General features: G+C 47.6%; 10 protein-coding genes across 18 annotated transcripts; 6 read left to right on the top strand and 4 right to left on the bottom strand.

Annotated features, from left to right (window-relative positions):
• Positions 1-85,997: 85,997 nt before the first annotated feature.
• On the bottom strand, positions 85,998-92,669 carry SLC2A10 (solute carrier family 2 member 10). The gene is made up of 6 exons (XM_066199232.1): positions 92,425-92,669; positions 92,200-92,282; positions 88,869-90,245; positions 87,749-87,871; positions 87,066-87,201; positions 85,998-86,401 (listed from the first exon to the last, which is right to left on the bottom strand). Exons 1-6 carry the CDS (start codon positions 92,667-92,669, stop codon positions 86,305-86,307), a joined length of 2,061 nt encoding a protein of 686 aa, XP_066055329.1. The 3' UTR covers positions 85,998-86,304.
• A 4,305-nt stretch (positions 92,670-96,974) lies between these two features.
• Positions 96,975-98,539, top strand: TP53RK (TP53 regulating kinase). The gene is made up of 2 exons (XM_066198734.1): positions 96,975-97,360; positions 97,917-98,539. The coding sequence occupies exons 1-2, from the start codon at positions 96,982-96,984 to the stop codon at positions 98,393-98,395; spliced, it is 858 nt and encodes a 285-aa protein (XP_066054831.1). The 5' UTR covers positions 96,975-96,981; the 3' UTR covers positions 98,396-98,539.
• Positions 98,540-104,368: 5,829 nt separating this feature from the next.
• Positions 104,369-130,980, top strand: SLC13A3 (solute carrier family 13 member 3). Of its 2 annotated transcripts, none has more exons than XM_066198851.1 (13): positions 104,369-104,415; positions 113,895-114,160; positions 114,493-114,656; positions 119,150-119,216; positions 119,924-120,109; positions 120,994-121,119; positions 123,428-123,523; positions 125,233-125,337; positions 126,337-126,434; positions 127,705-127,817; positions 128,117-128,278; positions 128,627-128,764; positions 129,352-130,980. In XM_066198851.1, exons 2-13 carry the CDS (start codon positions 113,925-113,927, stop codon positions 129,535-129,537), a joined length of 1,677 nt encoding a protein of 558 aa, XP_066054948.1. In that variant the 5' UTR covers positions 104,369-104,415; positions 113,895-113,924; the 3' UTR covers positions 129,538-130,980. The 2 variants fall into 2 exon arrangements, with proteins under 2 accessions (XP_066054948.1, XP_066054947.1); XM_066198850.1 differs by lacking the exon at positions 104,369-104,415 and adding an exon at positions 104,640-104,750.
• A 4,807-nt stretch (positions 130,981-135,787) lies between these two features.
• On the top strand, positions 135,788-140,568 carry OCSTAMP (osteoclast stimulatory transmembrane protein). The gene is made up of 3 exons (XM_066198949.1): positions 135,788-135,866; positions 136,755-137,793; positions 139,269-140,568. The coding sequence occupies exons 1-3, from the start codon at positions 135,823-135,825 to the stop codon at positions 139,632-139,634; spliced, it is 1,449 nt and encodes a 482-aa protein (XP_066055046.1). The 5' UTR covers positions 135,788-135,822; the 3' UTR covers positions 139,635-140,568.
• An 8,828-nt stretch (positions 140,569-149,396) lies between these two features.
• Positions 149,397-154,396, top strand: LOC136298495 (thyrotropin-releasing hormone receptor-like). The gene is made up of 2 exons (XM_066199233.1): positions 149,397-150,179; positions 154,010-154,396. The coding sequence occupies exons 1-2, from the start codon at positions 149,397-149,399 to the stop codon at positions 154,394-154,396; spliced, it is 1,170 nt and encodes a 389-aa protein (XP_066055330.1).
• Positions 154,397-160,740: 6,344 nt separating this feature from the next.
• JPH2 (junctophilin 2) lies at positions 160,741-192,388 on the bottom strand. 2 transcript variants are annotated; one of them, XM_066198755.1, is made up of 6 exons: positions 191,648-192,388; positions 183,671-184,454; positions 169,509-169,627; positions 165,365-166,140; positions 164,160-164,257; positions 160,741-163,254 (listed from the first exon to the last, which is right to left on the bottom strand). In XM_066198755.1, the coding sequence occupies exons 1-5, from the start codon at positions 192,024-192,026 to the stop codon at positions 164,177-164,179; spliced, it is 2,139 nt and encodes a 712-aa protein (XP_066054852.1). In that variant the 5' UTR covers positions 192,027-192,388; the 3' UTR covers positions 160,741-163,254; positions 164,160-164,176. The 2 variants fall into 2 exon arrangements, with proteins under 2 accessions (XP_066054852.1, XP_066054853.1); XM_066198756.1 differs by lacking the exons at positions 160,741-163,254; positions 164,160-164,257; positions 165,365-166,140; positions 169,509-169,627; positions 183,671-184,454 and adding an exon at positions 188,216-188,522.
• Positions 192,389-195,632: 3,244 nt separating this feature from the next.
• OSER1 (oxidative stress responsive serine rich 1) lies at positions 195,633-201,549 on the bottom strand. Of its 6 annotated transcripts, none has more exons than XM_066198634.1 (5): positions 201,462-201,495; positions 200,928-201,092; positions 199,065-199,181; positions 197,180-197,293; positions 195,633-196,442 (listed from the first exon to the last, which is right to left on the bottom strand). In XM_066198634.1, the coding sequence occupies exons 3-5, from the start codon at positions 199,142-199,144 to the stop codon at positions 195,755-195,757; spliced, it is 882 nt and encodes a 293-aa protein (XP_066054731.1). In that variant the 5' UTR covers positions 199,145-199,181; positions 200,928-201,092; positions 201,462-201,495; the 3' UTR covers positions 195,633-195,754. The 6 variants fall into 6 exon arrangements, with proteins under 6 accessions (XP_066054731.1, XP_066054732.1, XP_066054730.1 ...); XM_066198635.1 differs by lacking the exon at positions 201,462-201,495 and adding an exon at positions 200,164-200,544 and having other exon boundaries at positions 200,928-201,179; XM_066198633.1 differs by lacking the exon at positions 200,928-201,092 and having other exon boundaries at positions 201,462-201,549.
• On the top strand, positions 201,547-206,679 carry LOC136298138 (oxidative stress-responsive serine-rich protein 1-like). Of its 2 annotated transcripts, none has more exons than XM_066198639.1 (4): positions 201,547-201,617; positions 202,512-202,632; positions 204,277-204,387; positions 205,040-206,679. In XM_066198639.1, exons 2-4 carry the CDS (start codon positions 202,556-202,558, stop codon positions 205,722-205,724), a joined length of 873 nt encoding a protein of 290 aa, XP_066054736.1. In that variant the 5' UTR covers positions 201,547-201,617; positions 202,512-202,555; the 3' UTR covers positions 205,725-206,679. The 2 variants fall into 2 exon arrangements, with proteins under 2 accessions (XP_066054736.1, XP_066054737.1); XM_066198640.1 differs by lacking the exon at positions 201,547-201,617 and adding an exon at positions 201,968-202,052.
• Positions 206,680-210,373: 3,694 nt separating this feature from the next.
• On the top strand, positions 210,374-223,519 carry GDAP1L1 (ganglioside induced differentiation associated protein 1 like 1). The gene is made up of 6 exons (XM_066198679.1): positions 210,374-211,096; positions 213,417-213,609; positions 216,875-217,048; positions 218,996-219,093; positions 219,222-219,336; positions 222,122-223,519. The coding sequence occupies exons 1-6, from the start codon at positions 210,917-210,919 to the stop codon at positions 222,463-222,465; spliced, it is 1,104 nt and encodes a 367-aa protein (XP_066054776.1). The 5' UTR covers positions 210,374-210,916; the 3' UTR covers positions 222,466-223,519.
• A 7,699-nt stretch (positions 223,520-231,218) lies between these two features.
• Positions 231,219-236,262, bottom strand: FITM2 (fat storage inducing transmembrane protein 2). The gene is made up of 2 exons (XM_066199049.1): positions 236,090-236,262; positions 231,219-233,895 (listed from the first exon to the last, which is right to left on the bottom strand). Exons 1-2 carry the CDS (start codon positions 236,260-236,262, stop codon positions 233,253-233,255), a joined length of 816 nt encoding a protein of 271 aa, XP_066055146.1. The 3' UTR covers positions 231,219-233,252.
• Positions 236,263-252,738: the final 16,476 nt, after the last annotated feature.

Raw genomic sequence — 252,738 nt, forward strand, 5'->3', positions numbered from 1 at the left:
AACAGTCACTTTCACTACAGTCCTTGTGTTACGGAACTCTAGTGACAATTTTAAAATATCAATTTAAAAGGAAAGGCTTTTGTTGACATCTATTTTTTTCTTGACATGCACAGTGCCACAGAGCCATGGATACTGCAGACCTGCAGAAACAGCATCACCACCCGCACAAGCCACCCTTCTGCACTCACAGAGCATCACACAGCTCCTGGCTCCCAAGTGGGCGAAAGCCTGCCTGCCCATAGTTCCCATCACCTCAAGCGACACAGAATGGATTTGTGGCCGTACAGAAGTGCTGTCCCATCTCTCCTGTCAGCACACAACCAGAGGCAGTCTGGCATTGTGCTCCTGCCTGACATGCTGGACGCCTCAATCAGGCACTTCATCTGCTTGTTTGCACATCCTAGAGCAGAGCACCTTCAGATGGTTCATGCTGGGAAGATGGGGCTGAGGTATCCCACTGCATGCCCCTTCCTTGAATCCCCTTGTGCTGTTCACTCCACAAACAGCTTCCCTTGCCCATGCTGCCCTCGTTTCTGCTCAGGTACCAGACAATTTCCCCCTTCCACCGGCATACCTGCTCGCTGGGAATGCAGCTTGGCCACAGCAGCATTGGAGTGTTTCATTTCCACACCCTCCTCTTCCTCCTTATTTCCCCTTCTCACCAGTCTGGGACAGACCACAGTTCTCCAGTTCTGTCTCTCCAGCACAGGGGAGGCATCGGAGGAGACCTGCAATTTCTTGTCCCGACGGCTTTTATTACACCTAGCCCTTTCCTCAGGAAGGAGATATCCCATGAACCGCAGTGGAAAAGCCAAAGGAGCACAAAGGGTGTTGAGTTCAGGGTTTGAACAAGCTGCAGCCCACTCATGGATTTAACTCAAAATTTTGACAATGGAACAAAAACATCATTGCAACGAGACAGCTGTTTTTACTATCAAAATCTCTCAGATCAGTTTGACTGCAAAGTGTGTTCCTACAATCCAAAGGAGACAAAGCTCCCAGCATCAGTTTGGAGCTGGCAGCCTTCCTAGCATGAGCTACCTCCCGCCAGCCTAGAAAAACCAAAGCTCTTTCAGTTGTTATTCTCCATCAGTTCTCGACACTAACCCCCTGATTTCCCCATGGATTATCTGCAGTTCTGAGTTTATGCTGCTCTCACATTAAACTCTGAGCAATCAGTGGCTGGGGGGACTTCCTTACTGCCTTTCTCACCTGTAATTGTGGTTCTGGTGAGGAGTCTCTGAAGTACAAGAAAGTCCTTGGATCCATCTTGAAAATAAATCTTTTCCTTCCTCCCCCTGCCGTGCCCAAAAGCCTGATTGCCACGTTAGCTCCTTTTGAAGCTGGTTTTAACAAGTAAATTCATATCTAAAAATGCCTTCCTTGCAAAATTCTCCCGACCCCTGATTTCACAACATATTTGAATATATGCTTCGTTTTATGCATGTGAATAGACCTACAACAATCAATACAATTATTTACCTAAGTGCTTAAAGTCAGGCAGGTATTTAAGAATTAGTATTGTTTGTGGGAATGCCACGGCAAGCCAGGCAGGGACCAGGACCTCATTGTTTGTTCAGCACCCTGCACACAAAAAGACACTCCTTGTCCCTTTCAGTATAAGCAATTTTTGTGAGTTGTGAGTAACTTGTGAATCAGTGCCAGAAACACCTTTCATGAGCTGATGCGTAAGCATTGTTTGTCTACTCTAATATCCTTCTTATTTACCGAAAACACTGTATGCAATATTTAGAAAAGTAATAAGGGCACAGTGGGAAAAGGGTGGGCAAAGGGCACAGTGGGAAAAGGGTGGGCAAAGAGGAAGGCAAATGATATTTTTTCAATTAGGAATCTTAAGTATTTTCGTCGTTGTTAGTATCCATGAAAATACCTGTAGATCTTAGAAGCCATTTTAAAACGCAAAGGAATAATATGGCTTCAGCCCCTCGGTGAGACTGTGGGTTGGTGTGCATGGATCAGACAGCTGCATGGGGTACAGGCTGCAGGATGAGAGACAAGGAGCCAGTCTTGTAGCTGGCTTGATAAAAGCCTCCATTTCATCAAGCTGGGGTGTCATCAGCCATACAATGCCAGGGATTTCTCAGGCCAGTGGAAATTTTTTTGGTTAAAAACCAAAGCAGGTTTAAAAGGTGGTTTGCCTGGCTTGTTACTCTGTGCTCATTCCCACATACCATAAACTCAAAGACTAAGTGGAAATGGTGCAGAAATCTCCAGTCACTAAATGGAAATGCTCCTGATCATTGGGCTGGGTGCCAGTGTCCTGCACAGATTTAGGAGATAATGGTCCTCCTTTGGCACCTGAGCAGCCAGGCAATATCCTGTCCTTGGGGAACGTGGGGACCTGTCTTCTGCCAGGCTCTGAGATTCAGAGGGTTTATCCCATAGTGTGGGAGAGCCACACCTCAGCCTCTCTGAGGAGAAGGTGAAAAGCTGGATCTCAAATTTTAGTTACTGTGGAAATGTATTTCCCTTGAGGAAACATTACCAGTTTCTACTGGTGACCTCATTGTCAAAATGAAGAGAGCTATGTGGGTACAAACAACTGGTTCTGTTTTTAAAAAGAAGGAATGAGCCAGTATTGAACTTCAGCACCCTCCCTGACAATTAAGATGTGATGTCACTCTGTCACAAACCAAGGCGAGAAGTCCTCAAAAAGGGTACAGAGGATTTATTGGGGTACTGAATATGGTTAACCCTGGGCATAGTAACACCCCAAGTCAGAAATTGCTTTACAAAGTGTAAGAATTTAACAGTAATGCATTTTGGGCTCTTCCTAATTGTCCTCTGGCCCTTGGGTTCGTGTTTTCAATTTCTCTTTGCAACCACAATGCTGAGTAACTTAGTTGTCTTCTAAAATTAAAACTGAGAATCTCACATTTTCATGTTTTCACATGATGCCAGAGCTCAGGCTTTGTGGGGAAAACAACAAAAACAAACCCCAAACACCCCAACCCTCACATTTTAGAAGACTTTCAACAAAATTGCGAAAGTTGGCAGCCATAATATTTCCTAACACATTATTTTGTGGATTCCAGTGAAATTTCATTCTCAAGGCTGATGGTTGCTTTCTCTCTGGTAAATGCTCTGAATTGCTGCTGTTATTGTTAGAACATTGTTAATTTATGCAGTAATTTAAAAACAGAGGAGAGGTATTCTGTCCTCAAGTAATTAGAGGATAAATAACACAATAGAGACTATTTTAAATTTCTTTGTTATACAGCTAAATGGAATTATGTAAAAATAACCTATTTCACGTATTGGTGCTCCGGCCTGCAAGACACCAAGACTCTGATTCTGGAAATACTTTAAATATATTTAATTTGAATACTACCAGACTGCTCCCAGTGCAATAAAGCGTTTCACATGGGACTGTACCATCTGAGGGGGCTTAACTGTGCAGTACTTGGTTGCATTTTTGGTGCCAAAAGGCTCTGCTTCTTGTAGGATGGATTCTTCTGTGGATAACAAGAGCTGTGTCGAGATCTGAGTGCTAACATCTCCCATTCACAACCAGAGCCATCAATTCTGAGATTATTCTTCTAATTTCTATGAACTCCTTGTTTGCAAAGTCACAGGCCACAACATTAAACACATTTTATCTCAGTCTTTGGTATTGATGATAAGCCAATATGTGTTGCTTAGCCTGTTTCACCAACATTCAGAACATTTGTAACTGATAAACAAAGTGCATGTTAGCTATTAAAGCTCAAAATTAGGCAGGCAGTAAAAAGTAATCTGAGAGCAGGACTGTAGCTACTGATACTATTGAAGCTGGTCTTAAAACATATGGTTTCCAATCATTGACACAATGCACAAAAATAAAACCCTGCAACTGAGGAGTGCCTGATCTGTTCACCACTAAATGATCAAATATGCCTGTTTGTTTTTTAGTTTTATGTCCCCTTCCTCTTTCTGGTTTTCAAAAGTAGAAGCTTGCTATTTAATATTAGCTGAAGATTTGGCCCTTCATACGGGCTGCAGACGGGCTTCATTAATCAATTTCCACTACTGGATTGAAATGACAAAAACCAGAATTTTTTCCTTTTTTTTTTTTTTTTTTTAATACTCTCCCACTATTTTCCTTGGAATTTCTCCTGTAGAAACATACAGTCCCTCTACTCCATCCTTCCTGTTTCCTTATGCTTTAGCAGAAAAATGTTTTGTACTATGCAGACAATGTGATTTCACAAATAAAACATCCGTTGACAGAAAATGTGTGATTTGTTTCAGGCTGGGATCCTGCCACTCTTACTGCAGGCATCTCTAACAATTGGAGTAAACCAAATTTCATCTTTGAGCACAGCTGAAAAACAATTAGTTTGCATAGAAACATATTCAAATGAAAAATAAGTATTGCAACCATTTTAGTCTTTTTCTTCATGAGCTTTTTTTCAAGATCTCTTTTAATAACATAATGTGAGACTAAAATTCTTGTGTTGTGCTGCCTGCAAGGAGCATTATATGCAAATACATGGTTCCTGCTGACTCACTTTGCCACGTGCAGTTATGAACATCTGAATCTGGGAAATGCCGTGGCTCTGTTGGTGGAAGGAATGATGGTCTGAAGGAGAGATTTGAAAACCTGACACTGAGCTAGAGCAATATTTTAAAGTTAAGGTTTGATGTTATTTCAATTACCAGCGGTAAAAAAAAAAAAAAAATCCCTAGGAAGAATTCAGACATTTATCCATTTGGAGAAGAGGTGCAGAATTGGGGGAATTTTTTTACACCAGAGCAGAGCTGCGAAATTACCAATTTTCAGTTCTAGTCAATGTGTGCATCAAAAGCCAGATTAAGAAAACCTGTATTAACTTTTAATAAAAGCACATTCCCTTTGAAACTAGTATGTATTGGTGTTCCAAAAGGAAGACACATGGTCCACTTCTGTGGCTGTGAGTGAAAACGGAAGGGATTAGTGCAGTTATTTTCTCATGGGTCCTTGGCTTTTTGAAAATTTTTTCTTTACACTACAGGTGAAACATTTTTAGATATCAGCTTCCTCCTCAGGGAAGACTTATGAATTCCACAGGCTGGCAAACCTACTCATGAATTACAACTTCTGGCTCTGTCTCGCTATGTCTGGAGCAGTGTGCATGAGGCAAAACATAATTTGGGGCCATCACTGAAGTTGCCTCTGACCCATATAAAGTTCTATCTCTCTCTAGGCAGCTGATGTCTCAGTAAGCCAAAGAAAGCTGAATTTTGGGTGGGCTCCAAATTAGGCACTGGTTGGCTCTTGATGCAACAGCATCAAAGTCCCGTGGCTGCGACTGCAGCAGCAACTCAGCAGCACTGCTGGTACAGAGAGCCTGAGTAGTCTTCCAGAAAACTTACATTTAATTTATCTTATAGAACTTTTTAAAGGCCATTCACACAGGAATCAAAAGCCATTCTTCTTCCAGCTTTATGTAAGATTTTGACTGCAAGGAGGAGTTTGATTTTAGGAATGGGAATGCGAGCACTCCAAAACTTTTTTAGCATGCCTCTCCTAGTGGGAATGAGTTTCATTATTATGTACATTAAAATTGATAATCAAAGACAAATGCTTCAGTCTGTTATTTTAAACTTGGAGAATGTTTACCCAAATTCTATCTACTTTCATTCAGGAATTCTCATCTGGCTTTTTTAACTGTTCTCTATCTTTAAAGAACATTTCTTTAAGTCACATTATACTTGATGGAAAAGTAGGGACAAATTCAGTTGTACTTTGAATGTAATTTAACTGCACCATAGAAACAGGCTTTCAAACCTTTCATCGAACTGATTTACGAGCGGAACTAAGGTTTGCTTAGTACAACATTTTCGCAGTAAGAGTTACATTCCCACAAAAGGGAATGCTGTCAGGTAGAATGACCATGAGTCAATTCTGCCAAACCAATCATTTTGTTCAGATAAGCCAATCTGCCTGCCGCAAAACTTTAATTAGAAATTTAACACAATATTTTAAAAATTGCTCTAAACCATGGCTGTTAAGTATTTTGAATCAATCTGAAATACAATAGGTGCCTAAGAGCATTTTGCCAGTTTCCCATCATAAATGGTCATTGGACTTTTAGATCTGTTTTACAAACTAATGAAAGGGCAGATGCTGGAAGAAGTGAAATGTACCAAAGGAGATGTGCTTCCAGAGTGCAACTTGTACTGCATTTAATGTTGCTTGGGATTACAAACTGTGAGAATCCACCCCAAATTAAAAGAATAAGTGCTCTTTCCTAACTCCTATGCAAATACAGTGAAATTCAAGAGAATCATATCTAATCAGTCCGTGCTAGTAAATCACTAACAGTGTATTCTCAATTTTTTGGTCAAGCATACAGTAATTCCCTTCCTGTTTATTGTGACACAGCTCATTTGTGTCTTTTAAATCCATATTAGAGGCAGGAATAAGCCCCATCCTCAATCTGTTAGCCCAAGAGCTCCATGCACCCTTCCAATAACTCATTGGTCACCCTTTAGGAGTGTAAAGCAAGGAAATCAATATGATTTATAGTTTTGGGGGCAATTCTCTGCAGATCAATTTACCTAGGGTAATTCTTTTAAAAACTGACTCTGGTAAAATGTTTCCTTTTCTTTCTGTGCTCAAATAGATAATTGGACTAAAATGTTCCCTTATGCTCCAAAAATGTGACTTTGCATGATCTAATTTTTACTTTGTTTTTTTCTAAGCCTACATGCCCCTTCTGCTCCCATGCACTAGTACAGAGGAGCAGCACTTCTTGTCCTTCCTTGGCAGAGAGGAGACAGGCATCTCTATGCCCTACACAGCCCAGATCAGTGCTGACCCTGGAATTTCATTCCTCTGCTAGGCTGTGAGCAGGGAAACTTTCAAAAAGAAGCTATTCCAAATTGTGGGAGGTATTATGATAAGATCTCCGTCTGGCGTGCAGCAATTTGAGTACTTCTACTGCCTTGTTTATACCATTTAAAATATCTAATGAATACAATATGCTGTCCCCAAAATAATATTGCATATAAGGCCTGTAAATTTAGAGTTGAAAGTTTTATAAAAGAATTTGGCATATTACCTCACTGTAAACATTAACTGAGTGTTCCTTAAAATGCTTTCCCAAGCTTCTATTGCACCCAACAAGAAGACGGGAGTACAGGTAGCCAGGATGAAGTGCCAATGCAGTGGACAAGCTTTCTCTTGTTCCACTGTATTTGGTAGATATTTTCCCACCTCTTAACAACTGTTCACTTAAATGTTATGTTTTTCAGGGAACAACAAATGCCAATAGATTCCTGAGGGAAGGGGGCGCAGGAACCAAGTGCGGCTGCAGCACAGGCAGTGATTGGTGCCAGCAGTGGGGCCCATTTAGAACCCCAGATGTGAGGAGCAATGAACCAGGTTCCATCCAGGGAGCCCACTCAGGTGGGGGCAGGAGGGGGCAAAGAGCAGACCAGAGATAAACCACCAGGACCAAAGTTCACCCAGGACTCCAGGCTGGACACACAAACACCTCTAGCCCAGACAGGGACTGGGTACCCTGGGGCTGAGCCTGAACAGAGCTCCTGGTCCATGGGCAGGGGCTGTGGGTGGGGGCCCGGGTGAGGCTGCCCAGAGCAGTTAAGGACTGAATACATTCAGGGCACTGCCAGTATCTCAAAATAACTGTGGTCCAAATGAATGTATTTGTTTGCTTGAGTTTGGCGCAGGGCATGAGCAAACAGGCTGGGATAAACAGGCACCAACCGACAGCTTGGGCTGGAGTCCAACCCTTCCGAGGGAGATTCTTGTGCAAGTGCAGCCTCGGGGTGGGCAGAGCTGGCAGTCAGGTGTGTGACAGCTGGAGTTTGGTGCCCAGCCGAGTGTTTGGTGATGGGTTTGGTGCCCAGCAGAAAGCCCACAGTGACCTGACTGTCCTGCAGGCACCGGCTGTCTCTGGCCACCAGTGATTTTCTGGGTCTGGCTGGTTCTGTTATTTATGTGACTCTACCAACTCTTGGCATACACCAAACCAGCTCTAAGGCTTGGCCCATGGCATGGGCTGTGCCCAGCTGGGGCAGGACTAGGAAGGCCCAGATGGAGGAAGTTGTTCCATGAAGTTTTTGAGCCTCTTTCTGCTGCACACAACCTGTGAGAAGACCCAACTTGTTTTTCTCCAAAATGAGTTGATTTCTCTTTAGAGCTCTGAATGAGTTGGATCATTTTCCTTCTGCATTGTGAGGTATCCACACTGGTCTCTTTGAACATGTTTACAGAAAATAATAGGTATTTATATATATTTATAGTCACTTCTTTTTTTTTTTTTTTTGCCTTTATGAACTAGTGGGAAATAATATCTTGGTTTGGGAGAAAATTATTTTGCCACCAGGCTTTGTGAGCCTCTCTTCACTCATTTCAAACATTGCCCGTTTTAACATTAACTTCCAGAGGAGCCGTATGCCAGTACAATACAGATCAGAAATATTGAGTGCATTACAAGTAGCAGGTTACACTTCAAAACACTTGGTTCACAGTGTTTGAGACCATTAATCATTTTTATTATTCTAAAGGACTGAAAGGGCTTAGAAACTTTGCCTAGGAAGCAGTATAGATTCTGAACAGCTGCACTACGACTCCTGCTCACATTAGGTTTTGGACAGACCATTGATTTTCAGTAAATGTTCTTGGCGGCCAGGAAGTGCTGAAACTGGCAAACTTTCTCTCACAAACTTTTTTTTTTTTTTCTTCTGAAATGAAAAACATGCTGGTTATTCTGATTTAGATCATCAGTATGGCCCTGATTTACCACTACATCACACCCTCATAAAACTGGAGTATCAAGGGACCTTAGTTACAGTCCAGACAAAATCAAATCCACTGTAGGGAGCATATATATAATTTTGCAAGGTTTGTTTTGTTTTGTTTTGTTTTGTTTTGTTTTGTTTTTAATCTGTCTTAATGGGTGCTGTACATGTAAACTCTTACATCTATCTTTTCTTCGTTGTTATGACAATTATTAGCAAGGAAGATACCCAATACAATGTGGCTGTATGTGAATTCGGATTTTCAGCATAGACTGAAAAACATCGCACTTAGAGAAAAAGAAGCACATCCACAAACCAACAACAAGGTATTATCATTACCTATGCAATTGTGTCTGCACTAAAATGACATTTGATTTGGTCTCTTTATATGTTTGCATACTTTGTTCTGCAAATGAAAATTCCAGACACTGTACGGAGAGATGACAGGGTACTTTATCCTGGGTTTCCTTCCTGGAAGTTACACTTTATTACTTGTAAACTGGAAAATACAACCTGCATTGTTCCCAACCTCGTGGAACTGTTTAAGAAGAGAGGCGTCTAGAACTAGCTACATTTTTAGGAGAAATTAGGACTGTAGTTTGGACTTGAATGTTGGACTTTAATGCATAAAAAAATATCAATCTAATAATAAAAAAGCTGTGTCTGAAAATGGCATTCTAATTAAATCTTATGAAGATTTTAGAGACAAAGGGGGTAAATAAAAACCATTTGCATCCCCTATGCAAAGCAATATCACTCTTTCTTTTCTTTAACCTTTTTACTTCTCTTTTCATGCCTCTTACAAGCTCTATTGGTTTGGTTGGGTTTTTGTTTTGTTGTTTTGGTTTTGTTGTTTGGGGGTTTTTTGGGGTTTGGTTTTTTGTTTTTGTTTTTGATTTTTTTTTTTGTTTTGTTTTGTTTTTTTTTTGTAGAGAGGGAGAAAGTTCGGAAATTGGAAACCCCCCTGCCCTGCCAGCAGAGGTGGAAAACAAAAGCGTTCAGTAGCCAGAACCTAGAATTATGTTCTGAACGGATGCAGTATAATGCAGCGATATTTTGATATTTTCAGTTGGACCATTTAGAATGGACATAGAATTATATCATATTTGAAAACAGTTCTGGAAACAGAAATGCAGCAGTCTTTGTAATTGAATTTTTCTTTAAAAAGTGAAGAGCACTTGCAAAAAAGAGGTGTTGTAGAAGGGTTAGTGAGGAGTGCTGCAGGCAGAGTAATAGAAACATTTTCTATATTTGACATTTGCAGTCCTATAGAAATCTTCATGTGGAAAAGCCTGGGGAAAAAATTCAAACAGAGCATCTGATGTGATTGGCGAAATACGCAATATAAAAAAGGCTCACATTTCCTTGCTCAGTAAAAATAAATTTACTGTTTGTGGGTTTTTGTTTCTGAAGTCAGGTCATTACAGACAAACCTCTTCTTGTTTTTGTTGGTTCGTTGGTTTTTTGGTTTGGTTTTTTAAGGGGGTTTTGATTTTTTGTTGTTGTTATTTTCAATTTTTTGTTCGTTTGTTTTTGAGACAGAGTAGGTTTCTAGTTTTCATGGCTTTTATAAGCTCAAACCAACTCATGCTGAATGAAACAAATGAGATCTCTCAAACTCTGTAACCTATAAAATCTCTTGATTCTTGAGTGAGTGTCACAATGTGAGTGTGGAGGCAGCACTGCTGTGATTTAGTGCCCACAGGGGTGGCACAGCTGCTGAGGGTGTCAGACAACGAGCCCACTCGGGCTTATTTATAGAGACCCACACGCTTTTCATCTCCCTCTGGTATTTTTATTTCAGTGGTGTTTGAGATCCCAGCCTTCCTGCACTTTCACATGAGAAAATAGTGCCTCTCCTGATGAGCTGAGATTTTAAGACAGGCGGAAGAGGGGAGAAGGAAGAGAAAAGCTCCCTCATCCCATCAGCTCAGCCCTGGGTTCCCAACAGGAAAACTGGGATACAGAGCCTTGCCCATTTTGAACTGTGGTTTTTGTGTTTTGGTTGGGGTTTTTTAAAGACAGTCATGCTTTGGGATTGCACAGAAAACCAATTTGCTGCACTGTGCCACTTAAAAAGTGAACTCGTGTCTGGACAATTTTCCACCAGAGCCTGTCCAACTTCCCAAACTGCTTTCTTTTGTTGCTTTTGGGATGAACTTGACTTTCATCGCAGAGAGCTCTCTCCTTTGTTTTCAAAGGCTTTTTCTGCCAAGCCAAGTAACTCTCAAGCACAGTCCTCTGAAGGCACTGAAGCATGTTGAATACAGAAGAGTAATTTGTTCCCTCAGGCTGTATATGTCTTGTATTAAAAATTACAAGATGTGAATCTGTGGCTGTGCTGAGAGCACACACTGGATTTGTTGTATGGTGAGAAGAGAACAGGTTATGGTAAATCTTGTTCATTCATTGAAGATAAGAGAGGCACTGCCCTTTCTGCTTTTTTGTTTTCTTGGGTCTGGATCAAATCCCCATCTGTCCATCAATGTGAACAATTGTGTCTGAGTCAAGAGTGCTTTGATTAAAAATGATATGGCTGGAAACACCCTTTTTACTGAGAAGAAATGAATAAGGAAATGGCCCTCCTGTGTGAGCTTTTGGGGAGAGACTGTCTGCTCAGCTCACAGGCCAGTCAAAATATGCACTCCAGCAGGGAAATTAATAAATAGACCAGTTTCAATAGATGGAGATTTAAGGGCAGGAGACTAATGTTGTTCTAAAATTCTTTTGGGTTGGAACTTAAATCCAATCTTAATGAGGTCACAGTAGAAAATTAATTTATTTTCTATCTTCCATACAATATCTTCTTTGTTAAACAAGAAGATTGCAGAGATTTTTTTTTTCAATAATTATTTTATATTTGCTCAAAAACGTGCAAAAGCTCTGGCCCCTTTCATTTCCTGAAGACAATCAGGATAACCTTAAGTGGACCACATGAATGTATTAACCTCATATTACTAAGTGTTATGGAGAATTGAGAAACCTCCATTCTCTGGATTTCCTCTGTATGGGATGTCAAGAATGATATGAAAGGAGTGGTTTTGTAGTGAAAATACAAAACTGCTGAGTAACAGCAACATGAGTATTCAGGGACCTGGTTTGGACTAGTCTTCAGTGGAAGTGGTGGAAACTCCATCATTCAAAACATCAAAGTCTTATGACTGTTGAGAGTCTCACAATACCGGGTGTTTTTCTTAAATCTCCAGCTTCTGGAATTCAGCATTTCCATGTATTTTACATAAGCAAGCACACAGACGAGCTACTGGTGCTTCTATTTGTGGAGAAAGGCTCAGAAATGAGACACTGCAAGACTCAAATAGTAAAATATGAAGAAATAACAGCTCCTGATTTGGCACATGTTTATATTTTGAATGTATTTTGAATATATTTTGAATATATTTTGAATATATTTCTGCAAATTCGCCCATCCCTCAGAAAATAAAAGCAGTGGCCCATGAAGTGTCCACAGTAAAGGAATGTCAGTGGTAAGAGGTGGTGTGGGCATCCTGGCATACTTCAGGAATTCCCTGGCTCTTTGGAATCACACAGGTGTTGGGTGGGTGTTTTACAGAGATGCTGCAAGGCAGGGGAGGGGAACAATGTGAGGACTTAATGAGTAAAGAACTGCTGGGATACACATCTGGGGCTTGACTTTGGATCTGTCCTGAGCAGGGTAAGAATGTCACTGTGTATCTAAATCACTGATTTATGAGAGATTTCCACGTTCAGTTTCCTGCACGAAGTGTGAAAGTTCTCCTCATCAAAAAAATGGGTTTATTTAGGAACAAAGGACTTGGCAATACACCCTCAAGGAATGGATAACTCTTCAGTAGCAGAGTCACAGCTGACCCAGGGGAAGAACTGGGATGACTGATGAAAATGGGAACCTCTTGACATAGGTGGTGTCTGATGGCTCCACACTGTGTGCAGGCAGGTAACACTTCAGCACCTGTGTGAGTCTCACTTGGATTTTGGAAGATAATGAATGAAAGGCAAGGCAGATACTTTAGGGAAGAGTGACTTGATGGGAGTGGTGGTATAATAGTGCTGAGATTATTCTACTGTGGTCAGGAAACTGTTTCTCTCTCCATCAGATCCAGATAAATCTCTGTGTGTCTCATTGCTGCAGACCCTATAGTCACAGGTAACACCCAGCACAGTCTAATGCAGCTCTGGTACTACAAGGGCTTTCCAAGAGCCTGCAGAGATGCCTGGGGCTCAATTTACACACAACCTTCTCCAAAATCCACCCAGGGTGGGCCACCACATGGCCAAGGCACCATTAACTCTCTGCCAACCATGCAAAGCACCACCTCTGCGCTGAAAGCAAAGGGTGGGTCCTGCCAGAGCATTTCATTAAAATTAAAATGCACTTACAGGTAGATTCCTAAAATTTCACCTTCCAAAGAGTCTGAGCTAGTCCTGCTGGGATACAAAGAAGTGATTCACAAAGCTATTTCTAACTTGCTGCTTAAGCCATCACATGGCAACTGCTGCCTGCACTAAATGGAAAAGAGTATTCTTTACATGCAGACACAGTTTAATGTCTTTGCCAAAGTTTTTTTTCACCTCCTCTGCTACCCTGAGCCATCACCTGCTAGTGCTTGTGGCGTGCAAATTGGAGAGTTTTCTTTATGAGTTGCACATAAAATCCACACCTCTGGTCATGCATGAGAAACTGCTGAAAGAGCCCGATACAGCCCTGAACGTGTTCCCTGTTTTATGGACGGGTTCTGAAGGTTGTTTGCTTTTCAGAACTGCACCATGTGTCATGCCTGACCCTGCTGGCACTCACAGATACTAAATGACACACTCTTGGCAGGGGACGCAGCTGGCTAATTATGCATGCAGTTTACCTACAGACTGGCTTTAAAAGGAGCCCAGTTAAATGATCCAAGGGGTCAGAAGAAAAATGAAGGCATTGCTAGAGGAGTGAAACCTTTTCTACCTCCTGAGGCAAAACCTATGGTTTTCACAATGATCAGGGAAAAACAAAGCAGAGCAGATGTGCTCCCTTTAAAAAGAAGCCTATTTTGCTCCCTATTAGTTTTGATCATTATCACACTTGACATTAATTTTTGATATTCTAAAGGAGGAATTCTCATGCTATTTGAATATTATTTTAATATTGATCTTTTTCTTGTTCAATAACTGTCCACTCCCGTGGGATGCTTTTTATAGAACTGCTAGTTTAGGTGAGCAAAGATAACAGAACCTGTCTGTTCTTCTCTGTCTTGGTTGTTGAGAGCTTTTCTAGTTGGGCTGACAAATGTCATTTGTTGGACAGAATGGGCTTCCCAAATTAGTCTGTCTCCTAGTTAAAAAGGCATTTCGAAATCAAAGTTATCTGCCTAACAAAGGGAAAAAGCACGTGTCACAACTTTTCACAAATTTGAATGGCCTTCTTGAGTTTTTAGATGATCCGCCAAGGGACTTCGCATGGGCTGCTGCCAGGAACTCAATGCTGAGAGCAGTGCCAGTGCCCCACAGTTTGCAAAAGCCCAGGCACAGTTTGTGGTCCCATCTCTGCAGGCCAGTGGTTACCAGGCCGTGCAGGAGCAGCACACGGGTGTTTCCAACCTTAAAGCATTTGCCATGTCAATTTTGCTCCACAGCAGTGATGAGTTTTCTCTGGAGGCATGCCCAGCCCTTTTGGGGAATATACCTCTTGCAAAATAGGACATGAACTTAAGTTTCCTTGATTAAATCTTGTGGTATGCACACTTTGAGAGTTGCCCAGCAAATGCCTTCTGCATTTGACAGTGTGGATCCAAAGATAGCTCACGCTGCTCCTGTCTGGGCAAACAGTTTTTCCTTCTGCTGCCTATAAAAAAGCTGGAAAATCTTCTTGGGGGAGAAAGATTTCTGGAAACTCCAAAGTGAGCTGAATTCCCCAAGTCATTACACTTGGTTAGTGTCTTTCACAACACTGCTAAGCCCTGGGTAATGGTATGCATAACCCCGAAAAGCAGAAACAGAAAGACAGGAAATTATGGCTGAACTAGTGTTTTTCTTAGGGCGTTTGTGCTCACTGTTGGAACAACCAGTGCCAGGTATTGTGAAACACAGTGAGAAACCATTTTTCACCTAAGTTTCTGTTTAAAATTCAGCCAGATTATAGTGAGATACGAAATTCTCCAAAGAGGTATTCTGTGAAGGCAGGAAGCTGCTTCAAGAAATGTCACTGCCTCTCTGGGAGTCATGGGTACACCCAGGTCATGGTCCCTGCAAGTCAGACAGTGCTGCTCATCCCACAGCTCCAGCATCACAAGGAGGTTCTCTCACCAGTGTGAGGAAAGGTCAGTTGATGCTTGAAACAATGTGCTCTTTGAGCTTTTGGGGGTTTAGATTGTCCTCATAGCTGTGATGATGTTCAATGCACTCCATGTATTTCAAATGAGGTCACATCTCATGATCTAGAGCCATACCATTAGGGCTGGTGCTTTAAAAAGAACTCCAAACACTGCAGTGTTTGGGAAAAAAGCTCTGTGTATTCCAGTGGGTGCTTCTCTGGCTATCTCTGTCTTGTGGGCCACTCTTAAAACAATGCTCATTGTCTGAGGCAGTTGACAAAAATGCCACTCTAATTGACAAGCTTTGATACCTTGGGGATGCAAATGTCCTGTTGCAGGGCACCCAGAAGGTCTGATAAGCCCCTTGCTCATGTCTGATGCACAGACAGCAGAGTTTAAAACAGCCTGAGTCAGGCTGTGTCACCTGCCAACAGCTTTCCTGAGGGATATAAGGGACTGGAGCAATATTTGTTGAAAGCCATGTTAAGGACTTCATGAGCTCTGTGCTTGCCCAGCCTGGTTTCTCCCCACAGCCTCTCCTCACCTGAACCTCTGCAGTCTGTGTGACTGGCCAGCCAAAGCCTGGCTTTCTGCAGGTTATTTGGGGCAGAAAACAGCAATTGCTTTGGAGGAGGGAAGCAGCAACAGCAGAAGCAGCCCTTAAACCTTCAAAAGGGGTGAAAAAATCAAGTGCAGTTGTTGGGCAATCACAGGGAAGGAGGAGAAGAAGGACAGCAAATCACTTCCAAGTACATATTGATAAACGTGACCTTGCAGCCTTAAACCCTCACAAATTAAAAGTGGCTTATTCCAAATTTTGACAGAGAAATGTTGGAGTCTCATTTCACCATTTGGCTCCAATGGTTTTTTAAGGTCTTGATGCATCAGCTCAATATTTTTTTTAGAAAACAGACGTGTGCTGTGTGGCTTGAGGAGCTGCGCAGGCAAGTACCTGAGGGGAGTTTTGCACACTTTTGCCATAAGGAACAGATCAAGCCTTACTCACGTGTGTTGTTCATTTACACCTTGCATCACACGCAGCCCAGCGCCTTCATCTCAGCTTCGTGCTAAATCCAGACAATGAGCCCGATTCACCACTGCATTCCTTTATTTTTACCTCAGGATAATTCCTTTTGAATCAGAGGACAGACTGGACTAACCCAGTGGTTTTTGTGCCAAAGAAATCAATGCTACAAGCCTTTGAGCTTCCTGACCTGCTGTTTTGCTTTAACCTTCACTTTGGGGTTTTTTATCCTAGTTGGGAATCTTGATGGGTTCATAGTTGTTGGAGGCTCCTCTGTTGTCTCAAGAGAGGCAGTTAGGTGCTAGAACTAAATACTGAATGACAGATTTGTCATAGCATGGGAAGAGCAAAACAAAACAGCTGTCTGCAGAAACCTGAAGGAGCAGGAACTAGACTTCTCTTTAAAAATAAACTTGGCATTGGAGATGGTGACTGAGATAAAGTCATAGCCAAAAATGATGAATATTTAGGATGCTCAAAAATATTCCTATGTTAGTGGTTTGCAAATGTGGGAACAATATATTCAAGCTTTATTTTCTTTAGCATGTTCTTTGGCTTGAAGTGAAGTTCAACATTCAAAATGACCATGTAATAATGGAACCATTTCAGTCAATCTCCTGTTTTTCTGTGTTCAGTCAGATCCTCTGTCTCTAGTGCCAAAAATAAGTTTTTACTGATTTTTACTTTTATTAGCCTGAAAGAGCAAAAACCAATGGACAATCAGCAAATTGAGATTGAATGATACAAATCCAAGTTCACTGAATTTGCCTGTTTAAACTCATTAAGGAAGTGGGCTACCATAAATATTGCTGAGATTCTAATTTATCCAACAAAGTAATACATGATGAAGATATTAGGCTGAAGGAACTCACACACACAAACCAGACTATGGTCCTGATAATACAAGTCTTATTACAGTGTTTACTTGTACATTACATATATTTTTATATGGAAAGCAAAGTGAGAAGGAGTAAATACTCCATGATGTTGTTTTCAGAGCCAAACAGAACCAAACTAGTTCTGCCTCCACTGCCAAACTGATGGGTTCTCATGTGTACACCCCACAGGAAGTGAAAATTAACTAAAAAATTCATCTTCTCCATCAAAGTGTTTCAGCCCTGTCCCAGGCTGGGCTGCTCCATGTGTGAAGGAACATGGTATGTCTGTCCCCAGGTCTGTCATGGGATGGCATGACAATCAGGAACATACACCAGGGAGATGCTGTTTCTGCCATAGCCAAGAGTGAGTTACAGGAAGGCTGTTTGCCAGTGCTGCCATGTACACATCAGTCAATGATCACTTTGGTCTTCATCTCCACTGCCTGCTGAGCTGCTTGTGTGAAAGGGGCTGTGCAGGGGTCAGTGACCGTCTTCATGGATGAGTGAGGCAGGATGAGTGTGTGAGAATAAAAATTCTGAATTTGTGACTCCATTTTTTTCATGCTCATAACAAAATTCCAGGCTAATTCAGCAGCCTATAGGGTCTGTTTCAGGGGACACATCCCAAAGCCTGGTTTGAAAGTCTTTATGCACTGTTTGGCATTGGGGATGTTATCTCCATATTGAGAAAGAGCTGAGAAGACTCCGGTTACAGCTCTGTATTTCATTTCCCAGGACCCTGTAGAAATGTTTCCCAGTTCATATGTGTGAGAGAGTGTCTACTCTGGCTATCACTGAGCTGCAGACTGAGAGGCCCAAATCCAGAGGTTAAGCTTACCTTAAACTGTTGTAATCATCTCATTTGTGTGTCTAAAGCATCTGTTCCTGTCTTTGCTCAGTTTTCATGGCAACGCAAGAATGGGTCACAGGTACACAAATTTTTCAGCTGGGAGGTACTTGGTTTGGAGGCTTTGACAGAATGTGAAACCAGATTAGTTTCACGTAATATCAAGTGTTCTTACTGGCATTTTCTGTGAGTGCATTTATCAGGGAAGCTGCAAAAAGCTGGGAAGCTGCTCCACAGGAACTTTGAAGCAGAGCTGAGATCCAAGGTACTTCTAAATGCCAGAGCTGGAAAGTGAAATGGATGCCTGTTTGTATCTATTCCACATGTATCTCTGCTTTCTCAGCTATAGTGTAACTAAGAAAAAAGTGTCAGTGCCATTATACACAGCCTAGTCAAACCTACATGCACTTCCACTGAAGTCATTAAGGTATGCAGAAATCGTGGTTACATTCCTTTACTCAAAATGTGCTGAAATTTTTCATTCAAGAACTCAAAAACTAAGACAGTCAAGAATGATGCTGTGACTTTATGCAGACTATTTTTTCCCCTATGCTTGATTCAGTTAAATCAAAACGGCATCATCCTGTCCTCCTTCATCCACTGGATGCTCACTGGATATTCAGGACTTTTTATCCCCTTTTAATACTTGGTCCCAAATGTTTTGTACTGCACATTATTTCAATGCTGCTGGAATATGAAAGTTAATTTATTTGTGTACATTTCTGTGGTGGTATCACCATTATACCTGAATGCTTCTCAAAATCAATTACTTCACCTTTGCTTCAGTGCTGCAATAGTCAGTCCTATTGTTATCCCCCTTTTACAACTAAGCAGAGAAGACAGCTACTCAGCTTCCACAAGCCTATGTTGAGTGTTTGCAGACCAACAATTCTGAACTGCATGAGTTAGACAAAGGCAGAGCTGAAGTCACACTGGGGACTGCAAAACATCCAGGCACCGTGTACATTCCCACAGCAGCAAATGTCAAGCCCTTGCTGAAAAGAAGGGAGGAGGCAAAAACTTCTCAGTGAAATGTGCGTGAGGTTGTTATTTTTTCAGCGTCTCTAAGCTTCAGAGACATCATGCAGGTGGGTCAGGATGTCAGGATCTGAATAGCAGTGCTTGGAGCTTCCTAATGTGATGAAAACCTTACACAGACCCTCAGCTCCTCCTCCTGTTTGATTCCTTCTGGCTTGTGACTAGAAGAGCCTTAATTAGCTCTTGAACATGTCCTTAAACGGCAGGTGGAATTTATTCCCATAGTTTCTTTGTGTATTTCTTTTTCCCTAAGGACAAAAGGAAACAGCTCTGTCTCAGAGGATCCCCCAGCTGGTACTACTTGTGGATGATGCCCCATCTGTTCTTGCTGCTGCTGAAAAGATGCAGGGCAGTGCTGACAAACACAGCTCGCACTCTGCAGTCTGAGGGAAAAGCTGGCCTGACTGTCTGGGTGAAATCTCTTTGCACTGCTCTGACAGGAGTGTATCACCACTTGGGTGGCAGCCAGTTACACACCACATCTGTGAAATCTGGGGGCTGCCTGGGCTGAAGCACTCTTGTCATTATATCATGTCCAAACTATTTGTGCATGGGAATTGATGGTGATACTTCCAGAAAAAAAAAAAAAAAAAAAAAGAAAAAGGCGCCTTTTCTGATGCTACGTGCAATAGCTACATTGTAAATGTCTGGAGAGTAGTTAAAAATTTCTGCATATATGTGCAAGAGTCTCTTAATATCAGAGAGATTTATGACTTTTCAAATAATGTTAACACTGTAGTGTGCAGGTTGTGCATGAATTAGCTACAATAAATAATAAAACAAATTGTTAAGAGGCCTATTAGATCATCTTCTCGTGCCAGTCTCTAAATGTTTCATGTAGCACTTTCTCTGTGTGGTGGCTTGCTACCATCTATGAGAGCATTAGTTCACTAATCAAGCATTAGCATTAATGAGAGATATTCAATCCCTCTCTGAACATGTCCAGAGGACCAAGGAGCCAAGATGCTAGTAGATATATATGCTTTATTTTTAAAAGCATGTATAGATCTTACAGTCCTTACACAGCAATGGGTAAGGAATCATAAGAAAATAATTTAAAAACAGGTGAAGTTTAATAGGCCTGAGCAAATTGGACTGTCAAACCAGGCTACATCCTCCCTTAGCAATGGAGTTTCTGCTTTCTGGCAACTCAGATTTCTGGGTTTTTTTAAAGATCATTTTATATGTCTATTTTCCCCTCTTTTGCCTTTGTGACCTTGCATGGATGATACAGATTTTGAGACAGATTTGAGTCTTGCTGACATGGTGATTCTGGAAGTGAGACAGTATTTTATCAGATTTCCCTGTAAGCCCCAGACTTACCTTCCAAACTGATGTTTTTCATGCTTGGCTGATGGAAAAGGGACCATATTATTAATAACTGAACTACTACAGATATAATAATGTCTGCAGTAAATTAAATGAGATGGGAGGGCACCTGTGTTACCCCCTTGCTCGCTGCAGGGCAGTGCTCAGAGGTGAACACAGGCATGGGGAGCGTTCACAGTGCTGGAACAAAGACACAGTTGACCCCTGACATCATTTAAAGCTACTTGATGCCAAGGACTTCCTCACTTTTTACGGATATTGAAACAAATAAGTCATGGAAATGATGACTGACCCCAGCCATATGGGAGCAGAGAGATTAGCTGCTAATATGGAAAGTTACCTGGCCAGTATTGAGATCAGTCACGGGAGAAGGGGAGATCAGAGGGAGGGCTGCCGAACCCGTGAGGTAATGTGGCTGCTGGGGAAGAGGGGCTGGAGCTGGGACCGACTGGAAGAGAAGAGGTGAAGGTTTTTTCTCTGCTGGAGCCAAAAGTGTACGTCATCATGTGGCTGACTGACAAAGCTGCCTTTTCTAGGACGTGCTTGATACTATGGGAATAACGAGCATGGGGAAGTTACTGTGAGCTGCACGGGAGGAAAAGCAGTAAATCAAGGACCAGAACAAAGCTGGAAAGCTTCTGCCCAGTCCTGAGCAAAATATAGGCAAGAACAGTGAGTCAGGGAACAGGAAAAGGTCTGCAGGGCTCATTGAGGGAGAGTTGGAGAGAAGAAATACAGAGCAGTGTGGTGCAGGGACACTGCTGCTGACAGGAGTTAATGAACAAAACTGAGCCATTAAACTTGAGGACTGTAGAAATAAACACCAGTCTTTGTAGCAACTTGATTACGTGGGTTAATTGGATGATACCAGCCTTTATTTAAATACACATCCCACTGAAACCCAACAGGAAAACTTCACAGTTGTTCTCGCAGCACGCAGGGAGATGATACAGTCTCACTAAAGATTATTTGGGCCTGAATTTTCACTTTTCCTGAGCATGAGATTAAAACCCTCACAAAAACTATTTAATTGATTACAAAGCAGAGATGTGTAGAACTTAATAAACAGCAAAAAGAAAACAGGTTTTGAACCGAATTACAGATGTTTCATTGTAAAGAGCATTAGCCAGTCCATATCTGAAGTATGTGGACTTTATTTTAGCAAATGACCATTAATATGAATTGCCTTGGAAAAGAGTAAAAATGCAGTTGCTAGGACGATCAAAGCTTTAGACATCCACAGAATGGGAAAGGCCAAAAAAATTGACAGAAAGAAAAAGTAGGTCTGAGATCAGATTTTACCTTTCTCACCTGGGATAGTCATGATGTAATCCTGCTGAACTGACTGAGAATATTCAACATGAAAGAATGTTCAACATGGGAAGATGTTTCTTGCTGAAAGGGAGCGAAGGAAACATGCACACACTGGTGAAGGGTTGTGGCATGCAGACTTAAATCCAGGAAATGAGGAATTAGCATGGAGCGATTCACATGAAAGTTCAGAAAACATATTGTGTGGGATAATATACTGCGAGGGGTCATTCCTACACTTGTTGGGAATTATTTTAAGACATAAAGAGACCATGTCTACATTTCTGTCTGTCTGTCTACCCATAGTGAGATTGCTGGTGAAATCAGATATCAGGGTTTTTATAGATACATTAAATGGAAGTTGAATTTCCTTTCCAAAATATCATGAAAATTACTAATTTTTAAAAAATGAATCTTTGCCCTAGGATTGCTTGATGAATTCTGTGGATCACTGTGAGGTGAACTATTTAGGTCAAATAAATTAGATCCATAGAGGAAACTGATAAAGGACACAAGTAGAACTAAGAATTTTTTCTTTCATTTTTCCCCCCTTATTTTCTTTTTTCCTCTCTTTTCTTCTTTTTATTTTATTTTATTTTATTTTACTATTCATGTGGTTTTGGATAATTTTCATTCCGAATACTGATTTACATGATTAGAATATAATGTGTGCATCATTTTAACTTAAATTTTTGGCAATTATGGAAATTTGTCACCCATAGAGCTGCCTTCTGCTTCCTTTCTTGTCACTTTGGTGAATGAAATTTCTTTCAGTGTCATAAAATTTAAGGTTGTAAAATTCATATTGTAAATTTAACAGCCACATCTGTTTTAAACATTTTTTGTTTTAAGAACTCAATGAGAATTTAATGACAAGGCAATAAAAGGAAAAGTTGAAGGAAATTATCACAGATTTGTAAAGCCATAAGACATGTTCCTGCACTTCTGTGGGCCATCAAATTACAAAGAAACAGCCCAATTGCTTTTATTATAGCAATTCTGCTCTTAAAGCATTTCATCGTTTGATGTATTAGCAAGAATTAACATTTCATTTACATCAGTATTAATAATGACAATTATAGCCAGGTGCAGGATATTGTCATTAACATACGGACACCCTCAGCATGTTCAGAGAAAAAATATTTATCTACAGTGCTGCCACTGTGTTTGACAGTAACACCTGATAAATTATATTTTGGGTGCCATCGAATTAATCTACAGGACCAAGAATGTAATAAAAATCACGTTTCCCTTCATTGTCTTGCTACAGATCCAACTTTTCAAATGGTGTAGGTCAGGGTGATGTGGCTGCTGCTGCTCAGACCCATCCATGCAGCGGAACCCAAAGGTGCTGAAGGTGGGGGGGATCCTTGGACATCCAGCCCTCAGCTCAGGACAGGCTCAGCCAGAGCAGGTTTCTCTGGCCACGTCCAGCCAGGTTTTGGATTTCAGCACAACCTCCCCAGGCAACCTGGTCCAGTGCCTGGCCACTCTCACCATAGAAAAGGTTTCTCATTTGTTTAAATAGTATTTTTTGTGTTTATTTCTGTGCCCATTGCCTCTTGTCCTGCCACTTGGTATCACTGATACATCTTCTCACCCAGTTCCCATCAGACATTTGTACACATTCATAAGGCTCCCCAAGAGGCTCCTCTTCTCCAGGCTGAACAGTCCTGGCTCTAAGTTCTCTTCAGATGTCAGATGCTCTAGTCCTGTAATCACCTTTCTAGCTCTTTGCTGGACTCACTCCACTCCATGTACTCTGTTGTGGGGAGCCCAGAAACTTTTGATAACAGCCCATTTGAAATGATGAACTTAATCTGATGTACAGTACCTCTGACACTAGATCTCCTGGTCCTCCTCTGCCTCTCCTTCTGGCCCTTCTCAGAGGTTTCTGTCTCTGCTGAAAAATGGAGACCAAATGGAAAGCTGTAAAAATCTGTCCTACAAATCCCTTAACATTGCATGTAATGTTTATGAAATCGGAGTCACATAAACATTTATGTAAATCAATTAGGAGCGAGCAGCCAGGATTCAGGATTGCTTTCAGTATCACTTTCCTACTGAAAACCCTTCTAGGCAGACCTGGTTAACCCAGTCAATATGTTACAAGCTGTCTCGATGCCATCTTTTATATATGTTTGCAAAACTCATTATGGCTGAGAAAAGGAAGGGGTTTGAAAGAAGAAATTCAATGACCAGAAGCATTTCAGCAACCTATCTTGCCAAATATAATTGCTACCATGGCCAGACTCTTGGCATGTGGCTCAGTTGTTATGTCTGTCACTCCTGCAGTATTTAATAAAACATCTATAAAGAACCCTTTTTAGATAAGACTTTGCAAAGAAACACAAGTTCTATCAGACTGGCAACTATTTCAGATAAAGTGATTTACTAAGTATTTACAAGTGAGTTGCTGCTTCTGGACTTCAGAGCTCACCACCAGTGCAAAAGTTAAAAAGTGTGTTGAAAACAGGTCCACTCTGGGCAGATTTAAAGTTGCTTCCTAGAGCAGGTCAATGATAAGAAAAATAGTAGCACTGCAGGTTTAAAATGTAATTTGATTCTTAGAGGGGCAAAGCTGAGCTCAAAGGAGTCTCTGTTACATGGGTAAGTGATGCAGAAAGTTATCACAGTACAGGGTCAGCATGCTTGGAGTTTTCCTGCTTGATCATTTTGAGATTACCATTTTCAGTTCATAGCTGTGCCACAAAGCAAAGGCATAAGGAATGCGTATCCCACCAGTTCTTTTTAATTGCTCCACAGAACTTACTATAGACAGGATATGACTTTCCATTGGCAAATTGACATACGTTTCTGTAATTTGTCTGTTTTGTCTGCAAAATTCCACAGGCGAAGTTAAAAGCATCTGCTGCAAATCTGATCCTAGTAGCCCCACTTGGATACAGAAAGGTGCTAATAACTTGCCAAAATTTATGGAGTCTAACATTCCAGTCTAACTCTGACAGACTCTCCGAAGTCTTGAGCTGAGAAAAAAGCTTTCAAAATTATATTTTTTCCATTATAGACTTGACTTCTGCATGATAATTTGTGTCACCTGTGTAAGTTCACTGACAGCACACAAAACTGGTAATTACTTGTAATGCAAGAGTGCACCCAATTTGTTGGCTGTGTGCACAGATTCCCATTTTACTTGTGCAATATTAAGCACATCTCACACAGGAACTTCCTGTACTCATAATTTGCTTTCTCTGTTATTTTTGGAAGATCTGGATAGATAGACAATAAATGAACACAACCTACAATAGAAAGTTTTATCCCAATCCAACATCAACGTTAGTCTTTATTTTCTATGAAATCACAGGTCAAAATTCGCACAATAGCAGGTCAGCTGAATTGCTAGAGAAAAATTTGGGATAATCAACTAAATTTGTGCTGGATACTGGATCTGCTCCATTTCTCATGAAAAGTGTCCTGAGATCACAGTGGAGACAGTAATTTAGTTGCATGACTTGTAGTGTATAATTTTGTCATCTATAGTGCATCAGTGTCATATTTAATAAAACTGAAAGCACACTAAATACTTCTGCCTGGTAAATAAGTTATTCTTCATGAATATAAAATATTCTTCATATTTGTCATGAAAAAAATAAAAGACATACAGGAAACTTTACTTTTTCCAGTTATTTCTAGTGCTTTTCTTTATATCCTCAGAAGGCCTGGAAAAATGCCTGCTGCATTTTAGGATTGAAAGAGTGAAAATATAAATGCTTCTCCTTGATTTCAGTGAAATTTGGGGCATTCAAAAGAATTTATTTTTATTTGTTGATAAAATAAATACTCTAAAGACCACCCTTTCACTGGCATTCATAATTATCTCCCAACTTTGATAGATTTTATTACAGTTTGAAACTGAGATTGAATTTTTTGAATTTACATCAAACCCCCATCATCAACAACAACAACAAAAGCACCAGAAAATTGCAAGAAGACAACAAAACTCTGAGTTTTGTTCCATTTTTGACCATGACAGTAGGTTTCATGCAGTATTAATGAGAGAAAAATTTGGATCTAAAGATGTAATTTGGTTTCTTATTTCTCTTTTCTGTCACTTCCACTGAAGAAACAGACTTACAATACGTCTTTGCTTGCTTAATGCTATTGCTAATTGCCCAGATGGGACTCTGAGAGACCATTAAGTGTCTATTGATTGCAGCTTGCCTATGACAGATGAAGTTGACTCTGGTGGGTTTTTTCTTCTTTTTTTTTTTTTTCCCCCCTGTCTGGTGCTGTAAACCAAAGTCTTTGTGCTCCTGCTGACCGTGACTTTCCTGTATTGACTTTCCTGGCTTTTTGCAACTTCCCATGTAACTTTCTGCTGTTCGGAGACATGGCAAGTGCTGTCCTGGGTGATGGGTGCACTGTCCCTGTGACTATTTAACTCTGGAGCATATGTGCTGTCTGCTTTCTAGTTTTTGCTGTTGCTGTGTTTCAACAGTTGAGAAATGGGATGTGTTGGAAATACGGTTTTGTGGGAGGGATGTTTGCCTGGGGCTCTGCACCTGTGCATATCCACCACACCAAAACAGGACTCAGGTCTGCTCTGTGGTCACAGTTTAGTAGGTAAAATGACATTTATTGTTTTTCTCAAGAGTCATGACTGTGGATGAAGGTGTTCCAGTCAGTTTAGTTGTTAGCTAATGTGATTTTGAAACTGCTTACATCCATGTTCTGCCTGAAAAGTGTGTCCTGCTATCATTGCCCTCAAAGAAAGGTGAAAAGTCTGCTCAGCCTCCCTCTGGATAGAAGTCTGAATCTCTGTTGGGGTTTAGTACATTGTCCAACAGAAAGAAATTCCTGAGTTAAAATAAAAGCTGTCCACAAGTAAAGAGGAAGAAGGACATTTGGAAATGTAGTTTAAAGAGCAGAGGAGGTGGTAAGACTGAGTGGAAAAGAAAAACAAGAAACACTGTGTAGGAGGAACAGACACATGGGAAAAAATGAAATAATAAAATTATCTCTGAAAATTAAAAAAAAAAAAAAAAGGTAACAAAACTGTCAGAAATATAAAAGGAAGTCCAGAGTAACAAAATTACTAAAAACAAGTGTGATAATAGAAGTGGGGAAAGGTGGCGCACCCCAGTAGCCCTGTCCCTCCTTTGGGCAGGCTCTGCCAGCTTCCTGCAGTGGTCGCTGCCTGGCCAGGGTCAGGGAAGGTCTGGAACCAGCAGGACAGGTGAAAACAAGGCTCCATGGTCTGCAAGGTGGTTATTGTGGCATCTGCAGGACATGCTGCTCCATAATGCCAGGACAGTAAAATGTCCATGACTGGCAAGTTCTGTTGATCATTCGTGCTCTGACCACTGTCAGATAAACTGACCGGCATCAGGTTTTGTTGCTTCCCTCTGTTCACAACTGTTATTTTTTGTTTGATGATCCTGAACATGCCTCATGTAAACCTCATCCTTTCCTTGCTATTTCCTCAAGAGAGACAACTGCTTGCCCTGTAGCCTCTTGTTTTCAATGCAGTTGAAAAATTGTTCTAACACATTGAGCCACGAGATCAGATTTCATCCCAGTCTGGGGGCCTGCATGGGCTCATGTGAGATGCCTCATTGATCCAAAGCACTTACAGTGACCTACTGGACTCTGTGTAATATCAGTGTCAAGGAAATGTTCCATCTGTGCCGTCCTGCAAACGCCTCGTCCCCACCAAGGTCAACATCGGCAGCTCAGCCCACAAAGCTGCTGCTTGTGGGTCAAGTTCCATGATGCCATCTCTTGGCTTGCACATGCAGTGGGCACAAATAGACATGTCTGGGTCTGTGCAGACAACATGAAGCACGGGTTGGTCTCTAGTAGCCACAGGACAGGGGGAACTGGGGGCAGACCCGCATTTCTACAGCTGAGTGATTCAAATTTTGCTCTTAACCCTTCGCAGCACAATGGACTTAGGGCTGAGTTTGGCCTCAGACACTTGGTAAAGGTTCTGCCTTCAAGTGTTGGGTTGGAAATATGTAAAAATAATGACTAATGTTCAACAAGAATCTAACATGGATGGGTGGGGCCCACTAGCGTGGATGAGTGGGGCCCGCTTTCTGTGTCAGTCAAGTCTGAGCCGTGGACCTGCTGACTCCTGACAGATGACCCATTTCCCAGTGCCAGACACAAACAATTCCCTCAGGCTGCTCGGGGACTCCATGCACAGCGTGGGCTCTGCCTCCTGTGGTGAGCCAGGCCCTCTGGCCCCACTCCTAAACGTGGCTGCTGGCACAGCCAGCATGAGATGCTCACGGGCGCCCTGTGTGCTCCTCCTCTGCAGCCCCCAGAGGGAAGGGGCACAAGCACCATCTGCCCAGCACAGGTGTGGGTCCCCACAAGCGCCAGCACAACCTGGCAGGGCTGTCACAGGCCCCGATTGTTCCGGCACAGCTGTGTGGGGGCAGCCATCTGCACCGCGCAGCCACCGCGGGCCGCGCAGGCCTCGGCCTCGGCCATTCAAGAGCTGACACAGACTAATTTATGAGAAATTGCTTTTAGCAGGTGCTAACCTGTCTCAACCACGGATAATGGGAGAGTTTGCTATTGGGAATCAAACCAGAGAGCCATAAAACCGGAGTATCATTTCAGATTTTACTGGAGAGCACAGCTGTTGCAATGTCATCATCTCTCTCTGTCGAAGACGCACCAATTCCTGCTGAGTTCTGACCAGCTGAATGGCAGGAATTAGAGCCATGCAATCACAGAGCAGCAATTGCCATGTCAATATTATTCAATTCCGTGCGTGTGTGCACGTTTGTCTGGCTGCCACATTGCCATACGCTCTTGACACCTACTGCAAATCTCTGTTCCTCGCTTATCCCTCACTTCCATTTCTCTGCTGGAGAAAACCAGAGAAGTGAGTATTGTCACTTCTGAAAACCAGAAGTGAGTATTTTTCCCCCTTCAATCTCACTACATATGTCACTAATAGGACTTTTCAAAACTTTTGTCAGTCACCTTGTGTAACAGCCTGAGGAATACTGTAGGGACATCTCTAGTAGCTGGATACAGGATATTGGATTTCTTAGTTTGTCCAGTTGAATAATTGCCTGGAGTAGCTTTAAGGACTTGCATGACTCTTACTTGGAAGGAAGTGAAAAGCCAGTTGGGGAATCAAAATATTTCTAGAGTGACTTACAGAAGAGTCAGGTTAAAATCAGCAGGTCAGCGTTTGATTTGAGATCAAAAATTAGGTGCCTGGAGAGAATTTGTTGGGAGGAGCCATGTCCAGCATACTGAAATAACTTGAAAAACCACTGTTTATTGATGCACCATTTTTCATTATTAAAGTGTTGCTCCTGCTTTTGCATTTAATGCATTTGAGCTGCAAAATACTGTTGAAGAAAAGGGTGAGAATCAAAGTTATTCATCTCTCCCCTTGTTGTCTCTCTTATTCTGGAGCACACATTCCAGAAGGTGATAGTCCTTGGTAGTAGTGTAGGACTGGATCAGCAAGCTCAGTTCTCACCCTGGAAATCACCTCACTGCATCAGGTAGCAGCAGGGAGCTGAGGAGGAGAGGAGCACATTTGGGCAGCAGCCCGCACGGCGAGCAGGGAACTCTGCCTGTCAGTCTGGCATCTTTCACTAACACCAAATTTGCTTTAAGGATAAAAAAAAAAAGAATGAAGCCAGGATGTGGTTGAGAGTGAACATATGTTGGAAGTTCAGCTTAGGTAATACAATAAGCTCTTCAAGAACAGGTTCTCTTTCTTCTCAGTGTAAATAAATACTCATGATAGCCCCAGACATATTCATTTTCTTGGGATTCTCATCGTTCCTTATCGGAGGTGGTGTCCCGTGCGTTATTGATGTGGGCTCATTTGAGAGCCTGTGCCCTTGTCCATATGCACAAGTCATTTAATAAGATGAGAAGCAATGTGTAAAATAACAAGAGTGTTGATGTAAAGTTCTCAAATGGCCAGCACTGGGATTAATAGTTAATGGCTTATTGACACAGAATATTTACTGACGAGCAACACAGGGTTCCAGTGACACCAATACAGGGTTGTTTTGGAGGGTTGCATCCCTTTCTTATTTTAAAAAAATATTTATTTAGTAAAATGCATTTTATTTGTGTTCATTAGCAAGATTTTCTTGCAGCAGTCGAGGGGATGTGTTCACTTGGAAAGAAACAATTTGATGTAAAGGAAGACCCTCTAAAATCACAGTAGATTTTTTGAATGGCCTGATGAGATTGTTACAGCTAACAGCTCTTCTAGAAATGCTTGATAAGATAATTAAGAAGAAAATCAAATTTTGTGCTTCAGGGTATAAATTGATCAAAAAATCTTTCCCATGAACAGCTGTCTAGTTAAGTATTCAAAATGCAAATGCATGTATGTGTGAGTGATTGTGATTTTCCCATCCTTGGGAACACTGTGGGAGCAGCACTTACACCCCACCTCACGTCACCAGGGACAGGAGCAGCAGCCCTGATCTGCTAGAGGCTGTGGTCAGGTGAAGCAGAGCCAGGCTGTGCTGGTTGTCCAGAGGAGAAGGGATCCCTCTGCCCTTGGCTCCTCCTGGTCAGCTGGAGCCTGGTCACTGGGAACACGTGGTGACCCAATGCATGCGGTGTGGGTCTGCTTCCCTCTTGGCATAGAGGGGGAGTTGGACAAAGTTAGAATCTGACTCCAGTGAAAGGCATCCAGCACCATGGCTCCTCTGCTCTTCTCTTCAAACTGGCCACTGTGAAAAGCATAATTCTGAACCCAAAATCTCAGACCTGCTGCAGTTGGAGAATCCCAACCCAGAGTTTCAGGGGGATGTAAAACACCAGGATAAATCAGTGGTGCTTCCATGTGCTCAGATCCAGGCAGGGCTAAGCAAGGCTTTGCTTGGGAAAAGAAACCAAAGAATTCTCTGCTTCTGCAGGACAGTGTAAATTGAACATCAGATCTGCTCTTCTGCTGCCAGTGCCACTATGCTGTACTCCCACCACAGGTGTGTGCGGCCAGGTGCTTCTTCTGCCCCAGCTCTCCAACACACCAGGGCTGCCGAGGACACTGCGTGAGTTAACACAACTGAGCTCAACTCTCCACTCCCAAAATGGAGATTAAACTAATTAGGTTTTTCTGCTAAATGAAAAAAAAATTCACACAGAAACAAGCTGGAGCAAAAGGGGAATGTTTTATAATAATTCTTCCAAGGCCAACAATACTTCAGGAAAACTTCCCCTGGACTAGTTTTTTATGGAAGTGTGTTTTATACAATTCTTCACAGAAAAATTCATCCAGGATAAACAGTCAGCTGGATTAGTGACTCTAGAATTACTTGTGTGTCACTGGTCCATCTGAAAGTTTAGTGCAGGAGGCTGATAATGAATGGGATGGGAAACCTCATTTGGAAGCCAGCTCCTCCTCCCCAAACTGCCCCATGGGTGACAGTCACTACTGCAGCAATGTGTGCTTGGTAATCCCTTCCCAACCTCTTCAGTAGACATGAACTCCTTGTCTTTCATGTGTATTTCCTGACTGATTCCTATGGGTTATCTGTGCATTATTTTTAAGAACGCCAAAAATAAAAAAGATGGCAGAATAAGACAAATTATTTCCCTGCAATTAGAAGAGTGTGCTGACACATTGACTTAGGTAGGATGCCAGTTTTGATACGTTCCTCACAAATATGTGAGCAAGTATCACCTTATAGATGTAGCTGCATAAATGCTAACAGATTTTATATATCTCCAAACATATTTTATGTGTGCACCTAGATGGCAGTCTCTGTAAATCTGAGATATATGCTCATTGTTCCTCCCAGGCAGAAAGGCAGGTACCCACCTCTGTCACACGTGTGCACAGACCTGTACCCAGATGCCAGCTGTAATTTTAGACCAGCAGCACATGCAGACACATCTGTTAGTGGGCACTGGGCAAAACTGGTATCAGTGAACTGACCTCTACGGCCGAGCAAGTGAATTGAAACCCAGAAGCAGCAAGGCTGGGGCTTTTAATGAAGTGAATGAGAAATGAAAAAAGAGAGATTGAAAGTGCCTTGTGCTGTGATACATAATTGATGAGACTCCAAGCAGGGCTTCAGTGGCTAATAAATTATTAAACACTGACTCATTAGGGAAAGATTTCATTATAGGATAATTTAATTAAACAACAGGCAAAAAGAGGAAAGAGCTTTAAGGGACTGCATCCTTCTGTTTTTTCCACTGTGACACTGATGATTTAAAGAGAGAGGAGCCAAGAAAGGATCCTGAAAGTGGGAAAGTTGTTTACTGTGCAGGAGAGGACTGATCCCTGGCTCCTTCAATGTTCACATTTTCATGTCCCTGTTGTATGGTAGATGTGGGCAGTTATTATTCTGCTTTAAATAAATTTTGCAAACCATTTCCCTGGTGTAAAAGCCCACATGGCAGGGCAGGTGAGAAGTGGCCCTAGCGATGCTGTCCCGTGGTGACAGGCAGGAGATTGTCAGCTGTGGTTCCTGCAGAGCGCAGGGCTGGAGCTGTGGCTGAGGCCAGGCTCCACTCCCATCACCTCTGGCTGAGCCAGGGCTAGGACGACCCTGGTCCATCACTCATTAGCAACGCTGCCTCAGGGGACAAGACAGCAAGGGAAGGTGTCCAACCTCAATTTTCAATCTTTACAAGGCCAGAGACCCTGAGTGGAGCCAATCTCCATCCTGAAACGGCTGAGGGCCAGGAGCCTCTGCCTTTGACTGACCTCTGCATTTTCCCAGGGCACCAACCCTTTTTCTTTCAGATGAAATAAAGTTCTTTAATATCACCATCCAAGTACATGTAGAAAGCAGTGCTCGAGACCAGGACCTGTCACGGTACAGCTCACAGGTGGATGGTGTCACCAGCCTAGAGAACAAGAGTGGAGGGAAGAGCCAGGACAGCACTCCTCAGCAGCTTGGAGGTGTTTGGATACAAGGGACTCTCTTCTTGGTCTCAGCTGGAGAGAATGAAGATGCTTGTCAGCCCCTGAAGGGAGACTGTAGGGACACCAAGTCCCCTGGTGGACATTTGGCAGCAGTGAGAGGGCTCGCTGGGTAGGGCTGGGCTGTGTAGGCACAGCCCCTTTGGGTTCCCACATTGTCTGGCCTGGGCTGGGGGAGAGCTCCCCAAATCACCCCACAGGCACTGCGGGGAGTGGGGCAGGGAGAAGAGACTGAGTGCTTGACACCATCCCATGACTGAAGAGGAGATATGTTTTCATTTTACACTTTCATCGACTGGACAGAAGTTTGTACAGAGAGTGACTCCTTCCTTGCTCCTCCAGGGTGCTTTTATTTTTTTCCCCCAGATGAGTTTATCCTCCATTAGGGTAAGGACAGCTGGGAGGAGGGAGACAGGGTGGTCAGGTCAGAGGGAGCCACAGGACAGCAATGACAGTGAGCTGAGAACCCAGAGGGATTTCCTTCTGCGTTTCTCCTGGTGAGGGTTGGTGAACTTCACTGAGTTCCCCCCTCCTTTTTTGCTTAAACAATATGCAAAGCAAACAGATGGGCAGATTTTTGGGTCATTTGGCTCTTTTGCTCAGGGCTGTAAGTGGGACGAGTGCCCAGCTGCTGTTTCTGCACAAGGAGGTTTTCAAGATGGAACAGACAAGGTCAGGTGCATCCAAACTGATAAATGAAACAAGAAGAACTTGCAGGATGACAAGCATAGCAGAAGCAGAAAATCTTAATTTCCAAGCAGTTACATTCGGTATCTGTTTTACTTCAGAAAGATGCATGCAGCTGTCTAACATTTGCTCAAGCCCTCAATTTTGGGCCCCATTTCAATTCCTTCAGGCTTTCCTACACCCAGAGTATATCTGCAAAGTAGGAAAAATTAAGACTGAATTTTTCTCAAAAATGTGAGGCAGAATCAAGAACATCTTCCTTTATTTTTGCACATTGCAAAGGTAAAGGACACATTAAAACTAGCTTTGATTGAAAGAATCTGTTCATCTCTTCACAGGGAAAGCAAGAAAAGGGAGGGAACAAGGAATACAGATGTGATAAAGGCACATGGGCGTGTTTCAATAAAAGCATAGCCAATAGTTTGGAGAAAATGGTGATTCCTCTGTCTCACAGCATTGTGACCCCTCTTGGAGTGAGAGGCTGGTTCTGGGCTCCCCCATTCAAGACAAAAATAAATGGAAGGGAGGCCAGTGAAGGGGCAGGAAGATGGTCAGGAGGTCTAAGGAAGCAGCTGGGTGGAAGCTGTGAAAAGCTAATGGGGATTTTAATTGCTTCTAATTGCCAGGCTCTTCATAGGGATTGTACCAGGTAATTGTATCCCCTCAAGGATATTTCTGCATATCAAACTGTAATAAAATGCTTGGCTAGACATCATTCTCAAGTCTATAGGAAGTTGGAAAAATATCTCTGTCCTTTTTCATGAGAAGAGGGTTCTTCATAAATATAAAATTGTACTTAACTGCAGTCATTTGCCAGCAGACTACCCACAGCTCCTCCCTGTTTGTGCTGATCTTTTGTGGTCCTTGTTTACTAGTTGCAACAGAGAGATAGGAAATGGCTGGGGTTTTATGCTGGAATGCAATCCCATGGCAAGTGTGGTCAGAACTTTGGGAAGTCCCCCAGAAATGCTAGATTTTAATTACTATTCAGAAAATAGAGAGACAAGAAAGAAAAAAGCCTGTCAGACAAAGGAGGAATATGACATTCGCCCCTTGATAATCACCTATAAATGCCTGAGAGAAAGGAAACCCGTCCAAAAAGTACTTATGTGCACTGTGAGAAGAGATTATTCTGTCTGAGACTGACTGACAGCTTTGGTTTAGAGTCTCACTGGCATAAAAATGTGAATATGCATAAAAGAAAAAGACTTAGAAAAGGTTTTATTTCTGCAGAGGACAAAATCCAGCTAGTTCATTAAAAAAAAATTGCCAAATATGATAGAAAATTTGAGTTCCTGGCTGTCTGTCTTTTCAGCTTAGCCCAGAAGCTGCTCCTCTGCTAAGATGGGGAGGCTCTAGAACACTTGTGGCAGCCAGAAAGCTTGTCAGATTTAATTGCTGGCTGGGCAGTATAAATGGAGTTCTGCAATTGTACCTGGTCCTGTCTCACTGATCAAAATTAAGGGACCTACTCTCATCAGTCCCTTTAAGTGGTGACCTGGGAAATGGAGCTGGGATGCTTAAATCCAACAGATAATCAAGTGAAAAGCAATTAATTAAAAAGAGGGTGGAACAGCTAAAGCAGATCCCAAAATTAACAGAAATTGACATGTTCTAAGTTACAGTCTTGAACTGTCCTGCAGCAGCCTGATGCAAGCTCATTCCTTCCATTAGTTGTGGGTGTAATTCATTTGTGAAGTTGTAGCTTGGTACTGGGTGATTGATAGAGGACCTCAGTCTCAGAAGAACTCAGCCTTTAACATTATATTTTCTTCTTTTCTCCCTAAATGAATCCTAAGTTTGCTTTCTGCAGATATTCTTTGCCAGATCTTAGCGTGTGAAGTTGAGAAGCCTCTTCCCCTTCCCTTTTAAAAATTTTCACTCTGAGCACTTCTTGCTGCTGTGCACAAAATGTCTGTGATGAGGATGCAGAGAGATGCTGTGGTCACATCTTCCTTCCTCTGGCTGACAGTGAGTACCAACTATTTCATTTCAGGAGACATGGCACATGCTCACATTTCCATTAATGTCAGGAGGATTACTGTTCTGATTAACTCCACTCTCAAGGAAAAATTTGGAAAGCAGTCAATGAAGCTAAAGAAGACAGTCTTAATAATGCAAATTAATATTTTTGCATTATTGCCCAAATGCAGTGCTTGTTCTGTTCTAAGAATTTAATAGAAGCTGTGGAAAAGTGATTTCTCTCAGTTTTATGCGGTGTCTTGAACTGTGAGTTTTGAATTGCCAACAATTTAGAAGTTTGGCTTGGTTTGCATAGATACCCAGAAGATGATGCTCTCTTTGGTCTGCAGAGGGAGCAGATAATTTTTTAAGGGAAAGTGTTTCTTTGGAGAGTTTCAAGAAAAGTTGAAATCATAAGTGGATTGTCTGTCCATTTGTGGATCAGGCTTTTCCTCTGGAATGAGGAAGAATAAAAGAAGTATAAAATGGTTATGGGGAAAATAGTTATAGGGGGAAAGAAATGAGTAGAAATACCTCCCTCGTGTTACTCAGGTTTTGCATACATTCACTTTTGGCTGTGCATGCACAAGATCAAGATTTTTCCCTCATTTATGCCAGAATAAGGCTGGAGTAACTCTATCAGTGTTCACAAGCCACTTCTTGCCTCCAAACCATCCTGTCCTTCTTTTTTGAACCTTCTCCTCAGCTGAGGCCATCCTTGCATGGCTTTGCACCGGAGCTCATTGGGCCTTTAGCTGCCCTGCACTCCTTCCTAGGGCTCAGCATTCCAGCATTGTCGGCACCACGGCTTGCAGACCACATTTTTCCTGGCTGTGCTGCTGGTAGGGGATTACTGCAGCAAAGCTGGACTTGGCACAAGCCTCCAGAGCCAGGCTGGCAGGGGCACTGCGGTCCTGGCAAGGGAGGCGTCACAGCTCCCAGGTCCACTGTCCCCTCCTACCCTGTCACTGAACTGGGACTTGCATAAGGAAGGTTAGTAATCCCATACCCTGATTAAACTTGTTTCAGATATAAATGTCCTTCTCTACTTTCATATATTGGAATATTAAAATATTTCTCAGTCATTAATGGGTAAATTAATATAAAAGGGATTTCTGTAACAGGTCATTGAAGGGTTATCTGGCACTCCCAGAGTTTCATTTGGTCATTTTTGGAAACCCTGTGACCTTCTGCCTCAGTTTCTCTCAATATAAAATGTAGAAGTGTGTAGATGTGCTGGAAGTCAGCAAATGGAACTGATTCAAATGGTGTGAGAGTGGGACAGACAGACAGACATCCTTTTCAGCAGTGCCATCATCTGAATTGATGTCAATTAGTGGGAGCATGTTTTTAGGATTAGCATAGCCCTGGGGAGGGAAGGGTGGTGGGCTGCTGCCACATTCTCTGCTTGGGGCCATCTCACTGGCAGAGCTCTCCCGAATGCAGCGAGGAATGACTACAGCAAGATGTGGAGGAGATTGATGTTGATGCTCCTCCCCAGAGCCACAGAGGTTCAATAAACATCTCTGCAAAGCCTTCAGAAACTTTTTGGGTAGAAGCTGTGGCAGCAGAGTAGTCTAATTCTTCTTTGTTGTCATAATGATTGTTTTGAAAGATTTGACTAGCTGTTTTTCAAAGAGATTTTCTACCTGATATGCAGAAAACCACCCCGAGGGGGAGGAAGAACCCTCTCCAGTGAAAGACTTCCAGTTACAGCCCAGAGCAGAGACAAGCCCCTCTTTTATTTCACCAGGTACCTGCTTTGCAGGCTGATGGCTCAAAAGGATTTAAATCCCCTCCGTCTCTCAGTTTCAGAGGTAAAACATCGGGCTTGTTCTCTCGCTGTGACCTCCAGGAAGTTTGGCACATTCCTTAAGTGAGATTGACCCCAAGTTCCTTTTTCTGATGTTTTTGGATTAAGCCAGACTTGGCACTCACGTGGGCTGTGATACAGTCAGCATTCCCCAACTGTGATGGTTTGTCATGGGTCAGCACAAGCGAAAGCCTGTTCAGCAGAAGGTCGTGGAACTGCAGCAGGGCTTCCTGCAGATTAGTGCTGAAATGTGTAAAAAGCAAGAGGAGGGAGCATGGCCGAGCAGGCTGAAACCCTCTGGGTTCCACAGATCAGCCCTGCTGTGCTGTGATACTCAGACACACTCAGAAATGTGTTAAAAGCTGGTTTATGAGCAAAACATCTCTGGGGTGTTTCAGGCTGCCTCACAGACTGCACAGCTCCCTGTTGTCCCACGCTGGACTGGGCAGGGTGTGTTCCTGTCACACATACTGATGTTTCCAGAGGTGTTGAGGCCAGTCAGACACATCTCCCTTTACACATCACAACTCTCAAAATGCCAACAGTAGCTTCACTGGTAGCTGAAAGCTGACAGAACTGGGAGTATGGGAATAAATGCAGGCTGGAGTACAGCAGGAGGCACTGCTGGCTCATCGAGGGAAGATCCGAGATCTCATCTCCTTATGGATGAAACAGGTACGAGGGCTGTGAGATCCCAAGGAATACCAGAGTCAGATCGTAATTTCAGATCCATGGCTCTTAGAGCTTCCTTGGAGAGTGATTGATTCTGCTTTGCTATGATATATCTAATACAGCACTGATAACTTCAGAGTGTCCTGCACTCCAGCTGTCATTAACTAGGCTTTCCACAGGTTATTGCTGAATCTTTTTTTCTCTCTTTTTGCAGTGGATGAAGAAGGCTGCTGTTCTGGGTTTATTTCCAGTCTATTGATATTCCTAAGATTAGAAGCACAAAATAATTGCAGGAACAGGGTTTTTTATAAGATGATGGTTAGATTTGGGAATAGATTTTTTTTTTTAATTTAACACATTTGGATTTCTTACATCTTATTTGAGCAGGAAGGAGTGCTGGATCGTTAATAAAGCAATTTTTCATTCATCACTGCTGCTACTGTTGGTTTGAAAATGCAAAATTCAAAATTTGGAAATTCAGAGAAAAAGTCTGATTTACATTAGAGTTTAATTCCCTCTTCAGCGTTGCTTCTTCTTCCTGAACCCTTCCATTACCTCCCTTCCCTAAACACTCCCAAAGGAGATACACTAATGTTGATCACTGAGATCTGTATTTGTGCTCTGGTCACTGCTGGATTGCAGAGGGTGCAGGAGCCTGTTCATTACAGTGTTCCATGTGTGATTATCACAGGTGGAAAACACTGAGTCCCTCCACAGGCAGAGCAGCCTCATCTCACCCCTGAGCCAAATGAAAAGCTCTGCATGGAGACAGGAGCACAGAGAAGGTGAGAGCTGAGTTACTTTTCTTACAGACTTGCTGAGGCTGCAGGCAGAACCCACAGTAAGGGAGGCAGAGGCTCAGCCATGGATGGATGGAAGGATTTGTGCATTTAACTGCAAGACTGGTGCGTTTAAATGCAGCCTGAAGAGGGACCTTAGGCATCTGCTTGGCTGTGACTGAAGTTAGAACTGGCTCTCCCTGGCATCTGTGCCCTTCCAGGAGCCCTTCCTCCTCAGACTTCACAGACTCATCAACAGCAGTTTTCTTGCCAGGGCTCACTTTGTCTTAGCTATTGCAAAGTGCCTTTTGTGAATTTCTTCAGAGTTTTGATTTTTTATATAAACTTCCAGGATAGGCCATATTTCATACAAAAAAACAGGAAAAGAAGGCGTGTGAGTAGTGAAGTGGAGTGAGAAGAAAGATTTAAAACACCAGAGAATTTTCAATTACTTTTAACTGTCTTAAGAGGCATTATAAATAACTATAACAAGCCCAGTTTTTCACCCTTCATTAGTTATTCCAATCCAGCTGTATTTATTGATGGTGATTCTCCAGCTGAGCAAAACTCCATCATTTCTAGTGCTTAAAAAGTCGGTGAAAGACTAAATGTAGAGCTGAGGTTGGTAGATAGACCATAGCCAAGAAAGCTGAAATTCTGGCTCCAAATAATATTTTCCAACCCACTCTATAATCAGAGACTTGCTGGGTCCCCACATAACTTCTTAAATTATTGTATGTAACCCCTGAAATCAAATGTAGACATGACTTTGTCTTTAAGGAGGGGTTAGATTTAAAATTAAGTCATCTGGGAGCCAAGGGAAATTTTCTAGGTGCTAAAATTGGCTCTGGAGCTGCCATTTCCCAGCACAGTAGAATAGTTCACCCCCATCCAGGAGGTCACAGCAAAGCATGAATTGAAGGTGTTAATGTAAAACCTCAAATCCACAGACTTCTTGACTTATGGAGCTGATTTTGCTTTCTAGGAACGAGGGGTAAGATTCATTAGAGATGAGAATGGAAAAAAAGCTCTCATTTTTTTGTGTCACAAGGCTTAGATATGCCAATTGTGCCTGCCAGTGACAGGTCAGGACACCCCATACAAGCTGTGTTTTGTGGTGCTTGCAGAGCCTCTGTGGGTTGTGGCCCCATCAGGCTTCAAGTGGCTCCACCAGGCAGAGAGCAAGAGGAGGTACTAATGAGTCTATGAATATGTATTTATGCTAATAAAGGCACATGGGCCACTAAAAATAAATGGAGAAAAATCCTGTCTTTACTGACCCCAGGACTAAGCTACTTCTGTTCTCAGCCTCCTGCTTTGCTGCAGAGGTCCAGGAGATCCATTTCCAGCTATGGCAGGGCAGGTGTACCTGCAGTTGTTGGGGTCTCCAGCCTGTGAAAATCCTCAGATGTGAAGGAGAGGGTCAGTGCAGGCATAAGAGGGCTGGTTCATGTCACAACTCCTCTCCTCTTTCCCCTCATTTGCATCACTCATATGGTGAGTGCTCAGTGTTTCAGGATGGGAAGAATTTGTACCAATGCAGGTCTCTTCCCATCATTCTTATTAAAATCATTATATCCTCTACCCCTGAAGTCCTCTACCAGCTAAAAGGCTCTGCTGATCCTGAAATAAAACAGAGAAGTTGGAAAACTCCTGTAGCAAAGCCTACACTGAGCCATGGCAGAACAGATAAATAGGATATTTAAGCACATCTGCTGTTGCATAGGTGAGTCCCTGAGTGGCACCAGGATGCTCTGGAGCAGCTCTGACTCTCAAAACTCCAAACTCTGACCTCAGCAACTATGGAAAAAAAGCAACAGAAAGTGTTTTCCTCCAATGGATCCTCGTCTGCCCTTGGTATCCAGAAGCTGCAGTGGGTGACCGCAGTGTGAAGGTAAACCTTGCCTTGACATGGAGAGTGATGAATAGTTTCTATCCTGAAATCCAATCTCTGAAATTGATTGCACAATCACAGTAAATCCATTACTGGAGCAACCCATTTTACCAATACCACATTTCAATAATTTATTTTAGAATAAAAGGCTTTTTAAAGTATCAGATGAAATTAAGACCAGTTCTTTGATATCTGTAAATACTGGAAGCACTGCTTCAGATGGAAGTGTCATAGATACTTCCTGAAAGCAAAATTATATTTCATAAAGATAACAGGCTAGATGGAGGGAGGGCTGTGAGGAAGGAGAGAAATCTCATTTAATGTGTGCACCTCCCATTTCAGGGATGGCTTATTCTGTAATATTTATGTAGGCAGACTTGCTCAATGGCTCATATATTTTGAAATTTTGCAGGATAGTAATTAATAAATAAAACCCAATAGTTCTGTGAGTCAAGTTTTTGCACTGATGCTCAGACAGGCAGCATGCTGGTTTTTTGGAGCTAATGATGTGGCAGATGCAAACAGACAGAGCAGATCAGGCCATCAGCCCATCTAGCCTTCCACCCTGTCTCTGCCAAGGGCTGGCAAGGGGGAAGAAATAGTAAGAAACCAGAGCAACCTCAGTGTCCCATCAGAGCACCTGGCCAGCTAAACTTGCAGGGGGTTCCACTGAGCTTCTTGGTATCCCTTGGTGGACTTTATTGCTTTTACAAAGTAAGTGAGCATTCAGAATGCTCAGAATGGGCTCCTGCTTTTGATAAGACTCTCCTTTTTTAAACAATTTATCTCTGATTACAATATGACACATTACCTAAATGCTGTGTTATATCCATGGCTATTCCCAGCACTACAGCCAGACCCTGTGTCACATCCCCCCTCCAGGCAAAGCCACCCCAACCTGTTCTGAAGCATCCAGGGCTGGTTTTAAGGCAGTTGGAGGTATCCACCTTCACTGTGCTGTGCTTTGCAGCTATCAGAACACTGAGTAATGGGATCTGTGTTTAGGAAGCTGAAAGAAGGGAGAATGCAAAGCAGGGGTATATCCCCATATTTAATATACATGTAACATTTTATCCTCCAACTTCTGCCTGTTTACAATACAAATAAAATGAACTGCCCTTGGTGTGACATTCCTTGCATTTTTACATCAGCTTAACCCTGGAAAAGCTTAATCCTGGTTTAATGGTCTTTTAATAGAAGTGGTCAGTAGTTTTGTAAATGTTTAAGTGACAGGTTGACAGACATTGAGTTAACACTTTAATCCTGGCTGCAGGCCAAATGGCTACCAAGCTGGTTTTTCTTTAAACCTGAGAGTAGGGCATTTATTTCCAACTCAGCCTCACGTTAGAGGTGGTGGCTCTGAGTGTTTACAGGAGGAAAATGGGTGTTGCACTGTGTTATCAAGAGGTACCTTTGGGCGGTGTGCAGCATTTCTATCCCAAACCTTTGACAGACAATTTCCTTTTCCTCTGCAGAATGCAGTAACATTATTACAGGTGGGTCTGAGGGCTCTGTAGAAAGATTGTCTTTCTTCTAATTGCCAAAGAGTTTCTCTGTAAGTGACTCTAGTATAGAAACACGGAATCATTTAGGTTGGAAAAGACCCTTAATATTGAGTCCAACTGTAAATGTAACACTGCCAAGTCCACCTCTAAACCATGTCCCTAAGTGCCATGTCTGCATTATCAAGAATTCCAGATGCAAAGTATTAGAGGGAGATTTCCCAGAATAAGTAGGTGCTTATAAATGCTGCAATTAACAGTGTCTGTGCACTGGGCATCTTGGATGACTTTCTCACAAAATCAAGCATGGATTTCCAACTGAGCTTTTGAAGCAAATCGGGAGTAGAGAGCTGATGCCCTCATAGTCCAGATGTGTTCACCTCCCCAGATCACACTGCCTCCTGAGCCAGTTCCTTCTCCAGCTCTGGGAGTGCACCTGGTTCTTGTCCATATGCTTCACTCCCTGGTTGTGCCCATGCAGGAGGAGCACAGAACTGCTCAAGCATTTAAGGACCACAGTGAAAGAAGAGTTAAGGAAAGGGAGTGGTGCCTCCGACTGTCTTTGAACTCCGTGCAGTCCTGGGAATAGTCAGTTGATGAACTCAGGTTCTGCAGACACCACGGGTGTCCAGACCCCATAGGAATGTGGGGTAGCCCTCCAGTGATGTGCTTCCCAAAAGAAGAGACAACTTTGGTGGTGTTGGCTCTCCTGAGGAAGGGTTGCAGCTCCTACTGCAACATCCTCTGAGCCTCAGATATGGCATAATTTGATTTAATACATTATTCATGTGAACAGTTCTCTGAAAAGTACTGAAATAATTTCTTTTATGCTCCAGACCATATTTGGCTTAGGTCAATCTGTTAAACAGTAAGTTTTAATTTTATGGGAACAGTCTTTCCTCTTTTACAGAGGAGGGATTTAACAGATTCATTAGTTGCTACCAGCTTACATGGGAAACAGTGAGTTAGTAAGGACAGCTGGAATATGTTTTAGCTAGTGAAAAAACCTTTCTCTTTTTAAAATTTATGCACTTTATGCAATATATGCATATTCTTAGCTATGCTTTATTTTCCCCTTCATTTTGGAATTTACTGTGCTAAATTTTTTGTTATGTGTTCAGAGTGTGTGTTTGTACATTTGAATACATGTCTGTGTATAAAGTATATTCAGTTTGGAATGACTTATTCACAGAGGGATAGATTAGGAAAAAAGTCTCCTGGTGATTGACAGTTGCACTCAGACCATGGGGATTATGGGGGATCAGTGAGGATTATCTCATTTACTTTCATTAACCCTTGAGTTTACTTTGCCAGTTCTCTTCCAAATGCCACTCAACTGAATGTTAACAGTTTCTTTTAACAGACAACTTTGCTGCCAAAGTCAAAAGCTGGTTTTTAAAGATGTGTTTAGTGTTCTAAAGCGGTTAGTGATAAACAGAGATATTTAACGTTGAATGTTGAATGAACCAAAAAGCATTGATGCTCTGCAATGGTATAAAAGTCCTGTTCCAGAATTTTTATCTGCTTAGCTTGATGGAAACAGAAATTTAACTTGCATAAGCATTTCCTTCCTAATGTCCTACAATGTCTTTGTAGAAACTTTAGATCAGAAAAAAACTGAACAGAAAATTCACTCCCCTCTCCCTATGGTGGACAGTTCAATATCCATCCACTTACATTTTGTACTTTCATGCATTGCATTTTTTTTTTGATATTGAGGCTACAGATCTAACTCCTGCTGGTGAGAGGTACCAGCCTGGAGACAGATTATAGACCAGGTAGATGAGGTGCTCCTTGCACCCAACCTTTGTACCATCAAGGAGGGGGTATTATTTCTGTTGGAACAAATTCAGCAGCCAGAGAGAGCACCCAGAGGAATCTTCTGTTGTGTTACCATTGCCAAAGTCAGGTCAGCTTCTGGCAGATTTAAAAGCACAAAAGGAGAAGTTTGGTGAAGGACTCCCTGTTGGCAGGAACCAGACCTTCACTCAGGCTTGAAGGAGGAAGATTTATCAAAGTTTTTCTGAATCTCAATGTGTGGGATATGATTAACTTCCTGCTTCTTTTCCATCCATTCTCTCCCAAGGCTATGAACAAAGTAAAGATGATACCTGAAATATGAAACCTTCCAGGAACTTGGAAGAAATTAATTTCATCGCTGACCATTGTGCAGCACAGTTGCTCATGTGCCTACATATTACAAGTGTAATGCTAATAGCAAAACATGGAGAGAAAGCCACTTAATCCCACTTTTGCTCCCATGTGACTCTTATAGGGAAACATCCAGTCTTGGAATATGTGGAACTAAATGCAGAATGGATATGTATACCCACAGAGGCTGAGCTCAGCCCAGAATCCCCTGGATTAAGGGCTGGATGTAATTTTCATTGTTCATGCTTTGCACAAGTGTCTACTGTATTTCAAATCCTGTGTTATTCCCTTGCAGATCAAGAGTGAAAGATATAGCTGGATGTGTCCAAACAGATGCTCCAATCCAGAGTGCTCTGCAGAAAAAATGGTTTTGACACTTCAGAAACAGGTTACAGTCTGGCATTTTTTTTTTGTCTTTTTACAAGCATTAACAAAAAAAACCCAAAAAAAACAAAAAAAAAAAACCCCGTAGGAACAACATGTCAGTGAGACTAAGGGAAATGTTTATAAAAATTCATGTAAGCCACTTGATAGAAATTTTTAATTAAAGTTAAAATTATTTTAACAGATTAATCTAAAATAAAGAATATGAATAGTAGTTTTTAAACAGAAACTTATTGAGTAACTTTCTAGGAAAGTCTTTCACAAAACCTCCTCTTATGTGCTCATGATATGACTAGAACCCCAAGAATGAATAATGAATAGCAATTCTTAATGTCATGGAAGTCTCAGAAGACAGTGGGATATCTTAGCTTGAAGGTAAACAACGTAAATGTGTGCAGAGTCGTGCACTGGGAAGTATTTGGTAAAACAGAGAAGATACCTGCAGGCACACATTGCTTTGTAGTATTACACAGAATAGATAATTTGATCCTGTCAAATATCCCTTAAAAAGCCCATTGGAAAATCCTGGTTAGCCACTTTGTATGTCCCTGGCCAATGCAGTCATGCAGGCAGACATGGAATTTTCAGCCTGTTGGAATTGAGGTGTGCCAGGCTCATCCTATTTTTCAAAAAATCATTTTCTGTTTCCGAACTCATCTCCAGTTTTCTGATTCAATGTGTTTTAATTAAAATTGGAAGCAACTGCTTTCTTTGGGATTTTTTTTGTTTGGTTTTAGTTTGGTTTTGATTGAGGTTTGTTTTTTTTTTTTTTTCATTGGTTTTTGGTGCTTCAGACACTTCCAGATGGAATTTGCAACTACCTTTATCTAAGAATTTAGCTTCAATCCGCTAGGGCATGTCCTTTGGTTAAACAAATAAACCCAGAAAAGCTTGGGAATGGAGTAACATCAGATGTCAAAGGCAGCTTCGTGCTCTTGAGGAAATTTTTGTGAGGCGCCTTAGGGACCCTAAAATTGGACAGTGCCCTGTCACTGGGCAGATATCAGCAAGTACCTGTGACTCCTCTGTAGTTGGGAAATTAGGAAACACAACAAAACAAAACCATTTTCTGTCTTAGCAACTCATCTCAAGCGCAAGAAGTAGAGATTTCCTCCAGGTTACACAGTTACTGACGCTCCAGTCAACCAATTAGTGCCAGACAAGGCTGTGACATCTGGAGTTGGTTAGTGGAGCATTAGCTGTTCATTGGGATGTTTTGACTGGGCTCTTCAATGGGATTTATTGTACTTTATAGTTGTTTATTTTCCAATCAGAGTCAGCCTTTAAGTCAAGATTGCTGCTTCAGCCCCTTCTGAGCAAAAAGAAACACAAAGAAAGACTGTCCTCTGACTCTTCAGTAGAGAGGGTTTCTCAGCAATTAAACATGGGCTTAAAACACATCAGGGCAGACAAAGTCAACAGAGCGTGCTCGCTGCATGCTGGTGGTAGCAAGAGGGTGAGGCAAACAACAGTAGGGCAGGTATGGAGACACACCTGGTGCTTCTTCTTGCTTTAAAAAGAAAGATTGTTTATCTGATGCTGGAAAAAAATAAGGAAGAATGGGATTTGCTACATTTTAGCCTTGAATAGCAGAAGGCAGAGGAGCAGATGCTCGCTGCCACACTCACACCTGGCTGACCTCCAGACCCTGTGTCTTCTGAGACTGAAGACAAGGACCTGCAAACCACCCCTGTCCCACCTGTCCAGGTGGCTTCCAAGGAAGTGGCCTTGCTAGTGAGGGGTTGTTTTCATGGTGGGATTATCTCTTTGAGACTGGAAAGAATTCTGAAAGGCATTGTGTCTGCCAAGAGCAGTGACCAGCACCTGGAAGTTGCATTACAAACACAGCCTGAATTCACTTGACCAAAAGGAAAAAGAGTCTCCTTCTACCCAGTCCCCACTGAGGTGTTTGCAGTAACAGCACACAAAGCCACTGCACAGAAATGTACCTGGCTGTGGGAGTGCTTCTCAAACATGTCTGTAGAGAGCAGCCAGATTATTCCTCCTGTGCTGAAACCTGAGTTTCACTGACAGTTTTAGGTGCCCAGCTTCAGAGAAGTTTGGGGAAAAAACACCATACTCAAGTTCTGAGCCTCATTAAGAGGTGGGAAGAGATTAAAGTCTGCAGCTCCTGGTTTTGGGAGACAACTTCCATGTGGAGCCCTGCCTCCTCCTCCTTCCTCACTCCCTGTACACCGCACCCGAGGCTGTTGGTGGCATTTGGCTGAGGCGGCTGCTCAGGGGAGCCACCTGCTCTCTTGGGGATGGCACAGGGCCACCCACCTGGCCAGCCAGGCAGAGGGGCCGGAGGCTTTCTCGACATGGAAATCAGCTTCTCCACCTCACACCTGGTCCTCCTCACAATCCCAGCCTCATTGCCTGGCCATAGAAGAGCCCAGTGCAGCCGAGGAGGGCTTGCAGGGTCCTGCAGCCTGTACAAACACCTGGAGCTCGGGAAGGTGTCAGCGTGTCCCGTGCCGCTGATGGATCCAGCAGGAGCTCCAGCACAGGGCTCCCACCCTGTCACCCTCGCAGCCTGCAGACCTCCACTGCTGCTTCCCCTCTCCAGGCAAACCCCAGGAGCTGTGTCAGCCCCACTCAGCACCGCTTGGCAGAGCTTCAGCCCCAGTCATTAAACCACTGGCCAAAAAATCTGCCGCTGCAGACTCACCACCGCTACCTCTTTTATTACCCAGCTCCACATAATCTCTACTTTTTCTTTTATTACCTGGACTGAAGTCCAGCAGAAATGTATGTTCCTATGCTGGCCACACTTCAGTTCCTACTCCTCACTGTAAGAAAACTTTTTCCCCCCTTCCTTTTTCTCTACCACTGTTTGGGTCTTCATTGAATTGCTTCAGTGATATTCAGTCAAGATCAAATATTTTGCATTTAACTTAATTTCTCCTACATTTTTTTCCTGTTTATCCTAAGCAGGAGTGTAATCCACTGAGGAATATATCCTCAAACTATACTTGCAGCAGTCTAACTGGCCTTTTTTAAAGTCTGCTCTGAAATGAAAATGACTTTGAGTTCACAAATGGAAAAACCCAGCTCCATTTGAAAGCAGATATTAAGACTTGACACGTTACCAAGTATGTCAAAAAAAATAACTGAGGGCTGAGAGTCCTGCGGGCATCGCACTGGCATTTGAAATTGGGTAATAGATAGGACGTTTGTTTTTCGCTCACCACTTCACTGGTAATTGTTGGTTTAATACCACAAACTTGATCGTACGGAGCACACAGAATTTGACCTCTCGTCCCCTTACCTCCAACCACTTGCACATGCTGTTCCAGAGGGTTGGCATTTGGGACTGGTGCTAAGAGAGACCACATGGAGTCTTTCAGATTATAGGCAAAGAGAGGTGATCTTAATTCATTCTGATGTGCTCGTGCTTTCTGTGTGTGTCTGTAATGTCATCAAGAGCTTCTGAGGGAAACTGCTAACCTTGCAGCCTGTCGCTTTTAATGGAGGGAATAACACGTAAAATCACCTAATTTGCTGTGAAGGTGAAGTGGCAAATTAAAAATGCCCGTGTCATCACATTTGTCTGGAGGTATTTCCTGACCAAACAAAGGCCCAACTAATAAAGCGCATTCCAGATTTTCACTAAATAATGTGAGTTGTTACATAATAAAGTCTCCGTGCTCCTGGCCCTGCTAGAATCCGTGGGGAAACCTCTTTAGCTCAACTGTTTGGAGAGGCAGAAAATATCTGGGCTTATTAGACCTTCATGCATGGAGGGGGTGCATGTACAGTGCAAATTTTATAGATTTGTCTTGGCCAGACGTTTGCCATGGCTGTGTCGTGCTGCGGCTGCCAAGGGCTGGAAATCAACACTGTGCATGCTACAAGGAAAACTTTTGTTCCTTGGATTTCCCCCCCTCCTGTATATAAGCCGAAAGTCTTTATATTTGAACTAAATATTTAAATGCTCTGTTATTCAGACAAACGAGAACTTGATCTTGGGTCTGAGCTGTGGAATTAATATCAATACACTGGAATATTTTTACTTACCTAATGTGTGTTCATTGGGATTATGCCAATCATCAGGTATGTTTGCACATATGAGGAAATTCTTTGCTTTCTCTGGAGTAACTTGGAAATCTGCTGGTGAGGCTATCAGAGGATCTAACTGAGCCTCTGCTGGGCTGGAGAGCTAACCTGGGCAGACCCAGATTGTTCCTCGTTGGAAATGTGTGGGATTTCTTTTATCATGTCTTCCACACTAATAATAGTCAGACTAAACCCCACAAAGTTTATTGTTCTCATCGTATTTCCATTTTTTTTCTCATAAAAGGTTCAGATTTTATAATTCACATGAAACCATCCCAGTTTTCTGCCTGCTGTATACCTGGGGGTGAGATGACCTTTGAAGGCTAAAAGGAGCCATTGCAAAGCCATGTGAGCAAGGTAGGATTCTTCTTCAAAACTGGCCTGAATCCATGGTTGAAAAAATTACTATTGAAAATAACAGGTAGGCTCCAAAAACACAGAGGTTCCTTACAAAAATGCTACCCCAGAATGGCTTTTTTTTTGTTATTTTTGTCTCTTAATTTAATTTCTGGTAAAGAGCAGACCAGTGATCGACTTCTATTGATGTATCTGTGGAAAAAAGCATCAGAAAACACTAATGTGCCTGAATTTATTTTGGATGAAATAACATTCATGCCAACTGCAGACCTCTGCCATCTGAACTAGGAAGTGACACGAAGAATAAAGAGAGAAGCCAAACTGCCCCCAGGGCAGAAAGGTGCCGGGATTAACACCTGGATCTTCCTGGAGAAGTTCAGCATGGTTTGGTGATGCTGCAAAAATCCTAGGAGAAAATGATTTGGAGGAATCGGTGTTTTAGTGCTTTGTGATGGGTACACAAGGAAAACATCGCAGCTACCGTGGCTGTTTGAAGCCTGGATTTGGAAGGAGCTTCCCCATACAGACCCTGAAGGTGAGACCTCCCTGCCTGGCCAAGGTGCCACCACTGACTTGGACAGCGATGGCTGCAGGAACAGCTGTGTGAAGGTGGGGGCTTTTAAAAGGCAAGTCAGGACGTTGGGAAAAAAAAAATGCAAAGCAAAACAAGACAGCAGAATGGTAAAAGGAGGCACAGCAGTTCTTTCGAAAAGATGGGCTGCAGTATCTCTGTGTGCTACCGGGGGCTTGGGGCCACAGGGAAGTTCATTTGAGGGCGCACCACACAGTGCGGGAGCTATTGCTAATAGCTCCACAGTTGCTGGAGTTTCTCCACTGCCATCTGTCTTCATTTTGCACATCTTACTCAGGGAGGTGCCACAAATCAAAATGACTTGGTGCGTCATCCCAGCCCTTCCAGCTGGGCCAGGTGGTGTGTGTGGCTGGCAGTGCCGGGCAAACTGCTGCCAGAGAGGCACAGGGCAGGAGCTGGGGCTTCCCAGAGAGCAGTGAGCTGCATTGTCTGCTCAGTATCAGCTCCACTTCTCTAAAGGTCACAGCAAATTGAGAATAGGAGCCCTAGTGAGTCATGATAGTTACACATAGTATCTGGCTGTTCTTTGCCTTTTCTGCCTTTTTCTGTGGTCTGGCGCTGGGCTCCAAGTTGTGAACTCCAGGAAGCCGCTGCAGGTGTGGTGCCAGTAGCCCCAAGCTGGTAATGAGAGTTGTTCCCATCAGCTCAGCTGTACAGATTCTCTGTCAGAAGAGTGATCTCTGATGGCCAAGAAAGTGTGGCACGTATTTTTCCCTTTGAGAAATAATTTTGTGTGTAACATTGCCAGCATAAATCCCCTTAGTCAGCAATTCTCCCTCCTTACATGAATGGTACTGATGTTACTGTTCAGCAACGCTAATTTTCTTGGGAAAACAAAATAAAAATGTTTAACAAGAGAAAGAAAACCAGTGTAAGGAAGGTAGTAAATAGTAACCAGGACAAGCAGATGTGACAGCAAACAAAACAAATGCTATCTTCTTGCTGTCTCTGAATAGTTTGATGATGCTTGATTGCTGTTTGCAGATTTAAGGCAGATTATTTTTGGGAGCACTCCCTTGCCATCTTTCTATTTGCCAGTGTTTCAGTAGTTATGTAAAGTTGATTTTATCACAGCATTAATTTCAGTGTTGATTTCCAATTTGTTGCAATGTTCACCTGGAGAAGTGACATAAAGATTAATGTTTGAAAGTCAGAAGAACTGATTGGTGGGGTTGAGCTGGAATCTCTAGCTGACAAAGATGGGGAAATGCTGAGAGTGAGGTTGCTGAGGTGAACCCAACTGATGTACACACACCTACCCAAACAGCGGCTCTACAGCCTCCTCAGGTTAGCTCACCAGCAGTGCTTTTACTTTTCTCTAAAACATCCATTTCATGAAGCAGAACTTGAGGAAAAGCCCAGTTGCTGCATGCCAGCTCTTGTCCTCTTGCAAAAAAGCAAAAAGACCCCCCAAAACTTAGAAGAATTCTTGTCCTGCTTCTTGGTGTCCCTCCAGCAGGGTGCGAAAAAAAGTGCTTTTTCTTGTGTTGAAAAGAACACAGAAAGAATAATCTGCAGCCAGGCCCTGATGGGGAAGGAGGATCATGATGCCAAGCTCCTGGCTGCAGCCAAATGGCAAATTCCAGTGCAGGAGCTGGGGATGCCAGGCTGGGCTGGGGAAAACACCGAGCCGTGAATGATCTGTGACCACAGAGCTGGGGGGTGACTGGGAACCCCATTACACAGGAATTTTGTGTTGGCAGGAGCAGTGGCCATGTGCTGGTGGGAGCAGCAGCAGTACGAGCTGCTGGAGCAGCCAAGGGGCTTTGTGGAGAGTGGGCTGGACCACCCTGGTCCCCAAGAAGAGGTGCCTTGGATGATGTCTGGCTGTGCCACTGCTGATCCATGGTGGGCTGGGGTGTTCAAGGGGAGCTTCTCCAGGTCCGTGTTCCAGTAACCATCTTAACACATGGGGAATCCAGAGATAAAGCAATTGCTTTAGCAAACCTGGACGTGAGTGGCTTAATAAATATATCTTCAGCCCCAGATGTCTTCTAAGCCTTGTAAAATGGTTTCCTGAGTAGCCTGGATAATAATGACGGAATTTAGCATTATCTCAGATCTGACAATTGCTAGCTTTAGTTTCACTTTTTCTTTTTCTTCCTTGAGCCGTCTTGCCTTCTTTCTCCCCAAGAGAGATGAGTCTAGACAGTGAGCTGGAAAAACCAGAGAAAGTGAGGCAGAGAGCACCTTCCTGGTACATCTGCTCCAGCCTCTAATCCAAGTTCTGCACATGTGCTTTTTTCACAGCCATTTCTAATTAGTTGTCACAATTTTAGACCTCACAGACTGGGAATACAGGAGAGCCTGTTGCCTGTATAGGAAAAAATATCACACTTGTCTTTCCAATCAACACTGTTTCATTAGAATGGAGCTGTTGGCTGCTGCTCACCTCCTGGGGTAGAAGGGAGGAGCCCAATACAGAGCCGGGGAAACCTCCTGACCTTCACCTTTTCTCCTTACATCCTCAGAGCCTTTTTTCCCTCTAACACTCACATTTTCATAAGTAGCAAGAGAGCACTTCTAGACAAGGCTCCCAAATACTTGATTTACAAGAATTGAAAGGCTCAGTAAACCACTTGGACCATCTCCTGAGGACGGAAGGGAGCTGTTCCTGAGGGATGCTCCTTGGATCAGTCCATATGTGTGCAAACACCATGGACACAGAGCAGAGAGAAAAACAAATTCATGCAATGCTTTGGTCCCATTTTCTGCTCATGGTGAAAACTCTGTTTGTCTGGAGAAAAGCATTAGTGCAAGTGTGGGGGTGTTTTTTGCAAAAAGGAGTAATTCTTCCCCCAAAAAAGCTTGCAAACCCGGGCAAGTTGGTAGTGAAGTCAAAAGGTTTCTGAATATGCAGGCTGGGGAGCAGTACCCCAATGGCAGCAAAACAGTCCACAGTCTGAAGTGATGCCTTTTAAGCATTATGAAAGTAGAGCACCTCAAAAATGATCTTTTTTAACCCAGATTAAATTATTCTGATCCCAGAAGCACACGGGGGGCTCCCAACACCGTTGTCCCTGTGTTCTGAAGCTGTACAGCATGAAGCAGGCTCATAGTGACCCATCCTCCTCTGGGTCTTGTGTACAGCCTGAAGCAGCTTTGCTGGAGGGGGTTGCCCAACTCACTGGCCATGTGAAGCTCTACAACAATGGCTTTTCTGTAGTGATAAACTGTAAAAATTGGGAAATTAAAAAAAAAAAAAAAGTGAGGAGCAGCAGTGGGCAGGGGAACACCTTTCTTCTCAAAACCTCCCCTGTCTGAATTGCAAGGACCTTTTCCACCTGGACCAGTAGCATGGAGGGACTTTGCTGAGGAGTTTATGTGGGGTTTCTCTCTGCATCTCCAGTTTCAGCATCTTGGGGATATCCTGGCCTCCAGCGCTGGCCTCTCGCGGCAGGAACATGTGAACTCCGGAAGCTCTGCTCCAGGTCTCAGATAGGGAAGCTGAGTACTCGAGTCAACACTTCAAATTTATTGATGTCTTGCACAAATATTTATGAGGCCATTTCCTCCTGCACTGGCAGGCACAGAGCCAGCAAGCCCGCTAATTCATGGTATGGTTTTTATTGACAGGAATGTATAATTGTTTTAGGTTAAGGGCAAAACTGGGTGCTGCAGCATAGAGAAGGGATGTGTGAGCTGAGAGTTCAGAGAGGCAGTAGGAGCCTGAGGGGCTTTAGCAGCAATTTCCTAATACAGCAAAGCAGAGGCACTGTGTGGTGTGGCAGCGCTGGGATCCTCAGGCAGCCAGAGCCCTTGGCTTTGGGCTCTGCTCTTGCTCCTCTTCCTTGTTCTTCCTCAAGAAAACTGACAAGGTTTGAGGAATAAATTCAGGATCCAGTTGGTAAGCCTGCAAAACTCCAAAGACACATGGAGCATCTTCTGGACCTGCCATGCAGGTTATTTGACAGAAACACCAATATATCCTGACAGTTGCCCTGTATCAGATTCCTCAGATTTTGAGTTGCCAGCCAAAATCTCTCTGCAATGAAAACCAATGGTGCTAAGCTCTAGAAGCACATAGTTCAAAACCAGAGGGACCACATACTTGTAGGCTTCCAGCTCTGAAGTGGTGCCAGGGAGTATCTCCTGTTACAGCCCAGGCAGCTGTGGCCAGGCTCCTTCCTGGCTCAACCCATGGAGCACCAGCTCAGCCTCAGCTGGAGCCCCACAGCCCCAGCCCTTGGCCTCACCCTGGGGACCACGAGGGAGAGACCAGAACAGTATTGCAAGGCCCTTTCACACTCAAAATGTGTAAACCAGAGGAAGCAAGAAGGCTTTGCCATACAGGTGACATAAGCACGTCGAGTTTTCCTCGATGCTGCTTTGGCCCTAGGGTGAGAAGATGGAGTTTTTAAGCACAGCGTGGCTGTGCTTTCTCCTTGGCAAGACTTCCTCACGAGCCAGATCTCTGGCTCAGTGGTGAGTGAGGAAAGTGGCTTGCATTGCAGGGCTCCAGCAAGGCAAACCCCAGCAGATTTGCACCAGGAAGGTGCCAGCATCAAGGCATGGATAGAAGGAAGTAAAGGTGACCAAAAGTAATTTTCTTCCATCTTCACCTTTCCCCTTCCATGACGCCAAGCATAGTGTCTAATCAAAGTGTTGCCCTTTCATAGATGACTAATCACACAGAAAAGTCACCAAAAGTGTTTGTCCCATAATTACATTACAAAAAATGCAATAAAGTAATAGCATCTTTACATTACCATGGTTGAAATGGATTTTTAAACAGCTTTGTCACTGGCATGTAAAAAAATAAAATAAAAAAGCATGGGCATTAATTTAAAAAAGAAATGATATTACAGTACTCTGTGTATAGTGAGAGTTTCAATTTTAATTTTAGTTCATTATCTTTTTCCTTATTAAGAAAGCTAAATCTGTTTTGTGTTTTCATTATTTCATTAGCTCAAGAAACCTCATCAGTAACTGTGAAAGCTTCCAGCATAAATAGTGCAATTTTCATATGTGAGATGGAATAATTTGCTTAGCCACCTATTCAGCAGAGGCTGGAGCTAACAATTAGAGAAAGCAGCGTGATTCAAAAATAAGTTACAATTGATTGTGTTTCAGTGGAAATTAAGTTTGGAATGTGCTAATTTGATTTGATGTACACATCTGAGCCACAGTAAGTTGACATGAGACTTGGGACACCTCATGAAAGAAGACTCTTCTTAGGAAATGTACAAAAAATTGTTTAATATAATATTTAAAACACAATTAAAGCAACATGCTAATGACACTCACTTCTCAGAATTGACTAGTGACATCTTCTTCCAGGATTTACATCCAGATGGAAAATTTAAGATATGCTCTGCAGCATGAAAAATCATATGCTCTGGAAGGGCTTATGAACTAATTCACTTTGGAGTGAATGTTTTAGAACATTCATAATTTCAGTGCTTTTCTGGCCAAACTGTCCCATTCTAACAATGATCTCTGTGGACTAAATAAGGGCTAGAGCCAAGAGGGTTAAAGTAATCTCTGTTTATACTGTGAACTGTAAACTAGAATCAGTTCATTTTTGCACAGGTAATTTCTACTCTTCAAAGACCTCTGGAGGCAGGAAAGGAAGTTTCAAGAGGCCAGTTGGTCATTTCAGATGAATTTTCTAAAGCCCTGCAAAAGGCAACATTTCTATGTTGAAATGCAGAACAACAGTACTTGGTGAACCTGCCTCATCTTCTCATCACATACAGCAAGGTCTGGGCTGTTCCCAGGTGTGCAGAGGATTTGAGGGATGCTATGGCCCCTTGTCACCTCTGTAGCTGGGAACACATGTGGGTCAAACCCTTCTCCCTCCCTCGTGCACTCCCTGGCACGTGTGAGCCTTCATGGGCTCCATTTAAAAGGTTTCTGACCTTCCTGAGAACCCTTTCCCTGTCCCTATCCCTCACTCTTCTCTCCACCTCAATTTTCTTTATGCAACTGTTCTTCCCGAATCAGAAGAGCGACACTGTTAAGGTTAAACTGAGATGTTCAAGGTGATACTTCATACTCTGTTTGAAAGAAACCTTGGACTGAGGAGGCTCCTCTGAGTCTGTGGTCCAAGCAGGTAGATCAAACAGGCAACATCCCACTGGCTGTATGGGTGTCTCCGTGAATCTAAGGAAAAGAGGTTTTGATTTCCTTTTTCACCCCACCTGCTCTGGTTTGGCTTCCCCTGGAAGACATTATGCCATGTGAGAGCACGTGTGTCAGATGTTGTTATTTTATGATGATAAATGTCTACAAGTTGCTCCATGTTGAATGAGAATGCAATTACAGCTCTCAGACCTGCCTAGATAGGATTGCGCACTCTATCCAAAACAAAGACACATGAACTGCTAATCTGCAGGCAGTGAATCCTCTGTGCCCTAACTCTTCTTTACGTGCAGAGGCTACCGAGACTAAACCAAGGAGGTGTTTGCTGCTAGTAGCTATATGTGCACTGTAGAAACCCATCTGCTAACCAGAGGACCACCCACAGAACATTGTTTTGGACACTTTATTGCAATTTTCTTTTATAGATGTCCTGCAGTACAGACTCCACCAGGATTCTGGTCTCTGGCACATACATATGTATTGAGCACACTGACAGAAACCTAATGACTTACATGGCTCAGGCATTAAGAATATATTTCAGAGGTTTTTAAAGGCAAAACCCTGAATTGTTTATGGAAAGCTCCTTGGATCTCCTTTTCCAGGAATGCATTATTTATTGTGCTGGTACCACAAAGCATAGGGAGATACCCTGAGGATGAGAGGCAAAGCTCCCTGTTGTGTTTAGTGTTGTAACAAAGCACCAGGGCCTGGTTCTGATCTTGCTCATGTCGCTGTAAATCATGAGCAGTGTGGCCTGTGGATACATGTTCTTTTCTTACTCGAGTGGTGCCAGCACAAAAATTGGCTCTTTGCTGCTTTCTTGCTACAGGTTCCTTCTTTGCCAGCCCCAGCGCACAGTGCCAGGGCTCTTCTAGAAATGACTTGGCTGGGTGTTGTGGGCTGTTCCTTCCTTCTGCAGCCCCTCAGTGCTTGCTTCCCCCAGGAGGTACACAGAGAAGGAGGCTGGGAGCGCCTCCTGTGAAACATTCATTTTGACAAGCCAGGTGTGGAGTTTCATAGTAAAGAGCAAACCTGGGGCTCAAGCCTCTGAAACAGCTTTGAAAATCCATCTGCACCCTGAAATATTCATAGGATGAGGATGCATTTGGTGTGCCCATCAATGAACGATCCCATTGATGATCCCATTGATGGTGCCATCTGTATCTCCAGCCAGCTTTTCCCCCTGCTCCCTCTTTGCTGCATTGTAGCCCCTGGCGTTGCCTGCTGCAGTCTAGACCTTTCTCCGGAAGACGCAGGGAGAGTGACTTTTTGACAGCAACACCATCTGGCTGGATAAACTCATCTCCTGGCAAAAGCAGCTTGGCCTCAGGAAGGGCAGGTAGTTGTGGCAGGCCTGGCTTGAAGGAGGTGAATCTTCTCCCGTCCATCCCGGATTTGCTGGGTTACCTGGGGAATGTCTCAAACTGGGTTGTGAAAACTTTGTCTTGGGGTGGTCTATGATTATAGATCTCTACTGCAAGCAGGGGTGTGTTTTAACACAATTTCATTCTTGTTTACCCTTTCCAAAGTGTCTGTGCAAAGAATTTGAATTGTGCCTAGCTCAACGTGGGGCATTTGTGGTCTGGAAGTGAGAATGCAGAGTAATAGGAATATCCACTGGTAAATACATGAGAGAATGACAAATCTGTCCTTTTCTCCCTGAAACAAGCAGGGCTGTTTCCTACTGGTATTATGCCCATTAAAACCAGTGTGCATTTAGTCCCTACTGGCAAGGGGTTCTTTGGGAGAGAGATGGTTGCTTTAGTCATAATCTCACTAATATTGCTAGTCTTCAAAAAGTTATATTGCAGAGCTCTTAAATTGCACAGAGGCGTGGATGGAGATAAAGGGAGAGAGAAATGGTGTCAAGCCTTGTGACAGGTGTGTCCTCAGAAGTGCTGAGGTCAGTGATGGGGAGAAGTGGCCAAAGGAACTGCTTGCTGGGAATTCCTGGGAAAGGATTTTAGCAGCATGGGACCCCACTCTGTGGCTTCTCTCCTTGCACCTGGTTTTCTCATGTGGATGGGAAAGAGGCTACAGCCAAAGGAATGATTTTCCTGCTCAGAATGCAGGTCCATGTGCTGGGGGCAGGAATGGTGTCCAGCAGGAATGTGAGCAAGGTGGAATTGCTCTCCCAAAACCACCCTCTGGGGCCAGAAATTGCATTTCAGTCTCAGCAGGACTGTTGAGGCTATGAACTGGCTGCTTGCTTCATTTCACTCCTTTCTGGCTGCCTGGGTTATAAATTGCCATTATTCCTGCATTAGATTTATATCAAGGGAAACTGCACAGAGCTTCAGCCGAGGGGTCCAGCTCATTCCTTCTGCCTGTCTGATCCAGGGACGGGATTTTAGCGGGACAGACAGAAACATTAGCAATGCTCTGCAGTTTATGGGGTGAATTTGAGCTTGTAGGAAATCCTGTCATTCTTCCAGCACGTGCATTCATTAGAGCTAAGGGCACTTCTACAGATGTTGGGGTGGAGGAGGTCACCTAATAATGTCTATCACAGGGCATCCTTTTTCAGTGGGTGTAGCTCTAAGTCAGCAGAAGGCTGAGGGTTTAATTAGACTGTGACACTACTGAGTTATGGAGATTAAAGGGCATTTGACTTCATTTTTTTCACATGGCATTCAGTTTTTAAAATGTCACTGCGAAGTACTTTAGGGCCCTGTTTCATCACTACATTATTTTTATTCCATGCCAATGTCACCTCATTGATTTCTGGATGGAAGGCTGGAGGGCTCAACGCACCATGGAAATTCTGAGGTTGGCTTTGAAATGAAATCTGGGATTCAGCTCATTTGTTGTCTTGGGGAGTTTCCAGGCTGTGGTCACACTGTGTGTGTTCGTGTATGCAGAGAATGAAAATTCTGCCAGTTTGAGGTTTCTTGCTGGACTAATGACAAATATCACTGCTGAGCCTACGGTCCCATGGCTCATCTAATGCCAGGTGCCTTCAGGATTACTCAGGCCAGATGTGGTTGTAAGGAAAAATGACTGTTTTCATTAATATTACTTTAAAAATTGTTTTGTGAAAAAGAACTGGGTTTGGCCTTTTCAGTAGAAAACTCATGAGAATAAGAAAAATTATTTTGAAATTTTGGGTTTGATTCTACCTTTGTTTGGTTTTGTATAATTTCTTTCCTGCTATCTTGTTCTACTTTCTCACGTTTTTGCACTCAGGAGGTCAGGGAAGGCAGAGGAAAGGGTAGAGCTCTCATCACACTTGGAACTAAAGCTCTAAAATTTAATTTTGAAATCTGACAGTGATTTAAAAGAAAAAATTAAGGTTATCTGAAAAATATTAGGAAGGTAGCTTTCTCAGAGAAAAAATTTATAAAATTGCCAGCCAGCTCAGCTTGAAATAGATGTTTGGAAACTCGACAACACAGCACTGCTAGGATATTTTCCAATTATCATTAAATGTTGTGTAGAGAACCATATAGCATAGAAAGTGGAGATTCTTCCTGTGGAGAAACTTGGGCAGGCAAGGATCATTCAGACATCAAGAACATGGCTTGAGGCTGCTCCTGTTCCCTCAACTGCTTCCAGTCCAAGGGGCAGGGCATGTTCTGCACCCTGGGATGTGAAGTTTCTTCCAGACTGGCATAGCCCTACACTGCTTCTGGCTGCTCTAGTGGTCCACTGCCTTCCCTCCAGCAGTAGCGCAAGGGATTGTTTTATTTTCACTTCTAAGCACTTCAAAGACCTCCAGCAACTGAAATGAGAGGCAGAAAGGCAGAGGCAAACTTAATAATGTTGTTGCTATTATTCCTGACCTGCCCCAGAGCAGACTATGAGGACGTCCTGTTTAAATTGGGATGGTGTCACTCAGTGGCCCAAATGTCTTCCAGCTTGGAGTAAGGGATGCTGCAACAGCTGTTGGGACATGAGATGTCCCCAGGCCAGAACCAGTGAAGAGAAAAGGAAAATAAACCTGTTAGTTTCAGAAACAGGCTGTGCACAGGAGCCACATGCAGACCATATGTCCGTGTGCTGTGTCTGAGTGCAGGTATTTGTGCACAGCTCATGTGCCTGCACTGGGCACATCTGAGCACTCGTGCACTGGGTGTGAGCTGCAGGTGTTGTACGAGGATTTCTGCCCCGGGTCTGAGTGGGTGTTTACGAGGTTATGGCTGGATGCACTCTGAGTGCAGCTGTGAGTATCTGCTTCTCTTTGTGGCTGTGGTGGATGGATGGGAATGTCCAATCTGCTTGGCTGGGAGGACTGAGAAGTCATTGCAAAGAATCCTGATAATTTCTCAGCTCAACCTTTGTTCTGGCTTCAACTTCTGAATTTGGTTTGCACGATTATTCTTCATAAACTTGTACAGAAGGAAAAGATGTAGTGGATAATCCATATATACCTGCAGATCTTAAAGACAAAATGTTCTTTCCCTTCAGTTCTCCCTGTCCTTGATTTGATATAATTTTAAAAAGTAAAATATTTGACATGTTTTGTAAACAGTATTTTGACCCACCTTTCTCTGGAGAGCACCACCACTGAAGGAACACTGACAAAACAAGGTCTGGTTTGTAGCTTCCACGTGGCCAGGCTGCTCTTTACATCTTTAAAGCACATCTTTAAACAGCTTTACGTATGTCTTATGAAAGTTATCTATTGCTGAAAAAAAATGCAACAGATGAACTGTGTCTTCCTGCCCTCAAAAGCATGAGCTGCTGTCTGAAGAGATCTAATGAGAAGATTAAAGATAAAGGTTCTGAATTCAATTCAAAGTGTCAATATGTAACTTAGTAAGAAATGAAACATTTTTCAATTACTGGTAATATGAAACAAAATAGTGGGAAATAGAAATGGCAATCTTTTTAGCTAACCTGAAGGCCATTTCCAAGAGGCACTGTGCATTAACTAAGCAGTGAAAATTTTTACATCACTATTCTCCCTTGTGCCCATAATAGCATAAAATAAAAAGATTTTAGATAAGATTTCATTCAGTGAATCAATTGCAAAACCACACAGAGCCTTAGTGGGCATTCAGTCCTCGATCTAATGGAAATTTTTACGAGGATGTCAATGCTAAGTTGATTCCTACAGCGGAAAGCACATACAAAGGATCCAATTACAGATGGAAACCTTTTGCTTTCTAAGAGACTTTATTAACCCCTGAAGCACTGAATAGGCAAAAGATTAGTGAAAAGTTTTCTGATGAACTGGATGATGGCTTATATCTGGTTGCTCCCCCCACCAGCAGCTCATTTGCTTTTTTCCTTCTGCAAACAGAAAATAATACTGTGCACTGGAGGTAATGAACAGTCACGGCAAAGCATGCAGAGAAGCTATTGGATCCTAGAGGAAAGGCACAAGCAGCTTACATCAACTGTGGGAAGTATCTGCCTAACAGATTTTAGCCTTAAAAGGATATCATGCTGTGAAAATGGCCAGCAAAGAATAAAACTCCTTGTTAGACCTTCTGCCACAGTGAGTGGGGAATTTGTAATGCAGGAATGGCACCACCAGCATCCAAAAATCAGGGGGAGAAGGAAGGGTGATAGCATCACCTTGTGTGATGAGACACCGTGTTGGTACTCCGAGCTCCCCATTTCACAGAGCTTTAGGGACAGACTGGGGAGCATCTTTCAATTCAGATTTTCCCCTCCATAAGAAGGGAGCAGAAAAGCTTTACAGTGGTTCTTACAGCAATATGCTTGGAGACAGGGTGTGCAGGTTTGGAGTTCTACTGTTACAAGCCCATAGGCAGCTTTTCCTAATTTATGTTAAAATGTTTATTATTTCATTGAGTCACTTTGCCTGATGAAGTCTCAAACATGTGACTCCTGCCTGCTCTGAATGCCAAGCAAATCTCAGGAGCTGAATTTTTGGTGAGGAGCTCATGAGTGAGAACATTTTGTTGGTGAATGTGTGCAAGGCTTGAACAGTCAGCAGGGTCTGCAATGTGTGCAGACTACTTGACAGAGGAGGTAGGTGAATTTTTATAACCACTTTTGAATAATTTTTGTGCTTCTGCTGAGCCTTTTTTAATCTCACTTCCTCCTACCATCATTTCACGATGCTTTAGCCCAGGGCTGTGCTCACAATCTGTGTACATATGAGCCACTGTCCATGACTGTATTATATCTTATATATATAAGATAGATATATTATAGAAATGAATGAGCACAAAGGTATGGCTGTGATATGAGTAAACTTTGCTCTATTCCCACTTGTGATCAGGTCTAACTTAATTTCATGGCAGTAACTCTTGATTCATGGTGAAGTAAAGTAGAAAAAGGCCATGGCAGAAGTGTTTATGAACTGAACTCTAACTGAAACCCTAGAGGTGGAAATCCAACCTCAAGTTTCAGATCTGGATTCAGATTAGACATGCCCCAAAATTTCTGTGAGTTCAGATCCAGGGTTTTGTTCTGAGTCCATAAGAGCCCAGTGAAAAGTCAAGTACAGTGTTTGTTCAACACTCCTGACAGCACTTATTCACTGCTCTGCTGAGACTGCAGATATGAAAACAAGCACAATGTGCCCTGGACAGCCTGGCCAGGCTCCAGTGGGGAGTTTCATCCCCCTGGAAGAGATGGAAAGATGGCCTGAGCCAGGGTGCTCAGCCTGTGCCTGCAAGCGTGCATGAGGGGCTTTTGGCTTCTCCCTTTGAAATGAAAGGCAAGAAGAATATAGGGTCAAAGTTCTTTAAATCTCCACTGATTTTGTTTGTGTTTAAGCTGTGGACATTTGAGATGTGAGAATGTCAAAAATGCCTTGCACAAGCCAAACTTACTCACTTTTCCCTTGCATATTTGGAGAGACTTTTTTCTTTGTCCCCAAAGTCCAAGCTTGGTCCCAGATGATGGGCAGTGAAATCACTTGGTGTTTATCTTTGCAGGGTGAACTCTGTTGGTAACTGTTGGTACTAAGGGATCCCTCCAGTTATTAGTAAAAGAAAAAGATCCTCTAGGGACAGAAGCTTTATATATTTATGTTGCTGTAGCAGGAGAGAAAGGGAGGCCACTGTGAAGGAATGTGTTGCTCAGTCCCTGGTTGCCCCAGGCTGTGGCACGCTGGCAAACACCACTGGGTTTTCCCTGAAGAAAAATGCATCAGTCTCCCACTGTTGTGTTGTGACTTCCCAAACCAATAGACACCCCTTATGAATAACACATTTGTATCTAAAATTAGGCCAAGCCAGAATGCAGCTCTAGGGTTGGCTTTGTCCCCACCATGTGCTGTGCTGGAGATGAAAGGAGGCTCGTGGGCAGCTGAGTTGCTTCCATGGGGACTTGTCCAGGTCTTATTTCCCAGTCCTGAATTTCTTTGACTGGTCTATCTGAATCATGAGTTCCAGGTCAGCTTGTGTTCCTGTGATTGAAAGAAATGTAAAATAATCTTCAGTGTAAAATCCATCTATGGACCTAGTTTTTCTATGCAAAATGACTTGAGATTTTGTTGAGCCACTGACCTGACTTTATTTGGGCCAACTTACACAGCCCAGCTTTGCTGGTTTAGGCTTAAACTGTTCAAAGAGTGCTGTCTTTACTTGGGTGTACCAGCAGCACCAAAGTCTCTGTCAACACTCAATAAATAAGACAGCAGAAAGCCTGCAACTTTTAATGATAAATACTGCCAGTATCCTGTGATAGGCTTTTTTGAGGGAGTGATTATCCATATTGCCATTGTGTACAAGAAGAGAATATCCTGCAAATGAGAGCAGCTATATTTAGAAGACAACTGCAGCAGGCAGTGGGGAGTGCTGAGGTGGCTGTAACTGATACCCCAAAATGGAGGTCAGAAATTTGACCTTTCTGCTTGGCAGCCAAGCAGCTGAGCCTTGCTGTTATCTTTTTGGACAAACTATGAGTAGAAGAGCTGCTGCCTGTTCAGAAAAGTTCGAATCAATTTGCTGTAAATTACTAAAAAGTTATTTACAGCAGATTTGATAAGTTCATCACATGCCAGGCATACTGCACAGTTTCGGCTGAAGGAAAGCACAGACCACCACCATGAAAATTAGAACAAACTTAGAATAAACTTAATTGTGGGAAATAACTAAGAATAGATATTTCCAAGTAAATTTTGTCTTTCAAATATTCTTTGTTATATCATGAAATGATCTGTTTTAGTCAAAACCTGTTTTATGAAGTTAAACTGCTTTGATTTTTCTGCCCAGCTTTAAATTGAGAGATTGGAAATTATTGTAGAATTGGTTTTTCAAGATAAAGAGTAGAAGTAGGTTTGGTGGTAATAATAATTTATAGAAGTAAAACATCCTTCTGACGTGGCTCAGCCTCAAAAATTCCCCAAGTGATTGGAAGGGTCTTGGGGACCACAACAGACACAGAGAGCAGTAAAATTTCCTGCTCAGCCTAGCGACTACCAGAGCCACTGCTCATGCCACAGTAGGAAAGCCAAAATGCGGGAACAGTCACCCAGTGCTAGTGTCCAGCAGGGTTCACTCCCCACTGAGGTACCCTGGTGGTTCACCCACTGTGCTGACAATAAAAATGCATGTATGCCCACCTGAAGTATTATTATTTACCTTTTGTACATATCCAGATAATTCCACTGATGTGGTTTTCATCAGGTAAATTTGAGAGTGTTGTAGAAAACCTGTTTTTGAGGAAAAGGGGTCCTCATACTGAGCTGTTCCAACATGTGCCATTCCCAGTCTTTCACTGAATCATTAAGATTGGGAAAGACCTCTGAGGTCATTGGGTCCAGCTGTTAACCCAGCACCACTGTGTTCACCACTTGCATGATTAAGATACATGGAGATATTAAAGAAATCACCACTTAGTCAAACATTTAATAAAAAGGAGGTGACAGGTATGCAAGGATCACATACAAGTTCTCAAGAAGAAATACCTTTTCCACTTTCACTGCATACCTACTGCACTGACTTTTTACATACACACTGCTGCTGGATTTTTTTCAACTGGCCTTGTCTCTCCTGTGCTTTTGAACTTCAGCTCTAATTTCTTACAGTGCTCTTTCTGCCACTTCCCTGTCCTTAATTGCCTCACTCCGGAGCCCTACATGAGTGTCACTTTGTTGAGCTGCCAAGGTATGTAGGATATAATGCATCGGCTTGTTTTCCTTTCCTACCCTCCTGGCCCTGAGCCAAGGAAACGCCATCACCTCATCACCTGCAGCTCGCCATTCTAATATCTCTCATTTTAAATTAAACCTCACATTTTATTTCTCAGGCATGGCAAGAATTTTACATCACTTTGCACTTTAAAGAGGTGGCTTTGACCATGCTATAGGCATAGACATGTCTCTCCAGATGTCCACGGAGTCTTTACTTCCTTTCTGCTGCATTTGCATAGGTGGGCAAGCTGATTCCCTGTGGAATTTACTGGGGCAAGCACTGGAATCGGAGATGTATGGGATAGCTGATTGAGCTGGCCGGCCTGACAGGTGCCCAGCTCCAGGGGTGACAATCAAGTCACATTTGCTGAACAATTTCAGCATTTCTTCAGCATGATCTGACAAATATTATTTCAGAGAACTTCAGGATATTTTTCTCTGATTTGAGACTGGGGTGGGCAGGTTTGGTGCCACAGGTCAGCACTTATCACATGCCAGTGGCTTCTCTCTGGGCGTTTTGCGTCCCTGCTCCATAGTGCAAGGAAAAGATTTGCAGTGAACTGAAGAGCAGACTACTAGTGGCTGAGTTCTGCTGTTAAACTTTTAATTCAGAGATCCAGGACCAGGCTAGGCTGAACTTGGGTTTGGAAAGTTTTTCTGTACCATGCTGGGCAGATATATGTTTGGATTCTCTTCTTGTTTATGTATTTTTCTTGGCCCCTGCAGCTGCGTCTGCATTGTGATTAAAAAGTATTTAATTAACATACAAAAATAAAATTTAAAAGTGTAATAGTTATTGTAAAAATAAAACTGTACCAAACCACTCAGGAAAACAGCCCCCTGGGGAGCTGGTAAGCTTGGAAAAGCTGGAAAAATACAACTACAACTGTAACAACTGTAACTACCCCTCTCAAGAGGGGTACAACCAGCCAGGAAAATAAAACCCACCATCTACTACAGCCAACAACCACCCTGAGGGCACCAAGGCAAGGCAAATAAAACACACACCCAAAGCTGAACAAGAAAAGTGCCTTTCCCCGGACATGCTCCTGAGACTGGGTATTGCGAGCAGCCAACAAAGTCAACTGGGCTTTTGCTGGGATGGCAGCTTTGGGAGATGCAGAGGTGAAATTTTGGTCCTTTGAGCTGCAAAGCTCTTGAGAGCCAGGTGCTTTTGTCAGAGTTGAGTTATCCTTCGTTAAGCATCTTGTATCAGGTGGTTTTTTCTCAGTTTCTCTAGCTCCAGGTATGGTGTAGCTGCAGGACCAAGGAGTGCTGCTGCTGTGTCACCTGCCCTGCAAGCAGCAGCAATGTCATGCCCTGAATTCTTGCAGTCTGCCAGAAAACCTTTGTCAGAGGGAGCAGCGTCTGATGGCATTTATTGTCAGAGCTGTGGGACACTGGAAGGCAGCTTGAACAGCTGTGGGGTTGAACCCAGGCTGCAGAGGGGCAGCAGCTCCCCCAGGTACCTGAGGGCAACGTGGGGCACCCAGGTCAGGGCCCCGAGATCCTGAAAAACCAGAGATCATGGCAACAGCTCTTCCTTCACTGCATTCTTGTATTTTTACTAGCTTGGTTTCCAAACAATAAGTTCTTATTTTTCTGTCCTGGCAGTAGGTGGGATTAAAATGCTTGAACAGAATTAGCAAGTGAATATGAGAAACACAGAAGGGCTTAAGAGTGGGAAACCTGGGTCAGGGAGACGGGCTTTGCAATTAGTCCTGCATGCTGTGAGGCTGGGGATTGTCATTATCTCCCAAAGACCACATCTTATCTTGAGCCCTCTGAGAGCACTTTTCTTCCTGGGCCTCCCTGTCCTGGATGTTTCTGTTGGCCAAAGGCTCCTGCCCATTCCAGGGGACCAAGGGACCTCCCAGGCTCTGGCAGAGGGTGGGCTGCTCCAGGGGAGCTGGGGGACCTCAGCAGGGTGTGAGGGGCCCTGACTGGTGCTGTGGAGGGGTGGAAGGGATGTGGGGAAATTGGGAGGATGCTCTGAGTGAGTCAGGGACTCCACTTAGGAGCAGAGCAAGATTTCAGAGCACTCTCTGCCCAAGAAATATTTCTGTGACATAATTCCTTCTGGCCTTTTGCGTTGCCTGAAGGCTCACTAATGCACCAATGCATCTTTCTCAACTGAGTGATTTAAACCTCTCTGAGGCCAGAATATATAAACTCTTCTAAATTGCTACAGCCACATTTTTACTCCCTTTAAAAAACAAGTGTAAATTCCTCATGGCCAGCCACTTTTTATGAATCCCTTCAGTGCTTTTGTGAATTGCAAGATCCTTGGGCCTTGGTCATGAATATCAGGTTTGCAGCAACTGAATTATTTTCGTGATTAAAGATAGTAAAGGATTTACAGGCTTTTTTTTTTTTTTTTTTTTTTTTTTTCTCCTTAGAAATCTCTCCTGGTTGCATTTGTCCTGAGCTCTGCTGTGTTTCACAGAAAATGAAATGGGAATTTGTGCCAAAGCAAAAGGTTAATTTCAAAACCGCAGTAGAACTGGGGATCTAATGGCATATGATAAGGATTTTTTTTTTTTTTTCTGGTGGGTCTGGGAACAGGGTTACTATCTTCTGTGTGCAGAAACTCAATTTAACATAAACAATGAGAAAATACTTCTGCCAGGGCAATTCCAATTAACGTGTCTCTCCCCTACAAAAAGGTGACATCACCTTTCTATGCCCAGCCCTTTTCTCTCAAACACCTGCACTAGAGATTTTCATTGTTTACTTGTTTTTCTCACAGCCTTTGGACAGACCTTGTGATGTTAGTTTATTTTACAAAAAATTTCTACAGAGTTGTTATTGGAAGGCTCGGTGAGGCACCTGCATGATGGCTGAGTAGGGAACGAGTGGGATGGGTGAATCAGCCTTGATGAAATAAGAATCATCCTGGACTGCTGGCCAGAACAAATCAGTTGCTTGATGTGACTAAACCATTTGGTGGTTAATGTCCCTGGCAGTATTTATTCCTGTAGCCTCAGGCATTTCCTGGTGCTGGTCCCAGCTGAAGCCACTGTACCAGGTGCTGGAAAGTTCATGTAGAAACAGCCCAAGCCCTGTTGTGCCCTGGGGGATTGACATCACCCTGCAGAGACTGAACTGGTTCTGGAAAAGCATCCTTCAGACAGCGTGGCATCCTTTCCAGACAGGTGCTACTTTTGGCCTCCCTACTCCAAGCTACTAGAAAGTGGAGATTTATGAGCCAGCTCCATGATATATAGCATTTGATCCTTGTCCTGATGGCTTGCAAGAACTTGGACCTTGGATTGTTTCTGATCCCTTGGCCTAGCAGTGCTGTGCTGGCACACCTCCAGGGCAGAATTTAGCAAGTCCTGCAGCTCGGGTCAGTATAACTTTTTAAACTACTGACAAATGTGATCTTCCTTTGCTCCTTACCCTTGATTTGCCTCCATTCATTTTCCTGTCACTGAAATCCCTCATTACTCCCAGTCCAAGCGGTTCACAAACCTTGCTGAATTTCTTCTTTTTCATTTTTTTTTCTTCAGGCTGAAACTTTGGTCTGGCCTTATAATTACAGCATTATTAATGTATTTTTATCATTGTTAATTATTTTTACATGCTGAAATTGATTCAATATGCCTGGAGCTGCCATGCTGGAACATGCCTTGATTCTTTTCCAAGCTGGAGTCTTTGTGCACCAAACATGGAGAGTTCCAATGGCTTTAAATCACTATAAACCTCACTGAGTGATTTAAGTTATTGGAGTGAATTCAAGTTTTTATAAGCCCTCGAATGTGAACTCTGCTTGAATTCTGGGTATGTACAGTGCAGTGGGATCTAAAATGGTTTGAGTGCTCGACATATTTTCTAAGCCCCTGGCTGGCTTGAGAATAATCAGGCTTGTCGGGCAGTGCACTGTACAGGGACTTGGTATGATGGGAACCATCACATTTTAAAAATGCTTTTAATTCCTTTAAATTGAAACATTCCTGCTTCATTTAAGGGACTTTGGGCAGAGCTTTCTGTGTGGCTTGGAGGATCAGCAGTGCAGTGAAGTGGCGTTTCATCCTGGTGTTGATGGATTGACTCGTGCAAGGTCAGTCTCAAGGCAAGGCATCCTTGATCTCTGGTGACAGGCAGTGGAGTTGTGATCTGTGCCAGGAGCCCAGGTTTGGGGTGTGCAGAGGGCTGATCCCTTCTCTGATCTCCAGGTCAGGTCCTAAGTCTGGGCCAGTGGTGCCTGTCCTGACCCTGCTTTAGCAATGGCCACGCACAAGAACAAGCTGACCCTTGGGCACATCCTCTGACCAGGGGGGCACCAGAGAGGGACGTCAGAAGCCAACAGCTGGAGATGCTGAAATTTTTCAGCACTTTTTTAGAAGGTCTCAGGCCAGGAAAAAGCTGTAAGAACACAGGTGAGAAGGTGGCCGTGCAGTGGAGGGAGGAGACCAATGTGGGTGTGAGATAAAGCAGGACAGAAGGACTCCCTCCCACCCTCACTTCCCTGGACATGGCCCAGCGCTGCTTACACACCATGTTAAACTGGCTTGGGGACCTCTCAAGTGGAAATGCAAAATCTGAAAACTGAAAAAGGGTGTTGAAGGAGTGCTGTAGCTGCAGAGCAACACGATCCACAGCTTTGAGAAGCTGACTCTGAGGCTGGTGCATTGGAGACAGCAGAGAACCCAATATCCTGCAAAATATTTACTCATTTCAGATTTCATTTTTTATGGATAACTGCGTAACACCTCCACTATATTTCTTTGCCCTTGCCATCAAGTAGCCAGCTCTTTTTAAACTCACAAGTGCAGTTGCTGAACACATTGCTGTAGTTGGGAGTTTTGCCTTGATGCATTGTTTCATTCAGTTTGATATCATTAGGTATGCATGGGGGGATGTTGACCTGTGCAGTAAAACATTTAGGATTTGTACCCATAAAGCTAATTTCTGCTGCTTCTGCTCAGTAAATAATGACAGCTGTGAGATCTGTGAGTGCTGAGCACCTTAGAATACTTTTTGTTATGTACATATATGGACCTATATTTAACATTCTCAGTTGATTAAAAAGTAATTTTCTAATCCTAATGGACTAAATTCTGTCCTGAATTACTATACCTGAAGTAACTTTAAATAAAACAGAGAAAACCTGAGTTTAAACACCTATTAGTTAGGGCAGGATTAGGCCAATCATACTGCTCAAATCTCATTTTAATAGTAAGAGAGAGTTTTATTAGTCATCTTAATGACAGAACAAACCCCAAACTACTGTTCATTCAAGGAACAGGTTCTTATATTTTAAACAACATTTAATTCTCCTTAAAACCTCTTTTATTAAAAAGTTTTAAGAATAATATTAAATACATAAACAGCCATGTTAATTAGATTATATAGTTAATGTACATTGGAACTATGACTTATTGCAGAGTTACTGCCCATGAAAGCACATTTTGATCATTCCAGGCTGTAATCCCCACTTAATCCATCCCCAGTCTGTCAATCAGTCGAATACAATCAGGATATTTATGATCACATCAGACCAGAGATCTGGAAGAATTTAGCAACTTTGCAGAGCTGAATCCAGAAAAAGGAGGGGGGGAAAATGTTTCCACTGGCAAAATGAACCATTGCCAGGAAAAACATTATTGTTGACTTGGCCCATGTAATTGAATTTTCTACTCAGAAGTAACTTACAAACCAGCAACTAGGAGAAATTATCAGTGCTGGGAACTCTCATAATAACAAAGCAGAGGAGTTTTACCTGGCACAGCATTTTTTAAAATCATGTTTTTCTTCTTTTTTCTTAACACAGCACTGTGTTTTTTTCCTCTCCTAATTTTCTGCCATCATGAAATAATTCAAATCACTAGGGCAGCAGGGGAAATCATCCCTTTCTGGGGCCCCTACCTCCTGACATCTACCTCAGCCCCTGCTCCAGTGATTGCGAACACCTCCCAGCAAGAGCTGAGTCTCTCTGGACAGGGGACACCTGAACACTGATGGGACACCTGGTCCCCTTTGGGGTCCAAGCTACTTTTAAACACCTGAATTGTGTCTCAATGCTTTTGTAAGGGCTGTGCACTTCAGGAGAAAAACACATGGAAGCAGTGAGGGTGTCCAACAGGAATGTGACACATCTTGCAGAGGAGGAGGTGCAGGGCTGTCATCTTCTGGGAGCTGCAATGGTTTTCTTGTGGGTTATTTCAATACCCTCCATCCCTGAAAACATTCTCCATGAGAGAGATGAAGAAGCAGAAAGCGTTAGGAAGAAAGATGTCTCAGAAGGGAGGAGACCAGCACTGCTCAGCTCCAGATGGGGGAAACTGAATGGGGCTTTGCAAAGATGGGGGAAATGCACCCTCTCCATGCTTTCCATCAAACCCAGGATAATCCTCCTGTATCCACTGTCCTACCTCTCAGGGTCAGGATGTGATAAATAACTTCCATTCTGGACACCTTATTCTCTCACTTTCAAACACAGAGAAAAACTGAGGTGGGAGGCTATGCTATCATCTTCCTTGCAGCTGTTCATAGCTGTACATGGGGTGTGATTTCCATGTCTGTTTAGACCACAAAATTGGCATTTGCCTGCTCAAAGCCTCATGTAACAAGAGACTGATCTGGCCATTTCTGCCCTAAGTAATGTTGAGCATAATTATGAAGACTTTCACCCTCTGATGCACAGCCCCTGTGATCAAGCTCAACCAGTAAGTGACTTTTCCCTCCCAAGCCTGAACGAATCAAAGCACATTTCATACTTTGCCATTTGATTGTGATTTGGTCCTTTGCCTGGATGGCAAAGGGCTGGATTCCAAAAATCGTTTCTTCCATGAGCTTCAGAGGTTGGAGCTGTGCTGAGCTTGGATAGGCAATCCTGTGGTGAGCTTTCCAAGTTCCAGTTGGTTTTTTAACAAACTCCCCCTTGTTAAGCTCAGAAGGCCACTGGAGATGGTGCTCAAAGGATGAGCTTGCTGGGCTCTTGATCTTGCCTCCTCCAAGGCATATTTTTCTCAGTTGCTACTTTATCACTTCTGACTTAGAACTCTCTCAATAATACTATCTGTGAGAAGTAGACAAATATTTCTTAGGGGAGAGGTTTGGTTATTGAAGAGAGAAGTGCAAAATAGAAAACAGCAGGATAATCAATATTCCGTTTGGCTTTGCCAGGATTCTCCTGATGGAGATTCAGTCAACACCCTTTCCCTGCTCTGATAGCAATAGAGCTCTTGGAATGGAGTATTGTCAGGGGATTAGTCTTCTGCTTGTAAAAGAAATGCTTTAGCAGCTCTTCAGCAGCGTGATGCCATTATCTTGTTGACAGTGCTCTGTGTCATTGATACTGTCTCTGATGCAGCTTCTGTTCAGACACAATTTGCTTTCAGTAAGCTTTCATCTAAGCTCTCCCTTTTGCAGGACATTTGCCTTCATTTTCCTACAGATACTAGAGCATCCCTTAATAACTGCATAAACAAAAGTTGCAATGAGGGTGTTTGATAATAAATGAGCATTAGGAAGAAATGAGGAAACCAACAGCTCAGGAGTCTTTGCTGCCTGTGGCATGACACGGCTCCTTGCCTGAGAACTTGAAAGATGTCAGTAATAGTTTGTTTCTATCAGAGTAATGTGGTAGTTGTATCTATGCCACTTTCCCAAGGATGTAAATGCTTCGTTAGTTCTGTCCCTGTCCTGAAAAATCTAATATGGCACAAATAAAGTGCGGTAAATGGCTTCATGGAAAGCAGATGTGAGTGGAAGCCTAGACTCCTACCAAGGCTTTGGGGGACTTCAAAGACTGAAAGAAAGAGCTGAACAAAATATTCGACTGTGCCAAATTTTCACTGTTCTTGATGAAAGAGCAAAACTGAGGAAAAAAAATCTGGCTCCTTGTTTTCATTTTCTGCTAGCCTAAGGCAAGGCTTTTAGAAGGAATAAATTACAAGCAAACAGGGAGAGAGACTGAATGGAGCAACTGCTGAACAAAGGGCATTCTTGGAAGGGTCTGGTTTTAGAGAACCTAGAAATTGTCAGCTCAGTTATCAGGAGGCAGCCTCCCTCCCCTCCTGCCAGCCGGCTGCTTTTGAGCGTTGCAGCGGCTCCCCGGGAGCTCCCTGCCTGCGAATGTTGTCCCTGCACGGCCACGGGGAGCCCTCGGAAAAGTGTCCAATGCAGGCGTGGCTGGGAGGATTTGACTGGTGCCAAATACAGAATGCTTTGAAAATTTGGCAGCAGATTTGAGTGCGACATAAATGATTGCAACCTTTAAAGTTGTTTTGCTGAACAAGCCCATTTGGGCTGCACTTGGAAGTGATGTAGAATATAGAAGATGGTATTCAAGAGGCTAAAACATGCCAGCTCTGAAAACTAGGATAATTTATTCCTGTTGGTTTGGGTATCATGTACTACATAAGGATTAAAAATAAAGCCATGCACAGAACAATCAGATTTTTCTTTTCTTCCTCAGACACTGTGTGGGGGTAAAGGCTGTGACTTAACAGAAGTCAGTCAGAAAAGAGAGGAGAAATATAAGAAACTCAGCCGGGGTTGCTTGTGGCAGTTTTATGAAATGATGCTTCATCTGTTTAAAATCTTTTCCATCCCTTTTTCCTTCCAAACTGCCCACCAGGCTCCACCCCAGTGAAGGGGTCTGGCTGAGGCTTGCTGGTGGCTTTGACTCTCTCCTCCACCAGGGAGTACCTCTGTTGTAGGTGCAATTCATGGTCCTGAGCTGTGGGGTTTCCCCGCTCCACGTGAGAGCAACCTGCTGGAGAATCTTCATCTACGCGGCCAGTGAGATATGTTTTTCACACAGGCAGATAGTGCTAGGAACAAGGGAGGAATGGTTATAATCTGAAAGATGGAAGATTTAGATAAGGTATAAGGAAAAAATTCTTCCTTGTGAGGGTGGTGAGGCCCTGGCACAGGTTGCCCAGAGAAGATGAGGCTGCCCCATCCCTGGAAATGTCCAAGGCCAGGTTGGACAGGGCTTGTAGCAACCTAGGGTAGTGAAAAGTGTCCCTGCCCACGCCAGGGGCTTGGAATGAGATGACCTTTAAAATCCATTTCACCCCAAACAATTCTGTGATACTATGATTTGAGCTATGCAATATTATTCTCTCAATTTTTCCTGATTTTTTGTACTTCCTTCTCCATGTCCTAAAACAGAAATATCTTTTAAGCAGTATTAACCCACTCTTAGTTACTCAATTCATAGTTTAATTCATGTAGGTGCTCGTTGTGGCTGCACCATGTCAACGAGCTGGTGGTTTGCAGAATGTATTTTGTAGATGGACACACAGTTGGGAATTAGCTGTGAGACCTCAAGGCACATTTACTAAATACAATTATGTTGCAGAAAATAATTATGTTTGCTTGATTTTGGGCCAGACTGCCTAAAGATTCTCTACACTGAAATGAGCTGTTGCTGGTTCTGCCTATGGTTTAGGTGTAACTATGGAGGTTTATTTAATTTTTATAGGTTTGTTTGCTTGTTTGTTTGTGTTTGTTTGTGTTTGTTTGGGTTTCTTTTCTTTTTTAAACCAAAAAAGAAAATAGAGCAGCTGAAATGGATGAGCTGAGTGGAAGAAAATCCTGGTTCTTGCTAAGTGCTTAGCTGATTTCCCACTCCATTTTCTGCAGTAGCCCGAATACCAGGCTGTATTTGTTTGCTGCTGCCTGCTGAAGCCTTCGACCTCAGCCTGCCCTTCTCTCCCTTAGTGCTGACAGTAAGTGAAGAAATGCGAAATTCATTCATCTGCCTGAGAACCCTTTGAAGTTCCCCACTAAAAGCTCTATTGTTTTATTAGCTGTTAATGCGGCACGGGGGAATTCGGCGGTGCATAGCAGAGCCGGGGTGCGGGGGGGGCCCTTCCTGGTAATTTGTCACTCTTTAGAAGTATGACACGCTCTGCTCTGCAAACACGCTGGCAGGATGGAGTGCCGAGGGCTGGGGCTGGGGCTGCTCGGGGCACGGAGCTCCCACCGCCCTCGGCAGAGCCCCGGGGCTGCCGCGGCTGAGGCACCGGGACAGGCTGGGTCACACTCCTCGGCACTCTCTGCAGGACGTGGTGCAGGTCAAGGGTGATCATAAATTAAAGGTCATGCAGCGCCAACCGAGCTGGCTGCAGCTGGAGACCGACTGTGGAGAGTCTGCTGGTCAGAGTGGGCAAACTGGGCTCTGCGGGGTCTCAGAGGGGAGGTGGCTGTGGGTGCTGGGCTCGGGGGCAGGTTGCCTCTTCGCTTCTTTGCGTTAAGATGGTTTGGTAATGAATGCCTGAACGCAGCTGTTCTAAATCCTTTTCCTGCCCTTTCTCAGATACACGGTGTGTGGGGCTGCAAGGTGCTGCTGGTCTTCTGGAGACTCCCCCAGCAGCAGCACTGCTCAGGGCTGGCATCACGGGCCACGGTGGTGGCTGGTGGCTTCCAGGGGTGATCCAATGCCTGGACATCATCCTGGCTTCCTAAAAGCACATGCTGGGAATGCTGCTAAACTGCAGGATGAGGCTTCTCTTCCTACACATGTGCTCTGCGCAGGCAAAGAGTCAGAGCCCAGGTAACAGATAAAGCATCTATTGCCTTCTCCTCGTGGCTCTCACCTCTCTATGTCTCACTTCTCTCCCAAGGAAGGAGCTGCTGGTGTGTAATTGTCTGGACACAGGCGCTGGGCAGGCCCAAGCTGGCCCATGTGCAGGGTCGGGACAGCACACCCAGGAGAGAGGGAAATGCAGCGGGCGCTGCCTGGGGCTGTCCATGGCCCAGCAGGCACAAAGGGGCTCTGCAGAAGCCATCCATCACTGCAAGGGCTGCTCCCGCAGCACGGCACAGCTGCTGGCAGGGGCTGTGTCCCGTAAACACAAACAGGAAGGGCGGCACAGCCCCCGGCCCCGCTGCCCGCAGGCAGCCCCATGTTTGCTTTGCTGTGCTCCAGTTGCTTCTCACTGACTCAGATGGGCAGTCCATCACCACGGCCTTTCTTCTCGTCCCTCTTCCCAGAGCCTTCTGTGGCGCTTAAACTAAGTCAACAGAAATGCAAAACTTCTGTCCTCAGCCGGACAATTCTTGAGGACTTTGCTCACGGTTTGCACAACTGTTTACCTGCTCCAAAGGGAGCTCCTGTGCTGACCTGCGCTCCTCAGTGGAGTGTTGTCCTGCCGTGTGAAACTGCTGCTGTTTGTTCTTGGAGGAAATGAGTCTCCGGGCATTTTCCCGTGGCAGAAAGGTGAGGGGTCACCAGGAGCTTCTCTGCTAACATCTATAATGTGGGAGTGTGCAATCGATCCTATCTGCTGGGTCCTCACCTCTGGGCTGTGGCACATCCAGGCAGGGTGGCACTGAAGCAGAGGGGACAAGAGCACTGACAGTGGTGAGATCAGTGTTTCTCTTCAGCAGGACATTTAAAATTCAGTGCCTTAGAAAAGCACTGAAGGCAGCGGCATGAAATAGCTCCCACTTTATTGTCCTGATTCAGCAAATCACCTGTGAGACTTGTGTATGTGTGCGTTCTGCATAAAACACATCCCCAGGGTTTGAAATGTACATCAATGGTGAAGCCTTTTTAAGGTTTATTGTTACTGATCACAGCTCTGAGGGGCAACCTTGCAAGGCAGTTGCTATAGACCTAAACTCAATGCACAGTGCACATTTAGCAGCTCTCAAGTAGTTTAAAACCCAGTGGCCTATTCAGATCTCTACTAACATCGCTTGTGGGTTTGACATTCTTATCAAAACATTTGCAACCACTTTAGTCCAATATCAGTATATTTGTAAACCGCAAAAAAAAATTAATTAATAAACTATTTATTATGCTTGTGTTTCTCTTCTGCTTGAATGGTGGCATAATTAATTAACATGATATATGTGTAATTGCATTACCAGCCTTTGTATGCAGCCACAGCTACCACATAGGCAGGCAGGGAAAGCACTCAATGAGCACATGCAGATGCTGTGACCCCCTCTGCAAATCTCAGCCCCTTTGGAGCAGATGGGAGGGAGAATCATCCCTGATTTAGAAATTAATGTCTTCTGGGCTCCTGTGTACCTCTGGGTTTGTAAAGCACCCCATGGACAGGCTGCTTGACACTGGGAGGCAAGTATCACCCTACTACTGATCAACTTCACCATCTTCCCAAATCCCAGTTCTTGGCCAGTGGTTAGATGTGAACGAGGTGTGCAGAATGCTCACATGCTCCCCGGTTGCTTAATTGGGAAAGCTTTAGGATGACACTTTCCCCTCTGAGGGAAAAAAATATCAGGCAGCCTTGGAAAGATGCCATTCCTGGACAAATCCCTTCGGGCAGGGTGCACACACCTTTTACATGGCTGGGCTGGGTTTCAGGGCTCTGATCAGAGCACACATGGGTGCTCTGTTTCCCAGTCCGCGGGGGATTTGCTCATGTGGGTGCTGACTCTCAGCATGGCCATTGCAGAGCCTTAAAGCCCAGAGCTGGAGCATCCCTGAAGCAGTGCAATGGATTGGTTTCTTGCTACCCAGTTTCCAGAGGTTTGAGAGGGATTTGAAAAACTCTGTCCCAAATTTGACTGTTTCAATGTTTGGAAAATGTATTTAAAGGAGGCATATACTCAAAATGCTGCTCTACAGAAATGTCTCTTTCGTCATGTTCCCATTAACCTTAGAACGCTTTTAAGCACTTTTCTTCCATGGGAATGAAACTGGGGAATATTTCCAGCTACTCAGAATTTTTTAGTTCAACTCGTGGGAATTGGTCAAACTCAAGATATCAAACAGAAACCAAACCCAGCTGCTGTTTTGTCTTTCAAAAAACCCCTCTGCCCTGTTGTTACAGCTCTGCATTCAGAGCCTTATTTCTGAATATAAAGTAGGGGTTTTGTGAAGGTCACCAGCAGTTCTAGTGCCAGCACAGTGCGGAGTCTCACTGCTTCATTAGAAAGGCAGGTTTGTGCTTACCACATTGCTCCACAACTTGATAGAAAAGATATTTTTAGAAAGCAGTTTGGTACTTCAAGCATCTGGCTTCCAGTGGAAAAATGGTGTAATGTCCCAGGTGACTTCAGAGCTGGGTAAATGCCACCACAGGGTTCTGGCTTTCTTTTGGAAAACAACCAGAAGGGTGTCCTGAAGTTTTCTCTCTTTTTTCCCCCAGTCCTTAATCTTACAGCTACTGTTTAGGGTAACTGAAGGTGAAGCCAAGGGAAAGGTTGGGTGTTCTGTGGCGTAGCTCAAGCTGTAAGGGTACCAGAAGGGTCCTGATGGGGCTTCTCCACAGACTTTGGTGCTGTCCTGCATGTTAAAGCAGAGGGTGAAGACTGGAACCTATTCCACCTTCCCTGATTCTTTCCAGAGAACTTCCAGTAAATGGGCACATAACTTCAAGTGGCTTGTAGTTGCAGGGGATGTGAAGAGGCAGATTTTAGAGGAGTGGTGAAAGCCTGATACCCAAGGCAGGTACTTAAATGTGTTTCTCTGAGTTAGTTTTAGAAAAAAATGGAAGTGAGGAGTGAGGGATTTCACATTATGGAACTGTTGGAAACAAGCTGGGCTGCCTGACAGAGGGTCTGTCCTCCCTCTTTTGTCACACAGGAGAGAGCAACTCCTTCCTCAGCCACTTTGCTGAGGGCCAGCTCACCCCATGGGGCACTGAGCTGCGGGAAACCTGTGACAAATCCCATGGGGTTGCTGGGGGTTTATAGCCACAAAATTCTGGTCTGTTTCAGCAGGATGTGTGGTAAGTTCAAGCTATGAAGAGACATTTCCATCCTTAAGTTGTGAAGCTGTCCAAGTTACCGACAGCCATATTTCCAGATGGGTAAAATTCCAGAGAAACCATGATGGATTTGACACATCTCAAACGATGACGGCAGAGGTGCTGACTCCCCCTTTAATTCCTTCCCCTAACAGACAGGGTCCCTGAACCTGGAGCACTTCACTGACATGAGCAGTGCTTGTTTCTCTCTCACTGCATGTCTGGTTGGCTTTGCCTTCCTCCCCTGACTCGTAACTCCCAGCTCCTTTCCTGCGGGAAAGATTAGGGAGGATAGGAAGTCGTCTGTGCAAAAAGCATCCCTGGCCAAAATAAACACAGGTCACAAGATTAGGCTTCATCAGAACTTTAAGCCTGGCCCAAGCTAAACAAATGAGCTGTCATGCCTTGGTAAAAGCTCCAGTATGAGTGAGCTGGCACAACTGCAAAAACGGTAAAGCAGTTAATAGGTTTTGCAATATGGAAGCTTAAGGTTTTGTTTTCAGTGCTGCATTCCTGACAGTCAAGACTTGCACTGAACTTCAAATGTCATTAATTTTGTGTGCTGGCCTTGCTCGCTACTATGCAAACACCCTACCCAAAGCACAGCAATAGCAGCAAAACAGCGCCACAGGGCTTGTCCATCCCAGAGAGCCCTCACAGTGCTGAGGAACAAACACAGGATGGTTAAAAACGTCCTGTTTTCAGCAGCTTGGCAGCTCTTGTCTGTTGACACTCTGAGACTGAATCTTTGAATGAATTACAGTTCAGTTTTGAAAAAAACCTGCAAAACTCTAGCTGTTCAAATATCTAACTTTTTGACGTCCAAATATCTACATAAAAAATACCACCAGAGCCATGGACACCAGGTGTAATCCATAGCCATTAGGTAGCTGTTCATGAAAAAGGGTAACTGAACCAGTAAGTAGGTGAAATCTCCCAGGTTTCCCTTTAAAGAGAGTAATTTGTACCAAGAGAATATTGTGAATATTTTCTCTTGCAGTGAGTAAAGTCCACGAACACGGGACTCAGGCATCATCCTCTGGCTCTGGCACTGCCCTGTTATTCATCTCTGGAGTTGTTAATCCCCCCTGAGCACTTCGATTCCCACACCTGCACAGTGGGCATGCCAGTGGCAGGACAGCCACTGTGCTGGAAAAAGTATTGATGCTGCAAACCACAGAGAGGCTGCAGCAATTCACAATGCTCCGCTATCTTCAATAATTACTGCTCTTAAACATTATAAAGGAAAAAAACCAAAACCAAACCAGCAAGCATTAAAAGTCTTTATGAGCAAAAGCCAGGCTTTTAATAATGTTTTAATGTACTTGACAAAGCTTTGGTTCAGAGCTAAGGCCGGCCTCTTGCAAGTATGCAAGGGTTGAGACAATTGAAAAACCAAAATACTTATCCCTGTAGAGACCTTGCAGCTTATCAGGTAACTGCAGACTGTATTTTGGCCACTTTTAACTGGGCATTAAAAGTCTTTTTGACACTTTCTTTATTCCCCTACAATAGACTCTAACAACCCCTCCGAGGCCTTCCACAGCCCGATGTGTAAAACGTAATGGGGATTGGTTTAAAGAGTGGAATTTGACCTGAGAGAGATGTGAGTATTCAGGGACTACTTAGTCCTCAGTAGCACTTGGGGGCTCTTTAGTTTGTGGGGCACTTTATTACTCATGAACAGTGCTCAGGGACACTGCACTGCTGCACTCGTTTGCTGTCTGGTGGCTTTCTCTGTTCAAGCATTGCTGTGTTGTTGCAGAGCAGATATAGAGCCTTCCTCCTCCTCCTCCTCTTCCTCCTCCTGTTCATAGAAGGAGCAGCTGGACCTGGGGCTGCTCAGGGATATTGAGCTGTCCTCGAGGGTGTTTGTCAGTTGGAAAGGACCAAAGTTACTTAGCTGGCCACAAACATGAGACCCGTGGATGCAGGGGAATGTCTGGTGTTCACACAACTGTAGATATATGGACAAGAGGCCAAAGCATGCTCACAGGAAAGCTGTTTGTGCTGGTGGGGCTCTGCATAATTCCAGTGCAAAGCTACTCATCAATGCATTTAAGAGAGATACTTGTTTCAGCCTTGTCCTGCTTTTCCTCACCCTCCTGGCTATGTCCCTGAGTCCTACACCAGCCCCTGCCAAAAGCAGAGGGGGATGCCTGGTGCTGGCAGACGCTGTTATTTTCTGTTTCTCTGAAACAAGCTCGGGTGAAACTGCCAAAACTCTTGCCCTGCCCTGAGCCGCCACTCTCTTGCTTTCCAGTATTGGCCAGCTGTGGGGATATGATCATTCCTCACCCATGGCCACAGCCATCCTCCCAGGCAGGGCTGCATGCTGGAGGGAATGAGGTGGGCTCAGAGACAGTGGTAGTCTTTCTCACTTTTACTTTTCCCCTTAGTTTAAATTATTCCCAGACGTGTGAACTCAGCAAACAAGGATCAAGTTTTCTCCACAAGGCAAGGTTTAGTCCAGGGCTGGAATAGTGCCTGAGCTTCCCAGTGGTCAGGAAAAAGCTTGCAGGGAGCAGATGAGCAATTCCTTTTGTATTTTCCATCCATCAGGAAAAGCTGCATCTGAAAAAATAGCTGAACTGGAAAATAAAACTAGACAAGTCTGAACAAATATGGAAACCATCCCTGGCCTGGTATTGGAAAAGTCTCAAATGCTGGAAAGGAGAGAAGCAGGGAGGGAATGGATAAGTTTTGGCTTCTGTTAGGAATATGGAAGGAATTATTTCATTCTTTTTCCCCATCTATTTGCTCTCTATATGGCACTTTGTGTGGTTAACCCTCCATCTTTGTCATAAATATATGTGGCAGAGACAAGTTTTTTTCAGAGATCTCAACCAAAACATCTGCTTTGCATCTGTGGTTTTGCATATGTAAATATTATTACTAATAGTAGCAAAAGCCATCGTAATGGCAGCAGGAATAGAATCACTATTAATAGTTGCAGTGCTGACATTTTATTTGTGTTGCTGCAGGAGGTCACACCATGCACCAGCACTCAGCTGTGAGTTTGAGCGAGAACAGAAGGATGACTGTGACCCCTGGGAGCTGAGAGTGAGCTGGGACACTGCCACAAGCGTGGTGCCAGGATTGTCCCTCTGGGACTGTGGCACCTGAACCTGGCAATTTCCCCAAGACCCTTGCAGAGGACCTTTACAAGTGGAAATGGCTCCTTGCAACTCTTATCATTGTGGCAAGGAGAGGAAGATTCCCAGTGGTGAGAGTGGTTGAGAAGTACCTGAAGAAAAATTGAAAACTTCCCAGTAAAGGCACTGATGTGATTTCTGTATTTCTGGAAATAGAATTTATCCTGGTAGGTCCAGGGGAAGGGCAGTGGTCTTGGTGTTGCTCCTGCTGCACCTGAGGTCTCACTCCAGCCCAGCCAAAGATACCTTGTCTCTCTCCCTACAGACAACAGCTCTTCTGGGTGGGTGACCTGTCAGGGCAACTCACTGTGCAAACCAACAGCAGCCAAGTGGAGACTTATCGTTGTGTCTCTGTGTTACTGCTGTGATTAAAAGTGACAGCAACTCTCCTTCTTCCCTCTGCTTTTTGAATTAGTAGATCTCAGGGCTAGGGGAGCTGGGACAAGGAGCAGCAGGAAGAAGGTCAGATGGAGCAGGAGGAACAAGACACAGGCCATAGATACCAAACCTGGAGAGCTGGAGGTGCTGGTGCTGCCAGCATCACTTCAGAGAGGAGAGATGCAATAAAAGGAGGAAGCACCCACCACATTTTAGGCTTTGGTCTGACCCACGCAGTGCCTGGAGACACACAAGCTAACACAACACACACATCTCCTTCCAGGTTTTCCCTGGGTTGAAGTGGTATCTTTGTTCCTATACAAGGAATGTTTTTTGTTCAGCTCTGGTTGTTTTGCTGGATCTGTAGTGCATTAAACAGCCCATCTTCTGGTTTGTATTTTTTCCACTTATCATGTTTCATGGATTCTGGCTTTTTTCAGCCAGCTCTGTATCCCCCTGAGCAGAGACTAAGCGGGATCCAGTCCCTGAGCTTGCTGCCTTCACATGCACAAAAGGGATATGGACTCACATCCCACATTTCTCTGCCGAGTTGTGGGAATATTTGCAGCAGGGACTCACACCTTGCTCTGCTTTCAGACTATCACCTGGATCATGTTACCACAGCTGGACATGGCAGGCTCAGGGATGGTACATGCTGCCACTGACACTTTACATCACCTCTCTACACGCTGGTTCCTGAAGTCAGTCTGAACCAGTCAAGGTTTGTACTTATTTTTCACATAATTCAGATTTTCATTATGGCACACATCGTTCAGATTTTGATTAGAGCAGCACGTGTAAGAGTAGGGGTGGCTTGTTGGTGCTTTTCAAAGATCTGCCCCTCCAGCCACCTTCCCTGGGGCACCAGGCTTTGCAGAATCCCTGCTCCCAGCCCGAATCCTCCTGAAGCCTTTCCCCTTCAGTTTTCCAAGAGATGCTCTGCTGATCTTTTCCTGCCCACTTCGAGGAGCAAGTGGTGTCTGTGGGTGGGCTGGGGCTAGCGGGGCTCTCCCGACCGGCGGTGATTATCCAGCTCACCTCGGGGGGAGGCAGGGAAGCCGCTGGCTAATCCGTGCCGGGCTGGATGCGCGCCTGGATCGTTTCAGCGCGGCTCGGTGCGCCCGGCGATGCGCACAGCCCGCCTCTCGCAGAGCTCATGGCACAGGCATCTGTCACCGAAACCTGTCTGCATGAAAGGCTGTCTGCACAACCGGGGGAAAAAGAAAGGCATGACAGCACAATTAGTGAGAGCAAATGAAAGGCTGTTTGAAGAGGAGGAGGGAGGAAAGGGGAGAACTGCATAAATCCCTGGTGGGGTTTTGGGCTTGACATCAAAACCCCTTAACAGTGTATTACTTCAGCCCCCAATGTGGACAGATGTTGAGCTGTGGCTCAAAGGAAGTCAGAAATCTTTCCTTAGAAAAAATTTGGCTGGGAAACTAAAGAAAATATTGTGAAAGAAAAGGAAATAAAAGCCCACTAAAGAAGATTTATCACTGCCTCAAGCATTTCTGTATCCTCTAGTCTTATGAGGTCTCAGCCTCAGGGGAGAGCAGAAGAGAAACAGCCTGTTGCTATGTTAATGGGTCAAAATTTGGAGTGGGGACACATTTGTCCAGTTAGATGATGATGGTGGAGGGAGCCAACCCACCCAGCCGAGCCCTCCTCCCAGCCATGCTGACCCCAGTCAGCCTTCAGGGCCCTCTGGCACCAGCCTGCAGCATTCCCCAGCACACCCAACCCAGCTGCCCTTTTTGCCCACCCATTCCCATTTGTAAGGATTTTATGGAGCCCTTTGTCAATGGTAAAATGTCTTCATTCCTAAAAGAGTTTAGTATCACCCACAAACACGGAGATTTTGCTGTCCATTCCCTTGCCAACTGAAGGTGCTGAATAAAACCAGGCCCAACAGAGATTCTTAAGCAATCTGGTCTGAATCTCATTTATCTTCAAAAACTGCCTGTTAAACCCTGCACTTTGCTACCTACAAGACAGGAATATCCTTAAAGAGGTTTCAATACATAAAAGAAACATTGCTTTAATCCCATGGCAATGTAAATGTTTTTAAAAATAATTTTGACAAAATCTTTCATCTGTTCTGTTTGTTGGGTCCTCCCTATCCACGTGAATACTTGGTATATTCCTAGAGTCCCAGGATGCTGGGAAGGGAAGCTTTCCCTCTTTGGCATCCACATCTGCTGGCGCTTTCCCAGCTGGCCATGTGCTTGCTGCTGGTGCAGGCCCCACCACCCCAACAGGGACAGAGGTGACACTCACCCCTGCAGCTCCCAGGGTCCCCTTCCAGGGCTTGCTTTGTAACTGGGAGCTGCACCAGCAACCTGCAACCCCTCTGGTGCAGCAGCCATTTGGAAAGTCACATTGATCCGATTCCTCTAATTTACTGGGTGTGAGGTTCTTCCAAATATCTGCAGCAGCGGAGACCAACCCTCAGTTGTGCCCAAGCTGTCTCGTCATGTCTTATTCTCCCTGGCACACTGTTCCATCTTTGTATTGAGCAATGGCTCCCCAGCCAGTTCCTTCCTTTTGATATAGTTAAATAAACATTTTTAGAAGATACTTGCAAGATCTTGATGCTTTTTTTTTACTCTCTTTGCAGTCTACTCTTTACTTGCCATGCTTTATGGCTTTCCCTTTTCTCCTCATTTGGGAAACCTTTTCACTTTTAAAACACTGACCTTCTCCCTGTCATACCTCCTTAACCTTAGCAGTGAGTCAGGCAGGGTATTTTTTAGGACCTCTTAGTTCTTTTTGAGTTGTGGCACATGTTTTGCTTAGGCTTTAATAGAGCATTTTTTAATCGCCTCCAGACTGCTTGCAGGCTCCTTGCTTTCTGCCTGCTCCTTTTTGGTTTGTTGTTATTGACTAATCACCTTATTTTTTCATAGTTCCCTTTCTTGAAATTGTAGAGCCCCAGGCTGGATTTATTTGGTGTGCACTCTCCCACTACAGCATTAAAGGTTGTTTTGTGGTCACCAGTAGAGACCAGCTCTCCCACAAACACCTTGTGAAGCAGGTCCTGTGCACCGCTCCCCACCAAACGCAGAGCACCAGCCCTCCTCGCACTTCCAGCACTGCTTTGTCCTGGAGACCCTTTATTGTACCCAAACCCACTTTTTATTCCTTCCTGATGGATCACTGAGCCGACTAACTTCTCTAATCTCATTTTATATTTGCTGTTCATTACCTTTATCCTTATCAGGGCTCAGTAGCAGAGGACTGGCTCTATATTTTTAATTTTTTTACTGGAATCTGTGATTTCCCACCTCAAGAAATCTGTACTGGTTCTGAAATTGTTATTCAGGATTGGAAAGCCTGGCATTATCTTATTTTTTTAAGCTTCTGGTACAGTGACAGAAGCACATCTAGATTTTGTTTTTGGTTGCTTAATAATGCTCCTCTGAGTCTGCTGGTACCATACATGGCAAATTCACCTTATTTACTGCAGCTGCTTCCTTTATTTCCCTGCTGCTCAGCCCTGGATACAGTCCACCTCCTCCTCACCAGGGTGTCAGTCTGAATTTCTACACCCACTGACTTTCCTTCAGCTTTTCAGCAGAACATCCCTTCCCAGCTTTTCCGTGCCACAGTGCCACCTGCCCAGGCCCCGTGACAGCAGCTGGCAGCTCCAGAGCTGTCTCCCTTCCCGGGAACAAGCACCCCTCATGGCAAGGGCTGCAAGAGCAGAGCTGGGACCTTGCCCTGCAGCCCCGGGGCTCTCCCACACCTCCTCTCTGTCTGGTGGCCCTGCAGGCTGTGCGAGCACAGACACCAAACCCTGTGCGGTGTGTGACAAGCTGGGCACCTCTCGCAGATTCCTCCTCCTGGGGGGCTGAAGCTGCCGGGTTTGGAAAGTGCACCGTGGGTTTTTTGTATGAAGTGGGACTGGCAGCCCTGTAGCCTGGGCTCATTGACCCCCCTCACCGTGAGCTGTCTCACGGCTTTCTGTACTGTCACCCCAGCGCCTGGCACTGTCCCTAGCCCTGTCTGTTTGCCCCAGGGATAATTCGGGTGTCCTCCCAACAGAACCAGCCCCGCTCGCCGCCCCTGACCCGGGTCCCCGCGACACCCCAGCGTCCCCATCCTCTGCCCTTGCCTTGTCCCCAGCACAGCCCCGGCAGCCTGCCCATCCCCCCGTGGGGCACCCCCAATTCCCACCGGCATATCCCTCCTGCGCGGCCCCAGCAGGCCCCGGGCACAGGGCGGGGAGGCAGGGAAGGGGCTCCGAGGGCTGCGGGGGCTCGGATTTTGGGGATTGCGGGGGTCTGACCGAACGGGCGGTGCCGGCCGCCCACTGGCGGCAGGTCCGACGCCGCGCACACCTCCCGGCCCCATCCCGGCGTTCCCGAGACCTGGAAAATAACACACCTTGGCCAAAAACGAGCCTCAAGGAAGGAGAAACTGTGAGCAAAACCCGTGCTTTAATTCCTGCGTATAAAACCATTAATCTCTTAAAAGACATGCGACACAAATTATGAAAAAATTAAAAGATGTCAAAGGAACGATGTATTCCCTGCCTGGGAAGAGTGATTCTCCAAGGACCCAAAGGACATGCTGTTGGCGTGTTCCCAGATCTAAGGCAGTGCAGGGAGAACTGTCACTGACCAGAGGTCACCAGTAAAGGTCCCAGAAGTGTCCTGATGGCCCAGCCTCTTCCCCTGCTGCTGGAACTCCTCACACACGATGCTGCTGCGGGCAGGTCGCGGGTCTCATGTGCTGCCGGCGTGCTCCACTCTCTGGTACTGTGCGTGTGTGCAGCTCGCTCCTCTTCCACGTCTCTGCTTGAACACATCTCCTTCCCACACCCTGCTGGCAGTGGTGAGGGTCAGCAGCATCACCAAGGAGTCAGGCAGAGGCTCACAGCAGTGACCCCCCGTGCCCCCTGAAGGGTGCGTGCTGTCTCCCCTCGGCATCGGCCGTGAGGCAGCACAATCTCTCCTGCTCCAGCAGCGCCTGCCCTGCCATCTCCATCACAACCAGGATGGCAAAACCACATTTTGATCTCCCCTGGCCCATTACTGTGGGGGAAGCTTTGTGTGAAAAATGCCAGGTTGGGAGCCCACGCTCCAGGAGATCTCTCTGCCTCAGAGGAGAAGGGTCAGCCTGGGATAACTCTAAGGTGAAACGACAGGACTATCACCCCCTCCTGCCTCCTCCCAGTCCTGGCCTTCCTGTCCCATGTTGTGGTCCTGGTCTCCTCTCCTTGACCACGAGCCTTAGTTTTTAGCCCATTTTTCTTGAGTGTCACTACTGCTCTCCAGCAGCACAGCTCCAAGGCTCAGGGCAGTGACCAGCTGATGAAGCTGCTGCAGCTCTCCCACCCTGTCCCATAGCCCTGCCACAAACGAGATTTTCTATTTTCTCAGTAGCACTGGCCAGACTTCACATCAGCCCAGTGTCACAGAGCTCAGGGGCTGGCAGTGGGAAGCACCCAAAGCCAGCACTCCCGCTGGGACAACAGCACACTTACCGTTTCCTGGAGAATTGCTGGTCTATCTCCTCCAGGGACTGTCCTTTTGTTTCAGGCACAAAAAGGTAAATGAATATAACAGCCATCACTCCCATCAGCCCATAGAGAAGAAACATCCAAGAGAATCCAATGGCATCTGCAGAGATTTAAGTGTGTGAATACAGGGGGTCAGTCACATCGTGGGGTACAAAGGAAACTGGTTGCTTACTGTGAGGTGGTCATGGGTGCCTGACAGGGGCACCTTATTTTGTGAAGCCTTCAAGAGGGTTAGGAAACTCCCCACCTGCAAGGCCTGGACTGGGAATTGGCAAAGGGAAAGGCTGGTGCATGCTGGGCTTTGCCAGCTCCGGGGGGAGGAAGGCAGCTGAGGTCCAGGGCCAGCAGCGCTGGCTGAGAAATGTTGGAAAGCTGCCTGTGTGAAAACTGCAGACACTGTGTTTCCTGATACTGTGGTGCTACAGTGCAGCCCAGTGGGCAATGGGTGATTTTATAAACGAGTGACAGAGAGGCTCTGGCCAGAGCTGCTGCTGCCTGGCTTTCCTGCTCTCAGGGGCAACAGGGTCACACCTATCCCAGCCTCAAGTCCTCAGGGTTCAAAATGCCACTTAATCTCCAAACGGCTCATGGTGGCCACCTTCCCTAACCAGCTGTGGGAGGTGGAGGGAGGGGAAGGGACTACTTACCAATAAGGTCCAGGAAGGAGAGGCTGATCAGTAAATTAGCAGCCCAGTTAAAGCTGTTACAGAAAGCAAAGGCTCTTCCTCTTATCCCAGCAGGGTAAATCTCACTCAGGACCAGCCAGGTCACTGCACAGATTAGAGAGATCACAAAGACAGTGTGGAGTTAAGCAATTTGTTTGGGAAATGGGCAAGGGAGATTTCAGCAGGGGGTTTAAACGCTGGCTTCACCCAGCACACGCTGCTGGTGGTGTCAAACATTCATCGATCCCAAAGACAGGTCACAGCAGAACACTTCAAACCTCCTGTGTTCTACACTTCATGGAGGAATGAAAGAGCAATAAACAGGCCCAGGGAGTAAAGAAGAAAGCAGGGTAGCTGGTCATTCCATTTCACAGGAGATAAAGAGATCTGACAGGCCTGCTGTCAGGTCACGCTCTTTGTAAAGAAATGAGAAAAGGGTGGAATTAGGGAGACAACATTTCATTTAGGCTAAAATCAGAGTTAAAGCAATATATATCTTAAAGTCTCTCCTATCCTGGGGTTATTTTGCTTTTGCTCACTTAGCATTCTTTTCTTGAGTTAAATGCTGTTTTTTCCCATCAAGGCATTTAAATGCCAGAAAACAGCAGAACTTACATGGAAACAAGACCTAATCTTTAATCTCATCTGATGAAAAATAAATAATAATAAATAGAATAAAAACCCCCCAGTTGATAATGAAAAACTTCAGAAGAGGTTCAACTTCCAGTTCTGCACTGCCTTTCATAATCACACAGCAGAAACCCCTCAGTCCCCCTGTCTTCAGCCCTGTATGTTCCTCCTCACCAGGGGGACAGGAAGTTTATGCAGTGCTTGTAGGGTTTGTAGGATACTCTGATTTTCCACTGAACTTCAGAGAAAAAAAGAGCTTTACAAGGGTAATGAATTGCATGGAAGAGAAAGTTACTCTAGTGCTGTAGCTGACAGAGTGCTAGAAAATGGTTCAGGAGGGGACATATTTCCAGTTCCCAGACACTGAGCTGTTCAGCACAGCAGACACATAAGGAATGGTTCAAGCAGACAGCTTGCAGATCAGCCCCAGTTTTATTCTCTGGGTTAGTGCAAGGATAAACACCACACTTACTTGGCCCAAATCCAATTGAGAAGGCACTCACAAAAGCCATCATGCTCAGCAGTGTAATCCAATTTAAGACCGTATGTTGTGCCCAGGGAGCAGCACTGAGAGGAGGGCCTGTGCTTTCCAGTGCTCCTTCCTTGGACTGACCTACCAAGTCCCTTTTCTGAGTGAGGGAAGAATTAGGAACAACCTCTTTGTTTTGAGTGCTGGCAAAAACTTTAGCAAGGCTCGTTGTGGCAGCAAAACCGGGGCCTGCCTGACTTTTGACAGCACCTGACGCAGGTGGGATGGGTGACACAGCAGACTGGGGGAGCACAGGTGCCAGGGGGTGCTGGCTGAGGCTGTGGGATACATTGGGGTCCGTGGCTGCTTTGCAGTCCCTGGCCATGGCCAGTGGGGCCATACGGCTGGTGAGGCCAATAGTGGTGACAGAGATAGCCATCACCACGCAGCCGGCCATGAGCAGCACTCTCCTGCCTGCCTTGTCTGCCAAGGCCATGGCCACCAGCGTGGCCACCACCTTTATTGCTCCCAGCCCAACTGAGGCCAGGATGGCTGAGGAGTTGCTCTGGAACCCCACCGAGTGGAAGATTTTGGAGGCATAGCCCAGCACATTGGGCTGCCCAGTGAACTGCTGGAAGAGCACCAGTCCCAGGCCCACCAGAGTCCGCCTTCTCATGTTGTCTCTGGTCCTGAAAAGATCAAGAAACGAGTAATGCTTCTCCTGATAGGGCTCCCGCTTTGCTGCTGCTCTGTCCTCTGTGTCCTGCAGTGGGATGAGGCCCTTCTGGCAGTCTGAGTCCCACGAGCTTAATTTAATAGGGTTCACTGGGAGAAAGAGGATGCTGAGGAACTGCATGGCTGTCGGGGCAATGGCCAGTCCAAACATGTACCTCCAGCCCTCCTCCATGTCCGCAAAGATATAATTCAGTGCATAGGACAGCAGGATGCCCACGGTGATTCCCGCTTCGTAGAGAGACACCAGCAGCCCTCGCTGGTGAGCAGCCACCATTTCTGAGACGTAGATGCAGCAGGCCATGGATGAGACAGAGATGGCAAAGCCCACGGTCACACGCCCGATGACCAGCACAGTGAATGACCTGGCCAGTGTGAGGAGGAGGCTGCCCACCAAGAGCACCACGTTGCTGACCAGGATTGCTCTCCTGCGACCATGGCGGTCGATGAGGAACCCCCCAGCCAGGGAGGCGAGGAGGGCTCCGATGAGGACGGCGCTCACCACAACTTCTTGCTTGAAGCAGCTGAGCTGAAAGTCTGTCTGCAGCTGCAGCAGTGCCCCAGAGATTATCCCCAGCTCGTAGCCAAATATCAACCCGCCCAGGAGAGACACTGTTGCAGACAAGAGGAGGACCAGTGGTGCACGACCTGGAAAACAAGCAAGCAGTGCTAGTTCAGTTTTCTGATGCTGCAAGACAAGCTATCAGCATGCACAGGCTGGAAAAAGCTCTCCCAGGACACCCACAGTATTCCATCTACAAAGTCATGGTGTGGAATTCCCCCATAGGTCACTAGGTCACGAGTACAGAGGCACTTGCAGACAGTCACACAACCCACCAGACTTCCACTAACTGCAGGGGTACTCATTTGGGGTGCAGAACTTTGAAATCAGCAGTTTTAAACAGTGTTAAGGTTTGTTTTTAAGTGCAGGACAGTGATTTGTAGTGCCTGGAGTTGTACAGTGGGAACCTCTGTGGTATCTCTTGATTGTAACTGCAAAATTTGTTCTGGGCAGGAAATGCAGCTTCTGCTTTCTAGTTCTGAACTGTTCTGCATTATCATTTTCACATTTCAGTGCATGTGGTACAAGCAGTTCTCCCTGCAGGTTTTGCATTCTCACTCTCTATCTTGTCATTAAAAGCCCTGCTCACAAAAGTTTACTTTTCCTTTATTTTCTCCTTTAGTTTATCTTTTACTCTCAGCATGACTTTGTGGGGTGGCCCTGATTTCTTCATCTCTCCTTCTGCAGCCCACAGCTCCCAGGATCTCCGAGTCAATTGCAGTCTCCTCAGCCTGGTCCAGGTCCACAGGACAAACTTCACTGTGAGCTGAAAACTTTACTGTTGCCAACCTCGAATACAAGAAGTGACTCTTTGACCTTGCCCTTCCCACAGGGGTGAGTGTGCTAGTACCCTAGGTAAGTTTAGCTAAAACAAGACAAAAACAGCAGCAAAAGCAACAGGAACCAACCCTCCCCAAAAAACCAAGGTGCTGGCAGCACACACTTCTCACCACGGGGAAAGGATGAAAGTGTGACCATGTGTGAACCGTGAGCCATGTTACACCAGCAGATTGCACTGGGGCAAGAGCCAGTGCTGATGTGGGGACCTCTGGGAACAGAAGTGACAGTGACCTCCCCTCCAATTACACTTTTGAAGCATAGGTGAAGTGCATTAGTTTTGGGGTTTGTGCTGTTTTGCAGCATGTAATACTATCTGCATTCTTTTGTTTATTTAGAAATACTCACAATTTTGGTAGACTGTATGTGGAAAAAATGTGGGCACAATCACCAGACTGTGGAAACTTTCCTCACCCTGCCGAAGGACTTTTTCCTGTCACAAGCTGTGTTTAATGGGAAGTGTCTCTGCTTGGCCTTTAATTACAGCTACCAATAAAGGCTATTTCTCAGTGATGGCTGAATATAAATACAATTATTTTTAGTATTCTGCAACCCTCTGTGTTTCATTTGTATTATTTATGCCATCCCAGCTATCCCAGTCCCTCCCACCATGCTCTCTTTGACCATCTGAACTGCTTTTAGCACTCCTTGTACATATTATGTAGACAATTAGAAAAAATATCAGCTGAGAACATAAGGCATAAGTGGCCATCCCATTAGCTTCAAGCCACAAGTTCTATTACAAAGACAGTCCCACTATAAATACCATGGCTAATTTAATCAGGTTTTGCTGCATTTCTTGTTGACTTAATAAGCGCTCATGGCTTATGAACTTTGACTGAAATCCAGTTTATGTATTGTCTATTCTGACATAGCTGGGGAATTTGAGGAATCTTCAGATGCCCACATGAGGACAGAAGGTTTGGTGGAGCAAGGAGCTGTGATTCTCAAGGAGGCGATTCCCTCCCTACAGCAAACCGGTCGGGGGACCGTGTTCCAGGACAGGGCAGTGACCCGCTGTCCAGCCGGGCTGGGGCTGGGCTGACCCCGGACTCTGCTCACACCAACGCCAAGGCCGATGGGCGCCGCACCGCTGCCTCCGGCAATTCCCACTCCACAGCAAACCCAGCTCCCTGCACACTCTCGAACCCCCGCTCCCCTCCCCGGCACAGCCCCGGCACCGAGCCACAGGAAATTCCTTGCCTCTTAAGTTCCCCGTACGCGCTGCTGGGACCGCTAAAAAAAGAACAGAAAGAAAGGAAGGGGCGGAGGACGCACCCCCCAGACTTTAGGAAAAGTTGCAAAGTATCTCTTTTTTTTTTTTTGGTTTTGGAAACTTCTCCCCGGGGCAGGACGTGCCCATTCCACCGCGGCCGCCCTGTGGCCGGAGGGGTTCGCAGCCCCCCGTGCCCCCCGCCCGTCCCGCACTCACCCATGGCGGGGCCGAGCGCGGCGGGCGCGGAGCGGAGCGCGGCGGGCGGAGCGGGGCGGAGCGGGGTCCGGCGGCCGGAGCGGGGCCGCGCCACGTCGCTGCCGCCCTGCCCTCGGCCGGGCAGCCTGGGGCTTGTAGTCGCCCTGCCCGCCCCTCTCGGGGGCGGGGGGCCCGGGCGGGGGGCGCTGCACGCCCCGGGAACGATGCCGAGCGCCGCGGAGCGGAGCCGGGTCCCGGGCATGGGTGAGCCCAGGGGTGAGCCCGGCGGAACCGCGGCGGGCATCTGCGGGGCGGCCGAGGACACGTTGTGGAGGTACGTGGCGAGTTGGTCCAGAAACGAGGATGCGGGTCTGGTGGCTGGGATGTCAGCTCTGTCCCTCCCCAGTCTTTGTCACTTGAGGAACAGAAATCTCCTCACTGCCTGCAGAGCTGCTCTTGTGCAGAGCTTCACCTCTCAGACGAGAAAGCCTCCTCAAGTCCACAAGAGCTTCACAGTTTGTTAAGGTTTTTAGGTAGCTCGGCTGGAAAGCCACAGAAACCTGCTAAGGAAGGGGTGGCCACTTGAAAGCTGAAAACAAAAAACTCAGCAGGGGAGGTTTAGGCTGGATATCAGGAAAAGATTTTTCACACAGAGTGGTTGGGCACTGAACAGGCTCCCCAGGGGCAGTGATCACAGCACCAAGCCTGACTGAGTTCAAAAAGCGTTTGGACGACACTCTCAGGAACCTGATGGGATTGTTGGGGTATCCTGTGCAGGGCCAGGAGTAGGACTCAATGATCCTGGTGGCCCCCTCCCATCTCAGTATATAGTCTGAGTCTATGATTCTGTGATTCTGTTTCTGAGTTTGCCCTCTTTCATGGCTGTGGGACAGAAAGAATCAGTCTCTCAAGCTTATCTCCTTCCCCTGACACAGTGCTCCATCAGACAAAACGTTCAATATTCAACTTCCTTTGCAATTAACATTCTTTTTTCTGCTGAGTGGAACAGGAGCCTTCCTGTTGTCCTGCATAAAAGGCACTGGGACTTGCACTTGGATGCAAGATTATTTTCTGAGGCTAATTTCACATGTCCCAAAGCCCAGTTTGTTAGACAAGGATTTTACGAAGCATGACACACCTTGAAGTGCTTTCAAAACCCTTTAACACAGTGTGCAAACATTGCCCCTTGGTGCTGTTTGTGAGAATGGCAGCTGCTGGGTGGGTTGTGTTGTGCTCTGCCCAAGTACACGAGATGTTCAGCAGTTTGCTGCGACCCAGCTGGCATGGGGAACAGTGTGAAGATGTGGTGCCACAGGTGGGAAGACATGCACAGCCTCCCCAGAGCCTTGCAGCAGGCACTGCCACTGCGGGGTAAGTGCAAAGGACCACAAACCTGCTCTGTGAGCTGGCATGTGACTGCAGGTAATATTTCACTGAAAACCTATATTGAATTTTAATATTTAGTGTGTTATAACCACACAAGCTCCAGGATAGGTCTTGGGGAGCACAGGAAGAGCTTTATAGCGTGTTTACCAAAGGTGGACAAAAAGATGACATCAGTATGTACAGAAATGCAGCTGTCACATCAACACTGTGGGGGCTGTGGGTTATTGTCCTCTGGAAAAAAAGGGTGAAAACCTGCTATGATGCACAGCAGTGAAAATTTAGGAAAAAATTCCTTTCTTTGGAGTCCTTAAAGTACAGCTTTCTTATCACATCTTTTGTAGCCAGTGGGTGTTCTGGGCCTGCTGAAAGCAGCACCTTAGTCCCTAAGCTCCACGTGAGAAAATCTGGGGGGATTGGATCCACCAATGCTTCGTGCCTGCAGGCACGTTCCTGTCCTTGCTCCCTTCTGTGATGCCTTCCTCTTCCTCCTCCTCCTCCTCTCCAGCCGGTGTGTCTTGGCAGTGCCATTTCCCATCGATCCTTATCTCTCTCCCGGCTGCCGGGCTTGCGGGGTGCGTTCCTGCCTGGCAGCCGCAGAGTCCATCCTCAGGGCTGAGCCGCAGGAATGTGCTCCTGGAGAGCTCCGCCTTGGGAACGGCAGCCTGAGCTTGGTAACACAACCCGCCCGTGATTACTGCAAATGTTACCCTCTACCTCTGAGCTGGAGCAGCTGAAAGAGGCTCTAAAATCACAAATTGAAATACAAATACAACAGGAGAAAGAAGTCCATCCTGGAGAAAGGAATACATGGTGTTCAGGAATCCTCATCATACCCTCAAGCGTGTTTTCTTCTGCTATGATTGACCCTTAGGAATGGGCTTGGAGGACCAAAGTGACCAAACTCAATTCAGTTGATGATGGAAGTGATGGTCCCTGAGCAGGCAGAAGTGTTACAGCTGGCCGGGATGGAGCCAGCTCACCAGGAACCTGCATTTATTGCACACTCATTTACATCCCAGAGAGATCTCTCCTCCTGATGCCAGGCTGCACGTGTTTTCTGTTATGATGTCCTAACCCGGGGGGGTTCCTTGGCAGTGCTGGTCAGCAATGTTGATCCCACCAGGAATCTTGTTTCCTTGCACATTTTAGGGATGCCTCCAGCATGGCACCCTGCAACAACTCAAGTTCATCCCTTTTCCCATCTGTCCAGCTCTGGATGACAGCCTCCATCCCTAAAAAAGCTGGGGAGTGATGGGAGAGCTGCTTCCAGGGCTGCATCCTGCCTGATGCCAAGGGATCTGTAGGACTGCAGGGACGGGCCCAGGAGACCCACCTCGGTTCCCATTAGCTTGGTTTGCTGTGCTGCAATTTTTAACTTAATTGCAGTGTTTGTGAAAGGAGTTTGTAAATGCTTGCCACCGGGAGCAGAAAGTTACATAAAGAAACCATTTACCAGTCTGTGGCTTCAGAGAAGTTCTCTGGGGTGATTCAATATTCCAATAAAAATACTGGGTGATACCATAAATATTGTAAATGGCTCTAGTTAGTTTCCAAGGGCTATGTCAACTGTTTATTGCATTAAAAGAGAAAAGAATAAGTGAAATCACAGGGAAGATAAAATTTAAGTAAATAAAATAGAGGGGAAAATAAAGCAAAAATATTTTCTTTCGTATTTTGAAAGCTCTGGAGGAGGTTTTTGGCCAGCATGAGAGAAAACCATCATGTTTGCCAGAATAATGAACCGAAGGCTATGTGTGTGCACTTGCTTATAGGTTGTATGTGTGTGTCTGTGGGGGATCTGTGGACAGATGCTCTGATAAAATCTGTTCACAACATGGGGAAAACCTTTTGCTTTATTTGAGTGTTTGAGGCATTTGCAAATTCCAGGCACAGAGACCAGGAATTCACCTCATTCCCTGGACAAGCTGTTGGGCTCCTGCAGCCCTGCCAGAGTGAAGGCAGCTGCAGGAGGGTGCCACGGGTGGGCAGAATTGCAGGATGGATTATCTGTATCATTGAAAACTTGGGAAGGTTATTTAAAAGTTGTCACTGAAGCAAGATAAATATTTGCCAGGCGTGATCCCAGTGTGCAATGACATGTAAGCTGTGTGGAATGTGGTAATAAAATATAAATATTCTGAAAAGGAAACAAATGTAGTGGATGAGAAAACAATTACAAAATGGACTTGTGGCACCTCCAAAAGCAACAATTGAAAACATATTTACACGGACTGGGCTGAATTCTCTTGTATCTTCTGAGGAACATATTTGCAGCATGTGCAGATCGCCCAGTAGGGGCAGTGGGTTTTCAGGGTGCCATAAAAAGTCAAATAATGCTCCAGTGAGGTTGATGAGAATAATGAGGTTTATCCATCTCTTAATAAGATGGCAATGTGGGACTTGGCTGCTCAAGGAAAGGGGAGTCACCTGAGTGGCCCATGACAGACCTGGGGCAGAATATTTGGTGGTTCCCAGCGTGTGGAGCCGAGGTCACACCATGCCCTGCTGCAGGCTGTTGATCCCCTCTTTGCTCACAGGCAAAAATCCCTTCTCCTTCCCACCAACTGGGCAGCTGCAGTGGATCTGCACAGGCTCCAGCAGAGGCTTTCGGCACGTAAAAGAACAAGAGGCAGCGATGAAACATGCTGGTGGTGATGTGCTGGAGATGGGAGTCCCCATGGTGATGCTCCAGTGCTGGGGGGGAGGCCGTGGCAGTGATGCCCCAGGGATGATGCCCCCAGGAAGGGGGTTCCACGGTGGGAAAACCTCGGGGGAACCACGAGCTCCCACCTGCCACCTCGGGAGGACGCGCAGCCCTTGCAAGCCCAGGGGCAGCTGCAGGTCTCGCTCTTGCACCGGCAAAACCAGGGGAGCGCACGCCGGCCCGGGAATGCTCGGGAACAAGTCCCACCACGCTGCAGTTAGCCAGTATCCTCCACCACGGCAGAGGCAAGCAGAGGACAACAGGATTTACGGGGAGAAGCCGCGGGAGGCTTTGGAAGGAGCAGCCCCGGGAGCAGAGCGGGGCAGGCCGCGTTACAGCGCGGGCAGCGCAGCGGTACGGCCGGGCGGAGCTTCGGCACTTCGGGCGTTTCCGTCACGGCCAACCGAGCCTCGCCGAGCATGGCCGGAGATTACCGAGCACTGCCGAACAGGCGCCCCGCGCATGCGCTGTGTGGGTCCCAGCGATGGCGGCGGCCCAGGCGGAGGCGGGCGGTGCGCGATCGGTCACGGCGGGGCCGGCGGGCTCTGCGATGGGCGATGCGGGGCCCGTGGGCCCCGCCGTGGGCGAGCTGAGGGCCGCGGGCCCCGCCGTGGACAGTTCCGAGGGCGCGGCGGGCGCCGCCATGCTGGCGGAGGAGCCGCCGGCGCCGCCGCCGCTGCCGGGGCTGCGGCTGGTGCAGCAGGGCGCCGAGGCGCACGTGTACCGCGGGCTCTTCCTCGGGCGGGCGGCGGTGGCCAAGCTCCGCGTCCCCAAGCGGTACCGCCACCCGGCGCTGGAGGAGCGGCTGAGCCGGCGGCGCATGGCCCAGGAGGCGCGGTCGCTGCTGCGGTGCCGGCGGGCAGGTGGGCACGGGCGGGCGGGCCGGGGTGCCTGTCAGGACGAACGGACGGACAGACAGACACACCCCGGGGCGGGGTGAGCGGGGCGGCCCCGGCAGGACGCACGGACAGACACCCCGGGGCAGTGTGAGCCACATCACCCCAGCTCTTCACGGCGCTCAGAGAGGATCTCAGGCACCTGGTGCTTTCCTGCGCCATCCTGCAGGATGCGGGGGCTTCCTCTGAGCCCTGGGCGACACGCTCTGCTCTTGCAGAGTGCCCCTAAAACTCATCCTGCCCTCGGTGTGTCCCAGAGTGTGTTTTATCGGGGAGGCTCGCCCCAGGAGGGGCTGGGCTGTCAGGAGGTTTGAGCTGCCAAGTCGTTGTAAGACTGCAGGGCAGTGCAGATGCCTCGGGAGTGACTGTTGGCCGGGCCATTCCAAGGGGTGGATCAGCAGTGGTTGGGGGTGATCTCAACTGGCATTTCTGCTTAAGGCTTTTATCAGTTGTATTTTTTGTTAAAATGAAGCTGGAAATCGTGTAAATTAACTGCTGGCATTTGTTTTGTTATTTTAAACAGGGATTCCAGCTCCAGTGGTCTACTTCGTGGATTATGTCACCAACTCCATCTTTCTTGAAGATATTGTAGACTCAATTACTGTTCAGGATCATATTTATTCTGTACAAAAGAGTGGAAGTGATAGCAGTGGCCTCCATAAGTTAGCAGAGAAGATGGGTGAGCTGTTGGCAAGGATGCACGATGAGGATATTATCCATGGGGATCTCACGACTGCCAATCTCCTCCTGCGGCCACCCACGGAGAAGCTGGACTTGGTGCTGATAGACTTTGGACTCAGTTTTATTTCGGGTCTTCCAGAGGATAAAGGAGTTGATTTGTATGTTCTGGAAAAAGCCTTCATTAGCACTCATCCAGATACTGAATCGATGTTCCAAGCTCTGCTAAAGACCTACGCAGCTATGTCTAAAAAATCTGGTCCTGTGATCAAAAAGCTGGATGAGGTTCGGCTAAGGGGAAGGAAGAGATCCATGATTGGGTAGAAGAGAGTGGGGTTAGGGATGAAGAAATAGTAGGTTTTGCAAATAGGGTTATTTATATTTCTAGTTGGTTTTGTTTCACAGATCGCTATTTTGGTAACTGTGTCTTCAAATAAATAAACTTAAAGGAGTTTTAAGTGTCATAAAGTAAGTGAAGTAATTGTGAGATTGGGGCACAGCCAAGAGAGAAACAATTAGAGGTTACTTCTGTCCTAAATGTTAAATGTTTCTAATACAAAGTAGTTTACAATGTCATTCTACTCATCTTTTTTTGGTTAGAATCATTCAGAGCAATCTTTCTGGGCTATAGACCATAAATTCGTGGGAGGTTCTTACTTCAGAGACTACAAAGCAGCATCTACAAAGGGTAACAGAAAAACAAATGTGCTGTTTTTCTCAGAAGAATTCACAGCAGAGGGTTTAAATCTGTTATAAATGACTCAACACATCCTGAAAATTTTCAGAACTGAATTCTGGAACATGGGCAATGCTGAAATACCACACTAAACATAAACCTGTTTTATTTTCTTCTGGTAGTAAATTCTGACTTTTTTCACTCTCAGTCAATAGAATTGTCTTAAGGGCATATAGAATTTGTTAATCCAGAATAGTTTTCTACTGAGAAACTTCCACTTTCAGCAAGAAGTCTGCTGTAAATTTCCTATTTTGGAGCTTTGTAAGGGGGACTGCTGGTATTGCCATTGGCTGCCCAGGTTGGCAGAGGTAATACTCATTTTCTTGTAATGTTTTCTCTATATTACTTCATTTTTCTGGCTTACTGTATCTAATAGTGTGAATGGAAGGTGTGCCAAAGGAAAATCTTGCACACCCCACAGTGGGTGGGTTAGAAGATTACCCAGCTTTGTGAGCAGGTTGGGATGTGAGTTGGGTGAATGTGGGAGCATCGTTGGAAAGAAACAGTGAACTTCTTGCTGAGCAATTTGCTGTGCTGGGCAGTCTTCATCCATCGGGAAGATCCTCGGTTCTCTCGTGCTCTGAAACTGCGCGTGAAAAAGAGGCGGTGAAGTCCTTTGCCTCTGCGCAGCCACAGACGTGTCCCGTATGGATCCTGCACGCGGCGGGGAGAGGGCGGCTGTGAGGAGCTGCTCTGCCGGGCAGGGCAGGAGGGATGAGGGCTTTTCCCTCCCGGCTTGGAGCAGCGCAACGCGAGCAGCGGGAGCGTGGGCCCCGGGGCGGGCGGCGTCGAGAAGCACAAGGCGCCTCCGCGAATGCTGCCGCACCTTGCACGGTGGCGCCGGCGTAGCGCTGCCGCCCTTAGCCGCGGAGGTGGCCGGTTCGCGTCCCGCAAGTGTCCTAGCGCGGCGGGCTGCCCGTGCCCGGCGCGCATTCACCTCTTGCCACAGGAGCCGCCTGGGCGAGTGCCCGACCCCGGCGTGTGGGGCACGGGTTCCACCGCCCAGCCACAGCTTTGGCTGCCGCGCCGGGCGCCCCCGCTCTCTGCAGGCTCCTGCGTTTTGTTTTCGCTGCCTGCGTGCCCCGGGCGCTCCCCCCGCCTGGCACAAGGGCGAGGAGCGGGGCGGGGGGAGCTGCTGCTGCTGCTGCACCTTCTCCTCCCTGCCGCGATGGGTGCTCCCCGCGGGTCCTGCGGGCTGGTGGGAGCAGGTGGATGTGAGCTGACCAGTCCCCTTAGGAGGGATCTGAGCCCCCAGTGCCGGCCCCGCTGAGGGCAGGAGGCAGCAGCCTGACCCCCCCCCCCCCCCCCTTGCCCGCCGTCCCCCATCTGTACAAACAGCGCTCTCACCGTCTCCCCGTGATGCCAGCATTGAGTTCTGTTTGCAAAGCCCTTTGAAGAAGTCTGTTTCCAGCGATGATCGTGTTTGTTAAAATGCAGCTCTCCCTGCGGGGCGGCGGAGCAGAAACAAAGCTGATCCGCGGGAGGGTTTCGCGGTGCCCTGAGCCGGGGTCGGCAGCCCGCGGTCAGGCCGGTCCTCCCGGAGAGCCGGTGCGTGGGACTGGCCTTCGAGCAGGGGCTCCTGAACTGGCCTCTGCTGAAATCAGCTCTGCCGTGCAGCTCCAAAACAAAGCAGGACATTACTGGTCATGAAAAGCAAAACGGTTTGCTTTTTCGCTGCGTGATAAACCCCTCCTCGTTATATAAATGTTATTTTCTGCACATCTGTGTTAGGGCTTGTTGATATTTCCTCTTGGGCAGCCTGGCGTGTCATATGGATTGCTGTAGAGAATGCTGAACTGTTGCTGCTTGAAGGTGGAAAAATCTCAGCAGGTGCATGTCCAGCAAAAAGGACACGCTGGACCTGAACAGTGTCCACACCACATCTTCTTGCAGCCTCAGCTGTATCAGTCCGTCAGGAGCTGGACTCAGTGATCCTTGGGGGTCCCTTCCAACTCACTCTGTGATTCTGGGACGAGTTGTGTCTGCAGCAGCAGCTCCTTGGATGAAAACCACTGGTTCCCTGACTGGTTCACAAGGCAGGTGGAGGTTCCAGTTTTTGTTGGCTGGGAACAGCTTGACATGCTGCTGTGTTAGCTTTCCATGCATCTCTGTGGTCATAAGCAACGCTGAATTACTATTATTATTGTTATTAAAATAATTTACCACTGCATTATTAACACTCAGGCTTCATGTCCAGTGCATGTGCATTCTTGTAAGGTAAATAGGACTCCTATTTTCTTTTTTTTTCTTTTTTTTTTTTTCCCTGAATAGTTTATCTGCTGTCAATCCAGATTTGAGACACTAATATTCTTCCAGAGTTTGGCCTGACTTTTTACAAAGTCCTTGCAACACACACTGGCTGAAGTAGTGATGTCCTGCCCAGAGGGGCTGTTCTCCCAGAGGCTGTGTTGTGCTTCAGCCCCTCCAAAACCTTCTTACTCACCTGTTGGGGTGACCCTGAGATTGTGGGATGTGACAAGTGGTGGCTGGTGGTGCATGAAGCCACTGGGGGTCTCTCTGCCACCATCACTAGCACCAGGAAAATCAGTATGTTCAAACCTTTGAGCAAAATGTATTTACAGCTGTGTGCTGGATGTACTGTTGATCACTCTGGATCTTTCTACGGCTTGAATTTCTTTGCTTTTAAGAATGAATTGTTGTCTCAGGGCATCAACTCCAGGCCTGCTGGGAACAGCTTCATTTCCAGAGGCTTCCCAGCACCTGCTTGATCTTGCTCTACACCTGCATATGACTCAAAAATGCCATTAATACAGGGAGGTGCAGATAAGATGTGGAAAGAGGAATGAACAGAAAGAGGGAAACACAAATGAAATGGAAATAGAGGCATTTTGTCAGCAGAAAGTGCAGTGTAGTATTTCTGAGGGAATTGCTGATTATTGATGGAGTTGTCTTTTCTGTTTATTTTGGTATCTGACATCATCAGTGATTTCTGTGGTGGGAGTGGGGAGCTCTTGGCAGCCAGCCTGACTTTAGCTTGGCAATAAGACCGAGTTCTGTTTTGCCCACTGATGTCATGAGGGCAGAACTGAACTAAGGGGATTTTTCGAGATAAATGGGAGTTAGAGACCGAGAGGAGCACTATGAGGGAAAAGGAACATGAAAAAAAAAAAACAAAAAAACCAAACTCAAAACTTACAAGCAAGGAACAGGGATGGAGACACTGTTGAATAATCTGGGAATGCTGTTGCCATGATTTTTGGACAGTGGCTGCTCTGTGATGGCAGTTACTGTGTGTATGTAAAAACTGTGCCTACAAGATATATGGTGTAGCTTTTTTCAGTGAACTTTTTTATGGTCTAGGCCTTGATGTCTGCAGGAAATTGATATTTTCCAGTTTTCTGCAAGATGCAGAACATTGATAACCTTTTGCAACCCTCTTCTCCCATCACTGCTGATAGAAAACCAAGTTAGTGCAATAAAAGCTCATTTGTTACCCAGGGTTCACTCCCTGAGGGTCACTACAGATAAATAAAGCCTCTCCCTGGCCCAAGCACAAGCCATGTCCCACAGTGGTCCCTCTGGGCACTTCACAGCACCTTTCTTTTCCCAATAAAATAAACTTAGTTTCAGCAATGGCCTGAGAGTGGTCTGACCCCAGTGAAGGCTGTGGAGCCACAGGGAAGGCACAGGCAGGGCAGCTGCAGCTGCTGCTGGCACTGGAAATGGGGGTGATAGAGATGCAGTTTACAAAAGAACAAACCAATTAAATGCTAATTCCCAGCTGAAGTCCAGGAAGGCTGAGAGAACCCGTGTGTAGCCCCAAGCCCTGGGCTCGGCTGGGAAGCTCTGAAGGCTGAGCCAGCATCAGCCCTGCTGAGCTGAGAGGGGCCGGGTGGAGTTGGGGAAGGGGCTGTCCAGTGAGTCACGATTTGCAGGGGAACGTGCTGCCCATCCCCTTGCCCTCCACACGGCCAGAAATGTGCATTCTTGTAAGAGAAAGGACAAACTGTGCCCATTGTTATTGTTTTTGAAGGTTTTTTTTTTTTTTTTACACTTTCAAGGTTGATTTTGAGAGAATAAGTTTTGTAGAGCTCCTTTGGCCCCGCATGTTGCACACTCTCAAACACGGGCTTCCAGCCTCTGGCTGATGGGTATTTTGGGTAAGCTGAACCTGTTTTAAGCAGTTTCATTATTTTACTGGCCTGAATTTTGCTTTCAGGTCTCCAGTCATCCCTCTGCCCATCCTCTCCATCATGCATCACTACCCGAGGAAGGAAACAGCTTCTGCTACCGCAGCCCTCTGTAGTGGCACTGAGGCAGCACAGCAACCTCCTACTCATTTACTTTGGCCATGATAACTTTGTATTCATGTTGTTGAGCAGCTAAAGGAAGAGCAAGATAAAAATCCTCATTGATTTCTCTCGGTCAGCTCTGTGCTCTCTTCTGGGCCCTGAGGGAAGGTGCGTTTGCCAGCGGGGCTGGGCAGCCACGGGGCCGGGCGCCAGGCGGATGCCGGATCCTCGCCTTGCCAGCGGCCCCCGGCAGTGCCCGGCAAAAGCTTTTGTGTCCGTTCTGCTGTTTGAAAAGAGCCGCAGTGGTGATGCCACCACCCTTTAGCCCCTGCCCGGGATGGCTGTGGGCATTCACTGGTTTGTTGCTATTTGTGCAAAATTGCATATATGCTTTTAAGGAGAGGGAGGGGAACGGAGGAGGTGGATCCAGACCCGGAGCAGAGTCCCTTCAGATGGGAGCACGGTCCTGTCTCTATTGCTGATTGTACCACCATGCTCTAATTTCTTGTTCCTGTGTGTCAGTGATTCATGGTTTGTGTAAGGGGGATGAGGCTTTCTCACATCTGCTTTTTAATCCAATGTGTTTGACTCCAACTTCCTTGATGATCTAAGAAGTGCTATCAAGGAGGAGTAACTCTCCAGAGAGCTATTAATCGTGAAACAGAGAGGTTTCTCTGCTGAATGTGAGTTTTATACGCCTGTCATATATGGATCAATTTGCCCAGGTTTTGAATATGTTTGAAAGCACTCAGAGGATGCTCGTGAAGTACTAAGGGTGTTACTTTGCTTTCTTGTTTTTCTCCCCACCTCTTGGCTTTGTTTAGCCTTCAATTGCAAGAATCCAGGCAGTGCACAAAGCAGCTTCCTTGGCTTTGATCTCTTGCTCATCTTGGTAGTGGAGCAGCTCGATTTCCTGGAGTGTTTTGCCTCTCACAGCGCTCCGAGGAGACCGGCAGCCTCCGCAGCACTTGCTGAGATTCACTCCTGTCAGGAGAGCAGATCCTGTCCTGCCCCACATACTCACTCCGCTATTTGCTTTCTGATGACCCCGGTACAGGGCAGAGCTGGCAAAAAAAATCCACCCTCGGAGTTCAAAACTGGGCAGCTTTTGTGTTTTCTTTTTGACTCGTGAAGAATCCTTAAGGTCCAGCCTGCCAGGACACACAGGGTACAGTCATCTGCTCGTCGCTTGCTTGCTGGGGCTCACACTTGTGTGAGACAAGACTTTGCCTCTTGCTGTTCCGCTATTTCCCATGGCTCTACCCCGCTCCGCACCACTGACCTTTTGTTTGGTTGTGTTTGCTTATTTTTAATAAGGAAAAAAAGAAAAAGAAGAAAGGCTGGGAAATGGCGAGGTGGGGGAAAGGAGGGGGATGTAGGGGCCGTATAAGGGGCGGGTACAGGGGATGGCAGGCGGTATAGCGGGGCGCAGTGCCGCGGGGCGGTGCGGGGCCGCTCCCGGTGGGCGAGGCGGGGCGGAGAAGGGCAGGGGGGGCTCCGGGGGGGTGCCGCCCACCGGGAGGGCCGTTCCCGGGGGATAAAGCGGGTGCGCGGCGCTGGATGCGGCGATGGGCGCGGGATGGCGGCGCTGGGGGCGCTGGTGAAGAAGGCGTGGAGCGTGCGGAGGTTCGTGGTGCTGCTGTGCGCGCCGCTGGCGCTGGTGCCCGTCCTGCTCAGCCTCCCCCCCAAGGTACCGCGGACGGGACCCCGGGCGGGCACTGCGGGATGGGGACAGCCTGCGGGGCACCGAGTGGGGCCACGGAGCAGGAGAACAAACCGGGGTCGCTGCCTCGGGACCGACACCCGGGGAGCTGTGGGACACGAGGAGGGGACACAGCCTGGCTTCTCCGTGCCACCACTGGCCTCAGCGCCAGCAGGGTTTGGCTCTCGAGAGGGTCACCCTGCCGCCTGCCAGGGCTGGACCACGGAGGCAGGGGATGGCGGAGTGTGGGCTGCGCAGCTCCTCACGCCTTTGCAACATCTTAAAGTGCAAATGGAGGGGACATCCTGCGGACACGTCGGGTTTATAGGGGGAAGAAGGGATGGATGACGTGAATTGTGTTTGTTTCTTATACAGACATTGAGAGGTGGGAGGATAGTATGGTTCAGCATCAGCTCGAGCTCAGTGGCAATAATTAGTGCCTCTTGCTGGTACCCAAGTGCCCTGTAGTTTTTATCAGTAGTGCCCAAGTGGCATCTGGGGAAATTGAGGCAAGACCAGCATCACCCAGAGCAGGGTTTGCAGAGCTGGGATAGAAAGTAAGTTCCCGATGCTGAGAGTCTGCCTGGCATGGCTGGGCCATCCCCTGAGCCATGGGAGTGGCAGCGGGCAGCAGTGCCGGCAGTGGGACAGGGACCTGCGGAGCTGTGCTGCTGCCTGTGCTGCAGGGCTGGGAGTGCCGGGGACACCTGAGTGCCGCCCACAGCGCCGTGGGTGACTCTCAGGGAGACCTTTGGTGCTGGATCTGAAAAGGCTTTACGAGTAAGATAAGTGGTGTTTTGTAAATGTGGAAACTGGTCTCCTCTTAAGGTTTGTGCTTTAGCATGTGATGAGCTGCACATAAAACAATCTGTGGCAAGGCTTTGGGGGCTGGAGGATTTTTTTTGGCTGTCCTACATACACAGCTCTTGTGCTGGAACCTCTGAGCCTTGGGTGGAAGTCCACGGGGCAGTGAAGACACTGTGGAATTTTGCACCGTTGACTTCAGCGCGAGCAGGATTTCAGCCTCATGCTGTGACTCAGATCCATTTGAGAATGACCTTTTTTTACAACGGAAAATAAGCAATGGTCAGTATGTAGTGAATATAGCATAGTTTAGGTGCTGTAAGGACACAAAGTTGGCACTTAGTTCTGCCTGTTCAGTGCTTGTCAGGTGAAACCTTCTCATTTGAGACCCAAAATGCACCTGTTAAAAATAATATAGATTGACCATTGCTTTATTTAGTGACACCGTATATTAAAAGAGACATTTCTTTGGATTTAATGTCACATTTTTTCTCTGTTTTATATTATTGGCTGAGTTATGAATAGGACTGTGTTAAATATCTGCCTCAAGGAGCAGAAAACACATTGCACAACAGGTACTAAATTCCCTTGCAGATTCTTAAGTGAATAGTTACACTTCTACATTCATTTTCAGTAGCTGGACAAATGACTTCAAGTGTATTTAATACCATCTTGTTTGACTTTGGCACTTGGTAGAATTGTGAGGTAGGATTAGAGAGCGAGGAGATGCACTGTATGCTAAGTGCAAGCTCCTGTCTGGTCTATGCAGAGGTTAATTGTGAGAACAAATCACAGATGAACCCAGCACTGTGGGAAAGGCCTTGATCTAGGTGCTCTGTGTGCTGGTAGAAGTGTGTAGTGTCACACAGGCTGTACAAGGATTTGGATGTTCAGGAAAGGGATTTCTGTCTGTGTACAGAACTAAAAAAATGTCTCTGTGGTGTGATGGTTCTGCTCACACCTGCTCAGCTCCTCCAGTACGCTGGTAGCCCACTCCAGGGTGCAGTCCATGGAAGACTCATGAACAGGGTAGTCTGATCAATGCTGTTTTATGAAAGAAAAAGTGGTGTTGGGAAAGTGGAAATGTTTGCAGCTGAGCAGGCGGCAAAGCAGGGATACAGCTGTAGTAATGGAAGAGGACCCTGGCAGAGCTGCTCTGCTGCTCACCTTGGGGGTCTGCTCTTCATTTTCCGTGGGCTTTAAAGCATCAGAGGTGGTGGCAGTGACACTGGCTGGTACCTGTGCTGGTGCCTGTCAAAACCTGGATGCTCACATGAGTGAACCAATGCAACATTCCAAGCAAGTCCAACTGCAGCTTCCCCAGGTCCTCCCAGGGTTTGGCATGGGGGGAACCTGTAGCTGTTAACTCCTGTACACAATTGTATCTGTTCATGTTCAGGGGTCAATGATTCATCCAGGGTTTCAACACTAAACTCTCTCACTTGTTCAACAAGAAAAGAAACTTGCTGTTGCATCAACAGGGGATTAAGTTCTGACGTCTGGAACTTGCCTGATCCCCCCTCCGTCCACAGCCCGAGCCGCGAGGGGCTGTGGGAGAGGAAAGAGCAGGTTATGCTTTTAACCACAGTGTGAAAACACCAAGGGGGAGGAACAGGTGAGGGGTCAGCAGGCAGGGGATCAGGGGTGGCAGAGTGTGGATATTGTCCTGGCGCGTGATGGCAAAGACATGCCCTGGGCTGCACCGCCTGGGTCAGGTGCTCTGTCCTGACACGGGGCTGGAGCCCGGCCTCTCCTGGGCAGCCAGGGCATGAGAGCTGCTGCAGGTGTTCAGCAAGAACTCAACTGACTGGGCTGCTGCTCGAGTCATTGGGAGCCTGTCCCAGGCAGGGCATCCAGGGACAGCAGGCTGGGGCAGGAGGAGCTCCTGTGTGATGTGCAGGCACTGTAACAACCGTGGTGCTGCTGAATGCTTGTGCATCTGAAACATGGGGGCGTTGGACAAGCTGGAGAATCCTGTGCTCCTGCCGGGATGGTCGGAATGCTGACTGGCAGGGTGCAACAGAAACTGGTAGGAGAGGAGAAGCGGTGAGGCTCAGCCTCTGCTGGTCTCAGGATGAGCCTTCCCTTGTGAGAATGTGTTTTACAGGTACCTCTGCAGTTATTTGCTGCTCTGTCCTGCCAATGTTAAAAATCTGTTCTCATCATGTCACTATTTACGTTCTCCCTACTGGGATGCTCAGCAATCTCCTAAGGGATTTCCACCAGAAAAAGCCACCTCAGCCTTGGTTTCAAGGGCAGCATTTCACTTGGATCTGGAGACCAAGAAATCTTGAGTTAAAGCTGATAGAACACAACAGCATGTGGATTAGTATGTCCTTTTTGAGTGATAGCCTATGATGTGGGTGCAGTGGGCTTTTCAGCGAAGCTGATGCCTAAGTGACATCCCCCTGGAAACACAATCCTTGGAGAAAAATCATCCATCAAATCTGCTCTTGCTTACTGGTAATAGACTCCAGTATCCACATCTTCAAGCTGTGATTAGAGCTCTTGCCAGCTGTCACTCTGCAGTGGTTTTTTCTCCAGATCCCTATGTGAGTCCCTTCACAGAGGGATGGTGACAGGGCTGGCACTGCTGCTGTTAGTTGCCCTTGTTTTTAATTGATGGCCTGTGTAGGTTGTGGAGAGGGAGGCTTGTGTAAGTGGTTTTGTCTACAACCTCCTTTCTCTTAAACAGAGAAAAGGAATTTCTGCTTTGTGGGTGCGTTTGCTGAGACCTCAGTGTGTGCTCCCCAGGCTGTGTCTGGATCAGTGGCTTGTGTCCATCACATCAGGCAGCAGAAGGAAATGCTCTGTGTGGAGCCACTTCCCAGGAGCCAGTTCTCTGCACAAGGGTCTGTGTGTCACCTCACGCTCTGGTTGCTGCTGAAATGGCTGAATATTTGTCCCGTGAGTGGAAGTGCCTGCGACCCCCCTGCTCGAAGGGCTGTGAATGATTGCAAAGAGCTGGGGCAGGGCAGGAGGGGCTGGAGGAACTGTTCTGCTGGAAGGGGCATGGGGGCACTTTTAATGAGCTGTGCAAAGAGCTTGTTCCAACAGCTTCTAATGAACTCAATGTCTACAGCCTCTTGGCTTGGTAACAGCTGAGGCAGCCAAATCTGCTAAAAGGAGCTCTGAGCAGGCAAATAGGGCCCGGTGCCTTCAGAAAACAGACTTGACTTCCTCGGTGGCCATAGAGCAATTTAAAATTAACTTGGATGTGATGGGTCTTCCTGGTTAGAACAAGGAGACTTTAAGATCTTCCAGAAGAAAAATTACATTGATTGCACTGGAGAGCAAAGAGCATGAAGGGTGTCTTTGTGGGCAGAGGCGTGATGCTTACGTAGACAAAAGGGATGGGAGTGGGTTCCTGCAGCCTGAGGGGAGCTGGATCCTGCCTGCAGAGCATTGCAGGAGCATGGACAGGCAGGTAACAGTCCAGAGAGCAGCCTGGCAGGAGAAATAAGTGGCTGATAGTAGGTAGCCTGATTTTACATTTCACATATGAAGTCCACCTCTTCAGTGTTTGTTCCTGGTGATTTGGGAAGGCCAGTTTCACGAAACTGGAAGCAATGGTCAGTTAAAAGATGAGAGCAAGAACTTCAGTGGGGAAAGAGAGGGACAATTGAAAGTACAATGACTACATTTTATCACATCCTCTGAGCTTCAGTCCAGAGAGAAGGGCAAGCCTGGCAAAGAGCAAGCTGGCACTGGGAGGATGTGAAAACAGCAATGCTTGGCTTGGGGGAAAGGGAAGTCTTTATTGGCAGGAGTCAATATTAATTGGAAAACATGACTGCATATGAAACATGTCTGCCTGATTCCTGCCTGTGTCTGCAACAATTGACTCAATGATTGCAAAGGTCTTTCCCAAACTACTTGTTTCTGTGGTTCTATGGAAAGAGATGTGGAAGAATTGAGGAAGAAATCCCTGGGCAGGGCGTTGAGGGTGGTGAATACAAGTGTTGTATTCTGTCGTCAGATAGACAGTGCAGAAAAAGCCACATTCAGTGAAGCATTTTTGTTCTATACCGAGCAAAGTTCTGATAGTGCAATCCTACAACATAAATATTTTACGTTTTTATTTTATATTACAAAAATAAATATTTTTACTGTGACAGTAACTAAACAGAAATTTAAAATTTCATACATCTTACCCTGGCCACTTTAAAATCTCTATGTTCAGAAAACTTCCACACAATAATTTTGCAAGGGCTGCCTGAAGAGTTTGTTGTGTCCCAATAAACTGGGTTTACTTCTACAAGCCCCAGTACAGATGGAGATCACCAGGGCTGCTGACCACATTCCAGGCTGATCTGTAGCCTCCCTTGGGAAGTATTAAGAAAAAAACCCAACCAATCAACCAAAAAAAAAAAAAATAAAGTGGGAGATCATAATATGTAATTAGCTCTACGCACCTACAGGGCTGGCTACCCACAGCCAAGGTGGTTAATGTGATATTTGTGTGTATGGGACATGTGAAAGTTGACCAGAGCAATGAAAACTCAACTCTATTTGTTGAGTTGGTGACTTTTTGCCACACACTCAATGTGCCCACTTTATCAGAGCTTCAGCTGTCTCATTTTAAAACAGAGAATTTTTTTTCCCAACTACAAAATTCCTCAAGAAGTTTAAATGAAAGTGTTTAATAAGCTTTATGTCATTTTAGCAGAGGAAAATAGATTCCCTGAAGCTTTTGCAGCTTTGTGGGCCTGTGTTACTGGGCCCTTTCTAGCCACTCTGCAAATAGCCAGCGGGAGCAAAATGACTCCACTGGCAGGGAGGCTGGTAAACAGGGCTTGGGTTGTGTCCAGATTACATAATGCTCGCAGGAGTTGGGTTAGTAGAAATCAGATTCACACATCCATCCTGCTGGAGAACAGGCAGTGAGCATGGTAAGGCTGGTAGCACAGTTACAGCTGTGACATGTGAGCACTCAGTGTTTTTTTCTGCTCTCAGTAGTTCTGTATATCACAGATAGGATGTTTCTTTATGATAGTAAAGGGATAAGAGGGCCTGAAAAGCTCCAATTCAGCCAAAATCTCTCTTGGTATTGGTATCAAGGTCCCGGAGGACCCCTGTCTGCCACTCTTTTATCTGGTTATAGGTGGTGGGGGAGTCTGTGTGGGCTGCTGGGGCTGTGATGACCATGCAGCATTCAGGAGTTGATGAAGAAACCCCAAAGTTTGGCAGTGCCAAGGCAGGGCTGCTTTGAGCACTGAGTCTGCCTGGTAGGGAAGCTGTGGGCACTTGTCTGATGGGGTACAAGGTCCAGCTGAAGATCCTGGTGTCCCTTTCAGGCTGGCACTGGGGACTGGTGGCTGTGCCTGTGCTCTGCCTGGGTGAGCCAGCTCTCCTTACCTGACCCACATTCCCTGCCAGAGCCTCCTTTCCCTGGAGCACCTCAACTGCCCTTCCTGCAGACTGCCTGCTCTCCTGCCCACAGGAGACAACCTCGTGGCTTGGCTTCCTCTGCCATAGCTCAGCAGGTCCCCCAGGGTGGAAAATCCCCGGTGCTTTGAGTGTAGCAAAGACAGGATCTGTGTCTGCAGGGGCAGAGGTCGATCCCAAGGCTCTTGAGCAACAGGAAGAAGAGCTGCTGCAGCCCAGAGCCACAAGAGCTTTCCTGGAAATCATTAAATGGCTATAAAATTAACCTGATCACAAGATCCATTTTAAAGTTCCTATGTGCCACCATGAACTTTGATAGAATTCTGTTGAAAAACATAAATGCAAAGCTGCAGGGAGGTACAAGAAGTAGAAGGAGTCTTGACAAGGATGCAGCCAAGGGATCGAAGGATAAAGATCATGTGGAGAGAGCAGCGAGTTCAGCTCAACCTGACCAGGGCCACCCTTGACCAAATCCCTAAAGGACCATTCTCCTGACATTTGTTAGCATTTATTGTTTGTGTACTAACCAAATACACCAAACACTGGGGACATCAATTAATTGACCTTTGCAAAATATTGTGAAATCAAAAAGCTTTCAGTTTCATATAGAGTTGGGTTCAGTTTTATTGATGACTTTTTTTTTTCCATTCTGAGGAAGGCTTGGTTGAAATTGAAGTTATTGCGAGTTGGTCTTGTTCCTTTTTCGTTCAATGGTGATCCTATCTCAAAAAGCTGCAATTTATCCTCTTTTAGGGTAGAATAAATTGGATAAACAGCACTATGGCTTTCTTCAAGTGGTTTCCAGTTGATCCATGTAGGTTTCAAAAATTCAGGAAAGCCTTTCACATGACAGTTCTTTCTGCCCTGTTTCAGTTTTACCCTTGGCTTTTGATCTCGCAGTGAAGAGGAGTTATTAGATTGATGCTGTGTCTCATTGAAGTGTTTTCCAGAACATTTTCCATACACAGGAGAATAAATATCCATTATTTATAATTAGTTTTCTTAATTGTGCATCATCTATTTTGTAAAGTTAATTAAAGCCTTCACTGATATGCTCTTGTATCATTGTTAAATATTTTCAGTTGTTCTACTCCTGTAAGAGCCAAAGTGTCTTTATTTTGAAGTTGACTTTGGTGCAACTTTCCTTGCAGGAAACAAGAATATTTTGCCAGTGGGAGAAAAAAATTATCCATATGGCCTTTGGTAATCAAATGGAAAAGAGCTTAATGAGAGCAAAGCTATTTCTTTGGCATATAAAAAGAACCAAAGTAAAGAGAAATTATCAGTTGGCACAGGAATTAAATCACTAATCTAGTGGCAAACATTTTAAAATATGATTCTTTATTTTTGTAAACTTTAGCAAAGCCAGGTTTGCTGCTCTGGTCCTGCTGACTTGGGGGAAGTGAAGCGCAGGGAGCCCATGAGAGCTGCCAGGGCTGAGTTGAGCCTGAGGGTTTTGCTTCACACACTCTCATATGTCATTTTATTGGCACTAAAATTAGGTCTGAAAGGGATCTTTAAATCCAGATCTTGGGCACTTCATATGAGGCATTGACACTGCTACAATTGATGTGTGAAAATAAAATCAATTACACTCAGTTCTGCTGAGTTCATGTTTCCATGCACACTGAAGTGCTTGCTAGCAGGACCCCCTGTGAATGCAAAGCCTGGGTGCTAAAAGCAAATCAGAAATTCTGTCATTTTGTCTACCTTTCAAACCCCCACTTGCAGATGTAGTAAACAATAAATCTATGTTGGTTTTGACCTCATTCAGCCCAGGCCTGGAGCAAATTGTTCATAGGTGAACAGGCAGGTGAACAGGCTGTGCTGTACCTGCTCTGGTGCCTGGCTGAACCCTCAAATGATGCAGCTGAGACCACATTGTCCCCAGAATGGAGCTCCCCAAAGTCCCCATGCTGTTCCCAGCCTTGGCAGGGAGCAGAGCCATCATCTCCCTCTCAGAAGACCAGACTCAGTCCAGGGGAGGAAGGTCCCAGCAGAGGGACAGGGGTGCCTTTGAGTGGGCATTCAACCTGCTCAACAAGCTGGAAAAATGATAAAATAAATAGTTCTGTGGCTTCCAAGTGATTCTCAGCAGTTATTTATAGTGCTGTGGGCACTCTGCCTGTGCTTGCTGACAATATCCCTGTTCAGCCCTGCCGTGACCAAGCCCAGCTCTGTGCTGGGCTCTCCCATCCTGGGTTTGGGGCCTCTCTCCTGACTTCCTTCCATTGCCCATTATTTTGGCCGTGGCTGTCGTGACAAATGGCTTTGGTCTAGTTTGTGCCTCCTGAGTGGATGGATGAATTCACCCTGTGGCGTGGGGGCACTGGGTTTCTGCCAGCCTTGGCCATGGCTGGGGTGACGCTGAGTGATCCTGCCTGCCCGCAGGAAGCGGTGTGACACCAGGGTGCTTGATTTACTGATTTCCGGAGGGGCTGCGATGGGTTGCCATGGAATGGATTCTCACAAATCTCTTGGGAGACTGTAATCCAAGAAAAGAAACCTTTCTGTGTGCTGCCTATTGCAAATGTGTGGAACATGCACCTCCCAAGGCTGTTTTTGCATAGCTGTGGAGAGCGTGGTCTGTGGAAGTTGGAGGGAAAGCACAAACATTAAATGGGTCAGACTCCTGAGCGTGTTAGCAGCAATGCCAGCCCTAATTCAACATCGTGGGACAGTTCCTGCTCTTCAGAGGTTCCTTGGTTAATGCCTGCAAGCACATGGGAAGATTAGGCAGTCAAGGAGGATTTTGGCTTTGCTGTGGTCTCAGATCAGTCCTGAACTCCTTACACAGTGTAGGACGGTAGATGTTTTTGATTTGGGAGGAGTACTGTATCCTTAAGGGAGTAACTGGAGCATTTTGCTTCTCTAAGTGTCTCCAAGTTACAAGATGTCTCTGTAGTGCCCCATCTCACTTTTCCTCTCCTCCTTTTGCAGGAAGGAAGATGTCTCTATGTGATCCTGCTGATGGCCCTGTACTGGTGCACGGAGGCGCTGCCCTTGGCTGTGACAGCTCTGCTGCCCATCGTCCTCTTTCCCTTCCTGGGGATCCTCCCATCTAACAAAGTTTGCCCACAATACTTTTTAGACACCAATTTCCTCTTCCTCAGTGGTTTAATCATGGCCTCGGCCATCGAGGAGTGGAATTTACACCGCAGGATTGCCCTCCGTGTCCTCATGTTGGTGGGAGTGCAGCCAGCCAGGTGACTATGGAAGCAGAGGGCTCTCCACGGGGGATGTGAGCTGCAGGTGCTTGGGAAGTGGCTCTGCTGTGCTGCTCCTACAGTGGGGGTTGTCCACACCCTCTTTTCTCCAGCTTATTGTGTTTGTTCAGCTGTTTGCCCCTGGGGCAGGGGAGCACAGGGAGAATCGTTTGGTTCAGCCCCATACTTGCGCTCCATCCAGTTTCAGGAGGGTCACAGAAATCCTTTTTGGGATTGGTTTTGTTATCTCTGCACATGAGCTTCTCCTCCTAATGTGTCAGAGAACTTGCCAAACTGAAGAAATTCAGCTTTTCCTTTTTTCTTTCTTTCAGACTAATCTTAGGGATGATGTTGACAACGTCTTTCCTGTCCATGTGGTTAAGTAATACTGCCTCCACTGCTATGATGCTTCCAATTGCAAATGCAATTTTAAAAAGCCTCTTTGGGGAGAAAGACACATCTAAGGACATGAACAGGGAAAATGAAGAAAACCAAGGTAATTGAGACAGGGCAGTAGTATAAGCCAGCTGAGGGTCTGCCCTGCTGCTCTTAAATCTGTCCCATTTTATTGACTTCATTGGCACAAATACCATGTTCCTTAGCTTGCAGCTCGATCTCAGGGCTAGTCCCACTTTATTGCACACTTTATTCCCATGGTGGAAGAATATTGGCAGAATTCCTTTTATCCTGCCCTTTCCTCATGTCATGCAGGAGGCAATGCTTATGAGTGGCCTGGAAGACCAAAAAGCAGCAATGCCCAGCCAACCTGCTCCATAAACCTGCTGCTGGCACAGGTTAAAGTCCAGCTCTGTGGCACAGTGGTGGTGGGATTTGTAGGGATGCTGTGGGGACAGCTGGAACCAGGGAGGACTGTAGATAGGGCAGGTGATGGGTGCTGTGTGGTGATGCAGGGTGGGTCCCTCTGTGTGGCACACGGAGCTGTTGTGTGCTTGTGACACGTGTGCTCTCCCTTGTTTTCCTGTTTGTTCACCCCTGGAACTGGAGCCTGAGCTGGAGGAGAAAGCAAGGACTCTAGGGAAGGCTGGCAGGTTAAATACCTATCTATAAAGTGCTTTGTGATTTTCTTCCATCTCCATGCTGCTGTTTGGGGTTGTTCCTGGGCAGGCTGAGGATAGGTGCGGGGTATGTGGCCAGGTAAGGCCTTCCTCCAGCCCTCTCTTCACAAGCCATTTACCAGAACTTTGGGCTTCTGGCAGACAGTGATGAGAAACAGCAAACCAGAAATGACATCCTGACATCTCCTTTGCAGCTATTGCTGATAGCTGGAGCAGTAGTCACAGCTTCTTCTTCTGCTTCTTCTTGCACTAATTAGTAATTCATCTGCTCTGAACTAAAAGCAATGGCTTCTTAGTTCCCACTGCGTCCTAAGGCAAATAAAGGAGTCCTCAGAAGAAAGCTTAAACATGTGCACACTCTAATAAAGATATAATTAATCATTCGTCATTGATGTTCAGCAATCATGAGATATTTGCACTCCAGGCTGTTTTATCAAGTTTGCTTTATGAATTTTTGACTGTTCATATCTATTAAAATCAACCCCATTGATTTCCTTGCTATAATTTCCTGTTCTGTGTTTTGTCAGTCTGCTTTTAACCTTTTTGTCCCCAGCCTCTGAAACTGACCGTGTAGTTGTGGCTGTAAATACAGTAGAGTTTGGGAACACATAAAAGAAAGATTTCTCCCCTTGTCCTAAACACTGTTAAGCACAGAATTAACATCCTCGACTCACAGTACTTGCAGTGGTAAGAGAAACCAGAAAAGGCAAGGGAGGGGCAAGCGGGTAGAAGAATGAATGAAGTGATGCTTTGCAAATATGTGATGGTGTGATGATGGGGTTTTTTTGGTTGTTTGTTTGAGATAAAGGCTTTTAAAAGTTATTTATACAAGTGAAGGAGGAACCACCTGTAAAATGTACATTTCGTACATCAAAATCCATATTTTCGCGTAGACTTTTTATTTGAACTTTAGTGTCCCAAGGTAGACTCATCCTTTTCTGTAATCTTTCTGAGTGGATGAGCAAAGCTGAGTTCCTTGAAGGAAGCCCTAAACCTGAAGTGAGTCAAAAGTGATGAATCTGACATTACACTTAGGAGTGAGATGTGCCGATGAGAAAAAGATACATTCATTTAATAGTTTATTAAATGTTTATAATCTATCTGAATTGTGATCTGTGCTCCTAAAAAGACAGATTCATCTGTGAAGGGAGCTGTATGTGGAAGAAAACTTGTACAATGGCATGTGATAAGATCGGTTTGCCAAATTACTTGGTTTCACAACATTGTGGTAGAATGTGTGAGGCTAAAAAATATTTGGATGATTAAAAATAAATAAAATATAAGAAAGAGTATGTGAAATTTCAAAGCATTACAAAAAAAAAACCAACTCAACAAGTGTATGGAACCAGTTTTGTGTAGGACTTTGCTTACACACGTGGTGCCTGAATTTAAGTGATCTCTGATCAGCTGGTGATACTTTTCCCTGATGAGAGAATCTCAAGCTTTCAATCACTTATGTCCGTGCACAACTATGTGGGCAGCGTGTTGTAGACCAGCAAATATTTACATTCTTGTGTCACTGCAGCTAAAACTCAGTGTAATACCTTGTTCGTTTTCACACACTTGGCTTCTGATGCAAGAGAGCAGGTAGTGAGGCTGGGTGGCTGAAGTCCCAGCTGGTTCTGGTGGATCAAAGCAGGGTTATAAATTTAACATCAACAGACATTGTTCAGCTTCTGAAACTTTCCTTTTGGAGGTGGCCCCTGCAATTCTGTCTGACATCTCCAGCAATAGGTGTGTGACAGACTGGAAGCTGCTGTGCCAGTGAGCCTGACCTCTCTCCTGCTTCTGCCCACTAACCCATCACTGGCAATATTTATTTCTCTGAGCACCTTAAATATCTCCAGGTAAAAATCACAAGAAAATATTTCCATCCTTTTTTTTCCTTCATGGAGAATATTCTGCAAATTCAAGATAAACTTCAGTGCTTGAGGTGTAACTGAGTCACAGACCTGGAAATTATGTCTCTAAAGGGATAGGTGGGAAATGTGCATTTTTGGACACTGCTGCCTGGTTTGACTGCCTGATGCCGGGCAGTGCTGGCAGGGTGTGGCCACAACACTGCTGCCTGCATCCCTCAGTGGGTGGAAATAGTCCTTTTCAGGTCTTCTCAACCTTTTAGAAACAGTAAAAAAAGTCATTAAAGGAAAAAATTATCTAGGGGAAGCATTTCTGCCTCTAAGGTATATGAGGTATTTTGATGAAATGGCCACAGAATTTTCATACTGCTTTGTGAGAAATGTGTACAGCTGGGTTCAAACTCTGTTATCTTTGGCCTTTTCTGACATATGGGCCCATAATGATTTTCAATTCCTTTTTTACAAGTTTCATAGGAAAAGCTCTGCAGTATGCCTGGCTTTCCTTTGCATGATAATCTTTGCAATCCTTCCTTGAAAGATAACTCATAGATGGTCCTGCCCAGATGGGCTGGTGGTCTGAGCTTAGCAGGGGAAAAAAAGTTAAAAACATTGAGGTACAATGAAATGTTTTTGCAGAGTCAGGACTGGGCTTCAGTGGGACTGAAGTGTAAGAGCCTTTGGGCTAAATCCATTGAGGGATCAACAGTCAACCATGGGTTAATGTTCATCCTTCTAATTACATCCCTTCATCGTGGCAAGGTTGGGATGAAAGCTCAGCATGTGTGTGTCCAAGCCAATTAACTCCAATTTAATAAATTAGCAATGTGTAAAACGTGACATTGCAAAAATCCTTGGTTCACTGAGCTGGAATGAGCATGGTGTCTTTGGCACACACGTGAGTGAGTCCAGAGACTTTGACCGCTGGCCTCTCTCCATGCTTTGGATTTCTAGGTCATGTTGGCTGGAAGGGGATTTGGGTTTGGGCTAAGAAGGGGTGCAAGGAAATTTGGGGATTGCTTGGGTGTCAGAACCGGGAATTGGGCTCTGGATGTAGCTGTCTGCAGAGTGCAGGGAACGGCAGGCACGCAAACCTCTGCACCCAAAACCACACAGAGAGGACAAGGAAAGGCAGCAGAGCCAGCAGGGGTGGGGAAGGGCCACCTGGGCTGAAGGTAGATAAAACTCAGAAGTGCTCCAGTCCTGTGAGGAACATGGGAAATGGGATTTGGTAGCACATCTCCCAACATCAGGAGGTCAAGCCCTGACCACAAATGCCGTGAGCCTTGATGTCAGATCTGGTAACAGAGAGTGATTGAATTGCATTTCCATTTTTTGATTTCTGAGTTCTCCCATGGATTGGTGTGGTCAAGTGGTATGAAGCTCCCAGTTTACTGGGACTGGCTGCTCAGCCTGCAGGGTCTGCCATTTGTGGAGAGGATGATGGGCTTGGAATGGTCCTTGCTGTCAGGGTGGCTTTTGCAGGACCTTGTACAAAACCTAATCCCCAAATGTGTCTCACTCTTGTCTTTAAAGAAGGAATTACAGCCTTATGGTGAGTGCACTAGATGTCTGCAGGGTGTAAAATTCTCACCCCATGGGAATGAAGCTCAGCGACAGGAAGCGCTCCTGCTGTGCCTTGGGGAACCTGCCTTGCAGATACAACAAGGCCCAACAGTGTTTCCTCCTAAAAATGACTTATGATTAATCGTTCCCCAAGAAAACCCACCCCTAAGTCATGACTTGGTAAGGGATGCCCTGAAAGTCTTGGCCGTGTTAGAAGATCCCAAAGGCCAACCTTTGGCAAAAGCTGGCAAGTGCCTGGGTGTTGGAGGAGAAGCTGGGTGCTGTGGTGGGGCTGGAGCAGTGGCAGGAGGAGGTGGGCATGTTCATCCCTGCCAGGTGCTCCTGACCCCATCCCCTTGGTGTGAGCTCACCTTTCATTTGCACAGCCCCTCCTCTAAAGTGGTAGTTGTTTCCTCTGTCCCTCTGTTTGGTTCAAGGAGAATTTTCTAGATGCTTTGAACTGTTTTAAAGTCCTCATCTTTCTTTTTCAGCATCTTTACAGCAGAATAAACTTTACACTGTACCAACTGAGATGCAGTTTCTGGCAAGTACTGAGGAGTAAGTTAACTATAAAGTTTGTATTAGAGAGTTGAGAGAGAATTATCCCCTGAGCTAGACCAAGTGTTAGGAATTTGAAATTCAATCATTGCAATGTTTTGATTATACTGAACATCCCAGTCACTGATAAAAACCCTCCTCTTTGTGTCCAGCATCCCTCTGCATGTCCAAATCATTGCAGAGGTTTTTTTCAGCCACTCTGAAATCATAGCCAGAGGTTTCTCCTGCTGGGGATTTGTGCCTTTGTTTTCTCAGGAACATCAAATATGTGAAGCTGATGATGTAAAACCCCCCAGGATTTACACACTGGCGATGGTCTTGCTTTGATAACAAGAATGGGGAGGAAGCATCTTTTCAGGAACACAGGAACAGATGCTTCTTTCGTCAAATCTATCGAATTTTAGTTATTTTTCCTTTTGGCAGTCCTGTGGACTTTATGCTCAGTGTTACAAGCTGCTGAGGGGTTGGGCAAGGCACAGGCACCCTCAGCTCCTATGGATGGGTTTGAGGGTGCTCTGTCCTCTGCAAGGCTGACAGGGTTCACCAAGCAGACCCCTCTGCAGCACTGAGCTGCTGAGGTGTCCTTGAGCACACTGGTAGCTTGGATTTCTAAAAACTGGGAAATTTCCTTCTGTCAAGGCTCTGAAGTGGCTGCACTGTATTTAAACCAGGGCTTTCACCGGATTCTCTTTTGGACTATTTTAAAGCAAAGATCTGGCAGAGGAGAAGGAGCTTTCCAGTGATGCTCTCTCGGATTTAAAGAAGGAGGAGGAATACAAAACAAACATATGGAAAGGTTTCCTCATCTCAATCCCATATGCAGCCAGCATTGGAGGTACAGCAACGCTGACAGGAACTGCACCAAACCTCATCCTTCTGGGACAGCTGAAGAGGTATGGGAGGCTGTCCTGGGAATCCCTGTCAATCCTGCAAGACAGAGACACGTTCTTCATCCCCGTAGGAAATTCCTTTCTGTGCTGAGTGCTGGTTTGGAAAATTCATGCCCTTCCAGAACGTTTTGGGAAATGAAGGCAGGGAGGAGTGCACCAGCCTTAGACTTAATAAGCAGGTTTCCAGCATAGCCAGGCAGGCTGTCAGCCAAACTGGAGCATGTGTGCTTCACCTCACTGATGCTTTTAATCCCATTGAATTTAATGAGACTTGACTCCATGCCTGCAATTAACCTGGGAACTGTTTTGGTGAAGCAGACTGTGTAGTGCTTTGTGAGCAATTATAGCTACTGCTGTATGGGAGAAAGAAAAATAATGAACCCACTACTTCTGGCCTGTTTTCTTAGTCATCAAAGATTCCTCCTATGTGCAGAGATTTGTGCCAGCCCAGGTGCCCACAGGTATTTCTTACTTTTGCTGACCTCTACAAGAAGTTCATACAGCCTGTCCTGGGCACTGCAGCATCCCTGTGAGGTTCATGTCCAGACTCTCCAGCAGTTTCTGTAACAGGATTTAATCCTGGCTGTTCAGGAGTACCTTTGTGTGAAGGCACTGGCCATCAGGAGAGAGATTTCCAGATCTTTCCTTGCAGGCTTGCACAGCTGGGCTGGGTGAGATGGGGGTGGCAGGGTGTCCTGGGACACAGGACACAACTCTCTTCACATTTCCTTATGTCCAGATAACTCCTAAGGCACAGGGATAGTTTTTAAATGCACAGGGGCAGGTTTGTGGGATATTTCACTGCTGATTTCAGATGCTTGTTTACCCATGAATGGAAGGGTTGCTTTCCCATCTTGCATTAACTTGATTTTTTCCCGTTTGCTTAGTTATTTTCCAGAATGTGATGTGGTGAACTTTGGTTCTTGGTTTATGTTTGCATTTCCTTTAATGCTGATTTTTCTTCTCATGGGATGGCTATGGATCTCCATCCTGTATGGAGGAATTAACCTGAGGTATGTTGATATTCACTATACATATATGTAGTCTGGTTATATTAGCATTATGAAACACATGTTCATCACGCTTCTCATCCTAAATCTACTGATATCACCCAGGATCATCTCCTGGAAAGTGGGGGAATTTACAGCTAACTCTAGCAGGCCTATGCCATAACAAGTAATCTATTTTTCTAAAGCAGGTATACAATAGGAAGGTTTTAAAGATATCTCACAGTTACATATACTTTGTCCAACTGAAATATGTGCACAGAGTATGTATTATATTCATTCAGTTAATTGTGTAATTTTTAAAGGTTGTTTTACTGCCTGACCTTGGCCTGTGGAGGGTAAATGACAGATTTTTAATGACAGAAGGAAAAGCAGGATCTAGCTTTGAAGACCGTGATAAAATCTTAGTTCCCCTTAAAAGAGACAGGATTTCTTCTTGGGGCAAAAACCTGGGTTTGGAACAGATTACTTCACAACAGGGCTTAATTTTACAACAACGTGTTAATCTGTAACTGAGCATAACATGTTTTTCCAGTAAATCTTTGCTGGACACATGCAACCCCTTAGTGCGCACAACCTAAAGCGATTGCAGCACTGCTCTGCTGCTCATGTGGAGACCTTTTTCCTCCTCCACACTCTCACAAGTGATAGTAACAAAGTCTTGCTTCCTCCAGGGACCATACAGAATTTGTAATATTTAGAAAAGCCTTTAATTGTTGTTTTGACTTTAAAATGCAAATGTGGGGAGAGGGGAAAAAAAAGAGAACAGATGTCCAAATATTTACACTGTCTCAGACATAGAGGGGAAAAAAAGATCAATGGGAAAGTTTTAATGCAGAAAATGCCAAAGGCTTGTCCTCAGCTTGCTGGTGGGGCTTCTCAGGAGGCTCTGTGTGCTGCCTGTGATGCTTGGCTGGCTCCCACTGCTGAGAGCTGTGCTGCTCACGCTGTGTGCCAGGGCATGTGTGCAGCCCAGCCTGAATTCCTGTGCCGAGGGCTGGGCATGGCACAGCCCCTCAGGTGAGGGCAGAGACCAAAGGCCCTGTGGAAGGCAGAGGAGAGGCAGAGGAAGGCAGAGGAAAGGCTCAGGGAACGTGATGCTCTGTGTTTGCTTTGGCTTGTTCCCCCAGCACAGGGCTGGCTGTATTGGGATAGCTGGGCCAGCACAGATACCAGAATTCCCCCGTGGAGGAGACACTTCAAAGCTTCACAAGTGCAGCCAAGGCTCCACAGGAGCCTGGTGGGATGCTTGGGCTGTAACTGCCTGGGGATGGTGGCTGGATTTTCTCTGTGGGCAGGTCCTTGGTGTCTGCAGCAGGGCAACGGGCAAGTGGACACTTGGGCTTTGCTTGAATCCAAAGGGCCTTAGAAGGCTGAGCTATGGGCTGGCTGAGCTGAGGCTGCTGTTAGTAACACCTCCTAAAACCCAAGAAATTAAAGAGCCGGGAACTTGGAGTGCAGGAGCTTCTGAATGATCAACCATTCATCTATATAGAACATCCAGCCACCATATCCCTTTGAAACAATAAATTAATTAAGGAAGGGCAGGGACCACGGGGATGGGCAGATGTGTCTGATACAGAAATTTGGGGTTGTAGGTTTAATCAAGGGCACAGGCAGTGTTAGAAACCAGGTTCAGTGTCATGGGATGTGGTGGGAGATGAAGTGAAAGATATGAATATATCATTTGTATGCACATGCTACAAAGGAGCGAACTGTGTGCAGTCAGTGCAGCCAGGCTAAGAGGCTTAGCCAGGAGCACATTAACATTCCCGGCCACTTAGAAATTCCTCACATTTTTGTTGATCCTCAGCAGCATCCTGGGATCACCCAGGAAATTACAAGTGACTTGAAAAATGAAGGGAAAGATTAATTTTCTGTGTCACCCTATTCCTAGTTATTCTGCCCAAGTAGGTAACTTGTTTGGAAGGAAGACAAGGAAATCCTGCAATGCTGGGACTTTCATTTGGCAATCACAGCCCATGCTGGAGGAAACAGTTCAGAATATAAATGAGAGGAAATTTCCTCACCTCTGCAGGGTCTCCTTTGTATAACTGCATAGACAAAGAATATATAAAATAAAGCCTTATTACCTTTATGTCAGCAGAGATTTTTGTTGTTAGTCTTCATAATCTGAAGATAATACAAAGTGGAGCTGCCAGAGACGTGCAGCTCTTTGAACCTTGAAGAGCAGGTGCTGGAGAAGGGCACTGAGTCCTGCATGTCCTGCACAGAAAATGCATTATTTCCTATGTGTCACTTAGGTCAGAGGCATGTAAAAATGCATGTAAAAATTAACTGTGTTTCTTGACAGGGGCTGGAAAACCAAAAAGTCAAATATAAGAGTGGATGCAGAAGCCCGAGCCAAGGAGGTGATAAAGGAGGACTATCAGAAACTGGGTCCAACAAAGTGAGTTGTAAAGTTGGGATAGAAATGAGAAAGAAATTAAGTGAGTTTGGAAATGTCCTGTTTTAAGAGTGGAGGACTGTGGGGAATGGAACTTTTTAAAGAAAATTATACCTGTATTTCTACTCAGTCTGTTTGTAACCTGCTGAACTTTGCTTTTTGCGTGCTCCAGCCTCCTCAGCTTTGCTAGTGTGAATAATTGCAAATAGCAACTTGCACGCAAATCTTCTGAAGAACAACATTCCTGTTATAGAGGGATTCATGCTGGGTTGTTTAGTTACTCTTTATGATTTTTCTACTCCAGGAGCAAACCCAGTTCTCTGTGTGTTGGGTGCTAACCAACGCAGGCTGGATTTCAAAGGTTTGTGCATACCCGTCCTGCAAAGCAGGAGGCATTTGCTGAGAAAGCTGGTGAATCATACTGTGGATATGAATCTTATGGATTGTGGATATACTTTAAGAAATCTTAAAGCTCCGAGAAAGTACACAGAAAGAAGTCAGACCCATGCCATAGAACACATTTTTTCTGAATAATTCCCTCAACTATGCTAGTCAAGCAAAGAAAGTCAAAGCTGGTACAAACTGCAAAGATGGGGATTATATTTTGGAGTAAGGCACCAGCAGAAAGAAACATGAGTTTTAGACTTCTGAGAAATTCCAAAAAGAGGGGGAAGCAGGAAAAGCTGAATATCTCCAAATCCAACGCTGCATGTGTCCAACCATCCACTGATATTCTGGGCAGCCAGGACTACTGAAGACTGTTCAAACTGTAGGGTTTATCCTTAAATGGTCTGTGTTTTCCCATCTGTAAAATAATATTTTCATACTCAGGACAATGCTGTGAATATCCAGCGATGTTTGTGTCGTGCCATCGACATTGTAATTATTTCTGTTGTGTGGAACATGGAGTGGTTCTTCAAAGACAGCTCTCTGTGCCTGTGCTGTAAATGAAAGAAATTGGTTTATTTGTTCCATTCAGTACATTATCGAGCAGCCTGCAAAATGTCTCTGAAAGAATCAAAGTCCCACTTTGAGATCTAGGAGTGGGAAAGTCCATTAAGCTGAGCTCTACCAATTTGATTAGCAACCCCATAACTAAAAATCAGTTCAAGCAGCCTCTTTCCAAGGGCTTGTATGCCCTTGCTTGTGCTCTGAGAGATTTTAATAGTATTTTGTGGCATCATCTTGGTTAAACCTTAACTCCACTAGATACTTAGTGAATGACATTGCCTTTTACCCTGCTGTTTGTCATGTGTCCGAGGGACAGTGTTTAGATTTTGACCTTGGAGGAATTTGTTCCTGCTGTCTCATGTATGATTTGAATCTCAATCATCCTTTTGTATTGCTTGAGCTGCAGTGCCACCATCCCTGGCTGGCATCCTGGAGGGGCATGGTCAGAGGAATGACCATGAGGAGCTGCTTGGTCCTTCCTCTCTGCCACACCCAGAGGGTCAACCTTGCATCCAACTGTTGTGACATTCCTGATCTCCATCTTGCCTCTCCTTAACGTCTTCCAACAAGAGAGTATTGCTGGCAAACACCAGCATCTGCATATAGATTTACAGTCTGTTCCAATGCTTCACTGTTGCTGTTTTTAGAAAATCAGCCTCACTTCTCAGTCAAGGTGCTGCAGCAAGAGCTGGATGCTTGTCCTAGCTTGGATCCACCCCTTTAGCACAGCAGCATTTTAACCTAATTTCTTTTCATTTCAGGTTTGCAGAACAGGCAATTTTCTTCTTCTTCTGTGTGTTTGCAATCATGCTGTTCTCCAGGGATCCCAAATTCATTCCAGGTTGGGCAAGCTTGTTTGCACCAGGGTAAGCCTTTATTTTCATTCCACTCTGCCATTTTGCAGTAACATTTCCAAGTCATTGACATTCCTGAGTTTCTGATTGTGTTGCTTAACACTATTACTCAGGTTTCCTGGAATAAATTCACTGAGCATCAAGGAGCAGAGCCAACTCTGCTGTTTCCCTCTCCTAGAGGAGCTGCATGGAGCTAGTGGGAAGTTGTGATGGTGTCTGTTTGATGCCATCCCTAGGATTTAATGTTGAGAATGCTGTTTATAGATATATAGATATATTGTATTTCACTGGGTTCTTTAGGCAATCCACTGTTTTCACCAGGGTCTGAAGACTGAAGAGAGATGGCAGGAGCTGATTCTGAGGGCTGTGCTGTCTTTGCCAAGTTTGTGTCCCCTGTGACAACCATATCTTGTGAAGATTAATAGATACAGTACAGCAGTTAGGGAATGCTACAGCTAAGAGGGTGTTTTTATTTCTTAAAATAAGAGACTTTCATAGTTATGTGGGTTTTTTCAAATAAAATCCTGGCTTGATAAGTGATTCATTAATATTAAAAAGTAGTTATAGACTTTTTCCTCATCAGTTAATAACTCCTTAAATCTAACACATGCTTAAGCTTTTTACTGGATGGAGCCTGCCTTTCACCTGAGAATTTGAGCATTTTGCAAAGAGCTCATATAAATAAGATGGTTTGGGCCCTGTCTCTCTTCCTCTCTGCAATAGGCTGAGGAATCTTGTCCTTATAACTCTGCATTCAGAAAATCTGAACATCAGTGTGGAGAGGATTAGATCTTGGTTTTTTCTTTTGTAGAGCAGCTTTTCTGGGGGGTTCACAGCCCATGGTTAAAATGTAGCTCGACAGGGAATTAAAAAAGGAAAGAACGTTGAACAACGAGCATTGTTCAAACCTGATGGAAACTTGTAATCTTCTTTGGTAAATCCCTGTTCTCATAAACTTTGTAATTCTACAGGCTTGTGCTTCTTACAAGTGTTTCTGCTGCTTTTGGACAGGTTTATCTCAGATGCAGTTACAGGAATCACCATTGTGATTATACTCTTCTTCTTCCCTTCACAAAAACCGTCCTTCAGGTGGTGGTTTGACTTGAAAGGTGAGTAGGAGAACCCTCCAGGCAGGGACTCTGGGCTTGCCTGTGTCCTAGCAGGGCAGGCATGGGGCAAGAAGCAATGCTATCCCCCCTTGGAGCTGCAGCAGTAGCGCTGGCTGTGTGGAGCAGTGTGGCTTGAAGGTGCTGTTTGATCCTAGAGAGGCTTTTTATTTTTTTTAGATTTTTTTTTATTATTATTATTTTTATTTGTTTTAAGTACCAGCAGAGGCTTAGCAGTCACAGCCCTGCTGCTGATGGCAGGAGTGACTCAGTTGCTCATGTAGCTGTCAGGGTTGGTGCCATGGTGAGGTGAAGTAACCTGAGATGGGTGTTTATTTACCATAGCAGACCTGGTGGTGGAACGGAGGTTTGGTGCCTGACTCCCCAACAGTTCCTGTCCTTCGAGGGGAGCACTGACCTCTGAGAGGGCAGAGCTGGACTAGTTGTCCATTCTCAGATATAGGTGCACTTCCTCAGTTTCTAGAATCATTTAGAATTTGAGCTCCTAAAGCTCAAGCTCTCCAGCAGATTTTGAAGTCTTGGGTTTGTCCTCTTGAGTAGCAATGAAATACAAATTTTAATTAATAAACCACTTGGAATAAGAGATGATCTGAATGTGGAGAAGTAGCTGATGAAGGTCCTTTGTAGATGATGGAGCATTGCCTGGGGTCTGTGGGAACAAAATAGCAGCTGCTGTGAGTCATGCACTCTTGTCATGTTGTCCATACACAGGAAGATGTTTAATCAGGCCTCCTGTGGATAAAATATGTGCCTTTTTTCAACAGAAAATTTCAGTCCCGCTAGTGCATCCTTCCATACAACACAGTTCACTGTATCATGTATTAAGAAATGGCTTTTAGGGGAGATGAGCTCTCTGCTGTAAAACTCACTGGCTGTTGAGTGACAAATGGAAATTTAATAACATCTTTGTAATTCAAATGGCAGAAAATTTCGTCCTTCATTGGACCCCCGTCTGTTGAAGACAATGTTTAGGTCTGTTACAGAGAGAAAATTAACCCGATAATAAATATTAAATCAAGAAAGCCTCAAAGAAAACTTTATTGCTCGAGTTTTTTTATTTTTTTACATCTGATACTAAGTTAAATGTTCCTTTAGTTGGCTAACTCAAAACACTCCATGTGTGTATTTGATCAGCAACTGATGGTCAGTGAGCTTCAGCACTGCTGTCAGACCCCTGATATCCTTCAGTCAGGCGATGACTGATGCTCCTCTTTGGGTGGGTGTTTGACACAGGCCTTTCCTCTTTGTCCAGCACCAAACACAGAGACCCAGCCCTTGCTGACTTGGAGGAAGGCCCAGGAGACGGTGCCCTGGAACATCATCCTGCTGCTTGGAGGAGGCTTTGCCATGGCCAAGGGCTGTGAGGTGAGGCCCACCGCAGATGCCATGTGGCATCATCCTGCCCAGCGGGGTTGGATCTTATCAGGGTGTCACTTGGTGATCTCATTTGGCTTTGGAAAACTGATATCAATGCAGTCACCACATTCAAAGGACATATTTCTCAACTCCAAGTGACAACAATACACAGCAGATAACTGAGGAGGCCACAACTCCTTGCAAGCTGCTTGTTGCAAGACACCCTAAGGACAAAGTTCTAGGAGAGGACCAGTTCCCGTGGAGGGATGCAGGAGGATGACTCCTGATTTTCCTCTCCCCTTCTGCAGGAGTCTGGCTTGTCTGTGTGGATAGGAGGCCGTCTGCATCCCTTGGAAGGTGTGCCACCTCCTGTGGCTGTCATCCTCATCACAGTTGTCATTGCCTTGTTCACAGAGTTTGCCAGCAACACTGCCACTATCATCATCTTCCTGCCTGTCTTGGCAGAGCTGGTAAGGTCATCCCATGGCAAGAGCAGCTTGTCCTCTGCTCTCTCCTTGCCCTGCCCCTTGGGTGGACAGGTTTGTGTTGGGTCTGTGCTGGATCAGACACTGGGTCATTTTTCTGCTCCTGGGGTGGCTTCAGACCCTTCAAAACCCTTGGGAGCAATAAGCCCTGATATCATAACCTGGACACTGAAGGATAATAATCCTTCAGACTTTATTGTGAGAAATGTGATTATTTATCACAGCGTGTGGGACAGGCCTGTGCACAGTGCATTGGCTGTTTGCATCCTTTGATTCATCTGTTGGCAGCTTGAATCCCCAACATCCAATTTCTGTTCCTTTCTGGTTTTCCAGGCCATTCGTCTGAAAGTAAATCCCCTCTATTTAATGATACCAGGAACTATAGGATGCTCCTATGCATTCATGTTGCCAGTCTCAACACCTCCCAACTCAATTGCATTTTCCTCTGGACATTTGATGGTCAAGGATATGGTAAGTTCCTTTAGATACATAAAATTATGAAAACAATCAGTCTGAGTGTTTAAAGAAGGGATTTTTCTGTATCGTTAGTACTTTAATATGTAGTACAATGAGAAGACAGAAGTCTGATACTGTTCTCAACGGTGTTTGAAGGCACAGGATGAAAGGAGCTTGTATGAAGTTGAGATTTGGAGCCACCATGGCTCCCAAATGGTGACAAAAGTAGTCTTGAATGTGGTCAGCATCCCCCAGCCCCCTGTCCTGTTCCTCTAGTGTCAGCAGCTCAACTTTTGTAGGTTTCTGGATGCAGGAAATTTTCCCCAGCTCAGTGAAATAAAACTTATGAGTAAAATTAGGCTTAGTCCCAGTTCCTGCTCACATTCCTGAGGCTAAACAGATGTTAATGTTTTTGATGGATCAAAGCTTGGTAAGCAGCTGCAGAATGGCCTTTGTGGCTTTAAGCCTGCTTAAAATGTTGCTAATATTAACAGCAATTAGGCCTTCCATTTTTATAATGTTTGCATTCAAATAGCTTCGTGCTTCACATGCTGTCAATGTCCAGTCTAAACTCAACAGCTGTCTTTGTATTTCTTTTGTAGGCAAGAACTGGGTTGCTCATGAATCTTATGGGAGTTCTGCTTCTTAGCTTGGCTATGAACACATGGGCCAAGAGCATCTTCCAGCTGGGAACCTTCCCTGCATGGGCCAACATCCATGCAGAAAATGCCACCTCACTTGTGACAGCTGTAGAAAATGTCACTTTAAGTGCACTAAATAAAATATGAACAAAGCCACCCCCAGGGAAGGACTCACTCACTTAGGACTGGGGCACTGGAATCGTCAGAGTTTGCACAGGAGGAAAAGCCACGTGGCCACTCACACTGTGTGGGACCTTCTGGTTTAATTTTATTTTTAGAAATTCTGGTCAGTGTCACAACATCCATTTGTTATTTTCTCTGGAGATCTTTCCCCACCTTTTGCAGGTACAAATCTGACTCTCCCAGAGTCCTTCTGGTACAGGTGGTTGTTAACTGGACAACCTGTAATCCTGGAGCATCTTTGGGTAGATGCTTGTTCCCTCATGAGAGCAGGCGAGCCTTGCTGCTCCAGCTTCTGATACCCTACCTCGTTTTGGAAAGCAGCCCTGGCAACAGGGTGGAGGCAACTGGATTTTTTATGTGCAGCCCAATGTGAGTGAGTGTATCAGAATCTGGCCGGGGAGAGGGCGGCGTGGCCAGGGGCTTCTGGCAGGGTGTAGGGCTGGGGTCTCATTGCCATCTCATGAGTAATTCTCTCATGGAGGGTGAAGACTATTTCTTCAGGTTTGTGTGTGAAGGGGTGGCTCAGAAGATGTGTCGGTAGGACTCGGTGCATTGCTCCATGCTTTGGAAACTGGGAGGCCACAGTTTGTTTCCAAACATGTTCAATGTTTTGCAAACCTGGGACAGCGATGGCTGCCTGGCTCTTTGCACTGAGTACACGGATGGGGCTTGGGGACCAAATTAATTTCTGTTATAACTTTGGACATGGGTGGTGTTTCACCGTCGGTAACTGTGGCCAGTCTTAGGTTTGTGAGATTGACTCACTCACAAATGGCCCTCTGAGTCACAGGTCAGTGGACAAGTTGCATTGGAATATTATTGACATTTCTTAAAAATAGGCTTTGATTCTTAACGTCTTTCTAAATCAGATTGCTTGGGTACTTTCAATGAAAGCATTTCAAATTGACTGTGATTTTAATCACCATTTTATCCGATTATTTTTATTTTATTTTCTGTAAGATTATAAAATGTTAAATCATCAGTCATTGAAATAGATGATTGAATGATAAAGGATCTGATTCTTGCTTTATGGAAGGTGAGTGACTGGATCCCTATGCTGAGACTGGTTTCTCTGACAATGTGAACTGGTGGAGCTGACAAGATGAACTGGCCCAGGGTAGGGATCCAGTGCATCCCCTGCTCCTGTGCTGCTGATAACCCCCAGGGCCAGGTGGGAGGGCTGGCAGGGAGATGTTCACCAGCCACAGCTGCTGCTGCAGGGGTTACCCTGTGGGATTTACCTCGGGGTGATGTGGCAGGTGGGAACTCAACCGGGTTGATCTGAAATCGCCAAAAGCAATTGAATGTGGAACTTCGATCAATCAAGTTAAAAAAAAAAAATCCTTAATGTTCAAACAAAATCCTTAATGATTGTGGAAAACTTAAAATAAAGCACGTTGGTTAGCATGTCACATGGTCCTGTTTGCTCTGTAGTTTGAGAGGAGAAAAGCAAAGCCCGAGCCTCCCCCTGCTCCAGCTCCATCCCTGATTTGGGCAGTGGCTCCCCAGGAGGAGCAGGAGGGCAGTGCAGTCCTGTTAAACAGCGGAGCAATGGGAAAACCCCTGGCCCAGCATCTCAGGGCTGCTCTGCTAAAGAGCCTTTGAGCATTCCCCAAATCCCTGTTCTGCTTGGCTGTGCTGGGTTCGGGCACTGTCATTCTGCTTGGATGCTCCTCACCATGCCTTAGCAAAGACGGGCTGAATGGGAAGGGAAAATTGCTCCCTGCAGTTTGCTTTCTCAGCCAGCTGTCCGTGAACAGCACGGGATTGCTGTCCCGGGCCAGGGAACAGGGAACAGGCTGTGCTGCAGGAAGGAGCCCCGCGGTCCCACTGCCCGGCGCCGCTGGAGCCGCCGCTGCTGCTGCAGGGGATCCTCGTCAGCCGTGGGACAGACCTGCACTGTCCCTGCAGCCTGGGGGACAGGCCCCAAGGGCTTTGGGACCATCCAGTTCTGAGGGGTAACATCCAGTCCAGCTCCCTTGCAGATGTTGGGGTCGCAGGTTTGTTTATGGTCTCAGCTCTGACTTGGTGCGTCCTCGGTGATCCAGTCCAGGATGGTTTTCCTTGGGCTTGGAAGCAGAGATGAGACCACAGAGCTTGTGTAGAGGTCTCCAAAAATCACTTCCACATGCCTGTGGCACTGTCTATCCAAGGATCAGGAAGTATTTCACAAATGCTGGCAGGGCAGGGTTGTGATCTCTGTGCCAACGTGAGAAACTGAGGCAGAGAGGGGACCAGTGTCTTACCCAAAGTCCACAAAGAGGCCTTGGCATACATGGGAAAGGTGTAAGAAGCACCTGGATCCTAAACCTCTTTAGTCCAAGACCTGTTTGCAGCCCCTGGGATCCCAGGGCTCCCCAGAGGATTTGATTCAAGGCATGTGGACAACAGCTTTACTTAATTCTGCTCTTTTATACCCAGGCATCTGTGAGAGTAGGACTACTCTGGCATGCTTGAGTTTTAATTATTTTTTTAAAGCAGAGATTTTAAGATTTAGTATTTCTGGGGTTCAAAGGTGAACAGGCCTGCATGAATAATTTCTGATTCTATTTGCTGCTGCTAGTAGTAAGATTTGCCAAAAGCAGGTTATAATGGCAAGTCAACCCCATTAGTCTTGAAGGGTCTGTGATATGTGGAGAGATATGAAAATTCCCATGAAAGGATATCTCAAGTGCAGTAGTAACCTTCTATAACTTTGACTGTGTTATTTTAAAGGAACTTTGCTTGCCTTTGCACCATTTCTCTAGCAATGTAAAAATCCAACAACCATCACAAAAGCCATTCACATTAGCAGCCTCCTTGTGAATTTTAATTAACAGGAAATGCCACTCATGCATTGAAATTCAACATCCAGAATATCTCTGTTTTCCTCCTTTGATGTTCCCCATCCAGTCCTGGACTAACATCCATATGTTCTCCTGAGACATTTGGAGGAAAATAATTTTGGTTTATTTGTAGTAGGAAAGCACTTTGTCGTCGTCTTTTATCCCAGAAGCATTTCAGTTGCTTTACAAACTGTTCACACGGAGGAGCTGCTCTGTGGATCCTTAGAGCAGGGAGTGATTCCAGAGCTGTGCTTGTCAGTTTGCACTCAGCAGCGATGCTGGAATTTCAGGAGAGGCAGGGAAAGAGTCATGAAACAAATGAGAGTCCAGCATGATAGAGAATTCAGCTTCTTAGAGGTTAGGTAGCCTTGGTTCCCTTATCACATTTATCCCTCATAAAGTAAATTGCTGGGATTTTCCTGTATTTCTGTAGTGGTAACCTAAGAAGACATGACCTGGCTCTGTGTTACTGTAAGTTGTTCATTTGCAAGTGATTTTAACAAACAAAGAACGACCCCTAATTAGTTAATCTTTCCCACACCCTCAATTTATCAAACGGGCAGAACAATGTGATCAACAGGTGCTGATGATACTGCCAGGGAGAATCATCTTCAGACTTAAATAATTCTATTTTAGTCCCTCACTCATCTTCTCTCTCCAGCCATTTTCTGAAGCTGTATAGTTCATTTGCCCCACCCTCTTCCTGGGGTACAGCCATGCACCCCCTCCCATCCCTGTCACCATGACAAGGTGACTCTGTCACCACAGGTTGAACTTGCAGGTGTCTTGGCACAGGCCCACCCCAAACACTGCAGTCTGCACTCAGAACCGAGTTTAAAACCTCTGTCCTGGTGGGTACAAGGTCAGTGCTCATCCCCAGTGCAGGTAAAGCCAGGCTTTGCTTCCTGGCAATGATGCTCTGGAATGCTCTGCTCAATGGAATCCTCTGCTGTCTCACAGTTCCAGGAAGGTGCTCACAGCCATGTGGGGCTCGGTTTCCTCCTGCAGTGCTAAAAAGTCAAAATCAGTGATAGAAAATTTTAGAGCCTGAGCTCTACAGGGACTGGAGCTTGACAAGAAAGCAAATTCCTTTTATACCCTCTGGAAATGACACAGGATGGGGAAAGGCACCTGGGAGCATCCCAGGAGGACGCTGCATCCTTTATCTTAGAACTCTCCTAACCACAGAGTATTTTTTTTCAGAACCAGAATGAGCCAGACCTCAGGGCCCTTGAGCTGGGTGTGACCACAAGATGTCACAGTTGCTTCGCTGCAATGTGTGGTCCTCCCTTTTCCGTGCCCCAGTCCTGCCCCTTTCCTACTCCTAGCTTTCACCTGGTGCTCCCGAGGTATCCCTATGAACACCCACGTTGGTATTTGGGTTTCTTGCTGCTGTGTTTTGTTTGTTGCTTTTTGGGTTTTTTTGGCAAAGCAAGTTTGTTCATTGTGTTCTGGGGAAGTTTAGGCATTTAGGTTTCTAGCTCATTTACAGGTCATTCATGGTATAAAATCAAAGTTACCCCAGATTTATGCCTTTGCTCTAGGTCCAGCTAGCAGACAACAATTTTGAGTAGAGCCAGAGGAAAAAAGTCTAAGTATAACTGCAAACAAACACTTCTTGGTGCTGCCACAGCTACTGCTCAGTGTCCCCACAGACCTCAGGTGCCTTTGCCAGATGGTGTAGCTGACTCAGAAAACACTACAATGTTGAGACTTGAGAGGTTTTTGCTCTTTATAGCCTATTACTAAATTTATTTCTTTTTCTCCCCCAGAAAGCCGCCTGTGTAGCCTGGATGGGGTCCCAGGGGCTGATGGTAATATCAGTTCACTCTGAAGTAGGGAGAGAAAGGAGTTTAGTTGTGGAAGAAGCTGATGAGCCTTGCAGGATCCAGCTATGGGTCTTTTGGGTTAGTCCCTTCTAGTGTGCACATTGAATTCAAGGCCTAATTCATGGCCTGTGCAAGCAATTGCTATGGATGCTCCAAACAAACAGCACTTTCTTTCCCGCCCGCCTGGCTGGTGCCTCTTCCCGGCTGGAGCCAGGCAGAGCTTCTCATCTGGCCTCCGTGCTCCAGGGCAGCAGGAGGAAAGCTTTGCTCCAGCAGCCACACAGGAAAAACAAAACCCCCAGCTCTAAAGTGGAGCTGTTGAGTGGAGCAGCAAGGGCACAAGGACCTGGTGCCTGCAGGAAGGGCAGAGGAAGCAGGCTGAGGTTTGCTCTGCCTGCTGTGCTCGTCATTCCTCGTCCCACAATGCTTGTCACTGCCAGGGGTCCAGCCATGTCCCCTGGGGAAGGTGCTGCTCTCCCACCTCTCCCTGGAGGACAGAGCCCCATGTGCTTTGTCCCCAGGGGTGGCCGGGACAGGGCTGACCTCGAGCCCTTTGCCCTTTCCCGCCCAGGGGAGCATGAGAACATCCCAGCAGTTCCCAGCTGGTGGGAGGGCTTGGCTTGAGACAGCAGGTCCCCATAAGGGATGGGCTCAGTGGCAGCTGGGTGAGCTGTGTCACCTTTGCCCACAAATGGTGGCTCAGCATGAGAGCCTCCAGCCAAGGGGCAGGTTTGGTGGGAGCCAGGGAAGGCTCCTGTAACCCCTGGGCTCATAACTGAGGAGCAAAGGCCCTCATCTCCAGGTGAGCAGGTTTGGTGGCTGGAGCTCGCTGGGCACATCCTGGGGGCCAGGCAAACTAATCCCTTGGGGACTACTTATCCTGGCCTGTACATGTGGGAGCTTCCCAACAGTTTGGGAATCCTGACTGTGGCTGGGTTTTCTCTGCGGTGAATTTGCTGGCTATAGGGAATTCAGAAAGGTTCAAGATTGAAACTTCCTCTTCCTCTGCTAGGACTGTGAGATGAGCCTGGAAGCCATTTGTGAACCCTACACACAGTTTCAGCAGGGAGCAGCAGCCTGTCAGAACAGATGAGCAGTTACCGACTGGGTTGCTGTGTCCTTTGTGCCATGACTGATGTCTGAGAGAAGAAAAGGTCCCTTTTGCCCTGAGAGAGATGCCAGCCCTGCTCACTGCTTGCTGGTGGGCAGTGTGAGGAGTAGTCATCTGATTTCCCCACTAAGAATGATGACACCCCAGGTTCCATATGATCCTTGTTCCATCTTCGTCAGCCCATGTGTCATTGACTCATTTTTTTTTCAGCTATGTGTCATTAAAATAAGCCTTCTCTGCAATAAGTGTAAGACCAGAAGAAGTGTAAAGCCCAAGCAGTGCTGTGCATCCTGGCTGTTCTGTAGTGCTGCTATTCCATGGGCTTCACTCATCAGGTTTTGCACACTTCAGGTGTTGCTGATCTGAATTGCCTTAAAACATCCTGGGTTTTGAGTCCTGGCTCTCTGGTGCTGCCTTGGTTTCCTACCCTGCCTGTCCCAACAGCCACTTCCAGGATCCTCTCCGAGCAGTAAGGCACTGGAACATGGAGAGTTTTCGGGCAAGTCTGGGGCACCTCACTGCCACTGGGTATGTAGAATCAGCTTTAATCCCTCTCTTTCCTTCTCTCTTGATGGCTGTTGTATGGCTTTTCCACAGAAAACCCCCTTTCCTAGTTAAAATTGTCCCCCAAAGGATAGCTGAGGCTGCTGTCCAGCAGTGGGAGACAGGGGTTGCCTGGCTGGGTTTAACCCTTGGGACAGGCTCTTCTCCCCTCCAGGTTTTATGGTTTCGGGAGAGTCACTCCAGATGCGAGCCTGAGAAATTTGATTCTTTCCCAAATGTTTGTTTCCATTAGACATTTAAATCGCTTTGTGGGACATTTCATCCTGTCTGCAATGGCCAAATTCTTGTCCGTGGAGACTTCCTCTGGCACTGCAGCTTCAGTGCGAAACTGTTTGTCACCCTTAAACATGTAGATTTGTGTTTGGCCTTCTCTTAAGCGGCAGGGAGAACATCACTCAACTGCTTCCTGTCCATGTAACACCTTTGCAATACAGAGCTGGTCTAACAATTTCCACCGAAGCCAGTAGTCTCCTCTTTCTCCCTCCAACACCCTCTAAATAAGCACTAAAGCCTCAACCACTGCCAATGAGGCGACCCTTCAGAATGACTCTATTATGGTTTTTATAGAATAACACAATGTTTTCCTGTGCTTGCATTAATAGAGGAGAAATTGGATTGTACTTAGTATTTATTTTTCAATAAACGCCTTGAAGTTCTCTGTCCTGCTGCTTCCAGGGGAGGTCTCAGCCCCAGCTGTCCAAGGAAGTTAGCAGGGAAGTAGAGAAGGGTGAGACCAGAAGCACTCGGAGGAGGATAATATAAAACCCCCATAAGTGATCATCTCGAGAAAACTCCCTAATCAGTGTTGATGAACTTCCTCTGCTAACACCCAGGTATTTGTTCTTTTTCCAGGATAAGAGCTCGTGTTTACTGTGAAGACTCTCTGTTCCCAAAGGTGCACAGAAGTCTGGCAGACCTGTGGTGGATTTACTCCAAACCTGTCCCAGCAGATGGCAGAGAGCTGTGGACCTTGTTTCTGCAGTGTTCCTGCATTACAGTAGTGATAGGAGGCCTCTTTTACAACTGGTTGTTTGCATCCCTGGAGTACTCCTGGCACCTCTCCGTTGCCATGGCTGTCTCCTTCAGTCTGCTCCTGCTCCTGACTCTCCTTTTGGTGCATCCTGCCCGTTGTGTCTTCAGCATGATCATGCCCACCTTAGGCACCAAACAGGGCCAGAAGCTTCTCTTCTCCACCTGCATCATGATCGCAGTGGTGAACATAACACCCAACATCATGAGCAACCTTAAAACCATACTGCAGGTTATTAAGTGCATCTGCAAGAATTCCTCTGACAGCCTTCTGAACTCAACTGCCCTGTTAGAGAAAGTGTCCTGGGAGTTTGGGGATGCAATCCAAGAAACCAGTCATTCCATTTATAAGCCTATGAATGGACATTTTCGCTTTTCATTGCTTCAGAACAGCTCCTTGATTTACCAAAAAATGCACCTTGCTGGTGAGAAAATTAGCAGAGAGTTCTTGTCTGTTGAGGTACTGATCAAAGACTCTATGCGAGTAGCCAACAGGCTGGCTGCTGGTTTCTTCGTGCTCTATCTCTGTTTTGAGTCCACCTGGTATTTGAAAAATTACCTCACCAACCTGCGCTTTGACAACTTCTACATCACCAAGAAGCTGGAGCGTTTAGCCGCAGAGAGAAGAGCAGCTCACCTCCTGGTAGGCTCATCCAAAAAACTCATCCGGCCAACAGGCTTGAAGCTGTCCTGGGAAGAAGTGGTGCTGTGCCTCGTGAAAGCCATGCTGGTCACCGTGGCCCTGCTGCTGCTGCTGCTGCTGGTGGCCATGGACCACTTTGCCTTCAGCGTGGCAGACACGGCGGTGAGAAAGGCAGCTCAGTTCTCTGCAGTGCTTATCACCCTCAGCATCAAATACAAGGTGAGTGTAGGAATGCGTTTCCCACACCCAGCAAGTGTTTTCCATACGGGGAAAAGTTTAAGACTCATCCCTTGCAGTTCTTATAAGGTAAAGAACCCAGAAACCTCTTTGCTGTCCTGACTGTAATTGGCTCAGTGCCAAGAGAGAAGCACCTGTTGAACTTTTTCTCTGTTCTTCAAATCCTGTACCTCTCCCTATTGGTAGCAAGCCAAATTGTCCCTCCTAAAACACAAAGTATTTAGGAAGGAGCACAAAGAAGCTAAGCAGCTTTTTGGATTGCTTCTAGCAGGGTGTCAGAGGTTTTCTCAGACACCTGTACACAGCTTTTCTTTTGTTTTCTGTAACGTTTGTTATTTTTCATTTATTAAACCTTTTACTTTACAAAACACCTCTGAAAAGCAGTCTCACCAAGGTTATTTTAAGCCAGTTGGTAAGGTCTGGACCCTCAAAGATTGATACATTTACAGGTGGCTCACAACACCATGGCCACGTGTTAAACTGCATCAGGTGAGTGCTGGGGTGTCCTGCCCTGTCCTGCCCTGTGTGGGGACCCCACTCTGTGTCCCTTCAGCGAGGTGGTGGTGGGGATTGCAGTCTCTGTACTCATATTTACACAATCCTGACTTCCCTCCCCGGCAGCCAGCTGGATGAGCAACAGGCTTTGGGGGGAGGAGGCAGTGGCCCAAGCTCAGTTGTTCCTCCCAGTGCACCAAATAGCAGCAGAGACTCTCCAGGCTACAGCCCCTTGGGAGCTTGGAGGGGGCAAATAGTGCCTCGTGCTGCAAAGACACTGCTGGCACCAGGCAGCCAGGAGTCCCTGTGTCCCCAGGCCCCTTCCCTAAGCAAAGGGGAGGAATGGGAGAACTCCGACACTGTCCCCCCACTGCAGGGTGGGTGCAAGTCCAAAAGGAAGGGGGCAGCTGTTGAACACTGAGAATGTCTCCTCATCCTATAGCATGGGCTGTTACTCCAGTAGAAATCCCTGCCTGCTGGCTTTGTTGTTGCCCTCTGCAATCCTTTCCACGAACCTCTCCAGTTTCTATTTCAATACTCTTTGGCTTGGTGTTTTAGCTTTCCTCTTCTGCCACACAGCCTGCCTCCTTCCCCAGCCCCAGGATCCTCAGTGCATCATAAGATACCTGCTTATGATGGATTTACAGGAAAACAGTCAAGGCTTAGAAAAAGTCTCTAATATTCAGATGTTCAGCCATGAATACCACATAAATCTCATACAGTGAATGCCTGTTATGATGTCTGTACCAGTGGATAAGATGACAGATAGGACTGGCTCTCACCCTGCCCAGTACTCAGTGCCCACACATCACAGGTACTCAGCCTGAAGTGATCACACACTTCAGAGTCCTTCTCTTAGTGCTGTAACAGTGATTCCACACCCCCAGGCAGATGTTTCTGTAGCAACCAGCAGATTTTGGTTTCCTCATACCCCATTTACATTTTAACTCTCCCTATTTCAGGTTGGGATAGGGATCATGCCCTTTCTATTCAAAATCTTCAGGCTTCCTTCTGAGGAATTATTGCTGCGGGACTTCAACAGGACCTACCACCACCACCTGACCTTCAGCTCTGCCCGCTGCAGCATCAGCCCCCCCTCGCCCCCCAACCCCTCTGTGCTGCTGGCTGTGGGGCTGCTCTTCTGCATCCTCTACACCACCGTGTTCCTGGAGACCTACGCCCGCCGCCTGTGCCGCAAAATCGCCGCCTCCTTCTTCCCGGGCTGGGAGGAGGAGCGAGTGCTTCACCTGTACAGGAAACTGTCCAGGAGGCACAGCAAGGAGAAAAACTCGGTGAAGGGTGCTTTAGGAAGTCAGAGGGATGTCTGACACCACAGGCTTCTGCCATAGGATCACACATTGCATTTTCCAGAGTTAGAAAACTGTTTGGAGCTTGAGGGAAAAAAAAAAAAAAAAGGTTGAAATGCCCCATTTTTGCTTAATTTGAGAAAAATCTGCTACATTTTTTTTCCCCTAATATCTAGAAGGTCTGGAGTCAGCCGTTCCATATCTGCAGCACCAGACAAGGCTAACTGGGAAATACATGGGAGCTGGGGTCAGGGAGAAGCTCATTTACCTTCATCACCACATCCATGCTGGAAAAAGTACACACTTCCTTTCTTTCTTAAGTTATACCTTCAGGCAGCAAAAAGGGAAAGTCATTTGACTTAATTTATTTAATTTTCAATTAGTTTTCTTTCAGGTTTTGTGCACAGAGACCTGAGCAGACCAGAGAAATTTGAAGATAGTTCATTCACCAAAGAAAGTGTCACTTCAACCTGCTGAAGTAAATTCAAGATCAATATGACCATGAGAGACACATCCTGGGCATGGGTGGTGGTGGAAATCAGCACGAGTGCTTTACAAAATCTCTTCATAATGCCTGTTCAAAATAAAATATAAATAAAACAGCTGCAGGACCTCAGAAGAGAATGAGAACAGTCAGTAAAGGTCAATTTGGGTGCTGATCTCTTTTCCCAAGTAAGAAGTGATAGGATGAGAGGAAACAGCCTCAAGTTGTGCCAGGAGAGGTTTAGATTTGATATTAGGAAAAAATTCTTCAAGCACTGGCACAGGCTTCCCAGGGCAGTGGTAGGGTCACCATCCCTGGAGTGATTTAAAAGACACATAGATGTGGCACCTGGGGACACGTTTTAATGGTCCCTTGACAGTGCTGGGTTAATAGTTAGACTTTAGGGTTTTAAATGTTGGGTTGTTTCAAGCTGAGAAACTGTTATTGTATCCAAATTAATAAATGCATCACTTGGGCAGCATCTGAAATGTGTTGTTTTTGATAGGGAGGCAGACCGGACATCTCTGTAAGGGCAGGAGCCAGAGGAGAGGAGATAAATCCCTGCCAGGTTAAAAACCAAGCAACTTCACAGCTTCATTTCTTCGAAGCATGTCTATTATTTTCCTCCCATCTTCCATTAAAGTCTTCATTAAGGTAATTATTTGACATAATGCACCTCAATGAGATTAAATGACAGAAATTAAGTGATAGCTGCTGCCAGATGCACTGAATTTTCTCATCTTCTGAGGTACTTGAAACAAGTATGTTTGAATTATATTTTTTTAAGCATCTATCTAACAAAACCCTGGTGAATTCATCTCCCCAGGTTTTTTAATGCCCTGTTGTTCTGATGATTAATCCAAGCACCTTTAGCCTCTACAGCAACTGGGGGCTTTGTCATGGTGTTTTCTGTAGAAAATGCCCTGTGCTCTATTGTTTGGGTGAAAGCAAAAAGATTTCCACTGAGTAGCTAAAATTATCTGCAGCTGGACGTTCAAATAGCTGGGAGGAGAGAAGCCCTTCGGACAGCAAAGCATCTGAGCAGCATGTCGTCTTTCAACAAGAACATCTTGAAGAGGAGTTTTTCCTCAGGAAAACTTATCTTTTTGACATCAGCCACGTTGTCCCTGGTGCCGAATTGGGCTCTCATGTTTTCCCCAGACAGGGGAACTGGCAGGAGGCAGAGCTGCTGGAAATTGCTCTGCTCTCCTGAGAGTCTCTCCTTGGTGTTTCCCAGCCAGATAAAGGTGTGAAAAAAAATAGAAAACATTTCCATTATGGAGCTGTATTGCCCACTGGAGGGGTGAGCTGCCTTGCCAGGGTTTGCTTGATGATGCAAGAGAGAAATGCTGAACAGCTTAACCAGCAAGAAATGTTAATTTATTCACATATTTTTTATTAAGTAGAACCAATGTACTAGTCTTGTTATTTGCTGAGAGATTTTCATCCCTCAGAGCCCTTCCATACTCATACCCTCACTCCTGCTCATCAGGGCTCTCATTGCCTTTGTTTTCACTCAGCAAATCCCTCCCACCCCATAGGCAGGAGGAAATGGGGAGCAAGGCTTTGTCCTGTGCCACTCACCCAGGTCCTGAGTGTCCACCTCCTCCACGGGCAAAATCTCTGCTGGGCAGTGCTGCTCCTGCTCATTCACTCATTTACTGTCCCCGACTGCAGGGAAGCGTTTCACCACACCTGGATCTGGGTTTGGATGTTGGTGAAGTTGGAAGTTCATGGTCAGAGTTTGCATGCAGTGATGCAGAGGCAGGGCTTGGGAGCCTCTGATGATGGGCACCAAAATTCCTTGGTGTCACTCATTGGTGCCAGTGCCAGCCCCAGCTCTGCTGATGCTGTGACCCTGCTGCCAGGGCCTTCCAAACCTTGCAAATCCACCAAAACTGCTGCAGCTGCCACCAGTGGAGATATGGCCCTGGATCTGTATCCACGGCTGCCACTTTTTCCAGGATTTACCACCACATGAGGACTTGTCAGCCTGGCAGGACACACAGGGGTGGGCCAGGCAGGTTTGCCTGTCTGGTTTCTTCTTTGCACTTATTGAGATTTGAGGCTTCTTAATTAGCTAAAGAAAAATTTTAATCACAAGAGACAAAGGCCCATGGATTGTTTTTTCCTCCAGCAGTGCAACAAACTCAGGGGACAGAAAGACACTCCCACACAGGACAAGTTCTACCCTGAAGCCCCTGATTGCTTGGAATTTTGTGGTGTATTTTAGTGAGGGGATGGAGGTGAAGTGACCCCATTTCCTCAGCCTCGGGTATATTAGGTAAAATATATGCTAAGTTCCTGCTTATGGCTGGCTGGCAGGCAAGAATGAATGGCCTTAATATACTGAGGTGCAGGTGTAAATAATCCAGCTCAGACAGACTCTAGGAAAGATCTCATTCATAGCCACAAATCTGCATCTACCAGAGCAGACATCTACCAGAGCAGATAGGCAAGCAAACAAAAACCTCTCTCCAGAAGTATTTTTGGATTTTCAAGTAAAGTCCATTTTTATTGCATTTGTCCTATCTATAGTATCGGCACTGTAATTGCAATAGAGAAGAGAAACTTCCATCCACCAAACTTTAGAAAAGGAAATATGAATGGACATAAATAAAAGCAAAAATCTACTTCAGAGCATTGTGCATATAATTCATAGTGAGAGCTTCCCAGATCCTGGTTCTTTCAACTGTAGATTGTGTCAGGGTTTCACTCCGAACTCAATGCCTCACATTTTGCAACAGAAAATTTCCAAATTAGTTGTAACAGGCTTTCAGCATGCAACATGAACAGGAAGTGAGGTAGAAGCAACACAGGTTATCCCAGAAGGCTGCTAAAAGCTGGAATGTGGATACAGAAGCCAATCCTCCAGGCATGTTTCTCAGTCCCCTGCTTTCCAGAACTCCGAGAACATCACTGATTCTCAGTCTTCAGGTAGTCAGAGAAGCCCTGAGATGTGTGAGTTCAGAAAGAAACTCCAGGGGTTCACAGGATAACATTGGCACATTGAGGAGATGCTGAGGAAATGGAGTCAGTTCACCTCCAACCCTTCTGGCCCTTTCCAAGGACTGAGGCAGAGGCAGTTCTGTTTCTTTGCTGATGAGCAGAGATCAAATTGCCAGAAGAGATGTTTTTAACACACAAACTGAACATGAAAAAGTACCAGGATTTCAGACATTTCTTACTTAGATGCTATTCCAGTCAAACATTCTGTATTTTGTAATTCATGTAATTCCTCATTCCATCTGGAAACAGCTGGAGAGATACTTTCATATCTGAGAGGGGAGAGATGCCAATTCTGTGAATTTGTTTTCCAAGAGATTTAAAATAAAAAGGCCAGGGGTCTGAATAGTCAGGGTTGATCCATAGCTTGGATGAGATGTTTTCCTTTGAAGTAGGTTGAGAATCTGAAAGGCTGAAAACTTCCTCTTTTTGCATTAGGAATTAAGCTGTTCAGACAACAAAGTGGGAACTCTGTGAATTCCCACTTCAGGAGCAGGTCAAGCCGAGGTTGTGGCTGGGATGGGATGAATCACCTTTTCCTTTTACCAGGAGAGGGAAGAAATTGTTCCATGTGCCCAATGCTTTGTGCTCTGCACTGCCAGAGCATCAGCAATGCCAGGTTCACAGCCAGAGTGAGGGAGGGAGGAACTTTGATCCCATCTAGACCTTTCCTAAAAGCAGATGCCTAAAACCATGTGAGTTTTGCTCTCTCAGGAACAGCTGGTGATGCACATGTGGTCCTGAGCTCTGTGGGAGGTGAGTATGGTGCTCTTGATGGGGCTGATGGGAGGAAGGAGCTTTCTCTGGCATTAGAATAAATTCCTCTAGGGGCAGGGAGAGATGTGCCCTCTGTCTAGACACTGCAATGAGCAGTGCACACAGGAAAGACTGAAAAAAATTTCTGAAACCACAAACTGGGTGGAGGCTCCTGAGCAGCAAGAGTTGCTGCAATTTCACCATCTGTTCTTTTGGACTAATCAGAGTAGCTCTGAGGGTGAAGGCTGATGGATCAGAGACATATTTTGGGGGGGAAGATCCACAGCAGCAGGACCAGAGAGGTCAGCTTTAGTCAGTTTTTTTCTGTCCTTTCACACCCTAGGCATCTGTGTAGGATGCAATGATGGACTTCAGTGATGAAGAACTTCACAGACACCATTTCCAGTGTTTCCTGGATGTTTGCACAGTGCTGACCTAAGGACTGGGAGCATTTTGTCACCCTCATTTTGTCACACCTGTTTGATGTGACATCCAGTCATAGTATGAGCCCAGACCTGGATACCAAGTGAGGGTGGGCTTGTGTTTCGTCCCTGATGTATGTCATGGCCCTGCCTGCATGGACAGGGAGCAGGAGCAGAGCTGGAGGCTGCTGTGCTCTCCCAGGGCTGTGCTCATCAGGTGTGCAGAGTGTGCTGTGCCAAGTGCTTGTTGTTAAAGAGTTATGGTGTTGACATTTAGATGTCACAGAATATGAAATAACCCGTAATTACAGTCTAATTGTTCTGCCAGAGTTTTATTCTTTCATAATATTGCATGAAGAGCTTTTATCTCTCCTTGGCATTATCATGGCTATTATCCCCCCAGGATGCCCCTCCAGAATGCATCCACCTGATCACTGTTCTGGGAGCTGCCAGTCTCTGGCCTGACTCCAGGCACATCATCCCCTGCATGCTGTCCTCGGGATGAGCACTGGGATGGGTCCTTGAGGGAGGATATGTCACAGGCAGTGCCCCAAAAGCACATCAGAAGATTTGTCATTTTTCACAGCACAGCTCCAAGTCTGGAAAAGGCTCAGCTTTGGTTGCCCAAACCACAGTTTCCTCTTACAGACATCAAGACTATAGAAAGACGGGGACTCCCAGTGCTTCCATTTCTTTGTGCTGCCCTGAAAGCTGATGCTTCCACCTGCTTCTCTCTTTTTGCTTATCCAGGCAGATTTCCTGGATGTTTGAGCACACTGGAGCAGGTGAGCAGAGTTTATTGGTGACAGCAAGAGTTGTGAACCCTGATCTGATGCTGTGGCTGCTGCCCAAGTCCTGCAGGGGCCATGGGGTGTGCAGGTGATGCCATCCATGGACGTTGGGCTCAGTAGGAGGGGAAGGGACACTTTGGTCCTGTTCTCCCATGGCACTTCCAGGCTCCCACAGCCAGCCCAGAGCAGCATTGCTGGTGGCACAGGGTGGGGAATCCCCTGGCACGAAGGATGACAATGTTTGTTTTCACAGGCTTTGTAAAATACACTGTGTCCCATGCACACTTGGCCTCACTCAAACCTAAGCAGAGCATCCTTTATCCTTTTCCACTCTGGTATTCTCTGCAGAGCTGGTAAAATCCCCAGTGGTTTGGTTCATTGACTTGTCAAATCAGTCCAATGCATGTTGCTGCAGAATTTTTTAATTTTTTTTAATTTTTGTTCTTCATTTTTCAGGCTGCTCAGCCCTTCCAAGAGCTACCTGGAGCAGAATTTGAAGGATGCACCTATTAAAATGCTAGTAGGGACAGTTCACAAATAAACTATATTCAGAAATGAGAGGCTCATGAATGGCTGGCCCTGGCCAAGCCCCTCATTTGCAATATCTGTTTTCATCTGTTTGATAATTTTGGGGCAAGGAAGGGCTTTTTCCTTGAGGTCTCAGGCTGCGAACACAGCAAGGAAGCAGGGGAAGGGAGAAAGGATAATTTTCCTGTTTGTGAAAGTGGCCTCACTTGACTTTCTTTAAAAACTCAAAGTATAGTTATTAGCTGAAGAAAAATCACCAGTTCCTTTGTGTCCTGAAGACACAAATTTGCAAGACAATGTGCATCACAGATTTAATGGTAACAGATCTTCAAAAGAGATTATACAAACCAGAGAGGAAGGTACCCAGGAGCCAGGAGGAAACTCTGCCAGTGAGACAGGGAAGAAGGGATCCTGAGATGACCCACAGAGCTGCATGTGCTCCCTGAACCTGAAATTAACAAGCCATCCCTGTCCTCATAGGAGCATTTTTTCCACATTTTTGTGCTCATGAAGAACAAACCCAGATCTATTTTGCACCTGTTTAATTCCTTGACAACTGCCTTTTTTTGCATGATCTCTGAGGGCAATAACCCAGAAAGCCCCAAAGCAATTTATTTCTTGGCTGTGATTCCGAAACATATGAAGGTGATTTTGACAGAATTTCTCCCTCCTTTGTCTTTCTGATGGAGCAATAACTGCTGCTCCTGTCAGACTGACTCATAACCCATCTCTATTGGCACTTGTCACCCCTCAGCTGCTCAGAAGAGCCACCAGCACCTTCCTGCCTGGTCCCTGCTGAGCTGCAGGAGTGCAGAAGTGGGAATCACTTTCCCACCATCACTCACAATTCAAAATTTGGCCATTGCCTAGGGCCCTAAACCCTGTCACCAGCGTCTCAGAAGCACTTGTGGTTTCTGTAATTCCACTTCTCCATATTCACTGGCACCACATAGATGCAGCCTCCGTGCCCCAGCTCTAACAGCAGAAGTTTTATGGGTTTAATATTTGTAGCAATGGAGCCCAGGGGAATGGAAAGAAATTTTTCACAGATTTAGGTAGGAGGATCACTTTCTTTTATCCTTGTTTATTTAATTTATGAAGCCTCAGAGAACTTTTCTGTACATAGGACTAAGGGAGCTGCCCAGTGAGGCTGTGAGAGGGATGAGCTGCAAGAAGACTTCATGGACATCCTGAAGCCAGTGTTGAAATTCCTGAGCACCCAGCCTGGGGACAGTGCTGCTAACCTGGCCATGGAGCTGCACAGACACCCCTTTCCAAAAACAGCCCTGCCAGCACCCAGGGACAAGGCCATTCCCATTTGGGGACCTCAGGAAAATAAAGACTTCTCTTTCCTGATGTTTCAGAGAGTGGGTGGTGGAAGGTATTTATAGAGGATGGCAGTGCCAGGCAATTCCAGCAGGGAATGAAAGGCTGATGTGTGTTGAAAGTACAAAACATGGAATGTTAGTTTAAAAGATCAATGTCTTTGGCCATCAAAACATTTAAATTTAAGTGAAGCTGGAAGAAAACATTTTATCTAAGTGTCAAGCTGGGTAGCCTCTTAAATACACTCCACAGTCATATCCTGGACATCACAGTTACTGAAAGAGCCTCTAAAGGGAATATTAACCAGTCATCACAGCAAACCTCACAATTTTGACAACAAAATCCCCCAATGAGTGCATTGGGCAGACACACATTCCCCCCAGCCCAGCCCCAGCCTGGTGATGGACACAGAGCAGCTCAGGGACTGGCAGGAGGAGTTGCTTCAGTGGGGTGCTTTAATGCTGCTGTTATCTGCACTAATAACTGCTGGATTGTCAGTGCCACAGAGCAAAGCAGCCAGGGAAATAATTACCTGCAATTATCCTGCACAGTGTTCCAGGTCTGAACCAAAACAAAGCTTTTTCCTGTGTCTGCAGGAGTTTGTCTTGGTTTTGTTTCCTGATCCCACAAAGCCAATTCCTGGAATGGGTTTGAGGAAGGAAATGAACCCCAACTTCTCTTTCAGGACATTTGTGCCAGGTTTGCCCCTTCTCCTCTCCCACACACAGTTCTATGACACAGCCCACATCCTGAGGACTTCCAGCATCACTGTGAGACAGCAGCAGTGGATGAAGTGCTGGAGTTGTGTCTGTGTTAGAGTCACTCCAGAGCACTGAAACACAGAGCCCCTTGGATTATATGAGCAATCACACGTGCCCGCTCTGCCAGTCCTTCCCTCTAAGGTGCAATAAGGGACAGGAGCTGCCATGCCTCCCAAACCTGGGGCTGTAGAGGGCAGGGGTGTGAGGGTGGCCCGGATACAGGACCTGGTGCAGGCTGCCAGTGGAGCCCTAAGGAAATCAAATGGAAAGAAGAACAACTGTCTTTTAAAACCGATCCAAAGGTGAATGAAATATTATGGGAAGTAGTGAAAAACTACATGGATTGTTGTCTGCAAAAGGGCAGTGTAAGGTTTCCCAGAACAAAGGGGAAAATACTATTTGCCACAGCAAATCAAAGCCTGGGGACAGAGTGCTGCTTCTTGGGCTGAAGCAAAAGGTATTTTATCCGCTCAGGTTTAAAAATTTGCCTGTGAAACACTGGACTTTAATCACCCAGCATCAGAATGATCCACGCTTTGGATACGTGCCTCAGTGTCTGGGATTAACAGTTCACCTCTGCCTTTAATTGAAATCTAACCTAATAAAAAAGACAGTTGACCCCTTGTCCTTTCCTCCACTCCACAGGAAAGGGGGCCCTCAGCACAATTACTCTTTCAAATTGAAAATGCATTTTCTGTCAGATTGCTGAGACGTCAGGAGCAAGGATGGAGCTGGCAGCAAATTGTAGCTCCTGCAGACTATCAGGGAGACAGTGGATCTCCCAGCCTGACCGCCAGGGAGATACCAGATACCCCAGCTCCATTACTGGAAAGATTTGAAATCTCCCAGTCCAGGACTGGTTAAGCCTTGTCCCTCAGAAGTGACACTGTGCTTGTTTGGGACGGGGATGGCTACAGGAAAGACAGCATGAGGAGATCACTACCCCATGTTCAGGGAAGGCATTCCTCTGCTCCAGCCCAAGGGAAACAGGAAGGGCTGTGGGTCTCACCGGCATCGCGCGGCTCCCATCCTCCTGAGGATGAGGAATGAAGGACTCCTCACCCTCAGCTCTCCTTGCCCTGGGGGAACAGTGAAGCCTGTGCCTCGCCTGGGGACATGGGCACCCACAGTCCAGGATCCCACTCACTGCTGGGGTACTGTCAGCCTCTGCGCCTCTCCACCCTGGCGTCCCTCACCTGCACCCCCCATCCCCTGCCTGGGCTGCTTTCCTCTTCCTCCTCCTCTTCCTCCTCCTCCTCCCGCCCGGCTCGGCGGTGCGCTAGGACCCGGCGGGCGCAGGCGGGGGATGCCGGCGGGAGGCGATGCGGGGTCCCGGGGACCGAGGTGGCCCTGGGGGGCTGTGGGCTGTCCTGGGGGAGCCCTGCTGGTTCCCCGGGGGTCCCGGCGGCTGAGGGGAATCCTGGAGGGAGCCTGGGGGTTCCGGACAGTCCCGGCTGGTTCACGGGAGCTCCTGGAGGGTCCCGGGCACTGGGGCGATCCTGGCCGCTCACTGCCCGTCCAGGAGGAGAGTTTGCAGGGGAGAGGAATGCAAGGACCAGGGCTGCAAGAGTTGGGGTGAATCGTGGAAAAAATAAAAGGGGAGGGAGGAGCCGGGGTGGGCGGGAATGCGGGGAGGGGGCTCGGGGTGAGCCCCGGTTCCCCGCTGCCGCCGCAGGGTGCTCGGGGCTCCGCCGGTGGCTGCGGGCACGATGGAGAACGGCTCGGCCAGCCCGGGAACCGAGCTGGGCAGCGGCAACCAGAGCCTGGGCAGGATGCCCCGGCAGCCCCTGGAGCTGCAGGTGGTCACCATCCTGCTGGTGCTGCTCATCTGCGGCGTGGGCATCGCGGGCAACGCCATGGTGGTGCTGGTGGTGCTGCGCACCAAGCACATGGTGACCCCCACCAACTGCTACCTGGTGAGCCTGGCCGTGGCCGACCTCATCGTGCTGCTGGCGGCCGGGCTGCCCAACATCTCCGAAGTGGTGGCTTCTTGGGTGTACGGCTACGCCGGCTGCCTCTGCATCACCTACTTGCAGTACCTGGGCATCAACATCTCCGCCTGGTCCATCGCCGCCTTCACGGTGGAGCGGTACATCGCCATCTGCCACGCCATCAAGGCACAGCTCCTGTGCACCGTGTCCCGCGCCAGGCGCATCATCGCCTCGCTGTGGCTCTTCACCTCCCTGTATTGCCTCATGTGGTTCTTCCTGGTGGACACCACCCAGGTCACCTTCTCGGACGGGGCTCAGGTCGTCTGTGGCTACCGGGTCTCCAGAAGCCTTTACATGCCTATCTACTTCTTGGATTTTGCTGTCTTCTATGTCATCCCGCTGGGGCTGGCAACCGTCCTCTACGGCCTCATTGCCCGCATCCTCTTGGTGAGCGCCGTGCCCGGCACCCCGCAGCATTCCTCCCCGGGCTCCAAGCACCAGGGCAGCTCCCTCAAGCTCTCCTGCCGGGGCAGCAGGGCGGCCCTGAGCTCCCGCAAGCAGGTAGGGGCTCCCTGCTATGTGGGCATGCCGGGCTGCAGGGCAGCTCTGCTCAGGGGCATTCTGGCATGGGGCGAGGTGCCACAGTACTTTGTTTCCCTCCGTGGAGGGAGTGGGGAATGTTGGTTTGCTGTAAAGGAGCCCCTCAAGCCCAGCTGGGGTCTGGCACCACAGATGGGCTCCCCCTGCTTTGGTGGGGCTTGTAGAGCAGGACAGGGCTTCAGACGGGAGAGGCAGGAGTGCAGGCACTTTTGCTGGCTAATTAATTATTGATTGCCTCCCCGAGACGGAGAAGGATGGGTCACGTTATGCCAGTGGGACTCACCTCTCAGACAGTGTCCTGTGCAGGTGAACTCAGATTTAAAGGAGCAAAGAGAAGGGAGAACTGTCTTCCCTTGGAGCCCAGCCCTGGCTGCAGGCCCCCAGCCCGTGCAGCTGTGGGAGTCACCTCAGTGTCACAGTGGTGTGTTTGCATTTCAGTGATTCCTGTGTCTCTCAGCTGTCTGCTGTCTCCCCAGATCCTTCTCCTCCCACCTCCTTCTGTCCACATTGCTCATCCTTCTCAGCTCACATGGACAATCACTGCCTCGTGCCCCATCCCTTTGGACAGGTCAGTATCTAGACATGGGATGGTCCCATTCTGAATAGGCAGGGTCCATTCAGCTTTCCTTTGAAAGGAAAGGGTTGAATCTGGGAGTTTGGCTTGAGCCCTTGAAGTCACTGGTTCTGTTGTGATTTCCAGATAGCCCAAAGTAGACTTCAGCCTGCCCTGAAGCTGTTGTGTTTCCAGCTCAGTAGCTTGTTGCCTGCCTTGCACAGGAACCTCCATTCCCCAGGAGAGACAAGTCAGGGGCACAGAGGGGAAGCAAACAGCTCTGAGAACGTGTATTTCTTCATGAACTTCTACATCTTTCCAGTCCAGCTTTTCCTCCCTTTTTCTCTGAAAAGTTTAAAGCAGTACTGACTTCTTGAAAACCCTTGCCTGCTCTCTCATGACCACTGGCTGCTGCAGGAGCCTCGGGAAGGATGTTGGGCTCTTGACTGGTCAATGCATCTCCTTCCAGAGCAGCTTTCTGGAGGGGCTGTGCTGCTCCCCCTGCAATGCTGTGCTGTGGAGTGGCACAGCATGCTCCAGCATCATTAGGACAAGTGGCTGCTGGGGCATTCCAGCTCCTGGAAACATCTTGTGCTCTCTTTACTGTTACACCAGGAGTTTACTCAAGATTGTCATTACCTCCCAAAATATCCTAGCATGCAATGACTGCCCCTGAACGGCCTGACATCACAGTGCTGCCATCCTAAGGAATAAAGCCGGCAATAAGTTTTTAAACTGTGAAGCAGTATTTCCAGGGCTTCCAGTTGGTGAGTGTGTGTAGCTCTGGAGGTGCCTCTGACCAGAGTACAGATACTCACATCAGCATTTTTCCTCTGGCCTCTCTTGATAGGGGAACTGGGTCTTCCAGGCCCCACGCCCAGAGTTCCCTGGGAAAAGTCCTAAAGGGGCTCTCTCAGAGGTGCCCATTTTTCTCCCCTGCATGGATGGCTGAGGGAGCTTTTCTGTGGCTGTGCTCCCACACAGCCCAGAACTGCACTGCTTTTGGGGTGTGAAGATGCTGCTGTTCTCTCACTGGTGCTTCTTAAAACACCTGAATCCTGAGCAGGAAGACACAAGGTGTGAGCTTTGCTGCATTTATCACTTCTACGGACACCTCCAAGTCCGTATTTCTCCTCCCGGAGAAGGACCACTAGAGGGAGTGGGATTCCTAAAAAAAGGATGTACAACTCAGAGTGATGGTGCAGGAACAAGGAGGGAGGATGCTGGGGAGAAGCATCTGGGGCTTCCAGGAGAGGGGCAGAGACTGGACACATCTTTGTGAGACACCACTTGTATATTCTCTCATATCTTTCCCAAAAGGCAACAAACTGTGGCAGCAAACAAGATTCAGACTTAGCAACAGCCTCAGCACTCACTGTATCACTGCAAGATCTTATTTTTGGAAGTGTCCTCACATTTCCATTAAACCACACACAGCAAACCCCTTCTATTTTGGCCACAGCTTGGTAATAGTCCCTTTCTTCCAGAGAGTTTTGTTGCCACAAGCAATGACTCCCAGTTTCTACTCATGGCATTACAGGAAGGCATAGTTTCTTTTGGTGAAGTAAAATAGCACTCCAAGAAAAGCTGAAAAACTCTAAATGTGATCCCAGTGCTGTCTTGGTTTGGGAAGACAGGTATCTGCCAGGTAAAATTACAATCAGAGGCTCTTTGGCAAAGATTTGGGAAATAGGAATAGCAGTTCTTTACTAGTATGTAATACAAAGCAAACAAACACAAAAAAACTCTTCCCCCTCCCCCCCCCCACCAAACAACTACAGCATTAATGACAAACGACAACAGTACCAAGAACCTTGAGGGCTTTGTTTCACAAAACCCAGGGCAGTTTGGTTTCAGTGTCCTTGCAGGATTTTCAGAGCACCAAGCTGGAACAGTGGAAAAGTCCCGGCCTGGTAGCTGGGATGGCAGGGTGTCCCGGCAGGCAGGGGCAGGATGTCCCGGCAGTGCAGGGGGTGCAGGGTCACACTGCAGCAAGCGGAGCAGCGCCGAAGAAGCCGAAGGAGAGGCAGTGCCTGGACCAGCTCCCGCGGGTGGCAGAGAAAACTCCGGATTCAGGCCGGACTGGTGATAGTAGATTTCCTAGGACTGGGTCCTTTTGGCCACAGTGAAATTCTTCCAGCCAGCAACAGCCGTTCTCTTTCTCCCCGAACGCCGGGAAAAAAAAAGCACGCAGCTGCCTAAAGCTTTGTCTTTTACCTGCGTTATCTCCCCCTTCCCACTTTGTCCACCTCTTTGTTTCGGTTAAGTACTCTCAAGTATCTAACACTTGGTCTCCTTGGTAACTTGTGGGGAAAAAATTCTTTAGAGAAAGAAGGAACAAACCTAACCCCCAGCAAGTGCTTATGTCCATACTAAGAACTGGATTATTGCACAACTCCCCTTCTGACGTTTGAATCACCACTGCCTAGATATGCATGTGCCATCAGTGTTTAGTCATACTTTCCTCCTTGGGGACGTGTGTGTTTGGTTGGTATTTGTTTGAGGAGGATTGTCACTTACCAGAAATAGCTGTTGAAATTATTAGGATGACTGGTGTTTCAGTGCAAAACCCTAATTTCCTAAATGAGCTTATGTTGAGCTGAGGGCAATTACTGCTCACTTCTGAGTTCTCGGTTTCCTTTTGTTCCCAATTATGTTTATGTAGTACTCCCCTAGTGTGATGAAAATTAAAGTAACCCATGTTAAGTAGCTAAGTAAGCTCTCTATCAGCACAAGTTGTGTAAGATTCCTGACAGTCTCCTCTGCTTCAGGGTTGCTCTGTACCAGGAGCCTATTCCCTGGAACAATGTAGGTGGTGTAGGAAACCCTGGGGAAGGAGATGAAGTGTATCCCATGACACCCCTAAAACCAAGGTCCCCACAATTAGACAAGTATTTTCCCCATTCATTTACTGTTATGTACAATTTTTAAATTTGCTTTCTGGTACAGGCATTCCCATGGTTATCCCAGCCCATTTCAAGGATGGTGAATACTTTTTCTAAAGAGATTTAGAGGCTCTTCAATGGTAGATGACAACCTATAATTTCTGATTTTATTTACGCAATATTATTTTCTGATTAAGATGGTTCCAGCAAGAAATAGCACCATGCTTGGGTGTTTTTAGAATATGCTTAGAGAGAGAAACTAGCTGTCTGCACCAGTGCTCCAGTGGGGGAAAGTTCTGCTGGAGATTTAGCCCCATCTGGCTGTTTCTCTTTCTGCATCTCCCCCTGTCAAGGTGACCAAGATGCTGGCAGTGGTGGTGGCCCTCTTCGCCGTGCTGTGGCTGCCCTACCGCACGCTGGTGGTGGTGAACTCCTTCGTGGATCCTCCCTACCACAACACCTGGTTCCTCCTCTTCTGCCGCCTCTGCATCTACCTGAACAGTGCCATCAACCCCATCATCTACAACCTCATGTCACAGAAGTTCAGGGCTGCCTTCAGGAAGTTGTACAAGTGCCAGGAGAGGAGTGCTGAGCAGCCTGCCCCGTCCACCACCCCGGTGTACTACAGTGCTGTGAAGGACTGTTCCCACAACAGCTCTGACCACAACCTCACCGAGCAGGAGGATCTGAGCAGGCTCCCTGCACCTGCACAGAAGAATAAACAAATCCTGCGAGCCTGAAACAACGCAGGCAGTGGGAGCTATGTGGCTGTACACGGTGTGCTGGGAGAGTGCCAGGAGGAATTGCTTTGGCATTGCAGCAAGCTTCATTCAATACTTCTTCAGGGCATTTAACAAAACATGCTGTTATAGGGAAATTCATTTGCTTTTCCTTAGCGCTAATTTATTCTTGTTTGGTGAAGCGTAAGGCACATGTCAATATTTAGCATTTCTAAAGCATCTGTTGTTAAATATAGCAGTGCCACCCCATTTTGTGTTATGTGCAAGTGCTGAGCTGGGCCAAAAGTGTTGAAAGGAATCCCAGGAACAGAAGGGCATTCAAGGAAAAAATACACCTCTTTTTACAGTGAGTCTCTCCTACCCAAATTGACATGCCTGTAAAACAAACACCTCATGGAAGCTGCTCCTCTGGATCCTTTTGAAGTTAATGGGGACAATAAGGCACTTTCACATGTCTCCTCTCATCTCAACACTCTCCTGTGAGGAATACACATCCCTACAGAGCAGATGATGCCTCCAAGATATGAGGCTATTGACTGTAAAGGGACTCTCAGGGGGAGACTCCTACATTAGGAATAACCAAAGCTGGGTGTCATGAGACTCATGTCGTGTCTCTGGAAACACTGCAGTGCTGGTAGCACAGAAACCCAAGATCCAGAGAGATGGATTTGCTACAACGAACAAACTAATAATGAACAAACTAATAATAAGTGCTCCCTAATGTAACAGAAGTACTTCCAACGTTGTGGTGTGAGTTTCTTTTGGATAACTTTACCTTTCTTGTCCAAATTCCTCTGGTTGCTTCAGCTGGAAACTGCACTCTTGTCCTGTAAGCCCCAGTGTGGTGTAGTCATGCACCACAGAGCAGGGTTGCTCTCTGCCCCAGCTACAGGTGCATTTCAATGGCAGGTGAAGAAATTCTCTTATTTCCTGGGAATAACTTGTAACGTCCGTTAAGTGTTTTGTGATCAGTGACACAAGTGTTTATTGCTGCTGTTGTCTTGTAAGCAAAGTAGATATTCATACCCTGCAGCATTCAGGAGACCAGTCCAAGGACACTTGCCCCAGACTTGCAAGAGACTATCTGGACTAGGAGTAAAATCAGAAAGATTACACATGAGCCAAACCCTAGGGCTCTTGCCAAATAAAACAAGTGTCTGCCACCAGTAAACCTCAAGTGACTGTGAAGTATTACTTGAACAGCCAATGCAGCCTCACTAGTCTGGCTTTCACCAAACTGTGGTGTTAAAGAAGCTTAAAATTTTTGCATCCACTCGGGAAAATATGTGATATTTTCAAGGGCACAAGATGTTAATTAACTATTCTGCATCTACAGAAAATCACTTCATTGGGTGAGTCAGGACAAGACTTCAAGTCCCGTCAGGGTGTTGGAACGGTCCAGGACCTATTTTGTTGCGAGTAGGGAGGTTTTGCATGTATGATTATTATATTGCATGTTATAAACCATCTACGTTGCCCCTAAAATAGACAGATGATGAGGGAAGAGAACATTGGCTTTTTGCAATTATTTTAAATGTAATGCATTTGGAATGTAGGGTTTCATGCTACATTTGCACTGTTTTGTGTATATTGTATAACGTGAATTTAGGAAGAGAGTTCCTATTTATTGCTGTTGAGGAAGTTCTGCACAGAGATTTGGGAGTTATTTCTGGAAGAAAATGGAGGTGTTTTTAGCAAAAACATGTGAGGATTTGCTTGTAACAATCTTTTTTATAGTACTGACTTTTTTCCCCCCTTAGAACAGATTTTTCTTTAGCAGCTCAGAACAAACCACTGATAAAAGCATGTGCAGACAAACGAGAGCAGTAAGATCAGGGTAAGGTGGAGGAGGAGGAAGGGGATCCCTGGGTGACTGCTGGGGCCTCTCTGGGGCCTTGAGCACAAGCAGCATCTTCTCGGGGATGGGCTGTCCTCTGTCCTCCAGCCCTTCACCCTGCAGCTGCGAGTGCAGAGAGCTGGATATGGGAAGAGGATTCACTGCTGGAGCCTGGAAAACCACCTGCATCCTGACCCAAGGCATTTCTCAGGCATGGGATTGCAGTCTGACAGACAGCCTTGACCTCTGCGAACACAAGGAGCAGCTTAAGTCTGAAGTATCTCCAGCAGGATGTTTTCCACCTCCTCATCACATTTCCTATCTTCACTCTTCCCCTTTCTACTTCTCCCTCCACAGACGGAGACACCCCAAAAGCAATATTTTCTTAATTAAATTTCAGCCTCAGGCCAACAGCTAATTGATAGTTCTGAAATATTTGTTCAACATACTTGAGATTCAATTAAAACCTGGTTCTCTTCTCCCTTTTCTGCTCTTAGCTGCCAAGTACTGCATGACCCTTTGCTATTTTTTTGAGAAATATTTGGCAGATAAATTCTCCTGGAACCACGAGATCTCCAACAAATGCACCAGAGCATTAAACTCTGTAGATGAGCAACGAATTCCTGGTCCTTCCCCCTGCATGTATTCTGACACTTTAGGGGGAGCTGAGAGACTTTTAGGTGGAAGTGGAGGCAGAAAGGTCAGCACTCAGCTTGCTAAGGAGATGCTGGTTGAGAGAGGCATACTGCTGGGAAATAAATCACCAGCAGAAAGGAATTAAAAGAAACAACTCAGCACTGTAACTGCCTTTGGATATTCAGGGTCTGAATAAAAACCTTAATCTCTTTTAAGAAATCAGAAATGTCCCTTGAAGCTTCAGCCTGCATTATCTTGTACCTTGCAACATCCCACCCTGCTCATAAAGTCTCAAGCTGTATTTTACCCTCAGCATTTATTTGTCTCAACAGCATGAGTGTGGGCTGTGAGTTTATAAACATGCCATCAAATAAAGAATCTATTGCTCCTAAGTAATTTATCGCATTGAAGTGCAACTCAACATGATCTAATCTGTTACACTCCTAATTAAAGCTCATTATTTCTAACCCCTGCCCTTTCAGAGGTTGTTAACCTGGTAAAACACCATCTGGTTTCTTCAATTACAAATGGGTAAGTCCCCTGGCAGGAGGAGGGATCTGGCAGTGCTGCAGAGCCCTGGGCTGAGGGGAAGAATTTGTGAGTCGAGCAGAGAGGAGGAAGGAGGAGGCAGAGGCTTGGGGAAGAGCTGATGGGAGAGTGATGACTGAGGTTTCTGTGCCTGAAGAACCATAGGCTGGCTGAAGCTCCTGGCCTTCACCAGGGAGTTTCAATTTAGGAGGAACCACATCCAGCACATTTACCTGATTTTGGCTGGTCCCAGTGATAGAGGCCACACAGTAATTGCCTGTATGCAGAGCATGGATGGGACCTCAGCACAGGTTCTTTACTCTGGCAAAACACAAGTTTAAGTAACTTACCAAATCTGTAGTTAAAGCCCCTATCAGGCTGTCCTCTTACTTTGTCTCTAGATTTGGGTGGTGGGAAATTGGGGAAATAAGGCATCTATGCCAGCCTGTGTCACAGGAGAGTGGCCATGCAGGTGGTTTTTTGGGAGAGCCTCTCCCCTAGGATGATGGCCAGCACTCTGAAAGCCAGCCTGCTCCAGGGCCAAATTACAGAGAAACCCACAAATTCCAGCAGTTCCCTAGAAAAGGGATTAAAAGACCATGAGGGCATCCAGCACCTCCCTGCAACCGGAACAGGCTTCCACTCTGTGGTAGCTGACCACGTTTCTAAGATCAAATACTGTTAAATGAATAATACTCAGATCACCAAAGAGGATGCTGGGCAACTGCTGAAATTTTAAGACCCACAAGAAAGGATGGACCACCCGTTAGGGAAAGAATTGGATGCAGCCCTTTTTCAATCTGGTCTGCCCTCAGCAGCTTCTTTGTTCAAGCAGATCACAAAGTTAAAGAGCTGCTAATAAAACCTGGAGATAGTCCTACAGCAATATTACTGTAATCATTCAGAGTTACTTGTTTATTTTGCAATTCCTGTTTCCCAAGGCTTCTGGAGGGCTTTTGGGCCAGCACTGCCCCCAGACCTGCCTCCAGGCTTACACTCACTCAGGGTTGCCCCTTAGGACTCTTCAAACCAAGACTGGAGTTCCAGAACTGCCCTGGGACACACAGCAGATCAAAGCTTGCCAGTCCTGTGGGGCTAAATTTACTAAAATATCCTCAGTTTAGCAGTTAACCAGCCCTACACATTTCTGTCCTGCCAGGGTCTAAATGAAGACTTCAATGGAAGGGCATTGTCTGTGCTCCAAACCTGGGGTGTTTTCCCAGATACTGCCTGAGAGAGGGAACATGATGGCAACACCACAGGTCCCCCACAGGTGCCATGGGTGATGGGCAGAAGTATTAAGGGCAATTTGTGCTTTATAATTGATGAATTTTCTTTAATAACCACCCTATGAATTAGGCTCAGAGTGTGCTGTTTCCATGGAGACAGGATGCTGTGAGTGCTCCAGTGGCTGCTCACTGCTCTGGAGGGAATAGGGAATTAATGCCTGAAAACACAAGGTGTGAAGCCTATAAAAACTTTACCCTCTCCAGGAGAAGGCCCTGGGGTGGTCCTGGTGCGAACATGGTTTTGAGGTCCTCAGCAAGGGCCCACTGGGCTCCCAAGCTGGCTGATCCTGTCCTTTTGGGCACAGTGTGGATGGCTGCTCAGAGGAAGTAAATTAAAAGCAACTTTTACCAGCTGTGCAGTGCCAGCATTTCTGACAGAAGAGGGGAGGAGAGGGTTCAACAATAAGGCCCCTTGCTGCCAGCCCCAAGCCGGGCATGGGATGCCTTTGCTGGTCGTCCCTGTTCCCTGATGCATTAATGCTCCTGGGGCTCAAGCTAGCTCCCGCCAGGAAGGGTCCTGGAGCAAAGGCAGTGGTGTGGAGCCAGACCCATTCCTGGCTCCTGGGCCAGAGAGGACCACAGGAACCCTTCTGCATGTTTCAGCACCTTCTCAGTGTCAGGGTCACCTTCACCCCAGCTCTGACCCTTCCTCTGGTGCAAATATGAAAACCAAAAGAGAGGGTGGCTCCTGAGGGCCCCCATGCCCCACAAGGACGGTGGAGGACAGCGTGGCTGTCCCTAGGATGCCTGGGCAGGTCACTGTCAGAGGACACTGGGGCTCAGGTTGCACCTTCCCTCCCACCAGTGGAGGGTAAGGCTCCTGCCCTTCGACACAGGATCAGCCCAGTGCCTTCAGCCTGGTTCTCACATATCAGACACCTCCCTGCCTGCCCTTGGGGACAACTCGGCTGGACGCTGTGGGGATGTTATCCCTGAAACCAGCAGCTATTGAGGCAGAGAGCCCAGCACTGTCCCCGCTACCCTGGGGAAGCTCCAGACTTTTTGTTCTGCCTTTATTAATACTTTTGAAGCAATGTGTCATCGCTTCAGCAGCAGACCCACCTCCCTCCCTACTGCCTCTGTAGCACATGAGCCAAAGACCTGCTCCATTCATCGGCCTGAGATTTATGAGGTGCACAAGCTCCAGTTACCCTGCTGCCCCTGGCCGATGAATGAGATGTAGCTGGTTCCTTCCATACCAGAAGCAAAGCAAGCCCAGAGGAGAGTAAAGCCATCATCTCATTGAACTCAGCTCCTTACGTCTCTACCAGGGCATGAAATCTGCCAGGAGACCCCTCACACCCACGGAAGCCAGGGCCAGCACTCCTGCCCATGAAGGCTGAGCCTGTGTCCCACCAGCCTCTCAGCACAGCCCGGCTGTGCTCATGTGAGACACTCCAGAAATAGAAAAAGGATTGAAGGTTTTGGCTACTCTGGATTCCTCAGGCCCCAGGGCTCTGCTGCCCTGGGCTGGTGCTGGGCTCTGCTCATCCATCCTCCCCCATAAATCACCCAGCTGCCACTTCCCTCTGCCTTGTGCCTGGCTTTTCTCTCACCCGGGCTGTTTCAAGAGGCTGAGCAGGAGGATGGGGCACAGGCAGTGGAGAATCTCTCCTCCCCAATGCCAGGAGCAGCAGCCAGTGACGCACAGCTCGGAATGAACTTGGCAGCAGCCCTGGGGTCGGGAGGCAGCAAAGGGACCTGTCAGCAGACATCTGCATGGCCTGGGCAGGCTCTGGGCCAGCCAGCTGCCTTTCCTCCTGGCCCTGTGCAACCCCTGCCAGAGGCCAGCACGATGGGAGCACATGGAATGTGCTCAGAGAGTGGCAGGGGCCATAAAGGCTGCCGAAAAGCAGCTAGTGAAAACAACTCTCTTTGCAAAGTATCCCCAACAATAAAAAGAATGCAAAATTTTGAAACAGGTAATTAAGAAAAGGCTAAAAATCATCCAGATGCCACCAATGAAATTCTGAACAATGCCCTGCTTTAAGACTGGAATGAATGTGTCAACACGGAGAGAAACCTGGAGATTCTCCTGCAAAAATCCACGTGGATAGAGTGAGCAGATAACTGTTTATTATTGCACATAATCCAGCAGAACAACCGACAGAAAACTCTGGACAGTAGTACACAGATCGTAGTAAACAGCTTGCAAAATCTGTGATGAAAGTATTTTTGTGTGAAGAGTGAAAGGTATCTGCATCTTTGTAAGACCTGAAAAGTATAACACAAAATCCTAGTCAGTTTTGAAAGCATGCAGTTTGAGGTAAATCTGGTATTTTGCATCTAAGGAAATGAAATCCCTAAGGGGCTCTCTCTCTATGTATATATATCCATATCTCAGCGCAATATGGATACAGTTATACATCACATAAAAGCAAATCTACCTACTTTTCTCAGAAGGTTACTAGGAGGAAAGCACATTACCGAGTGCATACCACATGCATAAAAAAATAGGGGAGGGAGGGGAGGGAATTACCTTAGCACTGTTGAAAAAGATCCATTTTTGTGCTTAGTGATAAACAAAAGCCCCTCAGGTCTCTCAATGGAAATTGTCTTGGTGGTGAATAAAAGCAGTTGGCATATTGAAAATGCAGAGTTGGCAGATGAATGCCAGCAAATGGAGATAAAACATCAAAGGCAGCAGAGCCTGGGGTTTGCAATACATTTATATTTAAGGAAAGAAAAAAAAAAGAAAATAAGCAAATTGCTACTAAACTATGCTCTGTGGAAGTGTGGATGATGCTGCACAGCTTTCTCAGGACTGGTACAGCCACATGGCTTTTAGGAAAGGATCACATTCACTTCTCCCACACTTAATACCACGTATTTGCTACTGTGGCAGTGTTCCTGAGCTGGATAAGGTTAAAAAATAGACTTGGTTCACAAAGGAAAGTACTGAATTATTCTCACTCTTATGCCATAACTAGAGTAGATAAATTAGGCAGGTTTTGCCCCTGTCTCCAGTGAGTGTAAACCCCTGTGTGTCTGCCACTCCGTCTCTGAAATCCTTTCAGATTGACCTTTGAAGCAGACCAGGCATCTGTTTTATTCCTTAACTATCATTTCCCCATTCTCTCTTTCCAGTCCAACAAGGTTTTCCCACCCAGTCCTGTGCTGTGGGACTTCAGGATACACAGAGGTGCACAACCAACTATAAATAACATCTCTGATTATCTTAAAAAGGGATAGAAAATACACATTGCTCTTAGAAGAAGGAAGAAACATGTCCAAGCACTCAGCCTCACACTAAACTGTAACTTCATCTGTGCCAACTTTGTAAGCTTGCACTGCTAAGGATCAGAGCAGATCATGGTGGAAATATCTCCTTCCAAAGGTCACTCCCTGTGGCAGCTTTGGGAAAATCGGTGCAAATCATCCAGGGCTCTCAGTCTCGCATACACGAGCAACAGCTACAACTGCCCCACTGTACTCTGCCACTGCTGGAAGCCTGGCTGCTGCATATTTCTGAGCCCAACACCCAAACAAACTGCAGTCACTCACATCTCTGCACCTTTTTTCTTTCAGGAATAAGGTAACCTCTCCCACGATAGCCACCCTGCATCCTCTGGCTGGAAAGTCTGTTCGTTGGGTGCAGTGAGAGGCCAGGACCCCCCTGCAGCCCATGAGGAGGAACCTGCAGATGTACGGAGGCATTTTCAGCAAGAACCTCCCTTTCACTGTAACTCACAACATTTTCAGAGAGAAAAAGGGGCAAAGGGACAAATTCAGCACACCCACTGCCTTTCCCGTTACAGCAGGAAGCCACCCACTGCAAGACACTTCTGTGCAGAGCAGGTAGCAGGAGAGCACTTGGATGGTGCCTGGTCCCAAAAGAGGCCCCATCTCCACCCAGAGCACCCCCACAGGCACCAACAGCCTCGGATCCCCCAGTCCTTCACACCCCACCCCGCAGCCCCGTCCCTGGTGCATTGGCCACCGTGGGCAGGACTCGGGTCACACTTCAACAAGCCCAATTTCAACTTGCTCCCCCTCTCAGTCCTCCATACATGGAAAATGATGCCAGGTGACAGGGGAAAGGAAACACTTTTTGTTCATCCCTCTGGATGACTTCCAAGCACGGAGAGCAGTGTCGTCCACCCCGAGCCACGGCGCGGCTCTCATGAGTCATTCTGGTTTGCTATATTGCTTCATCTCCATGCCATGGATGACAACCTTTGGAAAATCTCTGACACCGAGTCAACCAAGGGAGTTACAAAACATATCAGTGTGCACGCATGAGACCTTCTCACTCGTTTTCCTACAGCTACAGATAAATCCCTCATCCCTGGCATGGCAGGACAGTTGATGGCTTTGGTGAGAATAATTTAAGGCAACTGCTATTTGACACGAAGAGGAGACCACAGTGCAGAAACTCTGGCTTTTCCTTGGTAGATTGCAGAGGCCAGCCACAGCCTGGGAGGAAGAAACTGAACTGATCTTCAGACACTCATTTAAGGTTGATGTTTGCAGTGCAACCTTGGGATCTCAAGTCCTCCTCTTAGGTGTTTCCAGGTGGCTGAGCTTTAATCCCTGCCAAGGTCCGAGGTCTCCACCAGCAGCAACGCCTGTCCCGACACAGATAAATGGGAAAGTCAAGGGAAAGCAAAACACATGACCAGCACATTACCACAGCTGTCTGCAAGGCTTTCTTCACTTGTGCAGGCTGAGTGAGACTAAAAACATGACAGAAAGCAGTGCCCAGCAGAGCAGTTTTGTCTCCCAGGCAATATCCTCGCAGGGGCTTAGAGGTGTCTCTTGTGGTACGTTCACATGAGACTCGAGGGTCAGGCTCAGCCTCGGTGGCAGATTTTGTTTGAAGTATTTGAGCCCAAGACAGAAGTCTTGTGCAAGTTCAGGACACTTTTCTGTCTGTAGGAGTACACAGGCATGAGAAACCTCACGAGATTTTATTGCCACCAAATCCAAATGTAAACCCTTATCCCAATTCAACTGGAAGACCTGAGCAAGCTCCAGTCTTACAGATATCTTGATTCATATTTATCTTTAGTAAAACAATTATATAACAACTGCTGCAGAACTAGCACTGGTGCAATTGGAGCTGCAGTTTTCACAGTTTCATTTTTTCTATGAGTTCTTGTATCTTGCTGGTCTGAGTACCAAGAAATACTATAATGCACAAGTTACCTGGGAGCAGCCCAGGTAATGTTGAAACAGAAAATTGGAAGTGTTTCTTGAAGCATTTGCAGTAAACAAATTTCAAATTTAACATCACACTCTCTTGTGATGGAATTCTCACTCCATGAAACATGCCCATGGTACTGGGAAGGCAAAACTATATGGTGGGACTGTATCCCACCAACACAGTCTGTGTTCTTAAGTTTGAGAAAATTTATGAAATTTTGAAATAATTTCACGCAATAATTTTATGACATTTCACGAAAAGAGTGTCAACCTTAAAACAACCAGTGACATCTACAAATTGAGGATAAAATCTCATTCTGCTTCTTACCTTGTTCAAGAGGCTCATCATGTCAAAAAATGTACAAATAGGATGGCCAGACCAATGTTCAGTAAGATGACCATGCAGATCACAATTGTGTTAGGTCCCTGAAGGAAGAAACCAAAGCAAAGTATTACACACCACAGCTCTAGGGGAGGAGACAGCTTGATTCTGCTGCTCAAAACTACCACAATCATCTCCTCCCAATGCACTGAAATCTGGCACTTAACAGCCAGCCTGAATTTCAAACTAGTGGAATGTTTATCCTATCCTATTCCTACTTCTTCCCTGTAAATTCATTTGAAGGAAGTTAAATCAGGCTTCTTTTGCAGCTAAATTAAAGGAGACCCTGACCACCAGAACTTGAACTGCTGATCCCATGCCAGGCTGCTCCTCCCAACTCCCTCCTGCATCCACATTGCCTGTGTTGGTAAACTTGCCATTTTTAATATCATAGAATCATAGAATGCTTTGGTTTGGAAGGGGATCTTGAAGATCATCTATTTCCAAATCCTAACAGATGAGCCTATGTCAGATTGCTGTAATTTCAGACCGAACTATTTCCAAGCTGTGCTTTTCTAAAGTCACATAGGAATCATTCATGTCCAAAGGGCTGCAAGATGGGACTCAGAGGGCTAATAAAACGTCTGGGTTTCCAGCTGTATTTGCTAAGAGCAAAATTGAGTTTCAGTGACTGTATTTTAAACCTGGGAAATTGGCCGGTGATTCAACACCACAGTTCAGCTCATGAGGTGCCCCTACAGCAAAAAAAAATAAATGTAATGGGTAAAAGAGAAACACACTTGAGCTTTTCCTGTTTTTTTCCCCCCAGCTTTCACATCCAAGTTGGCCAGTAATGGGGTGGGAAAAGAAGGTGAGAAAAGTGGATAAAATTAATTGGAAGACGCCTGGTTTTGCACAAATCTTGAAATATGATCTGAAAGCATATCTGCCCAGGTAAAGAGAGGAGGTCAGAACGGGAGGGTTATGAATATCAGGCAAAGCATCCAGGCAGGGCAGGCTGGGAAGGCGGCAGGAGAGGGGGATACCAACACTCTCCTCCAGCGGGCTCTGTGACCCTAAAAAGAGAATTTGGGCGCCACTCGGTGCCCAATGCAGCCCCAGGCCCGGGGGATCCTGCCAGACCTCATGGGGATCAATAAAGGAAAGGCAAAGGTGGCTCCCAGGAGGCTCCCAGGGCTGCCCCACGTCACCTCATCACACTCCTCCGCCTTCTGCGCCGCCGCCGCCGCCGCCGCCTGGGCCGGGCCGCGCCTGGCCCCCGCCCTGGGCTCCGCCCGGCCCGGCGCCCTGGCCTCAGTCTTCCTGTCGGCCGCGGGCTCGGCCCGGCCGCCGGCCCTGCGCTCCGGGCTGGGGCGCCGCGGCGGCTCCTTGGGGCGAGGCGGCTCCGCCTTGGCCTCTGCCGCAGCCGACGGCTTCTCCTCCCGGCCCTGTGGCGGGCCAGGGGTGCCCCCCCGGCGCTGGGGCTCCCCCCGGGGCTCCGGGGAGGGCGGCTCATTCTCGGGGAACTGCTCCTCCTCATAGTCCGTGGCGGGGGTGACGGGCGACGTCCGCACGGCGTAGCTGTGGTAGCCCTTGATGAGCTCCACGTCGGGCTCCCGCGCCATGCGCTGCAGCGGCCCGATCTCCATCTGCTCGGCGGGGCGGCCGCGGCCCCGCGAGCCCGGGCGCCCCTCGCCCTCGGACGGCGCCGGGCTCCCGCTGGCCTCGGCCCGGCTGCCCGAGCGGAGGGCCCCGTCCGGCCGGGGGGCCGCCTTGGCCCGCTTGGCCTCGGGAGGGGTGGCGGCGGGGCTGGGGGCCGGGCTGGCGCGGGGCCGCGGCTCCTCCTGCTCGTGGAGCTGCGGGCTCTCGGGCGGCGTGGGCGGCGGCGGCGCGGCCTCGGGCCGCGGCGCCTCCTCCTCCATGTTGACCGCGTGCTCCGCGTTCTCGATGATCTCCTGCAGCAGCTTCCGCTTCTGGTACTCGGGGCCTGCGGGGAGAAGGGCCCGTGTGAGGGAGGAGTCGCTGCGCGGCGCCCCGGGGCCACGGCACCATCGCGGCCTCGGCAGCTGTGCCCCCCGCAGCACTGGGTTTGGGGACCGTGGGGCGAGGGTCCAGGCTGGAGCCTGGGAGAGGAGACACTCCCAAACCAGACCCCGCTGCCAGGAGGAATTGCCCCCAGGAACTCCCGAAGGCTCCAAGCCTTATTGTGGGCTGTCCAGTTGGGAAGAGTGGGCAGGAGCTGCATTGTTCTCTTTTAACCTTTAAAGAGAACAATGAAAATCTGCAGCCCAGCTTCTCGTGGTCACACAGATGGGTCACGCTGGGGCTAAGGAGGATACAGCTCCCAATGAACTTTGGGGGTTTTTTTTTTTAATTTAATGCCTGGGAAACTCTTCCGTGTGGCCTCCTTGGTGTCAAATACCATTGGTAACCTCACAGGATACACAGGATGACCAGTGTCATTGGGAAAGACGGGGTCCCCAAATGATCTACACGCCATCCATCACGATAGGAAAAATATGTTTCTTATATATGGAACAGGGTTGGAAGTTATACAGCCCTCTTTGTCTGCCCTAAGCTCCACAACAGCAGCAAAATTACCTGGCACCATCACAAAAGGTGGCTTAGGGCTTGAGATTTCATTTTGGCCTCATCTCACACACTGACTTGTGAGATACTAGCAACACTGCCTCACTTCATTTCTTCACTTATCATTAAATCTTTCCTTCTTATTAACCCTACTCCAAATTGCAGCCCAGCCTGGGTCAGGGGAATTCAAACAGAGCCTGACACTGAAGATACCCACCAAAATGCATCACTAAAGAACTGGGAATATCTTATGGAATAACAACCCTCCACAGTGCTCCACAGGCTGATACGTGCTGGGAGAGGGGTCCCCACACATCACTGTGATGCTCGTAGCAAGTGAGAACAAGAAGAGCATCATGCTCCTCCTGTGCAGTGTGAGGTCGCAGAGCAGCTTCTTTGAAAGCAAAGCACCTGCTCTGGCCTCATTCTGCTGAGCCCCAGTGACGCTGACGAGTGCAGATGTACAGGGCTTGCTCTGTGCTCCTGAACAACACAGATCCTGGAGCCACACTGTCTCTGGCTGCCTTAAGGTCCCTGCCCTCATCTCCTCCATCTCATGGACTGATGAGGACCTGAGTCTGGTTGGGAAATTTGGCTTGGTGGTGCTTTCCCTCCCATAAGTCAACGGTACAATTTGCACACTGCTACCTCCTGTCCATGCAGGCAATGCCTCCACTCGGAGGGGCAGTGGGGAAAAGGAGGGCGTTGATTTCAGCTGCTCTGCTGTGCCTGCACACTCCTGTCAATCAGCAGGTGACCCATTCAGGGCCATTTATTTCTGGCTGCAAGTGAGTGATTTGGAAGCCATTTCAACAGTTGTTCAGACTCCTCAAAATAGGCTGCCTGCAGCTCCAGGCTCCTTGCTCTCTCCTGCTGCTTTCTTCTCTTCCTGAATAATTTACAACACAGAAACCCCCAGCTGCCTGGAGGGCACGCACTCACCTCCCCACCTTCATCTCCCAGCACATTTCAGCAAGGGTTTTGGCTTACATCCTTCTCTAAGTTACTAGGGATGATACCCTAACTGAAATTCAGGGCTCAACAGTTATTTAAGATATGGGGCTTGCTGAGCTGGATTGTCTGTGCCAGACACAATTTGGTCAATCTGCCAGGATAGCAGGGAGAAATACAGCTACCAAACGCTGCTGGGCTCTCCTGGCTGTGTGAGCAGCAGCTCTCAGTCCTAGCAAAATCCAAGGCTGGACTACTGTCTGTTTGTTCCTGGATGGTGCAACCATGCGAGAAGAGATCTAGCGCAGTTTGGGAATTTAGAGGTTTAAAAGAATCATAGAAGAATAACATGCATCAGGAGCTTAGAAGGCCACTGAGAGAGGCCAGGACCCAAGTGAGGCCCTACTTAACAGCAGCAAGAGGATCCAGCACCTGAGGAGCCAGGAGTGGAGAGGTCGGGCTGCCCCAAGTGTTTTACAGAGACTGTTTTAATTGTCTCATTCAATTGCCATGGGTGGAAAAAATAATCTAGCTAGATGTCCAAAACCTCCCCTCAGGAATTCCAGTTTCCTTTGTCTCTGTGCTATAAATACCCCAGTGTGCGAAGGGTGAATGTAGAGCTGTGAGTGGCAGCTGGGGGGCTTATGTGAGGATCAAGGGACGTTTAGCCATTGTTAAATGAAGTGCCACGGGCTGGCTCATGCCCATGCCCGGGTGCTCTGGTGTTTCCCCACTCAAAGCCAGCTCAATGGGCCTCGCTGTGTGCTGGGGAGGAAGAGGCAGCCCTCCAGCACGGCATTTCCCCAGCTCACAGGTGCAGGACAAGGCAAGAGTACAGGGAATTTAGGAAAAACTGTCAGGATGACTCTCCCCAGCCAGGCACAAGCTGTTAGCTGTTCCCATTTCCCACTGTGTGCCCTGTGCCGAGGTGTGGTACAGGAGATGCAGAGACACCGAAATCAGAGCAGGGGCAGGTGTCAGGTTTTGCTGACCACGAGTCAACCTTTGGCTTCTACCCCCAGTTTCACTGCTGTGATAGTCCCTTCTGATCTTGCCTCATGCTCACTCCAGGCAATAAATCCAGATAATAAGAAAGACACGATGAAAATGTAGGCACTTGGAATTTTATTTTCTGCTCTGTTATTACTTTCCCTCTCTGTAAAGGAAAGTTTTCCAGGAAGAGCATACCTCTAGCTAACTCAGCCCAGGGAAAAGTAATGGCATTCACAATGCTGCTTCTAATATTACACTTCCCATCTACTAATCCTCAGTGCTTGGTCTCACAGAAGGAACCTCCCAAGTGTTTTCCCAGCCAAATAATTAGCAGTGATGCTAACAAATGAACAGAGAATCAGGGACCTAGTATTTTGTATTAGCTGCTTTCTTATAGGGTATTACAGCCCCTAATTAGCAGAGTCTGACTGTTCTGAGGCCCCACAGGATATGGGTTTGGGAGTCAATGTGCAACATTGTTCCAAGAAAAAGCCAGGAGGGATGTATCTACAGGAGAGCTGAAGGTAGTCTCCAGCTTGCTGCCTGTCCTGCCTAGTGTTTTGAGGACTTCACTGTGTGGAAAAACGTGAGAAGCTGAGAAACTGGAGGGGGTTTCCTCCAGGCTATGGTAACAGAGTGAGTAAAACAGTGGTGTAAGGAGGACAGCAAATCAGTCAGGGCAAGGGGCTGGCTGCAGTTGAGCAAACGAGGATTTTGGATAGACAGGAGGGCAACTTGTGGAGTTATTAAGAGGGTGAAGCACTTGAACAGATTCCCCACGGAAATTGCAAGACCCCTCTTGGAAGATGCCTCTGATCCTACCTGGCTGGTAGAAGTCTGGGGAGAGCTCCCTGGCCATCATTCTGGCTATGCCTGATTCGTTGTTGGCTGCCTGAGCTGCCTGCTCAGACCCTTCAGCCTTGGCTTTGGCATGAGCCGTCCTGCAGAGAGAAGAGGGGAGAACAGTGAGCACCCTCTGAGCCAAGGTCATCCCAGCTCACACAGCAAACCCTGGCTGGCACCAGAATTGGATCAGCCCATCTGGCACAACAGCACTCAGAATTTGCCCACATGACCCAAAACCCTACACTCAGGGAGAGAAGAGCAGATTTTCAACATGAAAGGGGCCCAGATGCTCAAGGGTAAGGTGGAAAGCTGCACAAAGGGATCAGGGCAGGTGCATTTGAAATGTGAGCATGTTCACATGCTGCAGTGAGGCAGCAGACACTGCAGAATGGGCTCATTGCTGTGCTGCTCAGAGGAGTGACCAAGGCATCACACAATTGGTGGCTGCACTCCTCTGTGTGTCACCAGCCCTGAGCCGCTGCACCTTGCCAGGGGCAGTGTGCCCCTGCTCAGCGCACAAGATGGGTTTTCCCTGAAATTTCTCTCTTGTAGCTCTCCAGCAAACAACATTCCCTGTCCAGGGGCTCCTTTACTCCCTACAGCCTGACAGGCTGATCTCACCAGAGCAATTGCCTCCCTCTCAGCTTGGCTCTCTGAGTCCTCTCTGCTCCTTCCCAGCACATCTCCTCCTTGCTCCACAGGGCTACATGCTATGGGAGTTATTTTACTGGCCGGCTGTCATATTCCTCACATGCCTCATGCTCAGGGCCCTGTGATCTTCTTGCTAAAAGCAGAGCTGGCTTTACAGCCCAGCTGCTCACAGTCTGGGAAGGAGCTGACTTCAAACAGCACCGTTGCACCTTAAAAATAAGGATGGGTGAAGCACAGTATATTCAGCTGCTTTGTTGCACCCAGGTCTTACCAAGAGCTGCCTTCTCCATGCTCTCACTGTCCTATTTTCCAAGGCTCCCCTTATTCGCTGTTTTGTGTACAAATCCACATATTTTTGTGTGATAAGCAGTTAGCATTCCTCAAACACTAATTCACCCTGAATTACAACCATTAAAGGGGTCTTAGGATATCTGATGAGCTCTTTCCAGATGCAGGTTGGTATCTGGTTATGTTTTAGAACAAAAAAGGAGGGAAGATGCAGTTCTCATTCCTGCAGTGAAAACGCTCCAGAGGAATTTTTGGACCGTTAGTCATGAAATAAGGATTGATTCCTTTCCACTAAACTGAGAGGCATTAGGCAGAAAAGACAAGCTGAAGTCTGAATACTCAACAGGTGCAATGAAAAGATGATAGAAATGCTGTTCTGAGACCCTTACAAGGGAGAAGATACACACATATGCCATTCTGAGTAGCTGCAGGGAAAGAACTAAAAGTAGGGCATCAATCCCAACTGACACAGGCAACAGTGTGACTTGACAAGGGGCCAAAAACACTGTTGAGGGCCCTGTGATAGAGAAGAGGGTGCAGAGCTGCTGTGGCTCAGCCTGTCCCTCCCTGGGATGACATCCCACTCTGCTGGAGCCATGATTCACCTCCCTGCCCACACTCACTCGTTATCTCCCTGCTTTCTCTGCAGGTTGAGCTGCCTGGGATTGCAGTCATTCTTGGTCTTTTCCTCCAAAATTATTACAGCTCCTGAAAAACCCAGAGACACTATGAGGCAGAAAACAGCATTTTTAGGCTGCTGCTTGCAAGCAGGGGGTCTGAGCCAGTTCTGAACAGAGAAAGCACCTCCTTTTTTGGTAGCATATAATCAGCGTGATTAATTCCACTATAATCTGGCAGGGGCCAAGGGGGATGTGTGTGCTCTCCATGCCTGGGGGATCAGAGTGGGCTGGGTGTGCTGTGCCTGGGGCACACAGCCTGCCTGGCGCCGGCGCCAGGGAAGAGGCTTGTGAGGGGAGGATCCAGCTCTTCATCCTGGCAGGACGTGCTCCAGGCCCTGCCTTTGTCCTGCTGCTCCTGGAGGATGAGATTCACCATCGAGAGATAAAATTCTCCCTTGGTGTTGCTCTCTGAGCCAGGCAGATGCTATCCTGACCAATTCCCAGCTAGACAATCAGCCAGCTGGCCCCAGCTGGGGGAGCTCCAGGTAGCTCCTGGCAAATGCTTTCCTCAAAGTAGCTCTCAAAGAAGTAGTCTGGAAATGCACTAGATGTGGGGTCTGCTGTCACTAGTAAGGCGAGAGCTGGACATGTCACCAAGTGGGTACAGAGAAGTCCTGGATGCTCAGCTCTCTCCCAGCACCTGGGGACAACACAAGGGAACAGCCTGGGGATGTTGGAGGCTGAGGTAGCTCCCAGTCATGCTTTTCTTCTGCTGGAGTTTTGCTTTCCTTCTGAGAAGCTGCTGGATGCTATTTGACTGCAATTCCTGCAGAGGGAGAGATGGCAAGACCAAGCGGATCCAGCCTGGGTTTCAGAGGCCGCAGTGAGGATGCTGTGGGTGATGGGGAGCTGAGCCATCACTGTGAGACACCAGGGCCCCAAGGGTAGCAGGGCTCTACAATGAAGGGTGTGAAAGCAGGGACACTCTGGGGCAGCTTCCAGGCTGCACACATGAAGTGGTGACAAGAAGCTGAGCAGTACAACTTTGGCATCCTGCACTGCCCCACGGCAGCTCTCACTCTGTGGGACACAGCTGATCTCTGCTCCTGTCCCCCTCCTTGCAAAGATATCCAGAGGTGTTTGATTTAGGGGGGTCTATGGTCAATACAGCTGCACTTTCAAATCTGGCATCTCCAGCAGACCACACATCGGCCCTGTCAGTATCCCAGGAGAGCACTGCTCTCCCGGGCAGCAGCCTGGCCCCAGCAGGGATGCTGATGCCATGTGCTGTGTCCCTCCCTTGCTGAGATCATTTATCTTCAGCAGCCAGGTGATGAACGTTTGACTTTCGAAGACATGTCATGGTGTCTTAAGTTCACCCTCCCTGGTTGAGCCGCACATCCCCAGCGCACCAAGGGATGCAGTGCTGCTCTCAGCCCGTCAAAAAACCCACACTGAGGGTTTGGTAGCACTGTGACAAAGCCCAGCCTAGAGGAAAGGGTCCAGCCATAACAATAACATCTAACTGGCCTCGAGTATCCCTGAATTTATTATTCATCTGCGTGGCTGGCAGAGCCTGGGAGCTCAGCACAGAGCAAAACTTGGCCCTGGCAGAAAAGCAGGAGACAAAGGCCAGCCGCTCTGGGAGAACCCAGTGCATGCAGCACAACAGCCTGTCCCATCCCACGTTCTGGGGTCTGCCAGCAGCTGGAACTAAGGAAAGAAAAAGCCCAGGCGAATTTGAGGGTGTCAGGAAGGTGATTTTCAAACCTCAGAAGTGAAACATGCAAGAGGAAAAATGCCTTCCAAGGTTAAGATCTTCTCAAAAAGCAGAATGAGCTTTCGCAAAAAGGAAATGCCAGCCGTGATAAATTTGATGCTATTCAGGCACACTTTAATCAGGGCCACACTTTTTTATTTACTGCTGTTGTGTTGTCAGCTCCCAGTAACTCTGCAGTAAACAGCCCCTGCAAAAACCAGCAGAGGAGAAAGTCTGGAGATAGAGGAGCTCAGCTGGAAACCATAACACAGACCCAGGGGCTTCAGAGCAGCCAGCAGCAGAATCCAAAAGACCCTCTTCAAGGCGGCACTGGAAAATGAGCCACGAACAATAGACACATCCAGCTAGAGGAAATAAACAAAAAGAGGGACCTTTACAAACCCACACCGGTGCTCCCGGTCCCAAGAGGCAGCGCTGCCAGGATGAGCACTTCCCAACTGCACCCTGAGCCATCTCCCCGGGCAGTGATGTTAAAAATAGCTCCAGTGAATTCTTTGCAAGGAGGAGCAGCAGCTCGGAGCCGAGTTGAGGGCAGGCATGTGGGAAATGTCTGCAGCCCCTGTCCCAGCTCTGCTGCCACTGCCTCCTGGCTGGATCACAGTGGCTGCTAATGCTCTAATCGTTTTTGTACTAGTGCAGGACAGAGCACCACTCCTGTCCTTCCTGGCCATCTCCCAGAAACACTGCCTGAATCATTCCTCCAACTGCTGCTCAAATCCCCCATGGACACACGAGCCGCAGCTGAGCACCGTGCTAACAGGTGAGGCCCAACCCGAGCCAGCACGCCCGTCTCTTTGGACAGTTTATGTGGTTTTGCACATCCACATTGGATTAGACTGCAAATGAAATTGGAATTAGCAGGGAATACTGCAAATACCAGACAGGGCTGGGGTGCCTGAAGATGCAGAAATGACCTTGCAGCTAGAAATAGGGGAAGAGTTCAGCTATCTGCCCTCACATTTGCTTATTGGGGGAATGTCAGACCTGTCCAGCACTGTCCTTCGTTTCCAAGGTCTCCCTTCTCCCATTGATTCAGCAAACCCTGAGCAAGGACCAACTGAACGCCCCTTCAACCCAACCCATTCTATGATTCTTGCCATCCTTGGTATTAGGAGCTGTCTAGCAGACCATTAAGCAAAAGTAATTCATGAGTCAGTTCTAGGAAAAGTCTTCTGCTGAACTCTCCTCTCCTGGAAACTGGCTTTTCCACTCCCAGCCAAATCCCTGCTCCAGCATCCAGCAGGAATCATTTTGTCTTGTTGAAGAAACTTAAAATAATTGTTTGTCTTGGCAGGAATGTTTGCAGCACTGAGAAGAGATCAAAGGAAAGCTGAAGAAGTTTTTTTGTTAATGGCAACACAGTCCCTTCTGTGCTCACATTGTGAGGGGCAAGAGGACATGGACCTGACCAGCACACACCTGAGATGGGGCTGGGACTGGATGACGTTTAAAGGTCCCTTCCAGAATTCTATGATTCTACATCCTGACTAGGACAGAACTTTCCGGCTTCTCCTTCTGACACACTGTCTTCATACTTGTGCCACCTCTCTAGCTGGAGCATCCCTTTCTTCCTGCTCAGTCCCAATCCATCTCCATTGTGTCTCTCCCTCTGCCTCCACACATACAGATACCAGCAAAACTCTGCTGCCCTCATTTGCCTGTAACCAGGCCATAGGACTGAATATCCCTCTTCAGTCCACCTCTCATGCCACTTTCCCTGCCCTCAGTCAAACTCATCCATCCCATCCCATGGGTGTCCTGCCCTGACAGACAGCTGGAGCATTCTTGTTCCTTTTGCTCTTTTTGCTCCATCACTCACATGCACATACTCACTCCACTTCCACTCTGACACCCCTGGGGTGCATGAGCCTTTGCTGCTTTATAATACAGACTCTGCACCTGCAAGGTATGATCTAAATTGTGAAATAAGCATAAATCAACATAATTTACATCCTAAAGAAAACACCTCCATACTATTGAAGGAGAAAGCCAAAAAGAGAAACCATCCTGACCTTGCAGAGCAGCTCATGAGGTGCCCCAGGCTTTTCCCTCTCAGTACCAGCACTTACACAGAAGTGGTAGGACTTTGTACATGCCCAGGCTACTTGGCTAGATAAATCAGGCCTTTTCTCCTTCCTTCCTCAGAAAGGGTATGACCAGGCCATTCAGCCCAGAGAAAAGCATTGTTTTCTGCGCAGTGCTTTAGGAGCACAGGCCTGGCAGAACTCCCTGCCACCTAACGAGCTGAGCCTTTATGATTAGTTGGTGAATTTTTAAAATACTGAAATGTTATCTTTAGCTCTAAATAGCTCTGAGCCACTTGCATCTTTCACTGAGGGATACTTCCCCTTGGAACAGCTAAAGTGATATTAATCTTTCAGCAGACAGATCTGCAGCTGTCTTCAATAAGATGACAACCCACTCACCCCAACCCCACGTACAGGAGGATCTGCTCCATCAGTCTGTGCCAGCCCAAGGGCCCCAGGAGCTGAGCGGGACCGGGTGGCCAGAGGTCACCTGGGCCTGGCTGTGCCAGCCTGTACAGGAGCCCACGGGCTGTGAGGAGCTCACGGGGCTGGCACAGCCCACAGCTGCTCTCTGTTTCCCCCACAGCCCCAGGATGCAGCCGGCAGCTGCCCAGAGCCTGCTCCAAAAGGAGCAGAGCAAGCCAGAGCCTGCCGGCTCCAAGGGCTGTGGGCACCAGGATGACACCACGGCCTGGGGACACTGCACCACGGGCAGGACAGACAGCTCCTGGCCCTGCTGGAGCCTGTCCTGCCAGCACAGCCAGGCTGGGAGCAGCCTGTCAGAGCATCCACAGAGATATTTTTGGGAAAAGGGGGATTTGCAGCTGCCAGCTGGACCCTCTCCTTCTCCCCCTGGTTTTCAGGGCCACTCTGCTGCTCCAGGTGCAGATTGAGTGGAGCCCCGAGGAGCAGGAGCAGGTCCCTCAGAGCAGCACAGCCTTGGGGCTATTCCCAAATGCCAGTGATTTATTCCAGCTTCCAGGACATCATTGCCAAAGGGGCTCAGGAAATGCCCTGGGGACCCTGATTTAATTAGGGAGTGCTGCAAGATGAAAGGAGCTGGCTTATCCCACTGACTAGTGCATCAAAACATCTTTACAGAACATATGCAACCAGGGTCCTTCAGCCCTTCCATCCCTTGTGTGCTCCTGCCTCCCTGCCTGTACCAGCACTGAGCAAGCAGGGGCTGCTCCCTGCCCTGCCCTTGGAATTCCCACTTCCAAGAAAGACCAGGGATGTAGCAGACATTTGTTTTGAGGAAGCCTGCCTGACCCAGGAGCTCCTGCCCAGTCCCAGGCTCTGCCAAACAGACAGCATCCATAACAGGAGTGTGTTTTACCAGATTGCCAGATCCACCAGCATTTAAATTGGTCAGAAAGTCTGTGTTTTCACTCTTAAGATTATTGGTTTTTTCAACCAAAAGTTTTAGCAACTTGTAAATCAAATGTTTTTCAGATTTCAGCAATCCAAACCAAAAGAGTGAGGAACTGCTGCACCTGTTTTGTGGGTTCTTTTCCTCAGTCAAAAAAAAACAAAAGTGGATTTTTTTTTTCAAAAATGAAGGCGTATTTCTTAAAATAGTGCATTTTCCCCAAACCCCAATTACTTATCAAAATTTAAAGTAGGAGCCTTTTTCTTCCAGTCCTGTAGGTCACTTGAGTTGATGTTCACAAATCTGAGGTCCAAAGAAAAAGAAGAGAGGGAGCTGGAAGGGCACCTAGCCCACGTTCGACGCTTCAGTGCCTGCAGCTCCCATGCACCTGTACCCAAGGCTACTGAGAACCAGGCAGATGGGACACCAGGTCCCTGCCAGCCCTCACTGAAGAATCGTCAGGCTTTGCAGGAGCAAAATGAAAAAACTTAGACTGAGAAAGCCAAAGGGCTCTGTCTCAGCACCAGAATAAGCTGAAGAAAATGCCCCACCTCCAGGAGAAGGGAGGGTTTCTGTATCACAGCCTTTCTATTTAAATTGGACGTTTTACTGAAATATTATTTCTTTTTCAAGATAAGGCTCTTTCACATTCCACTGAAATGATGATAACCTCTGAGCAAAGCATGATTGAATTCAACGATTTCAAAGCCCAGCTCCCTGCCAGCTGATTCCAAGCATTTGGATGGGAGTCAGAGCCCTCTTGTTCCATGCAGCAGCAGATCAATTGAATGAGATGCTATCATTTTCCACAGTCATTTCTGCAGATTAAAGTCACACTTCATTTTTCCCTTTCTGTGTTTGTAAACTGTTGAGATAAGGATTTCCCAGAGAGTAGGAATGAACAGCCCATTAATTCCACTTTCCCTGCCTGGCTGGCTATCTGAATTGTACCCATCCCTAGGGCTGACATCCTGCCATCCCATCTCTGCTGCTCTTGAGGGGATCCCTGCAAGACAGAGCCTCACTTGCCTCACCCCTGATAACCCAGGAAGCCCTGGAGAACGCTGTGTGCTGTCCAGCAGATGCCTTCTCCTTGGAGCTCCTGAAAGTGCATGTTCCCTCCTACCCTAATAAGGCATGAAAGCGTCTGAGGAAATTCATGTGAGGTGGGTGGAAAACAGATAAAGGCGTGCACCTCCTCCAGAGTCAGAGCACATCCCGTGTAAGGAGCATGGTGGGCCAAAAATGTGTCAGTGCTGGAACTGCAGCCAGCCTGGATGAGGCTGTTCTGGGAGAGGGCTGGAAGATGGGGGTGAAGGCATCACACCATCACTCACCCAATGACACTGAATCCTTCCAGCCCACAAAGCCTCACACAGTCCCCTTTTGTGGGGGGACACACTGTGGGTGTCCCACAGCTGGGGTAGGTGTCTGATCCTGGCTCTGGACCCCAGCACTGGGGCTTGCTGTCCCCATGGCCACACTGGATCAGGAACAGCGAAGAGCTCCCCCAAACCCTACAGCCCTCTCCCTGCATGGCTCCAGTGGATGGGTAGAATGAGGATTAGGCAGAGGTTTGAAAACAGCAATATTTCTGCAGAGCTGGAGACTGCTGTGCCACACAGAAAGTGGGAGAGTCCCAGCCCTGGGCTTCGGCTGGTGCAGAAATAGATGCCAGCAACTGGGTTTCTATTTACCAAGGGTGATGAAACAGGATTATCCTCTTCATAAAAAACACACCAAGCTCTGTGAGAAACATCTTTACTGGGACAGCAGGACTGAGGAGTCTCCCCTCAATGCTGTGTCCTGGCACTCAGCTATAGCAGGGAGCCATGTGGCTGCTCTTGTTTCTCCCTGTCCATGTGCACACTGACTCTCTGAACCCTGTCCTTGGAAGCAGCAGGATGCACATTCCCATTAGGGGGGTGTGAGGCAGCCAGAATTCCTGGAGCAGCCAGAATACCCAGCCATCAAGGAGCTGTGCTCAGCTCAGGCCACTCCATGGCATCCAGGTGTGGTTGTACCTTGCTAGGAGTGACCCTTCCACTGCACCCCATGGGGAGGTGAGGGGTAGTCCTTGGCCCCCCTGCACTTGTCTTTTAAGGCTCATGAGAGCTCAGGCTGTAACATCTGTGATCTTTGGTGTCTGATCAGACAGCTGCAGAAATGCTGTTCCCAACTGTTGTGTCCCTTCCTGGCAAATAGCAGCCAATAACCCACCCGGGGCTGGGAAAAGCTCTGGCATCTCCTGCCTGCTGCTGCCTCCTAATTACAGACCCATACATCACACCGGGAGGTGTGGAGTCCTGGAGCAGAGGCTGGGAGGGCGCAGGAGGATCAGCTGCTCCCTCCTGTGCTGGCAGGGGCTGTCCTGAGCCACGGCTGCTGCTGCCCACTCTCACAGGGTGACCGTGAGCATCCTGCCCTCCTCCTTTAGACCTAAAGGTGTGGGAATGTGCTGAACTCCTGAGGTGTCTAATGCCTGTGCCTCTGGCTAAAAGCACATTTAAAAAAAAATTCTTTTGCTTTTTCAGAACAAACCCCAAGTCTGATTCAACAGACCTAAAATCCCAGGTCTGAAATCTGGCCTCAGGGGAAGCTGAGCTGTGCTGTCAGCCCCAGGAGCGCCAAGGCCACCGTGGCCACCAGCCCAACGCTGCACTGGACACAAACCATGCCTCACCAAAGAGGTGCCTCAGGAAGTTGTCCCTTTGGTTGCCCACTTTCCCCATCACCAGCTTAAACCCCCAAGAGCAGTGGGGACAAGGGCAGAGCTGTGCCAAATAAAGCACCTTCCCAGTGGGAGCACGCAGCCGAGCCCCAGCGGCGTGGGCTGCCCCAGCCCTGGCTCTCAGCTGTCACCCTCAGGCCACGCTGATAAAGCCCTGCTCTGCCTGCCCTTATTTAGTCAGGAGCCTCTGCTGACTCCAGCGATTTTGGGACGTCATTTGCACCACACAGCCGCGTTCCCCAAGGAGACGCTCGCTGCTGCCCAGCCACGCAGCCTGGAAATGCTGAGCACAGGGAGACAGCAGCAGCGCTGCCGGGAATGCAGCCAGGCAGAAGAGGCTTGGAAAGTGATACAGGAGCCGTCAAGTGCTCTTGTTATTTGAAGGGAGAGCGGAGATGTGCCCCAAAGTCATGGGTATGGATAGAAAACCAACTTAGGCTTCAAAACCGGGCAGCAGTTCACACCGTGAGCAATGCCCGTGTGTTGGTGGTGGGGAAGCCACGTCAATGTAATGCCTGGTACTGGAGCTCTGTTGTGCTTCCACAGTGCCCAGGCTCACCCTAAGAGCAAACCCCACTGAATCAGGAATTGATGCCCCACACTTCAGAACACAATCTAGAAATTTCTACAGATATCTACTGATATTACATTAAAACAAAAATAAATCCAAAATGTGTTCACTCGTACTCTGCAGGTATAAACCACACAGGGGCTACAGGGCCAGCACATGAGGACGAACTGGTGAAGCACAGCAGCCATTACAGCCTCAAATATCTTGCTGTCCTGTTGATCCCGTGACATCCAGCAGATGTATCTGAGGTGCTCCTGCCAGGATGTGTGCCCTTGAATGGATCTCGGAGCTTGGCCAGACCCGTGCCTTGCAGGACACATGGCCAAGTCCCTCCATTGATTTTGGTCCAAGTCACTGGGAAGTACAACCATGCGCAGAAGCAGACCACGTCAGATACTGCTGCAATAGGACAGAGGTGGGATTTGCAGCATTTACACTCATTTTGTCCTTAAAAAGCACCAGAGAGAAGGAAAACCCCAGTAAAACTGCCCAGCTACTGAGCACACAGGTTACAAAAAATCAAAGGTTCCCCCTGCAGACAGTGCTGCATTTCCTCTTTATTTTCTTTTATTTTCATCTGGTCTGAAGAGATGAAAGCTGCCCATTTTCATGCTGCTTCTCCTTGTATCCTCTAGGACCATTCTCCCCATCTGGCAGGCAAACACATGCTGCTCCCCAGGCACAAGGAGAATCAAGTACCCAGGGTACAAAGCACCCTAATCTGTACCAGCCCACGTCCCCAGAAAGCTGCAGGGCAACTGCTTCACACCTCAGCATGGCTTTGAACCAGCTCACTCATGGCCTGGTGGCAGTTATCCATCCCCTCCTCACAGTCCTCCAGCCAGTTTATCTACTTCAGCTCCCGGGAAGTGAAGCCCCAGCTGTGATCCCAGGCTCTCCCTGTGCTTCCCATCCACACCAACTTTTTTTCAAAGGAGTCCTCAGTCAGGATGGAGGGTGGGAAGGGGGAGGTTGGAGGGACACAGCAGGTGCCTTCACCTGGCACTGCAGGAACAGCCGTGTCCCAGCTCTGATAGGAGTCCTTTGGGATCACAGCAGAACAAGTCCTGGAGCACAGCAGTACAGTGCAGGGCTAATGAACACATGGTGTGTGTTAAGTGTGTTAACCCCACATCCATCCTGGCTGCCCCTGGGCAGCACTAAAGCCGTGTCTGCCAGCTGCCATAGAGGCTGTATTCCAAGGTGACTTTTCTCCTGAGTGAGAGCTGCCTGGGTGGGGATTCACACTCCAGCTTCCATCAACTCCATCCCTCCAGCTGATCCCCAGAGCTGCTGAGAGACGTGCCCAAGGTTTTTACCCAAGCAGCACCAATGGGCTTTGCATGGGGTGAAGCTGGCTGACCTGGATGGGCTGCTCAGGAAACATGACAAACGATTTCCACTGAAATACTGAAAAACAAAGCAGTTCTCTCAGCTGATACTGAGATGATGTCCTCAGCTTCTTGCACAACTGGGAAAGCAGCTGGATTGCAAGCCAGGAGGATTCAGGAGGGAGCTGAGGAGGCCAGGGCAGCGCTGCTGGGGCAGCACAGGCAGTGGGACAGGCAGTAGCTGGCTCTGCCCACAGCCCTGGCTGGAACACCCAAAGTGAAACAGCAGGTGTGACAGGAGCCGTGAGGCAGCCTGGTGCCTCAGACACCCTTGGAGCAGAGCATGGGACAGGGGAGGTTTGCTGACTGCCCTGCTCATCATCCCTGGCTGTCACTGCTCTCCTGCCCAAAGCCCACAGACAGGGCACCCCTCAGTGCTGCTGACAGCCCCTGGCTGTGCACCCCAGAGCTCAGCACGTGCCTGGGATTCTTGTGGTGCAACCGGGCCAGGCAGCTTCCAGGGCTTGGGCTTGTTTTCCTTGGAATTTCTATCCCTAAAGAGCCTTTTATGGTGCAAAAGGGAGAAATCTGGCCTTCTCCTGGCATTTCACCCCCAGACAACAGGAGGCTGGATGTTACAGCAGTTTAGTTCTGCAAGGGGCTCCCCCGAGTGCCACAAGCAAATGAAACTCAAACATCCCTGTACAACAGCACAGGTGTGCAGAGGTAGCTGGGAATTTGCACAGCCCACCTGCTGTGTCCTGATAATTAGTGCCTAGTAATAATCTTACATACAGAAATGTCATCTCTTCCCCCAGGAAAGGATGGGTGTAGCCTCAGAGGCATTTTTTTTTGTAAGAGACACACTGCCATCTGAGGAGAAATATAAATGCTCCATCTAGAAAGCTCCACCTCACATTGCCCCCAGGCAATGCTAATGCTAATGACAGTGCAGTCCTTCTATAAACTGTAATAATCCATTTTCACAATCTGCCTGCAATTACTCTGCCCTGGGTGTGGAAACTGAGGCAAGGTTCAAGGCCAAAGCAAAATCTGGTGGCAGAGCTGGGGTTTAAACTAAGGACCTTCTCCAAGAAAAATCACGTAGATTTACTCTCTACCCCAAATCTGAGGTGAAAGAAGGAGGGAGGAGAGCACGAGTCAGGTTTACAAAAGGCATCAGGTAGAGAGAGTAGCTCGGCCCTGATCAAATACACCAGGAATAAACACTGATGGAAATGCTGAGTTATAGTTTACAGGACAGGCAGCCTGAATTCCCCTCTCCCAGAGGGTCCAGCTCAGCTGGAAGCTGTGCTGCAGGAAGAGGACTCACGTTCCACACTGCCAGCGAGCACAACAATCCTGTCCCTGCACAGCAGCCACACACCACTGCAGGGTCTGCTGGCTGAGAACTCCCTGGAGGAAACCAGCTTCCACATCTTATTTCCTCCAGCTCCAAGGTTTCCTTAATAGGAAATTATTCCCTGCACTGGGGAGGGATGCAGTCCCTCGCCAGGGCAGCGGGCACATTCCAGCCCCTGACTGAAAACACTGCAGAGCCGCTTTTGATCCAAAGTGTAAATAGTGTATAATAAAAAGAGGTTTGTGTAAACCAGCCAAGCTCTCGGGGAGCAGTGTTTGCAGCTCCAGCCTCCTTATTCACGCCGTGGCCACACGCTTTTCCCGGGCACGGCAAAGCCGGTGTCGGGCTGAGCCTGCCCTGCCAGAAGGATCCAGGGCCCCACGCCACCCCAGCCTGTTATTTTTATCCTAGCTGGCCCTGCATGGAGCTTCACTTGCAATCCTGCTGGGTTTTCTCCGCCAGTCCCTGAGGCAACTGGGTTTTGTTAAAAAAATCAATCAAGCTCTCCACCAAAGTTTGGAGAAGAAATGGCTACCAGGAGAGTAAAGTGGGGGGGTTCTCCAGGGAGTGGAATAGGGTTTGGGAATAGGTGTCCTCCTCATTTATTTCCCCCTTCTGCTTGATAATGAAGTAATGAAAATTAAACAGGAGTTAAAAGGAGTGAGACAGGACAGCCATGGAGTCACAGCCAGTCCCTTGCAGCTGAGCAAAGCCTGTGAAGGGTGAGGTTTTCTTGGTTAGGTCAGGTGAAACCTCAAGGACTGTTACAACCACTTTTCCCTCAGGAAGAGGAGTGAAGGCTCCAACCCTGCCTCCCAGATCTCTGTTCTCTGCCAGGCTGGCTCTGAGACTGGCAGGAATGCTGCAGGAGGAGTGTGCTGCCAACACAGCTCGGACACAGGCAGGGATGTGTACTGGCGGAGGAGAATTTCCCCTGCCCTCTGAAGACCCTGAAGCTACTCTTATTTCCTCTCTCCTCCATCCCAGGAGGGGCAGTGGAGCAATTACACTCAGCTGCTAAAATTGACAACTCTAATGCATCCCACAAACTTCCCCCAAAGCCACACTGGGGCCTCCAGGGCCCAATGGTGTTCTGCTGCAGCCCCAGTTTGTCTGGGACATGTCTGGCTGCTCATAAGTGAGCCAGATTTGTCACCATCAAACCCTCTGTTTCTCATGCTGCCCCATCGATGCCCAGTGGCTCTGAAAGCCTGGCACAACACTAGGATGCTTCCCACCCTGCTGAGAGCCATGGCTGTTAACAATTCCTGCTGTCCAGCACCTTCCTTCTGCACCAGGGCTGCAGGGGGGCAGGAGATGGAATGAGAAGAAGGACAGCTCCTGAACACATGGGATGGGCACCGTCACCACGGGAACCTGCATGCTGGAGCTCCGAGCACCCACCTGGATGCCGCAATCTCTGACTTCTGCCGGGCGATGGCCGCGGCTCTCTGAGCCCCCTCCACGCTCCTGTCCACCTTCTGCCGGATCTTGGCGCTCTTGAGGGGCAGCACACGCTTCTTCATGCCCTTGACCAGCACGTTGTGGCGGTACTTGCCCTCCTCCTTCTTGCCGTCGGGCAGCGTGGTGCAGCCGTAGCCGTGCCGCAGGTTGTCCAGCCACTCGCCCTCGTACTTGAGCCCGCTGGAGCGCTCGCTGACGCCGAAGCCGGCGCGTTTGTCGTTCTTCCACTCGCCCATGTAGGTCTCCGTGGTGGTGGCGTCGATGTCGGACTCGAAGGGGGTGTACTCCTCGCCCTCGGCGCCCTCGCCCAGGCTGACAGTGGAGGTGGCATCGCTGGCGGCCGAGCTGATCCCGCTCTCGCTCTTGAGGAAGCTGACGCGGCTCTTCTGGCTGGCCAGGGACGACTTGGACTCGGACTTCTTCAACTTGCCCAGCAAGGAGCCCCTGCGGAAGAGCCCCCCTTTCTTGGGCTTGCCGGCCTCGGCGTCCGCGTAGAGGCTGAGGGCGAAGCCGCCGCGGGTGATGGTGGGCGACAGCGGCAGGCTCTCGGCGTTGGCGGCGGGCGAGTCCTGCTGCGGCAGGGTGCCATTGCTGTGCTCGCTGCGCAGGGAGGACAGCGAGGTGCGCAGCGGGGAGCGCACCACGGAGGCCATGCCATAGGGCACGCTCTGCCGCACGCCGTAGCCGTGCCGCATGCCGTTGGTGAACTGGCCCTGGTACGTGCCTGCGGGAGACAAGACGGGCAGCGTGAAAAAGGCAGCTTGGGCCCGGGGAGAGCCAAGGGAGGTGAGCTGTGGTGTCACACTGAGCCCAACTCCACCCGCATGCTAAAGCATCAGTGCCTAGGGAGCAGAGGACACCAGCACAAGAGCCTCTGCTGGCAGGTGGAGCTCGGTGCAAACAGACTGAGGCACCTGGGGACACTCTGCAAATCCAAAGCCACTCACTGTACAGGATCTGGATTATCATCCAGAGAAGGGAGCGGGAGGCAGCCCCCAGGGGTGGAGTTTGGGCTGTGCAGAGGGTGGCAGCAACCCCAGCGGGCTTGTGAGCTGCAGTGGCACATCTCTGCTTGGCTTGGTGACAGTCCCTTCCAGCCTGTTCTGCAGTCTGTCACTTGCAGGCTGCCAGGACGAGCTCTAGACCCCTGAGTCAGGATCCCACATGTCCACTGACTCTCCTGGTACCTGAAGCCACATCTCCTTGTGGCTGACATACGGCTTCTCTGAGTTCCTAAGATCAAGGCTTGTGCCACACTGCACAAAGCAAGAGATGGGCAAAAAAGGGAGGAGAGAAGCAGTTCTGTGTGGGGTTCCTTCAGCTCTGCCCCAGCAAGCACCACCCCACCACATTCCTCCAGACCCAGCTCAAGAAGGCAGACATCATATGTCATATGATGGGAGACACAGAAAGGATCGTGTTCACCATGGCCAGGGCTGCACCTTGGGTACAGGACCCTGCTAAGAACCAGCAGGAGTTTGGCAGTGACACCTTGAAGGACTGGGACACTGCTCCTCTCCAGACCCCCTGATCCCAAAGGTGAGCACATTTGCAGGCTCCAGCAGAGTGGAGACCCCCACTCTGACATTTCTCACCAGGATGTCAAGAGACTTAAATTGGCTGCATCAGAGGCCCCACAAGAAGAGCTTCGGGGAAGGGCAGGGGGCTGGTGGGGCAGCAGGCAGCCTTCAGCCACAGCACCCACCACACCAGCACAGGGAAGATCAGAGCATCCCTGAGCACTGTGGATTGGGATGGGATGAGCCTGGGGGATGAGCCATCTTCCCAGTCTGGCACTCATCAGTCTATAGATACAGTTGCCTCAGAAACCAGCAAACCACTCAAAACAAAGGCAGCATTCCGCTCTGCTCCTGTCATTACACGACCTGGAATGGGCCACCCCAGACCAGCACCCTGTGGAACAGAGGCTGCCAGCAGCTCCCTCAGCCTGGGGCACAAACACTTTTGGAAAGGCCACTCTATTCCTTTACTCTTCCAGGTGCTGCTTCCTGTAAGTGAAGGGTCAGCCGTGCTGGGGGTATTTTCGCACACATCTGTCCTAAACCTGGTTTGCAAAGAGCAGTGATCTACCAGAAAACAGATGATTTTGGGAGAGCAGGCATTTCCACAGTCCTGGGGAGGCTCAGCCAGGGCTGGGCTGAGATGGAAGGGGGGGACCCATCTTTAAGGCATTCATCTCCCCCCCTCAGACACTATTACTGAGCCCAGGGATGACCCTGTCCCCCAAGGAGCAAATCCAGTTCCTTCTTTGGCCATCGTGGGAGTGCATATTTTACAGTCTCCCAGGCCACTTCTGCAGCATAATCTCTCCTCCCAAGCTTCAGGTTTCGTTGAAATCCTCTTTGGACCTGCCTGTGGAGTGTTAACTTACAGTGCTGAGGGCCAGGAAAGACAAGAAGTGCCGGAGTGAGCAGCAGCTGCTGCCCTGGGTGAGCTGCCCCCGGCCAGCCCCTGCCCACCCTGTGACACAGGGGATTATGGGGTCCCTGTAAACAGTTGGTCTCCCCTACAAAAATGTAGGGGTTCAGGTAGTACATGGCATCTGCAAACTGCAGCTGCCAGAGCAAGGGGCCATTTTCCATTTTCTTGGATGAATTTGAAGCTCTTCTAGGGAAAAATAAGGAAAGTCAGCATGGGTTTGGGCAGGAGTGAAGAGTCAAGGACCATCACTGGAGATCTGGGCATGTTCCTCACCATGCTCCCAAATCCTTCTCCATAAAATGGTGATGAGTCTTCCTAGTGCAAAGTGAAGTTATAGAGACCCCCATAATGCCCTCATGTCCCTCCCTGGTGAGGTCAGTGCTCCATCCCACCTGCCCAGCCAGCGAGCAGGGCTGACACATGATCAGGGTGACATTGGAGACCTTCTCCTAGGATGGGAACAACTTCACACATATCAGGCTGCAGCCGGTAATGCCGCCATGTTAATTCCCTGGAAAAGGAACTCTGGAAAAGTCTTGCAGGTTAAGGGGGTTCAGCCACTCCTCAGGGGTCAGGTCAGAACAGCTGCTGCACTCCAGCAAATCCCCAGCCTCCTCTGTCCCCCTCACCAGCTCCAGAGCCGGCTGGGTGGGAGAAGCCATGTGGCACAATGGGTCTCCAGGGAGCAGGGATGGAGTGCCACCCTCAACCAGGGCTCAACATCAGCTCTGCAGGCTGCTCTCTGATCCCTGATTTCAGCACAAGCAACATCATCCCTGTGACCAGAGCTGCCAACACCACCTGGATGAACGGAGCGCACTGACACTGTGCTGCCCGTGGCTGCCCAGCCAAGGCAGGGGTGAGCAGGCACTGCCACGTCCCTGTCATGCTGCCATTCCCTGCCCAGCTGAGGCTCTGTGCCAGGGCAGGGCCATAAAGCAGCCCTGGAGTGGAGCCAGAGGCTGCAGGGAGGGGCTGCAGGCGCCAGCACCATGCGTCAGGGCACGCAAGGTTTGAGCAGAGCCAAGCCCTGCCTCACCAACACGGCCCAGTGCAGTCACTCCAACAGAAAATGGGGCTGTGCAAAACCTCTCTGCAGCAGGGCTGCATGTCCCCAGGCCACCACCACACCCCAGAACCAACACAACCTGGTCAGGGGGGACAGGCAGCACACAGAGCTGTCAGCCAGGCTGCCGCGAGCTCACACGCGTCTGAGGCTCCGCAAAAAAGAATTGAAAAGCAATGGATGTGGAATAAATAAATCTCTCTTTAGGATAGGGAGCCTGCTTCCCTGCCTCCCCAGCCCTGGTGATTCATCAGGGCAGTGGGACAGACACACCTCATCTCATCAGGGTGTGATTAGTGGGGGACAGGGGCCCAATAATCCTTTATTGGCTGCAATTTTTGTCCTAATGACAAAATCCATTGGCTCCTCTGCAACCCCTAGGAATGCAATTCATCACCTCTGCACAGCTCCAACCAAAAGCAGGTGATGCTGCCTGGGTAACTTCATAGGATGGGAAGGATTAAATGGTGGGATCAATGGAAATGACATCCCTGCAGCCTTCACCTCCAAACACTCCAAAGGGGAAGCACCCTCTGCTTCACCCCAGCAGCAGGATGAGATGGTGCATGGCTGCATTCAAAACAAAAGCTTCAGCTCCAAGTGTCCTCCAGCCCAGCAGCAAGATCCCATCACCAGCAGTGACACACTTCCCCTTCCCAGCCTGTCTCAACCCTCCCATATAATTAGTGATGAATGTAAATAATACAAACAACCATGTAAATAATGCAAACAGTTCAAAGCCCTGCCCTACAGTCCCCTGCTGTCACCCAGATATTGTGATGACAGGCAGGTTAGAACTCAGTGCAAGTGGCCAGGGACATTTAAATGATGCACAGCACCATGTGCAGGACAGGCCAGCAAAAACAGAGTGCTGCCTTTTGATGCCAGCGGTACTGTCTGATGGGTTCTGCTGGAAAGGAAAGGCAAAGAAAACCACACAGAGGGGTAAAAAATTCACTATATTAATTCATGGGTCACACTCAGCCAGGCAGGAGCTTTGCTAGAGGCAGCAGATGGAAGCCAGTACCATCATGGCTCTCCCAGGCCCCTTTCCTCCTTTCCCAGCCACAATCCAATGGATGCTGCTCCTTCTGTCCTGTTCCAGGCCCCTTTCCACTGCACTTGGCCTGCTGGAGGGAGGAGTTGTGCTGCTCCACATCACCCATTTCATCTCCCCAGTAAGGCACTTCTGAATTTCTTTTCTCCTCTTTTGTGGTCTTGTGATCACTGACTGGTCTAATTGTTTCCCCGTGGTTAATTGACACCACTGTTTTCCTTAGCACCCTAGAGAACAAATTGCAGAATCAAAAGTAAGTTGGTTTTAGGCTGCTTTGATTGCAAGTGAGGTTTTTCCCCCCATACAGATACATACAAGCAGTTATTTGTACAGCAAAGACAGGCTTTGGGCTGGATTATGGGGTATACAGCACAATTCACCAATAGCAGTGAGATTTTTCCAGCAGTAAAACTTGACTCAGGGTTTTGACTCACAGTCAAATGCACAAAATAGTCAAAAAATGAGGCCTTCCTTTACAGTATGGACAAAACTCAATGGGCAAAGCCAAATAGCTACATGTTTACTCATAGCTTATGTTGCAGAACAATGAGTTCCTTCACGGTATGCCTTCCACAACCCCATTCACTGTCTGCTTCAGCCAGAGCATTCTGCTGCCCCTCTAAAGGGCTCTGAGCTCTTCCCTGGTGACAGCAGCACACACCAGTATATCCAGCTTGGATACACAAAGAGATATGTCAGAATGTCACTGTATCTGCCCAGCCACACAAGAAGCTCTGAACCCCTTGGCTGATTTCAATCCGTGTTACATAAAACTCCTCAAACCCATCAGTCTCCCATAGCTTTCACAAAAATAGGCTTTTGGTAGTGGGGAGAAAAAGTGAATAATTCACACCGTGCCAGGGCTAAACTGTACCATGACCCTGATTCTTATTAGATACCAGAAACCTATATGGGATTTCAAAAAGCTTCACTCCAGATTTGGGCTTATTTTAAACCTTGGCCAGACACAAGATTCAAACACAGACAACCTTATATTTTAAGTATTTTTATATATATATAAATATTTTATATTTTGAAATGTAAATTTTTATGTATGTCCATATATATATGTATATATAAGAAGTTTAAGTCTATTTTAAAACACCAGAATCGGCTACATTTCCCTGAAATCTGCAAGAGGTCCAACCATGACCTAAACTTTCTGACGACCTGGCAAGGGCTGCACATTCCCAGAGCCCTTTTCCTTGTGTGGCTGGCTTCCAAGGGGCTTGGGAATACTGTCCCTTACTCGAGGGACAGCAGATATCCAAAGCCTTTCCAGATGTTTATCTTGGCAACCTCAAATTCAAAGATTAACAGGTCCCATTAGCAGTCTGGCCACATCTGGATCTTGCAGGTGGTTGCTGTGTGCAGGTGAGGAGAAAAAATAGGAAAAGGTCCTGCAGGTCAGTGAGACCATTCCACCCCTGTCCTTCAGATGTGACGCTGGATGGTGATCCCTGGCTTTGACTGCAGTTTTATCCCTGTTCCTGTGCCATCAGAGAAGCTCATGCTCTGAATGAACAGCTCAGATCAGCCCGGGTGTGATGACCCAACACATGGAGCAGCCACTGGGCACCCCAGCACAACCCTCGTGAGCCTCGTGGGGCTGAGCTCAGCGCTTTGGCAGGGCACATCTTCATGGATCAGGGCTAAACCGCCAGCCTCTAGTGGCACCAGGGATCATGCAGCTGGCACGTTCTTGGGTGTGGGACAGCACCCCGGGGAGCACTGTGCTGACAGAAGCAGGATATTCTATATCCTGACAGGAGAAAGCATTGGGTCATCTTTCCCGCTCTTCTGTCCCAAGCTTTCAGTCCCATAACTAATCAAACCCCTATGTCAAGTCTTACCCTTCAAAATTCTCCCTCAGAATGTTAACTGGAATTCCAGTAGCCCTTCACCCTTAGAAGGATTTGCATTTTAGGAAGCAGCAAGGAAGCAACCGTGCAAATTCAGAGGAGACCCTGACATCTCCAGAATGAAATTCCCAATGGCAGCCGTTGCTGACAGTTACCTGATTGCTGCTCTTTACTCATCAGAACACACCTTCCATGTCACCTACTCATCTTATGGCCTCACATGAAGGTTCTGTGCACACAACCTGCACCCATTGAACCATTCCATGGCCACAGGACAGAAGGGGGAAAAATTTAAGGGGCCGGAGAGATGTGTCAGTTCGTGTCTGTGCCTACAATATCTAAGGGCACAAAGAAAATGGGTCAACTTCAAGACTGTATTCTCAATCTTAAAGTTAGCCACAAACCCACACAACTCATTGAGAAATATTTATGAAAAACATAGCCCTGAAAGCCAGTCTTGAATTAGCCCATTTTTCTAATGCCTATAAATGGGATGCTTTTCATTCTGAAGGTTTATATTATAGTTATTTTGCTTTATAAACTAACTCCAACGCCTGCCCTAGAAAAATATAAATGCAATTTTGATCCATATTTTGAAGGGTATTTCTTTCCAATCACCCTCTCTATTTAGCTATCCTAAATGTGGCAGCCTGGAACATTACAGTGCTGAAGAGCTACAAAATTACTTGCACAGAAATTCTTGCAATGTTCCTAACCCCAGAATTGCCACTCATGCAAGAGCACAATTAGACCGAGCATTTATGAAGCACAACAAATATCTGACTACGTGGTCCAGTTGTACAGGAGCTGAGGTTGAAACCTTCCAAATAACCCAAGGGATTTATTTTGGGGAAAGGCATGTCGCTACGTACTCTAAACAGCTTACATGGACTCAATCAAAACTCTTTGGCAAAGCAGATGTGCAGGCAGGCTGTCAGAGGCATGCAGGCAATGCTTGATGCCCAGGGAAGGCGTGCTGGGATGCTGTGGGTGGCTTGTATCCGACACGAGAACATTCACAGCTCGCTGCCTGGTGAGCGAGCGCACTGCTCCCTGTGGTTGTGCACCAGCTGGGGCTTTCTGGGTTGGTTCAGCCAGGAGCTGCAATAACCAGTCCCTGTGGAACCAGGAGTCAAAGACTACACAGAATCAAGTTGGTTGGTGTTAACAGAGACACTCAAGAGCAGCTTGGAGCAATGCTCCTGCTGCTCTCTCTCGTGTCCACAGACAGCAAGCTACTCACACTGTGCTCAGCTGGGACAATCGGGGAACACACACACGTTGATGAGATGGTTGGGGTTGCACCCCAAGCTCCCCTTCTTGACTGAAGCACCCCAATGGCTCACTGTAGAGCACTGTGCCTGTCTAGATCTCACTAGTGGGGACAGGACCAGGTCACCCCTTCAGCAGGGACAACATGCAACCTCTGTTGTCACAGGCTGAGTGTGACAGTGTTCATCCCCTCCAATTCCCGCTGGAGCCACCCTTACCTCCGTCAGCGTAGGTCTCGGTGCCGTAGCCGTCCTGCAGGCCATTGTTCCATGTACCCTCGTACTTGGCTCCGCTGCTCATGCTCTGCCTGGCGCCGTACCGTCCCTTAAAGCCATGGGTCCACTCGCCTCTGTAAACCCACCGTCCTTTGGTCTCGATTCCCAGGCCGTGCCTCTTGCCTTGGGACCAGTAGCCTTCGTAGGTGTTGCCACTGGGCCACGTGTATATGCCCACCACCTCGAAGCCGTAGTTCCAGGAGCCCGAGTACTCGCCCTGGCCCTTGGGGCCGGTGCAGATGCCGTGCCCGTGGGCTTTGCCCCCCTCCCAGCCCCCGCAATAGGCGCCTCCATCATCGAAATCAAACCTGCCGCCGCTCATGGTGCCCTCCGGTGCCCCTCAGCCGGGCAGCGTTCCCGGGGCAGCGCTCCGGGGCTCCCGCATCCCCGGAGGGAACGGGCTGGGCGCCGAGAGCGGCCGCTCCTGCCTCGCCTGGCCCGGCCGAGGGGCTGGGGCACGGGACGAGGGAGAAATTGGACGAGAGGGAGGGGAGAAGGGCGGGCCGAGCTCCAGCCCCCCCGCAGGGGCAGCCGCTCCGCGCCGGTACCTGCCCCGCGGGCACGGGCATGGGCCGCCCGGGGAGCCGCCCCCGCGGCAGAGGGAGGGATGGGGGTCCCGATCCCCGCGGCGGAGAAGGGGTGGGAGTCCCGATCCCCGCGGCAGAGGAAGGGATGGGGGTCCCACGCCGGCCGCTCTCCCCCCGCCCGGCCGCCGCCGCCCGCCCCGTCCCGTCCCGCTCTCCTCCCCCGCCGGGAGAAAGGTCAGCGCTGCCCTAACAAGGCCATCGGATCCCAGGAGCTGCTCCCAAAAATAACCCCCCTGGAGCCCGGCCCCCGCCTCGGGGCCCTTTTATGAAGGAGGGGAGAGACACATCCCACCCCCCCCCCGCCGTCCCCCGCCCCGGGCAGGGATCCAGGCGGAGAAGAGGCTGGGAAAGTAAATGTCTGCTTAAAATAGAGCCTGGGAAGGGGCCGCCGCGCTCCCCCGGGCCGGCAGCCGCTGTCCCGCTCCGCCGGAGCCCCGCGGGATGCGGGGACGGAGCGGCCGGGGCCAGGTCACTCACACCGTGTGTGATTGGGCAGAGGTAGGACACGGAGTAAGAGCACAGCCGTCACCCGAGGGCAGCCAACAGCTCACCCAGCCCCTCTGCTACTGCCGAAAGCGACTCTCCAAAGCTGCTGTAGGGTAATGAAAGAAGTTCAGTAGTAGCCATTTACCCCTCTCTCTCAAACAACAAACTTCCCAAACTTCCCTCTGTTTAACGGCCAGCAGCATAATTCAGTCTGTGTGTGGAAAAGATCACAGACAGCTGCAGACACAGAGAGTAGTGACAGGACACCTTGTGTGTAATAATGTCATCAAATACAGATGGCAGAGGACAAGGACTGAAAGACCAGGTAACAGGCTGATCCAAGCCCTCTCTTCTTCCAGCACACCCATCCCATTCCTAAAGACACTGTCCCACCAAGACCACAGAGAAATGACCATCCCTTACTGACCACCACACTGAGAAGCTGCAGGAGCTACGGGGTGTGATCAGCTCTTCCAGGGGAGATCCCGAAGCACCACCAAACTCTGGGGCAAAGCTGGTGGTGGACTCAGTTTTTCAACTTTCAACCTCCTCATTGGAAGAAAAGGTACAGAGGAACCACACAATACGGAACTGCAAGAGAAGCTGTGTATGGACAGCACATAAACACAGAACACCTGCAGGCACAGGTGAGGAGGACCAAGTTAGAAAGTTAATTACAAAGGGCTTCACTTTTATTCAGCCACAAGAAGGAATAAGCTCTTTGGTAACGGACTCCAACATGACTCAGAAGTGCCACTTGGCAGATCCAGCCCTCTAAAGCCTTCGTTAAAAAAAAAGTCAGATTTTGAAATTGGTTCAAGTTAAATTTTTTTGTTGTTTTAAACTTTTAGACCACTTAGGCAAGTTTTCAAGGTTCTTGCTGCATGATTAAGGGCCATAAATTCACATTTTTGCAAAGCAAAACCAGAAGGTTTTGCTCTATGGTTTCTGTGAAGACCAAAACATCTGAAAACAACTTCTGGTAACAGAAGAGAAAGCGTTAAGGCAGCGGTTGCAGCAACTCCTGGTCTATTCCATGGCGCTCCAGCACTCGTGAGCCCAAAGATGTTGTAACTGTCCCACGAAGATGCCAAGTTCAGGACTATGTAATTATTTACTTAGCAACTTTTCCTAATTACATGGCACAGTTGTGAACTGATTGCACACTTTGTTTGAACATTAATAACTTACGCAGATTTTGGCATTTGAAGAGCTTTTGTTGACCGCCAAACCCACACAAACTTCAGAAACCACTGACAGTCTGTGTCCACAAAGACACCACACAGAGCTGCTCTTATTTCTTCATTTTGGCAGAAAAATTCCAATTCTCCCTGAAGACTGAGCCTGCTGCAGCCTGGGGCTGACCTCTAGTGGCACCGCTCATGTCCCTTCCCAGTCAGCACCAGCTCACATTTTTCTACTATTTTTACATCTCCTGGACTTCAACTCATTTTAACACAGTACTGACAGTGCAATTCTAAACCCTGCAGTACAGGTTTGTATTTCACTAATGCATTTCACTAATGAATGAAATGGTAAAATCAGTGCAGTCTTGAAAGGCACTTTCAGCCCCACAATGGTGCTGTGGTTGGAATTTGCGTTTGAGAACAGTTAAGAATAATTAGTTGAGAAATAAAAGTCATTCTGCACTTTGTAGCCCAGTTTTGTAGACAACAGTTGCCAAAAAATTGTCTTGAATTCAGAACACAGGTGGCAGAAATGCAGTTATTGCAGAGCATGGAACGAGGCTTGGGACCCAGGGACATTCTGCACAGTGTAGGTGACACTTCAGAACTGGCAAAACAGGTAAACTGACATGGCCACTTGTTCTAAGACACAAGGTGCTGCCACAACTGCAAAAAAAACCCAAGAGCAACACCAAATGATTTTGCAGGAAAAGGTTTGTCTCCATTCCTCCTCCACGTCTTACATGTTAGAAAGTTGAGGTAGTGCAAAGAGTAAAGACAAACCAAACACAACTTTTCTCACCCTCAACAAATTGTATTATTTGATGGGATGCTCCTTTGATAGACACTCATAAAAGAGACACTGTGCTGATGCACCCTGTGTATGGAGAGCTGCTTCCTTCTGAAGCAGTAAATTCCAGGAGAATGCAAAGCTGGACAAAGCAGCTAAAGTGAGGATGTTTTAGCAAGACTGGAGACACAGTGCTCAAGATTTCCCTACAACTGACAACTATTCACTCCAGTCTATGGGTTTTAATGCTTGAAGGAAGAGTAATACTTGGTCCTAATAAGCAGGCTAAAAAAGAAGCTAAAAAAAACCCCTCAAACTGACAGTGTATGAATTAGGACCACTGCAACTAGTAAATTCTGGTTTGCTAACAGAATAGCAACCAAATAGAGTAAGCAGAGGCCATGGCCTCGCCTTTCCTTTGGTTAACCACAGCAGCAAGTCCTCTGAAGAATGCAGGGTGTTTCTCTTGCAGACAAGTCTCTAAGGCCTGTTGGAAATTCAATAAAAGGTTTGCTTTCCACTTTTCCAGTAACAGTACCTAGGGGAGGGTAGGAGATGGTCACACTCCTTTATGAAATAAAATCAGAGGCACAAGCATCCAAAACCACAAGCCTGAGTCTTACAACCTGAGGTCAAAGTGATTTCACAGGAGCTGAATGACACCAGGTGTCTCACAAGAAGAGCTCCAATCACCAAGCAATCTAGGGACACCTCTCCAACAAAGCAAAAAGGATTTTGGAAACAAAGTAGACTTAAGTGTTGGGTCTTTTAAGTACAGGCAGGTATGCTCTAGGTTCATTTACCACATTATCTCTTCCAAGCTTAAATTATAATGCTGAAACTAAACTGTTTGTCCAGCTTAAATAATCAACATCAGCTGAGATGCAAAGAAGTGTTTTTATTGCAAGCACAGTGAGCAGGGAGTGGGTTGCATATTCACATGATGTGCCTGAGGGCAGATTTAAACCAGCCACCCTTCTGGTTTTAGTGCTCGTTGCTGTCAGGTGTACATCATTTCTGCCATGTGAGACATTTTCTTTGGAATATACAGGTAATACTCCATGTATCCCGAGAGATCTTCAATTGTCACATCATCCACAAAGGCCCTGGCTTGCTCAGAGCAGGAACGTGGAGAACTTGAGGGAGTTCTTGATGGCAAAGGCTGGGAGTGATCCTCAGAAACCGTTCTATCAGGTGCCAGCGGGAGGGTGTTCTGCAAGCCAGAGAATTTGTACACTTCCATATCTTGCCACAGTTTGCACTGACAGGCTTTATCTGCACATGCACACGGCTCACTCGTGTTCAGCCTGGACATGGACTGGAAGTCAGAGAGCTCTGTAGTCTTTAGGCTTGTTTTGGATACTGGAGAAGCTGCAGCTGAAGAGTTCTCCTGTGGGATCTCCGCTGTCAACTGTGCAACACAAACTCCCAAAGACTCCTCAGCTCCCTTCTGGCCAACGTCCGGAGAGACACTGCAGCATTCCTGTGCACAAGCTTCCTTTGGGATTGGCGTCCCAAACCCACTGCTGTCCTCTTGGGTGTCAGCCTGGCTCTTCTGCACCAGCTGGCTGCATGTGGAAGGGGGTTTTGTGCTGCAATGGATAAACTTTGGAGGATGAAGAATTGGAGACTTGGAACGCCTGCGACGCTGGGTTCTCACAACTCCTCTTGAGGGCTTCTTCACACACCTGTCAGGGAAAGACACAAAGGGAATGAAGATTCACCAAAACACTTATTGCTGGGTTATAACTAACACTGGGCAAAATCTCTCCTGCATTTATATTGCATGCATGAGCTTTAGGTTTGGAGTATTTGCTCAGGGTATTCTGCTGTCTTGGAATTTGACTTTGTTCTAGACAAGGGGTTGTATACAATATAAAAGGAACACCACAGAAATGCATCTCAGAGAGTGGGCTTTAAAGGTCAGAGAATGAGAAAAGCATGTGAGACATGACAAAATAATCTCTATAAGAATGACAAAGCACAAGAAAAGAGCACAAAACTAATGAATCAAGGGCAAAGGATGGTTTTGTTTCAGATGAGTATGAAGTTCTGCAGAGACACTCTAGAAACCAATTCATTATTTTAATCTAGTTCCCAAGGCACAATGACAGCTTCTGCAGTGTCAAACGATTGAAGGAGATTCATTCATGATTGTCTGATTCAAAACCAGCTCACATTTGCATTAAGAAACATCTGTAATGTTTAGCCACCTATAGGTGGCCAGCATTTCCTTTCACTTCATGCAATTGTAAAGAATAGCAGTCATATATGAAGAGAAAAAGGTGGAGTATTATTAAAGTTCTTTGGTAGAGACAATTCAGGTCCCCTGTTTAGAGGGGCACCAACTAGAAACTGTCTACTTAACATTCCTTTTCAGTGCAGTATCATTTGAAATAGCCTGATAATCCCAAGCTTCTCTTACCCATGCCAGGTTTCCTTAGAAGCACACACATTCTTAGGTTTGGTTTCATCTGCCACTGTTCTAACTATTGCTCTGGGACTTGTCCCATCACCCACCGAGAGAGAAGTGGTACATCTGTGAGAGACAGAAAGAAGAGTTAACAGCCTACACTGGTTAGCGTTATGATTACGAAAATAACCCCTTGTGCATCTTCCTTCCCAGAAAATATTGCTCCAAATCATTTAGAATATGTCTTAAAAGACCTGCCCACAAAGCCCCAAACCAGAGGGATGAGTGGTGGCACGCTCCTATCTCCAAGGTTTGTACAACAGACCCTTTGACCAAGAGATGCAGCTCCACTGCAGAGCCAACCCCACGTGTCAGTGACAAACACACACAGTGGCCAAATTTCAGCTTCCCAGGAGAGGGGAGGGCAGAAACACCATCCCTGAAGAAACACTTCTCTTTTTCCAGAGACAAATAAGCCATTCTTTCCTAAAAATAAATGTTCTTTGGACATAAATAGACTTTGTTTAGCTGAAGAACACTTAAGCCTCTGTCTCAGATAGCCTGTCAACGTAAGCTAAAACTCTTCATACTCCTGCAAGTTGAATCATTTGAGCCACAGAGATGTGTCAGATCTTCAGTTTCTATTCAAGGCAGGGGCCTTAGCAGATTTACTAAATTTTCTGGTGCTATAAATTCATTCCATACTCCCATTTTAAAGGGGCCTCAATAACCCCAGAACAATTCCTTCAAGCTGTGACTTCAAATACTACACTGGAAGTCCCAAGAAAATTATTTTCCAAATCCTATCCTAGATTAGTTTGCAAACAGGACAAATTCCCTGAAAAGTGAAAATAAGTCCCCACACACTGGTCTAGGATGGGGTTAAGAGAATCCAAACTATTAATCAAACTAATTTCCATTTAAAAGACAATGAATACAGAACACAAGATCAAAAGCCACCAGTAAAAACTCCGAAGTAATCAAATATGCCCAGGTAGAGGATGGCACCAGAGACACTGAGGAAATGAGAGGTAATTCATTACTAATGAGTTTAATTACCTAAACAAAAGATAACTTTAGAAGCCCATCTATTCACAATTTCAGCTCTGTGGTAATTCTAGTTACCACCTTGATGCTGCCTTACCCACCCTACCATTACAGTGACAGTGAAATCACATCCCTGAGAACAGCTTGTGGGACCCCGGATTCTACAGGTAACATGCAGTGGTGCACAACTGTCAGCAGAAAAAAACATTCTATGGAAGCCTTCCTTTATTTAATTTCAGGTAAAAATTATCATTACCTACAGAAGACCTGTGGTGTTTGTGTTCTGCCCCCTGGGACAGTGAAGGTACCAAGACAACATAAAAAGCATTTTTCCCCATTTAGTGATTTTGGATATAAATAGAAATTTGGTGACAGCAATGAGAATAGTTTGTGTGGGAATCATGCACTGAATCCAACACTCTCCCTTAGTGGCATGGAAAGAAAGTTTCTCTCCTGGGAAAAGATGTGATTTTATTCTCATGACAGGCCTTCAGAACCATGGCAATATGCTAACTCCAACAGCAGAGTTCTAGTCCTGTGGACCCTAGTACTGGTAACCTCTGGCAGCCAGATTCATGCCAAAATTCACTTCAAGCACATTGTCAGCTGATCATGAGTGTGAGGTTTCTTTCAAACCTGCTGCAAGCTGACAGCAATCAAACAATTTACAATTCCTCGAGAAGTGCAGTCTGCAGGCAGTGAATTTATTTCAGTCTGTTTAACTACAATGAAAGCTTTCTGTGCCTAACCTTTTGCAATTACCTCATTCCCTCAAATTTCACAGCAAGGGTGTTCCCTTTGAGTCCATTTGTAAGAGGTTAAGTCTGTGCCTCCCTGTGGTGTTACTCACCCAGCTGTGTCAACTCTCAGCTTTTTGAATGCTGTCTGCAGGCTTTCCTCTTCTCCATCCTTAGCTTCTGATTTCATCATTGGGATGGCCAGAAAGTGATGAAATTACCATGTACTGCTAGAAACAGAAAAAAGACACATGAAAATAAGGGCCAAATCCTTGTTAAAAACATTAGTTGCCCAGCAGCACCATAATACATGAAAATAAACTCAAAATAGCACAATGAGCACACAAAGCTGAGGTCATTCTAGTACAACATTTTTGAAAGCTGACTCAGAACAAGCTTTATGATACCCAAGAATGAAACAAACATTCCCTTGTAAACTGTAGGTGAATTAACAATTCAAAGTCAAATTTAGTGTCAACAGCATCTTGCACATATGTTACAGCCCAGTCAGACTCTTCCACTTGTCTTACAGTGCTACAGAGTAATTGCAAAAGAGGTTAAAGTGAGAAGGAACAACACCATTAAAACCAGTCAACCTTCTACAACTCTTCTTTCTAAATTTGGGACTCAGTGTTACACACACACTTAAAAAAAAACCCAGAAAAACCCAAATCAGGAGATTTTTCTTAAAATTAGAAAAAGTTTTAAGCCAAACAAAACTTTTTGACTTTATGTCTAGGTCCCAGCAAGAGTTCTAGAGTCCTATCAAAACATGGTATTATGTTTACAAATAGCTGTTAAAATTTACTAGTATCAGCTTATGAACAAGTACAAATGCAAACAAATACAAAAAGCAATCAGGAAACCCTGCATTAAAAAAAAAACCCAAAACTGGCTGATGTATTTTTTTTTTAATCTACCCTGGCCATAATTTAATCTAGCAACAACAGATCTCAAATCTTTCTAAATTTGATCTTCTTTGGGTTTGCTGGCTGTCAGGACTGCCCAGTCCTGTTTAACATCTTCATTAATGATCTGCATGATGTCGCAGGGTACCTTCACCATGTCTGCTGAGGTCACCAAACTGGGATGAGTGGCTGAAACACCCGTGGGACCTCAACAGGAACCTCACAAACTTCAGCTAACGGCAGTGCAAAGCCCTGCACAAGCTTTTTTTGGTAGCAAGGAAAAGAACTCTCTCTTCACTGAGACCTTTTTGTCAGTAGCTCTGCAGCTCAGTTACTCCTGGAGAGGGACCGGGAATCTCTGTTCCCTCATTCCAGCTGGGAGGTGGCAGCTCTCCCCACTACTGCTCACTGTGCTGTGATTTCACCTGGGTGCCCTGGATTGCAGGCAGCTATTATGACACACACAGGAGGATAATGTATCATAACAATTTCAAGGCACATGGTGTCCAATGAGTCAGAGAAGGAGTAAACAGGAGAGGAAGAAGCTTAAACACTGACAACATGATGCTCATCTGAGCAGGTTGCTGTTTCATATTTTCTCTTAGACAAATATTACTGCTCTGGTGAAGCACATGGTCTCTACTTCACTTTTGTTCCTTGGCCCCCAAGTCATCCTCAGATGATTCTTTAAAATGAAAAAAAAAAATTCAGGCTACATAAGTTTGATTTTTTTAAACAGCAAACTCCTGTATTACATAACCTTAGCAGGAAGATAAAAGTAAAAACTTTTAAAAGTCACTGTATATTACTCAAAACAGAGTATCAGTTTTTAGACTAAATATTTTATCATGCTGCCCTTCATCACCAACACCGCAAACCCTCAAATTTATTTAGATAAAAGTCTCACTGGGTGATAACAAAGTATAAGTTTAAGCATTTTAGATGCACAAACCAACTAGCACACACGTAAAAAAAAAAAAATCAATTACTGTGAAAACCAGCTAAAGTTTATCGTGCCAAAAAACACACCTGAAACTTACGTTTTTTACGTCCCAGAAAAATACACACCTTTCCTTTTTCCATTTTATTTTCGGCTATTTCCCAGTAACAGCGCACTGCCAGCGCAGCGGAGCGCAGTGCCGACGGGACGAGGCACGGCCACCTCCATCCACTGCGGGCTAAAGGGGCCGTGGCCCGGAACCAGGGGGCGGCACACGGGCCGCGGGGCCAGAACTTTTATATTTTCAGTTTTGATTTCATATTGTTTTTAAAACGGTACATTTTTAACCGCTCGCAGTTCCCTCCCCAGCCCCTCCCGCCCGCACGCCGGGGAGCCCCGGCAGCCTCCGCCGCTGCCCCGCAGCCCAGCTCCGGGCCCGGCCGTGACTCAGCGCCGCCCCGCGCCCCGGCCGGGCTGCCCCGGCGCCCTCCGCCCTCACGGGGGGACCGGCGGCGGGAACCGCGCGGGAAAGTCCCGCCGCGGGAACACGACGGCGCCCACCGGTCCCGGAGAGAGCAAGGGGGGACCCGCGCAGGGGACGGGGCCGAGCACGGGGATGGGGATGGGGACAGGGCCGTGGGCAGGGCCGGCCCCGCACTCACCGCGCTCCGCGGGCCGGGCCCGGCGCTCCCGCCGCCCCCCGGAACCGCCGCCGCTCGCGCACGCGCACCCGGCGGGGCGGGCGGGGCCGGGGCGCGCCCCCGCGGGCGGTGACGTCACGTCCTGTTGTGCTGCGCGCCCCGGGCCGGCGGCGGTGGGTGAGTGGCGGCCCCGCGACCCCCGGGACCCCCGGGCCCGGCCCTGCGCGGCCGGAGGGCACCCCAGGGGCGGCGGAGGGGCCGGGGGGCAGCGGAGGGGCCGCCGCGGGTGTTCCCGGCGGGGCGGCGGGGGCAGGCCCCGGGGCAGGTGGCGGAGCGGGGCCGGCGCGGCCGTGGAGCCTCCGGCGGGGCGGGCGGAGCGGGCCCGCCACAGGCCTGGCGCCGGTCCCGGCCCCGCGCCCCTGCCAGCGGGCTGGCACGCCGGGCAGCGCCGCGCCGCCCCCGCTCTGCTGCCGAGGAGGAAAGGCTCGGGAGGGATCTAAGCCGGGGGGGAAATGTCTGGGGGGGGGCACAGAGGAGAGAGTCAGGCTTTGCTCACTGGTGCCTGGGGACCGGACCACAGGCCACGGGCGCACACTGAATCGCTGTCTGAGCGTAAGGAAACGCTTTTCTCTGGGGGTGGCTCAGGGTCTTCCTCCTTGGGATTAGTCAAAGACTACCTGGACGTGGTCCTGGGAAACCAGCTGGGGGGGGCCCTGCTTGAGCAAGGGAGCGGGAGCTCCAGGGACCCCTGCCAACCTAAACCATCCCATGACTCCTGAAACCTTTCTGAAGCTTTGCTGCAGGTGCCATGCTCACAGCTCAAAGTTGCACGGGTTGCCAGGTTCTGTATTCACCCATTCATTAAAAAGACATTTTCATATTTTTGACATAGGCTGTGATTGTTCTGAAAAGCTCAGACTTTGGAGTTCACAGTGAGAAGCCCAGGGCAGGCCTGTTCAGAAGGCAGTGACATTGCCCACAGCAGAACGAGCACCCATCAGGTGTCAGCCAGTTCTGTACAGACCGTCTGTGTTCAGACCTCAGTATCAAATCCCAGTTTCTGTGTTTCAGTTTGTTCTATATGGCACGGTTGGTGACCCACTGAGAGCACATCAATGGACTTGGAAGCTAAGGATGAAGAGGAGGAGAGTCTACAAACAGCCTTCAAAAAGCTGAGGGTGGATGCAGCAGGGTAAGTGAGCAGCAAAAAAGGAAATGTAATTTATCAGGTTTTTATTATGTATTTGTGTTTGTTTTCTATTATTTTACATTTCCAAAAGACACAGTGATTTGGTGAAAGGTGCTTTGGTCTCCAGCCTTCTTTCCTCTCTCTGAACTGCATTACTTCCGATGAAATACAGTCATTATAACTGTCTAAGATGCAATGCAGTACTTTTTTACAGAGTAATTTTGTCTAATATCCAACTGAAATCAGACAGTTGGATGATGGAAATATGAAAAGACTCAGCTAAAGCAGTGAACCCACTTTTAGCTGTCATAGTCACCTTGTGTGATAGAGAATTCATTTGCCTGTTCCTGTAAACTCTGGTGTCTGCAGCCACATTATAAGCCTTTATTTAGTGCACAAAATTTTGCTTGGATGGCATCTGGACAGCAGCACCAACACCTCACTGGGGAGCCCAGGTTCACTGCGTAGGGTCAGGCTAAATATGAGCTCTGTGCGTTTCTGATTTCAGGGGATTTTGTGGAGTAAAATGTCTGCAGACATTCTTACACCAAAAACTTACTCAGTAATATACTGGGGGTGCTGCTAATATCTAGTGTTAGAGCTGGTAAAATTATGCAGTCTTACACTCTGAGACAGTTCACTTCAAGTCTTTTGGGAATTTACAGACACAAGAGGAAGTTTTGTGTTGACAGTGTTACCTTGTGAATTCATCCCCACAGCCATCAACAGTGAATTCAGGGCTTCCTCTGCATGTGGAAATATATTTTGCTTTGTTACTCGTTCCCTCTACTTCAGGAGGTCTTCTGAGCAATGTAGAAAAAAATAGCTGTTCTCTGTCAAGGAACCATGGTTATTAATCATAGCATTTTTGATGTAGTACCACTGGCAGACTGTGTGGGCTTCTGGTTGATTCCTGATGACATCTTAGGCATAAAAAGATCTTGTTTTGCAGGCATGTGTTGTGAACAGCTCAAATCTTGTGACTAATCCATTAAAATCAACTTTGGGCAGAGTATTTGGGCTCTTTGCTAGAATTTCAGCCTCATTTCTCACGATTCCCCGTGTTCCAAATCACACCTGCAGCCACAACTATAAATACAGATTCATGTGCTGAGGCATTTATGTTTGTCATCTAGACCTCCAGGGTCAGATGCTTTTTTCATTCCATGCTTATCTCAAACATTTAATGAGAACTAAATAAACCAGTAATCTGTCCTTGCCTGTTGTACCTCACCCACTTCTCCACCAACTCCCCCTCAGCCTGCTGCTCCAGGTGCCTGACTTTGCATTTCAGAGGAGCAGGAGACTATCTTTAGTGGCTATTGTCTGACAGGAATGTTTGGAACCTGAGTTTACATTCCTTTAATTCGTCCTTTTAGTGCAAAGAGGGCATGACATCAACCTCTGGGCATTTTGGCTGCCTTTCCTTCCATCTCACCTATCTTTAGCCATTTAACAAGGCCAGTGTAGTAAGTGGGGTCGGATAAATCTCTTTAAGGCCCTGTTTCTACCCGCTGACTACAGAAGGAGTTAATGTAGCAAATCTGATGGGCTTAGCTGAGCATCCAGAGCACATAGGCTGAACGTGGGCCCCTGGAGCCGTATGTTCAAGCATTCCTGTGATGTGGCATTTCCCTTTTTACCCAGATGTACTGCAACTCTGGCCGTGGGCGACGGGACGATCCTCAGAGCAACGACAAGAGCAGCCATGGACGGAGCAAAGCAGCAGGCAGTCAGCTCCAAGGAGGCGTGGCATGGGTAAAACATGACACACTGAACACTTGGAGGCTGCTTTCAGTGCCAGTTGTTGTTAATTAGTTGCTTTAAGATATCTTTCCTTTCTGTCACAAAATGTTTCCATGGCTGATGTGTTGTTCTTAAGGGGATTTCATCAAAGTCTCTAAAACCAATATTGCATCTTCTCTTAGAGAGGGTTCTCAAAACTTTCTTTTCTGTTGATTTCATCAGTAGTACTTTTCTGGAAGTCTTAAACCTTTGCAACCCCCTCTCACCTCACTCTTGGGTTCTTTTATTACTTTTGAAGTACCTGGATATTCAGTGTGACTCTGCCAGCAGCTCCAACTGATCCAGGTTCTGCACTACAGTTCAGTTTGGGATGACAGAGTATCATTTGCTTAAGGCAGAAGATTTGGGGGGAAGCACCTTGAATAAGAAGACTTGGGGGGAAGCACCTTGAATAAGAGTTCCTTGTATGTATCTTTCCTTTGGGGGAACCCGAATTTCTTCAGAGCCCTCCACGTTTTGTGTCAGAGATTGTAAGTGACCAATCATCTGGTATTTCCAAGCAGAAAAATAATCCTGTAAAATGTTTTTAATCACGTTTTAGAGCTTACTGAGCTGTAGTGCAGATTCTGGAGTTACCCACTTGCTCACCTGTTGAACCCTGCAGGTGTGTGAGAAAGCCTTCCCGAGGATCAGCAAGGGTTCCACGGCGCCGGCGCTCCAAGTCTCCGGTCCTGCACCCTCCCAAGTTCACCTATTGCAACATGAAAGCCAACAGCCAGCTGAAACACAAACCCCAGGCAGACACTTCGAAGGGTGTCATCAGCTCAGATGTTTTTGTCCCAGCAGAGCATGGTACGAAGGACGGGCAGGATTCTCACCTCGAGGCCAGTAACGACAGAACTGAACCGTTGGAAGCTTTCACCGCCGAAGAGCCTTTGCAGAAGCCGGGAGAGAATTGCCCTGCTCTCTCCTCATCCTTTGAGAACAGCTTGTGTTCTAAGCAAACCTCAGATTTCCAGTCCTTATCCATGCTTAGCAACAGCAGGCAGTGCCCTTGTACGGACAAGAAGTGCCAGTGCCAGCAGTGGCGCACCATGGAGGTGTACTCCTTCTCCGGGCTGCGGAGCGTCCTGTCCGAGTGCGAGAAGGCCGTGCTGGGAGTCCATGCCCACTCCCTGCAGAGCAGACCTCCCTCGGGGACAGCCTCTGCCAGCTCTCCCAGGTCTTGTTCTGAGCAAGCTCGAGCCTTTGTGGATGACGTGACTATTGAAGATCTTTCGGGATACATGGAATACTACTTATATATTCCCAAGAAGATGTCTCACATGGCGGAGATGATGTACACTTGACTGTAAGCAATAGAGAGTCCTGGAGCGGAGTTTGTTACAATGGTTGGGCTAATTGCCTTGTCAGTGCCATGTTTTCACTGTTGTGTGTTTGATTAAATGTTTCTTTGCCTCATACAGTTTAGTTTTCTAATAAAATGAAAAATTAAATATAGTTTCTGAGCTTAGTTCTGGAAAGAATGCACTAAAGTCTCTGAATACCTTAAAAGCACACTAGATCAAATGAGCTCTGTTTGGTTTTTGGTTTGTGCTGTGGATATTGAAACTCTGTATGCTGTTTTCACTATGTTTTGGAAAAAAACCAAACAAAACCAAAAAACATTTAGGTTTTTTTTTCTGATATTTTGAAGTGTTTGGAATGTTCATTCTTAATGTATCTCAGTACTTAGAGAAAAGTTTCACAGCTACAGCTCCATCCTCCTTATCCTGCTTTAGAGAGAAGGATGAGAAGGCATTCAGCATTTTGGATAGGATGAATCTCCTTTCCCTGAACACTAGCTGGCTCCTTTTTTAGTTGGATCAAGTTGTGAATGCTTCTTCCTTACAAATTTTTTGAGAGGTCCAGAACGTGCAGGTGTGTACTTGGACCCTTCCTTAATCTAACTTGCTCACTCTTAAGCAGTTCTATTTTTCTGCAGATAAGTGAAGCTCTTAGAAGAAAAGAATATATTTTGTTATTTGTGCTTTACAGATGGAATAATTTAGTGGGGAGTGAAGCAGGCTACCAGTTTTTTTGGGCTGTGCGGTCTCAGAAGTGGAAAGGGTGGAACCATCTATACAGGATGTTTCTGAGCACATCTGATACACAAAGTGGTGTGGAAAGGGGGTGAACAAGGTGTGTGTATCATCCTGGCTTTGTGCTGTAGAGCTATGACATTCCTGCTGGTTGAAAATAACTGCAATAAAAAAATTCTGTTGCCGAGACTTGCATTAATAAATGTTTGTCAAAACCCAGCAACTTAAAGTCTGAATAATTTGACTTGCATTCATCTTCCCTCAAGACCTTTGTGTTTAAAAAAAAAGAAAAAACAACTTAAAAAATTCTGGTTTCAGTGTCTGCTGTACATGCTCAACAACGATGTCTAAGTGAAGTACTGTAATTTTTACTTACATGCTGAAAATTGAGTGGTCAGCAAGCCAAGAAGTCACAAGCAATTGTGTAAAAATAGATGAAAAGCAGATGTGAACAGTTGGCCTTGTATTCTGTGCTGGAGAAGGCTCAGACATTCTAGATGATAATCACTGTAGATTTTGTTCTCACCATCCCTAAAACTTACAAGTCCAGGAAGCTGAGATTTAAAATCCAAATAAATAAACATAAGAATACAACTAAAACTAATTTTGCTCTTAAGTTTCATGCATATATTTAGCATGCAGTGTTTGCTCGTACTCAAATGTAACTGATTTCTACATTTTCTTGTGTCACCTCCCTCTTCCAGCACTATCCTGCAATACCCACACACACTTTGGGATTTCTCCACTTTCCCTTCTTTCTCCCTACAGAAAATCTGGTATCATATGTACTTTGCTTTTAAACATAAATATTTAGTACCAGCTATCTTTGCTGCTGCTATTTTTTGAAGGGTGTTTCTGTTTCAGCAGAGGGTATCTGCTCCTATTTTTATTCATGTTTTGGTTCTGTGCCCTCTTTAAAACCATGGGAATTGTTGCTAGAGAGAGGGTTTTTCCCCTTTTAACAGTTTCCCTGCCTCTTGGCATCCAGAGTCCATGCATGTGAAGCTGAGGCACAGCTCTTCCACCTGCACAAAAAAGGTTATTTGAGCCTGGTATTGGTTATCCCCACTCCTCTCTGCATCTGGAGCATTAGGAAGGGGCACAGCAAGGCCCTTCTGTAGAAATGTGGAGTGGCAGCCTGGTCAAGGTCACCTTGGGGCAGTTTCTGCTGTGCTGCTCTTTAACAAAGTGTGCAGAACCCCGGGAAGTGTCTGGGCTGGTGTTACATAAACCCAGCACGGATGGGCAGCGTTGGAAGGGCACGTTTTTGGTTGTGGAGCAGCACAATGTACCATAGACCTGCTGTGTCCAGGGAGAGAGGGGGAATTGGGGCAGTCATGGAGGTTAAATCAGTCCAAGATACACCCTGAAATTGAGGGCTGAGAATTCAGGTTGCCAGAACGCCAGGTGGGAAGGAAAAGCCTGACAGCAGGTTCTGAGGGCACACTTCCATAGTGTCCTGTGGAGGACTGGAAACTGCTAGTGAAGGAAAAAGGAAAAGGGGGAGAAAGACTGTAACTCAGTCATTTTGATTTCTGCCTGAGCCCCTGTTTCTGCTAGTGTTTAAGCACATCTAGTGCTGCCTGTGGCAGAGCAAGGGCAGATATTTTCGTTCTTGACTGCAATTGTGAGCTTTGCAGCAAACGTACTGGAACATTGCTGCTGATATTTGCACAGCACGGACCAACCCCTGGGGGTGAATGACAGGCCCTAAGAGAGGCCCAAACTTATTGTTTCCATCAAAACCTTCTCAGTTCAGCTCGTCCATATCGCTCTGATAATGCAGTGACATCTTTTTGCTGCCTGCCTGAAACCTCGGGATTTATTGGAAAACTGCATCTTCTCTGGGAATGCCTGCACAGCACCTTTAGCTTGATTGATGAGTAGGGATGCCCTGGTACAAACAGTGCTGAATGCAGCCCTATTGCTTCCAGCTGCTGCTGTACCTGCCCCAACGAGCCTCGGGGATTTTTTCTGTGTGTGGATGCTCTATGATCTGTTCCCAGTCAATCTACAGAACATGTCTGAAATGTTCTGAGAAAGCACCAGTGGACTTGCAGTGCTCCCAGGACTTTCCTCTAATTATATCCTAACTCTCTACTTCCTATGTCAGCAGACCCAGCCTGGGCGTTTTCCAGTAGCTTCCATACTCGCAGCACTTTACAAGTCCTTGTCCCTCTAGTTTCAGGACTAGTTAAACTGAAGAAGGATGCAGAAGGGCACCCTGGATCAATGACATTTCTTTCTTGCTTTACAGGAGCCAAACCGAATCTGAGCTGAGCTTTACATTGGCAGACACTGAATCAGGCCACTGGGAGGAAAAAAATCAATGGAGCCGTTTCTAGAGCCTGTTTTCCACCCTCTCCTTCTAAAACGGGGAGGGTTCTTCTGTGCCTGCATAGTCCCGTGACCGACTCCACCCTCCCGTTCTCTCATCTCTGTAACCTTTGCATCAGCTCTCCGATGAGACCCTCCCCTGGATTCAGGATTTCCAAACCGGCAGCAGCCACAATCATGCGCCGATGGCACCTTCTGCCAGAGCTCTGCCAGTGCACAGCATCCCATGGGGCAGCCCCACACCGGCCCCTCTGGCAGTCAGGGAGGCTGTGCTGAAGAGCTGGGGATGATCTCAAGGTCACACAAGGTCGGGGTACCCCTAACAGGGGCTGGCACCCCCCGTGCCCTTCAAGCCTTGCTCAGTTTAGCGAGCCAAGACCCAGCTAAATAAACAGGCCCATACAGAGGCACCGCGTACCCGCAGGACGCAGAGGGACGCAGCAACCTGTCATGTTTTACTCCCCACGGCGCAGCATTAATTCATCACAAAGTGTACCACTAGATGGGGCCTTCTGGACAGCGATCCAGGGAGAACAGCTGCTGCCTGCTCAACCTGCTCCCTGCCTTTTCCACACCCACCGTGTCCCCTTCCAGCGCAAGGAGCCCCCAAAGACTCTTGCAACGAGGGGAAGCTGTGAAGCAGAGGGCAGGGTGGTGCTGCATGAGGGTGCCAGCTCTTCAAAGCTCAGTTTTCCCTCGTTTTTGCAGCCCAAAAGCAGAGCCAAGCCGGAGCCTGTCCATGTGGGTGACCCTGAGGCCAGGTCAGGGACTTGGGAAGACCTGGGCTGGGGAGAGAGGTTGTTATTGAGGGCTGTTGCCTACGGGGGGGACAGAACAGGGAGGAGCCAGGGCAGAGCACAGCCCTTCCCAGCCTCATCACCTTCCTGCACACCCTGAGGAGCAGAACATCACAACAACCAAATAATTCATTTTCATCTCCCAGTCCCTAGAAAACTGCTCCTTGCACTGTATTTATGCAGCTGGGTACCAGTTTGGCCCTGTTCCCTCCCAGTGCTCCTGGGTGAAGCATGCCTCAGTTTCCCCACTTGAACCAGCTCTTCCAAACCTTCCTGTTTCAATCCTCACCAGCCCCAGTGGTCCACACTGAGAGCCCTCACACAGCCCTGAGACACAGGCTGGCTCCTTGTGCCTGCACAGCTCTCACCTCCATCCTCACCAGATCCTGCCCCCAAAACACCCCTAACTGGACTGGCTTTATCCCCTGGCGCTGGCAATAGTTCCAAGGGTGGGAAAACATCTCCAGGCTCCCAGATTGCTGGAGATGGGGCATGACAAAGCCAAGTGCCATAAAGCACAAGTCCAGATGTCCAGGTCACTGTATTAAGCTTGCCTACACACCTGTGCCTGCAAATCTCTGGGAGATGCTCATAGGGCTTGGAGAGCAGCAGCAGCTCCAGAAGCCCCAATGCTCTCTGAGTCTCCTGGCCCAATCGGAATTGTGACACATCTTGCTAATTCTGGAAGTGACCCCCAGCTGTGCCTACTTCGTCCAGGCTGGGCAGGCACCTCGGGCTCTGGTACACACCAAAGGCTCCTGGGCTCTGCCCTTGTATGGGCTACATAACATCCAATAGGCAGAAACTAATTTGTGCTCTCCAAAAATAATTGAATACCTTTAAAGAGCCATTGCTCCTTCCTTTTGTGAAGGTTGCAAGGCAGGCACGACACCTTCCAGGCATTTTAAAGCCAGTGCCCATCACTGTGGCTATTTATTTACACATCTGCCATATCTAAAGCAGTCGGAAGAAAAAAAAAAAAAAAGAAAATCTCTGCTGAAAAATGTTCTTAAGGAGCCGCAGGGGTTGGAGGTGGCCCGGATTGCCGATCTGGCAGGCAGCAGGCAGGCAGGAGCCTCGGCTGCTGACTCCTCTCTTGAAGCGATGCCTGCACGTTTCCGTGGGAGCCCCGCCACGAGCGGGGACGGGCTGCGAGCCCACCCCCAGCCCCGGCGCCGCCGCCGCCAGCCGGTGCCGTGACCCCGCGCTGCCCACCCCGGCCCGGAGCTGGAGCTGCCCCGGGAGTGATGGGCTGGCAGGAGCCCATGTGATGCTGGGCTAGCGCCGCTCGCTCCCCGTCCCTCTCCCGCTCGCTCGCTCGCTGTCATGGCGACTCCCAATAATGTTACTCCCACCAACTGCAGCTGGTGGCCCATCTCGGCGCTGGAGAACAACGCGGGGAAATCCACGGAAGGGGAGGAAAATCACGACCCGACAGACCCCGCTCTCAAATCCCAGGACAGATTGGTTTTGTACCACTGGACCCAGTCTTTCAGCTCACAAAAGGTAAAGGAAACAATCGCTCGGCCGGACTCCCGGGCGAGAATCACCTCCAGTTCCCAGGGCATCCCTTTGCCTCGGGAGGATGGATGCACTCGGGGGACAGCGAGGGGCTCAGCCCCGGGGCTGGCCGGGGCAGCAACGAGCGGCCAGGCAGATCTTTGTACCTTTGAACAGCCTCTGCCTGGGGAGGGGATGGGGACAGGCACGGGGATGAGGATGGGGGGGCTCAGCCAAAGCTTGCCGTTGCTTTGGGATCACGGCTTGCACCGGGAGCCGCCTCGGCTTTTGTGCTCGCTGCCAGCCTCACACTGGCGTGGCCGGGAGCGCAGACAAAGGCAGAGCCGGGCCCCGGGACCACCCTGCCGCTCGAGAGGAGAGGCAGCCCCGAACCAGGCTGGTGCCCAGCAGAGGATCCCGGACCCCGGCACGCAGCGATGATTCACCCCTCACACTGCAGCAGTGCCCTGGAAATTCTATTGCCGGGCTGCCCCAGCAAGAAATCCCGTTTTCCAGACAATAGTAAATGCAATGCTCATTTCGCAGCACGGCAGCTGTGTAGCAATTCCGACCTTCTCCCCCGGCCTCAAACCCCCCACCATTCCTAAGCCATTAATACCATATGGAGAATGGGCTGCTCGGAGGGGTGGGTGGCGGAACACCAAGTTCCCCGGTGCCAGGGCCTCCCCGAGCTCCGGAGCCCAGCGGGAAGGCCGGGGCAGAGGTGCCCGTTCCTGCGTGCAGACACAAAGGAGGGAGGATGCCCAATGCAGCAGGGTGGCTGCACATGGTCGGCCCCGCCGCCGTCGGCAGCACGGGACTGACGGGCTCGGGATCCGCACTGGAGGGGGATGCTCGTGCCCGGCTCCCCGCGGAATTCCCCAGGAATGTTTTGTCACCCCGCTCTGGGATCCCCCTTTGGGGTGCTAGCAGGGGCTCCCCTTGCCCTCAGGCACTGGGGTACCCTGGGCTGCCTCCTGCCAGGCCTTCAGCTCCTGACAGCAGAAGAGGAAAGCACAGGGAGCTTTGGGGCTGGGTACCCCAGGTGGTACTGGCTGAGGTTTATTTATCAGCTGGGAGGAAAAGGCCAGGAGCGAGTCGTAGTTGAGGAACCCAGGCTTTCTCTTATTTGACTTTAAAAGAAAAAATTAATTTGCCACTCCTGTGAATAATTAATGACTAATTCCCCGGGAACTCTGAAGTACTCACAGAAATGCTTATATATGTTAAATTGTATTTTTAGCTGCTGCTAGTTGGATGAAAACAAGTACTTTTCCCTCATTCAGTGGTTCTGTAAATCATGGCTTTCTCACATCCCCCGTGGGCTTTTTTTTTTTTTTTTCGTGTTTGACATACTTAGTTCATAATAGTCAGGTTTTATAACCCAGAAGCCTAAAATGCCATCCCTGAGTGCATGTTCAACACCGTCTCATGCACAGAGCAGAGCAGCAGGATCAGCCCTGAGGGCTGGCGATTGGGGTGGGGATGGTGATGATGTCCCACCTCTAGCCTCACTCCTGCCTCCTCCTGCCCCTCTGCAAGGTTGGGCTCTCGTTTTCCACCCCTGAGATGTGTGGGTGCCACCCCCGCGGTGCTGGAGGAGGGCAGTGGCAGGGGAAGGGGGAGGCAGCAGGTTTGACACAAGAGGTGTGAAGATGCTGGGTGATGCTCTCAAACTAATGTCAGCATGGAGGAGGAGGAGGAATGCTGTGCAGGGTCACAGGGGCTGCCTGGAACTTCCCATGGAACAGAGCCTTCACCTGCTCTAAACATGCTGGCAAAGCCAGAGTCCACTCCTGAGAGTGGGACAAACCTGAGTCAGCGGCCAGGTCTCCTTCAGCCAGACAGCAGAACTCACTGGGTGCACGTGCAGGGCATAACATTGCTGCAGCCTCTGCTTCCTCCTCCTTTTCTTCCTCAGGTATGTGCTGGGCTGTGCTGGGATCCACAGCAGCATCACTCATTCTCCCCCAGCTGGGGAGCTCCTGCCTCCCTCCACCCACTGCTGAGGGATTGGCTCTCAGCCCTGCAGCTCCTCTGCCTGTCACACAGGCCACCAGGACCAGAGAGGATGGTCTGTGATTCTGAGAAGACAGGATGGGTTATCCCCTCTTCGCCAGGAAAACAAATTCTTTCGTGGCCGCCTGGATTTTGCAGTTGTCCCATGGCAACAGCTGCTTGACTTCTTGCAGGGCAAGCACGTGATGCTGGCGGGTCGCTCTGTTTAATTTTTAGGGAAGGGTCTGCAGATGTAATGGGGTCGGGGGCACTGGAGACCAGCTCGGTGCGTGGGGCTGAGCCCTCTCTCCCTATCTTCTTGCCCCAGGTGCGGTTGGTGATCGCAGAGAAGGGGCTGCCCTGCGAGGAGCGGGACGTCAGCATGCCCCTGATGGAGCACAAGGAGCCCTGGTTCATGCGGCTCAACCTGGGCGAGGAGGTGCCCGTCATCATCCACAGGGACAACATCATCAGCGACTACAACCAGATCATCGACTACATGGAGAAGAACTTCACAGGAGGTAATGCAAGGCTGGGTTGTGCCTCAGAGGAAATTCGTGTCTGGTCCAGATTCTGTTTGCTAAACAAATCCACTTTTTCCTTTAAAGTTTCATCTTCACCCCAGAAGATCAGCACGCCACCAGTCCACCCCAGACTCCTATGTTTACCCACGAAATTGAAGAATTTCCAGCAGAAATCCCCTGCTGGAGGGCTCTGAGGGGTGTGGTAGCTGAGTTCCCCTTTTACTGTCCTGGAAGTCATGCTTCCAAACCAGACAATTTCTCAGACCCCATGGTGCATGGTGGCATTTCACCAGAGTCCTCACTGGGGCACAGCCCATGGGAACACTTCTGCCTTGAGGTACATTTGTGCTTTGGCCCTGGGTAATTGTGCAAAGGGGCCATAAGGGATAATGTGGGTTTAAGCCATGTGCTGCTACCCCTCTCCCCGCTTCCTCAAGGATTCCTGGGCCATGGGCAGGGGACCCTGCTGTCCCTGCTGCTGCTGTGCCTCAGAGAAAACAGCCTCTTTAAAGTCAAAAACAGCCAGCGGTGCTGAGGACCATGGGAAGATGATGTGACACAAACCCAGAGGAAGGGACAGCCAGGAGAGGGAAGCTCAAATTCCCCCTGGAGCAGGGCTGCAGGCAGTGGCCTGCTGAGCCTGGCACACCGGGATGCTGAGACGGAGCTCAAAGTCAGCTTTGCTCTGCAGCTGCTGTGAGCAGCCTCTCCCTGGCATTTCACACCCCTTCACCCTCATTCCCCCAGTCCTGGGGGCTGCTGGGCTGGGACACCCACTGGGCAGGCTTCAAAGCTGAGCAGGGATTTAGCATCACCATGTTTGCCCCAGCATCCATCCCCTTGCAACAGAGACATCAAAAACATCTCAAAATAGCTCCCGAAGCAAGGGCGCCTTGCCAGCTCAGCTGCTGTCCTCTCCCGGCCCCGCCACCGTGCTGCTGCTCCGTGGAGGCACACAGCTCTCTCACCAGTGGGGCACCAGGGATGGGAACATCAGGAGAACCCCACACCAGCAGTAGGTCCTAGGGAATGGCAGCTGCTTTCCTGCCTGGCAGCAGCCCCAGCACCAAGGGACATCAGGGAGTGTCAGTCCCTGCACCACTTCACCTGGTCTCTGTGAAGGGCAGGTGGTCTGACATATGTGACAACAGGCTGACCCCAGCAGGAGGGGGACACAGAGCTGTCCGAGCGCTGGGAAACTCCTGTCGTTGAGATTTTCCAGCCAGGTGCAGTTTCTTACCTTTTTGCTGAGAAATGGAGAGGGGAAGCTCTGGGAAAGAGGGCCCAGAGCATCACTCCCTGCTCCATGCTCTGCTCCATGCTATCACCCAGCAGTGCAGCTGCCAAAAGCATTACCAGGATGTGACAGTGCTGAAATGGGGGGGAATCAGCCACCTTCCAGAAATGTGTAGAGTTTGAAAAGGCCTTGACAAGGTATTTTTAGTGAGCTGTGTTTTCCCCTGGGCTTTATCAGGCGCTTACACACACTGGCGGCCAGCTATCAGTAGAGGGTGGTGTGTGGTCAAATGTTTTCCTTCCCCCAAAATAGCAATGAGTAGTGCCAATAAGCCACATTTGAGGGTGCTTCCACTAGGACACTACCCAGCAGTGCCCAGAAACCACTGATGAGTTGACAAGGGCAGTATTTCTTCTAGGCAATAGTATTCTCCAAGGTCTGCACCCCCTTGCACAGCCATGGAGTGCAGCAGCAGCCCCTATGTGCAGGTTGCTGTGGCATGTAAAGACAAGTTAAGCCATCCCAATGAAAAACCTCCCTGGAACGTGCTGAAGGTCGTGGGCTGGTGGCCAGCACACCACTATTTCATTGTGGTTGCTCCATCTTCCTGCGGGATGGGGCAATCCCTCTGGATGCTCAGCCTCAGCCCCAGCCTGTCGGGTGCTGGCCAGGAGCCCTGTGGAAGGAGCACACAAGTTATAGGTCAGTTATTGTATCATTCGTCTGGTCACTTTCCTTGGCTGGAAAATCCCCACTTGGAGAGCTGGAGCCCAGGCAGTGCAGGCAGCGAGCAGCCCATGGCAGGGAGGAGGCACCACCACCTCCCTTTGCTCAGGGGACAGTGACACTGATGCTTGTCAGTGAGAACAGCTCTGTGGAGCCTTCCAGTCAGGGAAAGTCTGGGTCAGAGCCACGAGGAGATTTCCAGTACAGGAGGTACCAAAATTTGCCAGGTTCTCATCCAGCCATGGGCACCAGCAGGCACGATAATGGCAAGGCATGATCCCGGCCAGGAGGGCATTGCCATGCCTGCAGCCCAGCTCCTGCCACCAGCAGCAGGGCTGGGCAGAGCACAGCTGTCACTTCAGGCCCTGAAACAAGGGGCTGCACTGGTCACATCGGTCCAAGTCCTTCTGCCAATGTGACCTAACTCCAGTGGATACACTGGCATGCAGAGAGCCCAGTGCTGCAGACAGGATGTGGGCAACAGAGTCGGAGTGCTGGTGGTAGGTTTACTCACTACCTGTGACCTGCTTTCTGCAGACACTATAAACATTTATGATGCCTTAAAAAACTGGGAGAGTTAAAACTGGGGGAGATGAGAGCAATGTTTTGCTTCTTCTGGTGTCGCCTGCCATGTATTTTGAGCTGAAAGCATAATAAAAGGCACGATGCAAACCACCATCCATGAAAAGAGGATAAAACCCAACAGGCACAGAGGAGCAGAGCCAGCCAGGTCAAGGGATGTTCCTGCAGCTGAGACACTGGCTGAGCATGGAGGGAAGATACAGTGGGCTCCTTTGGTAGTCTACTCTGATTGCCCATTTTTGGGATTTTCAGTGAAGCCCAAGATAATGATGAGGTACCTCACTGCCACTGGAGTAAAGAATATATAATTCAGGACATCCTAAACTCAAATTCCCATATTTTAGCTCTTTTCCGCAGACCGGGAAGTTTTTTTCTCCCATTCTAAGAGATGTGAAATTACAGTGTACAAACTCGGAGGCTGTGGAGACTCGGGGCTGGCTCCACTGACCCCAGGGAACATGAGCGCTGTGGGGCTGGCTAATGACATCCATACACTTCCCTGTGATCCTGCAGGTTTTGCCCATCTCGGGGCATGGGCTGGCTGCTCTCCTGGCCGGGACGGGCAGCAGGGAGGGACAGGGCACAGTTTGACAGATTTGAGTGAATGCCGCGCCTCACCCAGCAGGATTGCACACCGCTGTCCAGAGCGGGCTAATGAGGCTCTAACGAGTGCCTGAGCCCTCCCAGGTGATGCTAACACCTCTCCTCGCCCCGCAGAGAACGTGCCGCAGCTGATCCCCGAGCCGGGCAGCCTGCTGCACTCGCGGGTGCTGCAGTACCGGGAGCTGCTGGACTCGCTGCCCATGGACGCCTACACGCACGGCTGCATCCTGCACCCCGAGCTCACCACCGACTCCATGATCCCAAAGTACGCCACCACTGAGATCCGCAGTAAGTCGCCTTCCCAGCGGGGCTGCCCGCGGCTCCCCAGCTCCTTTAGGCTCCACAGCCCGGCCAGCCACCGTGCTCCTGCTCATCTCCTCTTCATACCAAAGCGGGCAGGGGCAGAGATGGCAAAATGGCAAAGCACAGCTGATCTGGGAATTGCAGGCGTCCTAGAGGGACTTCCTAGCTCAGGGGGTGTCCGGGCTCCCACGGGCCATGCAGGTTTCTTCTCAGCTCTTTCTGGGGAATTCGCCCCACTCCCTCCAGTAACTCTGAGGGCAAAGGCAGGAGAGTGCAGCCAGATTGAGTTGCAGGCAGTGGATGAATCGGCATAAGTCTGTGTACCTGACCTTCAAGTGCTCATGAAACATTGACGATGCTTAATATAACTCAATGGCAGGGATTGCTCCTGGAGAGAATTCCTCGCCAGAAAAGCGACCTTGCTGGGAGGGTATTGGAATGTCCCAGGTCTCTCCCTTCCTTTCGGCTGATCCCATAGAAAACACTGTTCCCACCCCCATCCCTTCGGGTGCCTGGGTCCCAGATGGTCCTGCTGAGGTGGGATGCACTTGTGCACAAAGAGAAATAGGCAGTTCCTGAGGTGTAGCTTGTGGTCTGCCCTGCCTCTGCTGACACCCGTCACAGACCAAGTGTCACCTCCACCCCCAGACCTTGGGCCGATGTAGGCCAGAGCCCATCCCTTCCCCACAGGGTGCTGCTGTGATGGCTTCAGCCCCCATGTGCCTCTCATCACCTCCCTAGCACTCTGCCAAGGTCTCTCAACACATCTCCTTGTCCAAACCTCGTCACTGGTGGCATTTTTCCCAAGCCATTGGAGGGGCATGAGCAGGTCCGTGGGCTGATGGTGTTCTTCCTCCCCCAGCACATCTTCTGCACTCAGGCAATGGCTCAACTGCCCTGCTGCAGTGGGTGCAGAGGGAAATCGATGTAGCTGTGTCCCAAGGTGAACTGAGGTTCCAGACTCTCCCAAGGGGAATGAAATCAGGATGATATCCAGGTTTCCATCTGAGTTGCAGTCCCAGGAGAGCTGCTTGGCAGCCTTAGCAAGCACAAACTCATGGCAGAAAACAGGGAATTTCAGCATTCTGTGGCAGTGCACAGCCTGCTGCTGGCTTCCACCCCAGCCAGCCCTGGCAGCTCCCGCACCAGCACACTGGCAGAGCCAAGGCCTCCCTTGTTGGAGGGAACAAGGAGGGGAAGACAGATGGTCCCTGGCAGGAAGACATTAGCCCACTTTGGGTAATTCATGCTATCCCTTAGGTGTTACTCTGCCTCTAGGATTCCTTTCTTCCTTTCATTCTGCTCCTTTAGCTCCCTTGCACAAAGCCCTTCCCATCCTCTCTATGCCCAAAGAGGCAGAAGGTGAGCATCCACACCATGGTGACGCTCCACGCCGTGGAATTGTGTCCCTGGACACCAAGCCAGGGTGGGACAGCTTCAGCCAGAAGGGAGCACTCCCCCTGTGCCCCTCCCTGCCCCACTACTCTGAACATACACCCAAGTGTGGGCGGCCAGCTCAGACATCCCAAAGGTTCAGCCTGCTGGGGATGGAGCAGTAGGAGCCAGATTACAGGCAAGCTCAGGGCTGTTCTTAAACAGTAAACAACAGACAGAACTTCCAGCAGCTCTAGTATGAATCCAACAAGGGAAACGAAGAGCTGGAACTCCCCCAGAAACTCCCAGGCTGGGCCTTACCACGGGGAGGAGGATTGGCCGTACCTTGGAGCCAGCACTGCCCCGTGTGAGTGGATGAGATGGCTGACAGAGCCACATGCCCTCAGATGTGCAAGCACAGCAGCAGCAAACCATGAAGTTGGCCCATTTTAGCTCTCTGGGGTGTTTTTCCTCGGTGCTACCGCAATATTTTGACTGCAGGATGAGGTGTTTTGCCATCAGATTCATCATCCCAGCCTCTCTGTCTGTCTCCCCCAGGACATTTAGCTAATGCCACCACGGATCTGATGAAGTTGGACCATGAAGAGGAGCCACAGCTATCTGAGCCTTACCTCTCCAAGCAGAAGAAGCTCATGGTGAGTGAGTCAAAGCCACACACATCCCTGGTGCTGGGGGAACATGGCCCACAGAGCTGCCATGGCCACCTGATGCTTTGTGTCCCTGCAACCATTTATTCCCCATTCTAACCCTGCTCTCCACCCAGGCCAAGATCCTGGAGCATGATAATGTGAACTACTTGAAGAAGATCCTTGGAGAACTTGGAATGGTGCTAGACCAGATTGAGGCTGAGCTGGAGAAAAGGAAATTGGAGTACCAAGGTAGGCACTGGGCTGTGTTTATGGAGTGTTTTTCCACATGAGGCTGAAGTACAACACCAGAAACAGTCAAAGCTTTGTACTTGATGAACAACTCCCATGGAACAACCACTGGTGGGTCTGGGGTTCTCACTGGGCTCTCCTGGTTTTGGGTACACTGATGTTGTTGCAGCCATGGTCTTGCACCCCTTGATGCAGGGGATAGCAAGACCCCTGTCCTCATGGGTGCTCTTTGGGAGCCCCAAAGGTGATGGCATGTGCCCTCTACCCCAGCAAGGAGTTGACGTTGCCTGATGCTCTGTCTGGTTTAGGAAGGAGCAGGCTGGCCCCAGGCACCTGCACCACGAGGAGCACCGGCTGCTGAAAGTGCAGAGATGGGGACATGTGCCACAGCCAAACCCCCTCACATCACCAGGCTGTGGCACATCCCAGCGGAGCATGGGCAGGGAAACCCAGGAATCTGAGGGGCCCTGGCGGGGAGAGCCTTTATAGAACCTGCGTCACATGGCAGCAGGTGGGAGAGAGGGACACCAGCCATCCCTGACATCAAATGCACAGTGCTGGAAGCCTGCCAGGAGCAGCCCTGGCAGTCAGGGGTGCCTGGGCACAGCTGGGCAGTGCTTGTCCTGCCATCACCCCTGGATGACGCCGTCCTTCCTCCTCTCTTCCCCACTGCTGGCTGGGCTCAGAACTCAGCCCCGGGAGGGCTGCTTGTGCCAGCACCATGGTGACAGATGCAGAGCAGACCCCAGACACCGTTAATCAGGGGATGGTCCCACAGCTGCCCCTGCCCTCGGGGTCAGCCTCGGCCCTGGGGAGCCGGGCATCATTCTTGGGGCCACACTGGAGGGCTCTCAGAGGTGCCAAGGTCGGGCCCTGCAGGGCATTGGGCTGGGGATTTACCAAGAGCCCTGTTGTGTTCACAGTGGCATCCTGCCTTGCCCTAATTTCCTCAAACACCCTCATTAACCGGTGTGAGGGCTGGGACAGCAGAATTCAGCCTAATGAGGTGCCCTGGGAGGACATCCCAGGTGCCTGGAGCAGAGGGATCACTGCTGCTGCTGTTGCCAGCACCCAGGTGCTCCAGTGCCTTCAGTCCTTGCGTGCCGCTCCTGCCCTCTGCTCCACAATCCCAAACTCCCACAGCATGCCCATGGCCTGGTCAGGATCTCAGCAGTGGGCATGATCACCACTTTGGCAACTTCCCAGGAGCTGCAGTGCAGCAGCTCTACTCCCACGCAGCCCAGGCTGCCGGCGATGCAGGCGGGAGGAGGGTGGGAGGTGCCGCAGGAGCACCAGGAGACCCCTGCCACAGGCACCCCATCCAGCTGGGACAGGCTGGTCCGAGCTGGGGCTGCTGTGGATGCAAAAGGGAAGAGTTGCAAGGCCTTTGCTTGTGCTTCAGCCCCACTGGGTGCTGGGTCAGCCCACATCGGTGTCCAGACCCCAGCAGAGGTGCCAGCCCAGAGCCAGGAGGGGCAGGGGTGGATCACAGCTCTCTCCCAAAATCACCATCCTCACACCTGCTTTCTCCTTCACCTGAAGCAGTGCCTGGAGTGCGGCAGCTGCCTCAGTTCTGCTCCCCTCACCTCTGTGCAGGGGCACCCACAAGGTCCCCACCCCACCCAAGAAGCTCCGGCTGCAGCACCCCCACAAGCCATTAATCACTGAAAATATTTATTGACTAATTAGGTACAGGCAGTCTGTCCACTTGGGCACTGCCTCCAGCAGGATTAGGCAGGCTGCCAACCAGCTACAAATGAGGGTTGCTAATTACCCATAATTGCCCTGGCCTGGTCCTGCAGGCAGCCCTGCAGCAGCACCTGAGCCTCTCTTCTCCTTCCTGATATAATAGCCATAGGACAATGAAGAGTCCCAGAATTAGAAATCTGGAGCAAAGCTGACTGAGGGGGGGATTTTTGTGTCCCTTCTAATGTTCTTTACCTGCACCTTCTCTCATCTCCCTCAGCTCCAGCCCAGCCCAGCTCCTCGGTATTGAAAGGGCACAGGAGGAGTGCTTAACAATATCCTGGCCTGAAACTGCTTTTTCCAGCCTAACAACAGCTTGGTTTATTTTTGGATGTCTCCCTAATGGGGTTATTTCCAGGATCACCCATTATCAGGGGCTGTCAACCCTTCAGTGTCTTTCTTCATGTTCTGCACTCACATTGAGCTCTGTCTCCCCAAAAAGCCTGGCTCTTGGCACAGGCAGGGTCCCTGGTACAGGAGAGAGAACAAAGGCAGAACCTCCCCAGCAGCACACAAGAGAGAGCAGCCAGGCCATCCAGCAAGTGGTTTTGATTCCTGAGGATTTCTCACATCCCTAAAATAGGCCAAGTTGACGTGGCACTCCTGAAACAGCTCCTGGTGCAGCCAAGGGCAGACACTGCTGCTCTGCCCGAGCACTGACACAGCTGAAGGGGTCACTACACAGCATCTTCCTTCAAGAGGGGCAAAGGGCTCTTTTCCAGGAACCTCCTGGGTACAGGAGGATATCATCTCCTGCTGCTCTTGCCTTGGGGGAGAGGCAGCAGAGCCACTTTGCAGCCAGTAATTTGTATGTTCACACAGACTATCAATGATCATCTCATATTCCCAGCTTTTGGCACCCCCATGCCCTCCATCATATAACCTCGTAAATGGGCTCTGAGCTCCTGGCCCATCAAAGAGCTGGGAAAAACCACCCCAGATCTAACACAAATGCTCCTGCCCAGGTGGACCTTTTGAGCGATATTTTAGGTGCCCACCCAAGGAATTCTTACCTTTGCTCTGTCTCTTCTCTCTCCAGGGCAGAAGTGTGAACTTTGGCTCTGCGGATGCGTCTTTACTTTGGCCGATGTCTTGTTAGGCGCCACCCTGCACCGCCTCAAGTTTCTGGGACTCTCTAAGAAATACTGGGAAGATGGCAGCAGACCTAACCTACAGTCCTTCTTTGACAGGATACAGAAACGCTTCGCCTTCAGGAAAGTTTTGGGAGACATACACACCACGCTCCTCTCTGCAGTGGTACCCAACGCCTTCCGGCTGGTCAAGCGGAAACCTCCTTCCTTCCTTGGAGCCTCCTTCCTGATGGGATCTCTGGGGGGAATGGGATATTTTGCTTATTGGTACTTAAAGAAAAAATACATCTAGTGCTGACTGCTTGGTGTTTAGTTTGGTGTCTCTGTGCTGTGTGAAGTTATGATGAAGCCTCAGTAACTGTAATGAAATTTGAAGCAAGGTAATGAATAATTATATTGTTTAATGTAACATTCCATAGTCTAGAAGTAGAAACCTATACTGCAAGGAAATAAGACAACAACAACAACAACAAAAAAGCGTCAACTTGTAAATGCCTTTTTTAGATTTAAGTATTCAACTCCAGCAAGAGGCTCAAGGGTTCACGGGCTCAGCCGTGCCCACCGGGAAGTGGCACTGCCTCCAGCACCAGCCAGCTCCAGTGGGACAGACAGGAATCCCAGGAGGCTTCCCGACACCCAAGTTGACTAATGGGACTTGGATACTTGGTCCTGTGCGTTTTTGTCTCCAAATTGTTCACTGGCCACATTTCACACATGCAGGTAGTGGGGACTTTCTTCTTCTAGAAAGTTGTGTTGTCGTGCTCGGAGGCTTTCCTGTGAGCAGGGTGCAGTAGCTGGTCACAGTCAAGGTGGATTTCTGTTCTTCAAGTATCCATTTTAAAAATTATTTTCATTAAAAGGAATATTTTTTATTGAGCTGCTCTTAGAATGTATCCACTTTCTACGTCTGGTTTTGGTGGGCCTTTTTTTAAAGAATTTAATGTCTGTCTTTAACTGCCGCACTTTTTTCTTGAGATAAATCATTTTGACTTTCATCCTGAATTCTGGCACATGGAGGAGATTATTGTTTTAAGCCTTTTGGCTCTGTCTCTTGAGTTTTCTTTCATGGATTTGCAAAGCATCTTTCACCAACTGAGCATATTTGGACTCTGAAAAAGTACAACCATTTTCAGAACTTTTCAGCACTTTCCTGAAGGCGCTTTGGCTTTCTTCCATCGGGGGCTCTTTTCTGTCATTTCCTCGCTGTGTGTTTTCTTAGGGACACTTTGCACAGAATCACATTGATGACTTTCTTGTGCCTTTTGCATGCTGGAAAGAATAACAGGCCACACTGCTACTCATGCTTTGGAAACTGAGATCCTCAATAAACCATATGGGAGGAGTAATGGCTTCGCATCTCTAAATGTGTTCCACATCCTTCTGGTCCTAGGGCAAGGCATGCCCGAGGGCAGTGGGATGTTGCAGGTGGTTTGTGCTTTGGCTCATGTACTGCACTGGTATAAAACTTGCATGGAAATGATATGTATTCTTCTTTCAATCACTAATTTCTGTCAATGCTCAGCCTGCTGGCTTTCCAGGCACTCCAGTGATCCCTGGGAGCCATGCTGCATCTCGGGGCTTGGGAACATATGCCAAGTGTGGCTGAAATAACAGGAATTGCATTTGCCTCCGATTCAAAAGTTATCTTTATGGATTTGAAAGCAGCAAGCTTCCCCAGGAGCTTTTGATGCAACCTGGCAGCCACAGAATTGGGAAGGTTTAGCAGGAATTCCAAGGGATGAGCACACAGGGAGTGAAAAATGCACACATTTATATGGTGTTTGACATAAGCCTAGTCTGACAGGCTTCTGGAATACAACAGGCTGTGTAGCTGCAGAGGCTCTGTGTCATTTGTGTTACTTCCCCCATGGTTCAGGCTGCACTTAAAATTGGTGTGTGAGAACCTAAATCCACCACCTGCATGTGCACACCTGGCTCCTGCAGCTGAGGCTGCTGAGTGAAACCTTGCAGACACACGTTCTCCCAAATACATTCAGCATTTGCTTCGTGGAATCCGTAACTTCAGAAGGAAAAAATAACCTATTTCCTTCTTTTTGAAGAGGGAGGCAGGAGGGTGCCCTGAGCTCCTCCCTTTTGCTGAATCTGAAACGTATAAGAAAATGAACTATGGCTCATCCTCTCTTTGGTCAATTAGCTGGTGATAAACTCCCCTGAAAGATTTAAAAAGATACACCAACATGAATCCCTTACCTGGATTTCACCTTTTTCCCTTTGTTTGTGGTCCTACACACACATTTCCCGGTGATCTCCAAAAGCTGATGAAATACACACAGCAGGTGTAGAAAGGAATGTTAATGGGTTACAAGGCCAGGAAACCCAGAGGGAAGGAGAGCAAATACTTCCTCCATTCCTAGGATTTCAGTCCAAGAATAAGGCAGAAGGAAGCTGCTTAGCAAGACTGCTGCTGGTTACTTTGCTCCTTAATTTCATTTATTTTTGTATTTTAAACCACAGAATAAATTTAAGCATGGAGAAAATCATACCTCTAAACCCTGGAGAAAATAGGAATGTGTTTTGTTTGGGGCACACTGTTGAAATGCAGCTGTTACAAGGAACCCAGGTGGATCCAGCAGCTGGAACAAGGCATGGACAGGAGCTGTCACCAGTGTTGCACTGTGGGCTGCTGGGAAGCCACTGATGCTGTAGTGGCAGATTTTGTACAGATTCTCAGCTAGAAATAGTCAATAATAAGCCTTTGTTCTGGACCAAATTAAAAAAATAAAATAAAATAAGTGCCACTCCCTGTCACTAAGACTTGTTTTCCGGCCCTGGTAATGAAAAAGTACCAGGACTTTGCTCCAGGGAAAAGCAATCGGCAAGAGTGATAAAAGACAATTACTGTGGCAGGCAGAGGCTGGACTGATGTGTGAGATCCCTGAGAACGAATGTCAGAGCCCCGATCAATCCAGATTAGCCTGTTGCTATAAGCAGCCCTGTGGTGATTACAGGCTGTCATCATAAAAAGTTGTTCTTGCTCCAATTTATCTCAGCCACATCAGACCTTTTCTGCTCCAGTTCCACTGCAAAGGGGAGTCCACTGCACGACCTGGCCATGAGCCAGGCACTGGCCTATTTGCTGCCCAGGGCATGTTCTGTACACAGAAACGTGAAAATTACGGCAAAAATCTGGTTTCTCACTCCGGGACTTTATGCTTTGCTCTCAGTAAGGTGTGGGGTAACAGCAACGCCCAAGGGGAAAGGCTGGAAGGTGAGGCACCTCAGAGGTGCTATTTCATATTTTAGACAAGAGGGAATGGCTTCTGCTGCATCCTGCACCCAACACTCCTGTGTGCCTGACCCAACCTCAGCCAGGGTCCTCCTTCACTCTAGATGTACTTATTTACCCTAGCAAATTTTTATCCTTTGAAATCCCTGTGTTTTAGAGACAAATGTGCTTTGAGGCACCTCAGTGCTTTAAAATCTGTATCTGTGCTGAGGTGTGGAACTGCTAATTATCAGAGGGAGGAAGATCTGGGGCTTTATGTCAAGTCCAAGCATCCCTGAAGTGCAGCTTCATGACACAGAGTCTCTCCCTCCTGCCTCCCATGCCTCCTCTTTAATAGTGGTCACATTTGCAGAGCTTCAGCTTCTGAAATCTTTTTACTCCTACAGGATTTGCTCAAAAGATTCAATTATGAAAATTGAAAATGTACATGTCAGCCTTACTTCTGGCTGGCAGCATTCTCCTTTGCTTGGCAAGGGATGGAGAAGACTTCTCCATGCAGACTAAAGGATTTCAACACCAAGCTGGCCAGAGGACAAGGGAACACACCACAGAGCCTCTCACAACTTGCCAAAGAAATTGAGATCAAGACCTGCCTAAGAATATCTGGTGACCATTTGGTGGCCCTGTCAGAAATTATTTGCCAAGTGTTCCTCTGTTTTTGAATGAAAAAACCTATCCTTACCACCCGACTGCAATTTCAGAATCCAGGCTACAGAGGGAAGAGGGATGGTGTAAGGGCTGCTCCTTCCTTCCTTTCTGCTGTGAAAGTAAATGAAGGATTTCCCCACGTAACACCGAACAGAAAACATTAAAGCCTGTGAAAATATTTAACATCAGGTTGTGTTTGGTGGCATACACTGCCATCATTAGGAACAAAGCCAAAACCACCCAGAGTGGATCTACAATGCAGGCAATGACAGCAAGTAAAATCCCTCAGATTGCTGAAAGATATATGGGATTAAAATGATGTGGCATGAAATGAATATAGTATTTTGAGATGGCTAGGGATAATATAAAATATGATAATATGAGATTAAAAACTAAAAACCCAAAGAAACAGGAAATCATGAACAACTTAAGAGCTAACTATTGTAACCCCCAACTTGCAATTACCTGTGGCATAGCTGAGGATAAAAGGGCAATTTCTATTCACAGCAAAGCTGCCCTTGCTACACAAGTGTGTAGAAAAGCTCCTTCTGCCATGGTGGATCAGAACAAAGTCCACAGTTCAGCAGCAGTGCCCAGGGAAAAGTTCAACCCCACAGGTGTGAATGAGAGTGAAAACATCTCTGTAGGTAGAGAACAGGAACAGATTTTGTACACCTGAAAGATTTCCCAAAGCATGGCCTCAGTGGCCAAATTGCAGATGTTTCAGACCCAGCCATTTCTACTGAATCTAAAGTTAGAAGCAGTAATAAAAACACACAGGAACTTGGGTTCTCTGATAAAGCACATTCATGACAAATACACTTCCTGGTTTTCCCCTGGTGCTGATCCCCAAATGTGCCCAAAGGACATTTCACTATCATTGTTTCATTCTCCTTTTAACTCACTTTCCTCTGGAGGATTAAACAGAGAGAAAACAGCGTGCACTGAGCAGCTCTCAATGGAAGAAGGAAGAGCAGCTTTGCCATAAATAATGAGGATGAAGAATTGCTCTGTCAGAACACAGGTGTCCATCACTGCAGCAGTGCTTGTGTGCTGCTGGCCAGGCTCTACCTGCAGAGAGGGGATTATTTCCATTTCCATGTCACTTTGGTGCTGAAGAGCTTCAATAAGCAAAATGTCAACTTCCACCCACTTCTTAGGAGCTTATAGTATTCTTTTCATTTTTTGTTCCCTCTGCACAATGATCTATTTTCCGCTCCCTTTTTTCTTTACCCCTCTGTGCTGTCCTACCCCTTTGGTCTCTCCTGGACTCCCTGGTGTCACTCTGCTGTCACAGACAGCAGGCAATGCGTGACCATCTCCCAGAGACATTCCTGTTGTCAGGAGTCCCTGGGTTGAAGGGTTCTGCATCAGTGAACACATCACCTCCCATTCCCCCTGTCTGAGGAAGAACTGCTGAGAAAAGGAGATGGAATCTTGCTAAAAACCTCTTAACAAACAGCACAGATCAATGACTTCTAAAAGATTCCTTTAAAAATAACACCATCCATCTCCCTACTTGCATTGCCTCTCTTCTCAGCCCTTTCCTACCAGCACCTCATCTCTCCTGTGACCTAAATCCTTTTCAGCTCCAGGAGAGTTATCCAAATAAAGCTACTTTGCAATCAGAACAGTGTAACCAGGTTTGAGGGTGCTGTGTAATGCTGCAGGCAGTTCTTGACACAGAACCAAGTATCCTGCATAGTTAAGTGCTGTTTCGCACATGCTCTTTACATCACAAGGTCATGTCACTCCACCACCAGCCTCCTGAACACTCTTCTATTTTTGCTTACCAGAAGCAATTCCTTTCCATTCCGTGCCCTTGGATCCAAGCACTACACAACAGCAATAGGTGACTTTTTTTTTTTTTTGGTGACAAGAAAAAAACCCCCCAAAATCTCTGAAAACAACAAAGAAAAATCCCCAATAAACAAAATAAACTAAAAAACTACTGGCACAATTTTTTCTCCTAACTTCCAAACTGTGACAACCAAGAGAAATAATGCATATATTCTTAAAAACCTCAAACCTCTATCACTCCCATTCTTCTAAAAACTGAATCAGGTCAGGCAGGCTATGACAAAGCTGAAGCAACCGAGCTGTGGTCCAGAGTGATGCTGTACCAAGCCCACGGCAGATCCCTGCTGGCTCCCATCACCTGCAAAACCTGCAGAGGGCAGGCCCAGGGTGCCATTCCCAACAGCACAATCCTGCTAGGTGTGGGAACAACAATTCACACATTTGGGTAAGGCCAGCAGCTCTCTGTGGGCTGAGCATCATCCTTATTTTCCACTCCTTTTGCACGGCTTTCTCCAGCACAGTGGGCTGTTCTGAGGCACAGCCTGTTTCGCTGAATTTGCCTCGGTGATGAGTCACGACGTTAAGCCTGTCACAGACACGGTCACACCACGTGTGACCTCCCAGCAGCTCAGTCCCATGAGATGGGAAGGCTCTGCAGGCAGGGCAGGATCCAGGGAAGGTTTTCAGAAGAGCTGACATTTACACTGAGGATGTGCCTGGTTCCTGCTCTGGCATCAACCATGACTGAGGGAATACACAGCGCAGACCGGCAAAATTAGCACGGACTGGACATGGGAAAAGACTTCGGAGATGTGAGGAGAAAAAAAGTAATGGTTTGCAATTATTCTTGTTGCACATTTTCCTTTCTTCAGCCTTCACCACTGGGGAGTTCCTCAGTACTGCCACAGATCTCCTGCCACTGCACACATTGTCAGGAAGAGCACAACAGGGAAAGGGCATTTTTCCAAGTGCATTTTTCCCTTGATATCCAACCCTCCTGAAAGGCTGGCAAAAGCTCTTCCCCTACTGCTTATTTTCTGGGCCATCTTTTACTCCCAAAGCTTTACAAAGGAGTTATTTGGCTTGTTACAAGCACATGGCATTGTCTTTTGTTTTGTGATGGACAGGGGGTAGTTTAAAAATAAATAACCATTCAGACTAAATATTACAATTACAGAATTGCCTGAGATTTCACAGACTGCGCTCGACCTTGATAGCCATTTCCGTGTCTGCTTTTTCAGCTTTTAAAGTTTATGCTCTCATTCCGTACTTCATTTAAGCATTAGGCACTCTTCCCATATCCAAATTATTTCCTGCTAAGCACTGCGTGAAAGTACCCTCCACTGAAGTGAGCACTCGGTCCCCAAGAAGACAAAGGTAACTCTCCATCGAGCTCTGCTGTCCCATCACCTTTTTCCTTCTGTGAGCTCAAGCTCATCAGGTGCAGTTCTGCTTCAATGAATAAACCTTGTGCTTTTCTCCAGGTTTTCCACCAGTACAGTGACAGGACAGCTCTGTTTAACAACAGTTAAATATCAGTTCAGAGTCATAACAGCCTTTTTGTGTCTGTTAATTACTTTCATCTTAAGCTTTGCAAAATGCCGCAAAGAAGGGAAGGCAAAATACTGAGAGAGAGCACACATCCAGCAGAGGTGAAGAGCATTTATTACTAATCGGTGCTCCAGGAGGAGAGATGAAGCTATGAAAAGAAATAATCCCAGGAAACAGGTTTCTGAGCAAAAGGAGATAACACAAGGTGATCAAAGAGCTGGAAAAGGCCAATTGCAGAGAAGCTGCTTGCAGAGAAGCTGCAGGGAGCTACTGTAAGTGTCCTGGTTTGAGGGACATTAAGCTAGAGTGGAAAAATCAGATACTATTTCATGAAGTGACCACAGATGTATGTTCACAACTAAAGACTGATTTCCCAAAATATTTAACACATCACAGCAGTTTCTTCCATTAAAGTGCACCCCAGGGCATAACTGGGTGTTTCTCATTTTGTCACCAATTGCCACAGACCAAAACAGAAAACAGGATTCCTTTTTTGCAGCCACCCACAACCCAAGTTTCAGCACACACAAATAAATTGAGAAGCCAGGAATATCATTTAGCACCAGTGAAGCATTCAGGGATCACGTTTGCTTTGAACAAACGTGGAGGAAGAATCAAACCCTGGGTCCAGACATGTTTAAAGTCTGAACTGCTCACTCGGCTCTTATGAAAGACCTCAACTTTCCTGTTTGCCTGATTTTGCCTGCAGTGACGCCAACATTTGGAAGAGACCCAGGTAAGTGAAGAGTGCAATGAATCCTAAGGCAGTTTCTCTTCCCACTGTGCTCACCTGTTCCCAGCAGAGGAAAATGTTTAGGGCACCAAGAACTGCCTTGGCCACAGCAGTCAGGCCAAATGCTTCTTCTGTGAAAGAACTGTGAAACAGGGCCCACAAAACAGGCCAAACACAGGCAATGAAAGATTAGCAGACAGATATTGAAGTATGTAGGATGTTGGAGAAAAAAATTCCCTAGGTAATTCTACAGACAGAAAGACATCTCTGTGAGAACAGGAATACTTTAATGCAGAAAAAGCAAAAGAAAACGCACCCCAACACTAGAAACAAACCAGTAATACCTGTTGACAGCTGATTTGTGCTTTTGGCACAGGATACCAAATCCAGCTGCTCCCAGCACTGTTTCTCTTTGGCTGCAAATCTGTTCTGGAGAGGCTGCAATTTTTATTTTAAGGATAAAATTTGAGAGAGAAAGGGAAGTCAGATAAATGTGATGGCAAATATGCGAACAAGAAACCTGCAGCTGTAAGTTTCCAGATGAAGTAGGAGGAAGCAGATTCCTACTCCAGAGTAGAATCAAAAAGCACAAATAAAGGTCTGGAGGACAAGGGAACCTTCTGAACCAAGAGCTGGCCCATGGTGCCTGGGCACTGAGAAAGACCCAAGATTTCCAAACTCCCAAGCAGAATTACACCCACTGGAGTTTCCCCATACATTTCAATTGGAAACAATAAACAATAAACCAATTGTTTGCAACAATATTGTCTGCAATATTATTGCCTGCAACAATAAACCAATGTCCATGCCCACAAAATGAACTGCTTGGTGTAACAGGCACACATTGGGAAACCTGCTTTAGTCAGACACAGCTTTTGTTTGGTTTTGTTACTTTTTAAAACCCTGCACTCCTGAGAACCCACGCTCTTTTAACCCCTTCAAACAGTGCAGAACTTTCAGTGCCCAGTCTGATCACACATCTCAGTAGACACATGAATTCTGGTGGGCCGGGTCATCCAGATATCAGGAACAGATTCTCAAAGGCACAAACACTGATAAAGTTTTCAAATGGTTTTTAATTTTTTTAAATAAGAGAATAACCATATCCTAAATTATTTCCATTACAAAAATAATCTGCATGACGCTGGGTAAAGTGGACAGAAATATCCACAGTGATTGCACAAAACATTTCTGAAAATGAACATCATTTCAGCAAGTCAAGTTTAAGTAAACAGCATTTAGTGTTCCAAGGGCTTGTCTATACAGCAAAGTTACATAAAGATAACCTAAAATAGGAACTTAATGAAGTTAATCATAAAACCTTCTGGGTATATAATCCTTTTTCATGGTGAAAGTGGCTTGCGGTGTAGCTTAGCTCTGTTGGGAGTAGGCTTAAATTACATCAAAAGAGTGTCTGCAAATAAATTTGCATTGTTTAAACAAATTTAGTTAAACCCAATATGAGTTAATCAGTGCAATTTTCAAAGAGTCAGCTTAAAAGGCAATTTAATACAAAACCAAGAGGAGCTTGACAGAAAATACATAACCCCCTGGATAGCTTCTTTCTGAGAGGCGAATTGTTCTTTCTAAGGACACACAACTCCCACTTGCCACCAAATTCAGTGAGGATTCCAGTGAATTTAGCTCTCTTCAGAGGCAGACCATGGCATGGAACTAACACTGCTGGAGGAATTGCAAATGCTTCCACTCTCTTGCTGCAAGAGAGACATTGAGCTGGCACAATATGCCAAGATTACCTGACGGAGCATCACACCCGGTACCCAGAAAAAGTCACTTTGGAGTCTGAGTGACCCAGCTGTGGGGCCAGTGGAGGTGACCCACAGCCTTGCCCACACACCCTCCTGGTTGTCCTGTCACCACTGCCAAACACACTTCACGTAACTGCATCATGAATGAGCCTTTATGAAATAATAAAAAGCTTTTTGAGATAAAAACTATGCTAAACATCTGACTGATATGAGCAAACCCACCTCACCCCTATTCATTATCTGACAGTGTTTTTCTCAGTAGTGGGTTTCCTGCCACACCAAAAGTGGCCACTGCTTTATGTGCAATCAAAATTAAATAGCTTATTGGTATTGCAAGAATAAATATTGCTTCAAGCACACTCTGCTTTGCAGCTCCCAGGATAAGCAATGCATTTCACTCATTACCAAGCAGACTATTTGGGAAATAGCAGGATAAGCTAGCTTGTTCAGAACACCAGAACTCCACTGTTGTTCTAGAAGAAAGAACAAACCCAAGGAATTTGTTGTTGCAAAGTATGTGCAATGGATTAGATTTTTTAAAAATTAAAACCCCAATCCTCATAAAATTTTTTTAGCAAAACAGAAAGGAGTTCAGGTTTTTTAGTTTCAAGAATAAAATGATGAAATACAATTACATCTACTTCACCTAAGGAGAAAGTTAAGGCTTGTTTTTTCAAGAGTTTCCTTTTCGGAGGCAGGCATGAATTTAGAGTCACAGTCTGCTTCAGTCATTGCATCACAGATTCACTCTCTGTTGCAGAAGGTGCAGGCAGCTATGAGGCATTTCTGGCAAGTTAGTGTTTTTAACACTTGAGAACATGAGATGTTCCAGTTTCACAACCGAACTGCTTTCACAAGAATTGGTATTTTTGCAATGCTCAGCAGCACTGTGATTATTGGAGCCTTCCCATAAGGCAATACAAATAGGAACATTAAAAAAAGCATGAGGTTTGGATCATCCACAATATCTTGACATAATCAAAAAGGAAGAGGCAGAATAAACTGAGATAAATCACACTCCTAAAGATCAAAGGCCTCTTTTAGCCTTGGGTCTGCTTCTCCATTTATTAGTACAAGAAACAGATTCACCTTCTGATTTCTTTGCGGACAATCCCAGTTGTCAGCTCCTAAACAAGAGCAGACCTCTTCCAATCCCAATTTTTTTCTTCTCCCAGGGAAGAAGCTCATTACCACCTGCCAGCCAATAGCTAGTACAGATCTGGTTTCCTCCAACCCATCACCTTGTTCCTCACAGTGGAAATACAGCAACCATTCCTACATTCAACTACCCCAGTACTGAAAGCAAAATCCAAAACATTTCAAACCTTATTTTATCTACTATAGCTGTATTTCTTTGAACTCAAAGGTATATTTGGAAGAGGTAGTCCAGGAGAAAAGGGCTTTAAATACCAAAACCTGTATGTCCCATACCAAGCTGACAGACCTATCAGCACACCGAGAAGCTTTTGGCTGAAGTCATGGAAATACAGGGCAGTACAGAGGAACATGAACACCCAGATCACGGTGAGGAGGCACAGGGAGACAAACAGCACGTTGATCACCACACGCAGCTTGGAGCTGTGGTCCATGGCCAGCGCCTCCAGCACGGCCACCTCCTCCAGGATCATCATGGCACAGTAGGAGAGCAGGAAGCAGTGCCCCGAGATGTCGAAGCCGTTCCAGACGCCGCTGTCCTGGTGGCACTCCCGTTTGTTGGCGTAGACCCGGGGGGGCTGGCCGGGTTTGCCCTGCAGGGAGCACTCCCCGGTGAGGTTCTCCACGTAGATGAAGAGCTGGGTGCACACGTACCACACGGCCGTGCCCACCAGCAGCGCGCACAGGCGCCGCAGCACCAGCAGCACGCTCCTGGTGCGGCCGTGCAGGAACCTGCTGCGGGACAGCTCGTATGTGGTGAGGGCGATGAAGGGCAGCAGCAGCCACAGAGTCCAAGCCCAGGCCAGCTTCACGAAGTATCTGCCAGGGGAAAAGGCAAAGGGGACACGAGCAGGTGTGAAACGCCACAGCAGCAGGGCAAGGTGGTGGAGCAAGTGCTCAAGGTCAGTGTTCAGAGCCGTCTGAATTAGAGACTTGCGGCCTTCCCTCAAAATACAGCTTAGTTACAATCTTAACCCTCTCCTCAGTATCTCCGTCAAACCCAAAACCTGAATACTTCCTCAGGTACTTGTTCCCAAGTATTGCCTTGGATCCAGAACCCTCATTCATTGCAGCAGACTTGCAGTTCAGTCTTGCAATCACTTTTACCCTACAAACCAGCTCAACCCTGCCCTATTCAAAATGCAGCTGCAAAGAATGTATTTTTAGCTTGCCACCCTGACCACAGTAACCCCTTCTCTGACTCTTCCACCATCTCAATTATCCTTGCTTACAAAGCCTTTCACAACCTCAACCTCTTAAGGCAGCCAGAAGGGCTGGCTCTTTTCCCTTATCAGCCTGTGAAGCTCTTCCTCTCTCGTGTATTTCTAAATAAATGAAGCAGCACAATGTGTCTGTTCTTTTGTTGTCCTATCAATTGATGGGAGCCTTCTTTTAGCATGCACAAATCCTTCCATCTCTAAATTCACCCTCTGCCCTGAAAACTTTCACTGTGATGCCCATAAAATCTTGACACCCAGCTGACATTGTGTTGATATCTTGTTTAACAGACGACTGTATTGCGTAACTCATTCTCTTTTCAAATCTTAAACTGAAAGTGAATTTATTAATGAGATAAGGAGGCCACAGTCCAGGATCTTGCTTCTCCCATCAGCACCTTCCAATGGAACTTCCTTCCTATCACCTGGCAGGAGAGGGGAATTGGGCAGCCCCTTTGTTACCCCGAGTGCAGTTTGAAAACAGAGACAGCTGAATTCTGCTCTGTGGCTGAGCTATGACAGACACACACAGTCATCATCTAACCCTCATCTGGGCATCAAAGGAAAGCCAAACCAGTCTAGAGTTCTGCATCTTCCTTATGACCCTAACAAACCTGTCAGGGCCTTACCCAGGATTTTGAGAAGTACTTCCTTCACTCTTTAATTTCACAGGAGAAGCAATGCCTGTGTGGCAACTACAGCTGCTACCATGGAACAGTAATTGAAAACAAACCCCCCATTTTATTTAAAAGCAAAAAAGGCTACCAAGGTTACTTCTGACAAACCAGGAGGTAAGTAATTTGCAGGGAAAAAGAACTTGCTTCAGAAACTGTCAGTACAGATCACCTTCCTCTGTTCAAAAGGGAGAACTGAACTGAAATACGCTTTTACTGTAAGATCAATTCCTCTCCGTTTCCTGTCAATGCTCTTTCGGCCACACTAAAAGTGGTTCCTCCCCCACATCACCAAATTTGAATCAGTAAAGTCCAAAGTTCCCCAAGACACAGAGGAAAACGGCAATTTTGGTTTTACTTTCAGACCTGTAGCAGGACGGCACACGTGCTCCGGCCCAGTTCTTTGCTTCCTTCAAAACGCTCAAACTACTTTCACAGAATGACTAAGCCAGTTAGATGACTGCCCAAGCTCTAGAAAAGGATGGCAGCCACTCTGGTTTTAGGAGAGGTGCTAAAAGACCTATTTCCTTCACCTAGGTTTTAAATCAGCTCAGTAACCATCACAGAATATGCTGAGTTGGAAGGGACCCACAAGGACCTTGGAGCCCAACTCCTGGCCCTGTACAGGACAGCCCAAGAGTCACACCATGTGCCTGAGAGCATTGTCAAAACGCTGACAAAATGTCAAAGGGCTGAGTTCTGTCAGCCCTGGTGCTGTTACCACTGCCCTGTGGAACCTGTTCCAGTGCTCAGCTACCCTCTCAATGAGGACATTTCCCTAATACCCACGCTAACCCTCCCCTGACACAGCATCAGGCCGTGCCCTCGGGTCCTGTCAGTGGCCGCCAGAGACAGTGAAATCACTTCGCTCCAACACGAGGACTCATCTGCGAAGTTAAGAAGGACAAAACCCCCTCCTTTTTACCCCCTTCCGATAAAGACTCAGCCAGAAACTCCCGATATTCTGAAACCTTTGAGTCAGGACCGGGAAATCTCACCATTTGAAGCACCAACCCCCGGCCCGGCGCGGCACACGGGGCCCGCCCCGACCCCGGCGCCCCCGGCCCGCCCAGCCCCGTCCGTGCCGCGCACAGCGCCCGCGATCCCCGCGCCCCTCCTCACACGTTGAGCGGGTTGCGCTTGTTCTGCAGCGGCGTGTCGGGCACCAGGTCGCTGTCCTTGAGCGCGGAGCCGAGCACGGCGACGGCGAGCAGCAGCGCGGGGAGGCGGCGGCGCACCCGGCCGCGGGCCAGCGCGGCCCGCAGGCAGCGCCCGCTCCGCTCCAGCCGCTCCATGGCCGCCACAGCGCCCGCCCCGCCACCGCCACCGCCCGGCCCCGCCCGCGCCGCCGCCCCGCGCGCGCCCCCGCGCGGCCACCGCCGGCACCGCCCCCGAGCGCCGCCCCGCGCCCCCTGCTGGGCGCCCGCGGGAGCGGAGATGGACACGGATCTACCCAGCCATTGGCATCTATCCACAGGGATCAACCCACTGCGAGTCAGCCTCAGGGAGCCGTCCACACGGATCCGTCCACACAGGGATCCATCCACACAGAACCGTCCACATGGATCTACCTGCATACATCCATCCACGCAGATACACGTGGATCCATGCGCACAGAGCCGTTAACAAGGATCCATCTACACAGTTTCACAAGGAACCACACAGATCCGTCTACAAGGATCCATGCCAACATCCCCATGGACCCATTCCCACAGATCCATCCTTACAGATCTATCCACATGGATACACACACACAAAACCATCCACATGGATCCATGCCAACATCCCCATGGACCCATTCCCACAGATCCATCCTTACAGATCTATCCACATGGATACACACACACAAACCCATCCACATGGATCCATCCACACTGATCCACCCGTGCAGACCCATCCACATGGATCCACGCAGACCCCTCCCCACAGACCCATTGACACAGGCCCATCCACACAGATCCATCTACACAGATCCACCAACATGGATCCATCTGCACAGACCCATCCACACAAATCTCTCCACATGGATCCATCTACAGCACCTTGTGGTGTGTCCATGTCACAGGAATAAAGCTGTGCCCAGAAACATCCATTTCCCACCTTTTCCTGTCAAAATGAGAACACAGATGGGCTTTTGTATCTCTCTGGACGCGCATGATGCTCCCAGAGCAGAGCGTCAGAAGAGATGCTCCAAGGGCTCGTGGGCTGCAGCATCAGTGCTGTGGAATCATAGACTCTCAGAAACACAAAATATTCTGAGTTGGAAGGATCCATAAGGATCATTGAGCTCAGCTCTTAGCCCTGCACAGCACAGCCCCGAGAGTCACACCACGTGCCTGAGAGCATTGGCCCTTCAAAAACCATGTCCCCAAGTGCCACATCTGCACATCTTTTAAATCACTCCAGGGACTGTGACCCCTCCACTTTCTTGGGCACCCTCTACCAGTGCTTGTAACATTTCTGGTGAAGAAATTTTCCCAGATGTCCAATCAGTTACTCCCCTGGTGCAACCTGAGGCTGTTTTCTCTTGCCCTATAAAAGAGCAAGCACTACTTTTAAGTAGAGTACCAGTATGTCTGAAAAGAGGGTCTTACCATGAAATTCATGAGAAAAATCTGAGAATTTTCTCAATCAGTAGAATTATTTTAGTTTTTCCTAGGGCTTAAAAGGGAGGAAGAAAGTATTTCTGGCTCCCATGCCTTTTCACTATCCATGTTTATGGCTGAAAGTCATGTCCAAACACTGGCTGTCACTGTGGTATTTGAGACCTATTTCATCTATTGAACAGCTGCGGCTGTCATTTCAGCTTAGTTTTTAAAATATAAAAAAAGCATCAGCAAGAAGAGGAATGGCTCGATGAACAAAGAGCCTTTATTCATCCCAATGGCCTCGGTAAGAAAAATGTGAGAGTGGGCCAGGGGTGGGGAAGAAGCAGACCCTATCTGAGACAGGATGGGAAAGTATTTCTTGCCAGAGCATTTCAAAGCTGTTTCGCTGTCATCGTCAGCAAATCTATGACAACATCTGGGCTGAGAGAGCAGAACAACACATCAAAGCAGCCCCAGCAGATATAGAGGGTTTGGGCTAAGGAGGTTATCCAGGGTAAATGGCATTTGGCAATTTATTAGCTGTTGTTTTTTTAATAAGACTGCCACGGCCATGTCTAGCACTCCCAGCCCCAGCTTTGCACCCCGAATTAGAAACGACAGGCAGCTGCGCTCACTCAGACGAGTGAGGATAAGAGGGGCTGGGAGCAGGTTTCACAGAGTCCGTCATTGTCTGCCTAAATCCCCTCTTGCCTTTGAAACCTTGCCTCCTCTGCTTCCCAGGTTTGTGCCTGTGATCTGCAGACTGTTTGCAGTGCTGGAGGTGGGAGCTGCTCGGCTGGCTGCTAATGAAGCGTGCTGTGGTGTCTGCCACACGCAGGGGGATTTCATAAGCTTGGCACCTGTTCCAGATGAATGCAGTTGATGGCATGGGCTGGAAATGTTGTCTCTCCTCAGCCCAGCTTGAAATGTCTGAGGATTATCTCTGTAAATCACGGATTCTCACAAGTGCAGCGAGCAAAGCTCAACTGGGTCCAGGTGTTCTGCAGATTTAGAGAAAATCTCTACTTTCAGGCCATGTATTTGCTGCCATAAGCACCAAGCCAAGGCCAGTAGACCTTCTGAGGAGCCGACTGCCATACCTCTGTAAAGAATCAGAGGAGTGGAATTTAGGGCTTTCAAAGCAGCAGATAAAGCTTTCATTCATAAACAAGACAAAGGTTTGTTCTACAGGAATTGCAGAAGGCAGCTAAAAAGCTCTCACGGATACTTGGTCAAGGTGTGACAGATATAAACCATACTAAGCTGAATTAATTTGTCAGGTACAGCAGATGTGACTTTTGCCTTAACTATATCCCTAACCTCACCAGATCCCTGCCTGACTGAAGCTGAAATTTTTCAGACTATTTGATTTTAAAAACTGTTTTGGGAGTAATTTCTTCTTCTGGTTTAATTTGAAACAAAGCCTCCAACAAATTGCTTCTCTTTGAGAGATCCCATTTTGCCTCTAAAATCCACAGGGACAGATTCATTAGGAGCTGTAGAACAACTTTCAGAGCTGAAGAGTGGTTGGTAAGCCTTGTCCCTTCATGCCTAGTCACCCAGAGCTTAGGACACTTATTTGGACAGGTAATGGGGAGATCCCAGCCCCCTGAGCAGAGATTTGAAATAAGATCCAACAGACCTGAAACAAGCATCCTCTCTCTTGAGCTGTGGCAAGCTGGGAGGAATCTTTCCTGTTCATAGAGTTCACATAGTATTAACTATCAATTAGAGAAAGAACAGTGACACTAGGAGTTGTTAATTATTTTAAATAATTAATTTGCTTAGAAATTTTATTTGTCTTGTTTTGGTGATTCTGTTAATTATCTGCTAATTATTTTGAGTGCAAGGAAGTCTGTCTTGTTGATGTGAGACTGTGCTACGGATACCTTCTGCAGAACTGAGGCTCCTCATCTGGAAGCAGACACCCCAGTTTCAATACAGTCAGTGGAAAGACAGCCTTAGCAGCCCTTTCCAGGAGCCCAGGGCAACTGTTCACCTAATTTGCATGCTTAAAATTAGCTGTGGAGAATTTCAGACCTTCTTGCAAGGCAGTGGCATTTTGCTCCGGTGCTGCACTTGTGATCTGCTGTCGCATCGATGCTGAGAAAATGGTGCTGCAGTGGGGTCACAGCCTCACTCATTCATTGTCACAAGACCCCTGCTCACAAGTTCTTCCTGCTGATCACTTTAAAATATTACAGGCTAGAAAGTGGCAAGATTGTTACCAAAAAGCTGATTATGCCTTAAAGGCATCACAGGATGAGTTACTGGAGATTAATTCTTCGGCCCTTTGACAAAGCTCTGCAGGATGTTCAGCCGTCATGAGTGTCCTGACACTTAAAAATGAATTGGCAAAGATTGGGATGTTTGCTGTGGAACAGGACCAAGACATTTGAACTGAAATCTCAGCTCAAACAGTCACACTAAGCTTCTTGACCATGCTAAACAGGAATCACTTTATTTTGTGAGAATTCTGGGTTCACTGCTCTGTGTTGTGGCCAAGGAAGGATGCTGCGAGGAGAAGAAGAGAAAATTACAAAACGTTTTTTACCAAACTCAAACAATGGTTCTTCTCTGACCCTTGTTTGGGGTAAGCTGGGCTCTCACAGCCTGATCAGCCCCAGAGGGAAGGTGTGCTGCAGGGACACCAGGAGCAGAAGGTGGGTGCCCATGCAAGCATCCAGCCTGTTGGGGCTGGCAGAGCCATCAGCCTGTGTCCACACAATCAGTGGGGATGAGTTACCCCAGTGGTAACAACCCCTTGGGATCTGGAACATCTTCTGTCTTCCCAGCTCATCCTCCTCCCTCCCAGCAATTCCCACAGCCTGGCAGCACCTGCTTCCCCATCCCTGCCTGCCCGGGGGCCCTCACAGCCCCCAGCCCTTCCCAGGGGGAGCCAGGTGCTGGTGGCAGCCGTGCTGCTCATTCCTGCCCAGCCTCCCCTGCTCTCTGTTTTCCTTGGTGAGCACTGCTCACATCTCCATGATTGATTGTGTTTGAGTTTGATCCTCGAGTGTCCTGGGATGTTTGCACGAGAGGTGCTACATAAGCATAATTTGGGCTGTATTTTCTTTGCCTAATGGGAGCTTAAGCTTGAAGTTAAGATAGTTTTGGCCCTTTGCTGAGACACTGTCCATCAACCTCAGGGCTTTGAGCTCCGCAGCCTTCTCTATTCACTGCTGGCTTAGGAAAAGAGATTAAAAAAATAATATCGTGCTTTGTTCCCTTGTGTCAGTGATGCCTTTGAAATGCAGCCCAGGGTGGAGCCTTTCTCTCACGCTGGCCTGGATCTTTGCTGCCCATCTCTGATGGGAAGGGATGCTCTTCCTACCAGCCCCAGACTTGCCACCGGTCCAGGCACAACCAAGGCTGACCTGTGAGGGGATGATGGGTTGTTTACAACATGTAGAGATGCTGAGCTGGGAAACAGAAGGGAGAAGTTGGTAACTCATCACCTGTGTGGCTGCCCAAATGAATGGGAAAGGTCTTTCCCTGTCCTGAAACCCCAGGAGTTTTAGAAAAAGGTATGGAAATTAACCCCAGGGAGTTTAGACAGACTGAACCCGGCTGGACCCAGCCTGAAAACCTCTGCAGGTCACACGTTTCCCCCCCAGCTCTCCTCAAGTGAATAGGAAGGGTATGATCTGAGCTGGAGGGAATTTGCAGCAGGTTTGGTGGTTACATCCAAAGATCAAAATATTTTGGTATATGGGGCAAGGCATAAGAAAGAACCAATTCAGTTTTCAGTGGTGCAAACTTTATTAATGCTAAAAATTAATACCTCTTGCTACAAAATATTTACATTTCTTGTTTGGCACAGCTAGATCACAGCAGAGCAGACTAATGACAGGGTTTGATGTACAGGGGAGAATGGTTTTGTGACAAGCATGAAGAGCTGAGTTTAATTTGTGGCTCTGACAAACTCCCTCCCCAGGCACAGACTCTTAGGCTCTGTATCCCCACACCCTGAGCAGAGTACGGGAGAGATTCTGTTCTTCTCCCTCCTTAATGTCTTTCAGAGAAAAGGGTGAGATTGCAGAGGGCTGTAATAATGGCCTAAAGAGCTTAAAAATAAGCAGAGTTCACAAAGATGTAAAATAGCTACTCTGCCTAGAGTACAGATTAAGGGGCCCATTAGCAGATGAAGTGGGGATGAGATTACATGTGTAAAAATATATAATTCATGTGATCAAGGGTACATGTACTTGGACATAAAATGGCCTTAATTACTCATGTTTATCTCTAATTGCCTGACTTCCTTGAGCAGCTGTGGTGACTGCACTTGCAGCTCCTTGACGAAACACTCCCTTTTTTTTTCCCCAACCCAAAATTCACACCTTGTGTGTTTGCCAAAGAACCTCCTCACCCCAACACCTGTGCATCTGAATTAATTTGATCCTCGATGTGTTGTCTTTCAGGAGTAGCTGCTGAGAAGTTTTCCCCTGTAGGCTGAGTGGGCAGTGCTCTCCCAGCAGCAGTTACTGGGAATCAATTCCTGCCCAGACCAATTAACCTTCCTGTTAGCCATGCACTAAAAGCATTATTTATTGTTTCCCTTTATTCCCTTTCTATAAGGATTATCAAGCACGGATTAAAGATCACACAAAACTCGACAACAGCTTCCACAAAACCATTTGCTGGGTGGCCCTTGAGCTACTGTACCAAAACATTGATTTTTTTTTTTAAGTTTTATTTTTAGATTAAGAAACTACGGTTTATTGCAACTGATTAAATATGGGAGGAAAATGGTCTGTGCTTATTAATTCAGATTCATAAATATGAAGTTTTCAAACTTCACTGGTGCATTTTTAGCTCATATATTTGCAGGAAAGAATCAACGTATAAAATTTGGAAGTGACTTTGTGTTGATTAGCTGCAGGACCACAGTTCACAGTTCTGGTTTCTTGACTGGACACCAGGTACAGCCAGCTGCAAAACATGAGCTATTTCAGTCCAACATATAATTACAAATATTTAAGTGTAAATCTAAAATATATACATACATAATATTTAATCTGTGCTTTACTGGTTTGGATAATGATAAAAGTGTTGGCTGGAAATGTGATTTGGATTTTTCCTGGCCACAATGACCATTGAAATGCTCTGCAGACAAAAAAATAATAATTACAAAGATGTTCAAAGGGTGTGCTGAAGAGCCAGTGCACTCGATTCTGTCACAGGCTTAATTTGGATGCCCAATATTATAAATTATTCTTTTTAAAAGTTATTAGTTCAGTTTTTTACCTATGCATTCCCTGTGTTCAGTGAGCTCAGCACCTCTCCTAACCTTGCCATGCTCTTTCACCACGGGGCTGCCTCACATCTCAGCCTTTGGCAGAAGAACCCAGGAAGCCCCAGGCCATGGAATTTACTGGCGTGGTCATCAACCATGGGTGGCATCCCAAAGACAAGGCAGGCAGGAAGGCACAGAGGTGAGAGGATGTGTCAGGGTGAGGGTGCTGAGCAATGCCCAGCTCAGCCCTCCCCAGGGTCAGGGCAGGGAAGGAATGAATTTGCCTCAAGTAGAAGCTCAAAGCTGTTCTGGTGCCTGGGCTCCAGTTTTTTCCCCACTTTTTGCCATCCAGGACTCTTCTCTCTGTCATCTGCAGGAGTTTTGGAACCCCAAGAACAGAAGAACTGCCAGCAGGCTGAAATGCTCCCAAATATCAGATTAAGCCTGAAGTGTCTGTTCTTGAGCTTCTGAACCTTTCAACAAGGCATCTCCTGACATTTTACTGCCAGGCACGAGGGGCTGGCAGGACCATTACTGGTTCATTACAGTCTGGCCCAGATTTTCAGTGTGAGGTGCCCAGCCTGGCTGCTCTTGGCTTTCCTGCACCAAGGAAGCACACCCCAGCCTACCAGGCACACAGCATCTCCCAAAATACAGCAACTCAGCCTGCACCTTACCAAGTGGAAGGAAGGTGTGGAGGGTGGTCAACAGTGCATAGAGACCAGCCACTGTCACCAGTAGCCTGAGGAGGAGGAGGGAGGTGATGAATGTTGCGCTCCTCCTGCCTAGACTCTAGCTGTTCTGAGAATAAACAACTTTTTTTTTTCCTCCTCTACCTTTAATTCTGGTGAAAAATAAAATTAAAGCCAAATCCTAATGCTTTAACTAAATCAGAGCATTTAACAACTTCACTTAAAGAAACAGGATTCTTTTCACAAGTGTTTATTTGTATAGTCCAAACAAGATTTTTTTTTAAAATATAAGCCCACCACAGATGTGCGACTCAGCCCAATCTCTGTTGACACCACTCGGGTCTTAAGAACAAAAATACAAGTGTAATATGTTCTGCCTCTCTGCTGGAACACGGCTTTTCTTTGGGCTGATTATTTCGTGTAGGCCCCAAACAACTGGCAAAGCAGATCTTGCTCTGGGGTGGGAAGATGAGCAGGACCCTGTGAGATGATGGAAAATGCCAGGACCGCACCTGGTGCCCAGGGAGGAGGATGGGAGGATGCAATTTCCCTCATTTTGGAGGAGAGTTTTTGCACACTGGGGAGAGCTCGATCCTCCCAAGACGTCAGCATTGCTGGGGCTTTGAACTGCACTTCAAAGCTGGGGCTGGAGAGAGGTTTCTGTAAACCCAGAGAAACAGGCAAATATTTGTCAGAGTCAATTAACCCCCCTCATCACCCCACGGCTGGAGGGGTTTCAGCAGGCACAGAGGGGAGCCTTGTTGATTTACTGAACCACTTCAGGAGGTGGGCAGACACAAAACACCGCGGCGAGGCCTCTCCTCAGCATGGTCCATGAACTCCTGCAGACACCTCATCCTTTCCATCACTGGGGCAGGCAGAGGGGAAAATCCTTTTCTTGTCTGGGGAGAAGACCAGTCCTGCTCCCAGCACTGCTGCTGTAGCTTTATAACAACTTGATTCATGGCAGTTACTCCAGATGGGCATCAGCTGCTCACAGCGCACGAGAGCACATCATGTACCCCACCTGCTGCTGCAGGCGCAGTCATGAACATTGTGAGTCACCTATTCCAGGAGACACACCATCACATAACATTTCCATGAATTTATCAAGTTCTGGCTCCTGATGTTCCCCCAGCCCATTGCAGGGGTCTCAGGGTGTTTGTTTTGGAAAGGGAGCTTTGCTGGACCATTCTGTCCATGGTGTCTGTACTGCAGCAGCCGGTGGAGGGGAAAATGCAGACACCCAGCCACCAAACCACCCACCAACGCTCCCAGGCTTCCTTTTGCTTATCAGCACAGCATGAAAATGCAGCTTAAATAAGAAAAAGGGAAGGGAAAAAGTAGAAATAGCTGAGTACGAGATGAGGCGAATGCAGATGGGCTAGGTTAATTCCTCACCCCAAACCTGACCCTGCACCTTCACTGCTCTGACACGGTCCCTGGGGCAATGCCACCCGCCCCTTCTCTCAGCCAGAAACACTCAGCTGGATGTTAAAACCACAAAAGGAAGTGCAGGGGCTGTAACAGGGTCCAGCTGGGAATATGCAAAGCCCCTGAGGTTGTCTTTGAGCGACATGGGCTGGGAGAATGCCGGGGGAGGCTCTGGGGGTTCCTCGTACCCCAGGGCACCGTACACGCACACGGCTCTCACTTCCCCTGGTTCAGGGCAGGGCAAAGCACAGGAGGGGCCCGGCCGCCCCGGCAGGATCAGCTCGGCAGCAGCAGCCGGGATAGAACCGCAGCACCGGGGCAGAACCGCATCAACCGGGGCAGAACCGCATCAGCCGGGGCAGAACCGCATCAACCGGGACAGAACCGCATCAACCTGGGCAGAACCGCAGCAGCTGGGGCAGAACCGCATCAACCGGGGCAGAACCGCATCAACCGGGACAGAACCGCATCAACCGGGGCAGAACCGCATCAACCGGGGCAGAACCACAGCAGCCGGGGCAGAACCGCATCAACTGGGGCAGAACCGCATCAACCGGGGCAGAACCGCAGCAGCCGGGGCAGAACCGCATCAACCGGGACAGAACCACAGCAGCTGGGACAGAACCGCATCAACCGGGACAGAACCGCATCAACCGGGGCAGAACCGCATCAACCGGGGCAGAACCACAGCAGCCGGGGCAGAACCGCATCAACTGGGGCAGAACCGCATCAACCGGGGCAGAACCGCAGCAGCCGGGGCAGAACCGCATCAACCGGGACAGAACCACAGCAGCCGGGACAGAACCGCATCAACCGGGACAGAACCGCAGCAGCCGGGACAGAACCGCATCAACCGGGACAGAACCGCATCAACCGGGACAGAACAGCATCAGCCGGGACAGAACCGCAGCAGCCGGGGCAGAGCCGCGCTCCGCCCGTGCCAGGGATGCGGAGCCGGGCGAGGGCCGTGCCAAAGGCAGCAGCTCGGTGCTGTATCTGCTGCTGTATCGGGTGCAGTATCTGCTGCCCGAGATGCTGGCCCCGAGGCAGATGGGCTCTGTCCTTCCTTCATCCCCTCCCGACCTGGCGAGTGCCTCTGCCAGGGCTGGCAGCAGCACATCTGCTGGCCCCGGCAAGGCTGGGTTGTGCCACACTCGCCTGTGCAGGATGGTTCAGTCTTGCAGCAGCGAGGAGGATGAGGCAGCAGGAACCTCATCAGTCCTAGTCCTCATGGGCCACCACAAGGCCAGGTCCCTCTGGGATATGTGCTCCTGGCACTGGGCTGTGCCCAGCCCTGCTGCTCTTTCCTCCCCACTGCCTGTGGCTCACAGGCAAGGTCAGACCAGTGTGGGTGTGTCAGCACAAGCCACTGTCAGGCCTCTGTGCCACAGTGTGGACACAGCCTGAGTGATGGATAGAGATGCCAGTGAGCTGCAGGAATCCCCCATTCTGCTCCTTCTGTCCTTCAGAGGCTGGACACGGGGACAGTGGAGCTGCCAGCACTCACACCAACCTCACAGCAGTTATCTTCAGACAAGGTGTCCCACTTCCAAGATTTTCTGGGATTCACATGTCAGCATATCCCCTGATCAGGGAGGAAAGGCCCTGAGAAGTGTGTCTCCCTTCTGAGAGATGTAGAGATAATCACTCTCATTTTGCAGAGCATCCCAAGAGTCTCAATTTCTGCTTTTCCAGTTTTTTTCCAGCTTTGAGCAAAGTGGTTCTTGCAAACTTCTCAACCCCCATGGTTGAACCTGAGAAATTTCATGTCTAGGCAGAGAGAAATTTGGTGGCTTGGATCCAGCCATCTGGACGTGGGAAAGCTTGGAAGCCCCATGAGAAAAGGGAGATTTCTTGGCAAAGATTCACAATACATTTTTATGGGAGAGTGGAAGGGAAATACAAAATGTCCATCATTCTCACTTTCTGTAGGCAGAAGTCAGAAACCCCAAGATGTGCAGGTACAGCAAGAGATTTTATAAGTGAGGAAAGATTTCATAGTCTCCTTTCAGCCTCAATGCCAGGAACTGGCAGATGTCACAGAAATCCTGCATAGTCCTGCCCTGCTCACCTGGAAGGGCAGGACTGGCTCTGATGCAGGACAGGTGACAGGCACCCCTCCGAGCTCTCTGGTAGATGTGATCAATCAAGATGGCAGAGTATGGGCAGAGAAATGAGTATGGAAAGTGGTTTGGTCAGATTGAAAGCTTCCAATTTCATCCCCGTGTCACCTGTCAGGTGCTCACTCTCCTTCAGCACTGCTGGGGAGAGCTGAGCTGCTGCTGCTGTTTCCCAGCCTTGTGAAGAAATGTTAATACACCCAGAGCCTCTGTAGGCATGTCCTTCCTGCCCAAAGCCTCTGAATCACCTCTGGATGTCCCTGAGAGCTCCTGTTCTCTGTCCTTCCTTCTGCGCCACCTTCCAGTGCTCACCAGAGCCAGCTTTTAAATCCCCTCAGGTTTTGAATGATCGTCACCCACCTAAGCTGCATCTCCTCCTTCCTGCCCCAGGCAGAACGCGGGGAGAACTTACACGCATCCCAACATCCCACGGCATGAAAAAACACTGCAAACATCGCCCTCTTCCTTCAGAGGCAGGGAGGAAAAGCAGCCTCTCTTTTAGCCCCAGTCACTTAATCTGAGCCAAACAAACAAACACTGGCAGTGTTTTTCTACAGCAAAAACATTTTTCAGCGGGAGACAAGAACCTTGCACTGGTGGGATGGTCAGAGGGTGTTTGCTGGTGCCCCATTGGAGTTCTGGGCATGTGAGCAGTGGGGCCACCCCAAAAAGAGGAGCAATGGGAACAAGACCTCCCTGTGCAGCCATGAAAAACCTGCCTGTGAACCAGTGCCAGGTGCTCAGTTTCTATCTTCATTTTGGTCTTGGAAAAAAAGGGAATGGAGTGAAAACACAGGGGCTGCAGTCAAGCTGTGGCACACCCCCGTCCAAGCAAGAAAATTACACGGTGAGGCTGCCAGGGTGTCCTGACTTCACTTCCCTGGGTCTGGGCTTTCAAGGCTGGGATCTACTAGCCCCCATCCAGCAGCTGATCCAGCCCTTTCCTGGAGCCACAGCTCTCCCAACCATTACACAGGTAGCACTTACTGTGTCAGATGATGAGGAAAGGCATGATCTCAGCTCACCCCAGTTGATGAATTTTGCGCAGGCTGGTGAGATGGGAAATTCCCAGCAGGAGTCCTGGGTGTGAGCGATGGGTTTCCCACCACTGAGCCTGGAAAACAATCATGCAGAAAGCTGGCAGCAGAGCAGTAAAAGCCCCACCAGCACCGTGTTTCCAGGGCTGTTGGTTCTGGCACACGTCCGTGGGCACAGCTGGATGTGGGCTGCACCTGCGTGGGCGAGCTGTGGGTGTGCAGTGGGAATGGCGTGGTGGGCACAACACTGCTGTGGGGCAGGGGGTCTCAGGACCCAGCCTGGCTGCAGCTGGTGAGGAGGTCATGACTGATGTTCAGCTCCAAAGTTTGGGTGTGTCTTGGTCTCAGCTGACCCGGGGTTTGATGGATCCCTCTTCCCACTGAACTGAGTGTTCCTTCTCACCTTGGCAGCATGCAGTGAGACCATCACACACCCACAGCATGGGCTAAACAACCATTTGTTAGCAAGCAGCAAATTAACTATCTTCCAAATTGTGCTGAGAGGAGCTTCCGTGTTATTTAAGTTAATTTCTAAACTTAGCCCAGTGACTGTAAAAAAATACCTTTGCGAGCAACTACTGTCCACAGAGGTTGACTTCAGAGATGTTTATTTCTAGAGCTAGTGGAAAAATTTCTCACCTTTCAAAGGTTCCAAATATATCTTGGTGCTGGCTGGAGCCATTGGCCATCAGAGTTTCCTTGCAGGCAGTCTCAGGCTGATGGTGGGGCCACAGCTCTGACAGTGCCACAGGTGTTGTGGGGAGAGATGGGGGGCTGACACTCACCTCTTCACCAAGGAGTTCATGGAGGATTATGTCAGCCTTGAGGGACGCCTTAGTTAATACCCAAAAAAAAGTGAGTTTTTACTTCAGGACTCAAAAGCATTAGTCCTGGCTAGTTGTACCACTAAAAGGAGCTAATTGCAGTGCCCAGGTCACTTTTGGAGAGGGGTCAGGAGCCAGACTGAGGGCAAGGCTGCTCTGTGCTGCCCTGCTGAGCCCAGCCTGGGTGGTCAGACCCACACGTGCAGGCTCCTGCCCACACTCTCGACTGCTGGCTCCCTACACCATCACTACATATAAAATGGGGAAGGTTTTTTCCACCTTAGCAAATACACAAGCAGAAACTGTGGGTTATGAGAGGGCATTGCACCTGAAGCAGAGGGGTGAGCTGGGATGTATGAAAGGCTCCAGGAGAGCACCTGTCCCTGTTGATCATCACCTCTTCAGTGTGAGATTTGACAGTAGCTCTTCCTTCAAGGTTCAGCTTAGCTCAGTAAGGGATTCAGCATTTACAAGGAACTGCTCCTAAATAGGAAGAAGGATGACTTTGGAGTCCTCAGACTTCAGGACTGATCGCAGCTGTGTTACACCTCAACAGGTGTTTCACTCCTGGATGATCACAAAAGAACATACAGGAGCCCAGCCTGGTTTACTCAAGTCACAAGATGTGGAGATCAAATTTTCCAACCCCCAAGTCAGACAGAAGTTCTCCCTTCATGGTGGGTTGGGAGGAACCAAGCTCTGGATATGCTGGATCTCTACAGGGCTCCAGAAATGCAAAAATCCACCAAAAGCCCCACTTTCCTTCCCTGCCAGGGTGGGCACCAAGGTAGCTGGAGCTCCTGTTGATGTTTTGGGGTGGGACTGGGGGAAAGGAACATCTTTCAGCAAAGATGGAAAATGGGCCTTTCCGTCAGTTGATAGGAGGGGAATATTTTACTCAAGCAACAGAGTTTGTCCCTTGCCTGGCGAAAGTTTTGTTCAGACAGGACCTTGGTTTCATTTTTTTTTACCCCAGTAAAGAGAAAGTTCCTGCTATGGAAATCTACATCAACCTGCTCCAGGCATCAGGACACTCAGGGACCACAGCAGATCCTGAAATCAGCAAAGGGCAAAGCCATGCTCAGTCCTGCATGGGCTCAAGTCACCGTCTGCTACCTTGGAATGTGGGTGATGGGTGATGCCCAAAGCCCACAGATGGGAGAAATAAACATGACAGAGAAATCCTGCAAGTCCCATTATGTCTTATTCTGGGGCGAGCTGCTGTCTGTTGGTCATAAAAGCATCAGAGGGTGTCTCTGCCAAGAGAGTGCTTGAACCTAGTGATTTATCTTTTTTTGTTCCCCCTGATGCTCATTAAAATGGGAATTTGCCGGCTGCTGCTGTATCCAGCTGAATGCATGTGCTTCTTGGCTCCCAGCAAGGTCCTCGCTGCAGATACCGTGTGCTTTGGCAGCCGGGCCAGTCTGGGCTGCAGGATATTACGCCTGGCAGGGACACAAACCCCTTCCAGTTCCTGGAATTTGGATTGTCTCGCGGAGTGCTGATTAAGCAGTGCTTTCAATCTGCACCCAAGACAAAACCCTCGCCTTGCCTCTGTGCAGAGGCTCAGCTGCTGCGTGGCAGAGGGAGCTGCGGTGGGTTCACTCTCCCCGAGCCCCCAAGGAGACAAAAACTCAAAAAAAAAAAAATCACAATTTAAAAGCTTTGAAGTTCACAGTGTTGGATGAGCATTTGTTGCTCAGGGCTCTGTCTTTTGTGAAATAATAGATCATTAAAAACCACCCCCTCCACAACACAGCCCCAGTGTCCTTACCTCAGTGTGCACTTGGCAGCAGCTGCACCTCCCAATCTGCCCAGTTAAGATCACTGCTGCATGTCCCCATCTGCCTTTTTAATCTGCTGGGAATGAAACTGCCTTTACCAGCCTCGCTAATGAGAGATTTGATATCTGGGGTCGAGTGGAGGGAGGCAGCACCAGTGCCTGCCTCCCTGGTGCAGCACAAAGCGCTGTCCTGCCGCTGGCCCCTGGAGCTGACACACCTGTCTCCATAGATGAACACGAAACAGGGGTGTCTGTAGGACTGGTAAACTGGCACTTTGCCCAGCACCTACAGAGAGGTGACTGGTGTTTTGGGGTGACCTGGTGCTGGAAGGTGAAACTGAGCTGGTCGGACCCCTATAACAGGCAGCCTGGAAAGTCAGAGGGCTATGGGAGCCACCCTGACACCTTGGCATTCCCAGTGCCATCCACAGCACAGCACAGCCCCCCACAGGATACCCAGCCCTGCTGGTTCACGGGGTGCTGCTGCTCTCTGCACTGAGGGATCTCCTCCTGCAGTGCTGCAGTGGGGCCAGAGATGCTTCAGTTGCATTTTCCCTGTCTCCTCACTGGCACAACCATCATCCCACCTGCTGGGTAGGGAGTGGATGGAAATACCTCTCTGGCACACATCTCAGCAGCTCCCCAAGGCCCACAGTATCTTGAGCTGCTTTGCAAGAGAGATGATGCCAGGAAAAAATATCCAAAGGGGTCTCTTGTTGGAGGCTCCCAGCAGGGTGAGGCTGTATTGATCCAGAACATCAGCTCAGCACCTGGGCATTATTCCCGCTCCATGTTAAGGTCTGCACCTCCCTGAGCTGCTGGTCAGCTTCTGCTGCACAGCAGGTCTCTGGGGCAGCCGGGTGCAGCCAGCCAGGCTCTGGGACATGCTGTCAGTCCCTGCACAGTCAGGAGTTATGGGTCTGGAATCCTCAGCTCTTGTCCCAGTCAGAGCTGTGGGGATGAGGAGCTGCTGCTCCTGCTGCTGTGGGACTGCCTTCTCCTCCCTGCACTCCATCTCTGCACCCCTTGCCAGCTCAGGAGTGGGAGTTTGGCCTTGGTGCTCCCCTTCATGCAACTGAAGAGCCAGATCCTGTCCCCAAACCCACCTGTGGTGAACGAAAACCTGGTGAGGCACAAAGGGACCAGCACTTTGCTTACCTGGGGCACTGTAGCATGGGGGGGGGGGGGGGTGTGACAACAGTGAGCCCTGCTGCAGGTCACACATGGCCACCCATGCTGGCTCTGAGCACAGTGGACAGGCATTGCAAGCAGCCCCTCCAGCTGGCCAGGTGTCTCTGTGACCTGCAATAACTCACTTGTCCCCTGGCGTCATGACTGTGTGGGATGTTGTAGGGAAACACACTTAATGCTGCAGGATATGGCTTTCAGATGCTACAGCCATTTCCCCTCCCTGGGGACAGACACATGGACACAGTGGAGGGAGCACAGCCCACTGCTTTCGCCTGAGATAACCCTGGTTGGGCACTGCCAGCTCAGGTCAGTGCTGTGGCCATGGGCAGAGTCCCTGTGGGCTGTGACAAGCCCCAGTCCTTGGGTTACACAGAGGTGGCAGCGCCCAGCCCAGCCAGTGGCTTCATCTATAACGGGGACAGCTGCTGACCCAAGGACGTGTGTGGCCACCAGGTCCCCCCCCCCCCAGCCACCCCCATAAAGGGACATCTCTGCCATCTGCTAAACCTGCACCAAAGTGGGGTGACCCTGGGGCTGCTGGCGACTCCCAAGCCCTGCTGCTCCTTTAACGGGGCAAAACCTTCTCTGCATCCCTCACCGACCTGGATTCGCTTCTCTGTGCACTGCTTCCAGCAAGATCCCAGCTAGGGAATGAACAAGAAAGAGATGACTTTGGGAATCTCTCCCTGTGGGTAGCCTGAACAAATCCCCAGCCAGCAGCCAGGAGCAGCCCCTGTGCCCGCCGAGGCATCGAGCCGTGCTCTGCTCGCTCCCCCCGGCCCCGTGCGGGGCTCCGTGTGCCTGCGTGAGCCTGTGTGCGCGGAGGCATTCACCAGCCTATAAATCTCCTGGCAGGGCTCTTTCCA

This window comes from Chamaea fasciata, unplaced genomic scaffold (genome assembly GCF_029207755.1).
Source record: "Chamaea fasciata isolate MVZ Bird 193981 ecotype frontalis unplaced genomic scaffold, bChaFas1.0.hap1 SCAF_17, whole genome shotgun sequence".
Lineage (NCBI taxonomy): Eukaryota > Metazoa > Chordata > Aves > Passeriformes > Sylviidae > Chamaea > Chamaea fasciata.

Bases quoted from the DNA above. Each gene is read 5' to 3' on its own strand.
- SLC2A10 (XM_066199232.1), bottom strand. From the start codon at position 92,669: ATGCCCGGGACCCGGCTCCGCTCCGCGGCGCTCGGCATCGTTCCCGGG. The intron at 92,283-92,424 runs GTGCGGGACGGG...CTTTTCCTAAAG, and splicing joins CTCGGCCCCGCCATGGGTGA to TCTGGGGGGTGCGTCCTCCG. The intron at 90,246-92,199 runs GCAAGGAATTTC...CTTGTTTTCCAG, and splicing joins GCGTACGGGGAACTTAAGAG to GTCGTGCACCACTGGTCCTC.
- TP53RK (XM_066198734.1), top strand. From the start codon at position 96,982: ATGGCGGCGGCCCAGGCGGAGGCGGGCGGTGCGCGATCGGTCACGGCG. The intron at 97,361-97,916 runs GTGGGCACGGGC...TATTTTAAACAG, and splicing joins GCTGCGGTGCCGGCGGGCAG to GGATTCCAGCTCCAGTGGTC.
- SLC13A3 (XM_066198850.1), top strand. From the start codon at position 104,640: ATGGCGGCGCTGGGGGCGCTGGTGAAGAAGGCGTGGAGCGTGCGGAGG. The intron at 125,338-126,336 runs GTAAGCCTTTAT...GCTTTTGGACAG, and splicing joins GCAAGCTTGTTTGCACCAGG to GTTTATCTCAGATGCAGTTA. The intron at 127,818-128,116 runs GTGAGGCCCACC...CCCCTTCTGCAG, and splicing joins CCATGGCCAAGGGCTGTGAG to GAGTCTGGCTTGTCTGTGTG.
- OCSTAMP (XM_066198949.1), top strand. From the start codon at position 135,823: ATGGAGAGTTTTCGGGCAAGTCTGGGGCACCTCACTGCCACTGG. The intron at 135,867-136,754 runs GTATGTAGAATC...TTCTTTTTCCAG, and splicing joins GGGCACCTCACTGCCACTGG to GATAAGAGCTCGTGTTTACT. The intron at 137,794-139,268 runs GTGAGTGTAGGA...TCCCTATTTCAG, and splicing joins CCCTCAGCATCAAATACAAG to GTTGGGATAGGGATCATGCC.
- LOC136298495 (XM_066199233.1), top strand. From the start codon at position 149,397: ATGGAGAACGGCTCGGCCAGCCCGGGAACCGAGCTGGGCAGCGGCAAC. The intron at 150,180-154,009 runs GTAGGGGCTCCC...CCCCCTGTCAAG, and splicing joins CCCTGAGCTCCCGCAAGCAG to GTGACCAAGATGCTGGCAGT.
- JPH2 (XM_066198755.1), bottom strand. From the start codon at position 192,026: ATGAGCGGCGGCAGGTTTGATTTCGATGATGGAGGCGCCTATTGCGGG. The intron at 184,455-191,647 runs GTAAGGGTGGCT...TGTCTCCCGCAG, and splicing joins CGAGACCTACGCTGACGGAG to GCACGTACCAGGGCCAGTTC. The intron at 164,258-165,364 runs GTGACGTGGGGC...TTCTTCCTTCAG, and splicing joins AGGCGGAGGAGTGTGATGAG to GGACCTAACACAATTGTGAT.
- OSER1 (XM_066198633.1), bottom strand. From the start codon at position 199,144: ATGATGAAATCAGAAGCTAAGGATGGAGAAGAGGAAAGCCTGCAGACA. The intron at 197,294-199,064 runs GTGAGTAACACC...TGTCTCTCACAG, and splicing joins CTGAGAGTTGACACAGCTGG to ATGTACCACTTCTCTCTCGG. The intron at 196,443-197,179 runs GTAAGAGAAGCT...TTTCCCTGACAG, and splicing joins TCTAAGGAAACCTGGCATGG to GTGTGTGAAGAAGCCCTCAA.
- LOC136298138 (XM_066198639.1), top strand. From the start codon at position 202,556: ATGGACTTGGAAGCTAAGGATGAAGAGGAGGAGAGTCTACAAACAGCC. The intron at 202,633-204,276 runs GTAAGTGAGCAG...CTTTTTACCCAG, and splicing joins CTGAGGGTGGATGCAGCAGG to ATGTACTGCAACTCTGGCCG. The intron at 204,388-205,039 runs GTAAAACATGAC...TGAACCCTGCAG, and splicing joins TCCAAGGAGGCGTGGCATGG to GTGTGTGAGAAAGCCTTCCC.
- GDAP1L1 (XM_066198679.1), top strand. From the start codon at position 210,917: ATGGCGACTCCCAATAATGTTACTCCCACCAACTGCAGCTGGTGGCCC. The intron at 213,610-216,874 runs GTAATGCAAGGC...CTCGCCCCGCAG, and splicing joins GGAGAAGAACTTCACAGGAG to AGAACGTGCCGCAGCTGATC. The intron at 217,049-218,995 runs GTAAGTCGCCTT...TGTCTCCCCCAG, and splicing joins CGCCACCACTGAGATCCGCA to GACATTTAGCTAATGCCACC.
- FITM2 (XM_066199049.1), bottom strand. From the start codon at position 236,262: ATGGAGCGGCTGGAGCGGAGCGGGCGCTGCCTGCGGGCCGCGCTGGCC. The intron at 233,896-236,089 runs GTGAGGAGGGGC...TTCCCCTGGCAG, and splicing joins AAGCGCAACCCGCTCAACGT to ATACTTCGTGAAGCTGGCCT.